Here is a 249101-nt window from a genome sequence, read left to right on the forward strand (position 1 = left end):
ATCTATGAACCTCCAGAATATTCTGTTGTACTCTCGGAATATTTTAGCATGACTTAAATCTCACTCTTCATTCAATGCTCTACCATCATATTTTCCAATATTAATGCTCATGCTAGTGAGACTCCCAACACACAGGTCTCACAATTACTCAATTTCTTCGTCAATAACTTTCATCTCCATTCCATTTAAGATATCAAGTAAGACAGATAATCACTCAAATCCATCAATCACCAAGATATTATACTCTAATATTCGTTGTCTTCCTTTTTTCCCTGTTCTATCGTCCTTAATGTGGTATGTTCTGTCATTACGAATTCTAGTCTTTGACCCCGTCATCATTATCCACATCTATCCTTCCAATTGTAAAGGCTGAGCTTATAGATCACCCTAAGGGCTCATGAACTAAATGCTAAGGAATAGATATAAGAATCAGCTATTCAAACTCCTGGGCCACAAGTCTCTAAAGAGGAAACAGTTGTGATATGTATCCAGGATGAAACAGTATTGGGGAAATGCCTCTATTTCCTTTCTCCATCTCTCTTTCTACCCCACAAAGAGGTGCCACACTCTATCTAGATGACCCCAAGTCAGGAAGCCTCTCTCCATTCCTGCTCCCATGTGGAAGGCACATCTGGCTCAGAGTCACAAGCCCGCTGTCTTCCACAGACATGGAGATCCATGTCTATAGCACACTTTCTCCCGTGCTCAACAGAGCATGGGGCAGCCTATTTATTACCCCCTGTGGAATCAGCATTGCTCCAAATAGTTCTGAGGTCTGGACTCACAGAGCTGTGTTTATGCAGGTTTACGGGACAGGTAGTAGGGTTTGTGGAATAATTTTCTGAGTCTAATGGTGGATCTGATCTGCATGACCCAATAAAGCATACCAGTAGTTTAGCACAGGAAGTTATTTAGACAGTGTTTTATTTAGGTACCTTTATGATTTCTAAATCATCATACCTCATGATTAGATGTATTTAAATAGCCAAAGAGCAGATACTTAAAGAAGCCTCTAAGGAAAAAGACTAAGGCTGACACCAACAAATGAAAAAACTAAAGAAGAAACGGAAACAATCCTGAGGACAAAATGAATTTTATAATCGCAATTAATATCTTTAGGAAGAGGGGAAAAAAAAGCTATCAATCCATAGGAAAAAGGGAAGCATTACGGAATAAAAACAAGAGTTTAAAAATTAAAAAATAAAGATTGGAAAAAAATTCAAGAGGTAGGTTGGAAGATAAAGTTGGAAAACATCCCCAAATTAGATTAAAAATTCTGAAACTGCTACACATGTATAACTGGAATTGAGCAATTAAATAAATGGATGGCAGGTGGTGGGGGCCATGTTTCTCTCTGGTGGAGAGGGAGGTTACAGGCAAACAAAGGGAGGAAACTAGGATAATCCACGTGTTACCAGATTAGAGTTGGAGACCTCAGTATGAACTCATGTCTCCAACTTGATATAAAGATGGAACATATAAAAATGTGTATATAGAGAGATATTTATAAATGTATACATACATACAAGAGTTAGTATATACATATGTATTTCCCTGCTGTGTTGCTGGGAGGGCCACTCCAAACAATAACAACACAGTTACAATGAGCACACCTCACACCCAAGAATCATTTCTAGAACTATCCTTCAGTAAAAGATATAAGGGCCCTTAGAGGAATGGCTGATTCTGGGACTGGTGCAGGGAATGTACGGGATGAAAGCAAAGCATCTTATAGTGCCAGTAGGTAGAAAGTGCTTAAAAAAGGAACACAGTATGGGTATGTTAAAAGGACACAGGTCCCAATGAAAGAGGTCCCAATGGCTAAAAGCGAAATAATTTAAGCAACAAAACAGAGTAGTGTTGGATTACATCTGAAGTATAAAATATCCACGAGTTTATGCTGTTAGAGATGATAGATAGATAGATAGATAGATAGATAGATAGATAGATAGATGATAGATAATAGTAGACAAATCTCTCATGCAGAATTCAAAATAATTTATATACATTTATGTACATATTTCACCCTTAATAAGATGGAGCATAGTTGAGGTGGTACATAATGACTTTCTTCCAGACTATAACATGCAAGAGAGTAACACGACCACAGTCAGGTGATTAAGGTTAATATGAACAGCGATAAGTCATATTGATTGTCTGCATCCTTGATGCAATGTGATGAGAATGGCCCTTTAACTCGGGGGTCTCCCTCCCAAGAAGTCATAACTCCAGCCTCATCATAAGAAAAACATCGGACAGGGCATTCTACAGAATACTTGACCGGTACTCCTTGAAACTGTCAAGGACTTCAAAACAAAAGAAGGAAAGCCTGAGAAACAGTCACAGCCAAGAGAAGCCTGAAGGGACACAACTGAATGTAAAGTGACGAGCGTCCTGGTTGGGATCCTGGGACAGAAAAAGATCATCAGACAAAAGCTAAAGAGATGCGAATGAAGCATGAACTTTAGTTAATAATGCCAATGCAATGTTGGCTAATTAATTTTGACAAATGTGTCACACCAGTGTAAGATCTTATTGACAGAGCAAACTGAGTATGGAGAATACATAAACTCAGTATCGTCTTCGGCATTTCCATGTAAATCTAAAATCATTTTAAAATTAAAAGTTTACTTTTAAAAATCCTAAAAAGTAGCACAAAAAGGGAAAAAAGTTTTTTTTTAAATATTTGATGTTATTTAAAAAATGAATACACTGAATTAAACAAAAGACAAGATCTGTTGTTAGGTGTCTTAACCCAATGCTAAGATAAAATTTAACATTTCCAGTGTAATTAGACACAGGGTCTCTATTTTAGAATCCATGTAAAAATTCTACAATATATTTAGACTTAGAAGATTTTGGAGAAATGACATACAAAATGTGTGTGTGTGTGTGTGTGTGTGTGTGTGTTTAACTGGGTCTAACACCATTCCAATATTATATAGTAAAATATAAGATAACATCAAACCCTCTGAGCTAAGTTAGGTGAGATGCACAAGACAAAGCTCAAGGCTTGCGTTCTAGTTTGTGAGATGTTAACTAAAACCCTAGACATTTCCGGGTCTTAAAGTTCTCCATCTAAATAATGAGTAAGATTATCCTAAATTGTCCCTAATGTCCACTGACTTTCTGATGGCCCATCATTCCATCAAGTGCAATGTGGAGAACCAAGAAATACCTCGACCTAGTCTGCAAAGGATTTAGGCCAGAAAGTGGAAAATGACCTATCAACAGAATTCATTGGTTCGAATAGGGAAAATTTTCAGTGTTTTTGGTAATAACCAAGACATTTTGACTTTTCATCCAATGTTTTATCTGAAACAGAGAAGACTGGCGGACGGCATACATCGTTTTGTCCCTAAAAGCCAAAAAGGAAACAGATGACCGAATTTTAGAAGCTTTCCAAAGAAGACCAAAAAAAACCCCTTTAATTCTCAAGCAGCATTTGGTATTATTCTAAAAATATGTACCATTTTCCAGAATGCCTCGGGTCTTCAATACAAAGGGAGGTGTAATGTAGAGCCTGACCCCGTTTTGATGTTTGACTGGTGACAGCTGTCACACTCCCCCAGTGCTTTCCATTCTGTCCCCATGGCCCGAACAGCTGATAAGAAAGCCCAGGTGGCTCCCTCTGACACCAGTGGGAAGTTCAAACCACACAAGCGCTGTGTCCTGTGTGGAAATCCCCCCTCCCGCCCCGCGTCTGGCTACCTCCCAGTCACAGTAAAAGCCAAGCGGGTCTCATCTCCTTGGTCTCTCAAGCCAGTTTTAGATCTGTCTGGGAGCCTGCCCTGCTCTCCCCAGAAAGCCTCACTGCATGAGTCATAAAACTTGTCATCCTCTTGATGTTTGTGTGGTATCATCAGTCTTGCCATCCAAACCAAGCTTTGGGTGGGATTCCTCATGCCTCCACAGCATGACCACGAGAGGGGGAGATTTTGCTCTCTTTTGCTTTCACGAAATGAACAAGGAAAACTCATTTGCCAGGTGATTCCCACTTAAAATATTGCACCACCTGACAAACCATCCAGACACATCTGTGCCTAAAGGTAAAGCAGGTTAGTAAGTCATGTCCTTTAGAAAGATGAGACCCATCTGCTTGGAACACCCCATTCGGGGGTTGGCATCGGTTTGTTTAGCTAGAGCAAGAGTTAAGATGGCAAGTCCGTTTCTATTTGTCAGTAAACAAACAGTAGAAGGTCCTTAGGGGCGTATGGACACCCCGTTAATAATGCAGGCTGGATTCAAGACAACCCATCAGTCCTGAATGAAAACATTTCCAAGGATCTGATCATTTGACAGAAACTCTGACAAAGAAAGGATTAGATTAGGCTTTAACCCTTGCAATATTTAAAAGAGAAAAGAACGCAGCTGCATGTTAAGTCATCAGAGAGTGTGCATTATTTAACAACCCCTTTTATAACTGTTCGCACTACAGGTACAATAAGCAGATGTTAATTTTATCTGCCAGGACATTTCCATTTTGTATTCGTGTGGGTCATATGATTCCTTCTAAAAAGCCTAGCCTGAAAGCCTCGGTTAAAATGCTTCTGTTGAGGAAAAACTGGGGCAAAACACTTGGATTCTCGTCCTTTCTAAGTGGGGTACCCTGTGATAGGAAAGCAGAGAATTTTCTCATTAATATTTCTAAGCTCTGTAATGCTTCCATTTTCAGCTGGATTAAAAATAAAAGGACATCAGAATAGCTCCAACCAAGTATTTTTATCAGGGTAAGAGTAGTAAGTGGCTAGGCGGCTCCAAGGGGATTATCGCATTACATTCATGGAAAACCACCAACGCAACCCAGGGGACGTTCGAGTTTGCCGTGAAAAGTAATATATAGTCGTCTTGGGCTGAGGTTAGACTCGGCTGCATAAGAAAGAAAAATGCTCTAAAGACATGAAATAAAGAATGAAAAGGGACACAATATTCTCCTTGTTGGATTGTTCCTCACACTGGGGCCGGTCCAATACGCACAGCCCGCTGCTTCCTGCTGGCGTGTTCCGGGGGTGGCAATCAATTCGCTCTTTGTAGATATTAAGAAATTGTGGTGGCATTAAAAAGGGAAACGCTGAATAGATCTAATGTAGTTGGAGACAAAGGGTTTGAGTGATGTGGAGGCAGAGGGCACGAGGAAAGATGGTCATGATCCGGGTGGCCGGTATCCCAAGGGAGCGAGTCGGGAACTTGAGGTCACTTAAGTTGGGGACTTGGGGTCACAGAGGAGTCCCCCCGACATCTCAAGGGTTACTTGTGTTTTTATGGAGCCAACCAAATGCAAAGAGCTGATTTTACTTGGGACTAAATTTAAAAGGGATTTTTACAAAACACCTAAAATGGGGTGCTTCTTAAATATTCCACGTTTAATTAGCCTGTGTGTGTGTGTGTGCATGTGCGTGTGCATGTGCGTGCATGCGTGTGTGTGTGTGTGTGTGTGTGTGTGTGTGCAGTTAACTCATTCTGCATACAGTGGTGGGAATATATTTTTCCTTCACCTTTGAAGAAACACAAGCTCTGTATGCATCAGTGCTAAGGTATGCCTTTACTTAGGTCCAGGGTGCCAAATTGTTTTAATGATGACTTAACCTCAAGCCAATTGTAACTGTTAAAATTTTCATTTCATATTAGAGAATAAAACCAAGAGGACTACTCTTTATAAGTAAATGACCAAAGCATTATTTTGCTAATGCAATAAAGCTCAACTGTAAATCATGCCAGGCAGTAAGTAGGTCACTGAAAACTAAAATGATATCAGATGTAGTCTAGGATTTCAGTTCAGTAAGATTATCTTTTTGTAATTGCTGCAAAAAAAAATCTATTTTTACTAAAAGCTTGGGAGAAAGTTAGAGTGTTTTTAAAGTTATGTTGCAAGCAGAAAATACTTCTTCTCATGACAAGTATTTATAATAACCCGTAGGTTCACCGTGCTTTAGTAAAATGGTATGCTGCATAGAATTTTATTGACTTTAAAGGTCGTGTGTCCTGTGATGCCATGGGCCACTGTTAGTATGGGTTTTTCAGTCAGGCACTCATCTCGCCTTCCCGGACCAACTATACCAGTAGGTAAGCAAATAATAAATAAGGGGAAATCACTCCATAGAATTCCAACTGAAAAAGGAATGCTAGAATTAGAGTAAGACCACTTTACAACCCCAACAATTGAATGGGCCTAGCCAGAATGGGCTGCGAACACCTCACAAAGAGAGACAACCAGGAAGTATGTGCCTCCTGATGGAAATGCACCACACTGCCCGCGAAGTCGTCTTGGCCCATCTCACCCTCGACATTGACCCTGAATCTGAGTAAGCCTTTGAATCTAAGTAGATATTTACAGGAAATACAAGGGATAGAGAAAAATGTCATATGACACCATGGAAACACAATCAGAGAAATCCATCTATGGAAAACTCTAGAAGAGAAACAATCAAGTTTCTTCAGCAAACAAATTACAAGGAATAAAGGGGAGGGGGGCACCTAACACAGGTTAAGGGGCAGTTAAGAGACATATACCCACTACAAAGTGTGCCTGTATTTGCATCCTGATTCATACAGGCCAACAAAAAATAATGTGATGTATTCGAAACTATTGATAATCAACCAGATAGTTTATTACAGTTAAGTAACATTGTTACTTCTTTTAGGGGTAATAATAATACTTTGTCTGCAAAAAAAAAAAAAAAAAGAGAAACTTTTAGAGACAAAGATTTACAGATTTTTTAAAATGAATTTTTATTTGACAAATCAAGTATTTTCTGGAATTATTTCCCCCAGGAATGTCCTCTGACTATTCCTCCCCGCCTTCTCCCCCACCCCTGAGTTTCGTCTCCATTATATCTCGGCGATACCTTGCACATATCTTATCTAGATATTGCATAATAATCTCCGTGGGCGTCTCCATCACTAGACCGAATACCATAATAAATCACACCATAATTAAGTTGGCATCCCTAATGCCTGGCACATGGCGAAATCAATAAATGAGTAAACGTAGGAATGATTCATTAAAACCAGTACTTTATTTTCAGCTATACATGTGTATAGCAGCCATAGAGGCTTCTCTCTTTTTTCCTTTTTTCATCTTTATTGAGATGCAATTGACAAATAAAATTGTAACATATTTAATGTGCACAACATGATGATTTGATGTAGCCCCTAAGTTTTGAACTCTCCAATCCAAATGCCAAAGGGTCTCTGAGTTACAGGCTACAGAACCACCACACCAGCTTGGACCCTCACTGTTTCGGCCATATCTTCCTCCAAAAAGGCATGATTAATGGCAGTAACAGCTAACTTTAATGGCCCAATTTCAACACACCAGGCACCGTTCGGAGTACTTTATGTGTTTTAAATCGGTGGTCCCCAACCTTTTTGGCACCAGGAACCAGTGAGAATCTAATGCCTGATGATCTGAGCTGAGGCGGTGATGCTAGCGCTGGGGAGCGGCTGCAGATACAGATGAAGCTTCATTCACTGGATCCGCCACTCACCTCCTGCTGTGCAGTTTGGCCACAGACCAGTACCAGTCCACAGCCTATGACATAAGACCTATTGCAATCCTCCTCCGTTTGGAGATGAGAACCCCCAGGCACGGAAGTGTGGGCAAATAGCGGGGTTCTCATCTTGTAAGGAACAGACTCTGGGTTCATGCTCAGGAAGTCTGACTCCAGAATATCCTTGCTTGACCACACTCACCAGCACCCCTAAGGTGGCTGGATTCCTGCTAACCTAGTGCCACAGACCCCACAGAAAACAGCAAGGGTGAGCCATGCAGTTCCAAGCACCTGACTCAGAAGTTAGCACTTTGTCCCAGCCAGAAAACACTCAAAATAAGTGCAGCCTTAGGAAGATAAAATCATCGGTGTATCGTATCAGAATAATTTAAGGCTTTCTCCAGATTCTGTTAAATCAGTCAAGTTGCTTCACACTTGAGTCCAGATATTTTGCCCAGCTGGTGAAAAAGCGTCTTTGCTCCGGATGAGATCAGAGGTGGCATTGACCCCATTCCTAAGACATCCATCATCTGGGAACAGAAACAGATTCTCGATTTAGCTCTTTCCTTCCCACCTCTTGCACCCATATGGGCATGCCTCCTTGCTGGAAATAATACGCCAGTGAATCGAGGTTACACAAACACTGCTCATCCCTCCCCTGTCTGAGGAATTTGGGGTTGGTCGAAATCATTGTTGAACAACATATCCAAGCTAGAGTGGAAGAGAATTTACTTGACCCCTTCCTTTTTCTTTTTTTTTGTTGATTTTTGTTTTGTTTTGTTTTGTTTTGTCTTGTTTTGTTTTCCCCAAGAAAGAAAGAGTCTAACTGACTCCAGGATTCTTGGCTCGGCCATTACTCAAGCCACAAATACTTCAGCTATCCAATGAGTCAGCGGCCTTCAACCACACTTTAAATAAAGACCTTCTATCATTTCTATCATGATATTTTTCACATGTGTTTCACTCCCAATCATGTACCCTATAAATGCTATTCAGATTTCTTCCTTCGTTTCTTCCTGCACAGATATGCGCCAACAGGAATTTCAGGATGACTGCCTGTTCTCTACTTAGGCCCAAACAACAAACGGTCTAGTTAATTCGACAAGTAATTTCTTGCAGCTGATGCTAAAATTACTCCTTTCTCTCTCTCTCTCTCTCTCTCTCTCTTTCTTCTTCTTCTTCTTCTTCTTCTTCTTCTTCTTCTTCTTCTTCTTCTTCTTCTTCTTCTTCTTCTTCTTCTTCTTCATTTATTTATTGCATTTTTTTATTGTGTTAAAATATATATATACATAAAATGTGCCATTTTAGGTATTTTTAAGTGTGTGGTCCAGCGGTGTTAAGCACACTCACCTTGTCGCGCAGCCATCACCACCATCCACCTCCAGAAGTTTTTCATCTTCCCAAACTGAGACTCCTTATTCATGAAATACCAGCGGCCCATCCCCCTACCTTGTCCCTAGCAATCACCAGTCTACTTTCTGTCACTAAGAATTTGTCTTTTGCCTTTTGGGTGGTTTCAATAAATACAGTTATCATTAAAAGGGTGATGGGTTACCAAAGCAAGAAAGATGACATCTTTTTATATTTATTTTTCAATTTTTCAGTGCTTGATCAATTTGTAAATGACCGTTGGTTCTACTTTTATTTCGGTCCACTTGCCTGCCAGGCTATTTTAGGCGCATTTTTGTGGTTCTTTATATAATCAAATATTGGACAGAGAAGTGAAAAAGGCTCTACTCAAAAATAAAAGTGGGCAAGGGAAATAAGTTGCACCATCGGATTCCCAAAGGTTTTTAATTATGTGCATTTCAATGGCATCTCTCTTCATGAACCCTGTTAGCCATGGAGAATGAACAATTTTTTAAGTTTGAAATAGTTGATTGATTTCCCATTTAAAAAAAAAAAGCTTTTATCTACTTATTCATTACATTTTAAAATAAATAACTCTTTCTCAGATATCTCTTAGCTGATGCATCAGAACACAGGCAAATGGTGACCCTCAGCAGAGAAGGATGGGGGTGAATTAAGTAAGCCCCGAGTGAGCAGCCTGTAGAGCGACTTCTCAGCGCCTAAGGGCCAACGGCGAGGCAGAAAAAGACTTTGTTCTGCTATAAAACCCGATGGGCAGGATGTGAAATGTTGTAAAGGGAGCACAGTCCTAATTACGGAGGCAGGACCCCTGGGTGCAGGTGCGGGGGTCCCGGGAGGCCGGTGAAGAGAGAGAGGAGTTAAACGCACGTGTCTCTGGGCCTGACCGTCCAACGTCCAACCCCTCCGGAGTCATTTTGGTGGTGCTGTTCTCATACAAATCGGGACGAATAGAGACTGAAGAGTCAAATCTATCCCTAGGCCACCCTCTTCAGCTCTGTGACGAAGTAGACATAAAAAACGGAGAGTTAGTGAGGAATGGAGCTAGGGCTCTCCAGTGAGTTTTAAAGAAACTAATTGAATGAAAGAGTTTTCATTATTACTAGCGTCTTGTTTTAGAAAAGTCCTCGCATCCCCAAATCTCCTTGGAGTGATACTGCATGTACTTTTAGGATCTTTAAACAAGCTTTCTCTGTATTTCATTTTATTAAACATGTATGTAATACAGTAAATATAATTTATACATAGTGTGTAGGGGTATGGTGTAGACAGAGACCCAAAAACTGGACGAATATATGAACCACTCTTTTTTCGTTTGTTTCATCAAGGTGTTTATCGGAACCTGATTATGTCAGGCATCTGTGCGGCGAATATGATGATTTCTATATTAGTTCACATCCTAGTGATACTTCCTTGCGAATCTTGCCAGTTAAACTGATAAAAGTTAAATTACGTAGTTCAAATTTCCACTTGTACACAGTTGACTTTTTTTATTTAAGTATAGTTGGCATGTAATATTATACTGGATTCATATCCACAATATAGTGATTTGACACTTATATAATGTGATCACTACACGAAGTCTAGAAACCATCGGTCTCCAGAAACCCTTGCTTTTTAGATATTACTCTCTGATAGGTAAAATATCAAAAAAGGGAGTTTTTGCCCTGGTGAAATTCTTCTTGGGATAAAAGGTCAACCATCGATCATTCAATGGCCCCACAACTCCCTTTAATAATGTGTGGTAATTACAAGGGATTTTCTATGAGAATGATCTGTACTCCCCTTTACACACACTAATTATCCTTCTAAAAAGTGGGGCTTGCCTGGACATCCTCCATCTAGACTCTCGATCTCGAAGGAAAGCATTCATCCTCCCCTCCACCCCAAGCCCAGGCCTCAATTACTTTGAATTGTACTGCTAGAAGCTTTTGACCAGTCTAGAAATAACTACATTTGCGGTGTGACTTCATCCCTTGAAGGCAGAGAGCATAAGAGATTCTAGGGAGCTTTCAGAATCCTTTCCAGGGAAAACCCCCAAAAAACCATTGATCTTGAAAAATGATCAAAAACCAAACAGTGTTCTAGTAGATCTATCATCCAGAACCACCAGGACCTACTGAAATAAAACAGAATCTTGAGGAAAAAAACCTCACCGACCAAACCAAAAGTCCAAAAGGATGTGATGACGAGGTAAGCAAAGCCTAGAGCCCTAAATCGTTTTAGACAAAACAACCATAAAGCTCACTGCAAACACTTCCATTTTTCTTACGTGAACTGGACGCTGAAAGCCGTTTCTTTCTGTCTTCTGGAAGTGTTTTTCCCCTTCCTCATCCTGACATCTAAATGAAACCTCAAAAAGAACACAACATCTCAAATTCCAAATGTTTTTTTTTCTGTCCGTTCTAGTTCTCTCTCCAGCTGAGAAGTTCATCAGATCCCAATTTAGTAGCTATTCTTTCACAAGTTGCAGTAAACATCGCAACAGACACAAACATGCAGTGCAGGTAGTGAGAACATCGCTACCTAAAATAGCACAAGCACCCCACCGGCACACTTCCTCTCTCCGACTTCCGCTGGCGCTTCAAGGACGGGTGCACATTTGCCTTCCACACGACAAAGCACGCGGCAGCCTTGTATGGAGTCAGATCCCTCTCGCTTTCCTGCTCAGACTGCCGTGCGTGCTGCTGGATGGAGGCTGTGAGCTGGCGACCCGGGCCAACACCGAGCCCTTGTGGCACAGCGATGACTGTCCATTGCAAGGAGGAAAGAGGCTGTTTGTAAAGGAATTGGGCTCGGTTCAGTGTCTTGCTGCGAGAGGTGTAATGAGTATCTTATTCACCACACTGAGATCGATTGTTACAACCGTTGAGTGGAGAACAGGACGTTAACAGCTTTAGAAGGGCGGGGGAATGTGTCCTGTCTCCCTCCCAGCTATTCTGGCGTCAGAGTTCTCTGACTTCTGCTTGGAGAGAAGGGACCGCAGACCAGTGACATCTCCCACACCCTGGCTGTCCACAAAGCCCCACCTGGGCTGCAAGACAGAAAAAGGGATTTAGAAGCAACAAAGTACAAAGTTTAAACCTTTTAGATTTTAAATTATTCTGCTCACTTGAAGCTCTTTATAGAGAAGTAAAATTTGTTTAACTATTTTTAAAAGCTCTCTCTCTCTCTCTCTATATATATATACATACATACATACATATATATATATATATATATATATATATATATATATATCAGGAAACACAATAGCCAAAGACAAGTATGGCTTCTCATAGTTTTACATGTGATTTCTGCTCTTAATTATAAAATCTTGGAGGGTAAAGACTGAGACAGATTAATCCAATGGTTCCCTTGGTCTTGACAAAACCATTTGTACATACTTGGTTCCGAATTAATCTTTCGTATTTAAAACACACACACACACATTCAAATCTCTCATTTCCTCTTCTTTCAGTTCTGTCATTCTAGCTCCATTTTCTCTTTCTCTTTGTTTACATCAACACATCTCTCCCCTTTTCCTTCTAATTTTTATTTTACAAGGTGCATGGCTCCCAGCATTAACTCGGGTTTTCAGAATGAGTCTTGCTAGTTGGGATAGATTTGACAGGTGCTTATTAAAGAAATTACGAATGAAATGAAATTGCCATTTGTTCTGATAATCTGGATCCACTCCTGAGACTCAGCACAGAAGAGAGGAAAAAGTAAGAGAAAAGTGAAAGAGAAAGGAAATTCTGCTAGAAGAGAAAACGAATTCAGTTGGGAGAGGAGACTAGCCACTTCCCCTCTATCCTATCTGTATTGACTAATGGGAAAGAAAGGAGACTGGGTGATTGAAATAATTAGCAAGTCATGCCCAGCTGCAGGAAGTGAGCAAGCACATAAGAAAAAAGTCCCTAAAAGACAATGACAGAAAAAAAATTGTCATATGCCAAACAAAAGTTACCCGCTCTCCAGGAAAAAACTCATTCATAAATCAAAACAGACGCGTTCATCAACTTAACGGAATAGAAGGACCTTCCCATGTGCAGCCCGTGCTGCCGAGACCACGACCACTGCTGTCAGACAAAAGCCAAGAGAGGGGACCCCTGTGGAATGCCACAGATGAGGACGAAATCACTTCACACGGCCAGGAGGCCACTGCCCAACAGGTGCCTCCCGTATACATGCAGCAATCAGAATGGATACCATATTATTCTGTAATAAGGAACGTGAATGGCCCACCAAGGCAACAGCATTATATGCTGTCCAAGGAAGAACGTCTATTTCCCTCCCTTGCAGTTATCTCGTTTTAACTCAGTTCATTTCATTACATCTTCACGTCCCGGGCAATGTCACATGTGGAAGCCATCAAAGCGTGAGGGTATCAGGGGCGCTTTCTGCCAGTCCGCTCCGCGGTTCAGTACCACACCCCGATGAGTCATAAAGCTCCTCGGAACTCCAGGCTGTGCAGAAGCCGACAGGCGAAATTCCTTCCAAGGAGGCTTGATTCCCCTCCCTCCAACTGGCAGAGTCATTGTGGTTCAACTGGCAGTGAGACCATTCCCTTCGTCCACATTTACAATGAGGCCCGCGGAGGATGGAGAAGGCAGTGAGGTTGAGCTCGCGGAGGATGGAGAAGGCAGTGAGGTTGAGCTCGGAGCGGAGGCGGGGAGGAGGCGGAGGGGAGGGCGGGAAAAATCACATACCTCCGTGTCTTCTTTTTTTAATGAAGAAACAAATGAAAGAATAAATGATGTAAGGTCCTTCCTTGAAATGTATTAATATAAATATTTTTTCTTGCTAGAACAAAAATAAAAAATTGTTAACCATAGGGCATTATCCCTCCCCTTTTTCTCCCCCTCCCCCCCCCAATTTATTCTTCTGTCCTATCCAAAGGACTTTGGATCGTGGTCCTATCCCATGCGTGGACTCCATGCAAGTCCTAGAATGTTTTTCTTCTAGACAGAACGTGAAACTGGGTGCTATTTAAAAAAGAAAAAAAAAGTTTTACCCTAACTCAAATCATGTCAGATTTTCATATGATGACAATTACTGCCAAAAATAAAAAGAAAAACACACACACACAATTTCATGGAAGGAAAACACTTTTATCTATTATATTTTTACTCCAGGTTAGACTCTTTACTGCCTTGTGTCTTAAGAGTTTAAAGTAAATCTTAAGAGGAAGTTAAATGTTCTACAGAGTGAACGCTACTCTGCAGCTGGTGGTTAGCTCATACTTTCTAGAAAACCCTGTCTCCAAAAAGAAACCAAAGCTGTTAATTCTAAACTACTGAGGCTTTATTTTAAATAATACCATTTAAGGCCAAATTAAGAACATTCACGGATCAGTTTCCCTTTTCAAAATGGCAAAGTGCTTTATAGAGATGTAGAAATTAAGCCTCATAAATCTTTTTGAAGGTGAAAAAAATCAAACATGTTTACAGAAAGACAAAATTTTAGTTTTCTCTTCTGTTTTCTTTTCTGTGTCTAGTGGTAAAAGCAGAGGTGACAGGTGGCCCCCCAAACTGTGCAAGGTGTTAGAGAGAGGCAGTAGATAAGACCACCTTTTTCTCTAACTAGGAAATAAGCCAGGCTGGCCCACACCTTCTCTGTGCTTGGAGAAGAATGACCCAGAAGGTTTCCCAAGAAAAACAGTCTGGCGGGCAGTGGGAGTCCCAGAGACGAGGGGCTTCCAGACTGTAGCTCAGTCCCTGGGGCTCCCTCAGACCCTCTGTAACTGCTCCTGTCTCAGGCTGCATGTGGCAGCGCAGGGCCTTTCTTTCCATCATGATTCTGGCAGGTTCTATATTTTCCTGTAAGTGTAACGTTTAAAGCCTTCCCATGTCCCCCAGTTAAATGTAGTATATCCATGACAGGAAGAGAGTGAATCTTTTAGAAAATAGATCAGTTCTCCTCTTATACTTTCCTTACTCTACCCTCTGTCCTAAAATAATTCCATATATGCCCTCAATATTTTAGTATCAAAAGAAAATGTTCTAATGAGGGGCAGGGGGGATGGGGACTTGTTCAGCAAATACAGAGTTTCATTTACGAAGGATGAACAAGTTCCAGAGACCTACTGTGCAACATAGTGTCTCTAGTTAACAGTGCATTCCGTACACGTAAACATTTAAGAGAGTAGGTCTCGTGTTATCTGTTCTTACCCCAATAAAAAGAAAAAGAAAGAAAAAAGAAATTAATATGAAAAGGCAAAAAAAAGTTAACAATAACAACAAAAAAATCGTCTAAAGAAGAGTTAATATGTTTAAATGCTAGGGAACCTTGAATAAAGTAGCCAATAGAAACAAAAACAGAGGAAAGGCAAGCACATCCCATAAATTGTTTCAACATCCTTGCTGAGAGATGATGAGCAGGCAGAAACAAAAGATCCCTCTGAAGGATCTGAGAGATAATTCTATCCCCATGTACAACTGTGCAGCTTTCTTACAAAGGGTTCTTTAAATGTTTCTGATGGGAATAACATAAATTATGGCTGATGAGAGGGGGGAGGAGGATGAGTAAGGGCAGGATGTCCAGCAAATGAAAATGGTGAGTTTCCTTGTCAGCCATGCGTACCCACCTCCCGTCTTTGAAGAGCTCTTTCCCTCTTTTTATTTAAGACTTGGAAATCATTTATCCTTTGCATGATTTGTTTCTCACCTCAATATAATCTAGTGCAGAATTGCTTGTTTTGATCCCCCAAAATTCATGTATTATATTTTAAAGGTATGAAAAATGTGATTCTCTTATAATTTATGAAAATACTTTTCCATCTTCTGAAGTTTATAAACCTCTCTCACCACTCATCATTTTTCAATCTAATCATTAGACAAGCTTTTATTCAGAACCAAATTTGTGCCAGGCACTGTGCTATGGGCTGGATTTACTCAACGTCTCTAAATTATATTGTAAACAGAATCCTTTTTATGGAGACGTGGGCCACGTCAAACCCAGACCAGGAAGGAGTAAAATGCATTAGACACCAGCTAGCTCTTGACTTGTAGACATCGGCATCGTTAGTAACCAGCGTTTCATGAGAACTATCTGCTGCATTATATCATTTAATCTTCACAACAACTCTGGGAAAAAATGAGCATCTGTTGCTCGGTACTACAAAGGAGGAAACAGACCCTGAGTGGCTGCATAATTTAGGTAAAGTTCCAGAGAGGCTTCCCTCCTGAGCTTTGCTGCACGGCCACCATGCTCCTTGAGGAAAACAGTGGAGAAAGGCTTGTACATCCTGGATATTTATCTTCCAATCCAACTTGAAGCACTTCCTTTAAAATACTCAGATAGTAATCATTTCTTCAATTTAATTAATTAATTAAAAATAATGATATACTCAGCTAATTTTAAATTTCTGGTTTTTCACATTTTAAATGATGATGCCACTATTTGGCACTAGGTTTTTCTGAGTTCTGTTGGTGTCGTTTTATCTTTTTATTTATTTCTTTGACCTGGAAAAGGAAATATAATGTAAAACGTATAACCCCTTTACATTTTTTTTTTTAAAGATGCCCACGGCAGAATACATGTGTAGAAAACCCACTGGGCCCAGGTATCTGAGGAGCGTGCCCCCCCCCCCCGGTCATGCCCCCACGCGTTAATCCATCCAGGAGTCAGAAAGCGTTTTCTCTAAAGATCTAGTTAGGATCCTTTGAGCTTCTCCAGGCTATCAGGTCTCTGCCGCAACTGTTCACCTGTGGCTTCCTGGCGCCAAAGCAGCCACAGACGATACACAAATGAATGGGCGTGACTGTGTCCCAATAACTTCATTTTAAAGACAGCCCCCAGGCCTGATTTAATCCATGCTTCTTTCAACAATTACTCTCTCTGAATGATCTCTTTTAATGCCTAATTCTTTATCTGGGGTTCCTAAGCTTCAGGTTTCTATATTCCCTGAAATCATTTGCAAAATGTGGTTTACGTGTCTTTTTATTTGCATGGGCATCTTTCTAGGGGTAGGTTCCATAGCTCTCAAGAGACTCTCAAATGCTCTGAGGTCCCTGAGTTCCAATGCTACCTGCAGCTGGCAGAGTCAGCTCCATGGCCAGCAAGGGCCCTCGCCCCGTGCTGTATCCTTAGCTACCTTTCCCTGTGACTTACGAGCACAACTCGCACTAAACTATTACTCAGGTCCCGAAAACATCTTGCACAACTTTTAAGTCTGAGCTTTCGCAAATGCTTTTTCAGTCTGTTTGATGTGGACATTCCATTCCATTCCATCCCATTCCATTCATCTATTTCTGAAACAGCTCCTTACAGCCAGGCTGTGTGTCCTGGGAACAGAGGCGTAGACCATGTGATTGTGAGTTAGTCAGATGAGCAAACCTGCAGGTACCAAGTCAGTGTGGCAGGGAGAGTTGAAGGCGCCATCAGAACAGGATGGTGCCTAACCCAGATCTGGGAGCATCAAGCAATGTGCCCAGAAGGAAAGGCTGCTTAAGCAGGAGCCTAGAGCATGCAAAATCTGGAACCGGAAGCTTGTAGGCCACAGAGACTGAGGTTGGGGTAGAAGGGAAGATGGCAGCTGCAAACGACTGTAGACAAAACACAGTTGACTTTGTCGGAACAGAACACAAGACAGAATGAGCAAAAGACTAGGCTGGAGAGGTGAAAGACAATGAGAAGTCCCATGTGATCAGCTTACCTGACCAGCAGCTTTGGCATAACTGGGAGCTGGTTAGAAATGGAATCAAGGGCCCAAACCAGACCTACTGAGTCAAAATTAGCGTTTTAACACAGCCTTGGGCGAATCATATGCACATCGAAGGTTGAAAGGCTCTTCTTTATCCTGGGTAAACTCAGTTCTCCTTTTCACTTGACCAGCTCCGACCACCCAGGTGTCCGAGATGGCCCTGGGGGACTGTCACTTCGTAAGCACATGCAGAGTCCCAGCCTCTCCCCTGAACTTTCTCATTCAGAGGGCCGGAATCTATTTTTCCAGCAAATATTCAAGGATGATTCTTACTTTAGGACAGTTTGGGAAAACATTTCCTGATCCCCAACTCAGCAGAGTCAGCAGCACGCGGTTCCCAGGACCCCGTCCACCTGCCTCGCAGGGTTAATGGGCTGTCCCATCGTTATCCTTTTACATATCTGTTTTCCTTGCTGGACTCTGAGCTCCTCCTTTCTGATCTGCTTTCGTGTTGCCAGTGCCTGGCACAGCACCTTAAACTCAGGCGACGCCCAAGTGCACCCACGAATGACAATGACCGCACAGGGCACACTAGTGTGAGTCCATCAGGCAGACCAAAGGTCAGACACAATAGTCAAGTGGAAAGTAGCTTCAGTTGGGATGAACAATTTATCGGTAGGATCTTGTTCTGAATATTCAAATCAAGGTCAGGAGGAGATTTTCCTTACAGATTCCAGCCCCCTTTCTTCTGGACAGCTGGCGATCAGGGCGGCCCCTGCCTCCTCCCTCCAGCCGCTGCACCCTGAAGTGCCTTTCGCTGGCCTTTCAAGTCGACCAACGACCAACGACTGCATTTGACCCTTCGAACTTCTGTAACAGCAAATTCCTCTAGCTGACCACAAGCTGCATGAAGTTATTTCCTTTGATTTGTTCTAAATTTCCTTCTTAACCAGTTGGCCTCGTTTAAGGGAATAATTTCTAAAGGAGAAATTAATTCTATTGTTTTTTTGTCGTTGGGGGGAGGGGGGCCAGAGGATATAAATATTTTTTAAATTTCCTTCAGAATCTCTTATTTAGCTTCAAATTATATATACATATATTTTCTGGGTATACAAATAAGATGCAACTATCTTGCTAATTTGGGAAGAAAAAAGAAAAATGTGAAGCGTATAAATCCTACCAGCTAGAATGTTATGGTTATATTGTCTATTAATAGGATTTAGTTTCAAATAGTCACATTAGCATTTTCTCATATGTAAATGAGTTTGCCATCTAAGCCCCCTGCAGCTGGAATCAACCACAGGTCTGTGTAATGCTGTTGATTCTTGAAATCACCCCGCCTCCCTGGCAGCAAAGTGATGGAGGCACACATGGAGCCCAAATTATCTGAAGTTTTAAGAGAAGGGAAGAGATGGGAGCTAAACTCCCCCGAGGAATTCTGCCTTTGGACGTGCAGCAGCTGGGAGGATTTGTCACTCTGACTGGGTCTTGGGTTAAGGAGGAAGCTGCAGCTCCACTAGGACAGCATGAACAATCCAGCCCCCTTCCCGAATGTGCCTGTCCTTGAGAAAATCCCGCGTAAGTACCTCTTTGGAGCCTTTCCAACCATTTCCCTCATTAACAATTCTAACTCCCCACTCCTCAGGTCTCCGAAAGGTATTGAGTTAGACAAGTGACAGCATACGCCACGTTTTCTCTTTGAAGGGAAGAAAGCTCACCAGGCAATGAGTCACTTTAATTACTCCGTGTGAGAGCTGGGTTTTGATTAGTCAAGTGGGATCTGTTCCCTAAGGAACCCTAGGAGAAAGCCAAAAAGAGCTGTCTCGAAATTAGGGTTTTTATGGGCTTCTTTCTTCTGTCTAAATGAGTCTGACTTTGTTGTTTTATTTTGTAAAGGTGTGCACACATTACAAAACATTTAAGTGACAGAGAAGAATACAAAGACTAAAAAATAAAATCATCTAACACCCAACACCTCGGCTCTGTCTCTGGCCTGAGTTTGTAGCACAGGCTCTGGGCCAAGGTCCACTTCACCCACCTGGAGATGTAGCTTATGTTCATGGAGCTTCCTGCAGGGCTTGGCTTGACCCTACAACTCAGCAATGAGCCCTGGGAAGTCATAAGGCCTGACAGAGCCTTCGCTCCCTGTTAAATTCTGGAGTGGTGAGGTAGAGCCCTCAGTCCTACCACTTTCTCCCAATTTTTCCCTGGACTTATCCCTTCAAACTCCCCCTCTCCTAGGTAGAGAGGCTTGATGAGCATTCTCAGCGGTTGTGCAAAACCCTCCTAGAATCTTCTGTTCCTCTTCTTGGCATCCAACCCCATTTTGAAGATATTGGCATGAGGCTATACCTCTTCCCTTGTGTGGCTGTTAACAGTAACTTTTTTTGGTGGGGAGAGGGGTAGGATTGTTATTATATTTTATCCGTTCCTTGAGGAAATAGTCAAGAGAGAGATTCCATGCTTCGGATTCACTACTCCACCTTTTCCAAGATCAGGTTTCTAACTCACCGCTAGGCTGGTAGCAATACTCTGCAATTCCAAGCCAAAGATTCTCTGTCTTTGATTCTTGTCACCAACAGCCATAATCTCCCAGTGGGAATGGAGAGAGTCATGAAGAGATAAAACGCAAATTCCGAGAAGGGTCTTTCAGAATAGGGAGAAAGTTTAGGCAGTTGCATTCTCCACAGAAAACGGGAGTCTTAATTCATACTGAGCCTAGTCATGTTTTATTGTTGACTATACTGAATCAGCACCTTCATCGTCCATCGTGATGATTCATCGCTTGGCCTGCTGTTGCTAGACTAAACCTTCTCAAAGGAGAAGACTTAAAAAAAAAATTCTCTCCCATAAGATATAGAAGGTTCTGGGAAAGTCTGAGTCTTCAAATAAGATAAAAAATATGATTTAATAACTTTCACCTATCCCAAATATGGAACTAGAAATGGAGTAAATTTTTGATTTCAGAGAATCAGTGAGCATATCCAAAGGCAGCATTACTTGACACTAGTGCTAGGCAGTCTCCATGATACGCACCCAAATAGAACCGTTCTAGTCATTTCCTTGAAATCAGATCTAATGTTGATTAATTCTGTAAACAAACATTTATTTAGCAGCTGCTATGTAACACGTTCTATGCCAGGCACTAGAATGAAAAGATGAAATAGACATGGCCTTTTTTTTTGGAAAATCATAGTCTATTGGAGGAAGAAGCAGATTTACAGCTAGTCTCTAAATCAATGCTACACTATAATATAATGCAGGCATGAACAGATGTTGGGGACAAGGGAGGCTCTGGGTAAGAATGCATGTCCCCACTTAAAAACTCAGTCAGGGGGGAATGTTGCTGAACTGATCATAAAGTGCCAGGTAAATAAAGAAGAGGGCAATTAAGGCAAAGGACCCAGCGTGTTAAAAGGCAGGGAGGTGTAAAGGGCCAGGTCAGTTAGCACCTTGAGATGCTTGGTGTGGCTGGCCATAAGGTCAACCTGTGACTGCAGGAGGAGGGGAGACTAAATTAGAGTAGCCTGAAAACAGACTTCCAAGGGTTTTGCTCACCATCCTAGAGAATCTGGAAATCATTCCATCAAAAAAGAGAGGGAGATGATGGGATCAGATGTGCTTTTAGGACATTAATCCTTTTGGCGGTGATGAAAATGGCTGGGGTGAGTAGAGATTGATAGCTGAAGGATTAATCGTGAGGCCCTCCCAGTTTTCCTGGCAACAAAAGATATAAATTTGAGCTAAGCTAATTGCAGTGGGGAATAAAGGATAAGGGACAGAAATCAGGAGATATCGTAATAATAGAATTTGGGGTGAATGAATATCCCAGTGGACATGGGTTGGGTAAAGGAAGATTTCAAATTGTCTTCCTTGAAACAAAGGGTAGATAGTGACCATGCTAACTTAGGGACGATTGAAAAGGAATGCATTTTTGCAAGGCAGAGAGGATTATAGAGAAAAGATAGTGAGCTCGGCTCTGCTAAATGTTGTGAAGTTTGGGATTCTTGTTGTATAGTCAGTAGTTGTGAGTTTGATCTAGGGCTCAGGAGAGATGTGGCCCAGAAAGCTGATTTAAGGCAGCGGTCCTCAACATTTTTGACACCAGGAACTCATGCTCCTATGAGAATCTAATGCCTGATGATCTGAGGTGGAGCTGAGGCGGCGATGCTGGCGCCAGGGAGTGGCTGCAAATACAAATAAAGTTTTTTGCTCATTGGCCCACCACTCACTTCCTGCTGTGCAGCCCAGTTCCTGACAGGCTGCTGATTAGGAGTTAGGGACCTCTGATTTAAGGAGTCCTCATCAATACAAGTCAATAGTTGAAGCTATAGCTTTTGATACATAATTCAATATTCAAAAATATTTTATCTACCTACTAAATGCCAGGTGATGAACTAAAAAGAGGATAAAAGAAGAAGCAAGAGCTTATAGGAACAGCATTGGATATTAAACCTTAAGGAGCAATAAAATCAACTAGGGACCTGGCTAAGGCCTGACCTCTGTGATCCTGGCATTATTCACCAGCACCCTAGGTGGTTATGATGCAGGCGGTATTCAAACATGATATCAGCGAGTGGCTGGAGGAGGCGGAGTCAGTAAAAGAGACTGAGAAGGGGTACAGGGAAGAGGCAAACCAGATTGTAAGGTTCCTTTAAGATCTAGCTCTTGCTCTTAAGCTATACAGTTGATCATGGGATTTTAAAATACTGTATATAGGAGCATTCACGGGGTTCATTCCAGATCTCTCTGTTCTCCCCTTTAGACCCACTTGAGCCTCAGTTTACCTATAGGCAAAACCTTATTCACACTCACCATTCTTTCTTTCTTCCCCCCCCCCTTTGGTTAATGAAACCCAAAAAATTTCAGCTGTGTACTTTAACAATAAGGTGTGTGTGTGTGTGTGTGTGTGTGTATTTTTTACACTGTATGTCGACCTCCCATACTTAGATTTCTTTCTGTCACCACATAGTTGACTCCCTTTACCCCATCTACCTCCCCCCTTCCCCTTCCCCCTACCCTCTGGTAACTACTAGCCTATTGTCTATGACCAGGAGTCTCTGTCCTGTTCATTTGTTGCTCTTTGGTTTATATCCCACATATAAATGATATCATGTGATTTTCAACTTTTTCTGTCTGGCTCATTTCGCTTAGCATGATTATCTCAAGGTCCATCCATGTTGTCACAAATGGCAGTATTTCACCTCTCCTTATGGCAGAGTAACATTCCATTGTATATATGTACCACAGTTTCTTTAGCCAATCACCTATCATAGGACACTTCAGCTGCTTCCATGTCCTGGCCACTACATACTCATTTACCCACTTCTAGATGCTCTGACTGGGCACCTTCCTGCCTCCAAATATTTGGATCGACTTCTAATGTGAACTATTAATGATCCCTTTGACCAACCTGTGGGGCAATAATGAGCCCCTTTTTGGCACAACCCCAAGATCTCTCACACCTGCAGTCTGCCCTGTGGGTTGCTCATCCAGGCAACTATCAGGACAAAATCTAGGAGAAAAAAAAAAAACAATTGCAGAAGGGATTTGAGAAGTTATTTACCCAAATTGCCTACCCAGTGCAGGATTCTCTCTGGCAATATCCTTGACCAGTGACCATCCAGCATCTTTGCGCCTACATCCAGTGGTACCAATACAGCCTGTTATAACGTCGAACAAGCTCCATTCTTGTCATGAGCCAAACCCTGTAACAATGGCACTCACTGATCAAGTTCTGGCTTCTGCGTCCACACACAGCGGGCCTCGCCCAAGTCTACATGGCAACCCTTACGCGTGAAAGCCTCCATTGTATTTTCTTTCTCAGGTTAAACATCCCTGGCAGCTTTAACAACTCTGTATATGATGCCGCTGAGCCTCTTTATAATTCCGATTGTTTCTTCTGGAAGCAAAAGAACTTTGCTTTACTTTCCTATTGCTGCTATAACAAATCACCACAAGTTTAGAGGCTTAAAATAATGCGAATTTATCATCTTACAAATCTGGAGGTGAGAAGTACGAAATGAATCTTGCAGGACTAAAATCAAGGTGTCGGCAGGGCTGGCTCCTTCCTTCACCTTCCAAGTTTATCACTCCAGTCTCCCTCTGTCTCTCTCTTAAACGAGGACTCTTGTGATTATGTGTAATGCCACCTAGGTAATCCAGGGTGATCTTCCCACCTCAAAATCCTTGATGTAAAAACATTAATGCCAAGTCCCTTTTGCCATAAAAGGTAACATTTACAGATTCTGAGGATTAAGATTTGAATGTTTCTAAGGTGTGTTATTCAGCCTACCACAGAAATGTCAATCCATGTATCCTAAAATTACATCAATTTTTTTCCATCCACCAAGTTTTGCCATCAACTAAAACCCTCATACTATTTTTCATATCAATAGCTATGATGCCAAGTCTAGCCTGTCATGGTTAGTAGGACTTTCTCTCTCCTTCTGGGTACTCAGTAGGAGTGTACTTACCTTCCCTCTAAAGTGAGATGGGGTCACATGATTTTCTTGGCCAAACATGACATGAGGTGACTTATGTTACTTCGCCAGGAGCTTTAAGAGCTCACAAGAGATTTTTCTTCGATGTCGTGACCGACCATGTCCAAATGATAACTTCTCCAACACTCTGGATCCCAGACTGAAGATAACAGGGCAAAGCTCCCAGATGACCCACTGTGAATGTATAAAGTGAATGAGAAATAAAATCTATTCACCACTTGCTCATTGGAATTTGGGATGGTGATTTGTTTCTATCACATAATCTAGCCTATTTAAACTGATGCATATTTTTTTCTATAGACGGGTCTATTTTTAAAATCTAAACAGAGAATTTCTCATTGAGTCTCTTTAAATTTCATCTTTTCCGTAGCGACTAGGCCTTCAAGGTTTTCACAATGTCCAACAATCTTGACCCAATCATGGTGTACAATGGATGCTTGATCTTTTGAATATCCAATAAACATTTCTTCTGTGTTTTTTTATCAAAATTACTGATTCAAAAGAAATTTATTAGGGCAAATTTAACTGCATCAACCAACAGCATGCCATTTGAAAACTCTCTAAAGATTGATACTGATCCAACGATAAAACAGTAATAATACAGTACATGTAGATGCATTGCCATTCAGCTATGTTTCTTCATCTTAGCCATAAGCCCTAGGGTTTTCAAAGTAGTCAGTCCAGTTTGGTAGAATATTTCCATTATAATTCTAGTAGCCTTTTACAAAAGTATCTTAGTGTGGCAGCTTTGCATTTAGGGAATGTAAACCAACTCATAGTAGGCAATACATTCTTTACTAAGTGCACCTAGATCATCTGATAAAATACAAAAATTTAAGTTGCACAGGGGTTCACGTAACTATTACAAATTTGTATTTTCTGAGGCTACCTAAAACATCAAGTATTATTAGACCATTTCTCAATGGGAAATTATATTCCATTCTAGTTCTTTCCAATGGTTTTAGCCTGAGAACAAGAACCCTGAACATTGATTCTTGAATCCTGAACAAATGACATTGGACTTGTCATTTCTTGCTATATTTCTCTTCTGCTATACTGCCTTTCAAAATTCAAATGTGGCAGGTACCCTAGCATGCAGTCATACTTGTGAGAAGGAGGAGAGATTCAGGCAGAAGACTCTTTTTTTTCTAATTTTAATCCCTATATGTTAACTAAGTGAATTGTGGTATTTTGTGGACTCATTAAGGAGCAAGCGTGACATAGTTAAAAGAGCTCTGGAATCAAAGTACTAGGGTTTGAATTTTGTCTTTGTCACTCACAAGTTTTGTGAATTTGGACAAGTTGCTCAATCTCTAATCCTTGGTTTCCTTATCTGAAAAATGGGATAATAATAGGACCTACCTCATAGAGTTATCAGGAGGATTAAATTAGATAATCCAGGAAAACTGCCTAGAACAAAGTAAGTGTTCCATAAATGTTTTTGGTACTATGTAAAATGCACTGCAGAAATAATTTGTAAATTAATTTGCTGATTACTGGTAGAAAAAGGAGCACCTATTTCTTACTAAGTTATGTGAGATAAGGGAAGTCATGATCAGTCAAGTGCAGTCCAGATGTTGTCTGGTGCTAAGGGGATTTGACCGCAATTTCCTTTAAAATATGAGGTCGCATGCATGCCTTTGCAAGTCTTTCTCCTTGGCAGATGGCATGGATTCAACATGACCTAGACACATTTTGATTACTTTCTTTAATGTCACTTGGCTATTTTAATTAATTAAAAACAACCGATCATCAGAAAAATCTGAGAAATATCACTATTTTTTTAGTTTTATCTCTCTCAAGAAAATAAGTGTTCCATGGAAGGACATGTTCAACATTTCCAAAAGAAAAAAAAACTTCTATGTCAGTAATCCAAAATATTTTATGTTTTTTTAGAGTATGGGGGAAAAAAACTTTTAGAATATGCTAAAGGAGAACAGAACTACTATTTCTGATTCCGATATTATTTCTGATATTTATTGGCTTTAATGTCCATAAAATATTTATGTTAAAAATCTAAAAGGGCAAGCATGATAATTGAGTGTATTTTTATTTTATTGATTGGTTCATCTAACTAAAGTCTCCTCAAATATCCATGAGACCATCAGACTAATTTTTGGATGAAAAAATATTTTTTTATCTTTCATACATTTTTTATAACAATATCAATAATATAGAGCCTATTATTATCATTATTTTTACTTAGAATCCTTTATTTTTATTTGTGTGACATGTATTTACTGAAAAAAGCAGCTTAGCCTCCCATCTGTGTGTGTGTGTGTGTGTGTGTGTGTGTCTGTCTGTCTCGCTCTCTTCCTTTAAAATAAGATATCTGTCATTCATTTGGGTAGGAGAGTGTTGAGACATTATATCATGAAAGCCTGAGTCTCTAGGCTCTTTCATCTGTGTACTTATTTTCTGAAGTTACATTCCTTCACGAAATCGTGGTCAGCTCCACCCTTTCTAAAATAACACTAAGGCACTTCTAGAGACCTACCTCACTCATTCCTCCCCCACTACCCTGACTGCACATAAAACTACTGTTGTCTTATCTGAGAATAGGGGGTTGTCAGGTTGTCAGGACTGGCTACATAATTTATGGGGCTTAGCGCAAAATAAAAATGCATGACCCTTTGTTCGAAAAGCAGAGAAAAAGTGACACTTAAAGCACTAAAATAAAAAGCTTTTCCTCCCTTCTGTGTTCCCTCACTTGGCTTGTCATGCTGTTTTTTAAGTTGCTATTTCATGTCTCTCTAAGTAAAGGAAAAAGAAAATTTAAATTATTAGCAGGAATTTTACTGTCCACCTTTATACTGCGCAACACCAATTTTAAATGAAAATATTTATTTCAACTGCGTTTGACTCATATGTGAAATCCCTGAAATTACGCAATTCATATTTTGTTGTTTGTACATGCATTATAGGTACTTTATTTTCAAAAGAACAGTGGGGATGTTCTCACTGAACCATTTTAATTTCTGTTCTTGCTGCATACACATTTTACCACCACGTTACCTTTGAATTAATCATGAGTCAGGAAGGATCGAAATGAAAAGTGACTATGCATTGCACCATCTTTCCCGTTCCTTCTATATCATCACTTTCAGCATAAGTAGTTGATGAACACGGAGAAGTAACATGAGTCAGAAAGGATATAATAACAAAGAGTCCCTCAGTGGTTTGGGTTTCTTAAAGCACCGTTGCTTTCTTTCTGCGTTCAAATCAAGTTTTGATTTGAACAGAAATGAGACCACTTAGGGCGATTTACCTCATACTCACTTTGAGGCTCACTGAACTCCTTCGCATCCTTGGTCCTCCAGAATTCTGTGCTCATGGGGCATTTATGAACACTGCATACAAATGGGGCAGCAAGGAATGGCTGGGAACACACAGTGTGCATTACTCTTCTGTTCACATGCTCCATGGTCGAACCGGACATCACTTACAAAGCACAAGTTCAAAAATAAGATCTCCTTAAGAATTTCAGTATGGTGGCAGCAGAGAATTAAACCAAGCATGGGGCTCTTCTGAGCATGAAGCCCTTCTGTAGTGGAACAGGCCACATGTCTGAGAAGCTGGCCTCAGGCGCTGAGCTGGCCTCAATTCATTGGCTGTTCATATATTACAGGTAGGGTGTAAACAATGACCAGGGAGTTTGACAGATCTTCAAAAGCTAAACATAAAGTTACCATATGATCCAGCAATACGAATTTCTGTTTGAGGGAAATTAAAACATTCTGGAAATAGAGAACAATAATTGTTGCACAACACTGTAATATACTTAATGTCACTGCATTATATACTTAAAAATGGTTAAAATGGCAGATGTTATAGTATATATATTTTACTACAGTAAAAAAAATTTTTTTAATGAATAGGAGCAAAAAACCAAACAATTCCATTAAAAAATGGACAGAGGAACTGAATAGATATTTTCCCAAAGATGCAAACCAAAACCACAATGAGATATCACCTCATGCTTGTCATCCAAAAGACAAGCATTGGTGAGGTTGGAGAAAAGGGAACCTTCATGCACAGATGGTGGGAATGCCAATTGGTTCAGCCACCACGGGAAATAGTGCTGAGGCTCCCCAAAATTAAAAATACCACTACCATATGATCTGCAAATTTTATTTCTGAGTGTTTATCTGAGGGAAATGAAAACACTGTGGTAAAGAGATACCTGTACCCCACGTTTACTGCAGCATTATTTATAACAGCCAAGACATGGAAACAACCTAAGTGTCTATCAAAGTGATGGCTGGATACAGAAGATGTGGTGTATGTGTACACCGCGGAATATTATTCAGCCATGAGAAGAAAGGAATCCTTCCGAAGCTCGGGTCCCCTATATAAAATAGCATGGTACAAAATCTGTGAACTCCCAACTGCCGATCAAAAACACAACAGGTATTTATTGAAAAGAACCCACGTATAAGTGGACTCTCGCAGTTCAAACCTGTATTGTTCAAGGACCAACTGTATACGTATGGAGATAAAGAATTATATAGAGAAAATACACCTGTTGTTTACATATGGAGATAAAGAATTATATAGAGAAAATACACCTCATGATCGCATGGCCGCCTGGGAGCTGCGGCATCACGAGAGCGTCATCCTGCACATGGCTAGCCTGGGAAAATATCAAGATTCAAAACAGGAAGTATGTTTTCTACCGAAGGCACATGGCTTTCACGCCACCATTATAGGCCCTGGACTGTCTGGTCATAGGAATCACCTGAGTAACCTGATCAGCTGTATTTTTAAGAAGCTCCCCAGGTAGTATTGCCAGATAAGAGACCTGTATTGCACAGAACACACTCACACTAAAATCTTATTCTTTGTTTATCTGAAATTCAAATTTACTGGGTGCCCTATTCCTTATTTGCTAAATCTGGCATCCTTATCCCTTGGTGATTCTGATGCAGACGGGACACTTACAAACTCCCAAGGCTTCCTGTGATGGAGTGGTTCATAACTCCCTGAAAGCCTTTTGACAAGCCGCTGTGGGATTTTTGACAGTGATGCCTCCAAAGTTCCAGAACATTCCATACAGCTGGTCACTTCCTCCTTGAGACAGTTCTCTCTCGGACTTCCACGAGTCCTCGATTTCTCTCCCTCCTCAATGGCTTTCCTGCAGTCATCCCAGGAGTGGATTCTGGTTTTGTCGGACTCAGAACTTAGGCAATTTCTGGGACTCTCTTTATAAAAATAATACACAATTACAGGTAAAACACTAGGGCAAAAGTAAGCATAGCGTAGAATAAATAAATTACCACAAACTGCAAATTTTTGTTATTAATGAACACTTGTCTCTAATCATGTTTCTCTACATTTTGTTGGCTGTATGCTCCTTGATCACTTCTTCGAATGATAAGTTTTGTGTGGTAATAACATTTTCTATAGAGAGAATAAGAATGATAATTCGGTCTTTCTCTAGCACAGTGACTAGCAATTTGCTTTTTATTATGGAAGTGTTTCCACTTCACAAGGAATAAATGGCAATGTCGTATATACTTTTAGGATTGTTGGCAAGTTTGGGCAGACTTTATTCAAATTCCTTTTATATGTGAGCTGTCAAATTTGGGAGAACTTTGGGCAGTTTTGCTTCATTTTTTTTTCAAACCCAATTTTTTTCTCCGCGTCTGGCGCAGGTCTTGGTCATGTCTCCCTGTGACCTCTGCTTTCACTCCCCCAGCTTTGCGTCCCAGCAGTCAGCAATGTGCTAGGCAGGAATGTTCACTCGGACAGGTAGCCTTCCCTTAGAGACAAACAGAAAACCTTCCCAGACAGACAAAAATACACATCTCCCACTTGTAGTGGTTAATTTTATGTCCACTTGGCTGTGCCATAGCACCCAGATAGTCAAACCTTATTCTGGATGTTTCTGCGACTTAAGGATCAGATTAACATTCAGATGGGTGGACTCTGAGTAAAGTAGATTACCCTCCATAATGGGGTGGGGAGGGGGGGGCGGACATCCAATCAGTTGAAGGCCTTAATAGAACACCAGTCTTCCCTGAGGCAGAAGAAATTCTGTTATCAGATGGGCCTTTGGACTCAGACTGCAACTCTTCCCTGGGTTTCCAGGCTCCAGCCCACCCTGCAGATCTGGGACTGCCAAGTCTCCACATCCTGTGAGCCAGTTCCCTAAAATCAATCTCCATAGAAAGATAGATAGATAGATAGATAGATAGATAGATAGATAGATAGATTATATACCGTTGGTTTTGTTTCTCTAGAGAATACAGTAATACACCACTAAACTCTCCCTTACATGAGTTCACACAGGTCCCCCGAAGGCTCCCACTCACCCCAATGCCCCGGAATGCACAGCAATGTGACAGAGTGGACTGAGAGTAGAAGATACAGCAATCTTAAGGTGAATCGATCACAATGAAAACATCTTATAAAAAATTTACAGAACTATGAGACCATAGGAATAGATCAGCAAGGCCCCTTCCTGGTCCCAGCAGGTGCCTGCCAGAGAAAGCCCTGGGGCTTGAGTTAGGTGAGACCCCCGTTCAGGTTACCCTAGTCTCACCTCCACGCGGAGGGGCTCCTTCCTTCTCTGCGGCCCTCCTTCCTAGTCAGCTTACTCACTACACAGTTTGGGCAGATTCCCTCCCGTCTGCCCCCAACAAGGAGATCTCTCCAGCAGGGCTCCCCTCCCCTCCACCGTCTCCTTTCTCACGCAGCCGGGACTTTGCCACCAGCCTCCAAACGTGGTGGTTTCTCCATCAGAAAACGAGACCTCTCCTTTGTCTTTACTGTCCTCTCCAGGTACCCCTCTGTTTCTCTGCTTCCATTGACAACAAGACTTCGTTCCTTTGCTTCCATCTATAACAAAGCTCCCAGCAAGATGCCATCCCGTCTCATAAACCCGCTCCCGATCGATCGGCTCTGTAGCAGACAAAAGACCCGGAGGGCCCGAGGGGCTCGGAGCCAGTGTGACAGCCCCAGACAGCTCATTTCTTTATTTTAATGAGAGAAACAATAAGCCTCTGTCTTTCCGAAGCCCGGATTATTTGGGGTTTCTGTTTTACTGTGTGTTGGTGTGTGGTTGACCTCCATCGGCAGGAATCCCGAGGGTGCTGGGTTGAGAGTAAATTTTCACCCAGAAGATTCGCTTTGAAAAAGCTCCACCTACTGCATGTGCTTACGATCGATTTTTTTTTTTTTCGCCGCTTGGGCCACTTGCTAGGGCTGCCATAACAAAGTACCAAAGATTGGGTGCCTTAATCAACAATTTTTTTTCTCACAGTTCTGGAGGCTAAAAGTCCAAGATTGAGGTGTCGGCAGGGTTGGTTTCTCCTGAGGCTTCTTTCCTTGCCCGGCAGGTGGCCGTCTTTCCGCTGTGTTATCAAGTGGTCTTTCCTCTGCGATCACGTGATTGCTGCAAAACTTTCATGACGTGCACCATTCCCTGTGCTTACAGAGATGCCAGTGCCGAGAGCACAGGTAATTCTATTTCCTGCTGAGTACTGCCTTCCGTTTCAATGTCTCTGCTTATTCTGGCAGTAATCAGGACAAAGGGGCTTGGTACGAGAAGGCGGAGGCAGAAGGAGTCTAAGCAGACTCTGTATCCCAAAGGGAAAGCAGCCGAAGAGGTGGTGGGATTGTCACCCATCAAGGCAAGTGACCAGGGCGAAAAGGAGAAAGTTGAGGGTTAACACGTAACAGGGCTGTCACGTGATCCAGCCCCGATGAGTGCTGTCCTAGCTGTGAAAACATGGGCAGAACCGCCTCACCAAGCAGGAGAACTGGCTCAGTGCACTCTGCCCCACTGCCAGGTGCAAGGAGAAGTATGCATGGACCGAATGAAACTTGTCCCATTCATTGTCCCAAACAAGGGAGAAGAAAACTAATATTTCTGAGCACCCACCATGTCTCAGGCACTGCCCTGGGTGCTTTGCCTATCTCATTCATTTCTCACAACCCTGAGAAGTAGAGGGTAATTTCCCAGCCCCACATTAGACAGATTGCCAAGGGCAACGTTCTAGAGCAGTGAAGTTCAGTTTTGAACCGAGTTCTTCAGTCTTCCTCTGAATCCATGTAGGACAGAAGAACGAGCATAGGCTTGAGAAATCTAGGGGCACACAGCTGTGCGCCCCGATTGACAGTGGGAAGATGGGCAACTGCTAGAATTCCATGAGTCTTGGTTTTCTCGTGGATGAAAAGGGGGTGCCGAAACCTCCCTCGCTGAGTCGATATAAGCGTTAGATAATGGAACGCAAAGGAAAAGCCTTCAGAAAGGTGCCCAGCGTGACACTAGCTCTTGCTAATACACCTTAACTCTTAGTAGCGGCCTTAGTGCTAGCAACATTGTAGTTATTATTAGTCTCGGCCTGTGTTAACATGCAAGTATTTTCATTAACAGCACTATCTCTCCGTCATTATCACCCTTTCGTTATCACGCTTTCATTTAGGCAACAGTGACAGATTCTTCTGGGAGCCTGAGATACAGCAATATAAAATGGACAAAGCGTCTGCTTTCAAGGAGCTGACGTTCTAGTAGAGGGAGGCAGATAATAAACACAGAAACACAGTAAACAATTAAATCAGGAAGCAGATCATCTTTTTCCGGAAGGGCCCAATAGTAAATATTTTAGGTTCTGTGGATCATAAGGTTTCTGTTGCAGCTACACAGCTCCAGCGCAAAAGTAGCCGTGGGCAATCTGTAAATGAATAGGCGCCCTGTTCCAGTATAATGGCACTTCAGAAACAGGCTTCTGCCAGATTTGGCCCCTGGGCCACAGTTTGCTGACCTCTGAGGAAAACAAAGGTTATACACGATTCCTTCAAAGAATGATAAATGCTATAAAGAAAATCGGTGGAACGATATGATACAGGATGACAGGTGTGTCAGTCAATCAGATGGCTGATCAGAGGACGGACCCGACCCCTGAGCTGAGCCCTGAGTGAGGAAACGAGGCAGGGATGCGGAGTGAATGGGGGTCAGGGGAACGCAGGCAGCATTGCAGGTAAAGGAAACACACGTGACAAGGCCCTGAGGCCGGATCCGAGAGGCCAGTGTGGTTGCAGAGTAGGGGAGAGAGACAGGAGGTAGGTCCTGCAGGGCTTTCTCAGACTGAAAGGGGCTGGTATTTGACGTTAAGTGCGAAGGAGTCCCTTGCAGAGTTTAAGGGCACATGTGAAGTGCCATTGATTTACATTTAAAAATATAACTCCGGCTGCTGCCAAACAGAGAGATCATTGGTGACATTGACGATGGGGAGCACGAGGGTTTGAGGAAGAAAGGACAGGGGAGACCCAAGGAGAGAGAAGGCCTTGGATGTGCTTTGCTGTGAAGACAATGGGGCGGTGCATTAATTGGAAGATTTAGAGATGGAGCCGCTAGAGCATGTTGTCTGCTAATCAGGAAGATCTGGCTGGAGAGAAAGATGAGGAGGATAAGGAGGGATGGGACCCGCAGAGAACGAGGTGGTCTGGAGGCAGCAGGAAGCAAAGCAGCAGGTAGGATGATGGCTTTGAGAGAGAAGGCGGAGGAGTCCCATCTGGCTGCATCTGTGATCCCAGTGAGGATGGGTGAAGTCCCCGGCCCAGTGTTTCTGCATCTTCCTCTCTCGATGCCTTCCCACTTGCGCTTGACTTGGACCCGATTCTGCACGACCGTGGATACACTGCCTCTCCTCTCCCCAACCCTCTCACCCAATGTTTGTAGTTGCCAGAATCCCTTCATCTCTTCAGGCTGCAATACTCTGGCTTTCAGAACAATGAATTAACCTAGTACATTGATCAGAGCGAATGTACAAATCACCTGATCTCCCAGTTTACTAAGGAGCTGAGCCAGCAGAGAGCATCCTATTTGAAAACTTCCCCTTCATCCTCCTCTTCATCTGACGACCTCCTCTCTCCCTAAAGTTCTTATCTTCCTCCTGATTCCAGACGTCGCCCTTACTCCTCTTCCTGAAGGCTCCCGTTATCCCACCTTCTCTGCGATGGTTGAACTACTACTAAAGCCACAGAGATTCTTTCTCCTGCCCCTCACAATCCTCTATCTTCTTAGCGATTCCCTCCCAAGTTCCTTTTGAATGAATGTGTGTCATCTCCTCGACCAGATGACAAAATGTGCCTATGGATTATTTTATTTTTTGAACCCTAATCCCCCAGGACAAGTACAATAATTTATGAAATAGTAGGTGTAAATGTACTCATGGGTGTGCTCATACTGACTCATGAAGACGGATGGTTAAATTTTCAGAAATTTTGTGAGCCAGGTGTTAAACACAGCCATTATTCAAAATTAAGTTACATAAACTTACAATTAAAGAAATGGCATTAGAACCCAAAATAGTAAGTACTCAGCACTCATTGTTCACAAATTATTCTGGGGCATTTTTACCATTACCTATGTGCTTGAAGTTAGTTATGTCTGTTGTATCGATGTGGTGGAAATATTACTAAATAATGATGTGCTTTTGTGTGTCTCTCTTCAACTTCACGCTCAGTGAATCATGGTGGCAGCTTGAAATCAGTCACGGTGAGAGCATTTACACCACAGAAATTGGCAAATACTGTGCCATAATATGGGGCTATTCTTCCCAGACGTCAGTTGTTAAACATTTACCAGTACGTCACTGATGGTAAACTAACTCAGTAGAGGTTAACAGCAAACTTTCCCGGTTTGTCTCTTATAACCGCACGCACGTGCATGCGCGTGTGCACACACACATACACACTCCCCTAACCAGTACCCTTGGCTGAAAATGCTTTTCACACCTCTGGGTCATTCCATGTGCCCTTCGCCTAGCATGTACTTTCTGCCCTTTTCCACCTGGAAGACTCCTACTCATCCACAGAGCCCCTGTTCAAGTGCAGCTCTCTGGGGGAAACTTTCCTGACCCCCTGTATTAGTTGGCTAGCGCTGCCATAACAGAGACCCACAGACTGGGTGGCTTAAACAACAGAAATGGACTTTCTCACAATTCTAAAGGCTAGAAGTCCAAGATCAAGGCTTTGGCAGGTTTGGTTTCTCCTGAGGCGTCTCCTTGGCTTGGAGATGGCCACCTTCTGGCGGTGTCCTCAGGTGGCATTTTCTCTGTGAGTGCATCCCCACTGTCTCCTTGCATGCCCACATTTCCTCTTCTAACAAGGACCAATCGGATTGGATTAGGGTTTACATTAATGGCCTTATTTTAACTTAATCACATTTGTAAGGCCCTGTCTCCAAATACAGCCATATTTTTATTTACTGGGAGTTAGGACTTCAACATAGGAATTTTGGGCAACACAGTTCAACCCCTAACACTCCCCCAGACTTCACTTTTCAATATTTCTTTTAAAACTTGGTATGTGCTTCTTACTACAGAAATTTCCATAGTCATTTCAAAATTATCTTTTAGTAGCTCTCTCTGCAACTTCGATATTGATCTCCTTAGAGACCCTGCCTTACTCATCTCCCTACTTACTCATCTTTATTTCGCCTAGTACCTGACATCATACATACATAGTAAATATTTTAAAGATTAATCTAAAGAAAGCAAGAACGAATGAATAAAGTTCTGCTCTTATAGAGGAAGTGTGTATTTTAGTCTTCAAAATTAGAATAGCTTTCTGATTTCATGACTATTACCAAAAAAATTCATAAAATATAGAAAATGGTCAAGAATAATTTTTTATCTGTCCTTGCCCTTGTTATCTAGAGATAACACTGTTGGACATTTTTTTCCCCAAAAAACTTTCTCCACAACTACTTTTATCTGATGGGAAGGAACCGGCAGCTGTCCCCTGGTATCTATTCTTTCTTTCTTCCAAGTCATAGTATTTAGCTCAGTAAACAAGAGCCCAGACAGAATATTACGTTTCTCAGTTTTCCTTGCAGCTGATGACTAAGTTCAGGTGGACAGAATACAGTGCAGGTGTGGCAGGTGTGCCGTGGGACGACTCCTGGAAATCTGCCTTCCGGGGCAGCGGGCCAGCTCTTTGTCCCCCACCCCCACCCCCAGCCCTCACCGCCACCCCTCACTGCTTCCTGCTGCGAGGCCGCCTTCTGCAGGGCTGAGAACCACAGAGGCACAAGTGCCGAGAGAGACCTGGCGAAAGCCGGTGTCCCCTAAAGACTCTAGGGGACATTCCAGGCCTCCGGGCTTCGTTTATGAGGGAACATAAACCTGCCTGTCTCAAAACACCGCTTGTTTTGAATGTCTGTTACATACAGATGAAACATATCATTTTGTAACTTTTACTTATTCATATAGCTCCGCACCAATAAATATGGATAGTACGGTAGATTAAAACTGGCCACAGAGGAGTACGGTTTGGCAGTTCCTCAAAAAGCTAAACACAGAATTACCATATGACCCAGCGATTCCACATCTAGGTACGTACGTGAGTGTCTGAAGCAGCACTATTCACAGTAGCCAAAATGTGGAAACAACCGGACTCCCCCATCAGCTGACAAACAGATGAGCAAAATGTGGTCTGTCCAGACGATGGAATATTATTCAGCTGTAAAAAGGAATGAAAAAAAAAAGGAATGAATGCTACAGCATGGACAAACTGTTGATTCGCTTCATACGAAATACCCAGAATGGGCAAATCTGGAGGGACGGAAAGCCAATGAGTGGCTGCCCGCGGCTGGGGGTGGGCAGGAGTCTGGGTGACTGCTCAGTGAGTCCGAGGTTTCCTCCTGGGGTGATGAAGACATCTGGGAACTAGATAGATGGTTGCACCACATTGTGAGTGTAAAATGCCACTGAACGCACTGTGAATGGCAGCCTGAGACAACCGCTGTGTAAAGAAAGGCTCGCGGAGGGAGGGGGCGGCTCCTCTGTCCCGGCGGCCCCGGCGAGGCCCCAAGTCTCCAGGAAAGCCCTGCCCCACCACTGGCCACAGCTGTGCGCCCACCTGCCGGCAGCCGCCCAAGAGAGCCCTGCCGACAACAGCAGCCGTCAAGCCCAGTCAAGCCCAGTCCGGCCGCAGCATCGTGGGAAATAAATAAGTCATTGTTGTCTGAAGCCACTTCATTTTACGTGGCTTGTTGCACAGAAACAGATAACTAACGCAAAGGGCGTGCTGCCGCACAGTTACCGTAATTCACCCACAGCAGTTACCGTAATTCACCCACGCGGTCTCCGGCCAAGAGGCCTTTATGCTGTGTCCTGGTTCCTCGCTCTGCTAAACGACTCTGTCCGCGCTGCAACTATGCACTTACCGGATTTTCCCCTGAATGCTCTCGGCAGCAGCACACTTGCATTTAATGGAAACTGGAAGGAAAAAACATTCCAACATATTCCTAGCTCATTAAAGAAGCAAAAGCAATGGTGGTGATTTCAGGCCATTTCAGCTGGGAAAGCAAGGCCGCACGTAGAATCAGCCCAGTGACTAGCTCAGGGGTCCGAGCCCCCAATTTTCTCACGGGTGTGCCATGGGTCTGAGCCCCCAAGTGTCAACCTCGTGTGAGGTTGCTTACTGTTGTTCAGGGTTTCCCATACGGTGTGTGGGACCCTCGTGTGTATAAATCATTTCATTAAAATATATTTCATAATTCATGGGCCCAGATGAGGTGATTCCTCCATGGAAATGTAGAAGAATAAGTCCTGCAGGATTTGTTTATTCCAACGAGCGCCTGCAAAGATTCTTCTGAGGGTCCAGGCATCAGCTCTCCTCGTTCGTGTCCAGAAAACTCCTCTTCATGTTCTTCTTGTCAAATGTGCAGTTCGTGCCTAATTTCTATCTCTCACCATGAGAAAAGGGTAGGGAAACTGTCATTATTTACAGTGTCACGGCTCTGTGGAAACTGTTTGTATTAAAACAACATAGAAATTCATACCTCTGCAGTTTCTTAATGCCATTTATTTCATGCGGGTGGCTTCATCACTTACGACACTGGATTGTCCATCGTGGGCCTGCGAAATGGGCTGCCGGTGACATTCTCAGAGGCTGTCGTGGTGCTTTGTTAATCATGGCCACGAATGCATCCCAGAGTATGCAGGAAAATGTAAATGGTTATTTATTTTTGGGTCGTGTTAAATTTACCATTGAGAATTTTATAACATAAGCATTGAATAATGCATCTTCTCTTGAACCCTGCTGGCTGCAATCAAGGTATTCTGAGCATCCGGTTGACTTCAATGTTGACTGCACCTTGCTTTCCATGCACCAACAGGGAGGCAGGGAGGCAGGGAGGGGCCGTGAGTGGAGTGAGAAGAGCTGTTCCATTCGTGCAAGAAACATCCATCTTTCATCTAGCTCAGATTAAGGGCTACCCCTAAGAGCATAACAACACAATATTGATTGGCGATAAGAGAGGACATTGACTGGAAAGGCCAACTAACAATGCAGAGCAAGTATCTATAAGGAGGATGTGGATGCAGTTCACTGGGAAGATTGCCTGACATGAGGCACAGAGCCAGTGAAGAGTGTAGGATGACTGTCCTATGTGCCAGGGGCAGGCGCCACACACGGCAAAGACACCTGCTACCTCTCCACTGTCCAAAGGTGCTGTAGGCCCAGGCAATACCACTGTTGGTCGGAAAACATAAGTGAGGCCCGAGAGAAGAGCCTTCACTGGAAACATGACTAAGCCCAAGGGCATTTGGGGACTGTTGGTGGCAAAGAGAATTGCAGTCCTCCTGTGTCTGAGGTGAATGAAAGTCACTCAGAATCAGCTTGTTAGCATTGTTCTGGTGGCTCAATGTCTCACAATCCTGTGAAAAACATATTGCATTGGAAATTCCGGTGACTCTCCTCCATGAGGACCCTAATAATTGTCAGCCCTGGGCTTCTAGATGACACCGTGTACATCGTAGAGGGTTAGCGAGTGCCCCACGAGGGGAAGAGACAGACTAACGCCCACATAGGATCTGTCCAGGGTGGCATGCCTGGATGGCATTGCTGGCCCCAGCCAGTCCCAGCACCAAATGGAACTTAAATCACTTTTGAGAAAAGCATCCCTAAGCACAGAACCCCACTTTCTTCAGTCTAAGGGTGTCGCTCCTCCCAAGGTATTGGCAAATTGTAGACAGCAAAATCCACTTTCAGGGACCTGAAGCAAGGGATTTATTAAAGAGCATTATAAAGTTTGCCATACTGTTGGAAGGGCTGGAGGATGGGCTTCAGGCTAAGCTTCCAGAGCACAGAGCAGGCCAGCATAGGTCAGAGGCTGCTTCATCTACCTGCCAACCTAGGAAACCTCTGCAGTCTGGAAGTCGCTGCCCCCACAGCAGACCACAGAGAGATACTGCCTCTGCCACGACTTGGGCCACCAACATTGATGCTCTGAGCCTCGCATTTCCTTACGTAGTTCGTTTCCTAGGTTCGATCTTAAGTAGGTTAAATCTTAAGTAGAACTGAGGTCACCTTTTTGGAGTAAAGGAAGCTTGAAGATTCTCCATTGGGCTGAAGGGATTCACAATGCAAGGACACTCTTAGCAGGTATATAGGATCATCAGAAGGTACGGGGGCGACTCTGAACGATAGGTGTCCACTTCCCAAGATGATTGGATTATGTTTATTTCATTAATAGATGTAGGGAAGTTGGTAGAAGTTGCTGAGGAGAGTAAAGGGGCTTTAGTTGAGGAGCATGAAGGATGAGACTAACCTCGCTAGGAAAAAATCCAACAGATGTTTGGAAATATGGGGTAGGGGCTTCTTAGAGTTTGAGTTACAGACTTGGGAATCGATTATGAAGAGATGGCAGAGGAAGCACTGAGAATTGATGTCGAGAATGCAAGAGAGGAGAAGAGAACACATGCTTAGGATTCACCACATTTTGGAGGACGGAGGGAAAGGAGGAGCCTGTAAAAGTGACAGAAAAAGAGGAAAGAGGTCAAAGAGATGGGAGGACCAGACGTAAGTAGTGTTATAAAAGCTAGGCAGGACTGGCTACATAATTTTGGGGCTCAGTGCATAATGGAAAAGCATGGCCCCTTGTTCAAAAATCAGTAAGAATTCTAAGACAGCAAAACAGAGTATGAGGCCAAGCCTAGGCTGGGGCCCCTTCTCAGCTTAGGGGCCCGTGCAACTAACTCTACAGGTTGCACACCTGTGAACTGGCCTGGAAGCTGAGAAGTTAGTTTCACAAGAGGGGCAATGTCAAGGAGGATGAGGTTTGAGGATAGCGTGTTGAATTCATTTCAAGGTCATGGTCAATTTCAAGAGTGTGGGGTGAAGGGCAAAATTCTGATTGTAAGGGGTTGTAGAGTTGATTGCTTGGGGAAGACGATCAGACAGTAAAAAGGTTAAGGGGTTTGAAGAGTGAGGGCCCAGTCGTTCAGGGGGCAATTGCGTTAAGAAATAGCCATTTGCAAGTAGAACGTGATTATGTCTAAAATCACACTTATTGGCTTGGGTCACGTGAGCAGAAAAAGTTGAAGACATAAGAAAGAGGAGGAATAAGTGAAGGCACAAGTTTTGGAGGTGGTAAACATAACTCTGTCAGCATTACAACAGAGGCAGGGAGATGGCCAATACTGGAAACTCAGCCTCGGCCTCGGAAAAGAGTGGGAGCGTGAACGGAGAGAGAAGGGAGCCGTTGCTCACGCTCCAGGGGGACAGAACCTGCTATCACCAAGCGTTTTTGAAATTTATACCCCTTATTTAGCACACTCGACAGGACCAGGCACTTTAAATAGAAACGGATTAATTCATGAAAACGGCGCTCTGTGTTTGTGTGGGATCTCAATTTAGAAAGCGTTCTTGCTGCAGTTTGAAGTGAGGAGGATTTAGTTGGAATTAACTGTCCACTCTGTGCTCTCTGATGGAGTGTAATTGCATCCTAGTCCCTAGCTCATCATGTTTAGAAAAATGACTGCTAGCAACTGAATTTTTTGAGTGTCTTATCCCTGCTTTATTTCTGTTTATTCTTTTGTACTTGTTTAATTCTATTGCAATGTGAAGCATTTCAAGTATTCCCCCCCAAAAAAATTGTATTCTTTCCATAGAAATCTTTCATAATCATTTTGTTTCACGTGAAAAAAACTCCTCTCAGTATTCTTGAATTACAAGTTATAAAAAGTAAAAGGAAGACTTGTCTAACACTTTAAAGAACATTTAAAAATTCCCTTGTTTCTTTTTGTTCAAAAAAGCAAACACATGAGTTTTTAAACATGCAAGACTACAAGTGACCTGAAAGGATTAAATGCTGTTTAGTTAAGCATGAAAAGCAGTACTTTAGAGTTGTGTTGGTTATTAACTTCTAATTTCTGTGAAAAACAAAACAAAACAAAACAGAAACCCAACCTTTCAGAACTTTCCCTTTCTGTAACTAGTAATTAAACTATTACTCTGATTGGAGCAATTAGAGGTATTTTATAAAAACAAAGATAATAGAAAAGACTCTACACACTAAAACACATCCAGCTTAGGAACTGCCAAAAAGCAACAGAGTAACAACAAAGGACTCAACTTAAAATCACAAAGGAAGTTAAGACAACCCATTTCAACTAAAAACAAACACCGGGGGTGGAGAACAAAGGCAGGGAAGGCTGTATTATTACTTCACTCCCATAGATGTATACATAATGCTCCTTTAAAGTGGCAAAATGGTCCCATCTATATTAAAATAAATTTTTGTCAATTGCGGATTCATTTATGCAGCTAATTAAGAGAATGCAGTTTGAGCTTTTTTTGATGTTTTAATTTGAAAATATAACACTCCATTAGTATATCTTTGAGAAATAAGTAGGATTATTGAGAAGGAACTTTGCCTCAGAGCAGTGTGCCCATTCTGGCATTAACGTTTTTAGCCTCTAACTGTCATTTCTCAGAGTGCAGGGTTTAACTGTTTTAGCCCAAACAGCTTTGACCAATGAGTAACACAGATCCTTGAAAGGAAGCATTTAAGTTTTTAAAAGCAGTAACAAGAGTAGATATTCTTTGAAATCTATTGGTTTAAAATGCTTCCCCTTCTCTGTCCAATTTTGTCAAAGCCCTTGCAAATTTAAGTCCTTTTAAACAACCTATTTAACCTCTAATACTTGAAAGTTAGATAGCCTATTTAGAATGCTTTAAATAACATGCTCTTTACTGCTTGTTCAGCAAATAGTCTGTCTTACTGCTCAGTTTATCTTTACAACTTTTTTGAGCGTGTGCATTTAGCAGAAAAATCTGATGAATTTTAACCACCTAAAGTGGTGATTCTCACACTTAGAGTTGCCTACTTGGGTGCTTACTAAAATATAAATTCTTAGGCACCCAGCCCACCCCCTGAGATTGAGAATCATGTTTTGTTTTATTTTGTTTTGTTTTGTTTTTTAAGACCTATCCCAGGGGATCTGGGGAAGGTGGTGAAAACTTTTTAAAGAATTATAAGAATTCACTAAAGTTAAATTTGTACATATTGGATCTGACTCACGATTCTTTGTATGAGTCAAGTTATGGGTAATTATTAACCATACCTTCTTCATCAACAGGGAAGTAACTTAAAAAAATTAGATATTATTTTTTGAGCAGTTTTAGGTTTACAGAAAAATTGAGGGGAAGGTGTCCATCTACTCCCTTACTGCCCCCTCTCCCCAGGTTCCTCTGTTACTAACCCGTTGTATTATTAGTGTGGTATATTTGTTACAAGACAAGCCAATGTTCAAAACTGTCTTGGCCAAGGCCACCCAATAATACATCAGTGGCTGGGCTGATGCTGGGAACCATGCCACCCCCGTACACTCCCTAGAACAAGCTCCCTGGTAATTTCTCTTGAAAGATGTTCTCTACAGATTAATAATACCATAATGACTGTAATTGTTCTGCGCCTGTATCTGAACACAGGTGGCAGCAGGACTCATTTGACTAAGCACTTCGGATGGTGCCTGGGATTGTTGACATTTATCCTGGCTCCATCTTAACTTTCTTTGCAATCTGGGACGCAGTTTTTAATGGCTTAAGTGTGTAACCCTGTGAAACAAGGCAATAGCATTGCACAACATCACTAATTTATACCTTGACTCCTTCCAAAGGGATGTGGGATAAATGCAGTGATAATGCTGGAGAACTGCGGAGAGAGTTTACGAGCACGTTTGGATTTTCGCACAAGGGTTATAGAAGGATGCTTCATTCATTCACTCATTTTTTCATTCTCTGAGACAGACTACAGATACAAATTTTAAAGCACCGTTTCCTCTCTTAAGGAGCTTCCATTTTCCCAATTAAAGATGGGTAGGACATCAAAAAAAAGAGACCCTTACGACATGATGTAGTTTCCTCCAGTCTTAGGAAGAAGCCACACCCTGTAGCTAGGTGGAGCTGGAAGTGGCATGTCTGCGTAGGCTTCCCAGGGAAGATGTGACTTTCTGGCTTCAGTTTATTCCCTAGAGAGAGTGTCTCATACCTTGTGTGGTGAAGAACTAGTCGTTTTTGTTGCCAATCTTCCAGGTGCCAATACATGAGATCCCTGCTGGGTTCAATATGACTCACCACGGAGTCTGACGACACCCAAACTGGTTTATATTCGGTTCAAAGAGTCCGCTGGTCATGTGCTTGGATGTCGTGGCATTTTAAAATTGTTACTTAAGTTTCTAAACCTTTGCTCTCCATTTCTCTGTTACAGTCTCCAGTTTGCCGAACACACAGGGCCAGGCGCCACCCTTTGAGGGCACCTGGAAGCTTGTTGTTAGACATGAAGATTGTCAGCGCTCGCCCCACAGTGTCCCAATGTGCATTTTAACAAGATTCCCAAGAGATTCTTGTGCACGCTAAAATTTGTGGACTTGCCCTCCCTAGAGGAAACCGGGACTCAGTACATGTGGGTTTGATTCTTCATCCATCTCACTTACATTTGCCTGTTTCCTTTAGGTCCCAGAAAAGAGTTACATTTTTAAAGGTGCTATTGGCCAAGTCGTCTTCCAGTTTCCAAAACTGCTTTTCCCGCTGCCATGAAAACGTCTGTTAACCTGACTGCAGAAAAGAAACTCAAGACGGGAAGGCAGCTTCCAGAAATCTTGATTAGTCTCGGTTCTCCGCTTTGATCTGGCCCAACAGCCGAGGCAGCTCTGCGGACCCCGCTTCCTTCCCCGGGGTCGCTCGTCTGCGGAGCTGCGTTAATGAGATCCGCGTTGAGTGGGTTCCAGGGTCTGCTAAAGATCAAAGACACAGAAGAGTCCCCCGGCCCCTCCTCCCGGGTGACTTCTTGGTCTCTTCACCCGAGGGAAGAGTCAACGGCCCCCGCCCACTTCTAGGTGGGGAGGCGGGAACAGAAGTGGGAGCCGCACGGGCCCCGCCTTCCCCGACTCCTGCAGAGCCGGAGGGGGCCTGGGCCGAGTGGGCGGGGCCTGGGTGGTGGGTGGAGCGGGGCGCGCCGGCAGGGCGGGGTCCGACCCCGCGGAAGCGCGGGGCGGGGTTGCTTGAGGGCTGGGCTCCTGGAGGGCCCGGCGGCCGCGGACCGGCAGGATCCCGCTGAGGGGCGGGGCGCGGCTCCTGGGGGCGGGGCGAGGCGGCGAGTGGGCGGGGCGAGGCGGCGGGTGGGCGGGGCCGGCGCGGGCGGGGCGGGGCGTGTGCTCCTGTCCGCGAGTCTCCGAGCGGCGCTGAGGCGGCGGAGCCGCGGCGCCCTAATACTCACGGCGGCTGTGCTCGCGCGCGGAGAGCGACTCGGGGCTCGCTTTGTGGCCGCTGTAGCGCTGCCCGCGCCGAGCGCCTGCGGCCGGATCGCCGAGACAGAGAGGGAGACAGACCGGGGCGCACTCCCGAGGCTCCCGCCGCGCCCCCGCCGCCGCGGGGAAGAATGTGCCACCAGCTGTTCTCCGCTCGCGAGCGCTGTGCCCCAAAGTGAGGAACTTGGAGGACGAGGAGACAAAGGCTGCGTTTGGGACGGATGAGCTAGAGACTTGGGTTTGGGCGAACAAAAGGTGCGGACGGCGAGCAGGGAGAAGGCGATGGCACCCGCGGGGCGCCGCGGGCTCGGGCTCCCGAGCGTCGCGCCGTGACGCGCATGGTTTCCCGGGACCTTGCGCGGGGCTGACTGCCGCGAGCGGGACGCCGGCCGCCCGCACGTCGCGGGGCGCGCGCGAACAATGGACAGCTTCTTCCCCGAGGTGAGTGCGCTCGCGGCCCCTCTGGGCGCCCTTCCCGCCCGACCTGGCCTCGCGTGCCCGGGGGCGGGGACCGGCTCGCTGTCCCCGAGCCCCAGAGCGCGAAACTTTCCGGGAGCCGCCTGAAGCCGGCCCCCCGCCCCCCGCCTGGGGGAGCCTCGGGATGAGTAAGCCGAGGCAGGTTTCGTTTGGGCCCGCGCTTCCACTTTGCCCGGGAGGTAGCCAAGGTGAGCAGCCTTCTGCGTGGGTGGCTGGATCGCGCGTGTCCCCGCGGCGCCTGCCCCGCGCCAGGGCGAGGCGGAGGGTCCCGGGGCCCGGCCAGGACGTCTGCTTGCCCGACTGCCTGGGTGCAGGAAGCGCAATAAAATGTTGAGCCGGGACGAGCCTTTCTCCAGGAAGGGTCTGGCATTTCCTTCGCCAAACGTGCCGGCTTCCTGTGAGAGGGGCGCAGACACTTCCAGGGCAGACGGCGTGGAGAAGAGCGAGCCGGGGCAGGCGAGGGTTTAATCATTCACCGCGCACCGGACCTTTGGAGCCTGGCTTCTGGTTCTCACCGAGAAGTGCTCTTTGAGGGCTTGAGATCATTCCAGAACGTGAGATCAAGAGATCAAGTATTTCTGCTCACTGTCTTTGGCAGATTTGGAATTCGAATGTAAAGAAAATCGTTTAGGGCCAACAATGGCTATTTTAAAAGATTAAACTGATGTCCCTTTTAGGGTCATCGAGGGCAGGACACCGCAGTTACTTGAAACCCTTGACTGAAGAACCTTCCCCCCCCCCCCCCCCGGGATCGAGGGTTACTGTGATTTCTTGGCTCCTTTTCCTTTCTTGGTTGTGTTTATTTAATACATTCTGTTTAAGTTTGAGATTTGAAGTGGCTCAAAGTAAACTTAGTTGACTTAAGAGAGTCCAATGTGACCTTCGTTGAAAGCCAGGGTGTATTTTGTTAATCTGGAACAGTTTGGGAATCTTCCAGCAAATGAGATCGTTGAGGGTTTGCCTCTGTGTTCGATACTTGTTTTATCACACTTAATTGGATATAATATTTCAAGTCATTCTGATTTCCAGATACCCATTTACACAACTATTTATAATGGCCAAAGTGATAACTATATTTTCTTGTGCAATAAGATCAAGTTTTTTCTTTTTTAAATTAATTTTTATAATGGTGACATTGGTTAACAAAATCCAGTAAGGTTCAGGTGTCCAAGTTTTTTCAAAGTGGCATCTCACTTGTGACACCCACATTCACTGTGAGAGGTGGGTGGGAAGGGAATCAATCATCTATTAATACATATTTTTACTTTAAAAAACTGAAATCTGTAGTTGTGAGTGTAACATTTACTAATCTGTAGCTCTTTTTTTATGCCTGTAAGAAGTCACCAGAACTTTTTGCAGGAGTTGCAAGTTAGCCAGTGAGGGAAGACTGGTGGGCTGTGTTTAATTGCCTTCATCTGCAAGAAAATCTAGGCTCTGCCTGCAGGACACTAATCCTTAACTTTTTTTTTTGGGGGGGGGGGAGGAGGATGTTATTTTGTTCTGTTCTGGGCCCCTTAGGAAATATGATGAGACATAGAATTTGTATTTGTTTTTTTTAAGGTCACGGTCCCCATGAAACCTGTCTGTGGAACACAGGGAGTCCCTGGCTTCCCCTTGGGAAGAACTCTGCCCCCTAGCGCAAGTGGGGGGAACTGCAGTGACAGCTGCAACCTGCCCTCACATTCTCTGGTTGAAAAACTTTTTCCTTCCACTAATACCTTGCTTGCCTGGTTCAGTGTGAGAGACCTGGTTGTTGGATTTTATTTCAGTGATTAATGTAATATCGAAGTTAGCCTTTAGCGATCATTTTCTTCTCCCTCTGCATTTCCTACATGAAGAGTCAACCCAACGATGTTAGGTCACTTGCCCAAGGTCAAAGAGCTTGTTATGGAATGCAGAGGCTTTTTCCTCTTTTGCTGGTGATTTGAGTATTTAGGGGAAATTTCCATTTATTTAAAGTTATACTTTTAATCTTGCAGTGTATGTTTTACAGTATTAATTTCTAATCAGCTTTCAAAGTTCTGCCTTTAAGGTGGAGGCCAGCAGGGCCAGTCAGGGAGGACACACTGTACCATATTAGAGACAAACCACTAACACAGATCCTGTCTCTATCTGTTCAGTCTCTTATAACAGAGCATCCTTTTCTTGAACCGTCCAGTAGAGAAAATCTTGTAATGTCCTGTTAGTAGAAACAATAAATACAAAAGTGATATATTTTCAAGGACAGCAAAATTGTTGGACCTTCTTATCACTCAGTGGTGTCCTGTTCTTTGGGAACTTGATGCAGTTCAAGCAAAAGGTGTTTTGAAGATTACTGGTGGGACATACACAAACGCTTTGATTTTCAGAATAAATATGTAAAGTTTACATAAGTGATAATCATAAATACAAATGTAGAAAGAAGTATTAATGTTTTAAGGAATAAATTATTAAGTATAGCCGGAATATCTCCCACTATTTCTTATAGCTGGTTCACTCTGGGCTGGAACAAACCCAACACTCAAGTTAAGTGGAAACACCTTTTCCACTCAATTTGGAAGGTATCCTGGTTTTGTTTGTTACCTGGAGATGTTTTTAAATAGTTTTTTAAGCTGGGAATAGTTCTTGGGCCTATTTTCCTCCCCTTTTCATAGTATTTTGTTTTGTGTTTTAGAGCTTATTGATATTCTTTGGTTAAAAAAAATTAGGACTGTTATTTTGGGCAGTTCCTTCCCTCCCAAGTCACTTCTCCAGGGCCAAAGGGAGGCTCTGAGGGCGTCCTCGGCTCCCACCGAATCCCGAAGCCCACCCTTTTGACAACCATAAACTAGAATTGGAAACTGTTGCTGGTGTGCCCTTTTCTCACAATGGGGTGATAGTGCCTTGCCTATTCTGCACACTCTACAAGGATTTCTGTTGTGAAGTACTCAGTTTTTGGCCCCTGTTGCATTGGGGACAGCGAAGCCCTGGGAGCAGCTGTGAGCAGGACAGTTGTTGCTAGCGGGGAGCCCTGGCTGCCCCCCGCCACCGCCTCCGCATCTCGTGTGGCCTGCTGTTCTCACTTTCACCAAATCAGGCACACATCAGCATGGGCTGGGCCTTCACTATTAACCAGAGCGGTAAGGGGAGGAAGCAGAGTGTTTGCTTTTCCAGCTTCACTGGCTTTATGTGGGGTCACCTGTAAGGATATGAGCCTCAAATGTGCTCTTCTGTCGAGATTATTAGGAAATAGGCTACCTAATTGTGAACGGGTTTCAGAATTTTGCATTCAGGGGACCCTTACGTAATATTTTCGTGTCATTAATTTGCAGGGGACATTCAGGAATGAGCAACCTGTGAAGTCTGCATTAAGCTTGGGAATATTTCTCCTTGTCTTAAAGACCCTGAGCTGATTGAAAAGCGCCTCATCCTTAAAAGTAGAAAAGATGGGGCCCCTGGGAGCTCAGCTGCACCCTTCTCACCTGTGGGACCCCAGCTGGGTTACCTGACCTTCCTGGGCTTTATTTCTCTAGTCTGTAAGTGAACACAATAGTGTTGACCATGTGTGGTTATTAGGAGACTTTGAGATAAGATTTACAAAGCACTGGGTGCATGGTAGGTGAGTAGTAGAGATTAGTTATAGTAACTTAGAAACTAGAATAAGCGGCCATCGATGGTGAATGAAACCCCAGGTCTCAAGAGTGCCAGGTTGTTTCGGCCTTAGGGCTGGTCCCCATATCATTTCTTGTGCCGGATCACATTTATTGATTGGCTCCCTTTCACCTGTACACTTCTGGCAGATTTCGTGTTTCCAGCATTCCGTCTAAAGCATGTTCGTATTGCTTACAAAATCAAGTCCGCATTCCTTAGTCTAGTTTTCAGGGCCTTCCGATGTTGCCAGCTTTTTATTCTTGTGCCCTGCAGGAATTCGATTCCAGAGGATCTGTTACTGGTCCTGCTCCACGCCTTTGTGCTCGCTGTCCTCGCTGCTGATCGGGTAGCCTGCCTGTCCAGCTCCTTTCTGAAACCACCCTGACAGGTCTAGTGCGTGGCGACCCCTCTCTTCTGAACTTGGCTCTACCTCTTTCTATCCTGGTCTTAAGAAATCACTCCTGTTAGCCAGAGGCTTTACGTATCTTCTCTCCCACCCCCCCCCCCCCTCCTTTTTGAGTGAGTAAACAGAGCCTTGAGAGGTTAAATATCCCATTTATAGGTTTTATTACCTCGTTTGCACTCTGAGGTCCTTAAGGATGGGATTCTTGTATAGTTATTTTCCCCTCAAGTACACTTTTTTTTTTTTTGATAGCTGTAGGGGAGATGCTCATGACCTATTTTATCAACTACGAAGCGTTTTACAATTCTTTGAGGACAGTAAATATGGCTAACTTTTGTTGAGTGCCTTCTATGTGCCACATATGCAGCTGAGCCCTTTTCATTCAGTGACTCATTTAATTCATTTAACAACCCTATGAATAAGGCTCCAACAATGAGGAAAGGGAGGCACAGAGAGGTTAAGTAACTGTCCCAGGGTCACACAGCTAGGAAGTGGCAGCCGGGATTTGAGCCCAGACAGGCTGTCTCTGGAACCTCTGTGTTCTGCATGGCCATGTTTTTCTTTCCTGTTGGTGTCATTAGTCTTAAGCTGGCGTCAGCATTTCCTGGCTCTTTAATGAAGTGGCGTATGCCGTAGGCAGCTGGTGATTTCTGAGTTGAAAACTTCCTGGGAGTTTGCGAAAACAAGTGCCCACACCCCAGAAACGTTGCAAACCCAGCAGGAAAAGGCGAATCGGTTTCTGAACATGCCACTAATTTTTCTTTGGTTTGTTCTTTACTTAGGAAAGACACACGTCTTCTGTTTCCTTGTAAGATGTGTTTTCTAAAGCCGCTGGTCCCAACTTCGATGAGGATGCCGGAAAGAGTTGTACAATAAGGCACTTAGAAAACTAGGTTTTTGAGAAGTGTGTATTAAAAGGGTTAGCTCATTTGTCTCCCCAGTTCTAATGATCAATTATTGGAATACTCCTCTCTGAGGTTTGCTGATGGAATCTTTCGAGTGACGATTCCCGGATGCTTTCCGGGGTGTCTCCACATCAGTAGCGTCTTCCTTGTTAGCTCGTTAAGGCTCGTGGACTTGGTCCTTGACAGCGGAGAGGAACATGGCTCCAAGAGCCTGCCTTGAGTAGACCACGTCGCCGCCTCGCCAAGAGCTTTTCGGAAGATGTCCCTGCCAGGCGGAAAGTGAGAAACTTAAGCCCCTAATTTCAGTGTAGCATCTCATGTCACATGACACGACATCTGACCCTGCCAGTTACCGGCGAAGCCATGACATGTCTATAGACACACACGCGGAGCGAGGGAGTGGCCTCCATTTGCTGCCTCTGCCTTAGCCCAAGCTTCAGCAGGCGCCTTCAGGGTTGAAATGCCTCTGTGTGAAAGCATTTTCCGTTGAGGTAGTTTAAAAAGCGAGAGATTTCTGTTAGGGTAGGCATGCTTATCTTTACTACCTGTCAGTGATTTGAGGGCCAGGATAAAATGAGATATGGGGATGTTGGAATAGAAGGTAGCTTTTTCACTTGGTCTCTTACCCAGCATTGGGTCCCCAAAGAATCCCATGACTTTTTTAAATGTCATCTTTTGGGGGTCAGTTAATAACATGTAAGTATGACAGTGGCATCCATTGTAGAGAGAGGTGAACTTATCTCTGTGCTTGTGACATCTATTTTGTGTGTTAAAATCCTGTTTAAAAGAAGCTTAGTAGACTGCATGCTTATGTGCGTGGCCTACCATTAATACATTTTTAGGCTTTCATTATTTCATAGATACTGAAATTAAGTTAATTTATAATTCGAAGTGTTCTTGCTAAAAAATAATTTGATAAACAGATTTGATATATTTTCTATGTTATTCTTAAACCATTTTTTTTTCTTAATCATGCAGAGAATGTGCACTAAGTTTAGAAAATTTAGAAAATACCCTAATCAAAGACAAAAACCCCATGGGCCCCATTCTTAATGCTGTGTATGGTATATGCTTTTTATATCTCTATATATGTTTGTGTAAAAGTTCCTCTGTAATGTATTTCATTTAAGATTTGACTGAAAAAAGCTTTAAATATCAAGAAATTTACATGTGTACGGGCAGCTTTAAAAAGGAACAGGATTGCATATGATAGATTATTGAAATTGCAGGATGTACAAAATTTTGTAATTTCACTAGGTAAGTCACTTAATATTATGAATCCTCACTATTTCTTAATTCTCTAGGCCCATCAAATATTTCTTAAATTGTTCAACATTTTCACTGCTATACATATTATAGATAAAACCGAACACAAGCTAATTCATTAAAAATCTGTTTTTAGGTGAGACTATACCTTAATGCACCTTGGCCAGAAAATAGTCTATATAAAAATGTTTGGGTGTTATGTGTGTATGAATCTTTCCTTCCTAGTCATATAAATGTTTTTATTTCCTTAATGTGACTTTTTACTCTTTTCTTGAAATATCAGTTTTTTTTGCATGCTTCACAAGTAGTTCCTTTTTGATGGAGGAAGTCTTTCTCTAGTATTTTAAAAGTAAAATGGCCTAATTTGTTCTGTTTGGGGATTTGGAAAGCTTTTGCTAATATTACTAGTAAGAAATAGTTTATCTCAAATAGCTGCCACTTGCAAATTCAAAATAAATAATTGCCACCCAAGACCATGGTTCACTCTTTGATATTTATTTACTTATTTACTTGTGCTTACTTATTACTGTCTTTGTGATGTACCCAGCACTCTAAAGCCTGTAGCCCAAGGCAGAGATCCTGGGTGTCTGGGTCTGAGTGGCACTGCCTGTTCCTCCTGGGCATGTGTCATCATTTATATAACCATTTTAGGTTGCTTCTAGTTGTTTGCTTTAATAGAAGACAGCACATGAACATTCATGTACCTAGATCATTGCACACTTGTCTGATTATTTCTTGAGTATAACATTTTCCAAGGGTGGAGATGTTTGATCAAAGGGTTTTACACATTTTTACTTAAGATTATTTGGCAGCGAAAGTTTTGTGAGAGGTGTCAGCGCAGCTTACAGCGGGCACGACCGAGACAGGCTGTCATGATGTATTTAAGATAAGAGGGATTTCGTAACTTTTTGTTAGACTCTTAATGGCACGTGTTGTGTTTTCACTAGATTTTGTGTCCACTGTTAGATTCTCTGAGAGTGGAGGAGAGAGACTTTCTTCTCAGTTAATTACAGGTAGGGCTGTCAATTCACATCCAACCCCCAGAAAATCCCAGCGTGGCTTCTGCTGTTCATTTAAGGCCAAAGTACACACAGGGGACCCAGCTTTATGCTGCCTGGGGAGCCATTGGCCATTTGATTAGGGTATTGTTTGTATGGATTATTCTTTTAATTCTCATTCATTTGCATCATAAGTATCCTTGGGACTTTGGGCCAGAACACTTATGTGGTTCTTGTTCTAACAGTAGGGATTTGGGTTCCATACAACACTGTTGGAGTGTGTATGTGTGTGTGACTTTAAGTTTTATTATTTTTATTAATTACCCCAGGAAAATCCTTCCATGAACTTTGAAATAGAAGTGTTGAGTGTTAGATGCAAACTACACCTTTCACAATGTGCTTCTGTTTATTTCCACCCGCATTTTGTTCTTTTAATGATGTGAGCTAAGCGTCAAGGAGTACAGCCCTTCCGTCGTTTTCACCCTCAGATTTTCAGATGTCGACAAGTGTGTCCTCTTTCTAGGCCTTCCCAGCCTTGTCACCAACGACGTCTTCAGCCAGGTCCATCTTTGTGATGAAGGACTGTCCTGTGTGTTGTAGGACACTGAGCAGCATCCCTTGCCTCTAATCACTAGATGCCAGTAGCACTCACCTCCCTCAGTTGTGATCATCAAAAATGTCTCCAGACGTTAGAGGTTCCCCGAGAAGGAAGGGGTACAGAGTGGCTTCAGCCAAGAATCGCTGTGCTGTGTCCACACTTTGATGGCCATGGATGCCTTAAATTTGGGTCTCGCTAATCCTTTTTTCACCCTTCCTCATTTATACTGATGCCCAGTCGCTTTTCATCTCTCTGGATTATAGGGAGCACACACATATTCCTGCCAAAGTTGTAGTCTGTTCGTTGTCATTCAAGTCATGTGTTAAGATGTTCGGTATGATTAGAATATGGACTTTCAACTGCACCCTCTGCCCCGAGGCTCCTGTTGGTCCCCCTTCTGGTGCTTTACCTCTGACTCCTTAAGTTTCTTTTCAGATCCTCTCACTGGAGCATTAGAGAAGCATGCATTATGCTGCACCGAATAATGAAACTGACGGTCCTCTGCTAGGAAAGAGAACGTCAGCTTCTCAAAGTTTTGAGAACATGTTGAGCTAAGTTATGTCTACTGCCCTCTCCCCCATATGTTTTGTACAATTTTATTCTGGGATGTTTTTTTGTTAAAGCATAATACTCAGAAGTTGCCAAAATAGTACAGCGAGGTCCTGTGTACCTGTCATCCAGCTTCCTTGGCGGTGACATGTAACAATAGTACGCTATCGAAAAAACCTCAGGAAAGTAACATAGGTACAATCTGTAGAAATCATTCAGATTTCACCAGTTTTTACGTACACTTACTTGTTTACGTACACTTACATGTGTAGTTCTAAGCAGTGTTATCAGGGGTGTAGGGTTGTGTAACTACCAGTGTGATCCTAGTACTGGACTCTCTGCTTCGGGCTACCCCGGGGGCAGTACTGCCTCCTCCCCCCTAGGAACTACTAATCTGTTCTCCTCTAACCTATAATACCCTCTGTGAGTGTTACGTAGATGATTCAGTATGTCAACCTACTGAGGTGGGCTTGTTAGTGCCCGTGAGACCTGCCCTTGTGTGTGTGCGTGGTCAGTTTGTTCCATTTTATTGTTGAGTAGCAATTCCATTGTTCCGGTGCTCATTTAAACCTTGTCGCTAACATCCATTATCATTCTGAGACTAGCAAGTATCTGTGCAGTAAATTACTCCGTTTTTTTTGTCCCATGGCTGATCAGAGCTCAGATGCTCATGGCCTTCCTTGTTTACTCCTTGTAGCGAAATGCTGTTGTCAAAGGATTTTATGATTTGTGACCATGTCTCAAGTAGCTTGAGGTAGATTTGGTCAGACCTGGTGCATTCGAACCCTTGCTCAACATCCTAACAACTGATCGGTCCCTATTCCCGGGCTCTTTCCCCGAGACAGACTTCAGGAAATAAAATCACTTTTGTTTTGCGTGGTTAGTGCCGTCTTGGGTGTCACAGCCCTAACCTGTCACAGCCCCCGTGGACCAGCCAGGTGAGAGAATGGATGTTGGAGTTCGCTAGAGCCCAGGCTTCTTGGGACGCCGAACAGAAATGCAGGAAAAATGCTCCTGTCATGCTTCAGTATCTGAGCAGGACTGAATGGGGAAAAAAAAAAAGGTGTCTTTGATGTGAGACCTCTAAGGCTGTTGAAAGGGCCCTTTTCTCAAGTTCTGGCTTGAGTCAGGCGGATGGTGGTGACAGCGGGGAGGGGGGATCATCGAGTGAAAGGCATGACGAGAAGCTAGAGCGCGTGACAGACCGGCCTCCGCCCACCTGATCAGCCGGGACAGGCCGTCTCCAGCTGTCCCAGGCCTAGGGCGGCGTGTCTGAACCAGCCCCCGCAGACCACCGGTCTCTGCGCCAGCCCGCCGGGCTTCGTCTGTCTCCGACCTGGATCCCCTATGAATGGGTGATGTCCCCAGTGCCCTGTCCTCACGAGCTCTGGTCAGCTCCTGCCCAGGGCTTCTTCACGGAGTCGACCCATCTCATATCCGGTCCTCCTCTTGTTCTACTGCCTGCTGTTTTCCCCAGCATTCCTGTCTTTTCCAAAGACCCTTGTCCTCTCATTATGTGCCCGAAGTAGGACAGCTGCAGTTTTGTCATTTTTTACCTACAGTGATGTTTCAGGCTTAATTCGCTGTAGGGGCAAAAAAAAAAAAAAAAAAAAAAAAAAAATTGAGGACCCACTTGTTCGTCTTCCTGGAGGTCCAGGGTATCCGTGCGCCTCTCTTCCAACACCGTATTTCGAACGACTCAATTGTCCCCATCTGCCTTCTTCACTGTTCCATTTCCGCATATGCACAGAGTCATTGGGAACACGCGGGCGTGGGAGATCTTCGCCATAGTGTCTAATGACATGTCTTTGCTCTCCGTGGTCTTTCCAAATTCTTCATTGCTGCCCTATGAGTACCTTCTTACAGCCAGCCTTTGGTTTGGGAAATGAAGTATCCTACCAAGGCCTGGTGGCCTGAGAGTTTTTGTCCATATCTGGTAGATGTATTGTTTGCTTGCTGTAAGAAGTAGAGTCTTCGGTAGGCAGCATTTTCAAATTTCTTAGAAGTTCAGAAAAAGTAGAAGCAGCCTCCCCACCCTTTCGCACATTTTTGCCTTTTTAGGATAGGGTCATGAGAATACTGTCTTGTTAATCATAGGTACTGCGTTTCCAAAAGATTTTCATTCTCTGGGGTTCTCTCAAAATTAGATGCCAAGTTCAACTTTAAGGATGTAAAGTCAGGTGTACAGACTGTAAATTCTGGCACTAATTTTTCAGACCTTGAGAACCACTGAAATTCTTGGATATTTTTCTTGATGATGTAACTTTTTCAGCTATGACAATTTCCTTTGGGCAGATCTGGAGGTTAGCTTACTGTATTTTAGAATCTTAAACTGTGTTCACTTAGAGTTCTCTTTGAAAGGCTAGTGTGCCTTTTCTGTTTCAAAGATGGACTCGCCTGTTGTTTTTCAAGGTAAGCATCAGAAGAAAAAACGTCTGATCAAATGAGCTCTTGGTTGTGAAATTAGGAGTGGATTCTGCCACATGTATTTCAGTAAGCAGGTCAGGGGCTGATTGTGTATGTCCTGAGGGGTAATTTGTCCATCCGTCTTTTCACCATAGCAACTTTCCAGTATTTTATCAGAAAAATTTAAGCGTGGATCATCAGTTGGAAGAGTAAACATGGGGAGCAAGAATCATTCTAGTTGGCTGGCTGAGGCCTTGCTTTTCTGTGGATTGTGTGCAGCATTAAGAAAAATGTGCTTCTGGAGGCGGAAACATCTCACGGAGGTCAGAGGGCTCTTACTGGATGTAACTTTATCTTTATTCTCCTATTATCTTAGTGACATCAAGTAGATTCTGTTTACCCTGAGGCACAGAGAGAACTAGACTACTTTACTCAACATCTACCCCCTCAAAGGACGGAGCGAAATATAACTGAGGTTGCGTCCTTTGAGTGTCTTAAAATCCCTGTGGGCTCGTAAGCCTCCAGTGGATCCCTAAATGGGAATCTCTAGAGTTGGCATGTGCTTGGGAGACAGGAAGTGGGGTCTCCTCAGAAGAATTAAAGGCCCTGGGAGGGTTTTCTATTGAGTTATTATAAAATGTTTGATGAAGTTGGATAGTTATTCCCTCAAGGAAAGCAGAATTTTTGGACACTTTTTTTTTTTTTTTTAATGGTCTATCCTGTCTTTCTTACACCCAGCTTAGGAGGAAATTACCTTTTAAAGAAAAAAAAAATGACATACTAGTAGTATTCTCTGACTCAAGTGTGAGGAAGAAAACGTATACTTAGGAAAGCAGAATTTTTGGACACTTTTTTTTTTTTTTTTAATGGTGTATCCTGTCTTTCTTACACCCAGCTTAGGAGGAAATTACCTTTTAAAGAAAAAAAAATGACATACTAGTAGTATTCTCTGACTCAGTGTGAGGAAGAAAATGCATACGTAGGATCCGATAGAGTGGGAGATTTTGGTAACATTTAGAACAAATGGAGCTCCGCATTGTGGCTTAGCCGGTGTGCTGTCTCTTCAGCCTCCATGCCATCAGCATTTTCGTTTATCTGGTTTAACTTTCCAAAGTTTATCGGTCAGTTTACCACGGGCTGGGACTGAGCTAAATTCTTTATGTGGATTAATTTCCTCTCCCCAACAGTCTTGTGCGGTTGGTTCTGTTCTCATCGCCATTTTACATATGAGAATGCAGGGTCTTAGAAGTTGATTGGCCCAGGTCCACACAGCTCAGAAGTGGTAAAACCAGGATTTGCAACCAAAGTTCCAGCTCTGTGGGACTCAACTTTGTTTGGAGGTGGTGGCGATGGGTCACGTAGACGGAGATGCAGATATGTGTGGAAGTCTTTGGGATGTGTATTCGCTTCTCCACAGCAGACCACAGTCATGAAGAATTATCCATTTTTACCAGTGACAGGAGCAAGGAATAGAATTTTCCCATAAACCAAAAACGCAGCCCTTCGGGTTGTTTTTGTGCTAGCAGCAGCCGAACATTCATCCTGAGTGAGAGGCATGGTAGGAGTTCAGTTTGGGGAGAAGATTCAAAGAAGAGTTTCGGTGACATGTTTATAGGTTTCCGGGGAGCATCTCTGCTGAAGGCGAAGTTCACACTGAATTTCCTGTCATTTTTCTTGGCATTTGTCTGCTGCTGATGTACTCCAGATTCCCATGAAGCGATGTGAGAGGCGCGTTTGCTTTGGAATCTGTGTGCAACTTTATGAATCTCGCTTGTCGTCCGCAGAGCTGACAGCTTCTGTCTGCCTTGGAGGTGTAAGGGGCCCCTCGGCGGTCCAGTCACAGATTCGGGCGTTCTGACTGTTCATGTCTTCCTCAGCAGAGTTGGTTAACAGCGCTGCTTCGTTCAAGTCGAGGGATGCTTTTTTTTTTTAATATAAAGACTTTTTATTTTAATAGCAGTTTTAGGTTCACAGCCAGTCATAAAACTTTAAGAAACCATGGGGGAGATGGCCTCTTTCAAGAGATGTGAGATTTTACAAAGATAATGGTTTACGTTTAAATCGACTTTTCAAAGCTGAAATTCAGTGAAGATGGTGACATGGTAGCTGTTAATGTTATTCATTCCTAACGACATTCGAAACTACAGCTTTGGTAGTTTAAAAAGAAAAGTGCCAGCCCGGCCATATCAGCAGATGTGTTCTTTGCCTTAAAGTGTGCAGTCCGGATTTGGTAAGGGCTGGGCAGCTCTTTAGGGATGGGGTTAAAATTGTTTTCTGTAGAATAGTTGTTCTCTGCTGGGGGCGGTTTCGCCTCTCTGGGATATTTAGCAACGTCTGGAGACACTGTGCAGAGGGTACGACTGGCATCTTGTCAGGAGAAGCCAGGGATGCTGCTAAATACCCTAAAATGCCCACGGCGCAGACCGATTCAGTCCAAATGCCAAGTTTGCTTCCATAGTGTATTTTTAGGGGTAAGATATATTCATCTGATTTTTAAAATTAATACCTGAATTCTATTTTATAGTTTAATTATAAATCTAGATCTATAGTTACATTTTTGTTACATTTACTCCAAAATTGATTTATGTAGCATTAGTGAAAAATAAATTTATTATATATAAGTATGTATTTATCTAGTGGGATACAAAGGTATTTTTTCCTGCCCTTCTTAACTGTGAGCTTCTGTTTATCCTAAAAAAGCAAGGGGGTAGACGAATAGGACAAGTCTGGTCACTGAACACCAGGAAACTGACATGTGCATTTCTGAGCCGGAAGAAAGCTGGAAGGGGCCAGCACTGGAGATCTGCTCTCGGCTCCCTGGGCATTTTCTGTCATTTTATTATTTTAGTTACCAAGCACTCTGGTTACCGATCCTGATAATGCAAGAGGTGGCTTGTTGGAACCGGGATGAGTGAACCTTTACCAACAAAAAGCCACACCTTTTCTTTTCCACTTCTCAATTTTGATGACTAAGAGTGTGATTTTTCTTTCTGTTTAATTTTCACCTAGCATGTTTTCTTGCAAGCCACGGTAATGAATCACTGAAAGCTTGGTAAGGCTGTTGAATCAGCAGGCAGAACTTCTTATTTGCTGGAAATACATGGAAGGACACTTGCAAGTTCACACCCTTGCTGTTCTCCGCAAACCTTTAGGCAGGAGGGTAATTAACTTGGTTCCTTTTAAAGTTCCTGGATTTACTCTGTGGTTCAGGAGTGAGTTTTCTTAAATTTCAGCTTTATTGAGGTATAATTAACATAAAATTGTACGGGTTTAAAGTACGTGTTGTGGTAGGAGGGAATCCTTTCTATGTTTCTCACCTTTTTTTCCCCCTTAGCAGGAGGACTAAAAAAAATTAATCTGATGTTCTTTTGACTTTGTTGCTTTTTAACGTGGAAGATGCTGTGAATGAGACATCTTTCTAGATGAACTTTAGTGTCATGCATACTTTATTATTGGGAATCATTTAAATAGACTCCTCAGGACTCCAAATGGGATTATTTAATTTGTGAGAATAAGGTCTGCGCCATTGTCTGTTGACACAAAATGAACCTAAGTGGGTAATTGGTTGGGCATTAGCTGACCCTGATGTGGAGTTAAGGTCTCTGGAGATGGCTCACGATGGAAATCTTGGCTCGATAATGAGGCTTCAGTGATGACATTGTCACCAAGGCTTGGATTTAATACTCGTGACCAAGCCATTGAGCTTGTATGGGACATGCGCCAAGTACTTATTCACCAGCTCAGTTAATTCAGATTAATAAGAAACTAGAGGACGGTGAATGATTTCTTTGCTTCAGAGACCACCGCTTGTTAAAGACCAATCCTGATGGCATTCGGTGCGATTCACTTGTGTAGAGGGATCTGTGATGGGCCTGGCATGTGAGCGGAAGGCTGTGCTAAAGTCGACGTCTAGATTTGACTTGGATTCCCACCCCTGCCTTGGACCGTGATGTTATGGAGTGGGCACCAGAGGACCCAGGAAGTACAACTGATGAACTCGAAATGTCCCTTAGGTTTACCTGGACCTCTGCGAACCTCTAAAACTAACAACCATAATAATAGAGAACATTTGCGAGATACTTACTTGGTGTCATTTGCTGTGCGAAGCCCATTATGTACATCATGTCATTGAATCCTCTGTGTATTAGGAACTACTGTTAATCTCGTAGAGAGCTGATCAGTCAGTCTGGTGACTTAGGTTAAGTAACTAGATAAGTCACACAGCTGGCAGATGAGATTCCAAGTCTCTCCTGTCTAACTCCAGAGTCTGTGTGTGTTCATGTCTTCTCTTTCGAGCTGCTATCACGAGCTTATCACAGTTCTCCCAGCTAGGGAGCATGCCAGTCTGGAAGACTGACTGATTTGTCAAATATTTAGACTTTTCCTTGTACGGTATGATCTCACTCTAGACAAAGATCGTATTTCAAGGTAATTTTCATGGCTTGTATACCCAGTTGAGGGTGTGTTTTGTCTAGGACCCCTTCAAGTACAGGACAGATCTAGGCTAGAAACTCTATATTTGCAAATAGGCAAAACAAGAATAGTGGATTCAGCAAAAATAACAGGTCTGCCGAATTAACAGTGACATAGACGGGCCACATAGGCCGCCTGGTCCCAGTTAGGAGATGGTCATGGGACATTTTGATTTGCTCTTATGCTGGCCACTCTGATATCATGGGCTTACTGATGATGGATATCCGCTTCTCTTGGGAATGGGTCCTGAGGGCTTCACAGAGGACTCCAGCTGAAGCTCATCAAGGTCCTTGGGAAGATGTCACAGGTCGGAATCACATGGAGTGGCTACAAGGCCAGCAGGTGGGATCAGCAGAGTGGACTCTCTGGTGCTCGTGCTCTGCCCACCTGCTAGCACTGGAATATTAAGGCCTTTATCATTTTGTCGGGTCAGATGGATCTGGCTCACCGGCCTCTGCCTTTCTCGTCCTTATCGCCCAAGTCTAGGTGCCTGCTTCCAGCGAGGCTAGCTGGGTGTGCTGTATTGTTAGTTACTTGCCTTACCTAGAAATGACGTAAAAATTTTCATCACTGAGGTGCAGGGAATACCCAGCATTAGGGAGGTTATTTCTTCTTCTGATACCTCTTTAGCAGCTGCGTCCTCGTGCTCCCTGCCTCCTGCCCCCAGTGGGTCTAGATTTGGCTTTGTCTATTGTATTGGAGGGTCTGATTTTTGCCAGCCTTATTTCATAACTTTAGTACACACGCATGTATCATGGTTCTGACTTGTCGCTTTTCTTCTGACTTCTGATCTTGTGGTCCCCTGGCCACGGCCAGACTCCCCATCACATCTTCCGCTGCTTCGGCCCCTGGCCGCTGCCCAGGGGTGATCTTGTTTTTGAGTGCAGATCTGCCCCTTCTGGCCTCCTCCCCCATGCCCGACTTGTTGCTGCCCTGAGGCTCTCAGCGATGACAGGTCTCTTCCTTTTTCAACTGGAGTCTCCACTCTGCAGATACAGTTTCTCCAAAGAGAGATCTGTGAAGGAGATTCCCCCAAATCGGGGGCAGAACTTGAGATTCATCATGAGATCTTGAGTTTCGGATACATGTGAGGAGATGCGGGAAATTGCAGTTTGAAATGTTCACCAGCAGTTCATGGCACACACGTCTGGCACAAAGTGTTCAGTACCTTTGCCTTCTGATTATGTTGTATAACTGGGTTTGGAGAAAGTGGCGATGTTTGATATTTGTGGGAGGATATCAGTCGCAAGAGTGGACGCACTGGGAGACACGTAGACTCCTTTTTGGTGAACCTCATGAAAACCAAAGGGAAGACAGAATCAGTTCTTATTTTTTTCTGAGGAGTAAACAGACTTTCCTTGCGTTGTAGTGTTCAGTTGGCAGCCGGCCAGGAAGCGTGCCTATAGCTCAGGAATCGCCCCAAACCAAACTAAAGGAAAAAGTCTGACTTGCTGGAGGCTGAAATTCAATATCAAGGCAGGACGTGGCGTGTGTGTGTGTGTGTGTGTGTGTGTGTGTGTGTGTGAGATGGTAGGGCAGGGTGGTGGGTGAGAGACGGTGGAAGCCTTAACCCTTGACAGTTATAAATAGAATACTTACTCACTTGGGTGGCTAAAATTCATGCTTTTAAAAAGGGCTTTATTCTGCCATTTGGTCAGAATTAAGACTTGATCCAATATATTATGTCCAAGACTGGCCTGAAAACATACTCATTTTCCTTTTGATTTGAGCCAAGTTTAATTAAGAGCACTGCTTGACAAGCCCATTAAATAATTGAAACATTTCCCTTCAAAAGCATATTCTGAATGGAGGCTTTCTGTACAAAATAACACATTTTTTTTTAAAAAACCTGTATCGAGTGCCAGACTCAGTGAGGCACCATGGAAAAGGGTCACAAATACTGGCGCATAGCGGCCCGCGGGTGAGGAAGAATGAGGAAAACGAGCCAAGTTGCGGGCAACAGGGCCCGGTGGGGACTGCGGTTAACCGAAGCTCACAGACCTGGGAGAATTAAGGCTCAGTATTGCCAGGCCTTCTAGTTTCTAAAGAGAGGCCAGATTTGTAGGTGTCTGTGAATTGTCCCCACTTGTAAAATGCTGACAGGAAATGCAGAGTGCTAATGCTGAGCTGGCCAAACAAAATTCGACAGGGGCATGTACTCTCTAAACAGTGAAGAAGTGAGGCTTCTTAATTTTGGAGTGAAGGACGGGAATGGAATGGCATCTCTGTTCCTTTGGGTTAGTTTTAGCTTCCAAAAGGTATCTATTTACTATGTTACGAAACCATTTTTGAGAGGGTGGTATCTAGGTTCAATTTCTGCATTTTTGGAGTGGATCCCCACATTATTGTCTCGTGGGGCCATTCCTTAGGTTTTACTTGGCTAATCCAGACAAACTGGATAATCATGTCTTTTGAAAGGAGAAAAAGGTTTATTTTTCAGTTTTAAAAGTTTACTGTTTTGTTTGTTTGTTTTGTTTTTGTTTTGCGGAGATGCGTGGTCTGGAGGGTCGGATGCCAAACAGGTTCTGTCCCATCGCTCTTCACCGAGCGCTCCTTCAGGAATGACCGAGGACCTCCTCCATGGAGTGTAGTTTAGAGCAGCGGTCCCTAACCTTTTTGGCACCAGGGACCGGTGCTCCTGTGAGAACCTAAGGCCTGATCTGAGGTGGAGCTGAGGCGGTGATGCTGGCGCTGGGGAGCCGCTGCAAATAGAGAGGAAGCTTTGCTCACTGGCCCGCCACTCACCTCCTGCTGTGCAGCCCAGTTCCTAATAGGTCACAGACCAGTTCTAGTCTGCGGCCCGGGGGTTGGGGACCCCTGGTTCAGAGGGAAAGGTGTGGAAACACACTGCCTGGGTTTGAATGCTGCCTGCTGCTGCCAAGTGTATGACTTTGGGCAAGCTAGTCCCCACCCAGTGCCTCATCCTTCCGTTTGTGAAATGGGTTCGCTCATGGCTGTATTGTATTATTCTGCTTGAGCTTCCGGAACAAAATACCCCAGACTGAAACAGCAGACATTTCCTTTCTCACAGTTCTGGAGCCTGGAAGTCCAAGGCGAAGGTGCTGGCTGATTCTGTTTCTGGTGAGGTTTCTCTTCCCGGCCTGCAGGGGAGGGTGCTTGTGTGTGCGTGAGTGATGTCTGTGGCGTCTCTTACAAGGACCCTAATACTGTTGGGTCAGGGCTCCACCAATTCAACCCCCAAATAAAACCCGGAACCTGTTACACAGTCATTTCCCGTCCACCCCTCCCCCAGCCTGTGGCAACCATCAATTTACTTTTCCTCTGGATTTATCCATCCTGGATATTTCATATGCATGGGGTCATATAGTGTGTGACTTTTCGTGCCTGCCTTCTTTTACTCAGTGTGTTTTCAAGTTTCATGCACTTAGTGGAGCATGTATCAGTACTTTGTTCCTTTTCATGGCTGAATAATATACCAGTGTTAGCTCCGATTTTCCGTAAGTATGTATAAAACACATTGTATAGAAATGTCCACATTATTTTCATATGTATATGTATATACACACACACATACATATATGTGTGTGTATGTATGTGTGTGTGTAATATATATATATATTATAATGTATAATGTATATTTGTGTTTATTTCTGTCTGGCAAGAGGCCCACAATTAGACTGGAATGGATGTATCATTGTGTTCTTGGAGTACAGTGTCATGGTAGCTTTAATACAGGTCTCACTTTGTACCTCTCTTTTCAATTGGTTTAACTAGTAAACTCATTTTAACTGGTTTATCCATGCCCCTCACATCGCCCACCTAAATATACTGGATGTAAAAGCATCCTCAGAAAACCTAATTGTAATTAATTCACAGGAACCTGAGGCTCATCTTTCCACGGTCAGTTTGCTCACATGTCTAATTTGACACCCATGATTACATGGCTTAATGTTGATTTCATCATTACGTGCCAGCTGAAATGAATATAGATTTTCTGCTTACGGCTGCTAAAGAGAACATTCAGAGGTGAATTTTTGCTTTATTTTTAAGTGATTTCAGTTTGTCGCTCTTTTCATAATAGAGGAGTAATAACTTTTTTATATTATGTTTTAAAATAAAACGTAAAGCTCAGAAGAAGGAAGTCACATATACATGCTGCTTGCTTCCTCTTTCGCTTCCCCAGCAGCTAAGATCAGGAAATACTGAAGCATGAATTTGCCATATTTTTCCCATAATAGTTACATTAAAAAACTCGGCCATAAATATACTTTGCTTGCTTTGTTCCCACACTGATATTGTCTGTTCTGTGGGTGGTTTTTTTTTTAAGAGGGAGTGAGTGCCTCTTTATGTAAACGTTGAAACATAAAAGGCCTTTTAGTATTGTCTGCATAATCCTTTTGGATATGGTAACAGCACTGGACCTTATTTAGGGAGGGACGAAATTGCCCAGTGTCCTCTGTGTTTTGTGTTTTTTGTTTTTCTTTTTCCAATAAATAACTAAATGAACATGCTGTCACCGATGATCTGTCGTTAGATGGAGTGATCAGTGGCCATGTCTTCGGTCCTTTCTGTAGCCTTTGACGTACTTTGTCCTCGGGGTGTCCCGGCCTGCGCCGTGCTTCCTGCTTCCTCTGCTGGCTCCTTCTCCGTCCCCCATTTGAGAGGCGGCGTAGCATAATAACGAGGGCACACGCCCCGGAATGCCTTCTGTTTTGAGTCCTGGCCCCACCGTTTCATAAAGTCGCAAAGGGGCCAGCAAAGAATGGAAGCGGAGTCCGGTTTTCCAAGTGGCTGTTAGAAATCAGGATCGCCTTCTGGGTCTGCGAATGCGCATCGTTTCCTCCTCTCCACGTCAGCGCAGGGGGTTGAGAGGAGAAGGCAGACTGGGAGATGTCTCTGGCACCCCTTGGACGCGGAGGATGGGGTTGTATAGGATGTAGCTTTCCCCACTGTTGACGGTGGAGACCTTCCGGGTGGGGGGGCCAGGGGTGTAGAGGAGGAGGAAGTTTGGAGAGATGATGGCGTGTGGTTTGGGATGTGCAGGTTTCTGCCATCCAGTCCTTGGTACTTAGTGATTTAAAACTGGTTCCCCATGCGGTGTCAGTGGGCCCGAAACCAGCCACTGATCCAGTGCGAGGAAGGCTCTCAGTGGGGGCGATTTTGCCCCCTGGGGGACATTTGGCAATGTTTGCAGGTATTTTTGCTTGTCACAACTAGGGGTGGGGGTTATCCAGTGAGTAGACACCAGGCGTGCGGCTAAAACACCCTGCAGTGCCCAGGACGGCTCCCCACAACAGAGTTATCTGGCCCCAAATGTCAGTGGTGCTGATGTTGGGGAATCTGCTTCAGAGCCTTCCTGGGGGGGGGGCGCGGGGGGGTCACGGTCTTTTAGTCCCGGGAGCAACATGCTGGCTCCTCATTCTGTCGTGTGTGGGCGCTAGGGGAGGGCCATTCTGGACCCCACCCCTAGGAACACCCAGGGACCTAATGGCCTGAGCTGTTCTGTCAGGCAGGAGGCACCTGTAGTGCCCGGCGATGGGTATGGGCCGTGTGTGTGAGACACACGTCACTTCTGCGACAGGGCCAAGTTTGTTGCCTCTGACGGGCCGCATTCGCGGGTGTGCCCATCCTCACCGCTGGCTGCTTTTCTTCCTTTTTTTTCTTTTTTCTTTGTTTAAGTGTGCCGTGGAAGATATGGAACAGGAAATTGGACTCAATAATTGCTGGATTGTTCTCCCTCCTCAGATGTCACTTTGTTAACAAGCTGCTGTGAAGTCCCTACAGCTCTCACCCTGGACCCCTACGTTGTCCCTGTGTGGGGTCTTCTCTGACAGTTAGGGTCTTTGACATCAGGAGTTAAATTTCTTGGTTCCTTCCCTAGCAGGGAGTTTATTCTTTCTTTAAAGCAAACAGAAGATCAGTTGGTATCACTGGGTTCCTAAGAGCCCTAAAATATCTTTAAAAGTGGGTTTGACAGACCCGTGAGCAGAACTTTCTCACTTTGGGTCATTTGTCGGTCAGCGGCTCTGAAAGGGCCCTGTGGCCCTGGCAGGCTGGGGGCTGCTCCTGGGGCAGTGGGTGGGGTGGGGGGGAGGTTGGGTGTCAGGGAGGTGGCTCTGACCGCAGGACAGCTGCTAGCTTTAAAGCCAGGGTAGGGGAGAGGGTGTCCCCAGGTGACCCTCCTCCCCCTGGCCTCTTTCCTGTTGGAGCAGTGGGACTCTGGCCACGAGGGTGGTAACGGTTTGGGAGATGGAGTTCGGACCAGGGAGGCGACTGTCCTGAGCAGACAGCAGTGGGCTTTGCAGAGTGACACCAGACAAACGACTGAGGCTGGGCACACTAACCTCGTTCCTGGAGGTGTTTCCTCAGACAGGTTGGAAGCCGAATGTGTGTCGGTTTGCTTAAAGACGGTCATACCCATCTTGGAAAAAAGAGTTTGGACCACTCTGCACAGCAAGCATGATTCACTGCCTCATGTCATGCGGGTCACACGTGCTGGACTCGTCTAATAGAGGCTCTGGGCTGTTCGCCTGCAGTTCGTGTTTCCGGTGAGTTAGGCTGACGTTAAACTCGGCGTTCTCAGCCCGGCCTCTCTCAGCACGAGAAGCGCAGACCCTCACTCTCATTTAAACACGCAGTTCCCCTTTGTATTTTTATCTGCATTTTTCTGTGTCATTTTTCTTTCTCTGTGTTTTATTATGGCTATTTTCTGTGTTTGTCTGTGACTAAACTCTATAAGAGCAGACTGTCTTTTATCCATTTTCAGGCCATCGAGCAGATATGTCTGCCAGGTGATTTTACTAATATTCATTCCCTTATTTAACCCCTTCACAGCTCCGCTGATCAGAACTTACATGCATTTTGTAATGTAGGGAAATGTCTCTGGAAAGCGAAGTGAGGGGGGGGGCGCAGAATTACATGGAATTATGTGGGTGGACTTGACTGGATATAAATAATCTTCTGTAATAGAAACTATACATGAATAAAACTTTTTAAAATGGAAAAAAAGAGAAACCAGGTCTGCTGCCCGTTGGCGCTGGGATCTTGGGCGAGTTCTTCGACGGCTCTGTGCCTCGTTTCCCACATCTGTCAGATGGAGCCTTATTGGTCGCTTGCCGTTTAGGGCGGCATCAGAATTAAGCCCGTGCCTGTGAGGCGTCGGGAACGGCAGCTGGCACGCAGTCCGCGTGCGTCTGCTGGCCCCCGAAGCCCGTGTCCTCACCTTTGGATTCTGTGTCCTTCCTGGCCCTGACACGGTGCCCCGTCAGCCAACAAGGGCTGAGTCAATATTTGTGGAATGAGTGAACGCGCACTCGGAACTCAGGGAGGCGGCGCTTCTCCAGGTAAAGTGAACTTGCTAGAAGGTGAGAACCTACCTCGGGATGCACAAAAGGACGGGAACACCAGGGCAGAGTTCTGGAAAAGCCTCACGCATACCTCAGCCTGGGCTGAAACAGCAAACAGCTTCTCAAATCAGTCGTTTCAAATGAACCTCCACCCATGTGGAAAACACGGCTCCGTGTCAGACCTGCCAGGGGGCCAGGGCGTGGGGGCTGGGGCGGTGGTGGGGATGCCCAGAGCCCTTTCTGCGGCCTGGAGAATGATTCTGGCCGGCGCTGAGGGTGGCTGGGCAGCGAGGGGGTCAGTGCCTGGGCTCCGGGGCGAGAGGGACTGGTCACTCCTTGTGGGGACTCAAGAAGGTGGGTGTCGGGAGGTAACCCGGGGTACGATGCGTTTTTAGGAGGTAGCTTTTTCTTGTATTATTGATTTCCCAGAATTGGTTATTCCAGTTTTCTCACCTAGTTAAGCTGTAGATATAATCTCGGGGAAGTGAGTTGGACACAAAATGTCAAGGTCATTGTAAAGCGGGCAGGGCTGGTAAAAGACAAACACTCTCTGGGCAAAGTGTCCAGATGGGTGGAGTTTATGCTGAAGTCTCCCATATTCTCGGGTCTTTGTTACAAGTCTGTCCTTCTGTCCTTCCTAGCAGAGGTGGTCCTGGCCCACATCTAGCAGGGAGAGCTGGCGTCGCAGGGGTCATTTATTTACTGATTTCTCTGTCAGGGGACAAAGGAGCAGGAGCAGAGACGGGCTGAGTTGGGGAGGCAGGCCAGGGCCTCCCGGGGTGGGGGGCGTGATGCCGGTGGCCGGTGGCCAGGCTGAAAGGGTGCCTGGGTATTGCTGGCAGAGCGGTGAGAAGGGGCTCAGTGCAGGCTGGGTGCGAATGAGCTCAGCCTGGCCAAGTCCTGGGAAAAGCCCACACGAGGCCAGAGGGGAAGATGGGCCAGAGTGCGCGTGGTCCCGGGCCAGGGGAAGGTTCCGTCCAAATTAGAAAGGCTTGAAGGAAAGCAGGGCTATGGGTCTATAGGGATCACTCTGGCTGCTTGTTGGCACGCAGACTGAAGGAGCGCAGGGCTGGGTGTAGGGACGAGGGCGGGGGCATCAGGCATGGGCAGGTAGCGAGAACAGGTGGGCTGGCTGAGCCTTTGTCCCGGGGTGGCGCAGCCCCATGTTTTGAAAAGCCTGTGTGAGGTGCTCTCACCTCTGCTGGGTGTCGGGGGAGTTTTCTGCAGTCTTCAGCCCGCCGTGCTACGGGCTCCGTAGTAGTTTGTCCTGCTGCTCAGACACATCTCACCTTCTGACCTGGAGCTCATGGAGCCTCCAGTGAAAAACACGCTTACCTTAGAGAACTCTTATTAGGGCTGCCGGCCTCTCTCCTATTTCTCTGTTAACATGTTGAAAATATCCATCCGGTCATGGTCGGGAGGAGAAGAGGGCACTTTTGGGGTGAAAGCACATACTTTTCTGCTGCTTGATGTGTAATTGTCTAGTTTTATTTGTCTTAACTCTAAACCGCCAGTAACTCAGATAATGAACTGACATGTGCAGTTAAGAGTTCAAGAATTTACAAAACATTGCTATGAGTTTTGTATTACAGTAAACTGATATGTTTTTCTTCCTTTGGTAAAAAATATGTCACCGAATGCTTTATGTCTTCATGCCGTTTTAAAGATCTTGTATGCAGTTTAGGTAGAATTTACATTCTTAGAGCAATTCTGATTTATCACATTCTTTTATTATTTCAGAGGTAAAGATTGTTCTTTTATCTCCCCAGGTGCATGTTGAACTAAGGTAGATTAGGTCGGGGCAGGTGAGACGATGAGTAATTCATATATACCTTTTCTGGTTGTCACTGGGGAAGTTCGTGCCTTAAAATGAGAAAAAGCAGACAAAAAGAAGACATTGCACTTATGTGTTCGTACACACGTCACCATCTTAGCTCACAAAATTACATCGCTAGATTCTAGAGTATAGAACTTCATGGTCCAGTCCAGTAGGCAATTAAAATATGGCTATTCTGTAAGTGACGTGTGCTGCGAGTCTGATATACCCACCAGACTTTGAGGGTTAGTATGGAGGAATGAGTGTAAAATTCTCAGTACACTTTTTTATATCGATCACACGTGGAAGGGCTACTATTTTGCATCTATTGAGTTAAGTAACAGTATTCAAGCTAATCTTACCTGTTTCTTTTTTTAAAAATGTGGTTGCTCAAATGAACAGGACAAACAAAAACTCACGGACATGGATAATAGACTAGTGGTTACCTGAGAGTTTAGGAGGAGGTAGGTGAGGCGAGGTAGACGGGGTAAAAGGGGTCATGTGAGGTGACAGAAAGAAATCTATGGCAGACGAGCACATGTAATATACATACGCCTTACTGTTAAAATGTATTGCTGAAGCTTATGGGATTTTGTTAACCAATATCACCATTAAAAAAAAAAAAAAAGCAACGTGGTTGCTAAAACATTGTAAAGCCCATAGATGTCTTGCGTCAGTTCTGCTGGGAGCAGAAACGCCCTTACCCAGGCGGTGAGAAGGGCTCAGGGAGCTGCTAACCACTGAGCAGGGAGCTCCGGGGAGTTCCGCTCCAGGGAGGACACTCTGCGTCCTCCTCGCGTCGCTTGGCCGCCCCGGGCCTCTGCCCCCGCCGGTAGGGTTTCTTAGGGGAAGTCGCTTATCTGCCAGTCCGTGATTGATGACAGCGAGAGGGCGCACATCCTTATAGGTCAGCTCTTCCTTAGAACAAGAAGAGCTCGAGGAGTTCTCGAGATTAGGAGGGGTCTGCAGAGTTTCAGTGACACTCGTCTGGTGCTTGGTGGCGTTTGGTGGGTCGCCCGTGATCGTGCTGAGTTTCGCGTTAGCTGCCAAGGCGGTACTTGTCCTTGCACGTTTTCTGTGAGCCACTTGCATTCTAACCAAACCTCGTAGAGAGGTTTTTGCTCTTTTCTGTAAAGCGAGGGCGTTGGACCCTTTTGGCGCTGCCTTTCTGAATGATGCTGGTCCTCGAGCCCAGGCAGGGTGTCCCCAGGGAGAGCTGTCACTACAGCCTGTAAGGCGAGGCACCGGAGACGAATGGTTGCCCCTCTCGATTTCCAGTGTCCGCTGACAAAACTCCGTGGTACTTGTTGGGAGAACAAAGGAGTTTGGACTGTAGGACGTAAGAGGCCTTCTGTACACAGACGTTCTGTGGGAGTCTGCAAGGAAAATTTATTGCCATTCGAAAAGCAGAGTTAGGGGCTTAAATGTGGATTTAAGTGGCTTTATCGAGGGATGGTTTGACACACCACTAGGGGACTTGGCCCGTGTCTCGGAGTAGGGTATTATGGTATTTTAATGGAATATCTGCGGTGGCATTGCAGAGTCTCTAAATAATGCTCCTAAAGGGCATTTTCTTACAAAGGATACATTCGTAGGTGATGTTTAGTGAGCTAGCTTTGTTATAAGTACAGTTTTGTGGGAAGTTCTAAAATACTTTTTAAACAACATGTTTAAAAATTAAATAATATCAAAATGAATTTCACTGAGTGTTAATTACTGGAGTAAATAATAACCGTAGGGGTGTGTCTGCCAGCATTGTGCAGTAAAGTACTCAGGAGCAATTTACTCCGCTTTATTGTGGACAGAATATTAACCAGCCTTCTTCCTCCCCCTCGTCTTCTGGTCTCGCTCGGACCTTCAAGCTGTCCCTTCCAGGCGGCTGCTTAATGGTTTTAAACCCAGTGCCCTTTGTTTAAACTGTTGTTTGCTTCGTGCGGGGTTCCACAAAGGGCCTCCAGTGTTTCCCAGGAGTCAGATCAAGGCCGAGAGTCATGGAGTTGGCGACTGTCGCAGGCAGGGGGCAGGAGAAGGAGCCCTCGTCCTGCATCCCCACTGGGCCCAGAATCATGGGGGAGACCCCGGAGCCCCAGCCTGGCCCGGCGCACATCTGGAGTGGGTCCCTGGCTCTGCGGCGGTGCGGGGAGTCAGGGGTGAGACGCCTCCCTTCTGTCCCTGGACCCCGTGCTCCGTCTGGCGTCTGAGTTATGACTTCTCTCTGTCTGTCGTTCCTTCCGTGAGCCTGGGCAGCAGAGATGGGCCCTGTTTTGCAGAGAGGAGGGAGTTAGACCAGAAGGGCGGCAGAATCCTGCCTGCTTGGTGGAGCTCTCGCCTGGCCCGCCTCATCCTCCATGCTGTCCTACCCTGTCTCTAGCAGGAGCCCCTCTGCCCGAAGGGTTCGCCACCGGGGGCGTTTTATGCAGCCCTGCCCTTGCTCCCAGCCAGGAGTCGGGCTTTTTACTGGGTAGAGTAGGGGGTGTGTGTGGCTTTAATTGTGGCTGGGGCGGTTTGGAAAGGATGCAGGGGGATGGGGGGAGGACTGGACCCCACTCCTAGGAAATTTCCTTTGGTCTCGCTGGGGAGGCAGCAGCTTTGCTGGGTTGAGCCTCCTGTTCTCAGTGCTGGCCCTCAGGTAGTGAGAGGCCTCCTGGGAATGAGAAAGGGGAGCAAAGGGCCTTCGTTTGGACCAGGGCCACTTTGGTCTAGACAGGGCTTGGCATCCAGGAGCAGGGGAGAAGCTGACGGGGAGCCAGGAGGAACTGGGAGGAACTTTTCTTTTCACTTCAGGACTCAGGGCTTCACGTTAGCTGCCGCAGTGGGCCCTGCCAGATTTGTCTGGCAGGCCACAGACTTCAGCTCACCGGGCTCAGCTTGTCCTCTCCGTCCCCAGTGGTGTCTTAACTATTGTCCCTGCCCCCACTTCTATCCCAGTCTAGGAGATCTTTTAGAATTGCCAAGTTTTGAGTGACCCAGGGTCTTTTGAACTGAGCTGGAATTAAAAGTTGATACCTCAGAATTACTTAGCCGCCTAGTTTTGTTTCTTGTTTTTGTAAAAACATAGTTAGAAAAAAAAGTCTGTTGCATTGTAACACAATGTAATTTGACTGACATTTTATTGGTAAGCGGGGAGGCAATTTTGTCCTTAGTGGTTTCTAGCGCTTGGTGGGTTAGTGTCTGAGACTGTTTTTTCCTTGGGCTGGACAAAGGTGAATGCCTTCATTGTTCAGTTGTTTGGAGCTGTTAATAGTTTATGGATGGTGATTAAGTCCAGCCGGCAAGCCAGTTTGCAGTGTATCGTAGCCTGCACTGGCCCTTGGCTAATTTGCAGAAAATTGGACTTTTCAACTGGAGGCTTCCACCTGCCCCGTGGCGTCTGTCCTATTCGTCTTTCAGAACCCTTATCTTGTGCCTTCTTCATCAGCACACCTGGGTGGGGACATGCTGTGTGTATCTCCAAATTAGTCTTTGTGGCCTCAAGTTTAAATGATGTATTTAAACTTTGTTCCCGCTGGGCCGCATGCCTCTGGTCGTGTGTGTTATTAATCTCCGGACTGTGTCTCTGGCGTAGCACCTTCGTCGCTCAGTAGACACTTCCGTCCACGGGGACTGTCTGCCTGCTCATGCATTCCTGTTTGCCTCAGTCAGCACATTTAATCCCGATGTCGAGCTGGGAGGTAGGTGCGTGGTGTTTATTTCTCCATAGACGAGGAAAACGAGGCCCATGGTGGTTAATTCGTCCCAGGCCTGGTGGCTCAGATGCAGGAAAGCAAGGATTCCTGTTCAGGCAGTTTGACCTCCCTGGGTTGAGCCGTCATTGAAAATCACTCAACTCCATTCTGACCTTGAGAAAAAAACCCCAGGCACGAGTCAACAGAGGGACATTCCACACAATACTGGACCTGTGCTCCAAAAAACTGTCAGGGCCTTCAAACCAGGGAGGTTCTGAGAGGCTGTCACAGGCCAGGGAACACCTCGGGAGGCACGACGATGACGTGCAGTGTCCCAGATGGGCTCCCCAGGGCAGAAAAAGGACAAAGGGGGAAACTGGTGAAACCCAAATGAAGTGTGGAGGTTTGCCCATGGCAGTGGACCCGCGTTCCTCAGGGGTGACCATCATGCCGTAGCGATGTGAGATGTTAGCATGAGGGACCTCCGTGTGGGGTGTCCGGGGACTCCTATTATTTTCGCAACTTCTCTGTAAAATCTAGAACTATTCTAATATTAAACATCGATCTAAAGCAATAATGGCAACGCCACCACGAACCCACTCCATGCCGTCCGTCTCTGGCTTGTCACGGCCCAGGCGTCTGTGTGTCCTTGCTGCAGAGGCCTTGGCCAGAAGCGTCTCCTCCGATTTCGGCCCGAGCCAGGCATTGCGGTGGGGCCATTGGACGTGCCGTGCTTTTTAAAGGAGGTGTCAGTGTGTTCCCAGACCTCTGTGGAACCCAGGAGGAGATGGACTGTGGAGGGAAATGGAAATGGGTTTTGGCACAGGGGAGGAATAATTGCATTTAAGTAAAACCTTAAGATACCAAGTGAGACAAACACCGGCCCTTGGGTCATTTAACATGTGTCCATCTTCTGCGGCCCCCATCACATTCTGATGGGCGTAGCTTGTATTTGTAAGTTATTTTTAAACGCGTTGTAACTGGAAAGCAGCCGGATATGTAGCTTTGGGGGTTTGGAGGCGAGCTTGGTTTACTGACGCAGCCGGGCCTGTGTGTGCCGGGGTTCTCCAGCAAGGCTTTCAGAGGAAAGATAAAACAGTGTGATGGCTGAAGGCCATCCTGGGTGTGACCCCGGCAGGTGCAAGCAGCCAGACCCCAAATGTAGATGGTGCCACATTGTGTCAAGGACCCTGTGGCTTCGAAGCACTTTGGTTAACTCATCTCATGGGCTTCTCTAAACAGTTGTACAAAAACAAGCAAGCTCGATGATGCCTCGCTTTGCACAGAGAGGTCTCAAGTAATTAGCAGCTGTCCTGGGCTCCAGGTAGTAGGGCTGGGAGTCCACGCCTTTTGGGGCACGTCTGGTACGGTTTCCCGCCCTCGTACTGAAACCTTTGGTGGCCCTGCATGTCTGTGAGAGACACGGTTTCTTGCAGATACCACCATGAGTTTACTGGGCACTGAGCAGGGTGCTGAGTTAGGATTTGGGCCTGAGTGAGTTAATTCTCAGTCCTCATCTAGTGTGCTCAGCTCTGTTCCACATGTTGGAGTTCCAGTGGCAAGTAAGCTAGCCTGCTCCTGTAGCCTCTAATAGAAGTGATGCAAACTCTACTACGTCCACCAAATAAAGCACTGAAATAACTGTTCTTTTAGTGTTCTAGGGAAAATGCATAAACGGTAGTTGGGTCATTTCAGTAGGTCTCTCGATGAGTGAAATGCTTTCTAGATTATCCGAAAGTCATGATATTTGTGTATGAGACAGAAACAGTAGCTGCGACTCACTTATAAGCTGAGCTTATACAAAATAGAAGCTTAACAAACCAGTGTAAGCTAAAAAGAGGGCGTTCTTGGTGTATGCAGTGTGGGAGGTCAGGGACCGAGATGGCCTTTGGGATAACTGGATCCAGGGATCGAATGACATCAGATGTGCGTCTGCTTGTTTCTCTGTGTAGCTGTTTGTCTCTCCCTGAGATATAATAATTCACGCATCATAAAATTCATCCTTTCAAGGTGTTAGTGGTCTTTGGTATATTCGCCGCATGCTCGCGTTGGTGTATCAGTTCGTACTGCTACAACTGTGCGCCGACAGTCGTGCGGCCGCCACCACCATCTAGTTCTACCGCGTGTCATCAGCCCACACCTGCTCGCAGCCACCCGCGTTCTCGCAGTCCCTCCACTCAGCCCTGCGCCCCCAGCGGTCTGCGTCCTGTCTCTGGGCTTTGCTTCTGGACGTTTCGCGTCCGTGGACTCACGCGGCACGTGGTCCTCTGTGACTGACTGACTGCTTCCACTTAGCGTAGTGTTGTCCAGGTTCACTCTTGTTGTAGCGTGGGCCAGTTCTTCATCCTTTTGGTCGCCGAGTACTGTTCCAGTGCATGAACGACCGCATTTTAAAATCTCTGTTCGTTAGTTGGTGGACAGGAGGATTATTGCCACTTTGGGGCCGTTGTGAGTAATGCTGCTCCGAGCGTTCGTGTGCAGTTTTTGCTGTGCGGACATACGTTTTCATTTTTCGTGGGTACATATCTAGGAGGGAAATTCCTGGGTCATGTGGTAACTGTGTTTGACTTTTGGGGAAACTGCCTGACTTTTCCACAGCAGCGGCGCCGTTTTTCATTCTTACCAGTAGCGTGGGAGGGGCCTCATTTCTCACCAATGTGTCTTCTTGACTGGACCAGATTATCTTTTAAGCACCTTTTAATTCCGGAAGTGTAACTTCATGGAAAACATTAACTGTTCTTGAAATTTAATACAATTCTGCAGAGGAATTAAATAGTATGTATGTGTCAGCAATGAGAAATAGCTATTTTAAGTTTATTTACTTTCTTCTGTGCTCTTGGGTCATCCATTTTTACGAAGTGACGACAAACTTCTGTTCTGAGTACGTTTGTGTATTTTTTTTTTTTTTTCTGAAAACAGATGGTAGCCAGAACATAGCCAGGATTTCATTAAGATAATCTTATCAGTTTTTGTTTATTTGTGAAGGGTTTTTTTTTTTTAATTTTTTATTTTGGGGGAAAAAATTCTTGTCACGAATGTGAAAGGACATTAAACTCTAGGAAACGAGAAGCCAGGGCCATCCGGCGTGACAGTCCACGCAGAGCGCAGACATCTCCTCGCGGCTTTTATTGGCCCTTCCATTCTATGTCGCCTACTGTTTTCTTTCAAAAGAAGAATGGAATGCAGTTCTCAAACCAGCTTTCGTGTCTCTCAGGATCTCCCACTAGTTTTTGAGAGTCCTTGGAAGTGGAGCAGTTTTATTCATTTTATGAACTCCGCGCGTCTCGCCTCCTTCTTCTGGCCCGTATCTTGCATAATTATGCCCTTTGAAAGAAAGGGAGGGGGGAAGTTTTAGCATAGGCATAGTTTATTTTTAATACACTGTAAGCTCTTTGGAGCAGGAGCACTTTTCTATACTGTTGACTATTTTATAGGGGCTGGTACCTAATAAGGGGCTCAAAAGGTATTTGTGGAAGGGACGGGGTTGTGGAAGGGTGGCCCGATGGATGGATTTATGGGTGAAGTGACTTACACATGATTGAACGAATTTTAGGGGTATTGGCCAATTCTTTAGTTCCATTTTCTGTTTTCTTTTAAATACACATGTCGGTTATGTGATGATTGGTTAACAGATGGAACAACTTGGTTTTTATCCCTTGGATTGTCACATTGCTACAGTGTTTGAGGTCGTCTCAGCAACTCGGAGATGTCTCATTTCTTTCAGTGTTAAATTGTTTCTGGGATTATTTCTCGTCACTGTGGTTGAACTGAAAAGCTGCCACGAAGAATTGTGAGGAAGGTAAGGACAATTGGGATATAAAGTCGGGACTGCATCGGTTGGCAAGTTGGATCCCTATAACCATGGGAATAAACTCTACAGGATCACAAGTTCGTAACTGAGGCATCTTGCCGTTCGGCAGAGTTTGTTTTGGTTTCCATTTGGATTGGGAGTGTGGGGTGCCAACGAGTCTTGGCAGGATACAAAGGTTAGTTTAACGTTAGTGATACCTTTTTCCATTTCGTTTCCTCTTTTCCCTCCCTTTCCACCACGTGCTCTTCGTATAGATTCCATGGTATCCTCTGCATGGAAGTGCCCTTCTAAGAGCTGGCAGTGGTGACAGAGTCTGACCTTACGGACAGGACAGTGGGAAAGCACATGGGTGCCATGTGATCCTTCTCCCTGGGTGCAGTGGAGACTGATGAATTGTCTGTGAATGTGATAGTAATGAATGCAGACAGGCCTCAGTTTACCTCTCTATTGTGTTTATGTGTTCGTTCTTTGGGACCCTACACGTCTTCCCGTGGAAAAAGTGCAATAAATGATCCTTAGGTCTCATAGGCAAACCCAGGAAATGATGTCGATGGTGATCATGGCATAGCTGAAAGGTACAAATATATCGTAGCTACAGATAGCCGAATACATTTCTTATTGAAAAAGCAAAACCATTAAAGACTTCTACAGGCCGGACTGGTGAGTTACCCAACACTTCTGCCCTAATCTCTGGGGGGCGAGGGGAAGTGGCTGTGAGTTCTGAAGGAGAGTGTCAGTGACACATTGTCCTCTGCAGTTTAGTGACGGCATCATCTCTGGCGGGCACAGGACTCCCGTTCTTGGGGTTGCCTATGTCGAGAACAGACGCCGTCACTGTTCCTCAACAGTAAAATGGTACAGACTTGAGACCCTCTCGCCACGCATTTCCCCCGTGATGGGCTGGATGCTCCCTGTTTCTCTCTTGAGCCTCTTTTTATTTTTCTCCTCGACAGTTGGTGCCTCAGCACCTCGTTGACTGAGTTCTGGATCCTTCGAGACCTGACCCTGAAACTGCCCCTTTGCATTCAGAGACTTGAAGCCTGATTGCTCTTTGGAATCCGATACCCTTGTTCAGAAATGACTGCCAGGCTCAGGTCGCAAACCCTGCAGTCACGAGGCCAGGGATGAGTCAGGGGATCACTCAGCATCATGGGTCCACACACGCTGCCTGCTGTGCGACAAGAGATAAAAGCACCACTCACCGCTGCCTGCCGGGGAGCGTGGCTTCCCTCACTTCTTCACTTTATATCCAGGCCCCCCGCTAGCGGGCTGGGTCCCCATAGGGGAGAGAATCTTAGGCTCCACCTTCCCCTTTCATTTCTAAATCTCCTGGGACTGTCCCCAGCCTGGTCCCTGCTACTTCTGTTTGCAGCATGTTTGTCACCCTCGTTTCGTACACGTAGTCGTTTTTTCTCGGCACTGTTTCCAAGCTTCCTGACACGTTTTGTGTTGGGTTTGCAAGCACTCAGGGTGGAAATAGCTCCTGAGTTGAAAAAGCGCAGTGGACACCAGGTTTTGTTTGTGCAGTTCCAGTCTGCATAAAAACATTGAAAGTCAGTTCTAATTAACATTAAAGTGCTTTAAAAAAGAAAATACAGAGCCCAGTGGACAGAGAGGAGGAAAAGGAGGAAGTCTCCTCTGGCACCACACCGAGCCGTCTACCTCCAAGACCTTTTTCCTTATGTTTGTCAAACATTTCGAATCACATGGCAGAGGTCGCTTCCTCCCTCCTGTGTGCACTCGGTTGAATGTCACCGGAAATTAGATCTGCCCAGGTATACTGTATCTGGGCTGATCCTACTTTGAGAGGTTGTGGAAATTCCTAGAATTTACAATGGAGTCTGCTTTCAATCAATTAGGTCTCGGACCGTGAATGGTTTAAACAAACACTCCTGTAGAACTTCTCGATCAGTGGTCATCAACTAGGACAGTCTCCTCACCCCCCGAATAACTGCCTCATCCAAAATCTCAATAGTGTGGAGGCTGAGAAAGCAGCATTAGAACCTTGATGCTATAAACACCATGTGTCCTTTGAAGTAGATTTTGGTGACATGGATTAGGAAAACATAACATCTGTTAAGCTGAAAAGGTTTTCCTCCTGCCAACAGGAAAAAATTGAACAGCAGAGATTTCACTTATATGTGGAATCTTAAAAAATAACTTAGAACAGATTCGTGGTTGCAGAAGCTGGGGAGTCGGTGAAGGGAGACAGAAGGTACAGACGTCCAGTTGTAAAGGAGGCCGTGGCGGTGTACAGACAGCGGTGCAATGACAGCTGATAGTGCACATCTGAGTTACTGAGAGGGGCTCTTCGACGTTCTCATCACAAGAGGAAAAAATTATACCTATGCGAGGCGGTGGATGTTAACTGGACTTACTGTGGTGATCATTTCATGATACATGCAAATACCGAATCATGTAGGACACCTGAAACACGTTATATGTCAAACATATATCCAAAAAAAGTAGAAAAAATGCTATTTAAATCTTTGGTACTGTAATTTATTATCCACATTCAGTTTCTGGAAATCAGTATCATTCAGGACAAAGACCAACCCCTTTCTCTCCCACTCACCAGCGTCCCCCACTCCTTGGGCTCCCCGAATCCATGGTCTCTCCTACTCTCTGGCCTCCCCAACTCCTCAGCCTCCCCGACTCCTCGATCTCCCTGACTCCTCAGCCTTCCACGTGAGGCATCATCTAAGCCAAGTTGCTGCCTTACTGACTCATTGCAGGTAAAAAGAATACTTTTCTTTGGCTCTGGAATTTACTATAAATTTGAACAGCCATTTTAACTTATGCATTACAAAATTATTTGATCTCCTTATCTTTAAAAAAAAAATCACATTTCAAGAACAAATCGTGGCTGTACATGTAGGTTGAACCGTGGCACTGAACACGGGCCAAGCAGGCAGTTAAGGGACGGGAGTAGGTGTGGTGCCCTCTGCCAGGTCAGAGGGCGGGTTGCGTGTTTTGCTGAAGAATGCTCTCTGCCATGGGTCTGTCCTGAGAACATGCCGCACAGCGTGGTATTTAACGTCCATCGTCATTCTCTCTCTTTAGTGTTGTTCCCTACCTTATTTTTAAACTTAATTTTTCTCTCAAGATTCAGGAAAATCATTTTTAAAATCAGACAAGAAATATAATAGTTTTTCAAAGGGCAACAGGAGGTTGAAATTTATAATGACGATGTTATCTTTATCTTCAGGTAGGTAATAGTAAACTTCTTTGTGCAAGGGGGCCACAAAGGTAAATATTTTAGGCTTTAGGTAGCAGCTTCACAGAGGTGGGGCCAGGCAACATTCCTTGCCCAGGGAGGCAGTTCAGGTCGCAGGCAAGTGTCTGGGGACTCATGATTAATAATCAAGCGCCAGGGGACATTGACGCAGTTACCACGACTCACGTTCAGATCGGCTTGGGCGAGTCTCCCGTGTGGTGTCTCAGCCCCCTGGTCTGTGTTAACAGACTTAAAGAATTCAGCACTCGACTTCGAGTTTAAACACAGCCCCTAATTGTTACGGGATGTTGGGCATTGTTTGTTTGTTTGTTTGTTTGTTTTGGTACGTTTCTCGCTCTCTCCATCACTCGCTCACAGAAATATGATTGGATTTTTCCCTTTGTGAAATAGTTAGGAATAGTCAAGAATAGTCATGTGTAGTTGGGGTGCATATAGGCTGGGAAATTAATTTTTAAAAAATGATTTGAAATGACCAAGGTGTAATTACATAAAGTAAAACGTACCTGTTATCGGTGTGCAGTTGAACGAGTTTGAGCGCCTTTATGCAGTTGTGCAGCCGTCAGCACAGTCCTGTTTAAGGATAGTTCCCTTATCCTCCAGAGCTCCTTCCACCTTTGTAGTTAGGGTCCCTCCCATCCTCAGCCCCAGGCAGTTGCTCGTCACTTTCCAGTCTACAGATTTGCCTCTTCCAAAAATTTCATGTAAATACAACCCTATTATATGCAGCCCTCTTTTGTGTGTGGCCTCTTTCACCAATAGAATCACCAATAAGGATGAATCTCAAAAACATTATGCTGTTAGTTATCTGTTTTATATCACTGAAGAGTTCCACTGTATGAATTTATCACATTTGGTCTCTGTACCAGTTGATGGACATTTGAATGATTTTTATGTCTATTGTAAAAAAATGATTGTTGTGAATAATGCTATGAATATTTGCATGCCTATTATGAATAATGCTATGAATATTTGCATGCATGGCATTTAAACATTTTGAGTAGGTAGATATCTAAAAGTTGAATTACTGGAATGTGCAGCAAGATTATGTTTTGCTTTTTAAGAAACTGCCAAACTAAATTGGTACAGCCACTATGGAAAACAGTATGGAGGGTCCTCAAAAAACTAAGAATTGATCTACCATATGATACAGCAATCCCTATACTGGGTATTTACCCCAAAGACTTGAAAACCCATATCCAAAAAGATCCTTGCACACTGATGTTCATAGCGGCATTATTCACAGTGCCAGGACATGGAAGCAACTGAAGTGTCCTACGACAGATGATTGGCTAAAGAAGCTGTGGTACATACATACAATGGAATATTACTCAGCCATAAGAAGAGATGAAATACTGCCATTTGCAACAACATGAATGGACCTCAAGATAATCATGCTAAGGGAAATAAGCCAGATAGAACAAGTTGAAAATCACATGATATCACTTTATATGTGAGATAGAAACCTAAAAGCAATAAATGAACAGGACAAACAAACAGAGACTCGTGGACATGGACTATAGGCTACTGGTTACCAGAGGACTATAGACTAGTGTTTACTAGTGGAGCTGGGGAAGAGTGGGGAGGTAGACAGGGTAAAAGGGGTTAAATATAGGGTTTAGGGGGAGGGTGAAGTGGGTAAAGGGGATCCAATATATGGTAGCTGAAGGAAACTGGACTTTGGGTAGTAAACACACAATAGAATATACAGATTTCAAATGATAATGTACACTCGAAAATTATGTAACTGTTTTAACCAATGTTACCCCAATAAACTTAATTTAAAATTTAAAGAGTTCCAAACTGTTTTCCAGAGTGAAAATGTGTTTGTTTTACATCCTCACCAACACTTGGTAGATGGTATAGTCAGTCTTTTTTTTTTTTTTTTGCAACTGTGAAATCATTTGTTGGCAGTGGGAAATGGAATCCCTGCGAACCCCACTTTTGAAGAAGGGATGGTATTACTTGCTTCCCTATCTTAACAGAATTGCTCTGAGATCAAAGGAGATGGAGATTTATGTGCAAGTGCTTTTTATTGTAGAACTGTTACTGGTGATTATGTGTAGAATAGTTTTTAGCAGTTAAATTTAACACATAGTCATCTCAGATTAGGGTGAAAACTTACCCAAGTTTTAATAAAGCCTGCACGTTATGGTCAAACTTGTTCTACCTTTATTATAAAGGCATATTTTACTTAAATCGTGAGCTTTCTTCATATGCCTGCATTGTATGTTACATTGCCAGCCTTATTGAACAATGACAGAATATAATGGTTTGCATATGGTGGGCAAATTTTTCTTTCCCACTCAAACTTGCATGGTCTGGTAAGTGTCTGCTTGGACTTTATTTTCAAATGATTGTGGGTGGCCTCGTTTTTGGACCTGGGCATATGTGTTCTATTCCAATGGAATGGAAGTAGAAAGTTTGGGGGCCCAGAGAGAAAGGACCAAGAAACAATCTATGTAAAAATACCAATTTCAGTGGTTTATTTTGCAATTCTGATTCTCTGAAAATTGCCAGTTTAAACATTTTCGAAGAACAAAGGGAGTTGTGAATGCATGTCCCTTCCTGCCTATGGACACCAGCTACTGCTGGTCTGCAGGGACTAGCCTGTGGGCCCTGGATTTGCTATCTGGGCTGGATTTTGCAAAACTTGCTTATCAGCAGCTCTTCACACCTGTTGATTAAGACCTTTGGACTAAGGAAGTTGAGCTGTGTGTTTGATCATGTATAAATAACTATGTCAACAAAGAGCTTTATAGTACTTTTAAATAAAAAGGTGAAAAGAACCACAACAAAACTCAAGTAAAAGAAGCTACATGCTGTGTAGACTCTGGGAGTCCAGAGATTTATATTAATCCTGGTGACAGTTTATGTTAACTCAGTAATGTTTCCCAATAAAATTTTAATATACTCTTACTAAATAGACAATTTTAATGGGAAACATGTACGTGAAATCTTTTTTGATAAACATGTTTGTTATTGTCATAGCAAACAATGCTTTGGTCTCAAGATTCTGGGATGGAGGTCCACTGTGAATTATTATTTTTTGATTTTACCTAATGGGTAAAAGTTCTTGCCTTATATGACTGAAAATTTTCATTTGAGAGAGTGTGTAAGAGTAGATATTTCAAAGCTTTCAAATGCTACAATCTCTGACTTGTGAATTAAAAATGATGAAAATGTAGTTGGGGCGAAGGAAACCTTTTTCTAGAGCATTACCGATAATGCGATTTGGAATGGAATGCTATTTGAGAGAGCAGTCTTAGAGAAGCCTGGAGTAAATGTTCTTTTTGGAAGCAGCTGTTTGCTAATAAAGAATCGAGACTGACAGGCAGTTATTCTCATCCTTTCTGGGTGTTACCAGCATCTCAGCTCCAAGTGGGAATCAGAGGTACGTGACCCACTCCCGCGGAGATGGGAACTTGCTGCTGTTGATGTTGGTTCTTTAAATAAGCAGACTTCAGGGTTTAGAGAAACACTTCTTATTCATTTCAGATGCTCTTTTCCCCCTGCATCACAGGATTTTAACCCCTCTTTGGAGGGATGACGGAAGTAGGATGGGGTTAACAACTTAAAATCCCCATGTTAAAGAGAAATGGGGTGCCTATGGAAAGGGCATTGTATAGGGGTTTCATAGGGGAGTTGCAGAACTTGAAGGGTAATTATGTGAGCCAGTCACAGAGAACAGAAGCTGGTGCCATTTTAACCTTAGGCCTCAGCCTTATCTTGGAAGTGCTTATAGAATCTTACACAGATGCAGCCCCCGCCTCTGGGTCCCCTCCTTCTGTGAACCCCTGACTCTAGTTAGCTGGCCCCAGATGCTTTCAACAGACTGAAGGTTTTCTTACTTACAGTGGTGACAGCAAACATTTTGGGTCATGGCTGGTGTATTTTAAAATAGGGCTGCCTTTGGCACCGAGGGAGTAACTTTAAATCGAATTTTTATATCTTTTAAAAATTTCCCTCCTAAAGCATGAGAGAGGGCTAATGGTCATGTGCAATAACCGGCCACTGAAAGGGACCTGTATGTTGTTATATTTTGTTAACTGACCTATTAATGCATTGACTTATTTATGCATTGTTTTAAGTAGATACGTAGTTTGTGTGATGGGTGGAAAGAGCATGGAATTAGGAATTGAAGAGATTTGCCATCTGGCTCGGTCACTAACTGTGACATTAGGCAAGAATTTATGCTCTGAGCTTCCGTTTGCTCCTGGGGGTATAATTCCTATCTTACCCAGGGCCAATATTAGATAGAGTATCAGCGAGGCTTTTAGCACGTGACTGTGGCACCACACAAACACCCCACGCCTGGAAGTTACTATTTTTAAAGTGGTATAAAGTGATGAGTTGGCGTCTACATTACTTATCCCCTGCCAGCTCTGTTATGAGAGCAATGACGGCCCCTTAAACTAGAAGCCGAACATACCATAACCAGTGTATTGTAAATATCTCACTTCGTATCAAAACAGCAATTAATGAAGTGAGGTTGTAAGTTCTGGGAAAAATAGTTGTTCAATTTAAGTGCTATTTCAAGTGATAATTTTGCTGTAATATTTCCACCGTGGCATTTTTGTTGGAGTTGATTAAATTGAACAGTAGAAATAATGAGATACTAAAGCATACATATACATCGTACGTCATAAAGGTAATTCTTTATCATTTGAATAACTAGTGAACACGCAGTAATTTCTTCACTCTTTTATATCACTCATCTTTGAGGTATATATTTTTTATTTTTTTATTTTGTTTTATTTTTTACGCGTACAGCACCTGGTCGTCCTAGGTGGTCTCTCATCCAAGTACTCACCAGGCCCAACCCTGCTTAGCTTCTGAGATCAGACGGGATTGGGCTCGTTCAGGGTGGCATGGCTGTAGACCTATATCACTCATCTTTGGAAGCAAATAGTTTTCATGTGAAATTAGAGGAAGAGGAAATTCAGCATTGAAAAGCTAAATATTATAGTTATTTCATTTGTTCAGTGGGGAAATAAAACATGGAAATAAAATCAAGGCACCCCAAAAGTATGCCTGGCTCAACACAAGAAGCTTTAGAAGTCGCTATCTTTCGGGCTACAACCCCAGATTTTGTAGTACATTAAGCATCTGGCAGAATTGTACAAAAATTCGTGCCAGTGGGTTGGGTTCTGATATTTACTAAAACGCTCCTCTCTTGAAGAATCCATTTGACACATGGACTTGGGACAGGTAGGAAGGTGGTGGGGTGTCTAGTGCCCTCCGAGTGGGCAAGTTCAAGGGGCTCAGACCCAGGAGGGCGGGAGCCTACGGTTCCCAAAGAGTTCTCAGCTTGGGATGAAGCAGTGTAGTGACCTGGTCAAGCTCGTGGTTTCCAGAGCCCAGCCACTGGGGGTCAAGGTGTCTCTCTTAGTCTCCTGATGTGGGGCAAGTTGCTTTACCTCGCGGCCTCCACTTCCCCATCTGCGCAATGGGAGTAATAATGATGTGTGCCCCAGTGGGCGTTTGTGAGTAAAATGAGCTAATCCACGTGAGTCCGCTGCATTTTGTTAACACATGGGCTGCTGTTTTCTCAGTCCTTTCTTTGTTCTCTCTGTCCAGTGGGACACCTGTCGCACTTTTATATAGTAAAGGATATACGGATGATGCTTTCTGAAGAGTCATTCTTTGCTTGTTTGAGAAGAACATTTTCTTTTCAAAACAAAAATTTTTTTTTAAAGGAATGTAGTAGTCATAGTGATTTTGAGGGTGGCATTTTGCCCCCAATTGCAAGCCAACCTCATCATTAAATCCTGTTTATTTTGTTTACAGGGAACGCGGGTCTGGCTGAGAGAAAATGGCCAGCATTTTCCGAGCACTGTAAGTTCCTGTGCAGAGGGCGTTGTCGTCTTCCGGACGGACTATGGTCAGGTGAGCACAAGTCCCTTTAGCTTCATGACATCCATGTTCCACTTACACAAGGGCACGTGTGCTCCTGCCCCTTGCCCCCAAACCTTAAACATTTTCTAAGTGGCAAAACAAAATCCCAAAAGAAATGTATAGTGCACACCTCGAGCGTGAGAAAGATTCAATAAAATCTCCCACATGGGGCACGGAAGATGTTCCAGAAAGTCACAGAAGAGCACTCCTCTTGGCTGGCTTCCTTCCTGGTGATCTTGCCCAATAATCTGAAGTACAGGCCACAAGCAATTTGAGAAAAAAAAGTTCAAATATGTTGATATTTACCAATTGGTTTCATTACCACTTCCCCTTAAAATTCTTCAACTTTAACAGCGTGTCGGGAATACCGGCCTGTCGGTGACCATGTAGTGTGGTGGGGTCCTGATCCCCATAAGAACGAGACCGACTACACCCTTAATTTGAGCTTCCTTATCCTCCTTATTAAGCAACTGAAGAAGTTCCTTCTGTGTGTGGGACATGGTTTAGAGTAAAACAAACGAAAAGCCGTCTACGTGAATCCAGATTTGGGCTCGTGGATTGTACTGTCAGCTGTCAAACAACACGGTTTGAGCTGCGCGGGTCCACTTACATGCGAATGTTTTCCAATATAGACTATAAATGTATTTTCTCTTCCTTACGATTTTCTTAATAACATTTTTTCCCTCTCTAGCTCACTTTATTATAAGAATACAGTATATAATGCATATAACATACAAACCTTGTCAATCGACTCTTTGTTATTGGTAAGGCTTCTCAAAGGTAGGCTATTTGTAGTTACGTTTTGGAGGAGTCAAAAGTTGTCTCAGATTTTTGACTATGCACTTGGCATCTGGCAAGGAGGTTGTTGGTCATTCAGGGCTCAGCTGTATTTGGACAATTGTGAAAGGAGCCCAGTTTCTCCATTTTATTAAGGAAACCAATTTTCGTGTTACAAATGGGTTCCTCTCTCAGAGTCACATATCAGAATTTAAAACATAAAGAAATAAAAGGGCGTCACAGACCAGTATTTAAAACTCATACTTTCTGAATCTCAGTTGCAAGTCGTGTTGAGAACAAAAGCTGAAAGGTCAGTGTGTGTAGTTTGAGGCAGGCAGGGTCCTTGGTTATCAAGACCGCTTAGCCAGAGGGTCCCCTCGGTGTCGTGCCTGTCTCACTTCTTGGCTTAATAAGCAGCGATGCCACTCGGGCTACTTTAGTAGCTCCTCTGCTTCTTTCTCGTTTGTGTCTTGAATGGACTCTTCAGTATTTTTCTGGTGGTGAAGCTTATAGCTGTGTTTTGTGGGTGTAGATCTGGAGGTGGGGGAGTAGAGAGAGGGGACAAAGAGATCACATGTGTAGCAGCCATCGCCAGTGTGGTCACGACCTTGATGCTTAGTCTGGTTTCTTTCCCATCAGGTTCCCAGGTAGAGTCGAATGGTTATAAACGGACTGAATGGCTTTTGCTGAAGTGTAGGGCCACGTGCTGCTGAAGTGTTTGCTGCCGTGTAGAGCTGGTCTGCCTTTTCTTCTGTCTTGCCTTGTCTCTGCCTGTCTTCCCTTCTCACTTTCCCCTTGAATCCAGTCCCTTTCAGACCCTGCGTGCACTTCTCCAGATGGTATAAGAAAAGGAAGACGGTACTTGATCAGCGTACCTGACTTGACATAACTCTGTTCCTAAAAGTATTGTAAAATAGATGGGCGATGAAATTCTTTTTTTCATCGACTTATCTTTTAATCCTAAAGACACTTTATTTTAAAACTTTTTTCCTTTTTTTAAGAAAAGTGGTGACAACACGTAACATTAACTTCACCATCACAACCGTTGTTGAGCGTGCAGTTCAGTTGTGTTACGTGCATTCACAGCGTTGGGCAGCGGACTTCTGGAACTTTTTCATCTTGTGATACTGAACTGTACACTGATTCTTCATCTCTCCTCCCACCAGCCCTGGCCACCCCCTTTCTGCCCTCCATCGCTATGATTTTGACTATTTTAGATACTTCGTATGAGTGGAATCATACAGTATTTGCCCTTTTTATGTGACTGGCTTATTTCATAGCGTCCTCGAGGTGCTACTCCTGTCTAAATGCACTTCGCTTGACACGGAGGCTTCTAGCATGGCAACTCCAGCAACCTTTTCGTTAGTGCCACTGCCTGTGGCATGAAGACAGCTGTGTCACGTGAAGCCACGGCTGGCCTCCGACGACGGGCAGCGGGGAGGGGAATGCGATGGCAGGTCAGTAGCTCTGTTCACTCTTGATGGTATTTATGGATTGTGGGTTTAGAAAGAACGAAACCAGTATAACATGTACTTAAATGTGAAAACAGCTCTCAGCTTTGACTTCTAATCTTCAGTCGGTCATCAAATGCTTGGTCTTATGTTGTCCGCTCTGTCATTCCCGGGTATAACAAGTATAATTAGCCCGGTGATTTGTGTTGGAATTGCAGGGTTTCAAATACGAGAAATGTGAGGCAAGATGGAAAGAACTGGGCTTAGAATAGGATCAAGAACTGGCAGTGGCCGAAAGACTTTCATTTCTTTCTCTCCCAGCATACTTCTTCTTCTCACTTCCCAGGCTCACCGTGGCGCATAGGGACAGAGTCACCAGGGGTCAGGAGGGGTGCATTAATGGGTTCTGGCACCAGGCTGAGAATGCCCGCTCTTTAACTGGTTCCAGGTAGATGCCTCAGGGAATCAGGTCAAAGACGGAGAGCATCATCGCCTTGCCCTGGTCAAGCCCATCTGTGCTCTTTTCAACCCAATTTTCTGTGTTATTAAAGGGTGTTAAGAAATCGGCATTTCTGGGGGTGGGGGGTGGTAATGAGGAGTCACTGTATAAAGGGTACGGGTTTCAGGTTTGGAAGATGGAAAAGTCGAGAGGATGGAGGGTGGTGTTGGTTGCACCACAGTGTGAATGTACTTAATGCCACGGAACTGTATGCTTAAAAATGGTTAAAATGGTAAATTTTATGTTCGTATGTATATTTTACCATGTATTTGAGGTCAGATGGTCACTGGTAATAAACGTAAAATAGGTATTTTTCTATATCTTTAAAAACAGTTTCAGTGAAACTTATGTTGCCAAAATTTGATTTATCAGAAACATAAACAGCTCGAAAAATGAATTACCTTTTGGTTTTGGACAGTGTGTCTCAAACTTCACCCACCACCTGGAGTCTTGTTCTGAGGCTGATTCTGATTGACAGGTCTGGGGTAGGGCCTTGGGGTCTGTATTTCTCACAAGTTCCCTGGTGATGTTGGTGCTGCTGTTTCTTAAACTCCATTTGAGTAGTGAGGATCTAGAAGGTATTCCCAGAAGCTGCCTTAGGGGTCACGGTTACTTACGGTGAAGTCCGAGAAGTAATCTCCAACCTCCTACCTACCTCTCCAGTTTGGAGGAAGCAAAGATAAAGATGAGGAGGAGAGCTTCAGGTAAAGCTGGAAAATATTTCTTCGGCCTTGGGACGCTTCTGCTTTGTCAGTGACCCCGGTTCCAGCAAAGGTTTCGCCTTGAGCATGGCCGGGGTGGTGCTGACTGCAGCGTGATAATCCTCAGGTGGATTACGAAGCACTTTTAAAAATCCTGTTTTGCGTTAGACCAAGCAGAACCCTATGTCACTAAAATCCTAAAATGGAACCTCAGGGCCCCTGGGAGATGAGGTAGGAGATGATAGTGAGTTGTGTTTTTTTGTTTTTTGTTTTTTGTTTTTTGTTTTGTGACACTACAGGCGCATTTTCTTATTTCATTCAGTCTGAGAATTTTGCACATTCACTCAGCTGTTTTGTTTTGTTTTGCTTTTCCCTTTTTTTTTTTTTTTTTGCCGGGGAGATAGTCCTAAAGTTCATTTAAAACTACATTCCATGTGAAAGTTTAAATTACCGTATGTTTGTTCTAGGAATACGGAGGACCAAAATATTCCCCTTTGACTCATAACTTATGTTACACTCACCGGGAAGTATTTGCAGATGGAAAAAGACATGTGTGAGTGACAGGCCGACACACTCTGTTGAAAAATATGCGTAGCTGTGGCCTCCGGAGGACCCAGCACGTTGGGCAGGTCAGCACATGTTCCGACATTTTGAAATTACTTATCGTCGTAGATAACAAGCTCTGGACAGCGATTTAAAAGGCACCACGGTTCTGCGGGGTGCAGACGTGGCTGAAAGATCAACTCTTCTCCATGCTGCTCCCCATCTGACACTTTCTGTCTTTTCTGGAACATTCACAAGGCGATAGCACCCTTTAGGTATGTTGTAGAATTGAGTCATAAGTTCTAAATTAGATTTTTCACTCTGAGAGTGAACTGTTATCTCTTCTGAAAGAACCTAATTTGATTGCTCTGAAATGGCTTAGAGAGAGATCAATTTACCTAATTGTATTTTAAAGGGCAGTTTTTTAACTTAGCCCAGTAAACTTAATCAAGGCAGTTACTGTGTGCGATGATTTTGTTGGGTCTTCTGTGTGCCCTGTCTCCATATGGGGTCTTCTGAAATATTCTGCTGGCGGGGGATTGAATCGTCTACAAATAGATACCCTCCTCCATGCCCTTCTCTTTTTATTTGCAACAACTATAATTAGACTTTAAGAGTTTTTCTTTTTATTTTATCAATCCACAAGATGTGGATTAATCACCTGGTACATTAAAGTCATCCCCCCAGAAAGATTTCCTCAGGCCACACAGGAAGCACAGTTCTAATTATTTATAATCACACCTCCCATTTAAAAGTGTTTCTAGTCTATGGCCACGCCACCCTGAACGAGCCTGATCCCGTCTGATCTCGGAAGCTAAGCAGGGTCAAGCCTGGTTAGTACTTGGATGGGAGACCACCTAGGAAGACCAGGTGCTGTAGGCATAAATAAAAAATAAGGAATCGTAAGCGGACAGGGTCCTTGCAGTCTGTGAGACCAACTAAGGGTTGCCTCGCCTAAAAAATAAATAAATGAATAAAATAAATAAAACTGTTTCTAACCTTTTTTGGTATGACTTTCTGGTTTTGACTCATTGGGCCCAATTTTGGGAAACGTGATAATGGGTTAAGATGGTGATTTTTCAACGCATTTTCTGTCACTTTCACACACTTTCTGCCCTGGCCAGCTGCTTTTTCTGCCCCCCCCCCCTTTGCCCCCATTGGCTCCTTTTTGGTCCCTTCAATGTCACATAGACGTGAGTAGCCTTTTCACTGTTCCACGCCCTCCCCGCTCCGTACACCACGTATGTGTGTGCTCCTCTGTCTCGGAGACACCCCCCCACCCCGCCCACTGACCCTACATGGTCAGGTGTTGGGACAGCCCGGCACGTCTCTGTCCCGTTTCCAAGTAGTAGCGACCCACCAACTGTCGGGCAGTGGACACCTGGGACTCAGGGATTTCTGCTCAGGGCAGACAGGTCGGATCTGACTGCTGAAGGGCAGTGGTGGAGCCTCGGTATTTTGGCCGAGTGAAAATTTTATCTGAAAGGAAGCTGACTGCACACGCCGGCCCCGGAGCCCAGGATGCCCGCGGGAGCCACATTCCAGGCTCACACGCTAAGCCAGCTGCCAGCTGTTGGCTGAGGCAGCTGCCTGGGGAAGGAAGCCGCATGCCACACCGCCTCCTCCAGGAGCCGATGGGACCTGAGCGAGCAGCAGCCGGCCCTGCTCCCAAGTGGGGTGGCCAGCAGGAGGGGACCACCTGGGGCCTGTAGAGCAGCTCGCAGCCCAGGAAAGCGTCTCCAGGCTCTGAATTGTGGGGGAAGGAGAAGACGCCTAAACATACGAGGATGGAGGAAAAGGAGTTTGGAGGGCACTATTAACGACGCCAAGGTGGCGTCATTGGGGGACTCTGGCTCTTAGCGCCAAACGCGGGGACCACGGGCCAGATTCTTTCGAGCCAGCTGTCCTGGACGTGATTCCCTTGCTGGCATGCTTTTTTTTTTTTTTTTTTTTTTAAGCATACTTAAATGGTTATTAAGCATTTTTAAATGGTTCAGAGGAACTGTTTTTTTTTTATAGGAGATTATCCTATATGTGTGAAGGAAAATGTCTTCATGTTAATGCATATACTGGGAAATCTTACCCATTTTTTTTCTGAAAAAGGAACAGATTATTTGTATTTTGGCCTCCTGTGGCCTCTCAAGTCCCAGACGTCCCACGTGCTGCGGGTGCTGCTTCCGACCAGCCGGACCTGCGGCAGCGTCTGGTTGAACCGCGTGGACTCGCCGCCTCCTCGGGATGAGAGAGTTGGGTGAATATGGGCAGGGTCACGTGGTTTCACCTAAGAGCATGTCAATGGCCCTCAGTGTTAATTTTGTGTTTTAGCTTGTCCATATGTTTATATTTTAAAGATTGAATTTTTCCGACGGTGCCGAGTTTTACAAACCATGTCCTTGCAAGCGAGTCGAGGGGCAGAGCGCGTCCCCCAAACGGCACGCGGCCTTTTGAAGTTCGCTGCCACCTTTGATTCTGCCATTGTGCGGCCTGTTTATTAACAGCCGTGACATTCGTATTCTTTTCAGTTTTCCCGATGGCTGTCTAAAAGATTCGCTATGACTGGTCTCTGCCGCAAATGTCCAAATTTGAGCTGAAAGAAAAAAGAATGAATACAGTTTATTTTTATGAATTGGAGTTTTGGGTTTCTTCTATCATGTACCTTTGTGTGTGCTTATTATTATAAATGTAAATTTCATAAAAACTGACCATCTTAATCATTTTTAAGCATAGAATTCAGCGATATTAATTACATGCGTACTGCGTGCAACCATCACCACCATTCTTTATATTTGAAACTTTTTCCTGGCCCCAAATGGAAGCTCTGTAACCATTAAGTACTAATAACTCCCTACACAATTTATTTTGAAGCTGTTTTCTTCTCGGATGGATGTCTTATGCTGCTTTTATAACTTAAAAGCATATTAGGAATTCTGGTTTGTACCCTTTCTTAAGGAACAGACAACCTCAGGAAAGAATAACCAGCTCCAGCAGGGAGAATCAGACGGTGACTTAGGCCTGCTGAGCATTTGCCCCTGGCCTGGGGTGTGCGCACAGGGCCGGAGGGTGCTGCCCCTGTGGGTGGACGAGTGGAGGGCCCTTTCCAAGAGGAAGGTGTCTGCATGGCCATTCAGAAATTAAGGGGAAAGGGGCACACTGGTAGCAAATGGCAGTTTTTAAAAATCAGATGCCTTAGGCTTTTGTTGTTGTTGAAACTTCAGTATGGGTCCATCTGTTACCCTTGGAATTCACTTCGGTCCAAACAGTGCAGCTGTATTAAAGGGAAAGCGTTGAGCTGGGAAACTTTTAAATTTTCTGCTCTTTTCCCACATTTTGATATTTCATCCTGGAAATACCCGTCTCTGAGATGGAGAGGAAGCCCCAGCCCATGGAGTTCTTAGAATCACAAGTCTGTTCTCCAGAGACCAAGCACCACTGGGGCCTTCGGTCTTGATTTGAAGACCAAGTACAGTGCAGTTTGTCCAACTTACTTGGTTTCGAATGAAAAAAAAAAAAAAGTTTTTCTGCGCCGAAAGTCACGTGGTTGATTCTCTAGACCTCTTCCAAGAATTTGGCTTGGCATCTTACGGCTCAGAGATGGAAAGTCAAATGTTTCCATTAACTCTGGGATGATAGAAAAGAAAAATGTCTGATTGTTTATTAGCGTACCTAGTGCCAGAAAAAGAACCGTGTGCGTATTTGCAGACCATAGCTCCGTGCGGAACACTCACTGTAACCTGGGAAGGGGTTGGTGCTTACGCAGCCTGGGCTCTCATCATGCCGCCCCGGGAACCTGGTTCCTGCAGAGATGTGTCTGGCGCTCTCCGCCCTCACTCGGGTGAACGCTCTGATAAGACCACCACCTGGACATGACACTCGTGTTGGTTTGATTTCCTTTCTGTCCTCACCAAGCTCTCTGAGGATGGGGGCTTGTCATTCGCACCTGGGAGCAGAGCCTGGCCGGTGGAGGCACTCCATAAATACTGAATGAAGCACCCTTTCTAATCAGCACGGAGCCAGCTTAGTCATTAGAATGCTGTGGGCTCTGTTGGCACTGTCATGGAACATTAAAAAAGAAAAAAAATAAATAAAAGACAAATCTTAAAGGACCACAGATGACAGAAGAAAAAGCCACATGTCCCAAGGGTCATGGTGGCAGTTTCACTATGTTAGTCTTATCCAGGGTGTGTATAAACCACCCTTGGACCACAGGACCAGAGTGAAGTAAAGGGCACAGAAGGTAACAGAGAGGCTCCTTCAAAGGAATTGTTTTACTTGATAAACTCTGAAAACACATGAATCGCATTTTCATTTTTTTGAGTGGCAGTGGGTGGATATTGAGTTCGGTTTAGAATATTTTCCCAAAGTTTGGGATTTTGAAACCCGAGGTTTTGTTCTGCATGCCTCAGCATCTACACTGAAACAGGAAGCAATTTACAGTGACGAACATGGTGAGATACATTGGAGTTCCAAGGCAAGTGGATCTTAGCTTGCGAGGGCTCACACCGTCTGTCACCTGCTGCATTCCCAGCTCTTCTGAAAGATCCGCTGGCAGGATCTGGAGAGAGCCCCGGCCCTGGTTTCTGGGGTCTGTCACCTGTTTCTTGAAGTGAATCCTGCTTAAGTGGATTAGGAATCCATCTTATTTCTGAACCTTTCAAAACACAGCTTTGCCTTCCAGCCCCTTTGAAGTGAACAGCCGGGCCCCTCCCTGCCTGGCCCCTCCCTGCTAGACCTCTGCACTGGGTGGGCGGTTGGGTGGGGAGGGGTTTGGATCACTATTAGCAGTATTTACTGGCCCCAGCTAGGCTCTGGCTGAACATTAACGCACACCAAATGCTTTTGCAAGTGAGAACAAATGGCCTCCTCGTGGGGTCACAATCTTCTTTGGCTTCCTGTCCTCCTTTGGGCCAACTTGTTGACTTTCCCTTTGTGGTTACCTGTCAGCCTTGGCCCCTTCTTTCCATCCTGGTCCATTAAGTGAGCCTCTTCTTCCCAACCCTTAGGTTTGGTCTGTTTATTTGGATTCAAGCCTGCCTCTGATCTGCCGGTGTCTCCTGTCTCTGGTCGACTTCTCAGTTCCAGGCTCCACATCTGGGTGGCTCAGCTGACTTGTTCCCGTTTATATCCCGATCCTTCTGACAACCAGCAAGAATGCTGGTTTGCAATGCTAGCGTTGGAGAAGGCTTGACGATTTATGTCCTTGGACCCCATCGTTGCTTTCAGTTTTGTGGTTAGTTTAGCAAATTAAATAACTCGTACTTGAACGTAGTAAGCAAGATACTGTCTTGCAGTTTCAGTACGCATGAATACTGAAAATAAATAGTGTTAAGCTCGGGTTAAATCAAAACTTGATTTCTTTCTTTTCTTTCTTTCTTTCTTTCTTTCTTTCTTTCTTTCTTTCTTTCTTTCTTTCTTTCTTTCTTTCTTTCTTTTTGGAGGCTTAGATACTGTTCCTTTATTATAATTATCATTTTGTGAAAAAATGTATGTGAAGATCTTGTTTGGAAACAAAAAGAAGCCCTGAAATTATCTAAAGGAACCAGACATGGCACCATTTAACGCTGGGTGTAATTTCAGTAGAAACAACAGAGGCAGTTTGTTAAGACACATTCAGGCGGTTGTCATCGGTTCATGACTGAGTTGCATTCCATTTCGAAAATTCATTTATAGGCCTGTTACTTGGAACCAGTTTTCCCGAAGACTCGGTGATGTGTATAGTTGGTTGTCCAGTCCATCTGGGAAGACCTGAGCAGGTGCCCGCAATGCTGCGGAAGCTCCCTGCCCAGTTCCATCTCTAAACGTGTTCGGAGTTCCAACCTAGGACGTTAGCATGGTGGGATGAGGAGACTGCATGCTTCCCGTGATCGCCTCCCTGAGAGGTGAGCAGTGAGGAAAGGGGGCACCCCACTTCTGAGCCATGTCTTCCTCATCAGGGTTGGCCTTCAGGGTGGGTCCAAGGAAGAGGATGACATTTGCTGGGCGACATCCCCCTGCCAGGCACCGTGCTGGTGTGTTCCACCTGTTTGCACTGTTTAATCCTCCCAACCCGAAGCGGAAGGTGGGGTTAACCGTATTTTGATGATACGGAGACGGAGCTTCCACGAACTGCCGTGTCCGGGAGGCCACACTTCGCCAGCGGTCAGAGCTGGCGCTGGAGCTGGCACCCAGACCTGACCATTTTCCCACTGCGTCCCCTCGCCTCTTACGGAGCATGTGAGGTAGGGTGGGGTGAGACCGACGATGGGGCCGTTGGCCTTCGCGCGTCTCAGGCCGTCACTCCCCGTCCGGGCCGTTTTGCTGTGTTTATTTCTTATGTCTCTTTAGGCCACGGGGATTTAGTGTCCTCGTCTTTTCTTGTCCTGGCATTCGTGCGTTCTCCTGAAGTCACTTTTCAAGATTGGTGGGTTCTCATGCCGCCTTCCCAGCTTCCTCCTCTACGATGTTTTTTTGTTTCTTGTTTTTCCTTTCATTGCTCTGGGGAAACAGCAGAGTCAGCAAAAATCACATTTTTAAGAAATGTTTCATCCTCTTGTGTTCACTGTCTTGCTTCCCGCTGATGCTTCTGCTGGAGTCGTCCTCAGCCTGACCACAGGTCACAACTCACTGGCCTGCGTTTACCAAGAGCCTTGGCTCCGCCCCCCAACAATGAAATCTCACTTGAGACTCAGGCCAGGGTGTGTTTTTAAAAAGCTTTATGGGTGCCCTTTAGTGAGCAGCCAAGTTCAGAACGATTTCATAGACAGAATGAGCCTCATATCAAAATATTACCTTGGAAGTTGCTGAGGAAGCACAACTTTTGCATGCTGGACCGAGAAGGCCCTAATGTTACCCGTGATTTCTAGGCATTGGTTTTTCCCATTCAGCTCCTTTTCTGGACATCTTAAATGGTTTTGTGAACCGTCTCCCATGCCTATGTTGTCTTTGTGACTGCGGCTCCCTCTGCCCGTCCGTCTTTCTCTTCAGGAAATCGTTCCTGCTCCTGATCTTCCCATCTCGACCCCCCGACCTCCACCCTCTCACGGCGGATTCTCCGTTAGCGTGGGGCATTTGGGTTTAAGTGTCTCAAAGCCTAGCGCAGTGTCTCTCCGTGTGTGACGGTCACTGGGACGCTCGTGGGAAATGGGGGCCCCTGGGCCCCACTGCAGGTGCACTGAGTCCACTTCCCTATGAATGTGGTCCCGGACTCTGTAGTGGAACAAGGTTCCCAGGCGACTGTGTGCACACTGAAATTGGAAGACCACCGCCTCAGTGGGTGTTTTGATCTGAGGTAAATCTCACCCCCTCTCATTGGCTGTTCAAACGGGGCTGTTCCCCTCCCTGTAAGGCTAGGCCCTCCTGGTGGCATCTCTGCCATTCCTCCCATGATGCACCTGCCCTCCGTGGCTTGGGAGACTCCTCCTGGGCTGGATGAGCTGTGGGGTAAAGGAGGGGTGAGTAAATCCCAAGGGGCTGGCCCTCATTGGAGAGGCCAGGGCCTTATGCCCAGTGGTGCCTACTGGTGACTTCCACTTGAGTGTATATGTCCCTTAGAACTGCAGGGAAAGCGTGAACTTCTGGCTCTTGTTTCAAACTACCTGATTGCACTGCCATTTTAAAGGTGAAAAACATCTACGAAATCAAACTAAACGGTTACTTCTGAGGAAAGTCGACTGGGATGGGTGCACCAACGAACTTTCTGAGGTCAAAGAAGCTGTATATGTTGCTGTATGCAAATTGAAGCTCCGTTCTTTGAAAAAACGTAGCAGATTCTTTGGAGGCAGCCACCGTGTGTCGAAGTTACGTACGTCAGGAACATAGCGTTACCGAACTCAGTAAAGTGTACGTAATTATTCCGTGTCTGAGACAGCGGTGGCAGGCCCCGTGGCCCCCACCCTCTTGCCTGTGTTTGCACCGTCTGTGAGCTAAGAATGGTTTTCACATTTTTAAATGTTTGGGAAACATCAAAAGAATATTTTGTGACACACGAAAATGATAAGAACTTCAGACTGAATGAAGTCGTGTCGCAGCACAGCCGTGGCCATTCATTGGCTTGTCATCTGAGACTGCGTTCCGGCCGCAGCCGCATAGTCGGGGAGTCGAAAAGCCTGAGGTATTTACCACCCGGCCCTTCGCAGAAGAAGTCTGCAGAGGCCGATCTGAAGGATCATTTTTCCCAGTTATCTCTGATACGACATTTGGTGCTGCGGGGGTGGCAAAGGGGGAGGTATGGAGGTGTCTTCTAACGGTCCCCAGGCCTGGCTACGTATCGGAATCACTTGCAGGACTACTGATTGAGAATCCTGGGCCCCGAGCCCATGCCCAGTACAGCCTCTCTGGAGGTGGGCCCCAGAATCTGTATTTGCAACATGCCAGCAGGAGTCCGTGCTGTGACCCCCGCCTCGTAGATCGGTTAGTGAACCCCATCATGTTGCTTCCTCTGTGAGAGGCGATGCCTGCCCCAGGAGGCTGAAGCTCATTGGCGACCAGCCCCACGTTTCCTGCTACTTGCATGGCAGTGGCCCTCAGAACTGAACAGGCATCCAAGTCCTCTGGAGGGATCGCTCAGTGACCACTGAATCCTGGGCCTCAATCCAGAGTCAGATTCAGCAAGTCGCAGGTGGGGCCTGAAAATGGGCATTTCTGCTCCCAGGTGCTGTTCTCACTGCTGGTGTAGAAGCCACACTTTGAGAACCGGTTTGTAGGGCTTGGCTTGGCAGGCTCTGTGTGTGTGTGCTTTTTTTTTAAAAAAAAACACATGGTGTAAATAAAAGCATCTGATACGGTCTTCCCCACAGAAACATAGATGATCACTCACACGGTTTAAGCACCTTGTGACTGCTCCGGCCATACAGGAATCATTTTGGAACAGCGTTCTATCAGCAGCAATAGGATGTAGCCTGGCACTCTTAGTTTTAAATACTATCATCTGGTGATCGTTGAGTCTGTAACCCGGTTATTTTTTTCTGGTTCAATGTGGGGCCACCTCTAGGCACAGCAGAAATAAGAAAAACCCGTGTGTGATGTGCTCCTCACATCCCAACACGTTTCCAAGGAAGTATTTTTTAAAAAATGAGCTGATCGTGTTTACACACTTTCAGAGGTTGCTGTATAAATTTTGACACCTCATGCTTATTTTTAATGTCGAGTAGCAGTTAAATTGTTACCATTTGCCAGTGTAGGCAAATACACAGCCCACATTTTCTAAATGAGGGTGCCAAAGCCGGGGAAGGAAGGAGATGATTACGGATGTTCAGAAGCTGCTGTTGAGACTCGCAAGCTTTCGCTAGTCAGCTTTAGGTTCACGTGCTGCTTTATCCCATTGTCCCTGCCAGCCTTGTGCTGGTGGCCAGGAACGGGGCCAGGAGGAGGAGGGTGAGGCAAGTGGGGCGGGTACCAGATGTGAAGAAGCGCCTACTCAGGCTCGTGCTGAAACTATGTGTGCACATGACCTCCAGCACTGTGTGCCTGGCACTCGCCTCCCCCTGGTCCTGGTCCTGGGCCTGATCGGAACCCAGGCGTTAAAGCAAGACGCCCTAGGACAAGACGCCCATCTCTGGAATTAAACGCCTCTCTTCCCCTTGCTTTGCGTGAATGATTCGCTGATACTTTAAAAATAGTCTGAGAAACGACTCATTTTGAACAGTCCTTTTTTATTTGGTATTTGTTTGCAAATACCAAACCCTCCCACCGCACTTCATTCCCCACCCCCAGGCAATCTGTGTCAATACATTTTAGTCAATTTAAGATTAAATTTATTGTAGTCGACACTGCAGTGTGTAATGCAATGGTTTTGATTATCCACATGAAGTTTTGAGGAGAAAAGTGTCCCCGAAAGGGTTTCCTAGATGAAGGCTTTCTAGCAGGCTTGTGCAATCACCCCTAAAACTATAACATTACATTGTTAAATTTAGCACATGGATTGTGTTAGAAGTTCTGAATGCAGTGACTTCATTTCAGAGGTTCACGTCCGTTTTTAATCTAGCTGCTGTTTGGATGTTCCAAATGGTTCTCGTATTAATTTTGAATTATCGGTATTTCTAAGTGTCCCAGTGAGGGTAACCAAGAATCCTTGAGAATTCAGCCAGTATTTGTGTCTTCGGGAATGACTTTCTGTTCTGAAATGTATCCATCTTCCCGCCATGTCAGAGTTCACAGTGGCTCACTGCAGGCATCTGCTTTCGCTCTTGCAAAGGGAGCTAATGACAGATGTTTCCTGGGTGATGCGGAGACCCACTCACTCCTGTGACTGTGGGCTGGAGCATATGCTGCCCCCCGTTTCAAGAAACTCTTGTAACAAAGGCCTCCAAAGAGATCGGGGGATGTCGCCAGCAGGCTTTTGTAAAAGGGCAAATCTTGTCCGATTAACCTGATTTCCTTCCTGGAGCAGGGATAAACCAAGGAGATTAAAACTGCAGATTTTTCACATTTAGCATTTTCTTCAGACTGAAAAAAAAGTTCATGATTAAAATTTGAAGATTGTTCACTCAAAAATTTATTATGCTTTATTCTACTCCCCACCCTACCCCCTCACCCCTAACTTGCCTTTGAAAATAGTGCGTGGGCCTCGTAAAGTTTCACTGGAAGTGGCACTAGGGAGAGTAGATGTCACACACACACGCACACTTATTTTGGATGTTCCCTGTTTGGGACATTCTCTGAAATGGTACGATGACGTAAAGGCCGTAGAAGAAATAATTCCTGCCTTCTGAGGAAAGTCGTGCTTAGAAGTGTCCATCGTTGGCTCATGGCTATCTTTGATGGAGATTTTAAAATAGTTTGCAGATGTTACTTTTAGTTAAGAGAGCAAGAGGCTGCCGCCACATTTTTAGCACCTAGGATGTGATCTGTTAATACCTTTCACAAGTCTGAGCTGTGGTCTAAAATGAAAAGGAGTCTTTTGTCATTTAAAAGCTGTGACGGGATATATAATTCACGTCCGAGAGAGTGTTTTTTCCAGAGCTGTGCAAGCATCACTACAGTCAGTTTTGGAACATTTTCTTTACTCTCCCCTCCCCGCCCACACAAAGCCTTGCATCCCTTAGCTGCCACCCCTAAACCCTCCCGCCCCACCTCGGCCCCCACCCCCAGGCAACTATTTTCTGTCACTAAGGCTCAGCCTCTTCTGGACGTTTCGTATACATGGAATCACACGGTGTGTAATCTTTCGTGATCTGCTTCTTAGCATGACGCCGTCAGGGTTCGTCCACGGTGTAGCGTGTGTCTGTGCTTCATTCCTTTTAATTGCTGAGTAATATTCCATTTACAGATAGGCCATCTTTCATTGAAAAGGGATGGTCTTTTAAAGCTAAGTAGAAAAGAAAAATATGAAAGAACAAGAATGACTAGTCATAGACAGCCACTTTTTAAAGTTTCATAATGGAGCAGACATTTAATATTTCTGAAAATGAGAGTGATGTTTCGATGTGTGGGCTTGATCAGAATAAGAGTTAAGAGCAGTGAGATAATTATATATTTTTAAAGAGAAACAGTTTAGACTTTCTCTGAGGCACTATTTCTACTTATGGTCTCACTTCTGAGAACGGGCACAAGGTTTACTTTATAATAAAGTTCTGAGAAGATGGAAAGATAGATCTGAGACTTAGCAACTGCGTTCCCCGGAAGCAGCCCAGGAGGTGGGTTATTTAGCCGGGCGGAGGCCAGGAGGTTATTTTAAGCAGCTGGGATACTTGCATCCTAAGTGTGGGCCAGCTCCTCTCTCCCACAGGGGAGGATGGATGTCAGCTATGACGGGAGAGCTGGTAGCATGGGGGGACCTCCAGCCTTTGAGAAGAAATAGTTGTCCCCTCGTCTGTCTGGAAGAATGGTCATGCCATAGATTTTAGACTTGAGGATTGTCCCGGCAGGTGAGAGAGCGTCATAAAAATTTCCTCGACTGTGATTATCCTGACCTCAAAGGGACAGACAGGTGGCCTGGACATTTGACAGTGCCGTAGAAATGTAGCCATTTTTAGAGATTTAATTTTAAGAAATGAGCTATGATAGCGAGGTTTTTTTTGTAGTGAACTTTTGAGGTTCTCTGGTGTCTTAAGGCATCCCCGTTTCATTTCTAGTTCTGCCCTCACTGGTCCCCCAGATGCCCACGGGTACAGCTCACTGTTGTCCCTCAGCTCCTCCGTGGCTGCCTGGCAAAGGCTTTTGAGGAATTCCTGGAAGAAATCCCCAGGTGGTTTACACAGGTCATTCTAGTTCCAGCATTTTGGGGGGTATCTGCTAAACGCAGGGAATTTGGGGGAGAAAAGGACATAGGGGATCGCCTCGTTCTGAGGTGTCATTTTACATGTGAGTGGACTTGGCCCCGAGTGCTTTGTTCAAGGTCACCTGAGAGAGAGAGAACAAGCCCCGGGAGCAAAGACAGCTCTTCTCATTTTTGGATCAGGCCTCACTTGGTTCTGCAGCCCATCTCCTTGGGGGGCCATGACAGCCAGCCAGGTGGGGAGAATAACAGATGAACCGAATAACGTGATGCTCACCATTCCGACATCCACCAGCTGGTGAGGGCATCACACCAGGAAAAGACAGAACCCTGAAGAAATTCAATTAATGTGTGAAAGCCAAAGAGTGAGTTAATTTTTGGTACCTGCTGCCCAGTAAACACTCATGAATGAATGAATGAATGTGTTTAGGGTAACACTGAAAATAGGACCCTGACTGGCGAATGAGGTAATTTACATATGCATGGAGAGGAATACTATTTCTCTACATCTGTGATTAAGCCATTGTTCAAAATCATTCACGGACAGCAATAAATAAAGGGCGAGTGTGACTTAGAATCCATACTTTTTGCTACTGTGTCTTTCTAAAATATACCCTCCCTTCGTTGCCCTTTAATGTGCCTAAAGTTACATGCGTACTTTTATGTGGGTTTGCTTTATGGGGCTTATTCACTGCGTCTGTAGCTGTCTCTCTGTTTCTCTCTCTTATCCACCCCCACCAACGGTGAGCAAATCGGTTCGGATTTCCTCAGCTAAATTAGCCAGTAATATGTGTTTGTACGTGAACTGGTACTTCTGGTTCCTTTTAAGTTTACATTATTTATTCCGATCTTCCCAGAGGGCCCATTTCAGCAAGTACAAGAGAAAAAAGCATGATCACAGTTTCATAAACCTGAATCTCGGTGGGTCACTGCTCTTTATTCCTGTGAGTGCTAAAATGAGGTCACGTGTGTGAAGTGCTGTGGAAGGCTGACACTTACACAGTTTGGAAGGGACCGGTCATGTGATCGATCTCATTTTGAGCCCCATAACAACCACGTGACCCAGAATGCCAACGTTTAAAATATCATTTACAAAGATCTATTTATTACCACTTCTCTGTGACATACACAGAAGCAATTTGGGGGGTTGGTCAGTACTGGGACCTGATTTTCCTGTAAAACAAAGCTAGGTAGCTGGGGCGTGAGCCTGAAGGCCACGGCTCTAGAGAGAGAAAAAAAAAAAACCTTACATCAGAAACACACCAGAACATAATGGCTGTTTTTTTCCTCCTACCCCTGAAAGACTTGAGGTTCAGGCATGTAAAATTGACCTCAGGGTAGAAATAAAGTTTTTATGCTGTCTCCTTTTTAGTTAAAAGCCGTTTTATATGGCAGGAAACCCCAGAGTGAATTATTTACTCCTCCAGTTCCCTCCTCACCCCCCCCCCCATCTCTCTCCAACACTTGGAGGTGCCATGATTGCCTTTAGCTTAGAAACTGACCTGTCTACGCGGCTTTATCCTCCTCCCTCTGTCCCTGCCAGTGTTCATGCCGGTTCTGAGGCCCTTTAACTGAGAATGTATTTTCTTTTGCTTTCTAAAATTATTTTTCTAAAAGTGTAAACAGCTGGGGTTTGGAGTGTCGGATTTAATATGTCAAGCCACTGTAAACAAGAAGTAGCTGGCCGAATTGGTGGTGCTTTTTCATAAAAATGTCTTTCCTGCCATCGCGGGCTACGCAAAATGGACTGATACGCAGAGCGATACCAGTGGAGACCAGTTTCTTACTCACCTAAGAACATTCCTCTTTGTCTTATAGACATTCTGGGTCTAACATTGCCGTTAGGATCGGACTTGCCGAATAAATAGTTTAGATGTGAGTCTTCTCCGTTACTTCGTGTTGAGAAAGTCTGAGCCGTCTGGGCTTTACGTGCTTTCATAATGCTGGCTTGAAAGAAGCCCATGCCTTTTGTTTTTGGGTTAAAGCAGAAGTATGAAGGTCGCCCTCCTAATTTCTTTTGTATGAGTCGGTATGTATTTTAGCTGTTTTGAAATGTTGGAAAGATTTCAAACCAAATTGGGGAAGAACAGAATAAATGGATGTTCTTTTTAGGACCAAGTTTACTAGTTTAAACAGTTTGTGAACAAGTGTTCTCTGAAACAAGTACATTTATTTAACACCATTGAATGCTTCTCTAGATTTGTTAAATTTTTTTTTTTTTTGGCCAGACGTTTAACTTATGTTCGAATCATGCAACTATGATTCGGTTTCAGTGTATACAGGAAAAGAATATCAGGTCCTGAAATATTTTGGTACTGTATGAACATGTTATGAGACAATGTTTTCTCCTTCCAACCACAAACTCTGCAACAGTTTATCCTCCTGATTCACCCTTAGCTTTTTCCTTTGCTAAATTGTGCTTTTATAGGTGCGTACTTTTTTCGAGTGGCATAAGTAAAAATTCTGTCACTAATAAAAATTTAGTTATAACTGACTTTTATGTGAGTCTGTTACTCTTAAGATTATGCCTGGAAGCTGTCTTTTCAATTTATTTTTAGTTACTGTGGAAAACCCATTTTCCATGTTTTTAAAGGTTGGGGAGGGGATTAAATCTCCACTCTTATCCAGCTGCAGATTAGGTTGGAGCCATCAGAAAATGCATGTAATGTGCAGATTATCCACTGAAGGTATCTTTCACTTATCAACATGGAAGGGGAAAAATGTGTTAAAAACAAGTAATTAAAAAAAAAAGAATATAAGGGTTGCTTTTCTAGCTGGTATTATTTTAGCCTTTCTGAATAATGTTCGTATTGCAAAATGTAGTTGGAAAAACTCCTGTGCCCACAAGGCATGCCAGGGAGCCTAGGCAGGATTGAAGAAGAGCCATACTCTCAACCCTCTAGGACTTCAACCTATAGCAGTGGTTACAGTTACGTCAGCTGGGACCGGGTAGCATGTTGGTGGTGATGCCGATGTGGACAGTGGCCTCTTGAGTCGTCTGGCAGAGAGACTAGGCTGGTCCTTCTGTATGTAGCTGGTACGTGTCACCTTCATTTCATTAATGGCAGTATTAGCTGCTAGTGTTTCTCAAGACTTAACTAGGGAACACTAGTCCTGACTGATGTTGGGAGAAACGTGTGGGCCTGATTTGGAAAGACCACACTGTGCTTCCGAAATTAGGAGCATGCATTTAATCTTAATTTCTGCAGGAAAGAAATGTGTCTCGTGCTTTACTCAATAACGCATCCCAGACAGCAAGAGAAGCTCCTTATAAAATTAATGCCCATTAGCGCACATTCACTTCAGGAAGTGCTGAGCCAGATGACGACTCCTTTTTTAGTGGTTGGTATTTTCATTTGTGTTCTCGTTACCAATGTTACTCAGCTAATCCCGACATTGTCTTCTCTGGGACATGAGTCGGATAGGAGCACCTTTTGGATATTTTTCTGTTTTAAAATGACTTAAATGTGTCTCCCTTCTTGGACTCCGAGCTCCGTGGGGGTGGACACTGTGTTTGTTTTGTTCTCTGCGTCACCCCAGCACCTCCCAGCATATTGCCACGTAATAGATGTTCAGTAAATATTGAATGGATGAAAGAATGGAGATGAATTTTGTGTTCTCAACTCTATGCGTTTCAAATTATATCATACTAAAATAGATTTAGTTACAGCTGTGTTGAGGGTCCAGGGAAGTGATTTATCTTAAACGGCCCGAAAAGGTGTTATCTTGGAGATGAATTGAGACTTTGGTAACTGATAGCAGTCACAGCTATGACTCGGCCCCCAACTGGGAAGCTTTGGACAATTACATAACACGGATCCTCTGTTTTCTTCCCTGTGAAATGGTGTTGGTGCTATTTACCTTTCCAGGACTAGGAAGGGAGTACATGGGAATGTTAAGGATGTGCCGACATCATCCGCTTAGCACCTGAGCCGGCCCAGAGGCAGGCCCAGCACAGCGATACTCTCCCCACCTTTTAATACCAGCGGGCTAATTAGGAACCTGTTTGCTTCTCTTCATCCTCTTTTAGCTACAGCCATACCTGTTCTGCGGGTTCAGTTCCAGAGCGCCATGCTAAAGCGAGTATTGCAGTCAAGTTCGCAGAGATCTTTTTGCTGGGGGAGTGTCTTGCCCTCGGTTTGCAAATAATGCAGCATCTGAAGTGCAATAAAACAAAGTGTGCCTCTACTCTTGACAGCAAAGAACCAAGATAATAAAGGCGCTGGGAAACGATCAGCGACGACATGAAATGTGCTTTCATGAGGAACGAGATCTAAGAGAATTTCTTTTTATGGTAATGGCCTCTCGGGAGCCAGGTGTTTGCCTTTCTGCTTGGGTGTGGAAGGCACGGAAGAAAAGGGACCTGGCAGGTCCATTCTAGAATATTTGGTCTCACACCCAGAAATGGCTGTCACCCTTCAGTGACTTCAAGGTGGTTTTCAGTGTTGTGAAAAGCTTGCTGTGAAGGAAAGAAACTTCATCCGAATTCTGTTTTGTCCCAGGGGACTTACAGGTAGTAATGTCAGAATTAGTCTTCAACAGCTTGTGTTTCTGTTTGGCCTCATTTTATCTGGAAAACAAAATCAAGAATATGACCCATGAGAAGTTTGCCATGATGAGTCTGCATCCGACATTCCTCAGCGGCAGATGCTACAGCTCATTGGTTCCCAGGGCTTTGGGCTTCAGCATCCAGAAGTTCTAGACTAGCAAGGCAGGGATCTCTGTTATATTGTCAGGTAAGGGCACTTAATAACTGGTGGGCCATCGTTTTCATTTTAACACACTGAAAGTAGGAAGGAGATAATCTCAGCATAAAAGACAACCTTTTAAGTGGACGAAATTAAGCTTTAGGAAAAGTTCATTCCATCCTCTTGTACGTCTTGTTTGACTGTTGAAAATTAGCAGCCTAACTTAAGTGTTTGGAAGTTCCTGCTGCAGTTAATTCAACAGTAGGGATCTTTTACATAAGAACAGAAAATGCATTCCCAACCCCAGGCTTATAATTCCTGGGCCCTGTCTCAGCAAGAGGTTTAGTTCTGTAGCAAGCACTTTAAATTATTTTCATTCCTTTTGCTTAAAGATAAGGGTTTTGATCAGTTTAATACAGACAGTTATGTCTTCCGGTACAGGTTTTGGTAGGATAATTAAGATAGTCATATTCAAAAAAGGAAATAAATATCTGGAATTCTTATGTTCAAATAAAATCTCACTGGAGGGTTTGTAAGTTTTATAGATTATATAAGGAGTACGCAGAAATAACCCTGTCATTTCTTAACTGGTTTCTGTGAATCTTTCAGAGTTCTGTAGACCTTGATTTAAACACCATTGACTGAGAATAACCTAGTCGATATAACACATTTTCTTAATGCTGCTATAATTTTCACCTAACTTCACACTGGGTTTGACATAGTTTTGAGGACAAAAATTAGTACACAAGGTGAAGCTTGGAATTAGTGGTTGGGTGTAGATTCAGCTCTAGGACCCTGTTCATGCCCGTTCTGTGTTCTGATCTGCTGCAGACCACTCATCTTTTGCTTTTGAAAAACAGCCGTTCAGTTCCATTAGATAAACCAGGAGAAACTGAGGAAGTTTTCTTGTTTCATTTCTTAATATCCTTTCATAACTACATAATTACTTTCATAACTACACATTTGTCTTTTTTTTTTTTTCAAAATTACAACTATAAAGAAAAAAAGAGCCAATTAAATCGTTGGAAAAAATGTAATGGGTGAATCTTAGGGCCACTGAATATAATCTTTGTTTTCAGAACTTGTTCTCTGTTCCACTTACCTCACTAAGGTGCTCTGAGAATGAAAAAAACTGTGTGAAAATTAAAAGATTTTTGTTAATATGTGATGTGGACCTGACGGTAGCAAGATGTATTTTTCTTCTCTGAATTACGTAAAATATTCTGGGCCCAAATGATCAACCCTGAGTTGGATAAGGAATTAATTATTCAAAGAAAAAAAAATGGACAAAAATGATTTGGAACAAATATTTTTCTAGTAATATGGTTTGAAAGCATCATTTTGAGGATACACAGGGACAGTTGGGTAGCAACGAGGAACAGAGTGGTCCGTGTTTTCTAAGGGGAGGAGAGAACGGGGGGAGGGGGGAAGGGAGTTGGTTTTATTCATGACAAGTTCAGCAGCTGATTCATTGAGTTAGGACAACTGACTTTTCTCGTTTTGCCCACTTTTCCCTGTGGCGTGCCAGTCTTTTTGTTTGTGGGGATAAATTACGAGGTAATATGGGTTAATTATTTGAAGTGCTTATGTAACTGTGTAATTATTGTTTATTGGTGTCCTTACTTAACCTTCCTAGCCTAACTCGCACAAACTGATTTTGATGTCGTTAACGAACCTAAGATCTAGAAGCTTGTTGGTTAAATGTTAACTTCCCATTTCCCATGACTGTTTTTCACTCCTTTGAAATTTTATCTTTGTCCATAATTTTACCGATCACTGCATGTGCGCTGTGCTATGTGAGTCCCACTACAGGGCGTAGATGCAGTTTTACAGTATTGTTCCAGTACCTTGATTTTTAGCAGTGGGCCGGCAAGAGTGACTGTTTCAGTGTTATTTGGAAAAGTTAGAGAAGGAGGTTCTAGGACCTTATGGAAACAAACGGAACAACGTATTTCAAAACAGAAGTATCACATGCATGGTGGCACGCGAGCCCACTCTGCCAGCAGTAGCCTGGTATGCCCTGATAGATGGACCTTTCACTCCCAGCCCTGCATGCCACACACTCACCTTGGGCAAGTAATTTAAGCCCTCTGGGCCTCAAATTTACATAAAATTGAGATGAGAATAGCATCTGATTGCCAGGTGGAACATAGGCATTTGCCAGGTTATCCCGATAAGAGTCGCCATCGTTATAGATGTGTGTGGGGGTTCGCGTTACATGTATTTAGGAATATAAGTATGTGTGGATATGCATACACATACAAGTTACAAAAGTAATGGGAAGTAGGTCATTGCCATGGGCGAGGTGGGGCGAGGAGCACGCTGTAAGCCGGAGCGTGTATGTGGAAGGTTTTATGATGTGTGGCGGCCAGGGCTGAACTGGTCCGGCTGGGGGTGCAGATTTGGCCGGCTGCCAGGGCAGCAGTGAACAGCCTCGTGAATGTGTGGCCACAGGCTCACAGTACGAGGGGAACGAGACGAAACAGGGCCGAGGGAACCAGAATCCGCGGCAGGATTTCCAGGGAAGCAAGCCCGTGGCGGTTTCACGGTTGAGGCGGGTGGGAGCAGGCGTCTTACCTTGGCCGTAACAGCATCACTCCCAGGTTCCTTCAGTCTGCGCGGTGGGACCACCCGTCTGCTGCTCCCAGCAGCCTGCTACCTGGGGAGGCAGGGGTTTTCACTACCGTCTCGGACAGAGTGAGGTTCTGAGAGGCGGACTGACTCGTGTCAGGTCACACCACTGAAGTGACCGGGCTGCTGTGAGGAGGTGACTTTCCTGGCGGAGCCGGTCTCCCGCTGCCTGGAGCCCCTGCACCTTCATCACAGCGCTTTCGGGATCAGCTTCCCCGTCCAGTCCTCCCTTGACCGGCTCGCAGGACCCTTACTCACCTGTTTCCTCAGCCTCTCGCCCAGGGCCCCCCCAGGGCCCCCCAGTGCCCAGCACAGAGTCAATACATTTTGAACAAAAGAGCTTTTGGCAAGAGGCAGGTGAGCAGACTTAAACCCCCACCTCGATCAACATGCACATCGGAAATTACACTTATTTAAACTTTAGCAGGTGTGTGAACATTTTCCAAAGCGCACAGGTACATGTATGTAAAGGCTTTCCTGTAAGGGGCTGTTCACAAGGGCCTGCTTTATACAGTGAAACGAGGACTGTTCTAGCCACCTGATTTTCTGTTTATTATGTAATCACTCCCACTCCTAACAGTCTTCCCCCAAAAGATTAGCCTCATCGCTAGATAGATCTTCTTTGTCTAGTTATCAGATATTGTGCTAATCTCAGCTGGAAACAGGGCCGTTGACCCCCCCACCCCCGGGTGTGGGCTAATACGTGACCAACCAGTTAAAAACACTCCAGGCCCCAAACCCGCTCGAGTTTGAATAATGAGTCCAGCACAAAGAGATCATGGGCTTTGTTATTACACACACTTACCAAAAGGCTTATTAATGAAAGGCAGTTTGCAAGAAGAGCTGGCATAGAAGTCAGCTTCCATTGTTACAAGTTCAAGTGGAGCTTGGCGTTGGCGAAGGGGGGTTGAATTGGTTTTTAGCATCACACACCACAGGCTGCTCCATTTTCATGGTCTGCGAAGCTCATGGAACGTAACCGTCCTGTCTCAGAAATGTGAACAATTTTTTAGATTTTAAATGAAAATTAATCTTTAGTTCTACTGTTTCTTGCTTGCTCGTGCACTATTTAAAGGGTGTTACATTCGCAGAGGCAAATTTTGGTTTCAGTATGAAGTAAAGACATTTTTAAGCCATTTATCTTAAAATCTGAAAAATCCGACTGTTGAGTTTTAATTTGATTAACAGAATTGTTTGTACTGATGATAATTTGCTCTGACTTTTTGTACAGAAATATTGTCTCCATTTTAATAGGCTTATTAGCTCAATCCACAAAATAATTGCCCATAATATCTCAATTCATCTAATACACAGTAGAAAGATTTAAAACTGAATTCATTTGAAAACACGCATTGTTTCTGAATAATACTTTTTTCTGGGTCTGTCTTTAGGGTTATGTAAGCAGCTTCTAAACATTTTAAATTACTCTTTAAATTTTTTAGACAACGATATTTCTTCCTATGTTGAATCTTTTTTCCTCCATACATTGGTTGGGACTTTATCTGTAGCAGGCAGATATTTTGAATAAGGGCTTATAGCCTTTTTTTTTTGTTGTACCATATTGGCAGTTATAATGTCTCCTATGAAGACATGTAAACATTTTATATATTTGATTTAGTTTATAGTGTGTGAGTAGCAGTTCAGACCATAGTATTTTTTCACAAGGGCTTCTAAGAACAGAAAGAATCAAATGTTGCTACTGAAATGTAAAGCAAAGAGTCTCTTGGGGCAGATATGCCTGAGCTCTTCGGTGTTATTTTTTTCTTTTTAATTGCTGTGGTACAGCCTGCCGGATTATGTTCACCCCAGGTCCTTCTCATCCCCTTTCGTACACAGGTCCTGGCCCCCAGACTCCTACTTTTCTTCTTCCTTTTCCACTAAATTAAAGCACACAAATGCGTATAACCGTAACTAAGTACTTTGCCAGATTATAGGGCATGCGGGAATTGGGTCTTGAACCCTGGTCTTTCAGGTAATATTTGAATGTGAGGGTTTTTGTTTTTGTTTTTGTTTTTCACTACATAGACACTACTAGCATCTCTGAAATCTTTCTCCTCCTAGCTTTGTTTCCCCGAATTGGACCGTCACCCTTGCACATGAATCCTGAAACCCTTCTTCCTGATGCTCGGTTGGTTAGCATCCTATAGGTTCTGTCTGCATGCTGACAGCGCCCGAATCCACATGCACATTTTTTCGTGCTGATTGTTCAGGGACCCTTTTCCTGGATTCTTTTCCTATCTAGTGACACTGGGATACATAGGTACGACGTCAGTAATGATAATGATAGACCATGGCTTCGGGTGCTATTTATTGGTTCCCAGTTATCACCTGATTCTTAGCCTATTGCAAAACCCCATTTTGTTGGCTCTGCCCCAAACCTCTGCTCAGTCAGACCCTCGGAGGGTGGCATCATCGTCCACCAGTTCTGCTGGTAATTCCTACGCACACGAAGCTGGAGGATGACCCCCTACCACGTCTAGCCTCAGCCCGGCCTCCGTCGGGTCTTACGCTGTGGCCCCAGGTCTTTTTGGCACTGCACACTGCTCCCCGATTTCATTAGGTGTTCAGGGAGATTCCGGAAATCAATTCTGAAAGCAAGGTGACAAGGCTGCTTTTGTTTATAAGTCATAATGATGATCACGCTAAAATGCATCATGCTCAGACACAGTGTGAGGATTAAATAGATGCCCTTTCTTTGAGTTTTCCTGTGACACACTGCCACCCACCCACGCGAGTACTTACAGTGCGGGTACTTACAGTGCGGGTACAGGAAAGTTACCGGTGAGACTCAGTCCACTTTGCTTACCAGAGTTTGTCTTCAGGTTTTGAAGGAAGATTTTTTTTTTTTTTTTTTTTTTTTTGGTAAAAACCCATTCAACACATCGTCGATACTATTCGATGCTCTCACCATTATTCATTTGGAATAGCATAGCCCCTTACAGAAGTATGAGTCCCAAACAGGCTCCATAGCCTGGGAGTTAGTTTAAAATTCTATAATCCTTTGCAGAGTTAACAAAAACAGTGTGAAAGTTTCTGGTTTTACCTCATTTCTGCCTAAATAAATACTGTATTTGAGAGATTAGTCGAGTGGGACAAAGCTCTGTATTGTTTGATTCATGTAACATCTTATTCACAACCATCATAGAGGGAAAATGTCCGACAGGAAAAATCCCTGAGGAGAGGCCTGTCGTTGTATATTCCTGAGACGGAATTCTCAGTTAACTCCATTTAATGATTTCGAGGGCATATCTATTAGGCATTCATTAGTCACGTCTCCACTAATAGATTTAAGAAAGAACTTTTTCTTTATTAAACAAAAATTTCCCACAGATTAAAGCATTAATCCTGTTTTCAGGAACTTTGCAAGCAAAGAGGTTGGGTTTCTTTGCATGGATTATTTTTGCCCTCTTCACACGGTAGAATGGAAAATAAGAATCCAGACTGTCGGGAGAGTGGAAGGAGGCCTCAGCTAGCACTGGGCGTGCACCTTGCAGTGTGACTACCCACCATTCTCTGCCACCTGTCCCCTGATGTCAGGGGACCTCGCATGTAGAAAAGATGACTGGACAGCAGTAACCCGCATAATTCACACTCTTGCGAAGTTCCGGCCTGAATCATTATGAAGCCTGAAGTTCATAATAGCTTTGCTTTGCCGAAATGATTATTATATTATTTGGTTATTGTTAGTGAAATACGATGTGTTTTGAGATATCCCAGTCAGCCGGAATAATAGCTGATGAAGTGATTCTGAGCAGAGGCCTCCTGTGTCAGCTTCTTAGTATTTAACAGACTCTCAGTGGAAGAAGCTCCTGCCGACAACTTTTGCATGGTCCTGGTGACCTTGCCGTCAAGAAAAGGAGTTTTTGCACATTTACTCTGAAGCAAGGGTTTGCTAAGTGCTTTACCTGATTTAGCTCCAAGCAGCCCCGCCAGGCAGGTCCTCTCATTTTCCAGTTTCCAATTGTGGAAACTGAGGCAAGGTGGGCAGGCATTCCCAAGGCCACGCAGCCCTGGTCGGATGTGAGCTGGGGTTTGAACTGGGGTCAGTGGAATGCCAGAGACTGTGACCCTAGTGGTGACGACTTGTCACAATCGCTGTGTATACTATCGATGGAACAAGAGACTGTGCGACTTTTCGCGACCTAGTCTTCTTAAACGTCGTGTACCTGCATCCTGATTCCGCCACACTGAGCTGCCATGCTTTATGCAGCCCGGCCTTAATGAGATACAATTCACACCCCATAAATGCACTGCTGAAAGTGTACAGTTCAGTGGTTTTTAGTATGTTCACGGAGTCGGGCAGTCATCACCACAGTCAATTGTGGAACATTTTTGTCACTTCAGAAGGAAACCTCAGGCCCATTAGCAGTCACTCCCGTCTCCCCCTGTCCAGGCCCCGAGTCCCGGAAACCACTCATCGACTTCCCGTCTCTGGCTTTGCTTATTTTGGATGTTCGCTACAAACGGAATCACATAACGCGCGTCTGACCCCTTCCACTCGGCATAACGCTTTCGAGGCCCATCCATGGAGTAGCGGGTTTCAGGACTTCACTCGTCTTCAACGCGAATGCCATTCCACTGTCTGGGTGTACCACCCAGTCACCTGCTGATGGACGTTTGAGTTGTCACCCTTTGGCCAGCGGGAGTCACGCTGCCGTGGATGCCTGGGTGCGAGTGTTCGCATGGATGCGTGTCATTTTGCTAGCGTACACACCTGCGAGTAGATTCGTGGGACGGATGCTAACCGCGTTTACCCTTTGGAGGGAACTGCCGGGCTGTTCTTCAAAGCAGTTACACGATTCAGCGTTCCCTCCAGCAGAGCGTCAACTCACTCACTCTTAAAAGGAGCGTGTGTAGCTATCGAGAGATCAAGAGAACAGAATCTTTAAGGTTTAAAAAGTACTTACACCGTGATTTAAAATAACGTGGATTTGTTCAGTCATTTCTGATGCGAACCTTAAGGTCTCTGAGGGAATCGACTGCCCTGAGTTTGACACAACCTCCTCGGTCTCCAGGCGCCCACGGGGCGGGAGGCTGTAACCGGTGCATCGTCACCTCACGCCCTTTCTCGGTTTCCCTCTGCCCATCTCGTGCGCGTGTGGCGTCCTCGAGTGTCTGGCTTTGGCCTTCTCCATTTTCCCTGCCGCTGGAAAGTAGAGGGAGGCGGAGTGGCCTTGACGGGAGAGACCGAGGGCAGTGGAGGCGGGAGTGTCGCCGCGCAGCAGGGAGCAGGGCCGCCAAGCTCGCGGGGCCAGGTCGGCATCGGGGTGGGGGGGGGACTGGCCCTTTGAGAGCGTGCGGGCTCCCTCTGTCTCTGCCATGTTTTGATTCTATACTATTCCGAAATGGACATTGGAAGAGATGCAGGCGTGTAAGGATATTGGCAGAAAGGAAGGGTCCCAGACTCCCCTTTTGGGGAGAGTTCGGTGAAGGGTGGGAAGGTGGGCACGGAGCGATGTGGATGAAAACACGGCCGCGTTTTTCCCTCATAGCCTTCGCCTTTAAGATTCCACCAGATTCCCGTCAGTCTCCTCAGGTCAGACTTCCAGCAGCACCTGTGCAGGGCTTTTCTGCCCTTTGCCTTCGCAGACATTTACGGAGAATCGTTCCTTGTCGATACTTTTCCAGGGGTGGGGGAAATAAACAAGCAGTCTTCTTCTTAGCCCTCTTACGTTGTTCATGGTCCATATACTGGGGAAAATATCTCAGTACATACTATTTTTATTATAAAATACGCTTTTTAAAAGAGATCTTTGCCTTTTTTTTACTTCAGTCTTTCCTCTCTCTGGCCGTCTGCCTCTTCTTCATCCTTCAGTGATTCAGGTAGCATTTTCCTGACATTTCTAGAGGTCTCCTTGGCCGTGGGGGTGGGGTTGGCATACAAGGAAAGCGTGGGAACTCTTCACTGCATGTTCCAAGCCGATGTGCTTTGTCTCTGGCCTTTCCTGCTATCTTTTGGATGGGGTGTTTTCTCCTAGAAATTGTACTGCAAGTGTGAGCTTAGCTGACCTCTTGCCTCTTCTGTAGATATTTTACCAAACTAACAGCCAAAAAGTGACTTTTTGTTTCAGTCTGGAACCTGGAATCACTCCAGTTCTATTTTTGTTCCCTGGATTAATAACTACCTTGCACGGTATCTCTTAATTCTTACTTGACACTTGGAAACGAGACCATGCAGAAAACTTAGTGCTTAAAGCTAGGAGTCGTAAAATTGATTCTGACTCTGTTTTAAAACTCCAAGATGTATGCATATTTGGCTCAAATATGCCTTTTTTCCATTTTACTAAAGAGCAGCCAAGGAATTATTTTATTGTCATATAATTCAGTGTCAGGCAGTTTCAGGGCAGCCAGTAAAATGAAAAAAATGTTGATTGACAACTCAGCCTTTGGAGTTAGGGATTAGATGACCAATGCAAGGTGTCCCATTCTGTGCTCTTAGCACCGTGGAGGGATGGCTGGTACTCATCCCTTCGGCAGACAATTAGCAAGTAGTCACTGGTGCGAGACATGTGACTAGGCAGGGAGGTCCCAGAGGTTTTCACGCGTCGTGATCCTGGGCCAGGAAGAGATTACAGTACAACGTGGTGAGTGACAGGAGAGGTTCTGTCCAAGGTGCTGTGGGAGAGGACACCCTGCTCAGGCTGGGTGTGGTGGCTGAGGCTTCGAAGAGGGGTGACCGGGAGGAACGAAGGGCAGATCCCAGGAGAGTTCACCCCAGAAGAGAGTGCGGGCGGGCTAGCGGAGAGGGCGAGAGGCTCCAAGTCCGTCTGACACGGCCGAGTCTGCCCACTGGGAAAAGCTGCCGGGGCCCTCAGGAAAGGCGGTGTAGGAAACAGTGAAGGAGGCTGTTCTTCATCCCGGGAGTGGCTGGGAACAGAGAGAGTTTCAGTCAGGGCAGGCTCAGATGACATCGCCGATAACAGTAACAGGCCTGACAGCGGGGATATTGGAGTTGCTGACTCAACTCGGAGAACCGTGCCGAATCCTTTATGTGCATTATTTTACCGTTCTCCCTACCGCGCTTTGAGGTTTGTGCATGTTGTTATCATCCTTTTTTTTTTTTTTTTTTTTTTTTTTTATCCCGATGATGAAACAGAAGGTCGCAGAACTGAGGAACTGGAGCCAGTTAAGATTGCTCGGCCGATGGGGAGCAGAGTGGGTCACCGGAGCCCAGTCCATGCTGTCAGACTTGAGCTGTGTCCCCCGAAGGGTCCTCTTTGATCCCAGTTTGGGAAATTCTGGCCAAAGAAACCAGCTTTAGCTTTGAAAATGTTTTTTAATTCTGAGTGCCAAGAAAATTGATCATTAAAACTAGTAAAAAACAAAATGTATTTTAATCATTAAAACTCAAAATTAAATGTTTCTTAGACTCCCACTTGAATGCCATGGGACACAGAGACTAATTAGGAGGAAGCAGTTGCGAGGGTCTGGATGTGAACATGGGGAGTGAGCCACGGCCGAGGCGGGAGCGGTGATCCGACCCCAGGACTTGGGCTGTGGCTGTGGCATCCAGCGAAAGGGAGGTTATTTTAGGGCGACGCTGGTTTCTGACTTGGGGGGCTGGTACGGAAAATGTCACTTTTTGAGATGGGTAAGGAAGTAGGCACAAGGCAAAGAGATATGCAAGTCTAGGGGTTTTCATTTTGAGGTGCTCATGAAACATCGGTGTGGTTCAGAACTGTGGAAATGAAAATTCTGTACCAGAGTTCAAGTTCATGCTGTAAGGGTCTGGGCTTGTGACTGGGGAGAAAGAGATCAGAAAGGGGCCCATAAAATTAGAACAAGGACGAGGACATTAGGACAGGAGCAAAGGAACCTCAGAAGCGAGAGCTCATCGACCAATTAATTATCAAGGAACCTTGAGGCCAAGAAGTAGGGTTCCGTGGCTTTCCCCCCGTTCCTGCTTTTGCTTCCTAGAGTTTCTCCGGGCCGAAACTTACTATGCTTAAAACAAGTGTATTCAAAGCTCTTTTCCCACTAATAATTTGTGGCTCTTGGGGAGATTTATTATTTCATTTTGTTTCATTTTTAATTTTTAAAGAAATGAGCATTGTAGAAGTGCTTAACAAGAAACCACAATTGAACCAATTATATGTATCCAGATACGTTCACTGATAGTGATATTGATGGGACATATTCCTCTCCGTAAGCCTAGACGTGCTTAAACATGTTAGAAAATGGAGAAGGAGTCATAGAAAAGTATAGAACACAAAATTAAAAATGTCTACAAACTTGCAACCCATTATGGGACTTCCTGTATATTTTCTTGCAGTCTTTTTGCCTGTGTTTTTTAAACTTTTTGTTTTGTTTTGTTTTGAGATCGTTGTGGGTTCCATATGTGTATGTAAGCAATAATGCAGAAGGATCCCACGTGCCCTTAACCCAGTTTCCTCAATGATAACATCTTATACCGCATCACAACCAGTGTTTCAGCACTGATACCGTCAAGACACAGCAGCTTTCCATCGGTACGGGGACCCCACGTGTTGCTCCGTATGGCCATACCCATTGCCTTCCCGCCTCACTCCCCATTAAGCTCTGGCAAACGCCAATCCGGCCTCCCCTGTGATTTGTTACTTCAGAAATAGTATATAAATGGAATCATACAGCGTGTCACCTCCTGGGACTGGCCTTTTCAGCTTCACCTATGACAGGTAAAGCTCTGAACATTCATTTGCGTGCTTTTGTGCAAACATAAGTTTGCATTTATCTCGCCCAAGAGTATAGTTGCTGGTGTGTGCATCTGTGCACGCAGGCACGTGTGTGTGTGTGTGTGTGTGTGTGTGTGTGTCTGCTTTTAAAAATAAACCTAGGATTATACTGTGTGTACATAGAATAATTTTATCATAGATTTTACTATAATTATAATGAGAAAATATTTATGTATCGCGATCCCTTTCTTCACACTGAATTCTTCAACACGGAGAGGCTGGCTGAGCGGCCTGAACGTCTTTTTCTTGGTGGACGTGGCCTGACAAGGATGTAAGCAACGAGAAAGTGTTTTGAGACTCCTCCCAGCACAGTTGGAACCACAAGAATGACTTACCTTTGTGCAAATTCTCCCTAAAAATTACACATAAAATTTTCTTTAGTGAATAAAATTAATACAGTTTAGCATTTAAAAAGAAGTCTGTACATAATTCTTCTATAACATCACAGTTCCCAGTGTTAGTAAAAATTCAGATTCGAGGTCTTATTTTCCTTTATTTGCTCGGATGTTCTGTAAGGTGTGTGTGTGAGACAGTTTTCCAGCCATGCCAGCTCACTCCAAAGGTTACCTTTTCTCTCTGAAGCTCACCAGGAGGGGTCAGAGCCAGTGCGCCATCTGGGCCTTTGTGGTGGGCGGCACCTGGCCGTGCAAGTCACTCCGCTGCCTTGAGCACTGCTCATTGGGTGACGTAGCTCAGCATCTCCATTGGCTCACGAACCGGTCCACAGATGAGCTTCCTGGGTGTTCAGACTCCTTAGATTCTTCATCCCACCAGTCTGGCTACAGACTCTGTGGTGCCATCAAGGAGATTCCTGCTCAGTGGGTAACATTTGCTGTTCAGGGACTGACCTGCCGGAGCCTCCTAGCCTTGGGTCGTGCATCTCATCGCTGATGCTTTTGGTGGGACGTTATTTGTGCACAGGAAAGCAGGAAGAACCCCTCCATTTGGAGCACAAAGATGCTTGTAATGATCTCACCTTGAAGTGATAAAGACATTGCTTTCCTGTGGGACTTCTAGAGAGTTGGTCTCGTTGAATTGCATTTCATAGTGAGATTCCTTCTTTGTACCTTGTCTCTAGAAAAACAGTGTCAGTGTTAGAGTTGTCCGTGATGATGAATAGGTAGAGAAGTGTCGCCCCCACCTAACTGCATATGTGACTTTCAGTTCCTTCAGGTCAGGCCAGGTGTCACTGCAGGGCACAGGGTCTCCCCACACCGTGTCCCCGCCACACTCCACCAGGCAGATGCCTTGCCCTGTCTGGCCGCTGTATCTGCTTTTCCCTGGCTGCCCTACATCTCTCACGGCTAGTTCCCATTGTACCCTGGGAATTTCCTCAGTTACAGACCCCACCACTCAGTTAGGACTGCTGAGGGGCCTTCCGCCCGCCCCCACTCCACCCCGATCCCTCAGGGGACGGTAAACTCTTTGAAGGAGGGGTGTTTAATTCATTGTGTTCCCAGGGGCCAGCTCACAGCATGGCATGAATGATGGGAGGGAGCTGGAGGGAGTAAATGAAAAGCAGCGGAATAAATGAGAGATTAAACAACGCACAGTGTGCTTGTCCCATCCCCCCTCCCCCTCCGCCCCCGAGTTCCGAGGGCCAGGGATTCTTTCCCGTTTTCTCCGTTGAACGTGCCCAGAGATGCACAGCCAGTAAGTGGCAGAGGTAGAATTCAAAAGGCCATCTTTGAACTGGTGTCGCTCTGAGGTCTGACTCTAACATACATGCTTTTCCATGATTTCGAGGAGCTAAATGCTAGCTGTGCTGTGTGCTGTTGGTCAGGCTTCCTAACTTCTCTGATACTTTGTGAACTTATCTTTTAAAGAAAGCAACAGTATATCTTCCCTTGCTGGGAATCAAACGAGGTGATAGAAGCAGTGTGCCAGTTGCTTGCAGCCAGCACTCAATAAAGACACTTTCCCCCTGCTCAGCCTGCTTCCTTACCTTGGTTTCGTACCCACATGCCATGCATGATGCTACAATGTCTTCAGGCATTGAAGACCTGATGACAATTTAAATGACTTAATCTCAGACTAGTTTGAGTCTTTGCAAGAGAAAATACCAGTTATTGTTTTTATCTATACTTAGTTATCTAACAAACCCACCCAATAGAGGTTAAAGTAACAGAATATTTATTTATATAAAGATAATTTTAATCCCCTGTTCTGTGGTTACAAGGATGCTAAGTCTCTGACAAATTTGAGCTGAAAGCACTGTGTGTGTGTTTTTTTTCCCCCGTGAGACATGTATAGTTTTGCTTTTGATTAGATGCCAATGGAACTTTCTAGTGGACTCTACATTTTCATGCCCCAAATACTTTCTCCAGTCTCTTGAGGCAGCAGTAAAGGAACAAGCCAAGGCAGATTTTTCAGTTAAGTGATGGCTTCTCTCTCAGACTTGTGCTAAGAGCATAGCTTGAGTCAGTGAAGCTGAACTGAGGAAGCTCATTTTTGATTTACGTGATTGCTCATTCCAGCGACATGTCAGGAGGCAAACGTCTTAACCTTTGCCACCAATCATACTTTAATTCATGAATTAATGAGCTGATAAACAAAAGGAGGAAGGAAAATAAATGGAGAGGCATCCCTAGATACAATGTAGAATTCCGGGGAAAATCTCAACAAGGCAGCCAGATTCGTGCAAAAGGGATTCAAACTGAAGAACAAAGTGTTATGTCAAATAGTTTTTCATCAGCGCACAGGTCAAGGTCATCATAAAAAATGTAGGACTTAATGTGCTGCCCCCCCCCCACCCTTTGCTCAGCCCCTTCTCCCACACGGCCAGCGTTCAGGCCCTCGTCTGGGGAGTGAGCTCCTCCGTCTGTGCTCAGACTCTTCATTCTGTCCTTATAGAATGTTCTGTGCTGTTCCTTGCATTATGTCCCCTGCACACGAGTGGCCACTTTCATTGAGCTCTCATTGCTTCCAAGCACTGTGGCTTTTACGGACGTTATTTTCCTTAGTTTTCACAGTAATTCTATGAGTTGGTTAGTAGTCTTACCATTGTTATTTGACAGATGGGGAAACTTATGGGCCACAGAAGTTATTTTTCTCATTGTCCCTGTGCTGTGGGCAGCGTAGGCCTAGGAGAAACGAGTCCACCCAGATCTGACTTGAAGGCCGTGTCTGGTCATGACCCGCTCTGCCTCTCCTCTTGTATTCTGCCCATTCGGAAGGCCAGGACCATCTGTTCAATATTTATTGAGTCTGTATAGTGAGTGGGCTAAGGCAAGGAAGTAATTTTAAATTAAATATCAGGATGCATTGAATCCTATTAGTGTTTCGTGAAATTATATGTACAGCAGTTTACAGTATGAACCCTTCTTTTTTCCTGTAGATTGTGGTTAAAAGAGTTTAAGGTTATTCATCAGAGGCTCCAGAGTGGGGGCGAGATGGTTTTTAAACAAGTAAAATATAATAGATGAGGGAAGCGATTAAAAGCTGTCACAAGGAGCTACGAAGCCAGCACACGTGACAGAATGGGAGGCGGGTGGCGGGAGCCGTCGGAGAGGCTAACATTTGGGCTGAGACCTCAAGGAAGAGAGAGGCAGGACGTCAGTGTGACAGACAGGTACAGGAGCCCTGGGCCAGGTAGACAGAAGTTGGACCAGTGTGAACTATATTGTCTGACTGTAACACAGTACTATTAGAAAGTAAAAACGAAAATATGAGCAAACCTAGTAGAAATCTTCGTTATTGTCAAATTACCCTTCTTCAATTGAATCAAATAAGGAAGAATCCAAAACTAAAGAACATAATATCGTCATGCCGACCTTTGATTTACCTCTATTCAGTGTTTTTAGCTCTTCGTTCCTAAAAGACTTGTTTTTATGTTTTATGAAAGGTTTCGCATAGAGGCATTGGCTCACGCATCATTTTTTCTAGGATCTGCATCGACACCTGGTCGGTTGGCATGTCGTGGGATTCCTGGAGCAGGGCGTCTCGCCTTTGCACTCCCGACGTCTGGGGTTAGGGCGGGGTGATTCTTTGACATCTGGCAATATTCTTGGCCTTCACCAACTGGATGTCAATAGCACGTCCCCTCTCCCCCCAGTTGTGACAACTGGCCATGTTTATAGACACGACCTCGTGTGCCCTGGTCGGGGAGGGGGGCGGGTCGGGCTAAGTCGAGAACTACTCGAAAAGAAATTTCAGGCTAACGAGAGATGAAGTTGCCCAGATTGAGAATACCTTCTATCCCACCCATCCCGCAGGAGAGGACAGGATAAGATTTTTTCTTTCCCTTCAGTAGAAAAATGTTAAGCTTTATGACCGGGGGTTCGTAGTGATTGGTAATAAGGGAAGTCTGTCCATATATCACTTTATACTATAGGGACTATCGTGTAAGCTTGGTGGGGGTTGCCTTGCAATATATATGCTATTCCCAGGTTAAAAACAAAAGGGGATTAATAATGGCTCCAGTGTTTTTGTCTGATTAATTGATTCCATGCCTTTTTAAATGCAGAAGTGTACCCAGCCTTGGGCAAGCCTTCACTGAGTTGTTCTTCCAATAGTGTTGATTGGTTGTTCTGCTCCCACAATTAATCCGACCGTCTTGTGACCAGTGGCTTGTATTTCTATAACAGAAACTATTTGTTCTGAGACTCTGTTTTCTCTCAACTGATTTCCTGTCCGTTAATCGTCCATATTTTGCTCCATTTCTTAACTTACCACCTTTCTCTTAGTATATGCTCCGTTAAGGTAGCTGAGTTGACTCTGAGTTGGGATTGTAGGAGTAATCTTGTTACTGTATTTTGGCCATTGTTCCTGAAAAATTCCCATAAAAAAAGAATTCCATTTCTTAAACCAGAATTTTCTTTTCTGCTCCTTGAGATTAATCTTGTGCAACTAATACTCTGTTAATTGTTGCACATAAAAATGACTTCTCAGTTCAAGGGGCTCTCCTTAAAAATTCTTGAACAAGATTGTGGGGTCTTATTAAATCTCTTGAAATCTTTGCAAATTCAATTAGGCGTTTGTTCACCCAACATACGTGTAACACCCCGAACGCAGGGGTCAGTTCCATCTCTTCCTTCCTCTGGGTCTCTGCTTCGATGTTACCCCACCAGCGAGGCTGTCCCCAGATACCTAATATAAAGTAACCCCTCTGGGCACATAGTCTCCTTACCCTTACTGTGTCTTCATAGACATTCGTTACCAGCTGCGATGCTATATATTTCCGGTGCTCAGAACACACCAGGAAATATCTGCTTGAATGCATAGATTTTTCTTTTTAAATCAGACACTTATTGAGTACCTTCGATATATCAAACATCATTCTGAGATCTTTACAAATAGTAACTATCCTGTCTCTGACTGGATGGTTATCCTTGCCTTTCCTTCACAAATACGTTTTCTCTGCTAGTGCACTTTTCTTTGAAATAATCGTTGTTTTGGGCAGCTGCAATCCCGTATCTTGGCAGAATGTTTCTATTTTTATGGTCGTAGCCCCTTGTTTATGTGACTGTTATCTTCCATCACGATTCTGTCTCCTTGAGGTCGTGAGAAGGATTGTTCTAGTTCTTTTGATTTTCCTTCACATTTTATACACAGTATGTTCCTGAAAATACGTGAGGAAGTCAAATGTACAAAGGTGGGCAACTTTGTTTACAGGTCAGAACCATTTTTTCCCGTGGCCACGTGACTAGCTCTGAGCTGTTTACGTGGGATCCTGTATTGTCTTGCTGTTCTCGGCGCATTAAAAAAGACAATGAGATGTTTACACGTGACGCAAATACTTAATCATCACACACATACGTATATGTTAGTGTCTAAGTATTATAGGGTATGTATGATTATTTCCAAAGAGCATAATCAACATAAATACAACAGTTTTAATATTCTAAATTTTTTCTATCTTCAAATTCTAGAATTCTCAACTAGTGCAAAAAGTTACTTGTTTTCATGTTAGGAAGGGTTTGCAGGGGGTTGAGCAGAAGATCATTGTGCTGGCTTTGGTCTCCTGTCTTTGTTTCTACAAGAAAAATTTCCTGGGCAACTTAAGTCACTTGTGTAGCAGTTGAACCGGCAGGACCTTTGAGCAAGCGGAGTGAGGACAGACCCTCCCCCTGTGTGCTGGGAGTGGAGAGGTGACCCCGCGTGCCGCGTCGCACTCCTCAGCTGGCCAGACGTCCCCCGGGCCAGCCACGTCCTGCTTCTGCCCCGGCCCTCGATGGAAGACCCAGGACCCGGCCCAGCTGAGCTTATTCTCAAAAGCCTGCCTGGATCGGCATCATAGGTCTGCAGCACGCTGGGGAAGGCAGAGAGTTCCAGCTGTTTGCTTCTGGGGTTTTCCAGGTTACCCTAAAGCTACTTTCACTCTTAGCTTAAATACATTCAACTTTTTCCCACGGCGTTTGGGTTAAAATGAAAGCTTGGGTGTCTGGTGTGTTTTTACAGTTTTGAATGTTTCTGTGTGTTTTTCTTTAATACCTTGTTGTCCTGGCAGTGGCGTACCCCACCCTGCATGCCCTCAGCTGGCCGGAGGCCCCGCTCCAGCCTGTGGGTGTTCACGTGGCGGGCTTGGTCGCCTGGCTGCGAGGTGGGCCTGCGGGGGCTGGCGCATCTCCCGGTGGGTGTCTGAGCGCAGGAAACAGCTGGGGAGTGTGGCTGGTCCTCAGAAGTCATGGCTGGGTATCTGCCCTGGCCTTGAGCAGTGTCTCAGGACCAACTCTTGTGGTTCGTGTGGCAGAAATGCCCCTGCTGAAGTTTAATTTTTTCTCTAGAAAAATAAAACATGCCATTTTCCATGGCTTAGGAAAACCATGGGATTGGTACTTTTGCCTTTCGTGGTGTGTCATTCTCTTTTGCAATAACATACCATTTGTTGCCATATAGGCAACTGGTTGATATCTGAAAATAGAATCCCCCATCAAAAAGTCCTGCAAATACTCCAGAAAGTAGTTCTGTGTGTGCACACATAAGGATGTGTGAAATGAAGACTGCATATTTTTCTCGTTATTTAGGTTTTCACTTTGTATGTCTTTGTTTTGTTTTAAGGATGAACGTAGTAAAAGTGTAAAATGAATAAATATGGCGTAGATGCCATAATTGAATGATGGGACTCCACGAGTTTGTATGTGAAGCTGGTCAGACTTCGGTCAGCAGATGGCATTGACTTGAAATGGTTAATCCGAATCCAAACCAGTTGCGATAAAAAGACTAGATTTGAGAAATACATGCAAATCCAATAGTCGGCCTCACAATATCAGGTGTCTCGTGTACATGCTACAGCATGCATGTGGCACTCAACACAGGTGTTGGAATTTTAGGGAAGACAGGCTGTCAAGCAAAGAAACCAAATTTATTTTAAATTTGAGAGGTGGTTTGTTTTGTCTAAGGATCACATGAGTGCTCTCTCTCCCTTTAGTGAGGCGACGATGGCTGGGAACATTTTTCAAACATTCTTGTGCAGATGTGTCCCAATCTGTGAACAAATATATGGACATATGGTGAATTTGGGTAACGTTTAAATGGAAGAATGTTGTTATGAAGCTTTGAAGTATATAATCCCGTGTGAAACATTGTGTAGTGAAACCCAATTACTCTCTAAAAGCCTGGTTAGCCAGTTTCTTCACTGATTTCTATCAGTTGGAGAAATAAAGCAGAGAAGCGAGCTGTAAATTTATAATTTCTGTGTTTCCCAAAGGATGGTTAATGCTTGAACTGATCGATGTCTTCTAGCAACATCTAATAGCAATTGTCAAAAAAAAAAAAAAAGCTTTCTTTAAAAAAGACATATGTAGCAATGAAGTGGCAATGTCTTCAAAGACAAGGAAGACATTCTTCGCAGTATATTTTTTTATTGGCCAGTTCAGGATCTTGTTGCTGAAAAGGTACTTAGTTTGTATTGGTACGTCCAAGAAACGTCTAGAAACTCCATTACTGAGGACTAAACAGTTGAATTTCCTCCTCCCCGCCTCCCGTCAGGTATTCACGTACAAGCAGAGCACAATCACCCACCAGAAGGTGACCGCTATGCAGCCCGCGGACGAGGAGGGCGTGGACGACATGGCCACGCTGACGGAGCTGCACGGGGGCGCCATCATGCACAACCTGCACCAGCGCTACCGGCGGGACCAGATCTACGTGAGTGCCGCCTCGGCGCCGGGCTCCCTCGGGGTGCCGGGGAGACCGCTCTCAACGAGCATTTCCTGCCTCTAGAGAACCTCGAGTTAATCTAAGCAAAACGATGTTTTCAGTGCTTTGCCGAATTAGTGACGCGGCTCAATAAGTCATGTTCTTCGTGTTTATTGCCTTGATTTTATTAGAGAGATTACTTAAATTGAAGGGTAATTTGACCTCTTTCTTCCTCTAAAAGAATTGCTTGTGAGTGTTTTGTTATAAAAAAGAAGTCACGAGCAGTGATTTGACTTCCTCGGTGAAGGGCAGGGGGGATGTGGATTTGCAAACCAGGACATCTGAGCTTAATCTTCTTTCTCATTTTCTTGTTTTTTTCCTCTCTTTTTACGAATTTTTACTTTTTTTCTGGGGGATATTTGGATTCAAGGGAACCCATTTTCCTTATTTGTGGGACCTATTTTGAATGGGGACATGTCCATAAAAGGCAGACATTTTTCTCTCAACTTTTATGAAACGTGACTATTTCTGTATTATAAAGTAGTATTTAAAACTAACTCCTATAATTACCACTTTTTGACATTCGAGAACCTGTTTTACATTATCTGCCGAGATTGATTGGCCTGCAGATTTTATCCATTTTTCTTCTGCCTGTTTGCAAGTCTTTACGGTAAACTGGGGCAGCTGCTTATATGTTTAATTTTCATGTCAAGTTCAAATTCAGACAGTTTTTTTTTAAAACGAAAACAAATATATGGACATATGGTGAATTTATGGAAAAAGCCTTCATCTTTGAATAATTTTTTTTTCTTTTGGAATTACGATGGGTAGCACCAGCCTTCACAACAGCTAGTTTAGCTGCTAACTACAACTAACTCTAGGCACGCTTGGTACTGAGGTTCCTCTAATTTATCAGCTTAGACCAAGAGAGAAGATTTGGGAAAGAGCAAGAATGAGAAACTGGTGGGTTTAACGCTTAATTTCCCCTTCATCTTTTATTTTTAAAAATCTGGTGTATTTGCCTTCTTTTGAGATCGCGAAAGTGTCATTTTTGCCAGACCGACCTCATGTTTGCCAGATGTTTTCGAACAGCCCTGTCTTGAGAGCCTCGGCCGTGTCGTGGTCCTCCGCGTTGCTGCGTGCTTACGCTAGGCCTTTAGATTTCACATGTTTGCCATATGTTCTTCAGAAAAGACATGTAGCGTTCAGGCACGCGGGCGTCGGCGTGGCTCGCGTCCCGTGTTGAGGGTGCGCTGGCAGAACATGCATGCATGCCTCTGTCCCCACCTCGAAACTCCTCGTCGGTGATAGCGGCCTCCGTCCTTCCTGCGGGATGCTCAGGTGTCCGGGTTTGCAAGTGCCGTGCCTGTGCTTTTAGTATCAAGTGTTTGACGCCGCCATGTAACTCTTTGTTCACGTAGCTCTTTCCTCCCTCCGTCTGTCAAGGACCCACTTATTTTGTCCTTTTTTGAGCCAAAGACATTGCCAGGCGCCTGGTGGTTGCGCGATAAATGTTTATAAAACAAAAGCCACCCATGTTAGAAAGAACCTATTGTTGATGATAAAATGTGAGGCCAATTTAAACTTTTTTTATTGGTGTATGTCTCTAGTAGGTGAGTAGTTCAGAACTTATTACACATTTCATCGTCAAGAAAGGAGGAGAGAAAACTACCGAATGAATTTCAAAGGCAGAGCCTTTTAAAAAGTTTTCCCTTTCTACAGTGATGACGTTTAATCCGATAGCTAAATTGCCTAATAAACACTGTGACTAAGATCTCGTTCTTTTTATCCTGAAATTAAGATCTTTTTCCTCCCCTCTGAGGGAAAAACACGGGATTTTCTACATCCAATCTGCCATTTAGTTCGGTTCATTTTGCCTTCATGTGCCTTCCTCCTGAGACTTGAGTAATTGTATTATTACCCATAAAGCAGCCCTCAGGATTTTATCACCACTGAACTGTTGGTGGCTGGTGCCAGTCCTTGTCAGATTGCCTCATCGAGACAAAACCGGCACCTGTCAGAAGAACAGCTTCGCCACCTTTTATCCCGGCTCTGAGCGATGCCTGTTTATGTTTCAAAGAGAAAAAATGACATAGGTACTGTGTTCGCGTGAGCCTTGCTGCAGGCGCTTGGGGAAGGGGCCACTCCCTGTTCCCTGCTGGTCCTGGCAGAGCTCAGTTACTGGCAGTTGTAGGACCGAGGTCCTCGTTTTCTTGCTGGCTGTCAGCCGAGGGCCGCTCCCAGCTCCTAGAGCCTCTCGCCCCTCATTTAAAAGCCGGCAGTGGCGGATCAGGTTCCCCTCACATTTCAAATCTCTCCTCCTTTCTCCTCTCTCCCTCCAACTGCAGCCAAGAATGGTTCTGAGCTTTTGAAGGTTCACATGGCCAGGCTGGGTCCCCTGTCTCAGCGTTGGCCGCTTCAGTCACATCGTCCAAGTCCTTTTGCTTCGCAGCTTCACGTAGGCACGGGTCCTGGAAGGGCGGCGCGGACATCGGGGAGTATGGCTGCCCTCCTTTGAGCCGTGTTCCTGAGAAGGAACCCCTCGGGGTCTGACCCCGACTCTGAGCCTTGCATTCGTTGGTCTTCTGGTCTGAGTTGGCAGGTGACACAGGCCACCGGTGAGCAGACCCGTCTCCAGATAGAGAGGTCTCTTGTTTTGTGCTTAAAAGGGCCATTAGCTTTTTCACTCTTTGGGGACTATTCTTATTACCTGAGGACTTTACCAGACTCAAGTAAATTTCCCCCCCCCCCCAGCTTCTGGCATCTTCTGTTAAAATCGGAGCAGAGAGAGAACAGCGAAGGGATGCAGAAGCGTCAGCAGACACCCGGGTAGAGCCCCCTTTCCTCCACGGGCCTCCTCTCGGCCTCTGCATGAATCACTTAATCTTGAGTGCATGTCAGTTTTTTTAATTTGTGGTTTTTTAGAAGATCAGATGTCATAACCCCCACCCCTAACCCAGGCTACTTGAAAATGAAATGATAAGTGACAGCTTTCGAAACTTTGTTAAGCTTTGTCCCTTTCTCTCCGTCTTACTCAGCCGATGCCACCAAGTCTTTATTTAGAAAGCTCCCTCCCGCCTGGCGCTTGGCAGCCCATCCTTCGGGGCCTAGCGGCTATGCAGACTGTCACGCAGCTGCTGGGGGTCTGCGTAACTCCGGCTTCGCGGGCGCCCCCTTCGTCTCTGACTCCCTGACCGGGCACCCTCCTCCTTCCGTCATGGCTTTGTGTGAGCTTCTGCCGACTGCCAGGGTGCTGCATTCCCATCCTGGAACTCCAGGTCCTTCGTGCCCAAAGTTCCATCTTGTCAACCTTTCCCATCCTCTGGTGACTTGCCAGGTGAGTGCCTTGCTCAGCACTTCTGCTCCCCACCTGGGAGCCCATCCCAAACTCTGACCTCGAACCTCTCGTTCCTGGGCTTCTGGCCATGGAAGCTTGCCCTGATCGCCTGGCGCCTTGGAGACGGTCCGAAGAGGGTCCCGCCCTCCTCTGTCTTCCCACCACTGACGTGGCCTGGTGAGGACGCGTACCCACATGTGGGAGTTCCCAAAGACCCAGGGCGTGGATGGGGCACGGCGTGCGTTCGTGGTGCAAGGAGAATATTAGCGAGTGGGAAAGCCTGAGCCGGCCACGAAACGCCCTCGGGCGCGGCTGGCAGTAAAGATGCTCTAAAGCAGGCGTAAGAGTTGGTGAGACCAGTGAGACCCCACTCGTGAAGATGCAGAGATGAAAGCGAATTTGGCGAGGCGGCCTCTCTGGACTGGGAGAAGGTTCCTTTGCTTATGGAGCCTGGTGTTTGTGTGTGGGGGGGGGGGCGGGGGGGACGGTGAGGTGTCTAGGCTGAGGCAGGACAGTGGTCAGAACGCTCAGAGCTGTCTGTGGTTCTCGGCCGGGCGACGCTGCCCCCAGGGGACACTGGGCGCTATCTGGAGGCGTTTCTGGTTGTCCTAGCAAGGACACGGAGTGCTGACGGTGTCCGTAGGCAGAGGCCAGGGATGCCGCTCTGTGTCCCACGGTCCGCAGGAGTCACCACAGCAGGCAGTGGCCCGGCCCGAGACGTCGGAAGTGCCGAGGCCGAGGAGCCCTGCCTCCCCGAAAGCCAGCCCACGCTGTCGGGGCTCCGCGGTGCTCACACCGCGCCGGCTTCGGTAAATGTCCCTGGGCAGCGTTTTGGAAGAGTTGATGGGGAAGTGATGGCAGATGAGACCAGAGAGTGTTGCCGTAATCCGAGGGCGGAAAGATGAGGGGTTTAGACCGGGGCACGGGTGGCGGCGAGCGGGAGAAGGACGGGTCTGAGAAGCGCGGGGCAGGACGGTGAGGAGGAAGGACTCGCTCAGACGATTCGCAGCCTCGGCAAGTCCAAGTGGCCGTGAGAACTTGGCGCTGACCGTCCCGGCGGCCCCTGGAGGACAGGAGCGTGGGGAGCTGGGCATGGACGCCCGTCGTGCCGTGTTCTCCGGAGCCGGGGTCGGTTCAGATTGTCCCGTGTGCAGGATGTGGGCGCAGCGTTGACAGGCGCGCGTGCCGTGCCCGGTGCGTTCGAAGGTGAGCTCCGTGCGCTGCGCGGAGGGGCGGCCAGCCCGGGCCCGCGGCGTGGCCCTTCTGCATCTTCTCCGTTACAGGGTTTGTCGCGCTCTGGGTCAGTCACCCGGAGGAGATTCCTCTCCCAGCTTTGAAGGAAAGGCTCAAAACCACATGAGGGAGGGAGCCGCAGGAAGCGTCAGAGCTCGCCCGCAATTACGGTGCTGGACAGCTCTGGAGCCCTGCCGTGTCCCACCCAGCCCTCTGGGTGGCTCGTGGGTCTTGTTGAACAAACAAGGCAGGGCTCGGAATCAAAGGAGCCCATTTTAAAAAGTGGGGCTGCGTCTAAAGATAAATGCTCCCGTCAGCACAAAAGATGCTTCACAGCTAATGTATTTTTAGGTGTTTCAAAAATACCTCCCTCCGGTTAGGTGGCATCCCAGACCGAATCTGCAAATGTGTGTGATGTTGTTCCTGAGTTAACTTCAAAGTCTATTTCCGTCAGGCAAGGTGTCAGCATTTTGAAAATGCGGCAGCCACTTAAACACCCGTCGATGGGAGGCAGGTGACCAGACGCCCGGGCGCCCGCAGCGTCGTGGGCAGCGTCGTGGGCAGCGTCGTGGGCAGTGTCGTGGGCACTGGGCGCGCCGCACCACGGAGTTTTCCGTTTCGGACGTGCACATTCTCGATCTGCGTTTCATTTCCTTGAGTTGAGTTTTCCCAAAGTAGACTTTTTTTTTTTTTTTTGGCAGGGGGCGGGGGGTTCATTTCCATTCCTTTCCTAAGCTAGTGTCAGGTAACAGGGTGCCCCTCTCGGACCCAGGGATGGTGGCCCCAAGTCTACATGGTTGGCAGTCTTGGTGTGTGCCTCATACCGGGAACAGCTGAATTCAGTGTGTTTTGCCAGGTTTTTTTTTTTTTTTTTCACATGAAATCAAGAGCTGGCGTTGCCAGAAGATGATTGTTCCCATCTGTCTGACCGTGTGTGTATTTTAAAACCTCACCGACCATGTATGCACGAGTGGCCACTTCCACATCAGCACACGGCGGTGGCGATTAGGAACTTCGTTTTAGTGAGTTTTTTTCTCTTCCTAACTCTCTTTTGGGTCAGATTGCATTCAACAAGGAGGGAACTTAGTCAAAGACCCACTTGAATAGAAATGTCGCTTTTAAATTTAAGAGATTGACTTCAATAACTTGAGTTATCTGTTGTGATCTAGTTTTCAACCAACTTGATGCTTAACGGGTTTTTTAAATTGTTTAAAAATGTTTCTGATTGCTTAATGGGATAGTTTTGCTATGTAGAAGGTAGTGGCTTAGCGCAGGGGTCCCCAACACCTGGATCATGGCCTGGTACCGGTCCGTGGCCTGTGAGGAACCAGGCCGCACAGCAAGGGTGAGTGGTGGGCCAGCGAGCGAAGCTTCATCTGTATTTGCAGCTGCTCCCTGGCGCCAGCATCGCCGCCTCAGCTCCGCCTCAGATCATCAGTCCTTAGATTCTCATAGGAGCACCGGTCCCTGGTGCCACAAAGGTTGGGGACCACTGGCTTCAAGCTCTAGAACACAGCGGAAATGGGAGTTTATTTGGTGGGTTGGTGGTCAGATCGTGGGCCCCTGGTATGTCTACATCGATTCAGCCCCGCCTCTGGGTCAGGGCGAGTGCAAGGCCCCAAGGATGCAAAATTACTCGTGTTTACAGGAATCGTTACTTGAAAGACTGGATAGATGAAAGGCCCTGGCCCCCCGGGACCGCCAGGTTTACTGGAGCAGGCCGGCCGACATGGCACGCCACCGACGACAGCTCAGGGTGACAATGACCGTGATGAAAGTGCTTACTAGGAACACAGAATGAGCCTCATAGGGGGAGGCGTAAGGACAGGGTCAGAAATGACTCCCAGACGAGACACTGGTCGTGCCGAGTTTTGAAGCATTCGTTGGGGAAGTCGGTCCAGGAGGAGGGCGGCTCCCTCATCCCTGGCAGAAGATCAGCACGTGTGAGGACTTGACAGTGTGTGATGTTACGCATTTGCCCAAGATGCTGGAATGAAGGTCACATGCAGCTGTCTGGCAGCATGGACGGGAACAGGTGAGAAGGGGCTCTGAGCGCTAGGTAACGATCTTGAGTAGGAGGACATGTGATCGGCAAGCCAGATGGGAAATGATGGGGTTCCGAGCCAATCCTGGGAGAGTTTGGTTCAGAAGATACTGAGGTAGAATCCTAAGCCTTGGAGTTTGGTAGGAAAATAGGTCGGGTTTTTACAGGCAGATTCCTAGATTTCTGTATTAACCATTTAAATAGACCGTGGTGCTATTCATCACGATGTGACTGTGAGTCGGAACAGGTGTTTTGGGACGGTCGGCTTTGTGCATGTTGAGTTCGAGCTAAGGGACATCTAAGCGAAGATGCCCAGTGGGCCGCTGAGTGTACAAATATCTGTCATTTTAAACCGAAGCTGCATTCAGGACAACGTATTCCGGAAGTAATCCATTGCGGTATTTAGCTGTGATGATGGAGAGAGGAGGAAAGAGGAGAACCCCGGGCGGGCAATAAACCTGCCCCGCCACCCCACTTCTTAAGTTCTTCCCTCTAGGAAACTATGCATGGCACCGACTTGGATTAACTTCCCTAGCGCGTTTCCCGGTACTTGGTTTACCTCAGCGTTTCAGGACCACATGATGAAAAGCAGTTGTGGTTCTATTTGCATCAACAAAAACAATAATAAATACCTCCGATTTACAAAGCACTTTCACACAGGAATTGTGTGGGATGACAGGGTGTGTTATTACCGATGAGAATTTTAGGTCCGGAGGGGTTAAGCAGCATTCCAGGGAATGTAGCTCCAGGCTGAGGACTTCTGGCTTTCGATTTGGCCAAACCTTGCTGTCCAGAGCAGCACTCCCTGAACTTTTTGGCACCAGGGACCGGCGCTCCTACGAGAATCTGATGTCCGAGGATCTGAGGTGGAGCTGAGGCAGTGATGCTAGCGCCGGAGAGCGGCTGCAGATACTGATGAGGCTTTGCTTGCTCACCTCCTGCTGTGCGGCCTGGTTCCTAACAGGCCACGGACCAGACCAGGACTGGTTTGCAGCCTGTGAGTTGCGGACCCCTGGTCTGGATCATGTTTTCCTGTGTCAGAATAGCGACTTCCCAGAGGCAGCACAAATCCCTCCATATCCACAAGCCACGCTGCGTCTGGGGCCACTGGGTCACGTTGCTTTCTTAAGTTATACTTAGTTTTTTGGTGCGGAGGATGCTTAGGGTCAGAGACTAGGTATTCTGGCCTTATGCATTTTGAGAACCTTGTGCATTGGTAGATTTTAGACTGAAGAAATGCAGTGAGATTCTCCCAACATTTTAAAGCAGTCTGTGCAGCAGCTGTCTCAGATTATAAAAATGGGCGAGGAAATGTATTTTTTGGTGAGTTATGTGGAACTTCTCTGACTAGAAAAAAATTTTTATGTGCTTCAAAATAGAGCGTACTTTCTATTTCTGAAGAGCCGTTGAAACGTCCAGGCTACTTAATTATTGCGGAATTTAGAATCAGGTATGAAGAAACCAGTAAGTACCTGGCCTTCCCTGGTACCTGAGCTGCACGTGTCCAGAGTCGTAACTGCACGGCGTCACCGGGGCTGTTTTTAGAGCCAACGATACCTTTCTGCAGAGTGATAAATGGCACAAGCATCCGACAAATGTCTCATCGCTCTGTCCTGCTGCAATTTATCTTTGCTTCGCTTGGCACTTACGTTACAGCTGGGCCTCCTCCCGACCCCCTCCATTCTCCAGGGGCCGTTCTTCTTCATATCACCTGTCGAACTTTCTTATTACTCTGGGAATCTGCTACTTGTGGAGTGACGAAATCACTCGTGTAAAGTGGTAGTGTGTTGAGGGTAGCGGGGGGAACAATAAGACGGCTTTGGCAGTGACGATTGTTGCCGACGGACCGCTCAGATTTCACGCAGTGTCTTGCGTGGAATAAACCGTCGGGAGCCTTGGCCGTTGCTGCCATGTTATTTTACTCTTCTGTGTTAGCGCAAGGTTCGGATGTTCCGTTCCGTACGTGTGAGGGCACAAGCAATAAACCCTGATGAGAACGGGAAGCCCCTTCAGGGCACCGAAGGGCCCCCTCCCGTAACTGTCATGAGAGTAGCTCATTAGGGCTTGGGGTGTGCTGTCGCATTTTTGGAGCCATTCAAAGCCTCTTCTCACATCCCTCTCTGACGGTTGACCCTGAAGGTCGTGGGAGCTCATGGAGAGTTTCAAGCGGGTGAGTTTCATCTTCCGAAGTTCACCGGTCAAGTGTGGAGCTCGGCTCGAGCAGGCAGGACGGGTCAGGGAAGAGGGAAACGGAAGTCAGAGATGGAGGGAAGGGCACAGATTTGAGAGTTAACTGGAAGTGGAGCTTACAGGACATAGAGACACCGGCCGCTGACGGGGAGGCTGGACAGAGAGGGGTGAGCCCGTTCTGTGTGTGGGTGAGTGGCGAACGGGGTCACCACTGACCCACAGTGCGACGGACACACCCGCCGTTTCCAGCCTCGCTCTCCATCGGGGGTGGCATTTACCATCCTTGGCCCGTTTCTTGATCCGTCAGAGGAGACAGAGCAGCGGCCTCCGCCCTGCTGCGTCTCGAGGTGACCCCGGAGCAAACGAGGGCAGGTGACGGACGATGTGGCCGCCTAGACAGTGGTGTCTTCTGTGCCCCACAGTTATGAGAGATCAGGTGGAGGCGCTTTGGAAACCTGTAGGCTTCATTGCCTTTTAAAGTTGGTGGCAAGCCTTTCAAGAGATGACTTACATCATTAGTGAGAAGGTGAAATTGCAAAACTTGTACGTTCTTGTTTTAAGAGCCTAATTTACCCCAGTAGTAGATGGAGGGTCTTACAGTAGAGAGGCAGTTTTAACTCTAAATGAGGTAAGATTTCCTGTCATTTTTTTAAAAATAAAAATAAAAATAATTGTGTTTTCTCTCCAAACCAGACACACATTTTACACATTCTTTACTTTTTTTTTTTTTAATTTTTTTTTTAAATAAGAGGCTTCAGATTATTGCCTTTTTGGCTCAGATCGAGTCTGGCTTTTTTGCCGTCCCTGTTGGTACGTGGAAGTCCGTTTGTTGAGTTTACGATCAATCACGACATATGTATTTATCATGCAGACTCTAATGAGATTATTTCATCCCTGAAAATCCAAATGCCTTTTGCTCCCTCCCCTTACTAAATGGTCTGTATTGGTTACCAGAGCATTTTTGTGTCTTACTTTGGCTTCAAATCGGAGGAGGTGGGTTCTAAACCATTTATGAAGGAGAAGGATCATGGTGCTTCTCATTATTTCTGGATATGCGAACTTGTGTGGCCTCTTTAAGCTGGTATGATTTCAAGGTTTGTCTGCACTGCAGTGTGTATCTGTACTTCATTCTTTTGTGTGTCCGACTGTTGCATTGTGTGGACGTACCCCTGGTTGTCTGCCCATCCAGCTGATGATTGACATTTGGGCTGTTCCCAGCTCTAGGTTGCCGTGAATACTGCCGCTGTGTCTTTGTTGGAGTACGCATTTTTAATTCTTTTGGGCATATACCTAAGAGTGGGTTCGTTGGATCATGTCTCTTTTATGTTTTTAACCTTTTTTTGGCTCAAGATTTTTCCAAAACGCATTACAGACCCCCTCGCGTTTGAGAACGGTTATACGGAACATACGATACTTCGCTCGATGTTCCTGGCAGCCGCTCTGAGTATGAACGATTACAAATTGCTGTAATGCGGCCCAGATGCTCTCGGGGTGTGTGGACGTTCCGCTCCGTGCTCCTGCTGCTCTTTCTCTCCGCTGCACTGCCCAGCCTCGCCCACGACAGAGAAGAGAAGGCTCTGGAATTTGGTCGTCTGGGTTCACGTCTCACCTCTACCACTTACTGGCTCTGCAGCCACGCACAGAATTGTCTCTCTATGCCTCAGTTTCCTCGTCCGAAAAACAGGCGTAATAATACTGTGGCCCTTCTGGTTATTGCGAGTGCCGTCATAGTAAGTTGTCACTCACCGGGTGGCGTAAGTGACAGAAGTTTATTTTTTCACAGTTCTGGTGGCTAGAAGTTCAAGATCAAGATCCCCGGCAGGGTCGGCTCCTTCTGAGGGCTCTGTCTCTGGCTTTCAGGTGGCCACTTTCTTGCTGTGTCCTCGTATGACCTTCACCTATGCACACACATCCCTGGTGTGTCTCTCTCTCTCCAAATTTCTTCTTATAAGAGCATCAGTCAGATTGGATTAGGGCTCATCCTGATGGTTCACTTAAATTTCCCTTAAAGGCCCTGTCTCCATACGCAGCAGTCATATTCTCAGGTGCTGGGGACTTAGAGCCTCAGCATATGGTTATGGGGTGGACGTGATTCCACCTGTAGCACCTCCGAAGCCCTGGGCACAGCGCATGCTCCATTAGGGGTCGGGTGGTGGTGGTTCCAGGGCCCTCCTTCCCCCAACTGCCGACCGGCCCCTTCGGCTGTGCCTGAGCCTGCGCACCAGGAGCCAGACGTGGTCAGCATGTCTTGCAGAAGCCCGAGGGGGAATGCTCACGTCCACGTGGAGGAGGCACAAGGCATTTGCGTTCATAACTCGGTAGCCTCTGCCTGAAGATTTCGCTTACTTTCTGGCCTGGCTTTTTGTTCCAGAAACTGAAGCTTGTCAGTCTATGACGTTCCAGATCAATGACATGAAACTTCAGGAGGCGTTTGGGATTACTGAATACCCAGTATTTTCAAAATGGTCTTGACTACTTTTTTAGAGTTGTGGTCGAATACATAAAATTTACCATTTGGACAGTTTTTAATGTGTGCAACTCAGTGCATTAAATACGTTCACGGTGTCATGTAACTGTAACCACCGCCTACCCCTGGAGGGTTCCGACCGTCCCACACAGGGACTCCACGCCGGGTAGACAGAGCCTCTCCCTCGGCTCCCCCTTCTCTCATTCTCGAATCCTGCGTGAGGGAGGAGGTTAGGTCACGGGGAACGGGACTCGGGGCCTGGCCTGCTTCATCTTCTTGGCTTTGTTTACCTTTTTCACCGTAAGCTGCTTTGGCCCCAATTATTTTGTATAAAGTGACAGGATTGTGTACCGAAAAGGTACAGGACAAATGTACGCAGTGGGGAGCAAAAGCCATCTTTCCCGTTAGCCTGCCCTCAGATGGAGTCATCAGAGCTCAGGCTTCCGTGACACGTGGCAGCTCCTCCGCTCAGGGTCCCTGTCCCAGCGTGGGCGGAGGTGCGAAGCTTGCCCAGCGACCACCCCGAGTGCTGCGTGTGACCGGGTGTCCCCTGTGCTTGCAGACCTACATCGGCTCCATCATCGCCTCCGTGAACCCCTACAAGACCATCGCCGGCCTGTACGAGCGCGCCACCATGGAGGGCTACAGCAGGTGCCACCTGGGGGAGCTGCCGCCCCACGTCTTCGCCGTCGCCAACGAGTGCTACCGCTGCCTGTGGAAGCGCCACGACAACCAGTGTGTCCTCATCAGGTAACCGGCCGCCCGCGAGGCTGGCAGAGGGCTGGCGAGGGCACCACTGGGGACCCAGCACTCCACACCCACCTGCTGGTGGCTCTGCCCACAGCGCGGTCCCACCGAGCTTCTCAAACACAAAACCCACGGAGCACATGAGCAAAAAACCTGCGCGGGTACCCGGGCACACAGATGGAACTTTCCGTTGTTAAATAGCTCGACAGCTACAGCTTTCAGGAAACACGGGGAGCTCACTTAGAAAAGCGAGGTGTACCACGTTTATTGGCTCTTGTCCTTAGAATAATTACTCCGTTTGTTTCTTTCTTTTTTCTTTTAATTGTCTTAATTATTCTTCGATTTATTCAGATTGTGGGACACAGTCCTGTTGACTTACGGAAGTGTTGCATAGTTCTTTCAAATGAAAACGTTTGATGTTCTAGAGCACTAGTTAGAAGCCTTGTGTGTTTGAACAAGCTTCTGGTTTTCTCTACTATAACACGATTACTCTAGATGGAATCTCCCAGCTGATGAATTTTTAGTGATTTTAATTGGCTGCTTGCCAAGCGTACCTCTGAATTAGCTACAGAAAAGGTACTATTATGTGTCTGTTGAGGGACCGTCAGAGGGGCATGCTTATTTTAATTTTTTTAATGAGACAGAGTCTTGACATATTTATTTCAGCTTCATCTTATTTATTAAAATTAAACTACCAGAAGCCCACTATGAAGACTTTTGGTCTATGGCCATACCACCCTGAACAAGCCAAATACCGTCTGGTCTCGGAAGCTTAGCATGGTCGGGCCTGGTTAGTACTTGGATGGGAGACCACCTAGGAAGACCAGGCGCTGTAGGTGTAAAAAATAAAAAATTAAGGATCATAAGCTGACAAGGTCCTTGTAATCTGTGAAGTCAACTGAGGATTGCCTCGCCTTAAAAAAAAAAAAATTATTACTAGGAACCATCTAAAACAGAATCTCTTTCTTTAAATATAGTTCTTAATTTCTATTAATTCAAATTGGCCTCGTCACCTGTAGCCTAGTGGCACCTCATTGTATCCTCTTATTTACTTATATCAGAATCCTGTTCTAGTGACAATCAGCATACCGTTGGATGGTCTCCAAGGCAGACAAATGTTACTTGCCCTGAGGTTTCCATGGAGTCTCCAGGCGGTTCATTCGCTTGTCTCCAGCATTCACTCATGGAGCATGGCAGTTACTGAGAACCAGTAGTGTGCTGAACGGAACGGCCAGAGTGAAAGCCGATTTTGACGTCTGTTTTACATGCCCTTCTAGTCCCAACTTGTGGCAAAATAATTATACTATTTCCAGAGGGAGGGGGTGTTTGGATGTGGAGAGGATGACAAGACTCCACCTCGCCTTCGGGTTTCCAGGTCAGTGGGAGCCAGGCCCGGGAGACAGATGGACAGCCATATGGCGGCTCAGACTCCCAGCCCGTCAGGTTTGCTGGCACTGAAGCCCCGAATTAGACCCACCTGCTTGTGAGTGCAGGCAGGTAACTGGTGGCCGCAGTCACTGTGGGAAACCAGGTCCCAGGTGGCGAGGCGCAGACCAGCCCTTTCTCTCAGTTCACCTGTTGGGGAAGCCACTCGTGCTCCCGTGGTGGGAGGTGGGGCCGGCATGCGGGGTGGGTGGGGGGACCCCTCATGGAGACTCCAGGGAAGGGAAATGGAGGGGCCCCAGCAGAATATTCGGGAGGCGCTCACACTGCCCCATGTGGTATCTCATTGAAGACGGGTAGGAAACAGTGGTGAACCTTTTATTTTTCTGAAGGGTCGACCATGCATCGGACACTGTGCCAGGAACTTTTCAGGCATCAGCTCAGGGAAACCTTCTGACGGCTGTTTGGTGTGCTGTGTGCTGTCTCCAGGTGCCACACAGAAAAATACCATCAGGGACTGTTCTTCTTACTGAGTTTTTACTCATAACTCTCATTCATTCATGGGTCCTTGCTTTTGAAACAAATCTGAATTATATGAATATGAAAGACAACAGTGCCTTTCTCATCCCTGTTTCCTCCCTGCCCCCACCCCCTCAGCCTGCCTGTGTGGGCCTCTCTCTTTAAGGGGAAGGAAATAGCTGGACCGATACGTTCACTTCTCTCCATCACCTTAATGGTACTGTCAGTATATTCAGTTAAATAAATATGAATGATTATGACTTGCAGTCAGTCAACATGAAGCTGCTTGCTTAATATAAAGACAGCTTCTAAGAGTCCATTCCCAATGAAGTAAGTTGCCTTATGACTAGGAGCAGTCTCTGTGGGTTCTTCCACATGACTTCGCTGCAGGTCAGAAGTCAGAACCTAAGAACACTTTCAGCCTACGGAATCTGATAAGATGGGCAGAAGGCAAGGGAACGTAATCTGCTTTAAGACCGAGTTGTTTTCCATACTTAGATACCTAAATATTCGCCCCTGGGAGTTCTTTGTGCTTATTACTTTAAGTGGTGAAAACGAGAGCATGACTAACACGTCACTTGCTAGACAGAGCAGCTTAGGAAGAAAGTAAAAAAAATCAAATGAGATCATGTACGTGTGTGTGTGTGTGTGTGTGTGTGTGTGTGTGTGTGTATAATAAAGTGGAAAAGAGTTGGCTTTTCATGCCAAAGACTGTGGTCTTTAAAAGTCAGGTGGAGAGGGCGGGGAGGGGAGGGGAGGGGGAGTGGATCCCAAACAGAAAGCTCCCATTGTGTAGTGCCAATGTGAAAGGGGTGACTGTTATTTATCTAAATTAACTCAGGAACCAGTCTTTAAGAATCGATTTCTCATTAAAATGTGTTTTGGTTTTTAATAGCTCTCTCCAGCAGGTTTTTTTTTTGGGGGGGGAGGTGGGGAGTGGCGGGGAGGTAGAGTTTAGGGCTGTGAGAACAGAGAAAATTGAGTATAAGAATTTTTTAAATGCAAGGTAGGGGGAAGCCCTATTTAGATTTCCTCAGGCTTGGTCTGCCCCCTGGTGGCGTAAACGTGTTTTACTACTTTCAAGACGTCCCGTGTTGATATATTTTAAACCAGAAAACAAGCCTGTTGGGAACTAGGCGGGACTGCATGTTGGGTTTTCTCTCCCTTTGAACCCAGGCGCTGGGCGCAGGTCCCCAGGCAGCTGGCGGCAATGCCACGTCTCCAGGCTTCCAGTTCAAGCCTCTTTTGCTGTCCCCTCTCACGGTTATTCCCTCTCTTAAGCTTTCGTTTTATTTTAACTTTCTGTGCACATTTAGGCGAATGCTCACGTTACTGTAGTTTTTAAAATATGTAAGTTTAAAACTTGAATTTTTGTTTTCATCTAACTGACAAGGTCAGCATTTGATCTCGGTCGATCCAGGACATTTTGCATTGATTTCAGTTGTTCATACATCATATGAGAGTCTACTCAATTATGGTCTTTTCAGGACATACCAACTTTTGAGATAGGTAGTGCAGGCAAGGCCCGTGGCTGATTCGCCTTTGCCCAGGACAGCGTCTGGCGGAGGACCCGCATTCAACCGCTGTCAGTCAAAGGACGGATGGGAGAAGTGGCTGCCGGTTTAGGACCTCTGCTTGCTTGGTGTATTTCGGTTTTCCAAAACCAGAGTGATTTCTTAACTAGGGGCGGGGTGGGGGAGGCAGTGGTCGCGTTGTGATTCATGATCTCCCCCCACCCCACTCCCCTACGTAAAAGCACCAGTTCCGTGCTTGCGGGGGGGGGGGGACGGGCTCTCAGTGGGACCCCAGCCCCCACCCCCTGCCCGTTCCCAGGCTGCTGTTCCTTCCTCCTGGCGTCCGGGGATCTCCTCTGCAGAGTCCCCTCCCCTCCCCATCCTTCAGTTTTCACGCATTTAGCACCTGTGCATATCTTTCCATTTCGCTCTAAGTGCCATTTCCCCAGACAGGTCTTCACTGAACCTTACCACTACCTAAATTATGAATCCTCCCATCTCCTGAGATCTGTAGTCGACAGCATTCATCGTCGTCCGTGACCGTTTGATTCCTCTTTCTGCCGTGAGATCATAGATGCTGTCCGTGGCCATTCTGCTCGTGACCGTTGGCCAGCCCTTGGCCAGCCCCTGACCAGCCTGACGCATCGTAGAGAGCGTTTGAGGAGGGAGGGGCTGCCTGCAGACAGATGCTTTCTCCAGTGCTTCAAAGATCACCTTGGTTTGACCCTCGATAGAGAGTCTTCGTGAGGAATGTTAGTCACAGGCAGGGGTGGGGGGAGGAGGAGGTGTGTCATCCCTGAGGGCCCCCCCATGTCAGGCCTGGCAGGAAGGGCCCAGAGGGGCCACCAAGGGGGTTTTAGCCACCAGACATGGAAATGACTCAGTTGTCCAGCCGCCCTCTTGTTTACGTGGCCGCATTCTGTCTCTGTTACTAATTGCTGTCCTTACTACCATCGAGGTTGAAATTTCATCTGCCTCTGTGTGCAGGAGGATTGGGGAACACGTAATGTTATTTCTGCCTCACGTGTTTTTTGTTTGCATTTTTATTTTTCAGTTAGAGTTTTCATTCAATATTAGTTTCGTTTCAGGTGTCCAGCATAGTGGTTAGGCATTTAGATAATTTACAAAGTGCTCCCCCGATCAGTCTGGTACCCACCTGGCACCATACATAGTTGTTACGGTATCATTGGCTACATTTCCTGCGCTGTTCTTTACGTCCTTGTGACTATTTTATAACTACTAATTTGTACTTCTTAATCTCTTTAACATTTTCGCCCCACCCCCCACCCCATCTAGCAATTACTGGTTTGTTCTCTGTATGAATCTGTTTTGTTAGTTTGTTTATTTTGTTCCTTAGAGTCCACATACATGTGAAATCATACGTGGTATTTGTCTCTGGCTTATTTCGCTTAGCATAATACCCTCTAGGTCCGTCCATGCTCTTGCAAATGGCGGCCTCACACGTGTTAACTGGAGAACTTACCTCTAGGCTTTGCTTGCTTTAACACAATCAACAATTGCTTAGGTAGGTGTATAAGTTTCTTTTTTAATATTGAGAGTTATTTAAACCATTTCCTTTAACTGTTTCTTAGTTTCTGTGTTCCTCATTCAAAGCATCCTTGCCGAATGCCTCCCGTGTGCCAGCCACCGGGCTGCCAGGTGCCTGTTATGCCAAGCTGAATGCTAAGCCCCCACTGGGAAGTTCTGATTGCCGAGAACAGAAAAATCCAGCCAAAGTTGTCCTTTATCATCTTGGGTGCCGCGAGACGGGGCTTCAGGGTTGTGGATTCCATCACTCCCGCTGGGGTGGCTCTGACTTTTCAGGTGTGGATTCCCAGGCACCTGCCGTCTGCAGCAAGGGGGCTGTGTCTGCCTCTTCCCTTCTGTGTGTGTGTGTGTGTGTGTGTGCGCGCGCGCAAACCTCCCCAGGGGCCCTCGGCACACTTGACTTTAAGTCTTTTTGGCTAAAATCCTGACAGCTGCCCACAGTCACCCCCAGTCACTTGGAAAGGGAATAGAATGACTGCGATTGGCCTAGACCAGTGGCGATGCCCCAGGCAGCGTCATTTCAGAGTCATTTGCTCTCCTTTATTTCATGCGCTTAGCCGCCCACCATGTTTGCAGCCAAATTCCTCCTTCACGATAACTTCCCAGACCGTGGCAGCCAACAGGGGTCATCTCCACCACCTACACGGAGCTCATCTGTGGGTCTCGCCTGTTTGGCGATGACTAACATGCTGCCTCGCGACATCGTTGCTGGAGCCACCTGTTCCTTCTGTCCTTGGGTTAGTCTTCGGGACAGTTCGCTGCCTTTTTACTGCTTCTGCTGTGCCCCAGTCCCGAGCATGGCGCCTTACGCAGACTTGATTTTCACCTTCCAACTCTCTCTCGTCCTCATCCCTGCCTCGCCACCTCCGGCCTGGCTGCACTGGTCTGGCACCCGCGAGCGCACACCTTGACCGTGGCTGCGGCTGTCCCCCAGCAGGCCCTCAGGCCTGGAGCACCACCCCCAGGGAGCCGTGTTCTGCCCAGGCGGCCTCGAGGAGCCGGCTTCTCTCCACCGCCCGGGGCTCCGCCCCGCTGGCCCGCCCAGAGCCCCAGGCCCTCACATCTGGCCTCCGTAGCCGTCATCTTACCCCAAGGCCTTCGCTCCCGTCCCTGCCGGCTGGTGTTTGCCAGTCCTTAAGGCACACTCCACCCTTCTTCGCTCCTCCCGTTGCTCCCTCCCACCCCATGTCTCTGTTTATTTTTCCTTACTGGTCGCCAAAGGGAAGGACCTTGGACTCAGACAGACCTGGCGTTAAATCCTGCCCGGATGCTTAGCTGCTGCCTCCTCCGTCACAGGATTATCGTGGGAATGAAATGACAGCGTGGGTTGAGTACCTGCGGGTTCATTCGCTCGTCCGCTGAGCGTTCGTGAGCGATGGCATTTATGCCGAGGTGCCTCAGAAAGGTGGCCAGTGTGCTCATCCGTTTAACAAACTTTCACCGAGTGCCTGCGAGCAGCCCGTCACTGTCACAGTGGCCGGGAGACGGGTGGACAGAGCCAAGGTCCCTGCTCTCGCAGACCGGCCCGCCGGGAAGGGCACCCTCCGCCTCATTCAGGAGAGGTGGTCCCGATTACCTCACATGCCAAAGGGCATTCGTCACCCCGGAGCCTGTGTGGCTGGGGGACAAGGGACTTGAAACAGGTGTTTGGAGCTCCCTTTTCTCCACCGTTTGACAGTTTGTTCAGTGGACGAAGGGTAGTGGCATCGGCCGGGCTGGTTTTTTTCATTTTTGTTTGTTTTTAAACTGGAAGCGCAAACTCCTGCATTTCTGTCTTTCAGTGGCGAGAGCGGGGCAGGTAAAACCGAAAGCACTAAATTGATCCTCAAGTTTTTATCAGTCATCAGTCAACAGTCTCTGGAACTGTCTTTGAAGGAGAAGACATCCTGCGTTGAACAAGCCATTCTCGAAAGCAGGTAATTCTTGTTCCCCCTTCTCCGCGGTGTGGCTTATCGAGGGGAGACTGAGATGAGCGGGTGTGTCCTCTCTTTTCCTTCACTTCTCTCTTACAGTTCCTCAGGCAGAGTCTTGACACGCACCTAACGATTTCCAATAGCACGAGTAACCGCTCCTGGCCCTCCGTCTCTGGGCCAGGGCTGGGCCCGTGACGGGCACTTCTGAGGGACACGCTAAGCCTCCTTCCACCAGAGGACCCTTGACTGGCATTGGGGAGGCCTTGTCACCAGCAGGAATTTCGGCCTCCAGCCGCGGTGGAACAGTGGGCTGGCCACAGAGCCTCTGTCCAGCATTCGGCCCCTCGAGGTGCCATGTGAACAGATGGCAGTTTTGTAGCCTCATGGGACAGAAGAGCAGTGATGTGTTCAATGACAGTGAGCCTCGGGACTTTGAAAGAGGGCCGTGTGGCGAGGTGTCCCGTGAAATCTTATTTAAAACGTGCAGTTGCCCAGTGTCCGATGTAGGCCTTGTGAGGTTTTAGAACAAAGAGGGATTTTTAAGGACTCCTTTATATAGAAATTAGTCCAGGAGTCCCCAGACTCCAGCCGACACCTGTATCCTGCAGGCTGCTTTTGGTGTGTGTGTGCAGGTTTAATTTTTTTTTTTTTGGGCATGCAAACCTTTTAAATTGTGATGACATACGCATAACATCAAGTTGGTAACAGTAAACGTTTGCAGCGTGCAGCTTGGAATCGGGCGCATCCGCGTCACCATTTCCATGTCCACCCCCAGAGCGTCCCCATCTTCCTCCTGCAGCCTGCTCTGGACATGAGATTTTACTGGAGCATGGATGCTCGTTTGTTCCCAGATCGTTTGTAGCTGCTTCAGACCTCAGTAGTTGCAACAGAGACCCCCATGGCCCACAAAGCCAGAACGATTTATTATCTGGTCCTTTGCGGACAAAGCTGACTGGCCCCTGATCTAGTCCGACCACGCGTTACAGTTGGTAAAGACCCCAAGGAGTTAAATGAGTTGCTCCCAGGACGTTTAACATATAACAAGCGGGTGGAATTTCCAGTACTGGAACTTGTTTTCCATTCCTAGAATTTGAATAAGGGCTTTTTCTGTGTAGTCAGTCCCTGGTTTGCATACATAAGCCCAAGCAAATTAGTGCAGGGACCAGCCTTTGTGGTCTCCTTAACCCTGTCGCCTCCTGTGACCCCCAGCTGTGACATTGCTCCTTCAAGGCGGAGATGAACAGCAAACCCATTTCGGCAAGGGCTCTGGAACTCTGGTTGCAAACATCATCGCCATAGGTCCTTTCGATTTCAGACTGTCCTTGCAACCGTGTGTCTCGGCGTTTGGGCGGCAGGTCCCTGCGTGTTTGGACGTCCCCTAACTCACGCTGTCCTCACCTCCTTCGCAGCCCCATCATGGAAGCGTTCGGCAACGCGAAGACCACGTACAACAGCAACTCCAGTCGTTTCGGGAAGTTCGTGCAGCTGCACATCTGCCGGAAGGGGAACATTCAGGGCGGGAGAGTCGTAGATTGTATCCTGTTTTGTTTGGTTTGTTACCCGTAGTGCGTGAGACTCTGTAGAAACTGTTCTGATAAGGACAGGTGAAGAACGTGAAACGTTTCTGTCTGGTTCTACCTAGTTATGTTACTCTGCTACTGTGTTTCATCTGTTAATTATTCAAGGAGATTTAAAAAAAAAAACGTTTTTCTTTTAGAAATCTCTGGTATCATGATATCACATTTCTTTTAGAAATCTGGAAAATTGGATTCCTCATGAAACATCAGATATTTGTTGTTTGGAATCAATTCTGCCAGTTTGGTACCTTCTGGGGCACCATGTGACGTGTTTGAAATTGGATTTAGGTGACGTAGTCTGTGCTTTGCGGGCTTATCTTTTGTCACAGAAAGTCTCGGTGTCAAAGGAGCAGGGAATTGTAATTCTTTGGGTTAGAAAGAATCGAAACTTAAAGGCTTCTTAAGTGGGCCAGACCCTGGTTTTGTTCCTTGACTTGCCATTGCTTTTCACATGAAGATTTATTAGAAAAAGTAAGTACACGTGATTCACTTTACACTTTCTCTCTCAGTAACAATTTTCGGAAATTCTTGGTGTGTGCGAATCACGCAGGGGAAGCGTCTCTGACGGGAAGTCTGATTTATCTCTGCAGAACCGAGTAGTGAGGCAGAACCCTGGGGAGAGGAACTATCACATATTCTACGCGCTGCTGGCGGGGCTGGGCCACGAGCAGAGAGGTGCGTGAGCCGGCGGCGGGCAGCAGACACGCCCGAGCGACGCATTGTCCCTTTAAGAGCCATCAGTACATGGGAAGTTTGGACTTTGGTGGTGTTTTTCCACCAATCGAAAGGAAATGAATGAGCACCGAAGGATGTCGCGTTCATTTTGTTTTATTTTATTTTATTTTATTATTTTATTTTATTTTTATTTTATTTTTATTTTATTTTATTTTATTTTTCTTCCTCTTTAATCTCCCACCCCTGACCTGTGGATGCTGCAATCTCCCCTTAAGAGCTGGATCTCTGAAGGCGGGGCGGCCCCTCCCACACGCTCACAGTGTGCACCCCAGGACCTGGCACACTAGGGGGCTTGGCGCCCTGGGGTATGGTCCATGGCTCTACCTGGGGCATGAACCCAGGACCTTCTGCGTGTAAAGCAGACTTGCGAACTGCTACACTGTGGAGCCACCCCCATAGAGTTCGGTTTAGAGACAAATAACATAGAGGGAAGATCGTCAGTAAAGAAATCTTAAATTTTTTGTCTGTTCATTTCTGGAATCTTGGTACTTTTCTGATTTAAAGGGTATTTATGAAAGTATTTATAATGTATTAGAACTGGTTTTACTTTTAAACCACACCCAAATGAAGCTAATTTCTAAACATTTGATTTAAGAGAAAATCATCAAAACAGAATCTCCATTGATTTTTTTTTTTCAGTAACCCTTTCTACCATCACATTGAGTTTAATTTAATTCTATTTTTCCTGTTTCATGAGTAAAGGAGAACTTTATCTTAAGAGAGAGCTATTAGGAGTACAGAATTATTTATGTAGTTTATTTTAACGTCACGAAGTGGGAACTCAGATTTGGTCTTATCCTGCCCTGTCAAATATTGACGCTATGTGTTTCTGTTTGTAGAAGAATTTTATTTATCTGTGCCAGAAAACTACCATTACTTGAATCAGTCCGGATGCCTAGAAGACAAGACAATCAGCGACCAGGAATCCTTTCAGGAAGTTATTGTAAGCGACTTTCTTATTTTCCCTTATTAAGAGTGACCAAAAGAAAAAAAGCGACTGGTTTCATTTTCTTATTTCGAAACAATGTTTTAAAGAGAAACAAGTCATTACTTTTACACCACTGTGTGGGAATGGGATTTTAAATTTTCTTTCCCGATTTTATTTTGGACCCATAGACTTCTCTCATGATTCAGACTTTCTCCATTCATGATTCATTTATTACTCTTTGCTGGAAAATCATGTGTTAGAATAAATATGAAAACACATCCTTCGTTTCGGTGAGTTACAAAAAAAAGATCCGTCTCAGGATTTTTATTTATTTATTTATTTATTTTTATTAAGTTTTGCTTTTTTCTCGAAGCTGGAGAACAGCGCTGGGTGACAGAAGGATGTTGTAGCTGGTGACAGACTCCTAATTAGGCGGATTGTGGTTTCAGTGCGGCTGAAGCTGATTCGCGGCCCGGCCACCAGGGTGCACTGGGCACCGAGGTCGCTCCTTGTCCCCAGGTGCCTGGAGAAGGTGCCCTGGTGGCTGCCTCCTCTGCTTTCCTCTTGGGGCATCATTTCCCTGTTCAGATTTTTTTTTTTTTTTTTTTGGTTAGCTATGACTTAACGTTTGGAGCTTGGCCTAGTTTCAGTGATTGCTGGCTTTTATTTTTAAATCGAAATGATAGGTTTTGGCATTTGAGATTTGGTCTTATGATGAAAGGATATATCATCTAGAAAGGAAGGAAAATTTATACATAAAATTGACATAATGAATGTGCACAGCGAACTTGTAAGTATTCTATTTATAGATGCTCGATATCTACTTTGCAATTACTTTTTAGTGTAGAAATGTCAGTAGCAGCTTAGCTGAAGAAGTTTATTGAAATTGGGAACATGTAATTTTTGTTATTATTTGACCTTCTGGAAGTTTTTAAGCAATGTAGTCAGAAAAGAAATTATGAATTGGGGAATGGCTTCAACAATTTTTTGTATCCATAAAATAAGATTCATGGCAGCAAGCAAAATACATGCTCAAGTATATTTAGTAATACGGGAAAACTTGGTTTTTACATAGTGAGAAAAGCAAGATACAGCATGATACTCTTTTTATTTAAAAAATAAGCATTATATATGTATGTATAATTATGTGCAGAAAAAGATCAGAACAAAATACACTAAAAATGTTCCCTCATGAGGCAGATCTCTAGGATTTTATTTTATTCTCTATCACTCTGTCGTAACAGCTTTTCAACAGACATATTAACTGTAATGATGCTTATATGATTACATCCCTAAAATCATAATTTCTATTCTGTAAGCATATAATTATAAGCATCCTTATCAATACCAGCCAGCTCCTCTTTCTGCCTTACGCACCACTCTGGAACCAGGAGTGGCACAGAAATGGTTAAAAGAAGCCGCTCGACTCTCCTGGCTGAGGTCGACTTCACCTGTCGAATGCGTTTGTGCACCTACTCTGTGACAGACATGGGGACGCAGCAAGCGAACCGCGTGATCCCCACGGTCTGCCGGCTCGCTTGTGTTTCTGTGTAATTCCTCTCAGTATTTCTTTCCAGAGCAAATGCCGTTTAAATTTGTATCTTCATACTTGAATTTCATTCGGCTCTTTTTCCCAGAGGTTTGAGGAGTGAAGGAAGGAACCACATTCTCTTGAGGCCCAAGGACATTTGTTTGCAGAATATGTTAAAATGGTTAATGGAGAAAAATGATTTCTTTGACTATGTATAAAAATGTCACCTCTGGTGTTCATATTTAACGACTAGAAACTCATTCTTTTTATCAGTTTTAACGTCAGTATACTCTGGCAGTAAGACCTTTTAAGAATTTTGCTTATTTTGCCGAGAATTTATGTAGTTTTAGAATTCATCATTGGCATCAACTGACATTAATATAAATACCTACCTGTGAGGTATCCTGAGCAGCATTAGGGGGACCTGGGTTTTCTCGGGGCAGAGACAGTGACCACATGCTAAATTTCATAGCCATTTTTATGCAGCCTTGCAAGTTGCACCATGAATTGTTCGGTCGGGATGAAAAGCTATTGCAAGTCAGCAGTAACAAGTAATTTATTCTGTTGTCTCATTGACTCACCTTTGGCTGATGAAAGTGTGAGGTGAGGTGGGTCTTTGAGCCATAATCTCCATCATTCTCTTTCTCCACAAGTATTGAGTATTTACAGTGTGCCTGGCTGTGGACCAGGGCTGTGGACCATATCGGCCTTAACTGGGCCTATCCGTGGGGTTTAAGTAGCGTGAGCCCATGTGCATATCTGCATAAATTCATTCATCATGAGTCAGAGTTATGAAGATTTAAAGGACTGACTTTATACCATAGTTCTGTCGAGGTTGGGAACACCAGTCTCATTCAGTGTTGGAAGACATGAGAGTAGAAGCAGATTTTATGTTGTAAAATAACGTGGCCTCATATAACACAGCGTTACATAATAAATCATTATCAAAGTTCTTACTTGCAAGTTATGCCCGGAAGAGCTTACTCTTCCACCATGCCGGTCATACCATTAATTCAGGATTCAGAAGCCTTCGGCTTCTGGAATGGCACCTCTCCTCCTCACAGCTGGCTTCTGGGATCCTGAGCAGATGTACCTTTTGACAGTAAACTCCCCCAAATCCACCCTTCTTCTCTCTCTCTCTAGTGCAAAGAGCCTGGATTCCTTTGGTCTTTAATGGTTGGGACTGTATCACTGATTTGTGTGTGTGTGTCTCTCTCTCTCTCTCTCTCTTTCTCACACACACACGCACGCACGCACGCACACACACTCACTTTTACAAACTTTTTTTTAATGTGCTTGATAAAGACTTCATTGGGAATGTTTCGTATACTTTTGTGCCAGTTTTATAACTGAGTGGCTGTTTAACGCTTCCGAACTATGCTAATTTCCCAGGGTTTTTAAAGTCCTGAGCCATACTGTCAAATAAGATAATTACATTAAGCCTTAAAGTGGCTACTTTTGCCAAAGGGGTGGAGATTGCTACTAAAAAGATCTTAAGTAGGACAGTAGGAGACAAAGGATGGAGGCTCCAGCTAGCAGTCTTAGCGTAGCCCCCACAAAGGTGATAATTGCTCGAAGCCATTAAATTACCCCCTGGTGTGATTAATGCAATTACCACTTATCACCACACTGCTAACTAATTAATTCATTTACAGTTAGACTTGAAAGTGAAGAAGTCACAAATTTATTGATGTAATAAACACGTTTTATTTGTTTGCTTTCATATCTCTGTATATAATCTTTGCATTCTTTGAACTTAACCACGAATTTTTCCACGGGGCATCATGTGATATATTTCATTAGACAATTTGAAATTTTCTGCTACTGTAAATTTATTTTGCCTTATTTTTTTAGTGTAATATAAAGTTCAGGTTGGTGACTTAAACAATGAAGATTTTCATTTCTGTGGTTATTCTTAGATGAGCTTAGAACATATTTATAAATTAGCATTGAATATGTCCTGTAATATATAAGGAAAACTTTAATCGTAGGAAAAGAAAATAGCTTTTGCAAAGCAGAGGTGCTTTATAATTATTTTGCTCATATCTGATTTGGTCCTTATCACCGTTGTAAGAATCTTGAGCAAAATAAATTGTTCTGTATTTCTTAGCCATATTTCTTTGCCTTTAGAATAAGTAAATTTGAATAATTATTTGTCCATAGGCCTTTTTTCTTGATAAACATTTGACTAACAATTGTTGTTCTTTGCATCAATTTGTTTGTACCCATGAAATGAGAGTCTTCTCACCCTTGATTAAATAATTCATGGTCTTTTAATTTTTTTTATCAACTTTATTGAGATATGATGTACATATAATCAAATGCTCCCACTTAAAATAGTACATTTTGATGAATTTGTAATTTACACGCTCATGCACTCACGGCCACAGTCAAAATAAAGGGCACTTCTACCCTCCAAAAGTCCCTTGGGTTCCTACCCAGACAGCCCCAGCCACCCCACCACCCCGACCGTAGGAAACCACTCATCTTTCAGTCACTGTAGTATAGATTTGTTTTTTCTAGAGTTTCGTGTGCATGAAATCACACAGAATGTATTCTCCTGTGTCTAGCTTCTTTTCACTCATCCACATCGCACACAACAATTCATTTCTTTTCATGGTGAGTAGTATTCCATAGAACAGACAGCACTTTATTCATTCACCCATTAATAGTATCATTTATTGTTGTAAAAATGTGACTGTAAAAAAGATGTCAACAACATTAAAAGAGGTGACAGACGTAATATATTTTACAAAACTTTTGAGATTTTTTTTTTGGAACACATTTTCAGCATTGAAGTTATGGGAGATTACACAGCACATTTCTTTTTCTTTGTTTCTTTTAATGTCTTAAGAAAGTAACAGAGTTGGATGGTCCTAGTCTTCGGGTTCATTAGGCCTGACTTTGACTCTCGGTCGTGCAAACCCGAGAAAGATGTCATCTCTCTGAACTTTGTGATGTTGTGTACACGTGTGGCTCAGCATAGCACTGCTGCACAGCCTCGTTTTCTAAAAAGATTATACCAATTTATGGTACCAGTGACCTGTGCCTGTGTATTCCAGTTTCACCAGTTTGAGATTTATCCTTCAGAAACTTTTCGCTAGTTAAATAAACATGACCTCAGATTTTCTTTAATGTGTGCATGTTTCATTCATTTCTAGGAAGAGGGAACACTGTACATTTGGACTTCCTCCTTTAAGAAAGGGCTTGTTTTATTTTCGTCACTCATGTGTCTCCCAGTACAACTATGGCTCCTTCCTTTACAATTTTTTCTTTTAATTCTGTTCTCTCTATTGTTTTTGCCCTTCGTTTCAACTTCATTGTGTTTTCCTTGTAAAGAAATTATATGGTTCACAATGCAAAATCTCCAGTTGTTTCCTTTTGCAATTTCTCTTCCAAGTGGTGTGTGATTTCCTTCTTCCCAGTCTCCTGTGGTCTTTGCAGTGATTCGGGATCCAGGTTCTTTTTTAGGTCATTTTCAGCAGTATTGTTAGAATTCTGTCCTTAGTTGTGTGTGTGGAGGGGTCGCTTTTTTCCTGACAAGAATATGGCTCCTAAATCACGTTAGAAAATGAGCAAGCAAATCTTAAATATGCTTGAGAAGACGCCTGACTAGAGTTGTTTAGATACATATTGTTGGGAACAAAGCTTCTGTAGGTACCTGTTTATTTTTATTTTTTCCCAAAACAGCATTATATTAACTTTAATTTACCATCCAGAGGCCAAGACCTGAAAAATCCTTTGGAGAAATGAAAACTAGAGATGTGATGAACGTCTAGGGAAGAGAGATCTAGACCCATTCATACATTCCATCTGTATCCGTTGTAAAAGGAACAGAATACTCTCCTATCTGCGGAGTTCCTGATGGGATTTCATTCCACCTCCTTGGATCCCCTCTTTGTTTAACCATGAAGACAAGGCCCCTGAGTTTACCCTGGAGGACTAGTTTTACACCCTTCTCCCCCACTGAATCACCCGCCTCCCAGTTTTGTACATGTAAAAAAATAATGTTCCATTATGCTTTGATATTCGTAGAAAAACGTATGTATCACCATCATTGCTGTGACTCTCTTAGGTAATTATTTCCTGACGTGAGTAGGAAGCTTTTACGTGAGGCAGATCTTTGTTTTTATTTCATCGATTGGGTTCTCTCTCTGCATTCTACAGTCCTTTCTTAATATTATGTTCTTCTGTGCGCGTCTCTGTATATCGTTTAAAAGTGAGTGGTCATGCATTCCTTTCTTGGTTCCGTGCCTTTGAGAATAATATGTGATGATTTTATTAAGTAATGAGCAATTTTTCATTTTCTTTAGTACGGAAAAAAAAAAAACACATTTATTTTTTTTCAGACGGCAATGGAAGTCATGCAGTTTAGCAAGGAAGAAGTTCGGGAGGTTTTGAGGTTACTTGCTGGTATATTACATCTTGGGAACATAGAATTCATCACAGCTGGCGGGGCACAGGTCTCCTTCAAAACGGGTAAGATAGCCTCTCCCTCCCTCTCTCCTTTCCTTGGCTTTTTCCTCATAGGAAACTTAGACCTAAAATATTTACTATCTGGCCTTTTAGAGAAAAAGCTTTCTGACCCTTGGAATAGAGAGCTACGGAACTTAGTGCATAATGTGCGCTGTCAGGTAGCAAAGGGTCAAGACATACAAGACATTATTATAGAATGGAAGGGGGCTGTGTTCCCCTTACTGAAAAAGAAGGAAACTGGGCCCGATAGGAGGAAATCGGAATAATAAGGATGAGATGCAGGGAAAATGGTACGAGTTAGGGGGCACGTTGTCACCATAGTTCTTCATAGTTACTAGCTGGTGGCGGAGCATGGTGGTTCATACCATTAGTTTTCAAGCCAGAATGCTTCGTACATTGCCTGGTTCTGCCACAGACTCTTTCCTTGGGTTATTTATCCCCTTGACTTTTGATCCACAGAGTGCCTGAAATGTAGGTCATAGCTGTTTTTTTTTGGGGGGGAGGGAGGGTCATATTTGTTGATGTTTACCACACTAGGAATTAAAACCGAGGCATTTAAAAAAAATTATTCCAAAATAAACCACCATAAACCCATTGCATATTAAAATAAATATGTTTTTATTTAAAAGACTATTTTCCAGAACTGAGAACAGTGACATACATGCTTCTGCAGATTTCTTTAATATCTAATGTCATGGAGGACAGCTTCATGCTCATATCTGCTTTTGCATTTTTTTCTATTGAGATACTCCACGTCATTTAGCCACTGGAGAAACCATCTATATGCTGATGAGGGTATGAGAGTAAAAAAGCAAATAACATCCTAGTATTATTACTGAAAATAGTCATGACCTCACAAACCTCTGACAGGGTCTTGGGGACCCCCTCTACCCTTGGGGTCTCTGGATTACACTTGGTCCAAGTAGCAGATTCTTCAGTACTAACCTACAACTCAATAAAGGAGTGAATAACTTACCAATAAAATGTGTGAACACACAGTGTAAACATATCTATGCCTTACTGTTAAAGTGTACAGCTGAAACTTATTGGATTTCGTTAACCAATGTCACCATAAAAAAAAAATAATTAAAAAAAGAAGTATGTTCCGGAAATTCTGCCTGAAGGGTTTAGGAGTGTTCTCTGCTTTAATGTGTTGTTATGTGTGGTTAGCCTTCAACCCATTTGGGTCCCATGGCCTGTTCCTTCTCGGGGCCGGGGTCCTCATTTGCCTTGTTCTGCATTTCCAGCCTTGGGCAGGTCTGCAGAGTTACTCGGGCTGGACCCGGCACAGCTCACAGACGCTCTGACGCAGAGGTCGATGTTCCTCAGGGGGGAAGAGATCCTCACGCCTCTCAACGTTCAGCAGGTACACGCACTTTGCCATCGAAGCTTGTTGTTAAAAGACGCTCCTGGGTTTTCAGATCCGTGGCTTTGGTTCAAGTAGGTGACTACAGCAAACCGTTTAAATGAGTTTGGTTCATGATCAAAATAAAGATATCCACGTCAAAGGAAACAGATAAAGTTATTGAGTTATTTCTTAAGAGATGATGAAGCTGTGTCTTGAAGAGGGTTGAGTGTTGTACAGATGGCCCGTGTTAGAATATCGACTCTTCCACATATTACTACCTGTTCTTGGGAAATTTGTTCACTGTGCCTCAGTTTCCTCCTGTGTAAGACAAGGATAATTATTGTGCCTGATTCATAGGGTTCTTGTAAAGATAATGATAAAAAATACATGCTAAGTGCTTACTGATTGTCACAGAATAAGAACTAAACATTAACAATGATAATTTATTATTATATCATGAAAACAGTACAACAGTATGTTGTGTATTACTTATTTTTGCCTCTGCTCCTGCCTGGAGCCAATTATGTGTTCTACTCGATCAAATCTATTTTTGATTGGATAAGTAAAAAATGCTAACCACATACCATGAAGAAAACTTTTACGTGTACAGAGTAAAACAGGAGGAGATGATGAAAATGAAAAAAAAAAAAAATCAGTCTTCATTATGGTTTTCAACCTGATAAAATTTGTAGCTAGATCTATTGGTTCAGATTCTTTCCTATAACCTAACATATAAAGTTGCCTTTGGAGCTTGGTATTTAAAGGGATTCTTGGTGCATCTTACTGTAAAGTAGATGAGTGAGCTCCAGTTTATCTTTTCTTTCGAGTATTGATTTACTTAACTTCGGGGGCACAGGTGCTACCTCCATTCAGTGCATGCATGTCCCAAGGTCCCCAGAGTTGGACATGGTTGGACTTGCCTGCCCGGGTTGTTTGTGGTGACCAGGTCCCCTGCCCCTCAGGCTGTCGACAGCAGAGACTCCCTGGCCATGGCACTTTACGCACACTGCTTCGAGTGGGTGATCAAGAAGATCAACAGCAGGATCAAGGGCAAAGACGACTTTAAGTCTATTGGCATTCTCGACATCTTCGGGTTTGAAAACTTTGAGGTATGCTTCCGATGAGTGGGACACCTGGATTCTTTTCTGTCCACTGATTGGCTGGTCTTAAATCTCTTCTGACAGATGCTGGTATTTTTCTCTGTGGATTTTTTGTTGTTGTTTTCTTCACCTCTACTTGGAATAGAGCAGTAAAGATACTTATTGGATGGTTTCTCCCCTTAGGTTAACCACTTCGAGCAGTTCAATATAAACTATGCAAATGAGAAACTTCAGGAATATTTCAACAAGCATATTTTTTCTTTAGAACAACTAGAATACAGCAGGTAAGTACTCAGAGATTCTAATTCGAATTTTTTAAAAATCAGCCACTATTATATTGGATAGCTTGAAAGCTGTGTGTCACTGTAACTCAGCCCCTTTTTAATCCTCCTACAGGGAAGGCTTAGTGTGGGAAGATATTGACTGGATAGACAATGGAGAATGCCTAGATTTGATTGAGAAGGTAATATATTGTTGAAGGGTTGTTACAGTCCCAAGGGTGTCTATCTGGGTTGATTCATGTTTATGGGAACGAAATAGCTTGTGTGAACAAGCACATCAAAGATGTGAACGTTTAGAACACAGTGGATCATTTGGAAACTTAAATGTAAATGTGCCAGGTTGAATTTCAATACTTGGCTGCTTCAAGACTATTGTCTCACTGAACTCAATACTTTAGAATCAGTGATGTGCAAATTGCCTTCGCCTAGATTTTAGGTCAGCATCCAAAGCCTTGCCCGTACCAATAATAGACTGGCTGAGTGTCGAAGTTTTGCCCACAAAATTTTAGTGGGTTCAATTTTTGTTAAATATATTGGATTTCCGTATAGCACTATTCTGAATTTTTTTATTCTAAGAAATTACGATAGTACTATTCTGAATTTTTTTATTCTAACAAATTACTATGCCTTTTCTTTTAGTCACTTATTTGATAGGAGAGAGAAAAGGAACTCTGCACTATTTCAAGGGATACATTTAACTCTTTATTCATTTAATCTTTTTCACTCTTCTAGAAACTCGGCCTGCTAGCCCTTATCAATGAAGAAAGCCATTTTCCTCAAGCCACGGACAGCACCTTACTGGAGAAGTTACACAATCAACACGCTGTATGTCAGGATCTGCCAATTCTTAATTATGCCTGAATAGCAAATCTGTGGATTCACATAACATACGAGATATTTCTGTGCCTTTCATTGTCTCCATTGTGCCGCCCACATTTAAATTTTTTTCTCAAACCAGTCACTGCCTTCTCTGATTGCTAGAACTAAATTGAAATAAGCCAAAGGAATAGATTTGGGATTCTTTGTCGGAATATGCCCATGTTTAGTTTATAAGTATAGAATTTAACATTTTTAGCCTACTGTAATAACACAGACAAGAGTTACATGGTTTTGATAAAGTGTATCACAGGCTATGTCCTAACCCTTGATACTTGGTAGGTTTTGAAGTTGTCTTCACCGTTGGAGTTAGTTTTTTCTGGAAGTCAGTGGAAATCAGTAAATGAAACTAAGCACGTTTATATTTGCTTTTTTATTAGAATAACCACTTTTACGTGAAGCCCAGAGTTGCAGTCAACAATTTTGGAGTGAAACACTACGCTGGAGAGGTAACTTCTTAACTAAGATCTTTATTGATACTGGCCCATTCGGTATTTAGAGAAATAGTAATTTCAGAAGTCTATCATAAAGATATTGGAAGGACTCATGGGTCTCGCTTTTAAAAGAGATGCTTATGACCTGAAATTATTCTTTTGGTCAATTCTGCCTTCTCTCTCTTATTTTTTTCAAAACCAGGTGCAGTATGATGTCCGGGGCATCTTGGAGAAGAACAGAGACACCTTTCGAGACGATCTTCTCAACTTGCTCAGAGAAAGCCGGTATGTCAGTCTCCTCCCCAAGACGTCATTAGCCAGCAAAGTAATATTCGTGCAAATGCTTTTCATCACAAATATATAAAAAATAATATGGAAGCAGCTCGGTTTACTACCTTATTCCTTGGGCAATATTCCATCAATAAAATGACCAGAAGGTATAATGTTAGTAAACAGTGACAACCATTTAACGAGATACCGTAAGAACAGCAAACCTATAAGTTAGTTAAGTATTATTATTATTAATCCTGTTGTGCAGATGAGGAAACTGAGACTGGAATGGTTAAGTGACCAGCCCAGCATCCCAGAACTAGTTTCAGTGTGGTCTGCTTGGCCCAGGACCCTACGATCTTAACCAGTGCGATGTGCGTTCTTCACGACCAGCTTAGAGCGATGTGTCAAACTGATTTCAGCCTTGGGTTTTGTAGAACCCCTTTGTCCCTTGTTAGTGTAAATGATGTCAAGAAAAATAAACAGATATTAATTCAGCTAAAATTTATTACACATTCATTTATTCATGCATGAATTGTAAATTAAATCAATAGTAGAACAGTTTAGCTATTTTGTATATGTTAAGCCAGGAGGCTTTGTGAAAGAGGACAGTAAGCCTGAGTTAGAGCTTTCAATACCTGTCTCAGATCCAGAGTGAATCTATAACAGAAACAAATTTTTAATATCTAAGGAAGGAAAGTAACACTTTTAAGAATGTCAATGCCAGATGGCCTCCCTGTGAATTGGGGAGAACGGAGCCCGTCTAAAGTGTCAGCTTAGAAGCTCAGAACTGGAAGTGTTCAGTCTTTAAATGTTTCAACTCTCTTATCTGAAGATTTCCTATTTATGACATTTTCAGCCATTTTTTATTTTTAGATGAGTTTTCAGACCTGTAAAAAAAAAAAATGGCGATGTTTTAAAAACGCCATAGCGTTTTATCTGTCAAATCAGTTTCTTGGTTATTAGACGGATTTAAGTGAAAGCAGTGACTCGATGTTAAGCAGAGCCTTTTGGTGTGAGAAGACCCGGGTGTGGAGATCGGCAAGCTGGCATTTTGCTGGTCGCCTCTGTCAGCACAGAAAGTGGTGTTGTGATTGGAATAAGGAACTTTTCTATTTCAGCCCCAGGTTTCTCTCCCGCATGCCGAGGGGCTTGGGCTGTTTGCTCACTCCGCTCTTTCACTTTTGACGTCTGTGACATTTTAGTGGGACCGGAGCTTTTCTCCAGAGTGCTCGCTCACATCACTGTTGGAGAACATCAAAGAAGTGAGCGTGGAATAATTAAGCGCCCTGGAGCAGAACTGAAAAGGGTTGGGACAAAGCGAGAAGTGACAGGGGAGGCACTGACCTCGCCACCTTGGGAGGTGTGGACGCCCGGGCGTTGTCCCCACCCTTCCTGGTCTCGATGAAGCCACCAAACACACCCCTTTATAGTCCGCGGAGGGAAGATAAAGTTATTGAGAAGCCTTTTACTTTATCAGTAGTGACAGTGAATTCTGTAGCGCTTTCCAATAGTAGTAACAGCTCCCAACACCAGCGCTTACGGTGCGCCAGGCGCCATGCTCAGCTTTTTGTGTACATTTCACCATTTCATTCTCATACCAGAGTTATGGGATCAATTCGAAAATTGCCCCCATTTTCCAGATGAGAAAAACTGAGGCCTAGAGAGAGGTAAGCCACCTGCCCAAGCCACGCAGCCAGGTACTGGTGGAGGCAGGATTTGAACCCCGGACCACGTCACTCCAGCATTAGCACCTTTCCATCTGTTAACTGGTCGAATTTCGCAGCACGGTGAGACGTGCAAAACAAGCATCCCCCTTCCACAGGCGATCCAGACAGCAGAAGCTTGCGTGGCACTCCCAAACGCACAGCACACCCAAGTGGCCTGTCACTCTGGGCCACTGTCACCTCAGTCCACCTCTCTCCTGCAAGACTAGTGCTCCGAAGGCGGCCACACGTTTTTCCCACTGCCTAAAGCGCTTTGGCATGGTTGGTTTGAGATCTTTGGAAGCTGTCCGAGCTCTTCCAGGCCAGGCTCGGAGTGTTACTATCAGTGGGAAAATGCATTATAATTACAGTAATCCAGCACCTAATTGTTGGGTGTGTGCCCCTCACGGTCCTCTGTGCTCTCACAGATTCGACTTCATCTATGACCTATTTGAACACGTTTCAAGCCGCAATAACCAGGATACCTTGAAATGTGGAAGCAAACATCGGCGGCCCACAGTCAGCTCACAATTCAAGGTTAGTCTGCACTGCTGGCTTTGGTGAGTTGATCATAATTGGGATTTAAGACTTGACAATCGGAACTAGGGATGTGAGCTCTATGAGAATGCTTTTTTTGTTGTTTATATTATTTTTTTTAAACGAGGCTTCTTTAGAAATATACTTTATACTTTTTTTCTGAGTCAGAGGAAAACATGCAACTCTTTTTTTGTTGTTAAAAATAAATAACTACTTATTCTAAGCTTACAAAATAGCATTTCTTCTTAAGAAGGACTGCTTGGCCATTGGGATCACTCTGATCTGCATTTAGATGATCTTATGAAAACAGAGTGTGTTTCTTCCCAGCTCTGGAGTTTTGTAACTAGTAATAACCAAATATTTATTTAAATAAGATCAGTGTCAGTTACCTTGTCCAGATGTTCAGAATTCAAAGAAACAAAGGAACATTTTTATTTGCATTTTAAATATGTCAGCATTTTATGTAGTGTAGAGGTAGAGCATATGGTGGCCATTTCCCCAACGTAATCCTAATAAGAAGGCAGGCAGAGAGGCACAGCAGTCAACCAGCATTAGAAAATCTGCCCTCTGTGGGGCCGTCTTTCATTGACTCACAGTAGAATGCATCGGGCAGGGGTCTGTGTCAGGTCTGCTGTACGGTGTGGTTGATGCTGAGCCAGATACACCCAGTGTGGCTGACAGTGCTGGGTAATGTGATCACATGAGAGCAGGTTTGACCCTGATAGAATGAGAATCACTACCGTTTATGATTAACTTATTATGCATCCATCATTGAGCTAATCACTTTACATTATCTTATTCACTTCTCCCATAATCTTGTAAATTCATATTATTGTTTCCATTTTATAGATGAGGACACTGAGGTTTATAAAACAGAAACTCATTCATTCTCTCTAAAGACTGAAGCTAGAGTTGGGTTTGAGTTAAGCCGAGTTCTGTCTGATTCTAAAACCTAGACTCTTCGTCTTCCAGTAGAGCTTTCTTTTTCTACGGCAGTATTGTCTGGAGTTGTCTTGGAAGGCTCTGTGGATATTTGGGAGTTAAATTGGACCAGGAATCAAGGAAATGGAAAAGAGCAGGTGGACCTTCAGGGTAGAGAAGGAGACCAGAGACAGGAATGTGAGTGCAGTCCCTGGAGGACTGTGAGTAGATAGAGGTCAGCTGACCAGACGCCTTGTAGCAAGTTCAGTTTGTACCGGAATATGAAGGACCGTGAAAGCCAGGCCATTGCATCATCTGTGGAAAATCCCAAAAGCTTTCTAAGCAGAGAAGTCACTAATCAATGTAGTGTTGTTGACAAGCCAGTTTCTTCAGCAAATTTGTAAGAAAAGAGACAGAGTGGGAGGGGGAAACCAATGGGTTAAAACAGACTCAAAAGATGTATCATGAACCTTACTTGCATTCTGATATCAAAGAACAAAGAACAAAGCGTTTAAAAATGACAAAATTTGTGACAGTTGAGTATTTTAATATGAAACTTGAGACAGGTGTACTTTTTAATGTTAGTATTAAGGCATTTATATTTAATCTTTTTAGGATGATGTTATGCATATGGTGACCAGTATGTGTTTTAAAGTGATTAGCCGTTAATGATACATGTCGCAATATGGAGGGACGAAGTAAATAATACGATGGCCGGAATCTGCCTTTCTGCAAGGGGCGGGCGTGGGAGGTACTGAGGCAGGGAGCAAAGCCATCTGCTTTGGCAAATGTTAAAAATTCTTCCCAAGGACAAAATAACTTAAAAAAGAAAAAGCAGTAGTCCAGAAGATTGATCCGCCTGGTGGCTTAAAGGCAAGAGTGAGAGATCATGGCCCAAAGACCAGCGAAGGACCGGTGTGGATTGTCATTTCGGTGGAAACGATGCATTAGGAGGCCTGACTGCAGTGGGAGGGTGCCTCTCGGATTTTCTGTACTAAACATTGAAGTATCCTAGCGTGGTTTTTTGATGTTAAACAGGATGGATTTTTTTTTTTTTTTAATGGCACTGTTTCAAGGAAGTGACAAATGAGTTTATAGACTGTATTGTGAGATACTTTCAGTGTCAGTGAATTATAATATCTTTATTTTATATTAGAATGACCCATAATTAAAAACAAAAATATTCCCGTGATTAATGTTGGTTCTTTCTGTTTCTGATAAGTGCCTACAGTGCTGAGAAATGTAAAGGACAGCAAACTAAGAGACTAAATCAACATAAACTTTTTTTTCTTTTCCGATAGGACTCTCTGCATTCCCTAATGGCCACGCTAAGCTCCTCTAATCCTTTCTTTGTTCGCTGCCTCAAGCCAAACATGCAGAAGGTAAGACTTAGGACAGTTCTCCACTGAGACCTGTCTTTAAGGACACTGCCTCCCGGGGTTGTCACTCACAGATGTGCTTTCTCCTAAGTCCTTTCATTATAGGTGGCTGGGAACGTATATGGTATTATTATAACCTAACACTACTAAATGGGCGATTTCCCTCTGTCTCTTGGACCTGTTTGTCTGCTTTTGAATGATGCCAGTAAGCTTCAGAGAAATTTAATTGAAAATGAAACAAGGCGAAGCCTCACTTTTTCTTTTTCTTTTCTTTTTTTTTTAAGCATTTGATGTGAAATTCTGGGGCGAGTTTCTATTTTAGAAGAAATGGTGTATTTTTTTGTGTTTGATTTTCTTTATTTCTTTCTGCTTTGTTGTCAAATGTGGCGAAGTGTCTGTATTCTGAGTGGTAATGCTGAATTTTACAGACTTTAACTAGGTGGTCCTAACTAATTTGAAAACTCCTGAAAGGTTGTCATTGTGAGTTTTCATTCTAGGCTACATGATTTTAGATCGCTAATGCCATATCCTAATCAGAAACAATGTGAGCTTTGGAAGTAAAAGCTACCTGAATAAAGCCGAGTCCAAGACTGAAACGGGCAACTTACCTTAGAGTTTGTTAAAAATTGAAATTTTCTTGATTTGGCCGCCATCAGTTCTTAGTGTTACTGTTGGGGACGATTTGAACTTTGGTGTCACTCCAAGGGCACAAAAGTATAATTAGCAGTTTTCCTGAGTTCTTCCCTACTGCAGTGAAGAATCACAGGTCAGTGAGATTTAAAGTGTTTTAGAAAGACAAAGCGTGCTTCCAGGGAGGCACCTGGTTTGAGGAAGAGCTGCAGCAAAGTGCTATAACAACAGTCAACCTCCCAGAAGCGGGAATGTCCGCTTTATACCTGGGCCACGATGGCGGGGTGGGGGTGGGGGGTGGGCTGGTTCCAAAGGCTTTCCTAGGTGGTTGGCAAGTGAGGTCATTTTGATTGACACCTGGCTGCTAGGTAACTCTTTGCCTAGTGCGCATGTGTGTACCATTGGGGTGTTCTTTGGGTGGTCTCTAGGCTGGGCCCCTATTCCTTTGTTCCTCTTTTGCTCATGTCTGACTAGCTAGCTAACATTAGGAACCCCCCTGAAGAGACGAAAACCCCCACATTAAGGTCTAGAGCCCCTCGTGTTGAAAAACCACATGCCATCTTTATGTATAAGGATTAAGATAAGGAATCTGACCTGAACTGTTTCCCTTGAGACTCAGTGTCACATTCTGATAGCTTGGCTGAGACCAGATCTCACTTTTTATATTGTTTACTAATTGCCTTTGACCTATGACAGTGATTCCTGATTTATAGTTTAAAGATGTTGACTTATAAGAACCACACTATTGAAATCTCTGTCTTCTGTGAAGGCAAAACTGAATGTTCTCTCTAAGGAAGAATAACCTGTTCAGTTCGTTACCTTACTGTGAGGTGTGATGGCGAGAATGTGGCACTTTGGTATCAAGTGGCCGCAACTGGTCTTCTTTATGTAGAAAGCCTGTGATGACTTAATGTGTGTCTGCTCTGGTAGTTTGAGAAGTAACTCATTTCCCCATGTTTCAGATTTATATTAAAACGTTTAGGTTATCACACACACACACACACACACACACACACACACAAGTCAACTTTTTTGACATAGCACAGGCAGGTGGTTGTTAAGACATAACCGTGCACCATGTCGGCTGGTTTAAATTCCGCTTCATAACCCCAGTGGGCAGTATTTACAAGACAGCGTGACCCGGCTTGGTGTTTGGTGTATACTCAGAGGAGCTGTTTATCTTGTCGGTGGTTCTTTGCTCTTTTTACAGCAGAGATAATACCATGTTTCATCCTTAGAAAGGCATGTTTTCCTCCTCGACTCAAGGTCTCGGATATTAAGAGGGAGTTACAGCTCCTGGCGAACCGTAGTTTAAGTGGGAACACTCTTTCTTGCTTAGTGGCGTAGGACGAAACCATGCAGCATTCCATACATTGCCACCTCCGATTTGGGGACCTGCTGTGCCAGCCCTGTTAGGATTGAAAGTTTACTTTGAAAAACTCGGTCCCGCGTGTTCTCATTTTCCTTCTCTGATGGCATGGAGTTTTTTTTTTCCATTAAATTGCAATAGCTTTTCAAAACAGGCGGCTTTGAATTGAACGCTGTTCAGCAGCCAGAATATTAAAGAAATACCTCTCTTTTTGATGTTTATTTTTCCTTGCTGGGATTGGATTGTACCTAATTGCCTTGGCTTTTGCATTTTAAAAAGCGATCCAGCCCAACCTGACATTTCCATTTGTGCTGGCTCACAACCCTTTTCCTCTCCTGGACCTGGGGCAGACAGTAATTCGCAACACACCAAGAGATGGGCTGTCTTTAAACAAACGTCTTGGTAACATTTTAAAGGCATCCAACCAGTAAAGGCAAAGATGCAAGAACTGACTTGTCTGAGGGCTAACGCGTAGGTGGGATATTCAGGGTAAAGATGCTAATTAGAATATGGAGATCTTCAATTATGACTTGCTTAGCCTTCGTTTGGTTCCATGGAAGATATCAGAGTCTTGTTACTGGTGACTATGTTATGTGACTCATATGTAAACAACCGTCATTTGAGGGTTGTTACGAATATTCTTCTGTCTAAAGATAGGTGCTTCTAGACATTTCACAGGAAAAATCTTGCCCTCCTTCGCCTCAGATTGCCATTATGGAAGGACAAGGCTGTCCTCCCCCGCCCCCACCCCATACCTCTCTTTTACTTCTCAAATCAGTTGTTTTATCAGGGGAGCTCGAGAGCTCGCGTTCAAATATATGTATGTGTAGGTATTTTGTCCAGCATTCAGGAACATGGATCTTGGCTTCTGACAGATTCTACAGGTTTGTCGTTACTTTTGATTTTTATGGTTTGCTTCGGAAAGCAGATAGAAGCAAGGCAACTGTAACTGAAATGCTGGAACAATTATGTCAGTTCAACTGTAGTAACGTGAGGACTTGTCGTTCTCATAAACAACTTGTAGCTAATCTTGGGGGTTTTGTAAAAGGCACTTCATTCGTGTCCTTGGGAAGTCCTGGCCCTAAGTTCTGAAGCGAATTTTTGAAAAGCGTACCTCTTGATCCAGTCCTCTTTAGATAACAGTGAAGGGTGTCATCCTCCTCTCGGCTTAGAATTTTCAGAGTTTCAAAGGGCAGGCTTCTCCGTGAGACCATGTTCAGTTGATGATATTCCCGTTAGCTTTTTTTCTCTTGTATTTGCTGGGGCAGTATTTAGTTTCTGGCCAGGAGGGTCCAAACCAAGCCCAGGAGATGTCTGTACCAAAGGAAACCTGCTTCGCCACCTCAGAATTTCTCCCCAAGGGAGTTGCAGAGCCTGTTGGTCCTTCCCTGCCCTCCTTGCCTGGTATTTTAGCAAATAAGTTCTAGTCAGAAAAGTCTGTCATTAGCATTCCTCAGAAAAACCCTGAGGAGGTGTAGGACAGAATTAAAGGAGAGAGCTGACTGATACCTATCAGGAAAAGCTCTCCGGGTGTGAGACAGGGTTGTCTGTAGTCCCCAGCGAACCTGAGGCAGGCCCGCTTCCTGCAGGAGCATTCAGGGTGGCAGTTGGGGCTGACACTAGGGTCTTGCCTGGCTGGTCCTCCTCCTCTGGCCCTCCTCCTCGTTCGTTCTGTAGGTTTGATGAAAGGAGCACTCATGTTATAGATGGAAGCACCTCGATTCCAGCAGCGTCATCTCTGAATTTTTAACCAGATGTAAGACTATCTTTGAAGATTCTGTCAAGTCTTCCACAGAAAGGCAGGGCTTGTGTCACCTGACTCTCCCTGGGCTGGGGGCTGTTTCTGGCAGAGGTGGACGACTGGGTTTAGTCCATTTAAGGGAAGGGGGGAAGAGAGATGGGAGGGGTGGCCCTCCCTGAGGGGAGGCTGGAGACCAGGCCCCAGAAGAGAGAGGCCATGAGGTCTGCCAGGGGGCCTGCAGTCATTTTCGCTGGAAAATGGAGCGTTAATCAGGAGAACAAAGCCAGAGACAGAAGGTTGGGCCTGGTCTCCCAGCTCAGCCGCCTTGAGACCTGAAGACGTGTCAGCCGTCGCACAGAGGAAGTTGTCATCGTCGAGAAGGTTCAGGGGTGCCCGCGCTTTGCGCCTCAGTTACTCCTGATGACCTGTGCCCCTCCCTTTCACGCTCCACTGCTCGTATCAGACTATGTCCCCCATTTAGGCGGCATCCTAGGCAGCCCGCGACCACAGAGTGGGAATGCCGTGCCCACTTCATGGGAACACGAGCCTTTTGTTTCCAGAGGCATCACGGCGTGATGACGGAATTAATGAATCCTGCGTTTAATCCTCAGTATGTACGTGCGTGTGGCCCAGGGGCAGCCTGCCATTTTTTTCTAGTTCTTTTTTTTTTCACCTCTGAAAGACCAAACCTTTCTATAAAAAGTTCTGATGACAATGTGGCACATTAAACACCTTGAAGTTCTGTCCATATTGATCCTTCCCGTGTTGTTTTCTTATTTCATTTATCTTATTTCTCATTAGCCTTACTAAACTTTATCCTGGTAACCCTTTACATTTCTTTTAAAGCTTTGGTCTCTCTACCCTAATCCCATTTGCTGAGTAAGGCATTCCATAAACATGGAAGACCTTGACTAGTACAACTTCGCAGGTCTTTGCCTGCCTTGTGTACCTTCTCACCTTGCTTCCCAGCTCGGGGTCCAGACTGTCTTGTGTGCTCAGTAAATGTTGAATCAAATTGTTCTTAAAAGGACATTGGGGAGATACCCATGGTATGTGAGTGCTTAGCTTTGCCAAAGATAAACTCTTACACGCTGTCTTTAACCCTCATTGCCACAGGTTCCATTCTAGTTATTTTTGCATGTTTTTTTGTTTGTGGGTTATCTTTGATATAGTTGGAAGCTAGCAGTTCCAGCATCGTCTATTACTGAATCTAAGGCTCCCTTGGTAAAATGCATCATTATTTACGTATCCGTGGAAGCAGAACCTGCGGCCAGGGCACGGTGCTGTCTTACCGTTCAGCTCTTGGTCGTTGCTTTGCAAAACATACGAAAGGGACATGTGGAGAAGGAGAAAAGCTTCCCCTTCCCTCCTCTGCTTCTCTTAGCAGCTCTAATGATCAAATCACGGGGGTGGGGGGGCAGATTAACGAGAGAACATCACCTCTCTTCTCCTGCGCACACGAACCCCACATGCAGGAGAGGTTCAGAGACGGAAACGGGGAGTGCGGCGCTTGAGACATCCTGAGCTGGGGATGAGGTACAGCACCTTGGGGGCTTCAAAGTGTCCCTGGAGGATGATAAGAGCAGATGTTTAGTAAACAGAAGTTTGCCTTGGCTACGGATGGGTCAAAAGAAGTTATCTCTGATGACGGGTTATGAGCAAGGCCCCTAATTCAAGTTCTTGTAGGTGGTTAAGGGGAGGGGCAGAAGTTTCTCTTGAGCCTGAAGCTAAAATTGCCTTTTGCTCAAAGTAATCTGCATGCCAGGGAGGCACATTTTAAGGTAGCTCGTTTGTGGAACATCCCCGCCCCCCCCACACACACACCCACCAGAGGTCATTCCTCCACCACAAATACTTGCTTCACTGAAACACAGTCACACTTTGCCACTCTCTTTCCAGGCCTTTCTGCCTGGAAAGTAACTCCATTTTCATGGATGAATCTGTAGTATAACATTTTGACTACATTTGCAGGACAGCTGGATTCAGTGTAATTCCAGTAGTGCCTAGAATTCGATAAGACGGAATGAAGAGCTGTGATGAAATTCACAGGCACTCAGGAGTCTAATGACATCAGGATGGCTGTTGGGATGTCAGCGGTCAGTGACACATCTCGATTTGAGGCATGTCGAGGTGGGAACATATTTGCATTAAAATTAATGAAATACGGTCTTTTATCCCCTTTAAATATGACACAGAAGAGGCATCTTCTTCCCAAATAACCATCAGGGAAAGAGAATTTAGTCTTTCCTTACACCTAAAGGCAGTCTAGTGTGATTTCTAAAAAATCCACCCCTACCCCAGCAGGGACTTTTCCGAACCTACTGGATTATCAGCTCCTTTGTCTCCTCCCCACATTCAGTTAGTCTGCCGGCCCTCTGAGATGGTCCCATTCCGTCTGAGATGGTCCCATTCCGTCTGAGATGGTCCCATTTTGTCCGAGAGGGTCCCATTCCACCTGAGATGGTCCCATTCCATCTGAGATGGTCCCATTTTGTCTGAGAGTGTCCCATTCCGTCTGAGAGAGTCCCATTCCGTCTGAGAGGGTCGCATTCCGTCTGAGATGGTCCCATTCCGTCTGAGATGGTCCCATTTTGTCCGAGAGGGTCCCATTCCACCTGAGATGGTCCCATTCCGTCTGAGATGGTCCCATTTTGTCTGAGAGAGTCCCATTCCGTCTGAGAGGGCCCCATTCCGTCTGAGAGGGTCCCATTCCGTCTGAGAGGGCCCCATTCCGTCTGAGAGGGTCCCATTCCGTCTGAGAGGGTCCCATTCCGTCTGAGAGGGTCGCATTCCACCTGAGATGGTCCCATTCCGTCTGAGAGGGCCCCATTCCGTGTGAGAGGGTCCCATTCCGTCTGAGAGGGCCCCATTCCGTCTGAGAGGGCCCCATTCCGTCTGAGAGGGCCCCATTCCGTCTGAGAGGGTCCCATTCCGTCTGAGAGGGTCCCATTCCGTCTGAGAGGGTCCCATTCCGTCTGAGAGAGTCCCATTCCGTCTGAGAGGGTCGCATTCCGTCTGAGATGGTCCCATTCCGTCTGAGATGGTCCCATTTTGTCCGAGAGGGTCCCATTCCACCTGAGATGGTCCCATTCCGTCTGAGATGGTCCCATTTTGTCTGAGAGAGTCCCATTCCGTCTGAGAGGGCCCCATTCCGTCTGAGAGGGTCCCATTCCGTCTGAGAGGGCCCCATTCCGTCTGAGAGGGTCCCATTCCGTCTGAGAGGGCCCCATTCCGTCTGAGAGGGTCCCATTCTGTCTGAGAGGGTCCCATTCCGTCTGAGAGGGCCCCATTCCGTCTGCAAACTTACTAGAAAATGCCTGGCGGTATGTGGCAGCCTTCCATAGTTCCCCCTGTCCTGGCTGTCACTCGTGCGGCCTGTCCTCCTGTGACTGGAGCATCATAGCCAACCAGCGTCTTTGACTTTTGGGAACATCACATACTGACGACCTGTAAAAATGCAGCTTTTTCTTCTCAGGAAATTTCAGCAAAGGAAGCATTAAAGCCACCATTCTTCTTCCTAAAGAGAACAATGCCACTAAACCCCTCAGTGGTCACTCGAATCCTGTTTACCGAGTTGCCATGGCAACTATTCAGTGCTGCTATGTAAAGACCAGGATAAATAGCCATAAATGAAGCTCCGCTCAAGTGAAGAGTGTTCTCTCGGGTTAGTCTCAACCGAGGTCACATCTGGCTTGATTTTTGTCCCGGGCATTTTTTTTTTTTTTAAATAATAAGTGATCTTTTAAAACCAAGAGTCCTCGGGCCTTCAAATGTCCGCGCAGTTTTGGGTGCACAGAAGGCGGTTGGTTTGCTGCCCTCTCCTCCAGTCAGTGGTTGCTATCCCCTCATCCTCGGCGGGCTGGACTTCCTTTCAGGAGAAGCAGGAATGAATTAAAAGCAAGCAGAGCCCAAGACACCACATAAAGGGCTGGGAACACCAGCCAGCCGAAGAAAGCCCTTTTCTGTCCTTGTCGGCTCTGATGCTCCTGGTCCGGACTGCTAAAGATGCAGCCGTTTGCAGGGGACGGAAACTGAGGGGGGCAGGAACCCCGAGGTAGGGCTTTTTCGCTTCTTTGCACTTATTTGCTTAAAAGTTGTGTGTACCTTGCAATGATCACGGTAGTGTAAGATTTTGCAGAGGGAGTTTTAAAACCCTAGAGGAACAGGTTTGGCCGTCTCTCTGAGCAGGAGAAGTGTTTAGTTTCTAAACAAATAGGTGCGTGCTGGTTTTGATTGCCTGTGCAAGTTTGAACTGCTAATGCTTCGTTAAAATGTACTTAGCAGATAAGGTATTGATAATGCGAAATGCTTTTGAGTGGGAATTCACCTCTTAAAATCACTTCGAGGACTAGGTTGTAGAGGGAAATTGTGTGGTTGGTTTCTTTTGCTCGAATTTGTTATTTTAAACAATTTCTCTTTAAAAGCTTTTATGCTGCCGTCATGCTACTTTTTCTTGCCTTGTGCCCACATGACTCTTTAAAGAAATCTGCACAAGAATAATCATCTTTTTAAAAATCGTACTATAAACTGGTTTCCACACAAGTATAGGAATGGTCATCTGTTGAATATTATGTTTGACACAAGCTCCCACATGCTGGAATTTTGCAATCTGTCTGGAGAAACCTGATAAGGCACGTTTTGTTGAGATTCTCTTATTCCCCAAAGTAGATGTCCCCAAAGAAAAGAAAGAACATAATAGAGAGAGACTGAAATGCTAATCTCTTCCTCTACAGACATATGAATGTGTTCTGTTAATTTCTATTCAATTGCTAAAAGTGCCTTTTAAGGGAGTAACTTAAATGTGAAGGTAGTCTTTCATATTAAATTGAGTTACATTGAAAAGAAATGAATACTAATGTGTCTGACTGCTCCTTAGCTAAATCAGCTTTCATTGAGACTATTTCTAGTACTAAGGGAAAACTTAAATGTGAGAATGTTTTATTTTTACCACCAGCTTTTAAAATCTTGAGAATAATTAATCTGACATAAAATTAATTACCAACATAAGAGAGAGGCGGAGCTTGAGTCACCTGTGAGAAGAGAGTACCAATTACCTCTGCCTCTCTGTTTTTTCACCCACATAATTTGTATTTAAATATCGGAACCCCAGTTCCATAATCCCATTGCTATTTTCGGGAAGGCTGGAGCAGATGGGTAATCTCTCTGATGAGTAGTATTTCAGTTTCTCTGATGAGTACCGCGGCCTGTGAAGAGAGCATTCAGGAAGGCTCTGCAGCAGTTAGAGGCGCCGCCCCAGCCCTCCCTGCTGGCTTCCCGCCTCTGGGAAGTACCAGCTGGCACAGAGAGCAAGCCATCCTCCCATGCCCGCCAGGTGGAGGGCCACGACGCCCTCCCTGCAGCCCTCCGGCGTGCCTCTTTACGTTGGCTCGTCCTGGGGAACTTTATGGCTGGCGCCCAGTCAGAATCCTAGCCCCAGACCATCCGTCTCTCCTTTTGCGAACTGGAATTTTTGTTGTTGTTGTCGTTCTGTGCTGTAAGTGCCCGGCCCTGCGTTAGCATTTTCACGGGGAGCCTCCTTGTCCCCTTAATGTGCGATTTCTGTTCGTGGACTCTCAAACTTCCCTCAGGAGCTTCACAGAGATCTGGTTCCAAAAGCCGTGCTTCCCCTCGGTGACTGGAACCCAGGCCCGGCTTTGAGATGGGAGACCGGGGGGTGCGACCCCGGCTAGCACGCGGCCCGGCGCTGTGGCCCAGAACCTGCACCGCCCTCGGTCTCCCCACAGCCGCGGAGAACACCCCGAGCCCCTCGGCCCTCTCCTCCGCCTGTCACCGTGCTGGCCTGTGCCCCGGGAGAGTTCCTGCTCCTGCCTCAGGCCAGCTCTGTCCCCGACACTCAAAAATACTACCGCAGTAAGTAGTAACAGTCACGGCACCCCCACTGGACCTACTGCGTGGCGCCTCCAACCCGTCCCAGTAAAGACGCAATACTTACCAATTATAAACATCTGGAAAATAGGCAAAATATCAAAAACCGTAAAATTACAATTGCCCGTAATTTCACCACCCAGAGACAATCAATCCTGTTTGCACTGTGTTGTGTGCATGTACTTTCTCTTTAAATTTGGGTCATAGTCTACCTTAGCAGCCTTAGTTTTGTAATGTACTTATTTATTTTTTTTTAATTTACTATGTCTTACTATAGTAAGTTACTATTTCTTTGCTTTTTTCATGACTAGAATTCTGCCAGTGGCCGTACTCTGTCAAATTTCTATTATCGGATTATTTTATGTGTCGATGTAAGCAGCGCTGCTGTGTTGTGCACGCGTATAAGTCTCTTGTGCACATCGAAAACTTTCTTTAAGGCAAATTCTCAGTTTATTTGCTAAATCAGAGCATGCCATTGCCATTACTTTGATGTTTACGCAACCCAGTGGCCAGACTGCTCTTTATGAAGGCAGGTTTCTTTTCGCAACAAAACGTAACATTCTTCTACAACAGGTATAGCAATTTATAACTTAATAAATAAAGAGCTCTTACAAATCAATAAGAAAACAAATGTTTTAGTAGGAAAATGGTAAAATACACGAATGGGAAATTTCCAAAAGGTGAAATAAAGACGGAAAATAACTTGACAGCTTCAGCGGTGTAATCAAAGAAATAAGAGTTAAATAGTGAGAGAAGTCCGCCAGTGTGGGGATTGCGTGAGTTTTCTGTTGTTTTATAACAACACCTCCCAGTTCCTGTGACTATTTGAACAAACGGCCGTTAATGGCTCTGCTGCCGGAGTTTGAATCCTCAGAGCCTTTCTGAAGGACAGTCTTACTCCGTCGTCTAGATTTAAGTTTTTCTTGCCTCCCCAGGACCTTACTCCATCAAATTTTTCTTTCTTGTTTTGTCAAGAGGCCCTTCTTTCAGGATTTCATCTCCTGGTTCACACTCTCTTTGTATTAAGTGTATCTACACATTTTAATATAATATTTAATATACAAATATAACTATGTATGTAAAAGGGAGGGGACATGGGAGTGAATAAGACCCTCCCCCCTCTGAGCAGTCATCTTTCCACTGCTAAACATTTCTAAAAAGAGTCCATGCCCGTTTTCTTCTTTTTTTTTTTTTAATTAAAATTGTCGAGGTTGTAATTGGTTAATAAAATAAGTTTCAAGTGCACAATTCAACAAGACGTCATAGGTTTATTGCATTGTGCTCACCACCCAAAGTTGAACTTCCTTCTGTCACCTAATATTTGCCCCCTTTCCCTTATTCCTCCCCTCCTCCCCTCCCCCTACCATTTTCTTATTTCCACTGGCATGCCATTAAAGCTTCCCTTGCCTGTCTCCTGCTGAAAGCTTCCAGGTACGGGTTTCCTCTGCCCTGCCCTCCTAATCCCCACCCTCCCACCCCAGGCCTGTGACAGAACCAGGCACGCCTCCTTCCTGGCACCTCTCTGACCCGGCCCCTCTCCCTCCCCCCTGCTCTTGACTGGCTCCCTGGATGGAGGCATGGCCTCTGGGTTCTTCCCGCACCTCCTCACCTGCCTGGGTCCCACAGGAATGCTCGCTTCTCTCCTTCCGCCCTCGGCCCGGGTGAGTACCACCCCACGGCGTTTTCCCAGCCCGAAAGCCTCCTCTAAGCATTGGCCTCCTAGCCTTAATTCTGTAACCTAATTTTTTTTTTTCTAGTTCTCTAAAGTTCCGTGCTTTAGAGCACATCCCTTGGCCAGCACTGCAAATTGAAATGTGTTCATAATTAAATCTCACATTCTATCCCTTCTTCCTCCTTATTTAACCATTTTCTCATTTATCGGGTCACAGTCGAGTGTCTGAGCCTTGGCACCATTGATGTTTCGGATGGGACGGTTCTTCGCTGTGGGGCGCTGTCCCGTGGGGCACTGTCCCTTGCATTGTAGGTGTTAGCAGCCTCCCTGGTGCCAGCCACAGCACCCTTTCCCAAATGTCTCCAGACTCGTCCAAACATGCCCCAGGGGGCAAGATTGTCCCTCGTTGGAAATCCCTGAGTTAAGGTGTCGGTGCTGGTTATTCCTTGGTTTTTATCCTTATTTTTCTTTCGCTCTCAGTAAAAGTGACATCTTTGTACAATTTAATTTTTATTATAGCGCTTGGTATGGCTTTGAACCTTGTGTTTTGCTATTGATTATGTGGTGAAAATAGAAAATTATGTAGCATTTAACATTTTCCAGGTGTATTGAGTCATTAAGTTAAATGATTATTGTTTCCTTTCCTAGTAAGTAGTACTGGAAACTTCTAATTGGGGTGAGGGTGGGGGCAGGGCGCCGTCCCCTTCCGGGTACGCCGCGGGGTTACGTAATTGCTGTGTGCTACCCACTTTCTGAAACGAGTGGCTGCCCTAGTCTCAGCCACTCTGAAAGGGTGAAACAGCTCATTAAAATGTGCCAGATGCTTCATTTGTCAGTGTTTCACTTGAAAGGGAATACTGTTTAGCTTTTGAATTCTACTGTGATGTACTCAAAGTTCGCCTTTATGAAATAAAAGTGTCCCTGTTAAAAACATGTAGCATCTCCCCCCCTCCTCCGCATGTTTATAATAACAAAAATTTCACTGCCAAACAAATGTTTTAGATACTGTTTAGTGAATTTTTCTCAAGTCTCATTAGATATAAAATGAAGTTCGAATATGTATACTAAATTTGGATAACTGTTTTCAGTGTTGAAGTGATAAGCAAAGGACAAGGGTTTGACTCATCTTTTAGGTATACCTTGACATTGTTGGGACAGTTTAATTAGGTTATTAAAATATGAAAGCAGAGGACTTAAGGCAAATTTTGGTGACCCAAATAAATCCCACGAGATCATTAGAGCCAGACATGTAAAACATCATTAATATGTCAGTTGTGGCTTGAGAAATGGCAGAAGGAAAATTGTCCTGACTCTTTATTTTCTTCGTTTGTTTGTTTTGGTATTAACTCGGAAACACTGGCCCGTTTATGTCATTGACTTCATTACCTCGGTTCCAATAAGGCTTGGACTATTCCGTTTATATTGGACCACGTGGTTGCAGCTCCCAGAGCCTTTTAATAGGAGGTACCTTGCAAATTAGAGAAATGAGGTCCCGTGTGGATGCGGAAGGGCAGGTTGAACCTGGTCGTGATGTCACTTGAGTTGGATTTCCAGGATTCTGAACGCGGCCTGTTAATACTCAGGGCCAGGTCTCGAAGGTGCAGAACGGTTCAAAAAACTGCAGAGCTCTGGGTAAGTGACCATCTCTAGACCAGCCATTGTTTGTAACCTCCTTCCATCAGCAAATAGGCCACTTCTGCTCAGGAGCCCCTGCTGCTCGGGTCTGTGCTGCAGGCATTTCCTGGTTTACAGAAACTTGGGGCCCTGCCAATGTTGATGGAGTGGAAAGCCATTCCTTTCTCATGCTCTATTTAAAAAATTGACTGCAATACAATTGCCACTTGTTCTGCATTACTCACCTTGCCTGCTCAGGACACATCTTCTCTCCTTGTTGCAACATGTTGATCTAAAGTATTCAGATGATTGAGAAGGTGGTTTGGGCATAGGTGAAGGGCTTTTTAGCAGCCAGTCTGGGTGTACAGGCTTTTTTGTTCCTTGTTCTGGTGGTTTTGGTAAACATGCCTGAAACACAGATTGTACTTTATTGGGGGTATGGATGTATCGACCTTCTCATGTCGAATATTAACTGTGTTGAGGCACAGAAATCTAGGAGTGACGAGATGGACAGATCATGTCTAAATCATTTCCGTTTCTGTCCGTACGTGACTGACCAGAACATCGATTGGGGTGGGGAGGGTGGCGTACAGAGATAGATCAAGGAGAATTTGTAGAGTGTTCACCAGTGTTTCTAAACACCATTCCCTTGATTTTGTTGCCTAAATCACAGAATTTAAACTCTAATTCAGTACTCATCCTGCTCAGCCAAGTGACGTTATAGTAGTCATTTAACATGGGGCTTTCTCCATATTCCCAGACTAATGGCATACGGCTTTCATAATTCGCAGAGAACAAGTCGATTTTGTGACTCTGCTGGGAAGTAAGGCAGTCTGTCTTCTAGGCACTAAATGGTTAACAGGATGATTGAGCAGGGTGCTCTTCAAATGCTGAAGATGTGCAGGGAGGCCCTGTGCGGTGGTGGAATGGGTGAAATTTCATAGGACATGTCCTCACTGCCTTTCACCAGACACGGGTCTGTCGTCGACTGAGTGTTCTCATCGATGGAGCGGGTACAGCGCTCACCCATATTTAGGGTTGGTTACAAGGATGGACTGTGATCATGTATGTAAAACTCCCACTGCAGACGGTGGCACACAGTGGCCACCGATGATCACGGAGGCTAATCAATAATCATTATCGTATTTGTCATCATAGAAAGAGACAACGTGTGTGTCAACGATGCTTAACTGTGTGGCTGTCCTAGCAAAAAAAAAAAAAAAAAAAGATAGAAAAAAGAAAAAGGTGTTCGTTTCCTCTTATGATTCATGATTTAAACTTCTTCGCTGCTGACTGAACTCAGTGCCATATCCTCTAATTGGCTTTAGGAGGGACACACATTCACTTTGGCATTGGTGTAGAGAGAGACAGATCCATGGGGAAAGTATCACTGGAACCCCGAAACTGCTCCTTCAATCCAAGGTTGGGGAATGCGGGAAATGTTAGGTGAAGTAGGGCGGCTTGCTAGCGGATGAGGATGAAATACAGCATTCTAAGGACGAGTGCAGAGAAAGCCATCGAGTGCAGAGAAAGCCATCGCACACCTGTCGCGTGCGAGCGTTCTGATCCCTGTGGCTGGGAGCTAGGAGGATGCTTGTTCTCTACTTGTCGCTCGTACTTTTTACCATTTGCTTAGGCAGTTGGATGAGTCTTCAGCTTAAAACCCTTTCTGCCATCCCGGGTCTCAGGCACCAGTGTCTCAAAAGAAAAGCACTGGGTTGCAGATAACTCACATGGCACCCTGTCCGCCGGACCCTTCCCCCGAGTGGGGCGTGCGGAGCTCAGCGGCTCCAGTTGCACAGCTCAGAAGCATGGCCTCACGGTCTGGCTGCCACGGTGCCGGACGACGCAGCATGAACGGGTCCTGCGAGGCCCCGGGGTGGGAATAACCTGGCCTTTGGGCATGGCCTGACCCCTCGTTGCCTAGCAACTCCCGACTGTTCAGCGGACTATGTTGTGGTGTTCCTAATTTATACTTAACAAATATTGGCTGTGTCTAAGCCTGGCTAATTTCCCATTATGACTTGCCGACAACCACTTTAATACATGAATAAGCAAGAGAAAGGAGCCCTAGGCAGCCGCCTTCTCCACCACCCCCTTCTCACCAGGCCTTGGTTTTCCTTCTGAAAAGTAGAACTTACCCAGGACCCTCCAGGCTCAGGGCAGACCTCAGGGGACAGTTTTCAAAGTTAAAATTCTCCATTTGATTTTTCTCTGACATCCCAGCCTGTATTCATGAATATTTATAAACCAGTTACATTTCACGTTGTACCCATTTTCAAAGAGCTAACTGTTGCCTGACTTTATTGTTCTAAGCAAATGTGGAGTGGTCACTTTGCCTCGGTTTCTTTCTGTGTAAATTGGGTGACAGAAAGGGGTCGTTTCTCAAGCCCCTTCCTGCTCTCAGCCAACGTGAATCTGTGAACTCAAACTTTTGCTAGTAACTGACATCTTTTTGGTTTTTGGCCCAAATTTCTCCAAGTTACTTTTTTTTTCACACTTTTTCTGGCAGTTAAACTCCTCTTTCTTAATTTGGCTTTTTACTGATTTGTCTCTGAGAACTACTGTTTTACTCTGTACTCTAACTCTGAAAAAAAATTTTTTAATTAAGTATGGTGAATGATCTCCATTTTCCAGTGGCTCAGAAGATTTTTGTCTCCAAAGTTCAGACACCTTAAGGAAAGAAAACAAACGAGTATATTCTCCTGATGATTACCTGTAAACGGATCTGTGCTTTATCATGGTGGCATGTCTTAGTACCTATTAGTGGAATACTATAAAAGTAACTGTGCGAGCATTGCAAATCTCAGTTTGCCGAATTTTCCTGGCCATGGCCATGGGCGAATGCTTGACTGCTGGGCGCATGTTTCTCCTGGTTTCCTCCTGTCTCCTGCTTTTCATTTTCTACCTTAGCATCCTTACCATTTTGAAGTCCCTTGGTGATTGTGTCAGTGACTCGGTGAGTTCCACAGCTATTTTAGCGTTTTTAATGACTGATGGGAGCCTCTTTGCCAGCGTCTACAAAGAGAGACGGCTGCCTTCCTAATTTGTATTTCTCAGCATGATTTTTCAGAGCGAGTCTGGACAAAAGGGACTGTGACCTGTTGTTCAATATGTTGGACCGAGAAGCAGGACTATAACAGTGATGAATAGAGCGAGATTGGGGTTTATTTTAGCAAGATAAACAGGGCTTAATTACGATCATTAGATAAAATGGCCACAGATGATACCCAAGAGGTAGGTGGCTCCGTGCGGCTTGCCAGGTGGGGTTCACGCGCAGGACTGAACCTTCCGTCGTCCTTACCAGGGCGTCTGGTTTGATTTAGAACCAGTCTTAGTTTCTCCCCCCTCGTCCCCCCTCCCTCTTCCCTTCTTCTGCCCCCTTTTTCAATGTGTTTTTCCTGAGTTTCTTTCAACACATTAATTGACTCTCAGGATTGACTTTTTTTTTTTTTTAATATCGGACTAAACTCCTACTTATAAATTTATATGATCTATCAAATTTTAATTTGTCTCCCCAGCCCAGCCTCTCGTCCTTCCATCGTTTTCACGCCCTTTTTGGCATGAACTCGTTCCTTAGTTCATGGAGCACAAATCTCTCAGTCCCTTAGTTTTTCTTGGTCTCCCCATGAATCGCCATTGGAATTTCATTATTTCCTTCCTCAGTTGAATTCGTTCATGGACCTTCATTTTTTTTTTTTTTTAAATCGAGACATCACATCCATGTTTTAGAAAGTGCTGTCCTGCTCCGAACACCAAGTAAGCCCAGACCAGACATAAGGCAACATCCCATGTGAGGACATGATCAGCCATTTAGTCGTGAACTTGTGGCTTCTGTAAGGTCCCTTGGCTCAGTGACCTCTCCTCCCTCCATATTGCATACCTTGTCTTGGATCATGGCCACGTTCTCTGGGTCGCATTCCACGGTATTGCCAGACCATCATCGAGAAATACGCTTTGGTTGGTTCCAGTTCACATTCGTACCAGCCTGGGAGGAGGAGACCTCCCTGCTCCCCGCAGCCCACTCATGCTTTCCCACGCTCCAGCACATGACCTCACCCGAGAAGCCGTCGAAGGGCTGAGAACATCTGTCATCAGTCGACTTGCCTGCCCTCCTCCACAGCATCCCGTTTCTCATTGTCTTTCTCTCTTTGTCAGGTCCTCATTATATTTTGAGGGCTACGTTGCTAAAACTACCCCGTCCCAGGCCACCTGGCTAGTTGGCTGTTTCAGGCGAGGCCACAGCCTAGTGGTTCTCACCGTGGCTGCGGAACCTGGGTGCACGCATCCTGTCTTTGATTCTGATTTCTCTGACCTAGATTTGAACTTGACTACAGCCCTGCGATGCCCATCTGGCTTTGGTGTAACATCTGTCTGCTCCTGTCGCCACTGCTGACCTCTGCTCTGTTGTCGATTTGCCTTCTGGGAAATATTTGAGACACAACAGTAATAACCCCTGAAGGGGTTTAAGCTAGACAGCAGCTTTGTGTAATCATCTTGAATCTTGATCTTTCTCGAGTCTAAGCCCGTTCCCGCTGGCACCCTCACCTTCTCGGGCGTGACCCTTCCCTTCCTCCACAGTATCTCTTCCATCGTATGCCACACACACTTGCTACCCCCCTCAGCCTCCTCCTGGGCAGACTCTTCAGCAACAAGACCCAGAACATTGTGGCCACCAGCGACCTGCACGGTTTCTACACATCACATTTAACAATAAACATTTGTTTAAGAGGCGCCACAGTGTCAGGGCTTTGCATGGATGCCCCTGTGGTTCTCTTGGTCCTTCCCCAAGGTTGCAAAACAGCTGCCATAACGCAGCCATCACAGCCTCTCAGAACATCCTTATTCAAGTCTTTAAGTACCTGTCTGCCCTTGGGATGCATCTCTGAATAAAGCAAGCAAAGACTTTGTCCTCCTAGGGGTAAACATTAACCCCTGAAAGGAACTGGCTCAGGGCTGTGCTGAAAGGGGCCGCTCTCCTTTCATTAGGAAGGAGAAATTTTTCCCAGGGGTCCCTAAGTAGGTTTGCTTCAGGTTTTCCTGGTTCTAGGGCCGGACTGGGGCCTGTGGCTGAGCCTCACTCCACAGGAAGCTGGGAGAGTGAGTGTCTGGCACGGGTGAGTGGGTTTGCAGGTTGGCTTGGCGTGATCTCATTCCTAGGACAGTGGGCGTTCCATTAACAAGTGAGGGCTGATGGGCCCTACTGGAGGATAAAACTCTAGATGAGGAGCGAAGTGCAGAAGGGGATGAAGAAGGAAAAGTAGAAATGCAAAAATGTGTGGATTTTATCTTGTGTACAGTTTGGAGAACTTTTAACAGGGATATGAATTCAAGAGCTTCTGAATAGACATTTGATGCTCGTAATAGCTTTGAAGAAGGATTTAGATGAATAACACTTATCTATTGAGCCTGACTTGAGGTTTAACAATGGAAAGGGAAATAACTCCAGTACTTTGTGCAACATTAATTAATAACATTATAATAACAGGTTCGCGACCACAAATATTCTTATAAGCAGTGTCCAAATTGACACCATCTATAACAGTGCTTCTCAAACTACATGTGGAGAAAGAGCTGTTCTTTTTTTATTATTTCCCATTTGTTGTGGGCTGGTACTTTTGAAAAAATACATAAAAAGTGATTTGACTGTGTCAAATTATCGTAAAGTCCCTAATTCCCCCCCTCTTTTGGTGTCCCATCTTGTCGTGGTCCAGCCCTTGTCACAGGCCATACTTGGCGTCATGCCCTTCTCGTTTTCCTACGGGGAAGAAAAGCACAAGATCTAGACACAGGTCCCGGCGCTTCCCAGTCACATGACCTTGGGCAAGTCACTCAAGTTGTGTGTAGCCACTTCCTCTGTGTGTGTAATGGAGCATATTCCTGAGTTGACCCGCTTGCCTTGATAGGGTTCTTTGAGATTTAATTGAGATCATCAGAGTCCTCGGTATGGGGTCATCCATATTTAAATATTAGGTACCACTTATTTGCTATTTCACTTTTAATTCAGGAAGGAAACTATAGCTTCTTTTCCATTTGAGAATTAAATGCAAACTCCACTTGTAGCAATCCAGGGGTCCTCTTTTTGTAGGGACACACTGTTGCAGAGGTAGCAGAGGGCGTCCAAAGGAAAGCCCCGGACTCCTCATCCCCGAGAGGGGAGAGGGGACGTACGTGCAGGCGTGAAGACTGGGAACTTCCTGCAGAGTCCCCTGGGGATTCATGGGCAGTGGGGGGCGGGAGGGAGGCAGAGCGGGGCCCCTGGTCCGTTGTGTGCAGGACAGGAGGGAAGGAAACCGAGCAGTAGGCAGCATCCTACACACAGGGCCATCCAGAGGAAGAGAAGGCAGAGCTGCAGGTGCAAGGGGCTGTCCTTAAAAAGCAGGAAGCCGGAAAGGAATAAGAATGGGAGAAAGAAGCTATGGAGGAGGGCGGGCTTTTGCATTCTTGCAACTCAAGGAAGCATTGGAGCACACATTAAGTACTGTGGCTTTTCAGGCTATTTAAGGGTTTTGGAAACAAGTATGGACACAATAGCAGCTAAGATTCAAATGAGTAACTGTCCCACGGACACAATTAAAGTGCTTGAACTGAACGTTAGGGAGCTGTTAGGCATACATAGCCTTTCAAGCATTTACTTGCCAGTTTTTTGGGGGGAAAGATTAGAATGTGTGTGCTCCCATTTCGGCCTCTTCAGCCTTGCTTTCTTACCAATTTCTCCCACTGGGGCTATTTTTCCTCCTTAGCATATGTGCTGAAGATGCTGGATTCAGTGGTTTGTTTAAAACAATGTTTTCAAACTTAATACCCTAGGAATCTTTTGGAATGACTTTGGAAACTAAATATAAGCTTAGGCAAAATAAAATATGTATTTCGAGAATCATGTCTTGATTTGAAGTTAATGGAAATCCTTTGGGTCTTATTTGTTTAGAGTTAGCTTCATAAACTATTCATGGGGTCTCTTCTATTTCACATTATTTGCATGACTGTCTTTGAATAATAGATACTGTCGTTAGTAAGAAGTAATTAATTCTGGTCTCTACATAAGCTTTGTTAAAAATACTCTGATAGTTCATTTATGTAAAACATGCTCCAAGTTATCAAACAAATGCAAATAAAATTAGAATTTTAAGCCTGGCTCTTTTTTTCACTCTCTAAGACCAGAGTCTCAGCCTAGTTTATTACACTAGCGCTGTCTAGTAGACATATAATGTGTCAGGGATATAACTTAAGTTTTTCTAGTAGCCACGTTTAAAAGCGTAAAAAGGAATAAGTTTTAATAATCTGCTTTAGCGCCACATATCCAAAATGTTGTTTCCACGTAGTAAATTTCAAACTTGTTAATGAGATATTTTACATCGTTTTTTAATTGATCTTTAAAAATCTGGTATATAATTAACTTTAGCACACAATTCAGTTCGCACTATTTGCGTGCACTCTTTGGCTTTCATTCTCTAATGTGGGTCAGCAAACTTTTTCTGCAACTGGCAAGATAGTAAATGTTTCAGGCTTTGCCATTGTCCTGTGAAAGCAATCACAGACAATGCATGGCTGTGTTCCAAGAAAACTTTATTTACAAAAGCAGGTGGCAACCGATGTGGCTAGCAGTTATAGTTTCCAGCCCCTGCTCTAACTAATTAATTCAGTGTATTGTCTTATTCGTGTTTTAATCCTCAGAAGTTGTTTTTTTGTTTTGGCTTCAAGTCTGTTGCCAAGATAGCTATTGTGATGAATTTCATTCAAAAATATTCAGGAAAAACGCACGCCCCACTCCCCTTCCTGAGTGGCACCTTGCAGGACAGCCACTGTAGCTAGAGGTGCCTCGTTCTGGTTTGGCCCTCATTCTGCCTGGGTTTCAATCCTGGCTCTGTCAGGCATAAGCTTTGTGACCCTGGACGCATTAATTAACCTCTCTGTGCTGCAGGCTCTCTATCTGTCAAATGGAGGTGATGATAATACCTACCTGATGGAGTTGTTCAAATAAAAGACAGTATTGAAAAGCTAGCATAGTACCAAAGTACACATTAGCCTTCGTGATTACTGCTGCCACGGCTGCTGCTCCTACGATCACTGGTACTGTTACTACTAGGAGTATTAGTACTGCTCCTACCTCCGCTCCCACCGCTACCAGGGAAGTTCGTACGTAACAAGCCAGTCCGTGCACCAGAAGGGCGTCGACGCGATGAACCGCCCACAGGTGACCATCTCAGCGGCTGCTCACACGGTGTCACTTGGGACTCGTTGATACGCAGAGGAGCCGCCACCGCACTCCCGGGATTCTGGTGTTAGGAGTGGGTGCCGGTCGCTCCTCTGGGCCGGCGACTGCTCCGCGACGTGGCTCAGAGCGCTCACGTCCTTGGGAGCGATTGGACGCCAACCCTCGTAGCTGCCCTGCCCCCCTCACAGAATGGAAGGGATGAGCACGCCTTGCATGTCACGTACTTCGGAAGGTGTGACGTGCCGTGCCAGCATTGGCGGACGGCATTTCTCGAACGGTTGCTTTCTCTGCCTCATCTCAGATGTTTAATCCGATCATCGTGGGCTGGTTATATTCATAGGGTGGTTGTAAAGAGTGAGATCCTACACGTAGAGTGCTTGATTCTCCGTTAATGGAGATAGTCCTCGTTCGGCGAGTAGGTAGTGCTGGTTTTATTGTCAGTTTAAGACATAGCCTCGTAGCGTAACCTGTCCCTTTAGATTTCTGTCATTTGGACTGGAAATATTAAATGACTTTGTTATGTAGTGTGATAGATAAGCTCCCAAATTTCCATGGCCTAACACACTAGAACATAACAGAAAATTGGCAGCATTGATCACTTAAGTCTTCTCATTGTCTCTCATAACTTTCTGACTGATTGATGAAAACGTGGAACTAATATTGGTACACGTGAAAATGGGGAGCAGAGGGAGCCCTGCAGTGTAACCTCTTCTGCAGAACAAAGACGGCCTCACACGTAGTTCGCCTCATTAGTCATCAGGTTTCCTCAGACGCAGAGGTTGGACGGAGTCAGGAGATGTTTAAAGCTTCACTTTGGAGCGATCACCTTCCAGTTAGCTGTGCTGCTGCCTTTGGCCCAGAAGTGTCGGACTGCATTGACCATGAAACAAAGAGGATTCTCGGGGGGCCAGGGATGGAGGCGCTGACAGGAAACTCTCGTGTGAGGACTCGGCCGTTCCACTGTTTCATTTCCTTTCATTCACTAAAAGTTGAATAGGGAACGACAAAGAGTAAAAACGACCTACATGCTCATCAGTAGGGACCGTCTGGCTAACTCCGTTCCGGCGGTGACGTTCTGTGCAGCTGTGACAAGAACGCAGGAGACCTTTGCGTCACCACAGGGGACGGGCACTCTTGAGATTCCATTGGTGAAAAGGGCAAAACGTGGTACATGTTTTTAGTTACATTTCTTAAACCCGTGCGTGTGTGTTTATCCGTACGTGCATGTGAGTGTGTTCACACGCACACACGTGCAACAGTGTTCGCACTATCCAGAGAATAACGTCTGGAGCGACACGCCGGACACCAGCAGGAGTGGCTTTCTCCGGCAGAGCTGTGGGATTGTCACTGCATGGATTGGGTTTTTGTACGTATCGTCTGTATTACATGTTTTGGATTTTTAAAAAACCTTGGCATACGTTATTCTTCCTTCGACAATTCAATGGGGGAAAACGAGGCCTTATTTTTAGCTCCCAATTTCTTTAGCATCCATCCTCATTAAACCCTATTAAAAAGTTACATCTAGCGGCTGAGCCATTTCCCCTAGAAACACATCGCAGTTGTGCTGAAAAAATAACTGGGTATTATCGAGCTGTGTCTGGAGCATGTTGTCTAGAAACGCATTTTGAGGACCACTCAGACCTTGTGGCTGGCATCCTTTAGCATCAGAACTGACTTTTTCTGCCGCTGTTTCCATGGAAGTAAGTCAGACTGGAAGCAGTCAAGATGTAAATCAGATCGAGTTGGGTAGAATTTGTTTCCTTAAGGTTATCTTGGGAAAGTCTCACTCCAGCGGCGAGAAGCCTGGCTCCCGCCATCACCGTGCGTCTAGTTAATTGTGTAGTGTGAGACTTGTTCCTCCAGACGCCCACGCTGCTGGCTACAGCGCAGTGCTTATCACCCACAGTGGCTTTTGCCTTTAGCCTCATGGACTCCCATTTCCAAAGTTCCTTAAGTCGGCGCGCTCTCCCCCGCTCCCAACCCCCAGTCCTTCAGCGACACTGTTTCAGATATTTGTAACACGTTTCAATTCTTTTATGGCAACACGCATTATTTCCTGGGATGATCCTCCAAGGTTCATTCTCCTGTTGTAAAATTCTACGGACTTTGACAAATGTATCATGTCACGTTTCCATCATTGCAGAATGGTACAGAATAGTTTCTACCCACCTAAAATTTCCCTGCTCTCTGCCTATTCATCTCTCCCCCAAGCCCCTGGCTACAACTCATGTTTCTACTGTCTCCGTAGCTTTGCTTGTTGCGGGGAATGTTATGTAATTGGAATCAGATAGCTTATGCCCATCGGAGACTCACTCCCTTCACCTAGCACTGTACACCTGTGATTCTTCCAAGTTTTTGGGGAACTTAAGAGCTCTTTTTTCTTTTCTTTTTTTTAAATCTGAATAATATTTCTTTGTACAGATGTGCCACAGTTTCTTTGTCCCTTCTATTGAAGGACATCTCGATTGCTTCCAGTTTGATGGTTATGAGTAAAGCTTTTATAAATATTCATGTGCATGTTTTCTCAGACATAAGTGTTCAGCTCAGTTGGGTGGATACCTAGGAGTATGATTGCGGGGTCATTTATTAAGACTATGTTTAGCTTTGTAAGGAACTGTCTTCCAAATTGGCTGTGTCATTTTGCATTCAGACAGCTGTGAATTAAAGTTCCTGTTGCCCCACGTCCTCTCTAGCATTTGGTATTTTCACTTTTCAGGTTTTAAGCATTTTAATAGGTGTGCGGCGGCACACACCTATTTTAATTTGCTGTTTCCTAAGGCAGCTAATGTTGGGCATCTTTTCATATACTTCCTGGATGTCCTTATATATTCTATGGGGATGTGTCTACTCAGATCTTTTGCTTATTTCTAAAAGTACGTTGTTATTTTCACACTGTTGAATTTTAAGTGTTCTTCGTGTATTTTGGATACAGTCTTTTTTCAGATATGTATATTTCGAACATTTTTCCAGTTGTTGCTTGTCTTTTCATTATCTTAACAGCTTCTTTCATGGAGGAAGAGTTGTTAATTTTAATGAAATCCGACTTACTGTTTTTTTTTTTCCTTTCGTGCTTTTGATATTATTTCTAAGTCATTGCCAAACAAGTACATTAGAAACAGCTGTGAACAGAACCACGGTTTCATTTAAGCAACACGGTAGTGTGGTGTGTGTGTGTCTAACGTGTCGGTCCAACGGCAGGCGATAGAATGAGGAATTCATAACACTCAGCTCCCCTCCCGAAAGTATTTACACTCTGATGGGGAGTTCACATAGGATATATGTCTAAAGGATTTGCAAAAATACGTGACATGAGCAAGAACATGGTCCAGGTCACATCGTGTGCCAGGAACCCAGGGAAGGGGACGGTCACAGATGGCACCAGTCGGACGTGTCGGGAACAATGTATGGAGGTGGGAACATATGAGAGATTCATGGAACTCACCAGTCAAAGACAACCGGAGACCAGTTCGGGAGGAGAGGCTCCTAGTTCAGCCACGGTAAGGCAGGAAGTGAGAGTTTTCGCCAAGAAAGAGCCAGTTATCTGTAACGTGACTAATTGTAGGGTTTGTATAGGGAAGTATTGACTGGAGGGAGAGTGGGCCATCTTGGCAGGGCCCTTGTTGTGCAATCGTAGCCTTGGTCTTAATCTGGCATTTGCTGGAAGTTTGTGAGCAGGGTGTGATACGGCTAACGCTTTGCCTTACACAGGTTTTGTGTATGTGTGTTATTTCTGTTCAGATTTTTTCTTTCCTGTTAAGTGGTTGGGGTTCATGTGGGTCTGAGGTGAACACAACAGCTCTCAACTCTAATAGAGTTGGCTGTTTCCTTGCTCGGGGTGATGGCTGGACTCAGCCAGGAGCGCTGTTGGGGTCTGAGGGGGTGGGGCGGGGGAGCTGTACTTGGTGAGTGAGAAATTTCCATAGTCTGACCTCCAGAACTGATTCACACCTTTTGCCAGTCATACAACTGTGTTGCTTCTTGGTCTTCCTCTGGCAAGGGATCGCCACTTCTCTAGGGAAAATTAGTTTCTGCCTCTTTTTTCAAAATGCAAAAATCTGCAGGTGGCAACCACTGTGTGAAATGTTTCACAGCCTGGGAGAGAAACGACCGATGTAAGTACAATGAGCCTTTGTCACCAGTTTAGTTGGCTTCTGTTTGCTGTCTGTTCAAGGTCAGGAAAATCATCTTGCTGCTTTAGTAACCATGCTTTTGCCAACCGTTCAAAGCCTGATTGATACATTTCTTATCCAACATTTATTCACTGCTGGTGAGAGGTGGATGCAGCAGAGAAAGCCAATAAAGATTGCGAGGCCGTGCATCTTCTTTAGTTAATGTTTTGTTAATTAGTAAGAGGTGAGGACAGGCGTCCTGCCAACTTTCTCAGTCATTATAGGGCTGAGAATATTTTATTAGTGGATCATAATCAACTTTGGGTGGCTCTTCTGGAATCTTTGACTTGTTAAAGTTGAAGGATTATCAAAGGTAAGGTCTGTTTACTTGTTCGTCTTTAAAGCTGGGTTAAAGTAGAGGCATATCCCATATTGGTAATGCAAATACAATATACCTAATATATTCAATCTCTGTGGGGAAAGTCAGGGTGCCTCTCCCCTTCTCTGCAATATTTACTTAGCAAAATAAAGAATCATGTAATGGTTCTTTTTACCAAATGATCAGGTTGTTTTATATTTCTTAGGATGCTGTGGACTAATCTTGCGTAATATGCACTATATAATGTCCCTCAGTTCAGATATGATATGTATGTAAATGAAGTTTACAATATTTCCCATAAAGTAGGTCAGGATCCATTAAAAAAGATAATGAGAAAAAGAGCTCTTTAATTTTAGAATGTTATCCTCCTCATTTTGAGAAACAATCTACCAACGTGATGGGTGGGGGGTTAAGCTTTACAAAGATAAAAAGTTTAAAAAAACGTTTTTATAAATTGCAAAGTCAGAGCAATAAGACAAGTGTTGGTAGAATGCTCTGATCCCACGTCTGGTTTTCTTGCTCAGAGCAGCCAGTTGCTGAGCCCACGTTGTCCCAGCAGACGGGAACCCAAGAATAGCCTGTGTGTGTCTTATCACCTGAAAGCAGGAACTGGGTGGCTCTGGTGCCCCATGCAGTTACCTGTATGGTGGCTCAGTCTATGGAGGGTTCTTGATAGATACTTTTGATCACAAGAATAAGTGTTGCTTACTTTGACGCAATCTCCAAGACATTGTGATCATATCCAGTGGTTGCTTTTTAGACCGAATAAACTGTGTTCACCAAAGGGAGGGAAGTATCCATCCGCAAGATAAATTGTAGCTGGTTGTTATGAAATACGTTGTCACGTGCGGGCTTGTTCCACGGGCTGCGTGCAGCACATTCCTGTGTGTCCCCGTGTCCACTGTTTATTGAATCTTGAATGCTGTCCTTGGCAGTATCCAGGTAGGAGGAAGGAGATGCAAGTAGAGTTGCAGCCACAGATGGGTCAAAGAACAGTGAAATTCTCTGCCGTTAGCTTTTCATCGTATTAAAGGGACCACCACCAGAGACGGATTCGCTTAGTTTGCTCTCTGACTTTGCAAAAGCTTTCCTCTATTCACAACTAGTTATTTCCATATGTACAAATATTTGGCTGAACTCACAGTGTAGTGGGCCAATCAATTTCTGATCTACATTGCCGTGGCCCATAAAATTGTGATTTTTACATCACTTGTATTTAGACTAAGATCCTTCCTCGTGCTAAAATTTTCAGAGGGTGTCTCTGTGGTCCCAGGAGACAGAGGACTGCTGGGAGTGCTACAATATGAGCACATTTTTCTGCCTGGATTTCAAAGTAATCTTTGCCCTAAAAGAGTTTCCAACTCATTCCTTCGAGAATTACATCCTAAGGAAATATGCCCCCGATTTAAAACATGGGTAGGAAAATAAGGTTTGATGATTACAAGTTTGGTTCACATAACTGGCTTTCAGGAATGCAAAGTTCTTTGAGACTCAATTTCCTAATTGTTTGATTTAAGCAAATATGAAAACTGGTTTGAACAGGTCATTGAACCTTGCTCACTTCTAGTTTCCTTATCTGCAGAATAGAGTAATGTTACCCATCTAACTCATCCCATTTGAGTTTCTGTGGTCAAGTGCTCTATGACTTGAAGGATTGCTCTTGGTACCTCACACACATAAAAAAGTGTTTAGTTCTTGCAAGGCCGCTAAGCAAGAATTAGAAAGTCTGTGTGTATCATCAATAGCAGATTTTTGAGGGCTGAATAATACAATTCTTTTTTAAAAAATTATTAATACTTTTAACATTTTTATGGTTGTTATTTTGGACTTTAAAAATAATATCTGCTTCTTAAAGGAATTGAGAGATCTGTTGATTAACATCTATGAAGAGTTGTTCAAAAATTAAGGCAATATCAAATACCTGGTTAAAGACAGTTATTGTTGAGAATGACGTTTAACTTTGGGCTTCCTGTCAGCTGAGGCAGTCGGGGGCACACAGTGCATGTTCTACTCCATTTTCTCTTTTTCGTCTTGTTTTCTAATCACCGTATTTTCGGTTTATCCCTTTCACCAGGTATGGCATAAGTAAATTACAGTGAGTTACACAGTTGTCATTTCACAAAGTTATAGTCAGATAAAACAGGTTATTTCTTCTAGGGTGATTCATTTCCCGCCCCCCAACCAAGGTTTTAAAAAAACTGGTCTTATTGATCCAGGGTAAGTGATACTGCCTAGCAGTAGATGATGAGAAAGTGAAGTAAGAATCGGACGTGTGCCCACCCCACCTGTTGTCTAGCTTGTCCTTCTGTCTCAGTAGAGTGACAAAGAGTGTGTGTTTGTTCTCTGCAGGAGGCAGGGTCTCACCCTAGAGACAGTCCTGATTTGTTTGGTGTCTTGCAGATGTAATGCTTCATCAGTGTGTGTGTGACTTTTGCTCTCAGAGTAGAGAGACATACCTTCTCCCCGCACACAGCCCTGGCTGGCCCCCACGGGACCCCACAGAGCTCCGCGTGGCAGGCTGGATCCCTGCCCCACCCTTCTTCCTGGGCCCTCGGTTTCTACGCGATCTCTCAAAGAGGAAAAAGCAGTAGAACTTCAAGGATCCATAGAAAATAGACTCCCTCCATTTTCTTTAATTAAATGAGCACAGCTTGAATGACTCTGTACTATAGACAGGTAATGATTTCTAAGTCTGCTGTCACCTCTGATTTTCTTTATGCAGTATTTATGAAATTATGGAAGGTGAGGTAATGTTCAGGGTAATCAGATTCATTGACGCATAGATGAATTTCTTTCTGGCTTTCCGTTGTAAATCACCTCCCCTGTCCTTTGCCCTTTGTTTAGATTTTAAGCTGCAGAAGGTAGGGCTTGCCCATAATTGAGTTTTGTGGAGGGCTTAGCATGCTCTATCAGTCATTTGTTTTGTCTGGGCATTCTGAAATCTTATTTTTTCAGGTTGTAGGGGAAAAAAAAGGTTTTTCTAATTTTTTTTAATAGAATTAAATTACCTGAAACTAAATATATTTAATCCTGTCTCGAGGATGCAAACTTCCTCTTGCACCCATCCCTTCTTGTCCGTTTTAAATGCTTCCATGTCTGTCTGGCTTTTTAAATACTTCCTTATTAAAAAAAATAATAACCAAAAAAAAAATCTAAAAAAGCTTTATTGAGATATAATACACCTACCATTCAGTTGATTCCTTTAAAGCGTACGATTCAGCGGGGTTTTTTTTGTTAGAACATTGTCATTCATCACCTCAGAAAGAAAGCCCGTCCACTTTGGCCATCCTCATCTCTCCCGCCAACCCTCAAGGACCACCACTCTGCTCGATCTGTAGAGTTCCCCGTTCTGCACGTGTCGTGTGGATTGAATCAGATAGCACGCGGTCTTTAACACTGGCCGTTTTCACGTAATATGAAGTGCTCAAGGCTCGTCCACGTCGTGGCATTGTACCAGCGCTTCGTGCCCATGTATGGCCGGATAATTTCGTGCATCGATACACCACGTTTTGTTTATCCATTCATTAGCCGATGGACGTTTGGGTTGTTCCTACTTTAAGGTACCCTCACAGCAGCTTCTTACCTGGTCTCCCTGATTCTTGTACCTACCCTCTTCCACCTGATTCTATGCAGGACCTTTAGAATCCGTTCTGTAGCCGATTTTTACCTTGAACGTCTTCAAAGATACATAACCGTATAGAAATTCTTCGTAGCATATATATGGGATTATTTTCTCTGTCTAATGCAGCCTAATTGTTTTTTCTTCACCGTTTTTCTTAGCTGTCTCTTATTCGCACCAGCCATAGCCCTGCCCCCCACTCAGTAATAGCCAGGAAGGTGTCTTTCTGCGCTTTTCTGCACATGCGTGTCGGGACATCTATATTCATGCACGTACACATAAACAGGGAGTATGTTTTCATTGGTGGGGTCATGGTTCATTTCACAAAAGTGAGATTACGTACTTCTCTATGCCTTGTGAAAGGCCTGAGGGTCAATTGGTCCATTTTTAACTGGGTCTTATTTTTTAATGCTGTGTAACATTTCACGACATATGTGATATCAGAGTATGCCCAGTTTCCGGATTTGCCCTTGCCGACAAGGGGTCCTTCTATGGCACAGGTCAGTCTCACCCCATCGAACAGTGGCCAGCAAGGTTGAGCGCAGTGTCCACCAGCTGTCCAGGTCCCTCCCCTCCTCCCCCCATTCCGCCTCAGACCACCGAACACGCCAGGGTCTTTTTCAGCCCCTTAGCTCTGTGTGGGATGGCTCATCCACGCCAGCGTTAAGTAGCATTTGTAAGAGCCCAAACCCTGGGTCAGACCTGGGTTCGGATTCGTGAGCCGCCCGTACCCTCCTCAGTACTTGTCTCTCTCCTCTGTTCCCAGGGAAGTTCATTCTAATCTTTAATATGGCTTCGTATTAGCGTTCTACTATGTAAGTAGTGATGTTTGGCATACCGGCCACCCTCCCTAATTTCAGGGTTCTTGGCAGCAAAATCCAGCCCCTCCGAGGCTATGCAGTGCATGGGGCCAGGGGCTCATGGGAAAGCACTTCCTCTCAATTTGCTGTGAACCCAAAATTGTTGTTTAAAAAAAAAAGTCTTAAAAAAACTGTGGTGACAGTAAAAAAAAAAAAAAAAAAAAAGCGGCTACCAGGGGCTGGGGGAGGCGGAGGAGACCGGGCAGCGCCCCGAGGGTTTCTAGGGCGGCGACACTGAACTCGGTGTGACTCTGTGATGGTGGCCACGTGTCAATATGCATTCATCAAAACAGACTGCACAACAGGCGTGAGCCCTGGTGTAAACTCCAGACTCTGGGTGACAACGGTGTGTCGGTATCAGTTACAGCGAACGCACCGCCCCGGTAGTGGATGTTAAAGAAGATCTAGCCCCCACCTTTTAAAAAAATCCTCCTTTCCCACGGATCATGGGACCTTGCACACAGTAGGTGTTTCATAATTTAATGTTCTGTAAGTGGATCGCGGCCAGACTCCTGTGACTATAATTGCCCTGGTTTATGCCCTGCTTTCCTGCCCAAATCCACTCTTCTTGTCACCATCGAAACGTCGCTCTTGGTGCACCGCAGGCAGATGGGCTTTTGTGGGACTGAACCCCAGTTCTGGAAAACTAGTGAGGACCAGAGCGCGCGCCAGCAAGGTTTTGAAGGGCAGCGAAAGTTTGTGACTTGTCCAGCCTCCAGCTGTGTCATCTTCGACCACTGCATTCATCAGAAAACAAAGTGGAAACTCAAAAGAGAACCCCTGTGGAAATACAGGTTAACCCCGTCGTGACTGCAGCTGGAGGCCCCTCTGGCAACAGCCTCCCTGCAAATCCCCCGTCCTCCTCCGAAAATTTCTGCGAAGGGGTTAGAAGCACAATCGCAGCGGACGCCAGGAAAAAGCGGCCGCTTCTGGTAGCTCTCTCCCGCCCCTCCATCGTCCCCCCTCCCTGAGCTGCATGAAATCCTACAACCACACCACACTAATTAGCCCGAGAAGGGAAGGGGTTGCCATGGCGACCAAGCACTTTTTAAAGCACGGGAATGGTGTTCATTATTGTTCAGTGTCTTTAGCTGTGGCAAAAAAGGTCAGTGTGGCAGTTCTTTTCCATATGAATTTTGGCCCCAGAGCCAAACCGAAGGTGGAAGATGGTAAGTGTGGCCGAGCGGCCAGTCATATTTGTCAGAATGTTTTAATAACGAGTGCGGGGCTAGGGAATTGTGTGAACTTTGTTAACTAGAGACTGGAAGAAAAGTTAAGTAGCCAGGGAAAACGGTATGGGTCAGGAATGGTGAAAACTTGAAGAGAGAGTTCGAGAGTTTTTTCATTTAAAAAGTTTTGAAGCTTGAAACGATGACATATTAAATTAGCAGGTTTCTCTGTGGGTTTAACTGAGTGGACTGAGTCTGATGCTTTGTTATTTGTCATTTGTGTTGTGTTCGCTTTATACCAGTCTTTGTAGGTTGCTGCTGGTCAGGTTATATTCCCAAATAAATACAACAAGCATTTTAGCCAAATGCTGTCAGAACAGTTGCCTCTTCCTTAATCCAAATATCGAGGTGGAAGAGTAACCAAGGGTAATTTTGTTTTCATATTTTTATGTCCTTCCTACTTTTCTAAGTATATTTAAAGTAATAAGAACTAAAAATCTGTGAGCCGCGATTCTTGGGAATGTTTGCCCTAATTTGTCAGCTGTACTGCTGAGTAAAGACAATTTGGCCGGTGTTTGTAAAAGAAATTTGCCTGCTAGAGATGAGGGCAACTATCTATTCCATCAAAAGCGGTAAGGGAGATTTGCAGAGCATTCTTTCAATTTAGTTTTTGCAGGGTTGGAAAGGTACAGAATAACATGGCTTTTCAGCCTAATTTTTTGTCAGTGACTAAATGCATTTTCATGGCTTGCAAATTTAAGCTACTCTCTCTCTCTCTCTTTTTTTTTTTTTTTTGTTTTGCACTGTTTAACAATGTACTTATGTCCTATGGCACTGTTTTTTTCATCCATTTTATACACTGCTGCGTAGGATAACAAAATACAAATTAATTAAAGGGATTGGCCATTTAAATTAAAAAACAAGTCACTGCCCAGAGCTGTGAATGGGAACTGGCCTACTTCGGGGCCTCGGTCTGAAAGACTCATTGTCCGGTCAGCAGTGGCTGTTTGTTCGGCAGCTGAGTGGATGAGAGGATGCATTGCGGAACGTTAAGTCCCGGTTTGATTTCCTCCGTCTTTCATTTGCATGTTCTCTGAGATTCATTTATTTAGTGATCATGGTATGGAACGTTCCATAAATGCGATATTTGACAAGAAAGAGACCAAAATGAAAAAGAATCTTCATTTGCTCCCCTTCTCTCCCAAACCTCACTGGGTCATTGTATTCTTTAGCTAAAAAAAAAAAAAAAAAAAAAAAAAAAAGTCTTTAAATGCCTTGAAATTGAAGTTTAAAAAGTAAATGAAGTGATATTTGTATGGCACTTTAGATTTTTCGGTGGTACAGTTACGATATTTGTCAAACAGTCAAAACTCGAACATGGATATTCATATCAAGGCATTGTTGGCTTCTTAAGATACAATGCGTTGTGATAGTTAAGAAAATGATTTTGATAAATTTACAAATGAAGTGTTGTGGTGGCTGGAACTTGTTTCCAAAAAAAAATTCCAGGGCAGGGGAAGTGGGCCGTCCGGAGATGGGGCAGGGTCGACGGGGTGGTGGCTGCTGAAGCCAGGTGCTGGGTATGTGGGTTCATTTTGTATTGTGTATTTTTGTGTAGGTTGTGCGTGCGCGCGTGCACGTATAGAACTGTGTGCGCGTCGCCTTGCTAACCTCTCGGCGCTGTGCGTGTTTCAGATGCCAGACCACTTCGACCAGGCGGTCGTGCTGAACCAGCTGCGGTACTCCGGGATGCTGGAGACCGTGAGGATCCGCAAAGCGGGCTATGCGGTCCGGAGACCCTTTCAGGATTTTTACAAAAGGCAAGACCAGCGCCTGCGTACATCCTCTTTCTCTTCCGAGGGATGGGGGGAAAGAGGGAGTGACGGCAAAACGTGAGCCTGACGCCTCGTTGCAGGTATAAAGTGCTGCTGAGGAGCGAGGCCGTGCCTGAGGACAGCAAGGGGAGGTGCGCGGCTCTGCTGCAGCTGCACGACCCCTCCCGCGGCGAGTGGCAGCTGGGCAAGACCAAGGTACGGCGCGCGGAGGGACGGCCGCCCCCAGGCCCTGGCCGGCGCTGGCCGCGGGGCCGCCCGCCAGCCGCGTTTAACTTTGGGCTGATACTCAGAGGATCGTGCCTGCCGTAGGCTTTTGTCTTCCAGACAGTTCACATGTTACATGAAGTCCTCGACTTTTCAGGGACTCCGTGTTTGTCGGGGACGCATCGAAACATCAGATCCTAAGTGTTTCTATGTGTGTGTTCATTCGGGTGGCCAACTCGGGGCGGGGGACGTGCCGTGTAGCCCCCCGTGTCTGCAAAGGTGGCTCCCCTCTTACTCTGTCCTTACATGGTGGGGGGCAGAGTGAGCTCTGTGGTCTATTCCTGTAAAGGTACTAAATACCAAATACCGTCCGAATACCATGACTTTGGGGCTAGGGTTTCAAAAGGTTTGGGTGGGGGCACAGCTGATATTCAGTCCCTAACTGACCAGTGCAAGGTCAGCAACAAGTGTTTAGGCAGCACCTCATCCTTCAGGTCTCGACCTAGATGTTGACCTTGACAGGAATCTTTCTCAACATTCCTGACTGTGTGCCACAGTCATAAAGCAGAAGGAAAAATCGAAAGAGGGGAGCCGCCGCTCCCCCCCCCCGGCCGCCCTCAGCCTCTCCATGGGGAAGGTGCTAGAATCTCCTGCATGACCTGTTCAGACTGGCCCCCCAACCTCTTTAGAAATGCTCGTCCAGCAGATAGGGTCTCTTGCCTTCCAAATGTCGTGTTTAAGCCGGCCAAGTCAGACCCAGGCCCATGTTTAATTCGCCGACCACATCACTGCCACATTGCAGACGCTGGGAACTTCTCTACCAGAAGGCCCAGATGTTCATCAGATGGTAATGGCTCTAAATACCTTCTGGCAGCAATACTGACCAAAACACAGGCTGGCGTAGTGTTTTACAAAATGCTTGGGAACACAGAGCAAGAATAGGTAAGGCCATGACTCACGTGTGGTAGATAGAATTCTTTATTTGCTTTTTTGCCCAAATGTCTTGATAGAGTCTGGAAAAATGTGCCATCAAGAGAACATAATGCATCATTTTAGGCCAGAATGACTCACAGGAGCGTGCATTTAAAAGTCATGAGAGAGAGGGTACCATTTAGCACACCCTCCCCACTGCAACCAAAATGCCCTCATGCTGACGGTTAAGAGAAAAGCATGAAAATATTTGGCACTAGTTTTTTAGGGAAAATTCAGAATTTCCTATGCACGTGTTAAATTCGAAAGTGCATAATTAAAAGCTACCTTGATGGAGCATCAACATTTTTTAAAAAATCAGGAATTTCGATGCGAAGTGCCAATTATCAGACACCCTTATCTGGTTTTGAAAAGCATGAGATTAAGGAGCCTGTTCCGAGAAACAGGTCAGCAAAAAAGCTGTAATCTATTTAGTCCCAATTCTTGTATTCTTGCGATGGCTAAACTGAGATGTAGCTTAACTGGTTTAATTTTAATTTCAAACTCAGTTTGCAGAATTATTTTATTAATATCTGTTTTTTTATATACGTTAAAGTGTTTGAGGCCCAGATATTCTGATTGTAATCACTTGATGGGCATAAAGAGGGTTTTTATGTGATGAAGTTAGTATTTTACAAACTTCTTCTTTTTCTTTCCTTCCTACCTCCCTTTCTTTGTTTAAAAATTTATGTTCTTTTTTTTCTTTTTTAATATAGGGAGTACCTCTGTGTCTCTTGTTAATGAAATAAGGATTCACAAACTTTGATGGCAATGTCACAATCCTTTCATATCTGTTGAATCTAATAACAACCCTGAAATGGGGCTTATATAGCCTTTTTGTTTTTTTTTTTTTTGTTCTAGTAATATATTTTTACTACATATCTTAATCTGTGACAGATGGAAAGTTTTTTAAAAAGGTAGGCAACAAAAGATTGAACAAGTCGAACTACATGAAACTAAAAAGCTTTTGCAATAGGAAAGAAAATCAGCAAAATGAAAAGGCAACCTGCCGAATGGGAGGAAGTATTTGCAAATCTTCTATCTAATAGGGGTTAATATCCAAAATTAATATAAAGAGCTATATACAGCTCAATAGCAAAAGAACAAACAATCCAGCTTAAAACATAGGTGAAAGATCTGAATAGACATTTTTCAAAAAAAGACAGACAGACAGGTGGCCAACAGGTACAGGAAAAGATGTTTAGCATCACTAATCATCAGAGAAATGCAAAAACCACAATGAGATACCACCGCGCACCAGTCAGAGTGGGTGTTACCAAGAAGACAAGAACTAGCATGCCGGCAAGGGTGCGAAAAAGAGGGAACCTTGGTGCACTGTTGGTGGGACTGTAAGCTGGTATAGCCACTACGGAAAGCAGTATGGAGGTTCCTCAAAAAAAAAAAAAAAATTAGAAATGTAACTACCCTGTGATCCAGCAATTCCACTTCTGAGTATCTGAAGAAAAAGAAAACACTGACTCGGAAAGATATACACATGTTCATTGCATCATTATTCACAATAGCCAAGATAGGGAAACACCTAAGTGTTCATTAACGGATGAGTAAAGGAATTATGATGCACGTGCACACACATACACGCGCACCAAAATATTATTCAGCCAGGAGAATGGAATCTTGTCATTTGCGACAACATGGATGAACCTCATGTTGAGTGAAAGAAATAAAATAAGTCGGCGAGAGGAGGACAAATACTGTCATCTCTTATGTGGAATCTAAATCACAGGGGTGAAGAGCCCAACCCATAGATAGAGAACAGATCGGTGGTCGCCAGAGGCAGCAGGTAGAGGGGGTGGGCAAAATGGGCGAAGGTCGCCGAAAGGTACAAACTTCCAGTTATAATTAAGTCACGGGGATGTGATGTGTAGATCGGTGACCATAGCTAACGATACTGTATTACATATTGAAAGTTGCAAAGAAAGTAGATCTTAAAAGTTCTCATAGTAAGAAAAACAATTTGTACCTCCATATGATGACAGATGTTAACTAGACTTACTGCGGTGATCATTTTGCAGTATGTATTGAGGCTCGGGACAGGCCACCCCAAAATATGCCACAGTGATGCATCGATATTTTGTATTCGAGTTACTTGAGAAATAGCTGGTGTATAAAAGAGGCGCCCTGACCCTCCACTTCCTCCTGAAAGCAGGAAATGGACCTCCCAGCGAAAGTGTCCTCCCCATCCTGGGGGCAGAGGCATCCTCGTCATGAGATAGAGAATCAAGGCTGACGAAGCCGCGTGAACAAACTTTGTTACAGCAGTCGTTAGCTACGCCAAACACAAACCCCTTTGTTTTGTCTAATCTTCACAGATTATTGTTTCTATGTCTAAAAGTGGTACATGAGCAGCCTGCTTCTTTTAATCTGTCTAGTGTCCATTTAATTGTTAGACCAGGCAAAAGAACTGAGAAGGGTAGGGGGCAAATTTTTCTTCCTTCGCAATACAAATATCAAGTCATTATGATGGTCAACCGAAACTAATATAATGTTATGTGTTAATTATACCTCGATTAAAAAAATAAGTAAATAAAAACAGTGGCCCTTCCCCACAGGGAGTTTGAGAAGCACTGTGCTAGAAAGCACAGCTGTGTGCGTTTAGAGCAAACCTGAGAGAACCTCCCCCCACCCCCCCCTCACTCCCCCACCCCCCAAAAAAGATGTCTCTGACCCAGACAGCGGTACCTGCCTTCTGCCAACCGCATTCTTTGGTTCTGACATGGTGCGCCTTCCTGGGCAGGTCTTCCTTCGAGAATCCTTGGAGCAGAAACTGGAGAAGCGGCGGGAAGAGGAAGTTACCCGGGCGGCCATGGTGATCCGGGCCCACGTCCTGGGTTACCTGGCACGGTAAGGAGTGCCGTGGGGGAGGACGGCTTCCCTGGCAGGAGCCCGCAGGTAGCCCCGGGTCGATGGCTTTTGCTTAAAATAGACCCGGACGGAGGGCTGGGACCGGGCCAAGGAGAGTCCCAGGTCAGTGCTCTGGTGATGGCAGAAGCCGGGTTAGCTTGATAGGTAAGAACCTAAGAAAGGGGGCTCTGGGGATCTCAGAGCAGTGGCAGTAGGGGACCGTGCCGAGATATTTAAATGGTGTACCTACTTCATCTTCATCGCGTACGGAAGCCGGAGGCAACCTGGCCGTTGCCTTTGGCCTTTTGGCCGTCGACATGGGCGTTCTCTCACCGGGTCCACAGAGGCCCTCTCTGTCTCCGGTGTCTGCTGACTGAGGCAGCTTATCATGTGCCCTTGTGTTCCTTCTGCCTCCGAGGACCAACGTGCCACGTGGAGCTCCGTGCCATGAAATTTTCCTTAATACTAAGCCGTCTTGCTCTGGCGAATTTTTTTTTTTCTTATAAAAAACAGGAGAATATATCAGATCTCTTTGAGCCCTGTTTACAGCCAGCTTCCTGCCAAAGCTTTTCAAAGTCAGCATTAGGGGTTACGTGTTTATTTAGCCAAGATATGATAGGGTTCTGGCTTTAGTTTTGTTCGTTGTTGTTCTCTTGTTTTTCTTCTGTTTTGTTGTGCTCAGAGGGGCCTCCCCTTCACTCCCCTTTGTATGATGAGAGTATCTTCCAAAACTAGGTCTTGTTCTCATGTCCTACAGCATTAAGAAACCCACTTGGAGAGCTTGAAACCTCATTACCTCAACAGTTATTCTGTTGTGCTGTGTTTTTGTTTTCATTTTCAGAAAGCAATACAGGAAGGTCCTTGACTGTGTGGTGATAATTCAGAAGAATTACAGAGCGTTCCTTCTGAGGAGGAGATTTTTGCACCTGAAAAAAGCAGCCATCGTGTTCCAGAAGCAGCTCAGGGGTCAGACTGCTCGGAGAGTTTACAGGCGGATGCTGGCTGAGAAACGGAAGGAAGAGGAAAAGAGGAAATGGGAAGAAGAAGAAAAGAGGAGACGGGAGGAGGAGGAAAGGTACAGCACACCTGCCTCTCTTTCTGGGGTGAAACGGAGGGACACCTTCGGAGTTCTATGCTCTATATCCATCCTTGCAGCGAGAACTCCCAGTGGATGGCGCCAGACCTACCGCTGGAAACATGAACTTCCGGTGGCTCAAATATAAAATTCCTTGGCAGCATCGAAGACTCACTTCTGTGTGTGTTTTTATTCATGCACAAGACAAGTCTCTTGCCAAGGGAAGAGGCTCCATCCCCCGTGCTTTTTAAGTTCTCTTTAGCAAAGCATTTTTTTTAAAAAAGTTAGCTCGCTCTGAAAAGTGGTTCTAGGATTTTTTTCATTGTGCTTTTTTTTTTTTTTTCTTCACTGTCTCTTTTCTTTACTATCTTTAGAGAAAGAGAGAAGGCACGGAAAGAAGCCGAGCTCCGCGCCCAGCAGGTAAAGAATGCTGTGACAATGTGGCGTCTCGCCTGTCCCCTTCCTGCCCACTTCAAACGCTTTGACTCAGGATTCAAAACTGAAAACATGAATCTGTAGGAAGGAGAATGTTAGCGGAAATGTTAATTATGGAATTTATTTTTTAGTTTTTTTATTTATTTATTTATTATGGCGATATTGCTGAATAAAATTACAGGTTTCAAGTTAGGATGCAACTTCTAACCCATTGCAATTGGGTGAAAATTAGTGAATGTCTAAGATCTTAGAGCGAATCAGGACAGTGTAATTTCTCTAAACGCATATAGCCACTGTATTAGTTTGCTCAGGCTGCCAGAGCAAATTAAACAACAGAAAATGACTTTCTCATAATTCTGCAGTCTAGAGGTCCAAGGGCAAGATGCGGGGAGGTTTGGTTTCTTCCGAGGCCTCTCTCCTTAGCTTCCAGGCGGCCACCTTCGTGCCATGTGCTCACGTGGTCTCGCACCTGCGTGCATCCCTGGTGCCTGTGTGTCCCAGTCTCCCAGTACAGGACACCAGCCAGCCTGGATTGGGGGCCGCACCTCACGGCTTCATTCTAACTTGATCACCTTGTTAAAGGCCCCCCACAGACACATTCTGTGGCACTAGGGTTTGAGGCTTCAACATAGCAATTTGGGGGTGGGGGCACAATTGGGCCCCAAACAACCGCAGCTCATGGTTCTTCGGGGCCGAGGAGGAGTGATGCCTGTGCTCGTGGTGGAGACATTTCCCGACGTCTTCCTTCCTCTCCTGCCCAGGAGGAGGCGGCGCGGAAGCAGCGGGAGCTGGAGGCCTTGCAGAGGAGCCAGAGGGAGGCGGAGCTGAGCCGGGAACTGGAGAAGCAGAAGGAAAACAAACAGGTGGAAGAGATCCTCCGCCTGGAGAAAGAGATCGAGGACCTGCAGCGCATGAAGGAGCGGCAGGAGCTGTCCTTGACCGAGGCCTCCCTGCAGAAGCTGCAGCAGCTGCGGGACGAGGAGCTCAGGAGGCTGGAGGACGAAGCCTGCCGGGCTGCCCAGGAGTTCCTGGAGTCGCTCAACTTCGACGAGATCGACGAGTGCGTCCGCCACATCGAGCGCTCGCTGTCGGCGGGCAGCGAGCCTTCGGGCGAGCCGGGCGGCGTCGCCGAGACGGCGAGCGGGGAGAAGCCCAGCTTCAACTTGAGCCAGCCCTGCCCCGAGGAGGAGGTCGACGAGGGCTTCGAGGCCGACGACGATGCCTTCAAGGACTCGCCCAACCCGAGCGAGCACGGCCACTCGGACCAGCGCACGAGTGGCATCCGGACCAGCGACGAGTCCTCGGAGGAGGACCCGTACATGAACGACACGGTGGTGCCCACCAGCCCCAGCGGCGACAGCACCGTGCTCCTGGCGCCGTCCGAGCAGGGCTCGCCGGGCGGGGAGCCCACCTACTGCATGCCCCAAAGCGCCACGGGCCAGCCCGCCCCGGAGGGCGACTACGACCTCGACCAGGACGCCTACGAGGACGGCGCCGGCACCTCGGGCAGCAGCGTGACCTTCTCCAACTCCTGCAGTAGCCAGTGGTCCCCAGACTACCGCTGCTCCGTGGGGACCTACAACAGCTCCGGGGCCTACCGGTTTAGCTCGGAAGGGGCGCAGTCCTCGGTGAGTACCACCACCCCGGGCCTGCCTCGCCCCTGCGGCCGCGGGGCTCGGCGACATCCACGCCGCCTTGCACCAGCCCTCGGCTGAAGACTCCCGCGCAAACCGTGCCCAAGGTTTCAGGGTCAGGCTCTCCCAGTCGACCCCAAACCCCTTTCTCGCCCCAAAAGCAACCGCATCAGGGAACAGAACTTTGATGACGCGCCTGCTCGGAGTTAAACACAAAGCCCGGAGCTGCGTTGTGCCCAAAGCCTAAGAAAACTGGCCTTTTTAATGGAGAATTTGCCTGTGTCTGCCCTGGCGTTGGCAGCGGGTTGGGAGGTGAGGCCCACCTTGGCTGGAACTAGAAATGCCAAGGGTGTTTCGGAGACTTTTCCTTACATTAGCTGCACAACCCACACCCCAGGCTGAGCTGTCCTGCCCTGGCTGAAAAGGAGGCATCTTTAAGGGCTTAAACGTGCCCTCTCCAGCTTCCGGATTTGTTGGTCATTTACTTTTTATTTTTTCCCATCGTCCACTGCCTTGACTTTCTAACACTTGAAGGTATTTTTAGCCTAGTAATCTAAAGGGAATTAGGGCTCAGTTTTTTAAAAATTATACCTTTAAACGGCAGTGTTGTTTTTAGAATAGATAGTTTTTTGTGTTAAAGTATGTCAGGTGTTTTATGTATCGATGCAACGGGCCATTTGACCTTAAAAGGCGGTGTTCTGTAATTATGAAGTTTCGACAGCCACGCCGTTGTGTTACGAGTGGGCAGGTTGCTTCTTCGTCCATATTTATTTTCCGTGTCGGTAGACGCTGGCCACGTTCACGGCTTGTTCTCCTGTTTTCTCGTTCCCCGTTGGCTCGCTCTCCTTGTGCAGTTTGAAGACAGCGAAGAGGACTTTGACTCGAGGTTCGACACGGACGACGAACTCTCCTACCGGCGGGACTCCGTGTACAGCTGCGTCACGCTGCCTTACTTCCACAGCTTCCTGTACATGAAAGGTGGGTCCTGTGGCCACCCGGCGCCCGGGTCGGGGACGTCACCCGGCCCCTGCCCCTCGCCTCGTGCTAGGTCCTCGTGGCAGGATGGCGCGGGTGACAGGGTCCCACCCGGAAGAACGTCGCCTTCACCCCCGTCGGCTGGCGCAGTGCTAGGACAGGGTTTACGACCACTGCCACCATCGTCAGTCCCTACCCTCTCGGTCGTCTCCCCCCTTCCTAACCAGCCCCCCCCCCACGCTCACTTCTCTCTGTCTTTCTCACACGTGCACCATACAACCCGCACGTGCGCCGCTGCTGGCGTTGGTGCAGCCCCTTGTAACGGTCAGCTGCGTCGTCCCCTCCCCGGGAGCGTTAGAGAACCTAGAAGGATGTTCCGCATGTGGAGGAAAGGAAAGCGCTGAGAGGGCCACGCCTGTGCGGGCGGCACCTCCCGTCTGCCCCACGCCTGATGAGAATTAAAGCTGGACATTTTGCTCGCTATTGAGCTTCGAATGCACTGGCTGGGGCCTTCCTCCCTGGGGTCTTTGGAGCGTGTTCCTTTCGGAAAGTGCTCAGGACCGCGTACACATGCCTCGTTCGTGTTCTCGACGGCTCTGAATCAGGGACGCGGGCCATGAGAAACCACACTCATCGGGTTCTGGTAGGAGTTTTACGTGGCTCACCAGCAGCGGTGACCGTCCTGCTCCCCACATGGCCCTACCCCGGATGCGGGCTAAGAGGCCGGAGCTCGGGGCTGCAGTGGGGACGACAAGAGCCATTGTCCCCAGAGGGTGTCCTTCGCTCCGCTGCCCTTTCCTTTCTCTCCTTTTCCTGTTTCCCCGGAACCAAGTGTGTCTTCTCTGCCCCCCTTTCTTCACTCCCCACTGCCACCTTTCTTCGCTCGCGTTTCCTTTTCTTCCCCCATGAAAAGCTTTCATATTCCCTTTCTCTGTTTCTTTGGGGTTTTTTTGTTTTTTTTTGTTTTGTTTTGTTTTTTTGCCTCTGCTTCCTTCTTCAATCGGCATATTTGTCATTTTTCATATCTATTGTCCTCCTTAATATTTTCTTTCTGTTCTTCACTTCCTTTTCATCTGATTTCTTTCTTTTCTTTTCTTTGCTTCTCCTTTCTTTTTCTTTCTTTTCCTCTCCTCTTCTCTTTTCTCTTTCGCTACTTCTGCTTCTCGTCTTTAACATCAGCTTAGCTACACACATTCGTCATCTGCTTTTCAATGTTCCGCCGTTCTCAGCCTCAGATCCCCAAGGTGCTCACGGAAGCCACGCCACGCCAGGTGTGTTTTAGGGAGGGTCTTCCTATTGCCCGAAGTCACTGGTTGGTGGAAATTTTTATAGGAGTGTTGGAATGAAAAAGATGGAGAAATTCTAACCAAGTTACCTAGCTAACATCAGAACACTTGATAAAGGAAAAAATGTTATCATAAATCAAAACCTAATAATCCAGTAAGTATCTAATGTAGCATTTTAGGATTTTCTCCTGCATTTTTCAGAACAAGTATGAGCTTTTTATTAATATATTTCTCCTCCCCATCATTAATTTTAGTTCTTAAGATAGCTTTAAAATTGCTTATGATATCACTCTTATTTAAAATATATGCCACTGACTTAGTGCATATTTGTCTGATATAAACAAATGAGATTAGGGAAAAAAGTAAAGATAATTCAAAGCACATTTCACAATTAAAGCATTAACAAGCTCAAGAAGGTAAGTGACTTTTTGGCAAACTCTTTCAAAAAGTTATTGTGTAAATGCATCATTTAATCTTTGATAAAAGTCTTAAAATTGTGACAAAATTCTTCAGCGAAACCAATGATAAAATCCAACCACCGGATTATATTTTATGAGCATAAATGAATTTTCACCAGCCTAATAGCCTACTACAGGTTTTTGCAGTTGGTAAATTAATAGCATCGATGAAATTCTTTAAGAGAGCACCCGGAATTAGAGCGGGAGGGATGGGAGTGAGTCCCATTAATAACGTGCGAGCAACAGAGTGAGTCTGTGGTGATGGCTGTGGCGATGACAGCCCTTCTGTGTCTTAGAAACTGTGAATAGCCTTTATCATTTAAAGAAGATAAGATAATGCAGTGGCTTTGTATTACAGTTTCCTCTGGGCTCCTTTTGAGAAACCCAGATTAAAGTCACAAATCAAAAAGAAACAAAAAGTTTCCGGTAGTCCTTGGCAGGTTTCTTGTTAGGAAACAGCCCTGGAGCTTGGTGTGATCACAGACTCTTCGGCCAGGTGAGCTGGCCGTAGGAGACAAGGCAGCTGTTTATATCGTTCAATGAAGCCATATCTTGCTCGAAGAGTATTAGAAATGTTTTTTGTCTTGTAAAAGATGGCATCTGTGTATCCTCGTCTCCTTGTCTAATTTCTCTCAACCAAAAAAGTTTCCCGCTAAAAATATGACAGCTTACTTCTCATTTTTTTTTAGGTCTAATTACAATTTAGTTTGGAGTCTTACTGTTTCATATTCAGAATCGTATGCATTATACATATAAATCATTTTCATATGATGATGAAAAGATGTGTTTATCCACATGTTTAAATGGAAGTTAGGGTTTATTGCTATACTGCAAAATCGCTCATCGGTCACGTTCCCCACATTGACCAAGAATGGGTAAACTTTGACGGGCGTTTGAAGATAGGCATACAGGAAGCGTCCTGGCCCGGGGCTCTTGACTCTTTGCAGGGTGAGAGTGTGTCAGTTCATTACTTGTCCTTTCTCTTAGCTCCTCGCCTAGATTTCTCAGCCCAGTGAGTAGGTGCTGCTCTGGATAAAAGGGACAACATTCTTGTATCATCCAGCCAAGCTAGTGTAATATCTGTCCTGCGTCCCCCGGACACAAGCCGGTGGCGCCGTCATCCTCCATTGAGGGGTTTCTGAGGCCGGGTCACTTGGGGCTGGGAGTGGGCTGAACCTTAAGACCCTCCCCTTCTTGTCGTCTTCGATTTGACGGGCTTTTCTCAACCCCCCCCCCCCCCGTCTCGGGGGAACAGGTGGCTTAATGAACTCCTGGAAACGGCGCTGGTGCGTCCTCAAGGACGAGACCTTCCTGTGGTTCCGGTCGAAGCAGGAGGCCCTCAAGCAGGGCTGGCTGCACAAGAAGGGCGGCGGCTCGTCCACGCTGTCCCGGCGGAACTGGAAGAAGCGCTGGTTCGTCCTCCGCCAGTCCAGGCTCATGTACTTTGAAAACGACAGTGAGGAGAAGCTCAAGGGCACCGTGGAAGTCCGGACGGCAAGGTACGTGGGTGCTGCCTGGGTGCGGCCCAGTCGCATGGTGCTCGGGAGGCTTGACGCTTGGCATCGACGCCCACAAAGCTAGCGGGCGCGAGTCCTTTGAAGCCGTGGACGGGTCGGTGAGGGAGCGAGTCCTGATCATTCACTTCAGTTGATTGAATTATTAGGAAGCTGGGGAAACGGCTTCACCTGTGCACGATTCACTTTCCGTGGTTACATTCAGACATTTCCTCTTGTGTGTAAGGTGCCAGCGAGCCCCCTGGAAACGTGACCGGTTGCACGCAGGAGTCCTGGCGTGCATGGTGAATGGCTGGTTGGGAATCTTTTTATCTTTTTTTTTTGGTCAGTCAACCTGTCACTTTTCAATTCTTCCCACACGCCCAGCTCTGCTAAATTGGGAGCGAACTGCAAATATCGACACACAACTGATATATAGTATTATATTAGTTTCAGGTACGCAACAAAAGGGTTTGATAGTTGTATTGCAAGACGGTCGTCAGCACACAGTTAAAATTATTTTTCTTGTGATGAGACCTTTTATCTTCCTGAGCAGCTTCAAATATGCAATAATGTGGTACAGTGTTATTAATTAATCACCGCTCTATACATCACGTCCCCGTGACCGACTTATTTTATAACTGGAAGTTTGTGCCTTTTGATCCTCCGTACCCACTTTCTTGTACGTTTTTACTGCCCTTCCCCTGTGAGGCGTGTTTTGAAATGGACCATTGGTCTCCAGCCTGCGCTGCGTACATAGCCATCTTCGTTCCCAGTCACGAGAGGGACAGAACTGGTCCCTGAACCCAACATGATTCCTTTTTCTGCCACCCTCTTGGAGAAGCAAAGTGTGTGAAGGCCTGTTATTTTTGTTAAAAAGTAAGGTTTTCAAAAAGGTGTTAGAGTTAGGGGCAGCTGGGTAACTATGTAACTAACTAAGCATAAAAGTTGTTTTGGTAAAACCTGTAGCTAAATTCCATTCAAAACTTAGAAAGCTGTTAAAAGGCCTATCGTTTTTAATCCGTCAGCAAACAGATCTCTGAAGTGTCTTTTAATGTGTATTTTCCCCTTCCATCTCTTCTTTCCCTCGCTACTCGTATTGAAGATGCTTCCTCATTTATTCTGTGGCTTCCAGACTGCATTTATCAGATCACACCCTCTCGTCTCTAGGGAAGGTTTCTACAGATGCAAACCCCTGGACCCACCCGCAGAGAGCCGCGCACGCCCATGTTTTCCGACCATCTCCCAGGATTCAGAACCACAGCCAGATCATAATTTCACCCTCTGACTTTACACACGTGGTTGCTGAGTTCCTGACAGGCAGAGTGGCTGGGCCAGGGTGACCTGTTCTGGACAGTTTTACTGGGATTTATCATTCTGCTCTAAAGGCTCCATTGCCAAATGCCTGGCCAATTGTTCCCTATCACCCACCTCTCCCCTGCCACTCAGAGGATGTGTCACAGGTCACTCTGTGAATCTTCATCTTCTTGATTTTTTTCGTTTAATATTTTAACTCGTCTCAGTGATCCTAGCTATAAAGGTTGTACAATAATTATTTTTCTAACCCATTTAGACTGCTTAATTTTGTAGATGTAAAATGAACGTTTTGCTGTGAACAGTTATAACTGTGTCGGTGGTCAAAACAAACTGGCTTTATGCCCAAGACCCTCCTTCATCAAAGACAGTCGCGTCCCTGGGCCAGTCCTAACATCTGCTGGTGCTTTCCCCACATACCTTGGTCCACCGATTTTAAACCTGCAGAGTTGTTGAGGGAGTGCTGGATGGGGGCAAGGTGGCATTGAGATCCAGAGACGCCCAAACCCTGCCCTTCCACGCTGAAGCCCCCAGTGAAAATAATGGACATCAGAGGCGTCGGCTGAGCGTTTTAAATCATGATGGAAAGCTGTGATGAATTAGGGAGGATTTCTGGGGAGATTAGTCCCCTCGTGGGGGTCCTTGCATTGAAGAGCAGTAAAAGGAACCATGGGAAGGTGCAGGCCAGAGTGGGGGGCTGTTGCCTCAAGCCTTCTGAGGCCTGACTGAGCAGGAGGGGGCCTTGGGTGGGCAGTGAGAGAAGCGTGAGGAGAGACAGGCCACTCGCAGGCCCACAGTCCCTCCCTCGGGAGCAGACAGGAGCCTGACTCCCCCTGGAGGACACAGCAATCACCACTTCTAAAAAGGTGTCTGGTTTTTCAGTTACAGTTTGCGAGTGAATCGTCAGTTTGGCGATGTTGTTTTTCTCGCTGATTGCTGAGAATTCTGTGTTCCTGATTTGCGTTCGGTGCTTTTGTTCCTCTGCAGAGAGATCATCGATAACACCAGCAAAGAGAACGGGATCGATATCATTATGGCCGATAGGACCTTCCACCTGATCGCTGAATCCCCAGAAGATGCCAGGTGAGGTGCTGTGCTGTCGACTGCATCGTAACTGCATCCTGACTCCTGTGTAGACCTGGGCATCGCCGATGTCACTGTTGACTGGCTCTGAAAAGATGTAATCGATTTCCTAGTTGGGTTTTTGTGTTAGAATGGTTGAGGGACTGTGAGTCGTAAAAGGCTGGTGTACTCATGCCCTGGGGAATCTTCCACTGGGCAGACGTGACCACATCCAGCACACGGCTCAGGGTTTCCATCTTCGAATGCCACTCGACAAACCCCTTGTCATCCCCGCTCAGGCTTTTATTGTCACCAGCAGCATAGGTACACCGTGCAACTTTACACGCCGCGCCAGGCGCACCCTTCGGAAGCTTCTGGGCTTTGAAAAAGAGCAGCTTGTGTTTGCCAAAGGATTGGAAAAGCAGGAGCATTAACCACTGGGCAGTTGAAACATGAGGTCGCCGTGACGTTCAGAGGGTACTGAAAGTCTCGATGTTGAATCCGTAAGGTCATGTTGGAGGTGTCTGTCATCCGCTCTGAGGCACGCCGGAGAGTATCTTCCAATTTATGAAGGTGACATCCTTCAGCCTGCGTTCTTCACTTTTCAGCTCAGAAATCATTAGACTCCTCTAGCCAGTTCTCAGGGCCGTTCGCTACCCCTGACGTTTGAATGTTTCTGAGTTGACACACCACCATGGTAGCAGCATCAAGGGAAGAGAAAATAATTCTTCCCATGGGAACAACCTAAAACCCTGCATAGATCCATAAATTACGAAACAGACTGGAAAAACAGCCCCATTCTCCTGTCCGGGCTCCGAGAGGCCACGAGTGGTTACGGTCCAGGAACAGCCCACAGCTTTTCAGCCGAATTATAGGCTCAGCATTTGGCAATTGTCCTGGCTGGCTTTTGCCGTAACGAACCTGCTAAATTTAGCATCTGGAATATTTTAGCCAAGGACTTTTTCCCCTGACCAGTGGAATACATTTTTAAAATTCCCTTTTTAGATTCCAAGTTATTGTTAATTCAGGAAGAAAATTTTATGAATTTAAGGGTATCATCTGTAGAGATCCAAAGCACAGCAAATTTCATTTCTGTGTGTGAGATCCGTGGGCTATATCTTGAATGTATGGGTCTTCCAGGGTTTTATGTGCAAGTTCAAAAATATCCCAAATCAAGCAGTAACTGAAGTCTTGCCCTTGGGTTAACTAGAATTAATGGAGCCAATTCGTGTTAGAAGTTTCCTGTGGTCTCCCTCAGAGTCTGTGTGTGTTGAGTATTTTCAAATTCTTGGTCACATTTTTCTCCTTCAGGAATCACAGGAGATAGATTTTAGTGCTTTGCTACAAGTAACTTACATGCCTCACCTTTACTTATAGGTATTACCTGTTTACTTAAATATCCCATCATCAAGTGCTTTCTCCTCTGCCTGCCTTCATAGGAGTGTGTGTATCTGTCTCGTTAGCCCCCGTGGGAGAAGGATGTCCGAGCATCTCCCATGTGGTACCTCTCACTTTCTGTAGTTGCTTTGTAAATGTTGGGGTGCTGGACTAACAGATGGTCATCTTCCTCAAGCATGTATTGAGTTTCTAGTTAGATCATGACTTTGGTTCCCGACTTTTCTGGAGTTGACATGTTTTCCTTTATTACCTGATACTGATGGAAGTGAGAAAATGTTCGAAACTTTTCAAACGTTTTACTTCAAGCAACTGTTTTCTGCTTCCGGCTCTCCTCTGGTTTTAGTCACCTTAGAAACCCCATTCTGGAATGAGCGGGGAAAGAGACCTTCAGGTGGCCTTTCTGAGATGGCACTCTTACATTATTGGCCTTCTTACCTTGGAATTAAAACTGAAATGGCACTTGCGTGTTCCGAAGGTTATAAATGATGCCTTCCATAAAGATCTGTCATGTAAGCGTTTTAAGCAGAACTGAAGACTTCATCTTTGCTGCCAATTTTTCTAGGAGCTCATTATCGTCGTTAAATGTCTATGAAGGTCTGCGGGGCCTGGATGCAGGGTCTTCCAGTGATCTAAAATTGCAGCAGATGGTACTTAAAGAAAGATACTTGGGCTGTTTCTTCTAACTTTGCTTACTGGTGGTAGAAAACCTACATTTTACCCTGAGGAGCAAGGCCAATTAAAAGCAAAGTTGCTCGGAGGAGATGGCATTTTCCGTGTGGGAAAGGGTACCACTGTTTTGCAAATTCAGAGATTGGTCACTTCTTGACGGTCACTCTCTCCTTCCCACAGCCAGTGGTTCAGCGTGCTCAGTCAGGTCCACGCGTCCACGGACCAGGAGATTCGGGAGATGCACGACGAGCAGGCCAACCCCCAGAATGCCGTGGTGCGTGAGCACGGGCGGGGTGCGGCGGGGTGCGGCGGGGTGGAGGGCGGCATCCCGGGGAGGCCAGGGGACCGGGGATTTCTAGACAGTCCTCTTTTTCTCTGTAAGTGAAAGTATAATAAAGGTAAAAACAAGAGTATTTTGCTTAAAAGTCATGCCGAAAAATGGAATAAATTATAACTGATGGTTAGTAGTAACGGATTTCAATTCTCCCACCTTAAAACATTAAAAGGAAAAAAATTCCAGTTTTTATGAAATCATGGAAGCACGTTATACTTTTCTTCAAAGGGCTTAGTGAATTCTATTTATTTATCTTGAGCTCTTTTATTTTTATTTTTTATTTTAAAAATTATATTGTTATATTTATTTATTTAACTGAAGAAATGATTTAAATTTTTTCCCCCATCTACCTGCCCCCCTACCCTTTGGTAACCACTAGTTAATGAATTCTAAATTGTATTCTTTTTTCACTCTAGCCCAGACAAATATACAAAGCCAAAAAATCGTCTTTTAGAAATGAAGTTTTTTTTTTCATAAGAAAAACTTAACATCCAGCAGAGTGTCTTAGCAGAATAAGTAGAAAATTTAACGACAGATCATGGTATACATCAGCATACTTGTAATATTGAAAGAAGTTTGTAAACACTTTTCCCTGAAGCTATTTTAAGAAAAAAAAAAGACTAATTTATAATTTTATTAACGAGTGAACTATAGATATGCCCTGTCTGCACTCACTAAACGAAGGTGGGGACCTTTCTTGATGACTATTATTTGCAGCGAACACAGAAAGGAGCCTTTTCGTTGGGCTGTTCAGAGGGTCATAATCTTGGGGTAGCAAGACGCCGTGCTCTGTGCAACTCGGGTGGTTCTCTCACCGCCTCTCCGTTTTGCTCCGTTCCAGGGCACTTTGGACGTGGGGCTGATAGACTCCGTGTGCGCCTCCGACAGCCCCGATAGGTGAGCCGGGAGGTGACTCTTGACAGAAGTGATTAGTTAGCTGCACTTGCTGACAGATCTCTCTGCCTCTGGCTCGCTCTCCTCGTCCCTGGGCTGTGTGTTCCCACCTGGTCAGGCCCGGCCAGCCAGAGCCTTCGTTCTTGGTACCCAGTTTTATATCCTCCGAAAGGCTTCCTCTCTGGGTCTCTTCAGAGTGTGGGGGGGAAGACAGTGGAAACCTAATTTAGATCATCAACTAAAAAAGAAAACGCGCATATAAGAGAAACATTCTTCATTCGTTTACAGGACAAGCTCAGAATTCATACAGGAGAAGAATGCCCGTTTAGGAAAACAGAATTCCAGGAAGTGTATAATTCCCCTCTCTAAAATTATTAATGAATTCAAAAAAGATTTTGATGGTAGTTTATATGTAGAGTATTAATAAATAAATTAAACTGCAAACATTTATTTTCCTTTACATTTCTACCTTATCTGTGCTCTTAAGATAGCATGCTTTTAGTTTTGTTTTTCGAGGGCAAATCATCTTTGGAGATGGTCTCAGGAGTCTTTGTGTCCAGTGACCTTTGTCTCATCTCAGTTTTTCTCTGCTGCTTTTGAATTATGAGTAAGAATCAAATTGGCTCTTGCCTTCAGTAACAGCTTTAGAAAGTGAATAAAAATGTTCAGATTCACATCAAAACTAGCGTCCACTAGGCAGGCAGCATTAGAGTTCGGAGTCTCTTTGTCACCACGCTGTTCACGAAGGCTCTTCTGAACCACAGATCCTTTGCTTCCGCACCATGTGACACCCAGCGTGGGGACCTTTAGTGTGGATCGTGTCAGTAGTGAAGCCCAGATTCTTGTTCTGATGGTCATGGTCCTACCTCAGCTCTGTCTTCTAAACCCTTTCACTCCAGCAGATACAAGTGTGATGATCCCTAGGCAGAACTTTCCGGCCCTGCTCAACTGCCTACCTTTCTCCCTTCTCAGCGATAGAAAAACCTTATTTTTAAGGAGCACCTATCTTCCCCTGTCTTACGCCATCACGTTTACCTTTTCCTTGAACTTGGAGCACTTAACTACAGTGAGCATTTGAAAATTTGCAAGAAATTATTGATAGTACTAGCTTAAGTGGTTAGAAAGATGATGAGGATGAGCAAGGGCCCATGAGAAATTTGGGGCATTCTTTGTCAGACAAAAAAAATAAAATAAAATAAAAATGAGGGGCAAAATAAATTTCCGTTATTATGTTATCCCTGACTGGGAGGCATGCCCTTCCAGAGCGCTGTTGAAAACGTGGCCCAAGGTGGCTATTTGTATCAGGAATAATCAAGTACATAAGATATTCCACTTACACCTATTTACTGATCTCCTTCTGTTACTGGTGTCTGACATTTCATTACTGACCCACAGAAATATTATCCGAGGCAGTACCCAGAGGCAGAGAGGAATTTACTTTGGAGAGGCATCAAGACAGAATTTTCCCCACCGTCACCTTATTTAGCCTTCCCGGAACTGGGTTTCATCTGGAAAGTTTTGCACGAAGAAATATTTTCCCCTCCCAGGGCCTTCAAAAGTGTGTCGCTCCAAGTTTAAAGGTTAACGATGCATAAAATAAACCCTGCAGAAACGAGCAAGGTTTCCCCCCGCCGCCAAACACAAAGAGCACTGTGCTGCCGCTCACCCCCGTGCCCCGTAAGCCAGGAGAAAGGCATTCGGTCGGTCTTGGTTCAGGCAGGGGTGAGGCTGGCAGTGGAGCTGAGGCTTTTGCTTCCTTTCGCCCTGCCGCTCAGACCCAATTCCTTTGTGATCATCACGGCCAACCGGGTGCTGCACTGCAACGCAGACACGCCGGAGGAGATGCACCACTGGATCACGCTGCTGCAGAGGTCCAAGGGCGACACCAGGGTGGAGGGCCAGGAGTTCATCGTGCGAGGTAAGCGCCGCCGCGGGGCTCTGTCCCGCGCCCTCCTGCTTTCTTTGCCTGGATACCTGCAGTGTGTCCACTTCGAGCCGCCTTCGCGAGGGATTTCGACTCGAGGTTGCTAAAATTGAATCAGTGATCGTGCTCTTTGCTAGCCAATCTACAGGAATCCGGCCCGTTCGCGAGCAGTGTGCAGCTCATCCCCTGCTCTCCTTAGCTTTCGGCTCACACGGAATCTCTGTCCCCAGGGTGGCTGCACAAGGAAGTCAAAAACAGCCCAAAGGCGTCCTCGCTCAAACTGAAAAAGCGGTGGTTTGTGCTCACCCACAATTCCCTGGATTACTACAAGAGCTCAGAGAAGAATGCGCTGAAGTTGGGCACCCTGGTCCTCAACAGCCTTTGCTCGGTCGTCCCTCCAGACGAGAAGATTTTCAAAGAGACAGGTAACCGGGGCAGTGTGTTCGGGGCTCCCTGGCCGGGAATGTCACACGTCCTGTCCTGAGAGTTCTCAGTCTGCTCACAGCAAAGGGATGGGGTTCCTATCTAACATTCCTGCCGGGTTTTTTCCTCTCAAAAAGCCGCTCTTCTCTGCGTGGTTTATCTTCCGAGGCTGTGCGTGGTCAGCTGTAGGGACACTTAGTATGTGAGCCGTGGTAAGGAGGCCTGGATTTACTGAGTTGCAGGAAGACTCTTCCAGGGCGATAGCATGTAAATGTTGTCCCACAGGCAGCTTTGTTTCCGCATGTGCTGGTTTCGTCCGTGTCTTGTACCACGAGGGTCGTAATGCAACCTAAAAAAGATAAATCCCGTCAGTGAACGTAACTTAGTGAAATAAAAGCAGCCATGTATGTAAGCTTAGTTTGTTTGTTTTTTTCAGTATTATAAAAAATGTTCCTAGATTGTTATGATTTTCATTGCCAGTCGTGATTTTGTGCTTTTTAAATATAGCTATACCATTCAAAAAAATATCTGTGTTTAGTATAATTACTTTTTTTCAAATTACAGCTTATTTCTGAACACACATGCTACTTGCTTAGTTTTAAGTGTTTTCTTTCTAACGGGAGTCTGAGAAAGGAATGGGAGAAACGGGAAGAGAGGAGGCGAGTCGGAAATCCTCCAGAAGTTTCCACTCTTGTTTCAGAGTTTTGAAAGGGTCTCTAGTTTGCACCTGTCTTTCTTCCAGAGCAAAGGTTGCAATTAATATACTTCGTTCTGGGCTTATTGTTTTATGTTTGCCTTCCTCTCTCAACTATAAATGACTCTTGTCTTTTGGGTACCGAGACACCCAGCACAGGGCGAGGGGCGTGTACGGATTCAGCAAGCGTTTGCTGAATCGAGTAATTGAAGGGGCTCAGGCGGAGATGACACAGCCTTCTAACGGGGCTGGCTTCCTGGGACTCTGGCGCAAGAGCGCCACGTCGCGGTGGTCACAGAGGTCGACACTGATGTGTGCGCGGGGCTCTGTTGCAGGCTACTGGAACGTCACCGTGTACGGACGGAAGCACTGCTATCGGCTCTACACCAAGCTGCTCAACGAGGCCACTAGGTGGTCCAGCGCCATCCAAAATGTGACGGACACCAAGGCCCCGATCGACACCCCCACCCAGCAGCTGATTCAAGACATCAAGGTAAGGTGGCTCTGAGCTCATCGGGGTGGTTCAGAGCAGCTCACAGATCCTCACCCCTGGAACGTCAAGACGTCGCCGTTAGGCTGTTTTTTCTGTAATCAAAATGAACTGTTGGTAAATTTTGTGTTTGTGAAGCCCTGCTTTTAGGAATCGTAATAAGATTTTAAGTGAAATTTTACATTGGAAATAGTTTGCTTCTTGGAAGATGTTCACTGTTGCTCCTTGAGGCAAACCCAGTTGTTGGGCTCATTGGGCAGAGGGACAGAGGGACAGAGGTCTGCGGTGTGGAGTCAGGGCCCCCGTCAGAGGGATGTGGTGTGATCTGTGACTAGACTACACAAGCAGAGTCCCAAAGAGCCCAGACTGGTCTAGAAAATTTGGAAGGTGTACCAGGTGCCGCCAAATGCACAGATGCTCCCAAGTCTCTGGACCAGCACTGACCGTGTTACTTGTGACGTTCTGTTCATAGAGTCGGGTTGCTCAGTGAGTGAGTGTTGAAGGAATGTGAATGACTGAGCACACAGTTAGATGGGGGCGTGCGTGAGGATTCCTGCACTCGTGTTCCAGGCGCGGGAGCAGACACGTGGGATAACCCGGTTGCACTGCTCATCTGTCCCTGGTGGAGGACCAGGTCTGGGGGTTATTTCTACTGCTGCTCCTCCAGGTTATCCGTGCAGGCAGACTCCCAGCACACAGGAAGGAGCTGGAGCTGTGCCGGCGAAGATGCCGGAACGATAGTGAGACAGGAAATTAGATAAGTGGGTCCGGGAGGCAAACTCCGCCTTGGCAGAGGCGGGAGAGCATCTCATTTGTCGGTCGTATGTAATTTCCTACCAAAGTCAAGTTGGCCTCTTGATACCAAAGTGATGTGTCTTCTAGATCTTTGAAGGTAAATTCCACCAAGTCCGTTAATCTCCAAAACTGCAAAGCTTTTGCGTGGAACCTAGGATGCTGGATGCTAGTAATTTTATTTCTAGCCTTAAAAATATATTTTTTAAAGCTTTTTTTTTCTTTGTGAGAAAGGAGTGAAAAAAGCACATATCAGCCAAACTTTCTCTTCAAAGTTATATCTATTCTTTATATTTTATAATTAATTTGAAATCTGATATTAGGGAGTAATAGTTTTCGAAATACGAAACAATTCTTTTAGAGAATTTAGACAAATTGTGCAAATAAAGTCTATACAAAATGTTTTAATTAAAAGTTTTTTCCTGGCTTTTAGAGGTGTTATTGAAAAAGTTTTATAGTGGAAATGAAATTACCAGGATAGAATGATTCATTGTCTCTCCTCCAACTTTCCTGTTTATTTAAAGTTCTAAATTTAAAGGATCTTTGGCCTTTTTGCATCCCAAATTGACATTTCAGGCGCATAAATACATGATGAAGTCCAGTGAGAGGCTCTTTTAAACACCAGGAATGAAGGAGAAGGCAGGTGTATGGAAGGGACAGTCTCACTAATAACCACGTTAGCATCTGTGGTTTTCAGGTATACCGAGACTGCAGAAGACCAATTAAACGAGCTAGAAAAAGTACTTCAAATGAATTAATCAGTAAAGGCGCATGGCTCAGCTGAATGATTAATGGCTACATGATTGAAAGAACTGTATTGTTTTAATATATAATTTCGGGGGCAAAACTTTCAAATAACAGGAAAATATCTGCACATCACACGAAGAGAGTGAGCTGTTGTAAAAATAACATGTAATTGTGATTTGCCTTTGGTCTACGGCCATGCCACCCCGAACAAGCCCAATCCCGGCTGGCCTCGGAAGCTAAGCAGGGTCGGGCCTGGTTGGTACTTGGATGGGAGACCACCTAGGAAGACCAGGTGCTGTCGTGTAAAAATTTAAAAAATAAGAGATTGTAAGCTGGCAAGGTTCTTGCAGTTTGTGAGGTCAACCAAGGGTTGCCTTGCCTAAAAAAAAAAATGTGACTTGCCTTTAGACGCAGATTGTGGGTCTCTTCACACTCGAAATTGCTAATGCTACATTCCCACTACTGTCCCTAGGCTCGTGGGTGTGTTTAGACTCTCTGGGTATCTGGATGTTTCAGACTCAAAAAAATATTCATGCGTGTGAGGCTGCAGATGCACATACGTCTGACGACGCGTGCGCTTGCTCTCACGGCCCCTCTGTTTTTAAGGAGAACTGCCTGAACGCGGCTGTGGTGGAGCAGATTTACAAGCGGAACCCCATCCTCCGTCACACCCACCACCCGCTGCACTCCCCGCTCCTGCCGCTGCCCTACGGAGACATCAGCCTCAGCCGTAAGTCCCGGACGCTCCCCGGCCTCGCAGAACTGTGGGTTTGCTTCCCCTCGCATACGTCAAGGCGTTCGTTTTAACTCAAGGACTCCCAGTCATCACAGATGGGAGGAAAGGCGTGAAATAGAGTCATTACCAAAGCAGGGATTTCAAGGTTTCGTTGCAGTGAGGCGAGGATTGCATGACTAAGAGAAGAATTTCCGAGGGAGTCAGAAAATGCCAGCGCTCCCGTGCACGCAGAGCAGCCTTAATATCCTAGAGAACCAGGTCCTGGACACTCTTGTGGTCCAAATATGGAGCCTGCCCAGCAACAGGCTGACTTCTAAGCAAGCATTTTGTGCAGTAAAATAGTTCAGTTACGTAACAAGACAGTGTAACTCGCACATCTTGTGTTTCGCAGCTTCGTCCAGCTGGTTCAAAGGTACAGGGCACGTGGTGGCCGCCACGTCGTGAAGTAGCTGTCTGTCCGCATTTTCTGCTGCCTAGACAGTACCTTCCCCAAACCCCTCATGTAACTTCCGTGTTGGTCTTGCTTTTTTCTCAGTGCTCAAGGACAAAGGCTACACCACCCTTCAGGACGAAGCCATCAAGATCTTCAATTCGCTTCAGCAGCTGGAGTCCATGTCTGACCCCACTCCCATCATCCAGGGCATCCTGCAGACGGGGCACGACCTCCGGCCCCTGCGAGACGAGCTGTACTGCCAGCTCATCAAGCAGACCAACAAAGTGCCGTGCCCGGGCAGCCCGGGCAACCTGTACAGCTGGCAGATCCTGACGTGCCTGAGCTGCACCTTCCTGCCGAGCCGCGGCATCCTCAAGTACCTCAAGTTCCACCTGAAAAGGTGCGCGAGGAAGACGTATTCCACGTGATGTCACTCACGTGTGGAGCCTAAAAAACAGGCTAAGCAAAACAGAAACGGGCTGATAGATACAGGGAACAAGCTGGTGGTTGGCGGATGGGAGAGAAGTTGCAGGGCTGGGCGGAAAGGGGGGGAGTAAGGAATTATTAAACTTCGGTTATTGAACAGTCGCAAGGGTTTAAAGGGTAGTGTAGGGAATAGAGTCAATGACATTGTGAGAACTTTGGGGACTAGGTGTATCAGGGAGATCACTTAGTTATGGAAATGTCTAACCACCAGGCTGTATGCCTGAAACTAATATCGTACTGAATATCTACTACATTTGAGAATATATATATATTTTTAAATAAAAAAGGTCTAAGATGGCCTGCACAGAGCTATTCACACAAGCAAGGTGTGATGGATTATAGTTCAGATAAGGAGGGTCTTGACTAGAAGGTTCCTTGAGTGGGTCAGGCATCTCCCCAGTGACCTTTGAACAGCTTACAGAACGCGTGGAGAAATATTTTTTGCTCTCGCTGAGCCACAGAAGGCTGTTTCAGGGACCAGGTCACTTTCAGTGTAGTGCCCTAAGTGTAGGACATGGGATACATTTAATTACCACAACCCTATATAAGTAGGAAAAAACAAAACAAAAACCAAAAACCCAAAGCTTAGATATGTACTCTGGATCAAATAGAAACAACTCGATTCGGATTAACTGTGGAACAGTTTCCACACAGCAGCCTGAGGCTCGACCCTTCCCGGTGGAGCAGCCCCGAGAGGGGGCCTGGCAGCAGAAGCTGCTCCCATTCGGGGTGTTTTTTGGTATTTAAAGTAAACCTGCGCGGACTGCACCAGGGCCCCTGCTGGGGAGCGGCTGGTGTTTGCTCCGGTCACCGCCAGGCCCCTGCCCGCCTTGACAAAGCAGCCCAGCTGCCAGCCACCCTCCGTCCAGCGAGTAACAGTTTCATGTTTGTCTCCTAGGATACGGGAACAGTTTCCAGGAACCGAGATGGAAAAATACTCCCTCTTCATTTACGAATCTCTTAAGAAAACCAAATGCAGAGAATTCGTGCCTTCCCGAGATGAAATTGAAGCTCTGATCCACAGGCAGGAAATGACGTCCATGGTGTATTGCCACGGCGGAGGCTCCTGCAAGATCACCATCAACTCGCACACCACAGCCGGGGAGGTGAGCAAGCGGCTGCTGTGTCGCGCGCTGTGTGTCTGACGCCAGACGGCCGAGTGCGTAAGTCGGGAACGCTGTGCAGGGTTAAGCCGGCCGCCATGCCCAGCTGTGGTTGGCATCGTCAGCTGCTCAGCAGACACGGAATCAAACGTGCCCTGCGGTCAGCCCACGTTTATAAAGAGATAAAAATAAAAATATGCGTTAAGGATGAGTGGGAACACCGCCTGAAACTTGGGCCGCCATAGCTGAGACGCAGGCCTGTCGCTCTCAGGAGCAGCTGAGCGCCTCGTGGAGACTGTGGCCCTGTCCGAGGCTGCACAGTGGGGGACGAGACCTTATTGTATCATTGCTGCAATAAGGTGTTCCTGTTTGCCACACGAATGCCTGGAATGTTGGCTGGGGCGAACACGTGTGTTTCTTTTTTTAATTTAAACTTAGTATTGTAAAACCAACTGGCTAAAAAAGGAGAGCAATACAACGCAAAAAGCTGCTTTTGTAGGAAAAAACATCGGTAGAAATCACTATCGTTTCTCGGAGCCGTGATTTTATCGGATAAAACTTAGGGCTGCGGTTTCCACGCGGTTTTCCTGCTTGTGTGGGTTTGTAAGAAATCAGCCCAACCTCTGCCCCAGATGGCCAGAGTTCTTGTAGGCAAGGAAGAGAGGAAACTGACTTCAGCGGGGAAACAGCGCCTCTGAAATCCTGGGCGAGCTCACGGCGGTTCTAGGCTGCTCTGGCCCTCGCTTCTGCCGGCAGCTCCCTCTGGGTTCGGATGAGGGCACATTCTAGCACCACGGCTCTGGGTGCTGAGGCTTGCCTGGCGTGTCTTCCAGGTGGTGGAGAAGCTGATCCGAGGCCTGGCCATGGAGGACAGCAGGAACATGTTCGCCTTGTTCGAGTCCAACGGACACGTCGACAAAGCCATTGAAAGCCGAACCATCGTGGCCGACGTGTTGGCAAAGTTTGAAAAGTAGGTTCCTTCTCCCTGGAGCGCCAGCGGATTAAACGAGAGAAACTAAGGGCAGGAGTTGGAGATTTGAACCTCATTGCATATTCAGCTTCAGTGTGCATTGGAGTTCACGTTACTTTACCTGGGTTAAGCTTATTTCATCTTTCACATCTCCGCGCTGGCTGGGTTTTTTGTTTTGTTTCGTTTTGGTTCCTAGGTAAAGGCACAGTCTCGAATATGATTGTCATGGTTCCTTTACCCCGTCCTTGCAGTCTTCTCTCGTACTCAGTACCTTGGGATTCCTGATTCTGAGGTTTTCACTTATCCATTCGCTTTGAAACCGGCCTAGTAGATGCAAGCCAACTTGTGAACCCTTCAAAACGCGCTTTACAACTCTCGAGATTCTTATTTGATCTGCGACGCTCACATCTACCAAACAGCACAAGAGATTCCTGCTCATTTTAAACACAGCATCCATATTCATGCTAGTGTTTGTAAATATCGTTGTAGATTATTCAAAGGTCGGTAAAGGGAATCCAGAAATAGCCTGTGTTTTCCTTCTTGTGGATTCAGCATAATGCTTGCTTAGTACTAGGTAGACTGGCACTAGGTAGACAGCCAGTTTAATTGAAGGCTGCCTGCTCGTCGTGTTGAAGTGAGGCCAGGATGAAAGCGTGGTGTCCGCCTCTTAGTGAGGCCCTCAGCCTCCCTCTCGTTCTCTCTCTCATTCTTACACACACACACACACACACACGTCTGTGTCTCTGCCCACCGTTAGCATGGACGGGACGTGTGCATCCTTAGAACACGCCGCGTCAGGTCAGCTCCCTGTGCGTCACCGAAGGCATCTCGTTGTGCTTTCTGAGTCCCTCTGACTTCTGTCTGCAGGCTGGCTGCCACGTCCGAGGTGGGCGACCTGCCCTGGAAATTCTACTTCAAACTGTACTGCTTTCTGGACACAGACAACGTGCCGAAAGACAGCGTGGAATTCGCATTTATGTTCGAACAGGTACAGGGGACGTTTAGAAACACATTTCTTTATCAGAGAGCGGGTGAACATCATTACTAGCCCTCATGAGGTAGCTGTCGGCCCTGAGAACTTCTGCTTGCCGGATTTCCCCCATGGAGGGGGCGGCTGCTTTTATTCCTTTGTAGAATGAAATATATACACATTTTATTTCAGTTCCTGTGCCAGGAACTGGCAGACAGAGACAGTCAGGAATAAAACATACGTGTCAGGTGGTATCAGTGGTAGGGGGAGGGGTCAGGGCACAACTTCAGGGAAGGAGAGACGTGGAGGGAGGGAGGGAGCCAGGCGGGGCACCGTGTCGGGCCGCGGCGTGAGACATGGAGGGAGGGAGGGAGCCAGGCGGGGCACCGTGTCGGGCCGCGGCGTGAGACATGGAGGGAGGGAGGGAGCCAGGCGGGGCACCGTGTCGCACCGCGGCGTGAGACATGGAGGGAGGGAGGGAGCCAGGCGGGGCACCGTGTCGGGCCGCGGCGTCTGCCCCTAACGCCATCCACCGCCTCCCACCAGGCCCATGAAGCCGTTATCCACGGCCACTACCCGGCCCCCGAGGAGAACCTCCAGGTCCTCGCCGCCCTGCGGCTCCAGTACCTGCAGGGGGACTACACGCTGCACGCCCCCCTCCCGCCCCTCGAGGAGGTCTACTCCCTGGACAGGCTGAGGGCCCGCATCAGCCAGTCCACCAAAAGCTTCACCCCGAGCGAGCGGCTGGAGAAGCGGCGGACCAGCTTCCTGGAGGGGACGCTGCGGCGGAGCTTCCGGACGGGCTCCGTCGTCCGGCAGAAGGCCGAGGAAGAGCAGATGCTGGACATGTGGGTCAAGGAGGAGGTCTCCGCCGCTCGGGCCAGCATCATCGACAAGTGGAAGAAGTTTCAGGGGATGAGCCAGGAGCAGGCCATGGGCAAGTACATGGCCTTGATCAAGGAGTGGCCGGGGTACGGCTCGACGCTCTTCGATGTGGAGGTGAGAACCGGCTGCTGGAGGTGGCCGTGGGCGGGCTGCTGAGGACATAGGCTGGCCGGGGCCAAGTTCATATGGAGGGCAGGCGGGGTGGGACTCGGCTCTCTTCCCCTCTTGTTAGAGCCCTCTTCCCCCACCCCCAGTTTTTCCCTTAACACGCCCACCCGCCCAAAGTTTTTATTTCCTTTATAGTAAGTGCTTTGATGATATTAGAAACGAGTGAAAAATTAAGATGTTACGTATTCTGAAATAGCTCCTACATTTTCTTAAGGAAGCTATAGCTCCAATAAAAAGTGCTGGTAAAATTCTGCATTCAAAAAAATTTTTTTTTAATTTTCATAACTATTTACACAAAATTAGAAACTTTGTATATGCTGGGATTTTATATTTTATTTTCCCATGTCTGCAGAATTTCTGTTCCACAATTGGAACTTAGCCATTAGCGTCAACCCAACAGTGGTTCAAGCCTTTTGTTTCTTTTAAGCAGACCGTTTGTTGAAAGAAAATCTTACTCTAATGGCCTAGATCCAAACTTGGCCAACTGCAGCCCAAGGGCCAAGCCCTGCATTCCTCCTTTCTTGTAAAGGTTTGCTGGAACACAGCAATGCTCATTCCTTTTTCCTTTGGCTGCTTTCACATTAAAGTGACAATGCCAGGTAGCTGTGACAGGAGACCACTTTTTCGTATGTGGCCCACGAGGCCTAAAGTCTTTACTCCCCATCTCTTAAGAGATAAGCTTACCAGCCCCAAGTCTAAACGGGCTTCTATTTTTCTTATCACAATCAATTCAGCATGTTATCTGATGACCTGTAAATGAGACTCTAAAAATCGAAATACTGAGTATGTATTCCAAGATCCCTTCCCGACTGTCCGATGCTCTCCCTTTGGTTGATTGGTTGGTTTGGTTGGTCGATTTCAGTTATGTTGGTTTGTAAGTATAAATCAGACGCTTTGTCCAAGCGTGTCACTCACGTGTTTCCTCCTGTTCGTACGGGGTCAGACCAGCCCCGAGTTGCCGTCCCCGACATCGGGACTCTTGTTTTCCTCCACCGATCTGTGCGGGAAAGTCTTGTGAAGTCAGTGAGATCAGCCACTGCACGCTGCATGCAGGTCACTGCTGCTTTTTTTCGTGACAGTGTTTTTCAAGTAAGAGCCAAGACTGCTCAGCACATAAGGGTTTGGGGAATTTTCCTCTGTGATCCCAGATTCTGTGTTCGAACGGTCATCATCAAACAGAGGGTTAGGGGCAGAACTGGAGCTGGAAGAGCGGACCCAGCTCAGGTGCTTGGTTTGCTGGGGGTCATTGTCAGGGCCCTCAACGAGCCACCTCCATCTAGCTAACCGAAATGACCCATAGAGTGGCGCTGTCCAGAGGTGAAGAGTCCGTGTGTGATGAGGTTTTTCCAAATATACAGGATCGATTGACCAGCCAGAAACCAATTAAAATAGCCAAAGAGAGAGTGTTTCTCATACTCCCCTCCCCCCCCCCCGGCATAAACGCGCCCTGAACCAGTTCAGCCTCGTGCCGAGTGCTCACACCAAGGCCTGCCTGGTGTTTTCTGGGCTCGGGGCTTCGGATCGCTGCGCGGTCTGACCCTGGTACTGACTCTCGCCCACCAGTGCAAGGAAGGCGGCTTTCCCCAGGACCTGTGGCTGGGCGTGAGCGCGGACGCCGTGTCCGTGTACAAGCGCGGGGAGGGAAGACCACTGGAAGTCTTCCAGTACGAGCACATCCTCTCGTTCGGGGCGCCCCTGGCCAACACGTACAAGATCGTGGTCGATGAGAGGGAGCTGCTCTTCGAAACCAGTGAGGTAAGAGGCAAACCAAAGAAATCTTCCGTTTCTGGTCTTGACAACACGGAAAAACAGTATCCTGTTTTTCTGTGTTGTCCAAGTAATTTTTTTTTTTTTGTAATTAACACTTTTTGTTAATTGATTTTTTAAATTGAAGAAATGACTTAAATTTTTCTCCCCATCTACCTCCCTCCTCCCCTCTGGTAACCACTGGCCCATTGTCCATGTCCACGAGTCTGTTTGTCCTGTTCATTTGTTGCTTTTTAGGTTTATATCCCACATGTAAGTGATATCATGTGATTTTCAACTTTTTCTGTCTGGCTTATTTCACTGAGCATGATTATCTCAAGGTCCATCCACGTTGTCGCAAATGACAGTGTTTCATCCTTACGGCTGAGTAATGTTCCATTGTATATGTGTACCACAGCTTCTTTAGCCAGTCATCTATCATAGGACACTTTGGTTGCTTCCACGTGCTGGCCACTGTGAATAACATGCTGCTATGAACATTGGTGTGCGGATATCTTTGCGGATATGAGTTTTCAAGTCTTTGTGATAAACACCCAGTAGTAGCTGGATCATATGGTAGATGAATTCTCAGTTTTTCGAGGACCCTCCATACTGTTTTGCATAGTGGCTGTACCAATTCGCAGCCCCACCAGCAGTGTATGAGGGCTCCTAGTTCCTCCCCATCCTCTCCAGCATTTGTGTCCTGCTGGTTACAGCTGTTCTAACAGGTGTGAGAGGGTATCACTGTGGTTTTGACCAAGTAGTTTTGTTACAATGTTTTGTGTGGAGATACACAGTACAGGGTGGCGGGCCTTCCCTAGCTACGGGTCCCTCGCAGGCCCAAATCCGGCGACCCCAAATTTCTTCCGTATGCCTTCTCAACAGAGAAATCCGGTTCCCTTGTAGCACGGGGTCTTACAGAAAGAAGGAGAAGAAAGAGAAATGACAAAGAAAAGCACGTATGGTTTGGCAGTGAAGCCATCCGAAGGCAGTAGACGGTGATGACAGTGAATCATGGCAGCAGTGTGACTCAGCTCTGCAGTGTGGACTAGCGAGCAGGGGGTGTGGCTGTCCTGGGCAGAGCTGCTCCTGGCTCACAAAATCACACACACACACACACACACACACACACACACACACAGTCTCTAAATATGTATGCTGTTTGCTCTAAAGCTTACGATGTAAACATGATAATATTACAAGAAGCCTATTGATGTCTCCACATAGGGAGCAAAGGTGGGGAATGGAAGTCTCAGTCGGCCCGTGTGGAGAGGAGGGGCTGGGAGGCAGTGAGGTTGTGATGCGGGAGGCAGACGGCGGGCAGGAGGCGGGGACAGGGAGAGAGGTGGGGGCCTTGGACAGGGGCCAGGCTGCCGGGTCTGCTCGACTCCGGGAGGCAGCAGGGAACTGTTCTGGGATCTTCCTGCATGATGTAACAGGCAGCGCGTTTACAAACCCTGAGGCGGGGTGGGATTGGCAGGGAAGAGAGAACAGGGAAACGGAAGCCAGGTAGGACGTCGTGGCAGGGAGGCAGGCCAGCCGTGAGAAGGGACAGGCCAAACCGGGTGCCGTGACTGCGTCACTGGAAGGAGAGAATTTGAGATCGCCGTTGGCATGGAGCAGAACTGGGCATTTGCCCCTCCCTGCCTGGCCCTTCGAGCACCGGTGCCCACCCTTTGTGGCACCAGGGACCGGTGCTCCTATGAGACTCTAAAGCCTGATGATCTGAGGCGGAGCTGAGGCGGGGAATGCCAGCGCTGGGGAGCGGCTGCAGATACAGACGGAGCTTTGCGCACTTGCCCGGCGTTCACCTTCTGCTGTGCGGCCCCGTTCCCAACAGGCCGCAGATGGTACCAGTCTGTGGCCTGGGGCCGGGGCCCCTCGCCGTAAAGCCTCCCTCTGTTTCTTCAGCTGCATCATCAGTCATTGACTAGAACGATACAGCCCCAACGTTTAGAAACTGTAATCGCAAACTAATCTCAGTTTCAGTGATAACGACACACTTTAGTCTCATGGGGCGGGTTTTGGTTTGTTTTTAATGTTCAAAATCCAAGTTTAACAAGCATAATTGCCACTTTTGCATGCGAGAACCACCAGGTGGTGCTCTCTGCATTTGGAAAAGCCATGATACTCCTCCTCCCCGACTAGGCAAAAGCAGGTGAAACTTGAGCCGAGGGTTCGAGGGTCCGTTTGCCTGCCAGGCTGGCGGCTTTTGCTCGGAGGACTCCCGGTGGCTGGGCCGGGCCCACTGACCCCTCGGAGACTGGTGACCCTGTGCCGATTCTGCTTCCCCGGCAGGTGGTGGACGTGGCCAAGCTCATGAAAGCCTACATCAGCATGATCGTGAAGAAGCGCTACAGCACCTCGCGCTCCGTCAGCAGCCAGGGCAGCTCCAGGTGAAGACGGGAGCAGGTCCATGCGTCTTCAGGGTCTGATTGCGCCCCCTCCCGGCCTCAGCTGCATGTGCGTGTGGCGCTCAAAGCAGAGCTCGCCTGGGCTTTCTGGAAGCCTCCGGAAGCGGGGGGCCGTCTCTGAGGGGGGCCTTCTGCCCTGTCCACTCCAGTGATCATGTATTAAGCTATCAACCTTAACCCAGTCTCCAAAGCTTTACTACTCTTAGATGACACATGCCTTAAAGCCAGAGGGGAGAAATCCATGCGGCCGCCAAAGCAGCCAGAAGTGCCTTAGCTTTCGGAGAACCGACACTGCTGGACCTTAACTGTGCTACTGACGGGCAAGGCCCCCCCCCGGGCGGGAGCCTGACAAGGCCCGGAAGGGGGGCGTTCGCCCGTCCCTCATGCACGAACTCCCCAGCCTGATTTCCCCCGACTCTGAGGGAAGGTGAGGGAGTGGGGAGGAGGGGACAGAGAGGGGACAAGGGGACAGTGTGTTTTAGTCAGAGTGCTGCGGGCAGCCTTCCTCGTGGACCTGTATTAACTTTTTTTTTCTTTGTTTCATCTTTTAAGTATATGCGCTTGCCCGTGCATGCCTGCGTTCATAAACTCATCACTTTAATCATCGTTTCATGAGCATTAAAAGCAAAGGGAAAAAGGATGTGCAATGATGTAAACAGTCTGTATATTTTAATAGTTCAGAGTTATAGTCTCCAGTCGTTGCTTTATAAGGTGGTTTTATTAACAAACCCGAACCCTGGATTTTCCTGTCTTTGCTGTATTTCGAAAGCCACGTTCTGACTCAGTTTCATTTCACACGTCGCGAAGTCTGCATTCTGCGTCTGCTGTATTATAAACGGATATGCAGCCTACGAATAACTGTATTTATAAACCACTCTTAAACAGCTGGCTCCAAGGCTGTTTTTAGAACTCTATGAAGTCATTTTGGAGTCTTTAGTTTCTAAAAGATTTAAGTTAAAAAAAAAAAAAATGTTTCTTTGAAGGTTAGCTTGTATCACTCTGGGTAGATTCCGATATAACCATGTTGAATATGGGAGAGAGATGCCGGACTCCAAACGAAATCTTTAAAAGACCCTGACGTCAAGTGCTGAGGCTTTAATAAAATGCACATATTTTATCCCAAGTTTATAATGGTAGTCTGAAAAAGGCACCTGTAAATAAATTGGCATTTATGACCAGAAGAAAAATAATCTGGTCTTGGACTTTTATTTTTATATGGAAAAGCTGTAAAGACTTAAGCCAACTAAGTCTGCCCACAAAGAAAAAAACAATTGCCTTATTCCCTTACGGACAGCCATGTGAAATCATTGTTTATTGGCTCAAAAAAGTCTGACAATAAAAGATATTAGCTAACACGCAGTGTGTGTTCTTTATCGGGGCGGCTCTAAGTACCACATGGGATTATGTTTTTGTCTTTTGTCGGTTTTGGTTTTAGTACTTTTGCCTTCACGATACCTCAGCTGTGTGTTTCATGCACTTGATTGACCTCCAGGTCTTGAAGCAGACGTGTAGACATCTCCACTGCTCTTCTAAACACAGAGCGCGACCCCAGGAAAGCTGAGAAGGGAAAGGACAGGGTTCAATGAAATCATTGAAATCTAACAACTCGAGATGTTTACGTTGAAGGCTCCTAGCCCGAGTGTGCCTGATCCTACACGCTGCTCATAGCCCTGATCACTGTGGAGCATGATGCTTGGGCGGCAGGTCTCTTAGCCACTGATTGACCCAAAGGATCAGCTCTGGACGCTGGGTCTGACCTGCAGAGGCCCCACAGCCAGTCGGGGGATATGAGCACCACCATTTCCCCGACACCCCTTCCTTTTACCTCTTACCCCACCTCTGCTGTACCCAGGCATCGGCCTTGCCCCACTCCGCAGGGCCTGGGAAGTCACCTGAAGCCAGGGGCTGCCAAGCACCTGTGACCTTGAGTGACAGGAAGATGGATGGTCACTCATGGTTTCTTGTTTTTTCATTTCAAGCCCAGAGAGAAGTTGGCAGAAGTGCCTTTTCCACTCACTGCTCAGGATTCTCTGTCACTTCTTGTACCCCAGAAAGCTACCCTCACCCTTGTGTAAGGAAGTCGACCAAAAAGGCAAAGTGACTCAGCGGAGGCCCTGCCGCAGCACCAAAGCCAGAACATGGGCCTTTCCGCGTTGATAGCTTCGTTTTCATTCGCTTTAACCTTGTACTTAGAAGCAATTACAGAGTTCGAGGAAATTGCAGGGGGTATATATAGAGAGAGGCCCGTCTCCTCTTCGCCTGCTGCCTTGATGGTAGCGCCTCACGTGATGGACGGACAGGCACAGCTGGGACGAGCAGCGAGCTTCCCCCATCCACGGAATTCTTTCACCAGATCGACACGCACTCGTAGGCACAGTGGGTTGGAGCGTGGTCGGCGGAGTAATTTTGAACGTCTGCTTGTTAGGGAAAGATGTCAGCATGAAGCGCGGCATCACGGCTGACTCCGCGACCTGGTTGTGTTTTAATTTTTAATTCTTTTGGAAGAGAATGCACATAGGTGTGTGTTTTTTTCTTCTTTTTTTTTAACTGGCAGAAGTGAAGTTACTTTTCCTCCCAGCCCTGGTCCCCAACTGCCCAGTTTCCGTCCCCAGAAACAGCTATTTTTACCATTTTCTTGAATATCTTTCCCAGAAATATTTCAAGCATCATATACTCACATATAAATTCCTTGTCCCCCTTTCCTTTTAAAAAACATACAAAAGCATAAATTCTCTTGCATTTTTCCAGAATAATATTTTCTATAGGGTTCTAGACAGTATTTACACAGTTGCCTTATTCTTTTTATGTATAGGATCGACGGCTATGGGGATAAAAAAGGCCACCTGATTTCTCTAAATATAATTCAGAAATTCAAGAAAGCAAATACTTTATAAGACTTTTTACCCAGCACGGTGTTGAGGTTATATATATATATATATATATATATATATATATATATATATATGCTATAGTAAAATTTTATATTATCAATCATGTATTGGGATCTTTATTTGATAAATTCTAGAAATATTTGTTGGATATAAAACTAAGGACTTGGAAGAATATGAAAATCCTCACACCAAAAGCTTATAGGGAACAAACAAGTATACAAAAAACTAAATTGTGTTCCTGTTCCATACATTATATACTGGAAAATACTTGACCTGGGTTCTAGGTTGGCATTGCCATTGTCAAAATACATAATTTTAATCCTTTAGGTCAGGGGTCAGCAAACTACAACCCAGAGGCCAAACCCAGCTCTTGCCTGCTTTTATTAAAGCATATTTTGGGACAAATCTCTACCCATTGTTTGTCTATAGCCTCATTTGTTCTACAATGGCAGAATTGACTAGTGATACAGACCCCCTGCAAAGCTGAAAATATTTACTCTCCGATACTCTGTAGAGTTTGCAGACCCCTGTTTCAGGTGATTACAGAAGTAAAATCGATTGTCAGCTATAGTTTGAATTTTGATTCCACGTGTTATCCTGGGAATATAGTCCCCAGTTTTGAGATCACTGCTTCACGTGTTTCTCGTCCACTGTTATGAACGACCACCCTGGTTTCCCTCCCCGCCTCCCTGCATGGCCTCTCCAGAGCAGAAACTCATCTACCCACCACGTGGCCCGAGAAACCGAGCACCCTGACCACCCGGAAGGATGTAGGGGCTCGGCTTAGCCAGAAACAGTGAACCAGCCACAGCCCCTTCTCCAGAAGGTTATTGTGGAGATCAAACTGCACGTGGAAATGCTAAATGACTACAAACGGAGACACAGCCAGAGGCAGGTGTAGTGTCCTAGGTCCCCGAAGCGGCTACGTCGATGGGACGGGGGGCCCAGGGGAGGACTCCAGGTGAAGGCGTGGTGGGTCTTGAGTTGCCCTTGCACTGTGGCAGAGGGGACTGAATTCCTAAGGGGAGGGCCCGGGAAGGAGCATGAGCATAGGCGTGGACATGGCGATGGCATAGAGCCGGGGGCGGGGCCAGGGCCAGAAGCCGAGCTATGGTTCTCTCACCGTGGCTCCAAATAGCATCTCCATTGATCTCCATGCTCCCACCTTGGCCTCCCTCATCACCCCCTCAGGCTCCCCACCAGACCTGGACATGCTCTTCTCCACAGACCAGGTGCCAGAGGACTCTTTATAAAACACAAATTCAAACATCCCTCTCATACCTTTCTCAACAAAACAAGAAATCTCTCCTACACCGCCCTGTGCTCTGTCCCCCCGCCTGCCTCTCTTGCTTCAGCCAAGCCGGCTCTGACTCAGCAGCACACCTCTTGGTCATGCTTTCATTCCATCCCCGTCTTATCAGCCCCCCAAACTAGAGTATCCTGCCGCTCAGCAGTGAGGTCGGCGACCGACGTTTCCGGGTGAGACCCAGGGTCTGCCTCAAGACTACGAGACTGTCTTTGCTGGGATTCCGGCAGTGACGTGCTGCTGGGAGGTGTTTACCGCGGGCTCTCCAGGGAAAAACAGTCCGCCTTGTCGTGTTTGCTGATTTCCATGGTGTCAGTTTGCCCACTGTGGCTCATTTCACGGGGCGAGGTGACATCGCTGAATGCAGAGTTGGAACAAGGTACGAGGCCGGCTCTTGAAGGCTGGTGGAACTTGGCCCAGCACACCACGGACGGGTCGCGCCAGTAAGGAATGTTTCCCTCAAAAACGCCGTCTTATTCTGAAGAAAATCTCAGGTGAAAAACCTCAGACGTGAAAAGGATGACTTATGAAGCCTAAGTACTTCGGAAGAAAGTTACGTGGGAAAACTAAAGAGATCTTCAAAGTATATAATCTGTTTCTATCTTTAGTTTTCTCAGGGACGTTTATTTTCTCTTTCAAGTAATAACAGGATTACAGCTGATTAGCAGTTCGAAGCATAAACAGGGGCTGCTGCCCGGGAGGCAGCCAGACATTTGCTTGGTGGGAACCAGTTGCCAGATTAGAGTTCTCATCACTCCCTCGTGACCTGCCAGAAAAGCAAACGAATAATTCCTGTAACTCTGATCTCTGGGAGGGATTGTTCTCCATAAGTTGACTTAGTGACTTGACAATGAAACTTAATAGGCCTCTTAATTAGAGCTAAGATAACTCCAAGGGTCAACAACAACCATGACACAATTTTACCAAAATTTACTAAAATGTTTACTGAATTCTAACTGGACGAAAAAAGACACAACTATCTCAGTGGGGTTTGCAAAGGAAACAAGCACCGTTTTAATTTACGTAGGGCCTAGTCGGGGGGTGGAGAAAGTACAGATAAATGAAACAAGTAGTGGATTGTCTCATAGCGAGAACATAGGGACCGTCTGCGTGTGCATTGGAAGGGGTCCAGAAAGCCAGGATCAAGGAGAGTTTTCGGAGGAGAATATTGAGCCAAGAAATGCAGATTTGCAACGTGTAGTGTGAGCACAAGCCAGCGGAACAAACGAAGGAAGAGAGTCCGTGAGGCAAAAAATAAACAGAAGGTGGGCCTCTCGGGAATCCCTTCGCACGCTCTCACCGCGTCTTCCTCTCGCCGTCTCCGATGCAGTCGGCGGCATGAGTCACCCTGTGCTCAGCACGTCTCCTGTGTCGCGCTTGGGGCCGGGCGCATTACCGTCATTATCTCGCTGTGTCCTCAGGAACGATGATGCGGGTGCTAACGAACCTATTTTTCATTGAGGATATTGTGATTTAGAAAGCAGTTTATTTAGCACACTGTAACAGCTTTGCTGTGTAATAAATCACTCCAAGATTCAACGGCTAAAACAACAGTCCTTTATTCAGGTCACGGTTCTATGGTTATCAGGTGGAGCTGAGCTCAGCTGGGCAGTCTTCCTATGCCCAGGACTGTTCAGTTCAGCTGCAACCAGGTCAACTCCTTTGATCTCACCTTGGCTTTCTCCAGGGCCTCAGATGAGATGACTGAGCTCTGTTCCATGCGGTGTCTCATCCTCCAGCCAGCCAGCCTAGGCCTCGAGAGCTAGTGGGAACAGGCGAAGCCTGTTGAGGCTCGGGTCCAAAACTGGCATATTGTTAATTCTGCCATATTCTATTGGCCAAAACGAGACCCAGCACCAGCCCAGAGCTGAGAAGTGAGGAAGCGGACTCCCTCTCTAGATGGAAGTTGTTGCAAACTCACTCAGCAAGAGGTTGACGAATCGTGGCCATTTCTGTCATCTGCCACACTCGCGAATAATCATAAAGCTACAGCGAACAGAGGATTCAAATCCGGGTTCCTCTGACTCTGAAATCTTGCTATGATCACAAAGCTACACTAAAAGCCGAAGCCTCTTTACACGGCCATGCCCATTCCATGTGGCATAGTTGACCGCAGTTCCGTCACCAGCTTCCTCTAGTTAAATGCGTACCTCTAAAGTAAACAGACACACACGCCCGCCATATTCCCTTTTCCAAGTGTCTGCTCAGAGTCTTCTCTTGTCTGAAATGACCTTTCTCCCTGCTCATGCTCTCTTCGTCCATGACAACCTGGTTTAGATTTCGATTTCTCCACAAAGCCCCCAGTGCCCCATAACCTGTTCATTCTCTCCTTTTACCTTTTAGTTCTAGAATTCCCCTAAGTTTTAGCTGGCGATGGTTGCTAAGCTACAGAATACATTTCCCAGCCTCCCTTGAAGCTCGGCGTGTGTGGCAGTTTTAAAACTTGTTGCAAATTCTTGATCCTCCTCTCATGAAAAGGTGAAGACTAATCCCCGTGAGTATGGGCAAGCCAGAGTGACTCCACTGCTAAAAATTGAATGTGGAAGTTGATCCCGCATGGTTCGTGAGGACCAGGTCTCTGCCTGCTCTTTCTCTCGGGACACGCGCTTTTGCAGCTCTGAGCTAACATGTTAAAAAGACTACGCAAGGAGGCCCCATAGAGATAAACGAGCCCCAAGCGCTCCATTCCCCAACTGTATGTCTCTTCGGCCTCCACCACTAGATAAGTGAGTGAGTCTTCAGATGATTCCAGCCACCGGCATTACATCACCCTTCATGCGAAGCACAGTCCCTCCCTCTCAAGGACCATGCAGGTCTCATCTAGGTTCAGGCCTGAGGCCTAGGACTTTGCCGTGTCAATCAAGCCCAGGAGTGACTAAGGCTCCTTAGGTGTGTGGTTCCTGACACAGCTCATCGATTCTTCTTGATTAGGAGATTTGTATGCCAAGGAGACAAGCTTTCTGTCTTCCACGTACTGTAGTGAGGCCAGCGTCAGAACACTGCTTTGGACACTCTACTTCAAAATAAGGGGCAATAGGAGGTACGTAACAGTCACTAGTCCATGGCATTTATGGAAAAGGAAGACTCAGAATGCATCCAAGACCCCTGGAGAATGATTCTCAGCAGAGCTGAGCCCTCGTAGTAGAAGTGGCAAGGTGTGCTCAGCTGGAGTTTGGAAGTGCGTGAAGGAGAAATGTAAACAACTGGGGCCAGAGAACCAATGTGGCGACTTCAACTATATTCACAAATTCTCTGATGATCCTCTCAGGAAAAGGCGGAGTCTAATTCTCCTCTCCTTCTCATAAACAGAATGTGACGGAAGGGGTGGCATGTGACGCCCCGAAACTTTGTCACAAATGGAGACACTGCAGCCTCTGCTTGACTCTGCTTTTGGAGGCACATGTGTTTGGAGAGATCCCCAGGAGAAAGATGGCTGAGGACAGCCAGCTGTGCCTGCCTCCTGCATGTAAATCTTCCCAGCATTGACCACTAGATGTGCCAATTGAGTAAGCCTTCAAATGATGTCAGCCCCCAGCCTGCACGGTGCCTCAGCTCATGCCAAGGGGACGAGATGAGCTGTTCTCACTGAGGAGCTCCCAGCCACTCCAGTAAGACAAAGGAACAAACGTATGAGGCATGAGAAAGATCTACAACTGTCATTTACAGCTGACATCATGAAGCACTTAGCTTACCAGCTGATCATGCTGGATTTTCTATCAGAATTAATGAGTGGCAAGATCACTGGGTAAAAGGTCAACATGGAAAAGCCAACCGCATCTGTATACAGCAGCAACCAATTATAAGGGTTTTAAGTGAACCTTTTGACAATGTTATCGAAAACACTTAATACCTAAGAGATCTAAAGAAATATTGTATCCTCCGATGTCAAATCCCGTGACATCTTTATGTGACAGTCTGAACTAAGATGCAAATTGATCTACAAAAGCATTGGAAATGAGGCGAAACAATGATACAAATATCAGCCAACTATAAAAATAAATATGCTGGAACTAGAAGGAAATGGAGTTATAACCCAATTTATTTGTTTACAGGTGAGGAAGCTAAAGACACGACTTATAATTCATGGTCCTTAAATTACGCTGAGCGTAAAACAGTAATAAATAAATAAATAAATAAATAAATAAATAAATAAATAAATAAGCAAGCTTCTAAAATAGAACAAAATACCCACCCTTCACAACAAAGAGAAAAATTCTATTTCTTGGTTAGTAGACAGCTTCCGCTCGGAATATTTATTTTGTACTTTAAACCATTTGGTCTTTTCTTGGTTGGCTCCATCATGAATTTTTTAAAAGTAAATTTGCGCCGTTGTTCGACTAGAGCACGCTACTTAAAATCGTCCATGTGAGAAGCACATCCATTGCAGACTGATACTTGCCATCGACTGCCTCTCCCCGTCCCACGATTCTTTGCAAATGACTGTCATTCAGGGAGCTTAAATGTCACCTCCCTGGAAAGGTCGTTCCTCACCACCAAATATAACATAGCAGTCTTTGCTGCATCGCCATGTTTTAAACAGCACTTGCCGCCAAATGGCGTTTTCGTGCTCAGTTGTCTGTCGTGTGTCTTCCCCAGTGAGATCGTAAGCCTCGTGAGAGCAGAAATCTTTTTGGCACTTAACGAGAGCTGTGTCTGAACATGGTTAAGTACTCAGTAATTATTTCTTAAATGAGCGAAGGAATAAGCTGTGACTTTCAATTTCGGGGCCACCCCAGCCGAGAGTCCCCAGAGAACGGAGCCAAGACCAAGAGTAAGTGCCGATGCTTTGGGGTTTGGGGAAGCCCAGCTCCAGGGCAGCGGGAATGAGGGAGCGAGGCAGAGGAGGATGTATTTCCACGCCAGCCACTGCTTCCTGATGGGCCACCGAGAGACCCGGCCAGCTGCTTAGTGTGTGTGTGGCCATGTGGGATGTCTCTGCACTGGTGGCAGAGGGGACCGCCCTCCTCAAAGCGGTCATGCAGAGAGAGGAAAGAAATGCCTCTTCCTGGGTTCGTTCTATCTACTGCTTCCCATTGGTTGAATCTCGCTACGTGGGGAGCCAGCTCCTTCCCATTTCTGTGTCATCTGGTTCTTTAAAACCCACGTAGGGAGACGTATCCCCCACTGTGGCAGGCTGAATAACGAATGACCCCCCAAACACGCCCACATCCTGATCCCCAGGACCTGCGAGTGCCACCTCGCATGGCAAATGAGACTTTGCAGACACGATTACATTGAGGACTGAGATTATTCTGTATATTCGTGCGGGTCCAATACAATCCCACCATAAGAGAGAGGTAGGAGGAGATCAGAGTCAGTCGTAGAGGAAGTGATGAAGCAAGAGGCTGGAGCGATGCAGAGGAGCCACAAGCCCAGGGCCGTCAGCGCCCGGTAGAAGCCGGGAGAGGCATGGGACGCATTCTCCCATGTGGCCCATGGAATCAGCCGTGATTGTCACCCCGTGACTCACTGAAGACTCGTGACCTCCAGAACTGTGAGGATGTAAACTTACGTTGTTTTCGGCTTCTGAGTATGTGGTAGCCTGTTACGGCGACGACAGGAATCGAACTCACACGCTCTAGGGGAGCGTCTCCTCTGAGACTGTGGCTGGAGGGTCTAGAGAACCCAACACGCACACAGCCTGTCGTCTCAAGGGGTGGGCAGTGCAGAGGCGGAGTGGGCCGCCGAGCCAGGGGACACGCAGAGCCAGAGACCCTGAGGAGGTCAGAAAGACGAGCACGACTCTTGGCCCCGTAGTTAAACTGGCCGCTTATATTAAGTCGAGGACAGGAAAAAAAAACAAAACAAAAAAACGAGTGTTGATCTTATTAACGTTGCTTCATTTTCAGGTGTGAAGAATAACGGCCTAGCTTGGTGAAACGTCTCTGGGCCTCTTGGAGTGGATTTGATATGTGTCTACACACGATCTATACTCTATAAGGCAGACCATCACAAATACCCTTCAAATTTGATAAAAACCTATTCAGAGACAATTTTGGTTCATGTCAATTTGATGCAGAAGGTACGGAGAGCAAGTAGTAGGATAACTCAAACTGCTTTGGCAAACGTCTACATTTCAACACCCTGACACTAGTAAAGGCGATTTCTTGCTTACGTAATAGTCTGGTGTGGGTGTAATGTTGGCAGGGTGGTGGTCGGGCTCGTGTGGCATAATCCAGGGGCCCGGGCTGACAGAGGCTCTGCCTTCTAAGGCCCCCCTGGGTGTGAACAAACAGCTGGCAGAAAGGGAGCCGTTGACTGGATAAGGACAAACACCTCTAACCTCCGTGGCCTAGAAGCGACGGTTTCTGCTGACAACGCCCCCAGCAAGATGCAGCCACGTGACGTTGCTTATAGCAGGAGATGCCTGGAAATGGGGCTCCAGGCTGAGCAAACCACCTTTTCAGTAGCAGCTCTACATTGTTTATGGGGAGGATGAGGCTTCGGTGAACGGCTGGCTGTCACTTGCCATGGCGTGCCCTTCTGGCCAAGAAATATTTATGAAGACTCTTCTCCCAACCAAAAAAAGAGTACTCAAGGGATACAACTCAAAATCCTATTAGTTATTGCATTCCTAGGGACCGAACAGAAGATGGGTAAACAACAAGATAGTGCTCAATCTATACGCTCAAAATTAGTCAAAGATGGATGATCAAGAGGCTGAGGGGTCACCCCCCCAATAAAAAGGCACAATCCCTCGTCCAATGTCCAGGCCTGAGCTAATTTTTGGATCCAGGGCCGTCGATTGAATAAAAGACTGTGTCCCCGGGACGTAGAACCCTGCAATAGCGCATGCGCTTATGTGCCCCTGGGTATCCCAGCCCAACAAAGGGATTACTCAGGGGTGGAACTCTGAGGAATACCCAAGCATTCTGATGACCTTGGGCAGCTCTGAGTAGACATTGCCACCTAGAGACACTAATCATCGTCACGGGCCTCTGTTTGCACGAATATTGGGCTAGGTAATAAATGGAGGCCTGGCCCAGACTCAGCTTCCAATGGTCCACCAGGTCTGTGGCCCCCCCCGGGTGGTCATTCCTCCAGACCCCAAACATCGTGGAAATAGGCATGCTTGGCAGTTGCACAACCTCATATTGGTTCCCTGGCTTAGCGTGACGCTACCACAGTGCAGAGGGCCGGGAGTGCTCTCAAATGATTCCCCTCCGTGACCGAGATAGTGGCTCCAAACTCTTGGGGGAGTGACAGAAATTAGGCGTCTCTAGAGAACTAGAGGATTCAGGGCGAGGCCCCCTCATAATGCCTTTTCATGCACAAGTCTGGACCCTGCAAAAACCAGCCCGATCCAGTGGACTATGGCAAAGTCAACCAACAGCGGCTCCGTCTGCAACCACGGCGCCCGATGTGGCATCGTTGCCGGGTCAAGACAGCGTGGCCTTGGCACACATCGCGAGTGATTTAACATTCATTCTTCCTCAGAATCCTGTTGTTTTTGAACTAATCTCAAGTGAACTTAGAACGTATGACAGCATGTCATCGTTGTGGTAATTGTCCTTAATGAATCATGTGCTCTTGTGTGATCCCCCTCCTGCAGTGATCTAGGCTTGGCCATGTGATGTGCTTTGGGGCACAGGGACATTAGAAAAGGTGACTCAGGCAGGGGCCTGATGAGTGAGAGCTTGCATATCAAGGGCTTGCCTTCATGGAACTCCAGCTGTCACGTGGGGAAGCCTGAGCTAGCCTGCTGGAGAGGCCACAGCCGAGACACACCAGCTGAAAGCCCTCGCCAGAGGGCACCCAGCATCTGCCAGTTGGTGGTAAATGCATAAGTAAACCCAGCAACACCACGTGGATCTGGGATATGCCATTCCAGTTGAGCCGCCCCAAATGCCAAACCCATGGAATCGAGAACAAATAAATAAAAGTCGTTTTAGGCTGCCAAGAGTTAGGATGGTTTGTTATGCAGCAGTAAATGTTACACATGTATTTTTGATCATTGCCTGCCATCCATTCTAAAATTTAAGCTCTGTGAGGATAGGAACTTTACTTCGAGGACACTGTGGCCCCCAACTCCACTGTCTGACCTAGAGAGGCATGTGGAAAACATTTATTTTTGAATGAATGAACACTCTCTCATGGAGCAGCCTCACCTGGTCCTATGGCCTCCACTAAGATCTCTAAATTTGGCCTAATAGGAAGATCTGCCGCCTGAGTGTTCATTCCAATTGACCACTGGACATGACCAACTGAAATTCAACATCTTCTAAGCTGTTATTTTTCTCCCCAAATTTGTCTCCAACTCTCCCCCTCTATTCCATATTATAGTCATGGCACAAAAAAAATTCAACCAATCTTTTCAGGGTTTGTGATGGTGGTTAATTTTATGTGTCAATTTGGCTAGGCCATGGTGCCCGGTTGTTTGGTCAAAGACCAGCATAGATGTGGCTGTGATGTGAAGTTATTTTTTTTAAAGATGTGATTAACATTTAAATTAATAGGCTCTGAGTAAAGCAGATTACTCTCCATGAATCAAGTGGGGCTTCTGCACTCTGTTGAAGGCCTTAGGAGGAAGACAAATCTTCGGAGGAGGAAAGAATTCTGTCTCCAGCTTGCTTTCAGACTCAAGACTGCAACGTCAACTCCTGCCAGAATTTCCAGCCTCCCAGCCTCCCTGCAGGTTTCAAAGTTGTCCGTGCCCACAATCGCATGAGCCAGTTCCTTATCCCTCCTTCTCTCTCTCCATCCCCCACCACACACACACACACACACACACACACACACACACACACACACACACACACACCAGGTTCTATTTCTCTGGATAACTCTAACACGGAGGTTATCTTTGACGGTCCCCTTCCCCTCACTTTCCGACATTGTCACCAAAGCCCTATGGATTGATGGACTGTACAAAATGTCTCCTGCATCTCCCCTTTCTTTATCTCCACCTCCCTGTCTTGGTTTAGGCTCTTAGCATCTCTCACCTGGACTGTTACAAACGTCTGTTACTCGGTCTCTCTGCCTCAACGCCTTCTAATTCATCTGCCACTCCACTACTAGATTATCTTTCGAAGAACGTGATCATGTCACTTACCTCCGAAGCCTCATCACCTAGAAGATACAGCTTAAACTCTTCAGGATTAACATGAAAGCTGTCAGCTACCGTGAGTTATATTCCTAGCTTCATTTCTCTTCCTTCTCTACAAATACACAAATTTCTACCTATATTTAACTACTGCGGATTCCCAAACATGTCATGCTCATGTCATACCTACATGTGTTTGCACATTTCGTTCTGTTTGCTTGAAAGCCTACCAATTTGTCTTGAAAAAATCTTGACCTACTCTTCAAGCCCTAACTCAGAGCTACTTTTTATTCTGAAGTTGTCTTTGGATGCTTTTGGTCATAAGTTTTAGACTATGACAAAGGTCTTTTCATAAATCCTGTCTTGTTGTATTAAAGGTAATGTATGTGTCTGTTTCCCAAAACACAAGGGGCTCTTTGCTGGCAGGAACTGTGTTTTACACATAATTAGATCTCTACCCCTAGTCTTTTGTCCAGCTCATAATGGCCTCTCTAAAAATGTATGCCGAGTCCATGTCTGTGTGAGATTTTACGTCTTTCAAGGCAGAAACCGTATTGTCATTCATCTTTGTATCACTCACATCATCTCTCAGAATCTTGTACATAGTTGACGCTTAATATAAAAAGATTGAATTAAAGAGATAGGTTTTTGTTCCCCAGAGAAAATAGAAATATTTTGTTTCCTGTTGCTAGACTATTTCAATCATCATTGTGTTCCTGTACTAACTGGTGTCACACCAACTTTAAGTCTAGCAACTGTTCACAGGAAGAAATCGCTGGAGGTCACGGTCTTCAGGAAAAAGAAATTGAAGGGAACTATGTCTTACAATATTTTTAAATAAGAAATGACTCTATTTTCCCATTCTGTCATACAGTCTTCTAAAAGCATGTTCATTGTTACTGTTTTGAAAAATTTCAAACCCAAAGGAAAGATCAAAGAACAGTGCAATGAACACCCGGAAACCTCTACACGGATTCACCGGCGTCTTGCCACACCCATTTCCTCTCTCTATTTTTCTGTCTGTCTATATACACTTCCCTTTTCTGCACGCAGATGGCTGCTACCATGGCATTTCACCCCGAAATGTCACACCTTGCATCACTCAGGAGAAGGGCATTCTCTTACACCACCATACCACCATCATCACGCCTAAGAAAAGCAATATTAATTCAACGAAATCTTATAACATACAGCCTGGGTTCGAACTTCCCTAATTTTCTCTCCATACGTACTTGATAGCCTTTTTGTTTGTTCGCTTAAATCTAGAACCACAACAGGTTCCATGCGTCATTCACCTGCTATATCTCTTTATTCTCTTCGGATGCTTACTCTGTTCTTGCTCTGTCCACGCCTTGAGCACCCAGGCCAGTCGGCCTGCAGGAACGTCCTACATCCTGGATTCCTCTGTTTTGTCAGGATTTGATTCAGGTCAAATGTTTCCAGCAAATTTTACTGTGCCCTTCCCGTGGCATCAGATCAGGGGGCTCATAAGGTCTGATTGTCCCACTGCTGGTGATTCTGAGCATGATAAGATGCAGCTCAGGTGCAGACTGACAGGTCTCTCCAGGGTAAAGACACTCCTTGTAATGCATAAGTAACCTAGAAACCTATGAGGCTGTGTAAACACCCTCTTCCCCATGGTCTGTTTCCCAACGGGTCGTATTATCCACTGATGATCATCACCTGAATCAATTATTACAACGAGAGATACAAAATAGTGCTTTTCTAAATCTATAGTCTGTATTGGTTTACAATCTTTTGCAAAGCAGAGCTTTCCTTCTCTTTTGAGACTCACTATGGAGTCATGCATTTTTTTTAACTCAATATGTTATAATCATTTACCAGGATTATGTTTTTTGATCCTCAGAGTCTCCCAGAATCGGTCGGCAAGATCCCTTTAAAGCTGACTTCTGCGTCCTTTTGACTTGGATTAGTAAGAGTCTTTGCTTTCTGGCACACAGATGTTCCTAACTCACCCCTAGTATCAGCCAGTTCTCTAGGGATCTCTGGTTCTTTTTGATAGGAAGTAGTCAGAAGCCAATGCTTGGCCCCTAAGTGAGCTCATTGCCATGGGTGTCATGGATTCTAGGCTCTTCCACTGGACAGAGCTAGACTATCAGATTACGATCTCAGACTTACTAATAGCTCCAATTCAACTACTACCCCACGGGATTCTTCCTCAGCCCCCCGCCCCGCCATCCCATTTTCTCTGCCTGCCCCTGACAACCCTCATCAGGTACAAACTCAAGCCTTGATGATCTATCTGGGTTTGGGGTTTCTCACCTGATGTGGTTGGTGGCAGAGAAAGAGGCAGAGGAAAGAGTCCCTTGCCAGTAGGCTGGGTTGTATCCCAGGCAAGCTAGCTGCCAGGCTTCTTGGAGTGAGCAAAGTTTTAAGCAGAAAGGAGAGGACATCTTGCAAGGGAAGACAGTTGTCCATCTGAACACCATTAACACATCCACCTCTGACCCCAGTGCTTAAGGAAACTACCCGTGGAGTTTTCACATAAAACCAGCTTTTGAAGATTTCCTACTGAAGAAGAAATTAAGGACAAAGCTGCTTTTGTAGTTTTCTCCGTGCAAATAACATTTCCAACAAAAAGCTACTTGGCCCATGACCCCCTGGAGACATGTCCTCTTTATTTATTTCCTCTGAACAGAGTATCGTGGTTAACCCACCCCTCAGTGACACTGGTTTCGCTTTCTGACTCTGCACACTGCAGAGAATTTTGTGAAATTCTATTAGTGCACAAACTGTGGTATCTGTTGCAAGAGTTTTGCCACGTGGTACAGGTCTTCCCGAGAGACACTGGGTGCTCATTACGAAACGGCAGGCATAGGATCCGGATTCCCACAGAGGCTCTCAACCCCTTTTCAGTAATTCCCACAGCAGCCTTGAGAACAGGTATTATTCCTGTCTAAAAGACAAGGAAACAGCCCCAGAGAGCCTGTGTTGGCTATAACACAAAGTCAGCGAGCTACTGTGTGTGTGTGTGTATATATATAGTGGGTCTAAGATGCCACAGCTTGTAAGGTACATTTCATTCTCAGGTATGTTAATGTCAGGGGGACAGGGGTGTCTTAGAGTCAATGAAACAGTGGTTAGTGCCTGGACACCGGGATCGAATTCCGATCTTCATGACTTGAAACCCACCTCTGAGCAAAGGCGAGTGGAAAGGGGGCGAGCTGAGCTGCAGACGGGGGAGCTAGTGCTCGAGGCTCCTGAGAAGACAGGAAAGGGCTTCAGAGCGTGAACAGTGGCGTGGATGGGAGAATTTGCGTTGTGCGTGGACTTGGTGAAGAGCTAACGTGACTACGGCCGAGTGTTCAGATCAGGGAGCAGCTAATCTGCCTAAAAGAGAAATACGGCCTCTAGAGAGAGAAGACGCAAGGCTGTAGAAGGGGGTTTACGGTTGTTTAGGTTCGGCTGCTCCGAGTCACCGGGCATCGTGGTGAGCGCACGGGCGGATATTGCCTGTTGAGAGCTGTGTTTTAGAGGAGGGGCGTGCGAGGCGGGTTGGGAGGAGGTGCGATGCCGCCGCAGCTCAGACAGGCGCCGAGTAACGAAGCGTGAACAGACTGGAGAGGAGGGTGTGCACCTGGGAGCGTTTGAGAGGAAGGATTCTCAGAGGTTGCTGATGGATTGGTGATGGATGGGGAGTTCATATGATTTAGCATCCAAGCCAGTCCGCCTTTGAGAAGGAAAGCAAAGCGCTGTTAAGAACCATGCCGGACAGCAGGCATTAACCAGGTCCGTCGTGGGCAAACCTGACACGTGGCTCCTGCAGGCGGAGGGATGAAGGAGAGACCAGAGGCGAAGCTAACTCCTGTATTTCTTGCCTGGGGGACCGTGTGTTACAGACGGAGCAGCTGTAAGTGCTTCTCGTCGTGCAAGAGGGTTTCTCTGAGATCGCCACCTGTCCTCCCCAGCAGGGCTTGTGAGGAATCAGATGGCCCCACGTGGTATGGATTAAGGAACAGGCTTTGCTCATAAGGGATGTGGTAGGGCCAGGGTGATTTCTGGGAGCCACTGGGGCGGCATTCCCGGGGAAGGAGCCCCTCCCCTCCAACTCTGCCACCCTGCTCCCTACAGGGGGAGAGCAAGCACAACCTTGAGAACAAACTGAGATCGGTAGGTGGACAGCAGCAGTCGCAGTTGTCTGAGAAACCCAGCTCCAGCTGCAGGACCCCCGGGAAGCTGGCTTGGGAAGCAGGAGCCAGTGATCCTGTGGGACCCAGGGATCAAGTGCACCTTCTCCCTACAGGAAGGAGAAAGAACTTCGGTCCCAGCCAGGTCCTTGTGTAGACAATCCAGATTAAGGTCCCAAAGCCATTTTTTTTTTTTTGATCTATTTGTGGCCCAAGCGTACCTGGTTTAGGATGGAGTGAGGCAGGAGCGAGAGTAACAATGGGGTAGAGAGAAACCATCCATTTTCAATAAATTGGCCTACAAGCCGATAGAGCAGGTCCTTGAATAACGCTGTTCTGTTCAATGTTGTTTTGTTATAATGTTGATGAGGAAAAAAATCTATTCCTGGCCAGGACCACTGTCTGTGTGGAGTTCGCACGTTCTCGCCATCTCTGCGTAGGCTTTCTCCGGGGACTCTGACTTCCTCCCACACTCCAAAGCTCTCTGTGCACGTGAGGTGAACCGGTGTGTCTACACTGTCCCAGGCTGAGTGAGTGTGGGCGTGTGTGTGAGTGGCCCTGTGAAGACGGGCGTCCTGGTCAGGGTGGGTTCCACCTTGTGCCCAGAGCTGTCTGGAGAGGCTCCAAACACCCTCGACCCTGCATCGGAATAAGAGGGTCGGAAAAGAATTATCTTACTTGTTTTTATGAGTCTTTCTTAAGCGCGTGTAGAGTTCGCGTGTATTTCAATATTTAATATGAGAAGTGTTTTGACCCTTTTAAAAAGAAGTTTGGTGATGTTTTTGGGACCAGAAATATGCTCTAGGAACTTAATTGCTGTCTCTATCAATTAGCCTGTGGGGAAATCGGTATCATTCTACATCGTTTCACTTAAAGTTGCGGCTACGGAAACCTATTGAAGATGTTGCGTGAGGACTTACTGTATACTGAGCTTTGAACTGGTATTACATATAACCTTAACATTCCTTTGAAGGTTCAGAAGGCACTTGAGTCTTGTAAAGCTTACGGGCCCCCACGAATACCACTGGCCGGGTTGTGCCTGGTCATGCATGGTCACAGAGAGTACATGTTTACGCAGCCCGTGCATGTTCTCCACAGGGCCTGTGGCCACGAACTGAGCCGAAAGGGTCACCAGGTTCTGTCCCTCGTTTCTGATGAACTAATACTGGTAAGAGGTGATGAGACAAATGCACGTTTTGAAGGGATGTCTGTGGGATGTAACCTCATAGCCATTCCACGATAGTCCACCAACCTAATTTTAGTTTAGACGATACCTTCGCGACAGGAGGCGTGCTTTGGAGACTCAGATTTAGAAACGATCACACCACCATTTCGCTCTGGTGATGGAAGTCAAGCTGGAGTAGCTGGGCCATCTGGACACTGGCGTTTTGAGCCTGTTGCTTCCTTGGTCAAAACAAACCGTCACCAACAAAGAAATCCACGAACTTCAGGAGGAAGTTTCCACGGCTCAGGATTGTGTCTCAGTTGGGAGCCGATACCCAAAACCCTCCTCTGTCTTTTATCCCAAAGTCTCGTCGCCTGTGCTCCGTGCAGTCGCTGTGATCTGCCCAGTGCCTCCCTCTGAACCCATCCCAGCCTTGCCCTCTGCCAAGTTCTCATACAGGCCATTCCCTCTGCCTGGATCCATCTCTCTTGTTCACAACTCCTGCTGGTCTCTGAGCCGCAGAGCCCTGAACCCAACTGCCTGACACTTCCGAAGATGACCCAACGAAACGTGACAGCCTCCCTCCCAAACCCATTCCTCCTCCTGCCCCGGATCTTTGTGCATGACAAGGAAAAAGTCTCCTCCAGTGTCTTGGCCAGGCTCTGTTTCCTCCGCTTTGCAGAGATATCTTTCTAAAACACAAACCCGGCCCCGTCGCTCACCTGCAGAAAACCCGCTGATGGTCCGGAAGCTCAAACTCCTGGGGCAGCAGCACATGGGAGAAGGCTCTTCCGAGAGCACGCCGGCTCATTTTCCCCATCCCGTAGATCAGATCCGCTCGTGGTTTCCTCCGAGGGCCAGGCTGGCTCTGGAGGCCTTTCCCTGCCTGTGCACATCACACGTCCGCACTCCCGTCACCTGCCCGCCTTCTCTAGGTTCCTTTCCCCTTGTCCATGGCCTAAGCGCCACGAGAGAAGCAAGCAGTCCTGCCTGTCTTACTATGAGCCCACAATCAGCTTTTAAAGGATGAAGAAATAATGAGTGGATGATACTAAAGGGCAAGGAGGCAGAACCAGGACCATAAAGAAAAAGGAGAAGAGGCTGCAGACTAGGATGTTGGTCTGCACCTTCGGGAGGTCCTTGGGTGACATTTAAAACTGGCCCCCATACATGGAGGGCAAGGAGAGATGGACGGAAGAAAGAGGCAGAGCATCCAGACAGGTAGGCGGCAGGTCGGACAAGGAAGGAACTTACTTACTAGGCTTGTCTTGAGCAGCTGCAAGATCCCTGCACCTGCCTGCCAGGATCCTCAGGGTTTGTATTCGAGGTCTTAACAGGGTTCGGTCCAGACGGTTTCAGCAACACCTTACTCTCTCAGCCTACTTCCTAGAAATGGGCTCCCGCCTGGGAAACTAGGTGGAACGTACATTCCAAGGACAGGGGAAGGGTTGAGGAGCCTCTCATTGCTTGAGTCCAGCTAGCAGGTGAACCAGGGGTCAGGTCCTCTCTGTGAAGTCCTCCAATATAGCATCACGACAGTAGCTAGTCTGCTGATTTGAATGTAACTGCAGGCCTGGCGGTAAAGGTTCGCAGCTAATGTCCTGTAGCCATCCTTGCAGACTGTGTGAGTGTGTGAGTGTGTGTGTGTATGCACGTGCGTGAGCATTGGTGTATGTGCCTGTGGGGAGGTAGAAAGTACCTTTTCAGGATACATTTTTATTGTAGCGTGGCCCTAAGTTCTCTTTAACCATTGTGAAGCCTTAAAAAAAAAATCTCTTTTGTGTCTTAATTGGGGGCGATACCGAAATGGGGAACCCAGCGGCACATAGATGGCCACCATCTTGGTCTTCATCCTTGGTAAGCACCTCCCTTGCAGAACATCAAATGTAGACTATTCTAGTTGGCATATTCCAGTTCCTATAAGGGCAACTGACAGCCACAAACAGAGCCAATTCCTTCTGCAAGCTGAGACTTAGAAACCACGTACGGTTTTTCCCTTCCATTTCCGCCCGGTTGCTGCTGTCGTGTGGTGTTCCCGTCCTACAGGAGTCTCTTGGCTCAGTGACCAGAACATTAGGGAAAGTCGGGAATGAGGAGTAGAGGACATGGTAAGGATGAGAAGGTAGAACTGCTTTCATAAAATTATCAGCACAAAAAATAAGCTACCTGCAGGACTAATAATACTGCATGCACA

The 249101-nt window shown here is 45.6% G+C and overlaps 1 protein-coding gene, 2 long non-coding RNA genes and 4 pseudogenes across 10 annotated transcripts; 5 read left to right on the plus strand and 2 right to left on the minus strand.

Moving 5' to 3' along the window:
- Window positions 1-22735: 22735 nt before the first annotated feature.
- LOC107497290 lies at window positions 22736-44163 on the minus strand. 6 transcript variants are annotated; one of them, XR_001593783.2, is made up of 6 exons: window positions 42888-44163; window positions 36339-36458; window positions 28929-29188; window positions 27267-27428; window positions 23961-24161; window positions 22736-22999 (listed from the first exon to the last, which is right to left on the minus strand). It is a non-coding gene; the product is annotated as an uncharacterized LOC107497290 (long non-coding RNA). The 6 variants fall into 6 exon arrangements; XR_004952584.1 differs by lacking the exons at window positions 22736-22999; window positions 23961-24161; window positions 27267-27428 and adding an exon at window positions 37165-37903 and having other exon boundaries at window positions 28103-29188; window positions 43276-44163; XR_004952582.1 differs by lacking the exons at window positions 22736-22999; window positions 23961-24161; window positions 27267-27428 and having other exon boundaries at window positions 28103-29188.
- Window positions 44164-44457: 294 nt separating this feature from the next.
- Window positions 44458-229709, plus strand: MYO10 (myosin X). 3 transcript variants are annotated; one of them, XM_016118956.2, is made up of 41 exons: window positions 44458-44974; window positions 85842-85940; window positions 126070-126228; window positions 138053-138240; window positions 144983-145117; window positions 146524-146648; window positions 147149-147162; window positions 147282-147366; window positions 148266-148369; window positions 154235-154364; window positions 155609-155727; window positions 156672-156818; window positions 156993-157093; window positions 157206-157272; window positions 157823-157915; window positions 158347-158415; window positions 158603-158685; window positions 160805-160913; window positions 163136-163216; window positions 196172-196296; window positions 196392-196506; window positions 200240-200346; window positions 201188-201421; window positions 201796-201841; window positions 202618-203484; window positions 204345-204468; window positions 207465-207708; window positions 210004-210099; window positions 212326-212419; window positions 213321-213376; window positions 215149-215291; window positions 215528-215722; window positions 216750-216907; window positions 219050-219173; window positions 219715-220012; window positions 220997-221204; window positions 222035-222171; window positions 223039-223159; window positions 223688-224140; window positions 225758-225949; window positions 228239-228794. In XM_016118956.2, the coding sequence occupies exons 1-41, from the start codon at window positions 44954-44956 to the stop codon at window positions 228338-228340; spliced, it is 6168 nt and encodes a 2055-aa protein (XP_015974442.2). In that variant the 5' UTR covers window positions 44458-44953; the 3' UTR covers window positions 228341-228794. The 3 variants fall into 3 exon arrangements, with proteins under 3 accessions (XP_015974442.2, XP_015974444.2, XP_015974441.2); XM_016118958.2 differs by lacking the exon at window positions 126070-126228; XM_016118955.2 differs by lacking the exons at window positions 44458-44974; window positions 85842-85940 and having other exon boundaries at window positions 125899-126228; window positions 228239-229709.
- LOC118607526 lies at window positions 84816-84934 on the minus strand (annotated as a pseudogene).
- LOC118606638 lies at window positions 85947-90375 on the plus strand. The gene is made up of 2 exons (XR_004952562.1): window positions 85947-88183; window positions 89845-90375. It is a non-coding gene; the product is annotated as an uncharacterized LOC118606638 (long non-coding RNA).
- On the plus strand, window positions 90684-90802 carry LOC118607115 (annotated as a pseudogene).
- LOC118607000 lies at window positions 138958-139076 on the plus strand (annotated as a pseudogene).
- On the plus strand, window positions 218629-218747 carry LOC118607559 (annotated as a pseudogene).
- Window positions 229710-249101: the final 19392 nt, after the last annotated feature.

Source organism: Rousettus aegyptiacus, unplaced genomic scaffold (assembly GCF_014176215.1).
Source record: "Rousettus aegyptiacus isolate mRouAeg1 unplaced genomic scaffold, mRouAeg1.p scaffold_m13_p_8, whole genome shotgun sequence".
Lineage (NCBI taxonomy): Eukaryota > Metazoa > Chordata > Mammalia > Chiroptera > Pteropodidae > Rousettus > Rousettus aegyptiacus.

Bases quoted from the DNA above. Each gene is read 5' to 3' on its own strand.
- MYO10 (XM_016118955.2), top strand. From the start codon at position 125,899: ATGTCTTCAAAGACAAGGAAGACATTCTTCGCAGTATATTTTTTTATT. The intron at 196,507-200,239 runs GTACGGCGCGCG...CTTCCTGGGCAG, and splicing joins GGCAGCTGGGCAAGACCAAG to GTCTTCCTTCGAGAATCCTT. The intron at 201,842-202,617 runs GTAAAGAATGCT...TCTCCTGCCCAG, and splicing joins CCGAGCTCCGCGCCCAGCAG to GAGGAGGCGGCGCGGAAGCA.